This window comes from Strongylocentrotus purpuratus, unplaced genomic scaffold (genome assembly GCF_000002235.5).
Source record: "Strongylocentrotus purpuratus isolate Spur 01 unplaced genomic scaffold, Spur_5.0 spur5_scaffold_3, whole genome shotgun sequence".
Taxonomy (NCBI): Eukaryota; Metazoa; Echinodermata; class Echinoidea; order Camarodonta; family Strongylocentrotidae; genus Strongylocentrotus; species Strongylocentrotus purpuratus.
The window spans coordinates 23053268-23279341 of NW_022145609.1; the positions used below are offsets into that span (position 1 = coordinate 23053268).

The window sequence follows — 226074 nt, forward strand, 5'->3', positions numbered from 1 at the left end:
ATTCCTTTTCTCTCTCTCTCTCCCTGCCTCACTATCTTTCAATCCTCCTCTCTCTCTTATTTGCTATGTTTGTTTGTTTGATTTATTCACCATGTAAAATTACTGTTTACAGATAATAAAATACAGTGGGTTACATTGAGATATGTAGTAGGAACAATGCGTAAACAAAAATGTTTGAAGCGCAACGTCCTTAAGATAAAATAGTTGATACTTATTAGGTAAAGATAGAACATGGCTTAAATTAAAACATTCTGTCGTTACAAAATAAAACAAAATACAAAAATCATGCCCCTTAACCCTTACTGTACTGGGGGGGGGGGCCTGGGAGGCCCCCCCCCTCGACATTTTCGAAGATTGCGCCGCAACCGCTTGAAATTTTGAATTGTCGTTTCATGACTTTTTTCCCTCAAGTCTTACGCACCTTTTGATACCATTTTCGTCGCAATCGGATATACCTGTGAGGTGTTACATAACAATTAGTATGCGCATGTCATCAAAAATATGCTATAATTGCATATATTCATGTACAAGCAGAAATGTGAATACAGGTTTAGATGTATTCCTTCCTAAGTGGGTGACATGAATTGATATCGAATTGCTTTTATATGTTTCTTAAAGTAACTTGATGTATTCCAGAACAAAAGAATACATAAGAAATAAAAACAATAGATATAATAAGAAATTAAAAAACAATAAAATACATAAGAAAATAAATATTTGAAAATCGCATCAAATTTGCATAAATTATCATTATTAATTACATCAAAATAAATATTTTGTGTTGGAGAAGAAGTTTCATATGAATAATGAGTTTCAACATTCAAAAAGTGGAGTTTGACACGTTTTCTGTAAAATGCATTATTAGCATTTTGCATAATTAATTAGGCTATAACGACAAAAATTTGCATATTCGCAAAAAACTAATTACACCATCTTGTTCGTTACGTAAATATCTACAAACATGCAAATTTTCGTGTTCATCGGACATCCGGCGGCCGAGATCATAGGAGGTCAGGAGGTGCTCAAAATAGCCCAGTACAGTAAGGGTTAACGTATTTGAATAACAAGCAAAAACAAGGAAATGTATGTAATACTATCACATGTAATTCCTCCTTCCATGAGATACGCAGTAATCTTGAGCATCTACACTCGCAGTTACGTGATAAAAGTTATATACACTGTATTTAGTAACTGCATGTAGTTCATGGAAGAATGAAAAGAATTTACACGTCTATTTATATTAATACTGACCATTATAGAAACTACAGAGTCCTTTAATTAAAGATTTTTTAATGGTCCCTAAGCTTGTGTTTGGAAGGTACAATACTTGATCGAGCCCCCTGAATGGCAATTGGCAAATATTAACACTTTCATTAATAAAACTAATTATACATTTTGCAATAGTATACAAGAATTGAATTGGATTGAATTTTATTTATTTATTCACCACCATTGGAACCATTGAAATAAAAGTTATATAAATGTACAATGACAATGTCAATATAACATAAATATAAACATGACATGAATTAAAATACATGTTCAACAGCGACATACATGTACATTATAACAATTTTTTTAAAATAGTTATAAGTAAATTTAGTGTCAAGAGTAAAACAATAAATAACTTTTTACAATGAGTTTATGATCGACGGTAAAATAGAATTTAAAATAGCACATGTGTTATTCGAGCCTGACTCTCGGTATCTAAAGCCTAAAATAAAGTTAAAGAAAAATACACGATGGGTTTCCAAATCGTATGATGAGTTTGATGTTTTGAAACCATGTGTGTGCTACAGGGGAAATTCGTTATCGTATACTGTATGCAGACTAATTGATAATGGGGGCCTTGGAACACTAAAAAACAAATGTATGAAAGTCTAAAGACAAGGATGGCAAGAATAACATTTCGTTATTTTTCGTTCTTGCTTGGGTTATTTTATCATCATTTCGTGTACTAGTGTTTGGTGACGAGAATGACAGGTTAACAACCCTTTCTGCCGTTTAAATGATATTGAATCTGACAAGTTGCCCAGCTTAGAGTCAGAAATAGCCAGGTGTGAGAAGAATTTGAGGAGAAATCATAACGCAACGAGAAATACACATGCGAAAAAAGAACCTCCTATTTAATGGAGTACCCAAGTTTACGGCTCATGAGGATGTCTTTGAAACTACGATAGCTACAATTGCGAAGATACTGGGAATCACCACCGACGACACAAAATAAATTCAGCTTATTAATGCCCATAGACTACCTAGGAATACCACAGCAGCCCCACGCCCGGCTACGAACAACGCACCGGAAGCCATAATCATACGTTTCTGGAGGATGTCGAATCCTGACAACGTCTTACGTGCCTTTGAACAACCAAGACCCAGCCGACAGTCCAGCTGTGTTCAGCTGGAGGGAGTGCGGATTACCATTCGCACGGATCTACCACCAAAAATGAAAAGTGAAAGAGGACAGCTTCCTCCATCGCATTTCTCATCTGCAAAAACGACGGCCGCAAAACTAAAATAACTAGATGGAATTTTGACTGCGCGCAGTCGAAAATGATGCCTCCGCCATAGAGCAATTTAAACAAGTTTGGAGTTTAAATCTCCAGTGGTTCTTGAGATATCATGATAACAATCTCAATGTATGGAATTTCATAAGTTGACCTCTGTGACCCTTGACCTTTGACCTACGTGCTCCAAAATCTAATCAGATTGTCTTCCTATGGTGATACACACTATCATTAAGTTTGAAGTTTAAATCTCCAGTGGTTCTTGAGATATTATGATATGGTGATACATACTATCATTAAGTTTGAAGTGAAAATTCTCCAGTGGTTCTTGAGATATCGCGGTAACGATCTCAATGTATGGAATTTCATAAGTTGACCTCTGTGACCCTTGACCTTTGACCTACGTGCTCCAAAATCTAATCAGATTGTCTTCCTATGGTGATACACACTATCATTAAGTTTGAAGTTTAAATCTCCAGTGGTTCTTGAGATATTATAACAATCTCAATGTATGGAATTTCATAAGTTGACCTCTGTGACCCTTGACCTTTGACCTACGTGCTCCAAAATCTAATCAGATCGTCTTCCTATGGTGATACATACTATCCTTAAGTTTGAAGTTTTTACATCTCCAGTGGTTCTTGAGATATCATGATAACAATCTCAATGTATGGAATTTCATAAGTTGACCTCTATGACCCTTGACCTTTGACCTACGTGCTCCAAAATGTAATCAGATTGTTTTCCTATAGTGATACACACTATCACTAAGTTTGAAGTTTAAATCTCCAGTGGTTCTTGAGATATCATGATAACAATCTCAATGTATGGAATTTCATAAGTTGACCTCTGTGACCCTTGACCTTTGACATACGTGCTCCAAAATCTAATCAGATCGTCTTCCTATGGTGATACAAACTATCCTTAAGTTTGAAGTTTAAATCTCAAATGGTTCTTGAGATATCGCGCTAACAAACTCAATACAAGGAATTTCATAAGTTGACCTCTGTGACCTGTGACCTTTGACCTACGTACTCCAAAATCTAATCAGATCGTCTTCCTATGGTGATAAATACTATTCCCGAGTCTTAAGTTTAAATCTTAAATGGTTCTTGAGATATTGTGATAACGGTCAAACGGGACGGACGTACGGACAACCCGAAAACATGATGCCTCCGGCACCACCTTCGGTGGCGGAGGCATAAATATTCAAGGGACAAGGTTGTCCTCACTAAACCCACAGATAACCCTCAAGCGAACTGGTCAATCATTTCGTTTAATCATTATGTGGCCCAATTAGCGTTTGGTCCAATAATCACTATAAAGTCTAACTATCATTTGGTCTAATACCCAATTGAGCCGACAGTACGCACGAGGCAGGAATGGGGGTATGGGCAAACACCGCTTCTGCATTCATCCTATCCACCATGTCCATGAAGAAATGTTGGGACGCAAGAGCACACTGCTCCTGTTTTTGTTTAATGTACTAGCCTAGTATTTAAGAGCAAGTAGACCAGCTAGAGCAAGTAGACCAGATGGAGCTAGAATTTGCTCATTACCAGGTAGATCACCTTGAAGGTGTGTCTCTCTTGACCAAAGAGCTGATGAGTGGTGGGTGGCCATTTCACAGATAAAGGACAAGTCTACCAGCCTAGTATGGAAGAGCAAGTAGACCAGCTGGAGCTAGAATTTGCTCACTACGAGGTAGATCAGCTTGAAGGGGTGTCTCTAGACCAAAGAGCTCACGAGTTGTGGATGGCCATTTCACAAATAAAGGACAAGTCTACCAGCCTAGTATGGAAGAGCAAGTGGACCAGCTGGAGCTACAATTTGCTCACTACCAGCTAGATCAGCTTGAAGGAATTTCACTTGACCAAAAAGCTCAAGAGTTGTGGGTGGCCATTTCACAAATAAAGGACAAGTCTACCGACAAGAAGAAGTATGTACACCTTCCGAGAGTCATGTCTGCTATCGATCCTGTCAGTTGCTCACAGCAATGCAGAAGATGAAAGAATCTTTAGTCTTGTACGCAAGAACTCCACAGAGTTTTTAAGGGGAAAATTGATATATAACTGTATTGGTTTTGTTGTGGATTTGGAAATAGTTTTCGAAAACTATGAAGCATGATGTTAAATGAATATAAAGAAAGTTATGTAAATGAGGTAGAATATTGATCTTGAGTTAATAGTTGGTGTTAGCATATGTTTAAAATTTTAGTTGTTAAATATGTTCGTGTATGGTTGAGTAAAGTGCATGTACATGTAGGAGGTGATTATTTGTAAGAAAGGGTAAAGAAAGATGTACGATAATAATTGTTGGTTGGATTATATTCACTAATGTTAGTGTTAAATATGTACTTTAATTGAGCATTGTTATTTTTTATGTACTACATGTATAACCAATAGTTGTTTTACTGTCTTGCCAAAGTTTTCAATTGCAGCGGTTGACTATATTCAGGGTACTCGTCTATCTTTTCATAAGATTAAAGATTTTTGGAAAGAAATATATGACAAAATTAAATTTAAAAAAAAAACTCCACAGAGTTTCGCCTAAGTCTTAGCACACATACTTTGTCAGATTTCCTCACACAGAAAAGTATAAAGCTGTGCTAAGAAAACAAGTTGTCACCAAGTTTGGTTCCATGAAAAACTCCTTGAGTTGCTCACGTGGAAACGGAGAGTCAAGTTTTTTCACGGCCACGGCGGCCATCTTGATGAACGAAATGAGGAGTTGGGCCCTTGCTTCGATTACGATGATATGCATTCAGATTACATAATAATAATAATAGCCTAATAGTCCACTCCAAATTTTATTAAACTGAAACGGAAATTCTTTTTGCCCAATTGATCGTGAGCCCGGCAGCCACTGAGCAGCGCCAGATCGACGTTGCTCTAACCCTTATTGTTGAACGCCAAACAAGGTAGCAACAACTCCCATCTTTTAACGTCTTTTGGTATGACGCGGCCGGGGTTCGAACCCACGACCTCCCGGTTTTGAGGCGGACGCTCTACTGACTGAGCCAACACTCCGGTGGGTCAACAAGCAAATACTACTAGCTCAGCCTCAGATACTTTACCAGCTATTGCAGCTCAGTTTGCCTTGCCTACTGGTATTGGAGAACCAGTAGAAGAAAATTATGCAATAAGAGTTTTAGGGCAGCAGAAAATTACAAGGAACTGATCAATGCAAGAGTTCCTTTAAAGGACAATTCTGCCAGAGAGACTAATGTTAAAAGTCACTTTTACTCTACCAGAGTAAAATATGCAAAGGAGATGTCATCTCTAATCAGAACGTACACGTATACAGTGCTGACAACAAAAACAAACTGAAAGTCGGTGACAAGACACCAGCTGTGGATCGAAGAGTTAGAATTAACAGGTCTTGGGGTTAGTGAACTTCTATCGTCGATTCATACCTGGCTTCCGCATATGGAGCTAGAGAAAAAGGGGGAATGACACAAAGAGAATTCAACACTTAGATAACCTTATCCTCTCCAAAGGAGATTAAGGGATTGGTGACTCAATATTGCGAGGATTGAAAGAGCATTTATATTTTCAGAGTAGACCTATTTCGTGCAGCGTTTTTTGTTTACCTGGAGCCAGAATTAAGTCACTTTGGGAATTCACCATTAAATGTTTACCTACCTTTTCATTGCTATTATGACACAGACATTGTATTTCTTTATATTGGAACGAACAATCTCAACGGTAATTCTTGGAACATTGATTTCAAATCATTTATTGATTTGTATGCTTCTGTGCAGGAATGTTTCTGTTGTGCTTGAATAGTGTTCAATGCTATTCTTACTCATTGGGACGACAAAGTTCTTTATACTAAATCTTTGTATTGCAATCATAAATTGGCTCAGCTTTGTTCCTAACTTCACAACTGTTTTCTTTTGGATTGTTCTCTACCATGTTCATTGGACCTTCGCGGTTTTTCATTAGATGGACTTCATTTGAATTTCATTGAAAAGCAAGAACTTGGAATTCTCATCACATCCTTTGTTAAAAATAAATTCTTACTGGTAACAACCTCCACAATCATACAATCCTTCAAACTATAATCACCTCCAAAGAAACAAAGCAAGGAATGGCTAGAGACTGATCTAGATGAATATATTTATAAGAGGAAACTAAGAGCTGCTCGTCAAAAATCATCTAGACCTCCACCCCAAAAAAAGAAGTCGTCATGTTTGATGCTTTACCAGCACAGCTGGAAATAATAGCAGGAATTCCGATGACCTATCAGGAGAGCAGGTTACAGAGTACCTTAGGGGAAGTCTGATGGAAGAATGGCTAGTGAACAGAGACTGGGATGCTTATCTAGCAGAGATGAGCAGAGACAAGATATGAGGTGATGAAATAGTTCCGAGTGCCCCAGCCAACAAAGAGGAAATCAGAAATACTTAAACAAGGCAACATCGAGACGTACTACGGCAAAGAACAAATCTGATGTAGCATCCTCCAAAATGGTTCAAAGAATTGTTCGAAGAAATCCTCCTTCTACAGTTATAGAAAAGGTTTTCCTTTGTGTCAAAGAAAAAGGGGGAGTGACACGCAGACTCTTCAAGGCTGTCTTGCTGTCCCAATTTTGCTTGGAGAAAGCGAAGAGGGAGTGGTAAGCCATGAAGTTGTTTGTATCTCAGCATCAGCATCTCAAAGATCTCAGCTACAATCACTTCTGGAAGCAAATGCTTACCAAGAAGCAGCTGCAGACGAGATATGCCAACATCCTACATGTAGTGGCCATTGTCCTCGTCTATCCCATCTCTAATGCGGACTTAGAAATCCATGAGGCGACAGATGGACAACATCATTGGAGAAAATCTGGTTGGAAAATGGCTGCCTTTCCAGTTTCATAACAATGAACTCCACTGCACCGAGTTTCTGCGAGCCCCATTGGTCATCGTCTCCAGCCTTCAGCGTAAATTGCGGAATTATCTTGTGCATGTGAAGATGGATGAAACCAGTTTTAATCAAGAGCATACGCCATTGAGGGTGTTGAGTGTCAGAAAGAGGTCACCTTCTATCGTTTCTTGTCGCTCAGCCACAACCACCCTCCTGGGCAGTGGATCTGCTCAAGGCACCTCCTTACCACCCTACCTTATCTTCAAGGGGAAGAACTTCTCAACATAGCTATCGGAAGGATGTCTACCAGGAAGCCGCTTCAAAATGACAGACAGCTGATGGCGTAACATTGCAGTGTTCGGGGATTTCCTCAGCAAACACTTTATTCCATCCCTGCCAGATCGAAGCCCAGAGTGGAGAGTACTACTCCTCTATGATGGCCATAAGAGCCATATCACCGTCCCCCTCATAGAGAAACCTTTTCCTTCTGCCACCCCATACAAATCACATACTCCAGCCTCTGGATGTCAGTGCTTTGGCCCAAAAAAGGCTCAATTCAACCCACAGTGCACAGACTTTCTAGCTGATCATCCAGGACAATCAGTAACGAGATATGATCTGTGCGGGCTCATTAGCTTCACACCTCTAATCAATGAGAAGGGGTAGTCTGGAGGCAGCTTTTAGAGATTTGGCCTTCACGCAGCTAATTACAAAAACGTATCAACTTTATACAAATTTGGTTGTGTGCACCTCTTCCAGCAATCCAGATGGAAGAAGAGAGTTCTGCGGAAACTGTAATCCCTGAGACACCCCCGACAGCTGCTCATTTCAACCGACAATGCACAGACTTTCTAGCTGATCATCCAGGATGGTCAATTATAAGATATGACCTGTGCAGGCTCATAAGCCATTCATACTTCCAATCAATGAGAAGGGGTAATCTGGAGGGAACCTTCAGAAAGTCGGGAGTATGCCCCTTCAATCCAGAGGCTATAGATGTCGTAAGAATGACAAGACCTAGTACGGTGACAAACTGTGAAGGTCACCAAGCACCTCGACCATCTAGCCGCAATGTGGAAGCTCTCTTAGCCAGCAAAGAACCATCCCCTCCGACAACAAAAAAAACCAGAGGAAGCGATGTGCTGCACCCGAATATGAAGCTGGCGGAGTTGCCCTAACAGAGAATGGAATTTTTTTGACAATTTTCCGTTCAGCATCCGCACAAACATCCGTTGAAAGACCTACACGCGATCACACCAATGCCCAGGATACTGGGAATGACGAGAAATGTTGTCAGGGCAACCTCGACGATCCTCCTACAGACTCAGAGAATGATAATATTAACACTAACATCATGTGGGCAGAGTGTGAAACCTGCCAGCACTGGGTCCACCTTGGACGCTGTGCAGGAAAGGAGGAAGTGAGTGACAATGTCTTCTTCCTTTGCCCATGCTGTTTAACTAAACCGTAAGCAATCAATTTTCCTAAGTTTCTCTTTTGATTATTATTCCACTATAAGCTGGTGTGCCATTTCACAATGTTAGTCCTTAACATGCACAATCATTCAGAAAGAAATGTAAATATTTAAAAAAAAATTGAATATATACTATGGTGATAATTTGATATGTAAATATCTTGATCAATGACATAACATCTTTGACAAGGGCCGAAGAGCGAGACCGTCAGACAACAGCAAAAGAACAGTATAAACGAAAATTATCTTGTGCATATGGAGAGCGACACTGTACAAGTAAACCAGCCTGTAGTTGCTTGTATAACATGAACCTGACCTACTGCCAAATGCAGGGGAAGGCAGGGGTAGCGTTGCAATTTCCATAGTACTACAGAAAAGACCCAGCCCATAAAGAATTCAACACCTTTTTCAAAAGAAGATTAAGAGAATGCGCTCTGACTTTGCGAAAGAATTGCGTTCATTTACATGATAACATTCGAAATACCGTCCTCCATTTTCAAGAACCACGAACAAGGGGATGAGAATGGTGCACTTCCTCCAAATGATTACATACCACAGACCAGAGCCAGTTAGCAGTGTAAGTATACAGCTACATATTGTTAGACTTTTGAGAGAGAAGGGAGATGGCCAAACGGGTGGCAAAGCGAATGGAGGAAGAGAAAAGGGAAAGGGAAGGAGCGGAGATCAGTATCCTGACTAGCGAGTAGGAAGAGGAGGAAATGGACAGCACTAGTTAAAAGTCAAAGTTGAAGAACGAGTCAGAGATTGAAAATAGCAGTAGCGAGGAGGAACGAGAGGTGCCTCCTTTGAGAATGCATTGAAGTCGGGGAAAAAATGATGAATTTAGTGTTACATGTAGTGTGAAATGCCCCCAGCTGGGAGTTACTCAGCTCAAAGAAGATTAAGAGAATGTGTTCAGACTTTGCGAAAGACGCAAGTATAGCACTCAAACTGTCACGAGTAGACAGTGAACAACATTTACATTGAACCACTGAAGCCACATATTACCAGACAAGTCCCGTGTACCCACTTTGATGTTGCTCAACTCTGTAACTTATGTGAACTTGCGCTATTAAGGCTTTGAAACGGTCCATTAACTTCAAATAACTTTGGGCCCTTAATTGGTCTTTTCGCCATTGTGGTCTGTTCTTGCCATCCCATTTACAGATTTCTTAAAAGTATTTATCTGAGATTTAATCCCTTATAGGGTTGAAGCTTGATAACGTTCTTCTTCATGAAGATTACATACTGCAGACCAAAGCCAGTTAGCAGTTAGCAGCTACATATTGTTAGACTTTTTGTACTTTTTAGTAATTTTTTATATAAATATGTGTCATTATTATCAGATGGTTCAATGTACTGTATCTACAGTGTAAATGTGTCTGGGTCCAATGTATCTGAACATAAATTTGTATTAATTTTTGCATTAGCATTTCTGCATTCATGATCTGTATTATTTGTACTTGCAGGTGAAGGATACAATACATGCACACAGTGGCAATCTCTCAGCTGCTGAGGCTGAGTGCGCCATGATCGGCACAGAGGCGGAAGGAGAGGAGGTCCTCAAAATGCTCAGCAAGTCGGCAGAAAAAGAAAGGGTGCGAAATCGGAGGACGCACTCATGGCCACATTGCAGAAGCGGCTGCAGGAGTCTGGCCAGCAGATGATCCAGTTACAGCAGGCAATGCGACCACAGACACCAGCAGAGGTCTTTGGGACTTACGTCAAGAGGATACTTGTCAACTTGTCCAGACGGAAATTCAAAAAGGCGCGCAAAGCCATCAGCCGAATACTGGAAGTTTCCATGCAGGATAACGACGTGGAAGAGCCTCCATAAGTCATGCCGCCATCTTTCTCGCAAGCAGGATCCTTCCAACCCAGCTCTGCACCCACCTTCTCGTCCTCTTCCAAGTCTGTCGTGCGGTGGCAGTCGGCCCCCGAACTGTGGAAGAGCACCAGGCCACCACCTGCGTCGTCATGACAGTCACAGGATTGCGGGTACATGGATAGATACCAAGCCAGCATGACCAATCAGATGCCATCTCCTCCTACGGGTCCATCGCAGTTCTCTCAGCAATTGCATTTACCCCAACTGCAGGAACAGAAGTACCCTCTGCAGCGACATCAGTACCCGTACTACCAGCAGCAACAGCACCACCACCCCAGGCAGCAGCAGAGCATGTTCACAGCCATCAGCGGTTCTCACCAAGTGCTCTCCACAAGCTGTGAGCGTGACCTCGCAGATATTTCACACATCTCCGGCTTATCTGCGCTGTTGGAGACATCTCCGACCTCAGGCCAGGTGACCCCCATGGATTTGGATACTCCCACTCTATCGGGTGCTGGTGAGAACCAGTAGTGAGATAGGGACTCGTGAGTAGCTCAAATGCTACAGATCGAAGGATACACAAGGATAGTGTTGGTTATTGAATGTAATGAAGTATTTTGTTTTAACTATTTGTTTTGTATCTGCCCATTTTACATGTCTTTTGACTGTTTAGTTGTTATAAACACTCCAAGTTGAAAAAAAGGTTGGTTATTGAATCTGTTTAGCTTTAAGACAACGTGTTTGTTATTGTGAGATGGTGATTTGCTGAACACCCCACTTGCCAGCATTTTAATCATTTTGTTGAGTTGTAATTATGTATTGTATGTATGTTTGGTGACATATATGTTGGATGCCGTTATATAGTTATGTGATGTTAGTGGAGATTTGATGTACTGAACTGATGGTGGTAAAGTTGACTGTTATTGGGATGAATCACTTTGAAGTATAGTTATATAGGTTTATGTCATTAGGTTATATATCATGAGGCTGAGGCTATATTGATAAAGGTTGGGCGTCTCTCATGAATATGTATTGTAGAGTCATTTGAGTTTATTGATATATCTTGTGTATTTTTGTTTTGTATTCTTGTATGATTTGTCAATCCATCCGAATCATTATGATGGTACATGCTCTTGTTTGGGTTATGTTCATAGGTGATGAATCTACTGGTTTCACGCCTACTCTGTAAGCTTCAAAAACAGGACCCTGACTGTTGCAGTTCCATATTCAAGGTGATTAGTCATTTTTCTTTGGTTGTATGTAGAATTTGGTTACATATCACACATTTTTGTTTGACTCTCGCCATAAGATATTTGTTATATATTATGTTGGCGGTAGCGGTGGTATCTTAAATGTAAGAAATGTATCGTACAGGTCACATTTATTCTCATATCAAGATGACCAGTAATAGTATACATTTGTATTCTTATCCAGTTTGTTGTTTGTGTAAATGAATAGGCATGCATTGCAGGTACTTTGACTTGTATAAAACCCCCTCATAGTTTGATTGCGAATACAGATAGCATGATAGTCGATACCTGTAGGATATACTGTATGTTAACGATTGCTAGAGTCTGCTTCGTTTACGACTGTTGTTTCTTTTATGCTCATGACTTTGTTTTATTTTTGTTTAGGACCATACAGATGCAGAGTAGTCTACCTCAATGCTGTGTTGGTTTTCTTTGATCGTACTGTATTTATCATTGTTTTGTACTCATATACTTTTGAGTCTTGTGCTAGCTTTGGAATAGTTAATAAAAGAACTTTTTGTTCAGTTGAAAGGTAAAAGCAAAAGATTCCAGACTCTCCCTTTATTACCGCCTTCTCGTAGAACCTTGTAATCAATTAGTTAATTTCAGTTGTTATAATTATATTTCAAACACGTCCTGTACACAAATAGGAGGTCACATAATTTTGGTGCCGAAACCCGGGAAGGCTTAAGTACAAGGAGAACTTGGATCCTAGCTTACCTTAACATATTAAGCGAAAATAGTAAAAAAAAAAAAAAACAATAGCAACTAATACTGACATTAGTCTTTCAACAAATCAAAGAAAACCAACACGGCATCATCGAGGTGTGCAGCGCGAGATGGAGACCCCTGTACCCGGTGACGTCAAGACTCCGGTCAGCGGGCAACATCGCCCTGCTGGAGCAGATGGAGCGACCCCCCTTGAAACGCCCCCACCATGGAGCCTCGGTAGGCCTATGGCGACACCCCTTCAAATCGCTGGTATGGACCCGATGCCTGAACATACCCAGCAACCCTGAAACTATACTCTGAGATGCGTAACATCGCATCAAATAAAGACTGTTGGGACCTTTTTCAGGTAGAGGGGGTGTAAAGGTGGAGGATTGGGTACGGGATATGAGATATGTGATAGATTCTAAGGGATCAATGCCACTTCGTGCTGAGTTTAACGAAATTGTTAGGCACACTGGGGGCAGGGCACGAGATCTGTTATTAAATCTAGAGTTGGGAGAACCATCCAGCTGCACCCCAGAGGCCGCGTTCGGCGAGCTACTCGAAGAGTATGGGGAGAGAGAGTGGACAGCATCTCCAATGGCGGCATTCTACGCTAGGATGCAACATCCCAACGAGTCACCATCGGATTATGCCATCGCCCTGGAGGCCAAACTTAGAGTGGCCAAGGAGAAGGGTGCTGGTTCAGCAATAGCGGAGGCTAAAGCTAGAGATGAAATGCTGACTATCCAATTTATGTATGGGCTCCGCGACCAAGACGTGAAAAGTCCTTTGGCCCCGATGAGGCCCAGGGATATGTCTTTTCGAGAGCTCAGGCGGGAACTGAAGGTTACAGATGAGGAACAGAAGCAGCGGAAAGGGGCCAACTCCTACAGAATGGACGTGAGGCCTACTCCTGTCACTCATAATAATCAGTTGGACGAAATAACCAAAACTCTGAAGGAAATGCATGCATTTCAAGAACAAACATCTAGTCTTCTACACCAAGTCCTCGATGATCAACAACGATCAAGAGCAAGATTAGACAGACTTGAGAGCCTAGTCATGGGGCCACCTCCTCCAATAGGTAATGATGTCTGCTACACATGCCACCAACCAGGACATTTTTCCCGTTCGTGTCCACAACGTCAACCAAGAAGGCGCCAACAGGGCCCCCAGCCAGGCCTCCAGCAGGACCCAACACCTCAGCGACCCACACCACAACAACAAGGATCGCAAGAGTCATCAACCCGTCCTTTAAACGCCTAAAGCCTACAGACAGTGGGCAGTCTGTGGGTATGGCAAACATTCAATGCCCAGAGAGCCATATCAACTACCCAAAGAGACATGAGACAGTAAAGCGACCAACATATGGTGAGCTTATTGGACCAGTGACAAGCACAACTGTAGTGGTAAGCGAACAGCCCTGTATCGCCATCTTAGATACAGGTTCACAGGTTACTACCATCAGTTCTGACTATGTTAAGCAACACCCAACACTTCGTTATCAGGAGTTGCTACCGTGTGATGTCAGAATTGAAGGTCACATTATGTTTTCCCATTTTTAATGTATATGGATTGTGTAATTGAAAGAAAAAAGTTTTAAAAAGTTCAGGAAAAAGGGAAGATTGGTTATCCCATGTTTTCATTTTAAAACAATGTGTATTGTTTTTCACCCATTTTACATGTATATGAACTGTGTAGTTGTGAAAACAAGTTGTAAACAAATTGTTTAAAAAAAATAAAGTGTAGGTTATTGATTGTCATTAAGGTGTCATTTTAACTTTCAAAACATTTATTTGTATTTGTATTAGCCCATTTTACATGACTGTATAGTTATAAAGAAAATTGTAAATAAGTTGTTAAAAAAAAGATAGTGTTGGTTATTGAATGTACATGTAATAAAAAACTTTTTAAAACTTTAAGAACAATGTGTTTTGTGTTTGCTCATTTCACATGTTATGGATTATGTAGTATTTATATGCACATAAGGAACATTGAGAAGGTCGAGGAGTACTTGAGAGGTCTACCTGACATGCCATATTCTGTACAGAAGGAGTTTGTAATTCATGTTTAGGTTGATGAGAAATTGAGTAAGGAATCCCAGGGTAAGGTCAGGAAATTGTTGTGTGAATATCAAGATGTTTTAACGGATGTTCCTAAGAAAACTTCAGTGGCTGAATGCAAGATTCATTTGACTAGTGACAAACTTGTTTGTTCTCCTCCGTATAGGATACCTCAAGCTGTAGAGAGTGAGATTGGGAAAGAGGTTGAGTCGATGTTGAAGTTAGGGGAGCAGTCAGACTCTCCCTATGCGCATCTGATTGTGATGGTGAGAAAGCCGGATTGTTCAAATCAGTTTTGTATCGATTTTCGTCGCCTGAACAAGATAACTGTATTCGATCCCGAACTAATGCCTAACCAGCAAGATCTATTTGCCTCTCTTGCAAACAATGAATACTTCGGTAAAATTGATCTTACCCCCTACCAGTACTTGAAAACATACTACCGGCGTTGCCGAAAGCAAGTCTTTTCTCAGTCTGCAACCGGAAAGATGGTCATCTCCATCGTGTCTTGGATGAAGACTCTAGTCTACTAATGACGTTCGCTACGCCTTGGGGGAGACAAAGATGGAAGCGGTTACCATTTGTACTAAAGGTGAGCAGCAAGACATTCCAGAAGAGACTGTTTCAGACACTTGAGGGACTCAATGGAGTACGCTGAGTTGCTGATGATATTATTGTCCGGGATGGTGAAAAAGCAGAATGCAATACTCGTCTACGCAAGCTGTTGCAGAGATGTAATGTTGTTGGGCATCAAGCTCAACAGGGAGAAGTGTCAGTATGGGGTAAAAAAAGATGGGCACATTTTTCCAAGTGTTGGACTGGAGCAAAAATTTTGGCCCAGGATATGACCATTTGAGAGGTCATTATTTATGACTTCCTCACCTTGTATAGAACCAAAATGACTCTTTCAAGCTTAAAACAGGTGAACAAAACAAAACAATATAATCTTCAAATAATATAGGCATTAGGTTAGTAGGTGCCCTCAATTTGGTGTACATGTCTCTAAAGATGGCACTGTCAAGGAAAATGTGAACATTTTAAAATGGAGATAGTCAAGGAGCTGGTCTTCATTTGAGCTGGAGAAGGCCCAGAAGAGTGTCTATATTTGAAATGTTGATAGTCCAAAAGATGGTCTGCATTTGAGGAGTGGATAGTCCTGACTATGGTCTACAAGTCACCTTAAGACATTTAAGCTGTGTAGGAAGTCCATATTTAAGTTGTAGGTCATCCCATCTTTGAGCTGTAGAAGCTAGGTCCACACAATAAACTAAAGATAGTCCTGAAGTCTACATCTGAGCTGAAAGATGGTCCAGATTTCAGCTAAAGATGGTATTGAAGATGGTCTAGGTTTGAGCTGCAAATAGTTCACACTTCAACTTCAGATGGTCCTGAAGATGGTCCACAATTCAGCTAAAGATGGCCCTAAACACAGTCTTCACTGGAGCTGTAGGTATTCCATATTCAAAATGTAGATGATCCATCTTTCAGTTCCTGTTGGTTCAAATTTTAGCTGAACCAGGTCGGAACTTTGTTCATTTCAGCAGTAGATGGTCCACAACTGAACCATGGAAAACCTACCTTAGAGCCACAGTTGGTCCTGAAGTTGGTCCACGTGTTCGCTGTCGATGGTTTACGTGTATAAAGCTGCAGGCTGTCTCACCTTGCTTGGCAGAGATTGGCGAAAGCCAGAGGTAATTCTAGACCCACCACAGGCCCAACGGAACTCAGCCACGTCATCACATAGTTCCTGAAGTAACAAATAAGTTTAAGAATAACCTCTATTTTTTAAATGAAATTCTTCAGTTATTTTGTAACACAAAGTAAGACCTTTTCTTCTAATTGTATCATACTATAAATTACCAAAAGCTGTGAATACTGTAAAGAACACAAACCTTTTGAGCTTTTCTGTCAAGGCATTTCATATTGTTAAATCTTGTTCATTTCCTGAGTATTACTAGCACACTTGTAAGGTTTCTTCACAGCTAACATGAATTTTTATATTTCATTTAATATCTTTTTCTTGAAATGTAAATGGTTAATAGGGGTTGCTTATTTAACTGGTTATAGTTTAAAGAAGAAAAGTCGCCGCCCATGTCTCGCTTTTTGCTATGCAGGCAACACAAAAGCCTATAATCTCATGTGTATTAACTTGCTGACCTTTGACCCACTCAACCCAAAATCTACTCAGTTTGTCTCACTATAATAAGCATACTAATACTAACTTTGCAGTTCAAGTTTTAAATCGTTCTTGAGACGTTGCGAAGAAAAGTGACATCTATGACCTTTGACTTACTAACTCCAAGATCTAATCGGTGTGTCTTCCTATACATACTATTAGTTCTTGAGATATCACAATAATGAGAAAGCAGGATGGACAGACAGAAAACCCCAAAACATAATGCCTCTGACATCACCTTCAGTGGGCAGAGGCATAAAAATCCCTTTAAAAAGAGGACGCAATTACTCATCCCATTAAAATATCTATAGTTTTAGGTCAATAAATTATAACAATTCCTATAGTTCTTGGACAATGAGTTTTACCCTCATAAAGTGTTGATAATTTTACATGAATTTCTTACTGATTTTGTTTTTGTGGTTCCAATTCCACCGAGACGATGATTGTTTCTATGCTGAAATGTCAAACGGAGCCTTCCAGGGACCCGTTTCACAAAGCTTTTTTTCATTGACAAATGACAAATATCAGTGACAAATCTGCTGATAACCAATCAGAAGTAAAGATTTTGGTAGCTTATTACAACAACTGTCATTTGTCACTGACGACAAGTTTTGTGAAACACCCCCAGTACATTACACTCACCCTTTACTGATTGGTGCAACAGACTTCATCAGATCTGCTGTTCGGCATGGGTGGAGCTGAAAGAAGGGCCTCCCGAGTAGAGGATGCTCCTGTTGAAAGAAAACAAATGCTATTGTATAACTGTTTATTTGACTTGAGATGCTAGGAGTGTCTATGGATACCCACAGATCTAACCACCCCCCCCCCCCCTCCCCTTGTACGAAATCCGGTAACTTTGTCTCAGATTCTACACAAAATCTGCTGCAATTATAATTATAAGCCTTTAGGTCAGTCAGGAATCCCATATGACTTGTACAAGCCGATCGTCTGTCTGATTATTAAGATATTTATGATTGGAAATTGAAATGTCAAACACCATTTTCCTCAACGTTTTTTATTATTGTTACTTGTTACTTGTTACTTGTAGAGATAATCCCGATGGCAGCTATCATACAGCTAAACTGGGATGTCCGTGCAACGTGCTGGCATAGTGACAGTGCATGAAGTAATTCAAAACAGTGAATGATGTCTATTATTTACAATAAAACGGTGGACGTGCAAGTAAAAACCAAGACAGGAGGAGGCAACGCTCTGATGATGGGTAGAGCAGCCTCCTGGAAGATGGTCACTGTTGGAGATATTACCGCAGCAGCTGATAGGTGGTTCCACGTCCAGATGGTGCGAGGATAGAAGGAGTACTTGAAGCTATCAATGGAAGCTGGGGGTACTGCATACTTCAGAGGGTGATCATTTCTGCCCAGATATGTAGCTGGGATAATGTGAGTGGGAAGAGGCATGTTGAGTTGATGATGGTGCATCTTGTAAAACAAAGTGGACTGTGCAAGAAGCCTGCGATTGTGAAGGGTATCCCATCCCAGTTTGTTGACAAGTGCTGTGACTGATGTTACTCTCCGGTAGTCTTGGTATACAAAACGGGCGGCAGCTCGCTGTACTTTCTCAAGACTTTGTATTGATGTCAGAATCCGAGGGTTCCAAGCTTCACTGCCATACTCAAGTTGGGGACGAACAAGCATTGTGTAGGCTTTGGATTTGATGTTCTTGGTGCACGGTGATAGAGTTCTGCGTAGGAGGCCAAGGGTTCTATTGGCTTTCTGGGTGGTGAGTTTACATTGGGTGTTCCATTTAAGGTCATGGGTAATCGTGACACCAAGATACTTGTATTGTTTTACTCGAGGAATTGACTCATTTAGTAGGGTGTAGTCCACTGTGATGGGGTGCTTCTTGTTTGTGATTGACAATGAAGCACACTTCTTGATGTTGAATCCCATCAGCCATTTAGTAGACCAGTCTGCAAGAACATGGAGATCTTCTTGCAGTATATGAGTGTCTGAGGGAGAGTCGATACGCCGGTAGATGACACTGTCATCTGCAAATAGACGCATTGTGGACTTGATGTTGAGTTTGATGTCATTGATGTACAGCAGGAAAAGTACGGGGCCGATGACAGAACCCTGCGGTACTCCTGAAGTAACAGGCATCCATGCTGAGCGAGCACCATTGACGACGACAGCTTGATGTCTATTCGCTAGGAGTGACATAGTCCAGCGGAGAGAGTCTCCCCTGATTCCGTAGTAATGTAGTTTGGATCTAAGGTGTGGATGTGGTACGCGATCAAACGCTTTTTGGAAGTCGAGAAAGACGATATCAGTTTGGCCTCTAGATTGAAGAGAGGATGACCAATCATCGGTAGCTGTGACAAGTTGTGTTGTTGTCGAAAGATTCTGTCTGAAACCATGCTGTTCATCAATGAGTATGTTGTTAGCTGCAAGATGTTTAGAAATGTGGCTAAGCATAATATGTTCCATCACCTTACTGCAGATACACGTCAGCGATATAGGTCTGTAGTTACCTGGGCAACATTTATCTCCTGCCTTATGAATAGGGGCTACAAGTGCACGTTTCCAGTCCAAAGGCACTTCTCCGGTATTGTAACTCTGTTGAAACAGAAATGACAATGCAGGGGCTATCTCGTGTGCTAGCATCTTCAGAAGTCTTGGATGTATCTCATCTGGTCCACTGGCTTTGGATGGATTCAGTTGATGCAGTTGCTTAACTACACCAGACCGGTGGATGTGGAGATGCCCTATGTCATTGTATAGGGAGGGCCGGTTTATGCAAACTTGATCCACGTTGCTCTTGGTGAAGGTAGAATGAAAGTAATTATTCAAACATTCAGCCTTGTCCTTGTTTGTGATATGGAGCTTGTTATCATTTCTCAAGGGTGGTATACCAAAGTTTTCAGATCGACGCTGTTTTACATATGACCAGAAAGCCTTGGGGTTCGCATATAGGCTCTCACCTATTATGTTGCAGACGTAATTGTGATGAGCTTGGCGGACACGTTTGGTCAGTTCGTTTCGAAGCTGCCTGTAGGCCTTCCAATTGGATGCACTAGGCTGACTTCGTGCCCTCTTGAACAAACGATCCCGCTTCCTCATTTGCCTTTTGAGGGAAATGGTGATCCAAGGCAAGTTGCGTCTGGCTCTTGACATCTTGGATGGGATGAATTCATCCTTGCACTTGTTGATGAGTGATGTGATACAGGTCCAGTTTTCATCAACTGACTTCAGCTCTGGTGAAGATGATAGAAAATCCATTGAGAATTTCGTAACAGCCTTGCGGAGTTTCTGAAGATCAGCTTTGGAGGACCACTTGTAACATTAACCTCGCTTGCATCGTCATGGAGAGCTGAGTAGCGGTTAGGACTAGTGAAGTCAGCATCCAGAAGGGAAGATGATAATTCTGCATTGATGCTGTTACACTTACAGCATATCCACGAAAAACTGCTAAGACGGGTGAGAACACTGTACGAAGAAGCCGAGATGCCTACACATGAGATGTGACACCAGGCATCACAATTGTCACACAATATTGCTTTGTCATTGACAGAGACATCCGACTTGCAGATAGCGCATGTAGGAGGAGTGTCCGGACCTGGGTTGGGCTCAACTTGCCCACTGAGAAGTAGTAAGATGGCCAGGTGGCTGGTGGAACGAATGTTGAGGACACATGAAGAGTTACTGCGCTTCTGCTGGAATCTGAGAAAAAGGCAGAGGCTGCGTACACCTGCACGACTAAAATCACGAGAGCTGAAGTTAGGCAATATCAAAAGATGTTCCTGCTGATCTGGAAATCGTGTAGCACTTTCTTCAATGACGTATGTCTTCACAAGCACGTGCATAGAAGACATAAGGACAAGTAAGCTGATGAAGAGGTGATGTTCCTGCATGATGTTGTAGGAAGCTAGGTTTCAGAGACAAACAGCTCGATTTTGATGGACTATGGATTGGTGCAAATTTCGATAAAATGCTAGAGACTATAAAACAGGATAACAATTCACTTGAATTGAATTGAATTTGTGAGTGTAGCTTTTACAAAGACAAAGACAAAGTCCAGCAAAAATAATAACTGGAAAATAACTGGAAATAAAATAACTGGATTGGTCTTACTTTATCTTGGATGGTTAAGAAATCTAGATGCTTGTAATAAAATATCCATAGATCATGATGAGTGATAAGGAAAAGTTGACTAGAAGACTGGGTTGATGCGTGTGTAGTTGTTCCTAAGTCCAGCAAGAATCTCAATGCATGGGACCACACTGTAGTTGTTCCTAAGTCCAGCAAGAATCTCAATGCATGGGACCACACTGTAGAACTTGTGCTGGGCCCCCTAGACCAAGCTTTCTACAGTCTATTGGGGAAAATGAGTATGGTAGAACCGGTCACTCAAATATTTTTACTTTCTTGAGGCACTTCATGATTATTTTGAAGCATCACTTTTTCAGGGCTTCAATATTTCACCATATCACAGACACTGATAACATGTTAAGCCATGCATCTCAGATTTGTAAAACTGGAAACATTGTTAATCAATACCTTTAAGTTTAATATCAGGGTGACCTTCCCCTTTAACTGAACAACATGTACAAGTTACCTGCTGTGTGATGAATGTCCATCTCTGATGCCTCAACCTCTCCTGATAAGACCCTGGTACCTGGCTCCACACCTCCTCCAAGGTAAGCAGCTTTCCATCTGCACAAAGAGGTGCGTTAAATTAAAATTTAGTAATCATTAAAGTTCATAATAATAATAATGTAAGACTCACACAAGGCAAAACTAGTCTGACATGATTGTCGACTTGAGCTGCACTGCTATATTTTTCTACATCTTTCAAATGGCTGACATGGAGTCTACAATAACAACCAATCAAAATATTGTACATGAAGTAAGTAACCAATAGAAAGCCTAAGGAAAGATAGAGTGGCATCTGTTGACTGGGTTGGGTTGAATAAACAAGAGATAGAAAGAGTGCGTGTGTGTGGTACAATGGCAGGTAATGCTGAATGAGGATAACTGAACAGGGACAGAACAATAGAAGCCAAGAGATGAATGTAGGTCAGGAGTGTCCGAAGCATAACAGAGTGGAAAGCTAAATGTAAAATAAACTACTAGTAACCATTTGGATCAGTAAAATTAATACAGGAAATAATAATAAGTAATGATAATAATAATTATGATAATAAAAGTAATAATAATAGTAATAATGATAATAATAAAATGTCCTTGTTTAACCATTCTGGGGAATGAAAAAGTTTTTCACTACCCTGAATCTGAAGACAAACATTTGCCCTATTGATGGAAAGCATTGTGAGGATAAATTCTCACAACTATTGCTCTAGGGATTTGTGAATGTGATGAAGGAACAAATAACAAAATACAAACCTGATTTGCATGCTGTAAAGTAGAGAACAGGAACATTGTAGCTTGCACTGTGAATGATGTGATACTCAAATTGGCAACTCTCAATGCGGTGCCCTTCAACTGATGGTGCTCCTGTCTGCAATTTTTAAAAAATTAATGACATAACATACATAATTGTGCACTGAGAAGGGAATCCTCCATCTTCTTCAAAACATTTATTCTCCATCTTATAAGGACATTGTACCAATCATCATGAAAAAAACAAAATCATCCCCCAAAAGTAGTTTGAATGGGTAAAGGTATACTGTATAACCAAACATTTTCACGAGCATGAAACCTTTCCCTTATCAAGTGAGAAGATAGGAGAAAAACAGGAATTAATTATATTTTTGTACACAACAAGTCAAATGGGAGAGTTGTCCATGAAAGCACCATAATCCACCGACTAAATTGCAAATATGAGATTTGCATAGATTAAAAGACATTAGATTTTAAATATTCATAATTCTTATTATTGTTTGGACTCTTCCATACTTTCGCCATTCTGTTTCTCTTAGTTTTCTGCTTTCATACAAATGAACTTATTACAAAGGTTGAATTCACCATTTTGCTTACCGATCCTTAATAAATTACATGCTTTCTTAGCTTTCTCAAAAGTAAAATAAAACTATAAAATTCAAACGAATCAAAACCCACCATAGGAACTTCGAGTTCCTCCAGCTGGTACGCACCATGTCTTGAATCTCTGACATTGCACAATATGGATCCATCTGATCCACTTCCATGAGAATCTCCATCCGCAGCTTCAAGTGATATCGGCAGGTGGCGCATGACGTTCCTTTTTATCAGATAAGGGACAGCATCTGTGCCAACCTACATGAAAATGAAATGCATTGTACAGTCATTGAGTTTGTCTTTCGAGTCCACCAGATAAAACAAATAGAGTCTTAGAGAGAGACTAGCAGTGTAGTGTAGCACAGTGCTACACGTTATTGTTAAACATTCATTTTTTTTTCCATTTTTATATTATAACAAAAGATACAGGGCTAGAGTCTAGACTAGAGTATAGAGGTCTAGATCTAGAGATCGTAGCACATTTCTGAAACATAGGTCTACTTCAAAAAGTTTATTAGCATAATTATCAAACATTTTCACCATCATCAGGATCATTAAAGTTTAATCAAAACCCAATCATAAATCATCAATTCATCATCATCACTCATCGACATTAGTCATTAGCATAAACATCATCATCATCGTCTTCGTCATCATCATCTAGATAGAGATGCCAGAAGGGCTAGACTCTCTACTCCCTCTAGGCTTTGTCTTTACCAAGTATAGAATTACGTCTATGGTACGTAGATCTATTCTAGTCTACAAACCGTGTGTGATCTGACTTCCCATCCTTCTTTCAATCGCTTAGATAGACGCTCTATTTCCGTTATATCTGTCAGGAATGTCACCCTCTCCACTTCTCCTGCTCCTTCCATAATATAGTGCTATAGTATAGGCCTACTAGGGATAGCGTTGAATTTATTACTAGTGGAGTTGTACCCGTTCTGCGCGATGCAGCAGTGGCGAGCTTCAGCCTACAACCTAACTCCAGGGAGCTCCGACGCCGATGCCGAAGGCGCGGCGTAAGCTTACCGCACCTGTGGATCGTATCGGTGCGGCGTGGCCGTGGTGGAGCAGCCGGTTAGTAGTATGATGTAGAGCTGGAGCTAGCTAACTTCAGCTCACAACACAAGCAAACGTTGTTGTTGTTGATTGTATTTTCGGCATTCACTCATTAATCAGTCATTTTGACTCGGTCTAGTTTTTTAATTGTTAAATAATCAGTCGAGATGGTCGAGGTGGTTCCGCAAGCAGAAGCAGACAACCGAAGAAAAAAATGAACAGGATCTATGGTATCTTTAGGAAGAAAAATAAATCAGGAAAATAATTATGCGTACATACATTGATGTATCGCAACACATTGGCTATATTGTAGTGTGTGTCAACCAAAACTTTGGTATATCCCAGATAAAGGTTATTATAACCCTTGTGAACTTGAATGATATTTCACTTTAAAGAGTATTCGATATTGTGTCTAATGATATCTTTTTCATGTCTTAGTCATCCACGGATGAGTGAGCAGGAGCCTTTTAAAAAGTATTGTCAAAATCCTTTTATACCAAGCAAAAAAGTATTGTCAAAATCCTTTTATACCAAGCAAAAAAGTATTGTCAAAATCCTTTTGTACCAAGCAATGAATGTGGCCGGGTCAAAAGCTCTTATTAACCGCGTTGTTCGAAAAAGATTGATGATTTATTCGCATTGATTGTTTGCAGGGGCGTAAATCCCGGGGGGGGGGGATGGGGGGCTGCATCCCCCCCCCTGGCTTGAAGTAGGGGGGATGGCCTGTACAAACAAAAAAAGTGTCCTCTTACCCCCCCCCCCCCCCCCCCCCCCCCCCGCTTATTCAGCGGTCGTCTGAGTCGTTGCGAAATTTTCGGCCCGATTTATAAATGTTAAAATCCTGCGTACGCGCCTGGCGTGTAGTATGTGCATGATGGCTATCGCCGATCATCCCCCCACTCCTCGGTACGGATTTACGCCCCTGATTGTTTGCATTTGAAAAGGAAAGGCTATAATATCAATTGAGCCTCAAGAGAAGACTTATTTACTAATAAAAATTATGGTATATTCTCTTTGTTAAGATATGACACGATCTTGGCTTTTCTCGCATTCCATGTTTAAGTCTTGATCTTAATACAAACATGCTTGATATTCAACTAAGATCTCGCTTTATCCACTTTTCAGAGACACTAACTCTATTGACATTTGTTTTTCAATTTGCATACATCAAACTAAAGATTTTCTTTAATATACTAACTCTAAATTTCGAAAATAACATACACTGCACTTCAAGAAGGATACTGCAAGGAACTAATTAAAATGAACCTACATTTATATATTTGTAATCTCATTTATTACTCATATCATTCTTTATTTTTCATGAGTGTTGGCAACATAAAATGATGGGCCCTGACGACCTTTTGGAAATCCTAATGGCTTTACTTTGTCATGCAAAGGTGAAAATAAGGAAAAAACAAATTTGTCAAGAGATTGCCAGTATCAGATTGCCGATCATTTTCCTTCTCTCTTTCTATATTCTTATTGACTCTAACTTATTAAGAAGTAAGTTAGAGTGGAGAGGGATTCTAGGTTTGTAGGCCAGTGCCCCCCCCCCCCCGGCCCGCCCACGTAAAAAATTGTTTGAAGATCCAGGGGACTCAAATGATATCTACCAAAGTCCCGTGATTTTCCTATACAGGGCTGCATGTCAACACACACGCACACATACTGACTGGGTTACGAGATTTATGACATCACCATCACGTGCAAAAATGAAACCCTTCACAAAAATATTGACTTGATCCCGTTTGGTTGTACTTCCTGAAGCCGCATGTTATTTCTTTCCTGTGGACTGCTATAAACTGATCTGTTTGAAACTAATTGGTACCGAATTTCGAGAACTTTTCGAGTTTATTCTTATATCAAGCAGGCTAATTGAGCACATTAGATGATTCAAATGCAAGCGAATCTGGACAGTAAAGAGGTGGCTTAAATAGTGTCAAAAGACTGGATTTCTTGCAGGAGACTCATGTTTAAATAAATAGTCTCATCATTCTCCCAGTTGACATCAACTTGAGCCGCAAGCAACGTCATGCGTCATGCTAGGCAGGGATTCTTCTACACGAACCGCCATTACGGACTTTATCGTTAGAATTGTTAACTAGTAGGCCTAGTTTATAGTTCATAATTTCTCAATCATTTATTTATTGCATCGAAACAACTCGTCGTTCGTTCAAACTAAAGGCAGAGATTGTCGTCATCCTGTAAAGGCATCCTAATTTAAACAGAACGTGAGTAGTTTATTTACTGTTTCATATTTCAGAAAAATAATTATTTGTATTAAAGAGTCAAAGAAAGAGACTGTTACATTAAAGAATTGAGCTGTAGTAGCTGAAAGTAATAATAGTAATGATGATGATATTTTTTGTTGTTGATTTATTCATTAATTTATTTGTATATCGGCTGAAAGGGTAGGTTTACAACTAGAATTATTCGACATATACAAATTGATTATAACAATAGTATTAGAATGTACATAAGAAATTTTAAAAATAGTATAAAAAAGACATAGCATCAGTAAACATATGCACGTGATATCAAAGAAATATTGAATGAGAGATAAAGGTACAGAGGGAGAGAGAAGGAGAGAAAGAGAGATAGGAGAGAGAGAGAGAGAGAGAGAGAGAGAGAGAGGGGGAGGGTAGAGTAGAGGATAAACCGAAACAGTCAATGCAATGTTAAAGGTAAAGACCAGTTATGGTCAAGCGATTGCATTGTTAAAAGGAACGTTGTGGAATCGATCAGAAAAGGTTGATCATCAGTATCTAGCATCTGCAAGGTTCTGGAATCATCTAAATGATAAGAAATTTGGCCCATTCTTCGTAAAGTTACAAGCACTATACACAGAAAGATGTATATGGGACTACCCTATATCTCTCACAGACCATGAGAGAAACAAATTTACCAAATATATGAATTAGTAGGCGGTTTCCCGGCAAATTTTGTATCATCATGTATTAGTCAAAACATATTCTTTCACATAATTGGTAATGAGAGCTTCCATTTCATTTTTGGAAATTGGGGCGTTTCCAATACTGGTCTTTACCTTTAAAAATAAAAAAATTCTGTTTGAGTATATATATATATAAGGGAAAGGAAAGAAGGTGATAGAATGATGTCAATATAATACGAGGTGGACAAATGGTGAAGAGAAAGAGAGCCGTAAGTCAGGCGCATATAGCCAGATGGGCGGTGGAGGCGGTGGGGGCGATCGCCCCCCCCCCCACCCAAAAAAAGAGAGAAAGAAGAAAGGAAGAGGACGTAGGAAGGAAATGGATTAAGAGTCGAGAACGGTACAACGAATCGTCTTCTTTCTCTAATATTTAATGAAACGTCAAAGCTTCCGCGCTTCGCGCAATAGGGGGGGGGGGGAACTGAATTCAGACAAGGATTAAGAGTCGAGAATGGTACAACGAATCGTCTTCTTTCTTTAATAATCTAATAAAACGTCAGATCTTCCAAGAACTTGATTCAAACAAGGATTAAGAGTCGAGGACGGTACAACGAATCGTCTTCTTTCTCTAATAATTTAATGAAACGTCAAAAGAAAATGAATTTAGACGAGGATTAAGAGTCGAGAACGGTCCAACGAATCGTCTTCTTTCTCTAATAATTTAGTGAAACGTCAAAGCTTCAGATATGAATAAGAGGATTATTGTCCCCAACTTCGTTTAAACTGTGCACAGAGTTGATATTTCAGGGAAATTACAGATATGAAGAGAGTCTGACAGTGTGCAGAATAAGAAGAACATATATGCAACAGTTTCTGGATACTGTCAAAAGTGAAAAATTTGGCCTGTATATGAATTTTAAGAACGTCACGTCTACGATTTTGAGTAAGGCAGAGGAACAGTCCATACTCTGTTTGCAATTAAATGGCGGTTTAATCGAGGGGGTCAATAATTGCAACTACCAAGCATAAAATATACTGTCAGGTGCATAAACATTAACATTATAAGACAATATTGTCTCTTGAAATATTTGTTGGAAGATACTACACCGTAAAGGAGAAAGACATAATAACTAGATTGAAATTATAATATGAGAGTGTATTAGAATGGTAGTAAAAGATACTACACCGTAAATACCTAGATTGAAATTATATTATGAGAGTGTATTGGAATGGCAGATAACAAATACATATGGAAGATGTTTTGGCCAACGTCTGAGCTCGGGAAAAATACCATGATAGATTTTAGAAAGGAAAGAAAGGGAAGGGGCCCTGATTAAAAAAAACCGGGCTAGCATATCATAATTGAAAGTTGGCACTTATCACATTGAATAGGATTCACTTATCACATTTTAACAAGGACACATTATCTTTGAAAAAGGTCATCTATCGGAAGAGAAAAGGTCTCTTACGAAAAAATAAAGGGGCACTTGTCAAAGTAAAAGTGGGCAATTATCAAATTCGAATCGGTACAACCTTTAGAGGTAAAAGGGGGGTATTTACAAGTACGGAAAGGGATACTTATTATAAACGAAAAGTGGCACTTGACATACAAAATGGTGCAAACATCTGAGGTTGAAATAGTCATATGGCTCCGTTTAGTCTCATTTCACGACGCTCCCTATCGTCAGAGCATGGTCAGCGTCAGCAGCCTAACATGTTAGCCTATGGACGCTTTTTTTAAAAATCGTTAAAAATTCATTTTTTGTTTAAACGAAAAGCGCATCCACCCCGACGTACGTTATCACTAGCTCTTTCATTTGAGCCCTCATGTCTCATTGACTTTTGAAAGTTCACCCACCGTAATTTTTCAAAATAGGTTGCAAGCTCGTCATTGCCTATAATACACATGTGAAACAAGTCTAACTTTGGACTCAGTTTACCAAGCGATTTGAAGATTATAGGTCGAGCACACGAAACATAAAACGCATGAATTATCATACATCACTTCTGCCTATTTCATTATGTCCATTTCATCCAACCCCCCACCGTAATTTTTCCATTTAGTAAAAGCAAACATAGTAGTGAGCACATTTTTTTTTTTTTTTATCCTTAAAAAAAAAATTCAATTTGCACCCCCCCCCCCTTGAGCGCCAGGGGGGGGGGGGGCCCAACCCCCCAAAAAGGTAAAAATCACGTGATTTTACATGATTTTTTTCTCAAGGGGGGGGGCCGGGCCCCCCGGGCCCCCCCCCCCCCTGGATCCGCCACTGTATATGATTACTAACCAAAAAACAATATACATATTAAGTGTATATATTTGTACGAGCCAATGTCACTGTAAATGAAACTCTTGATTCACTTCAAATGATCTTTGTGATGAAGTTAATGCAAATGAGATTGGAATATTCCTAATTGGTGGACAGTTGCCAATATCGATTATGAAGTATCAATAATTTATCACTGGTTCTTCTAACTGGATCGATTTACCAATTGAATCCCCATTGAATGCCCCCATTGGAACCAATTGGCAATTGGTCCCCAATTTGGAGTAAATGGAAAGTGAAACAATGGGTACCCATTGAAACCAATTGGCAATTGGTCCCCATTGGAACCACTTGGCAATAATTGGTCCCCATTGGTTTCAATGGGTACCCATTGTTTCACTTTCCATTTACTCCAAATTGGATTCAATGGGGACATTCAATGGGGATTCAATTGGATTTTCGTCTTGGGCTACCCCCTATCCCTATCTCCTTGTTCAATTAAGTAATACAGTAAGGCGTTAAAAACAAAATGTTGTATTGCCCTTAAGACCGACCCCAAAATCTTAAAATCTACGGTCGGCCGGCTTTTTAATTTAAAGATATTTATTTATATATTTTTTAGAAAAAAATGTTAAATGAATTTTTTTTTTAAATTGTATTTCGTTTGTTGGAATGGTATATAAATGCATAAAATCATCAAATTATTCCTAAAATCTCACTCGTCTTTTGCCCTAGTTTCAAAATCCTGCTAGCAGACCCCGGCCTCGTGTACGTGTATATACCATGCACTGCACCTGCTAGAAACCAGCGGATTTGAGCGACGTTCCCGGTTTTGAGTTTTTTGTGCGAAGGTTGTTGTTTTGAGGGGGATAAAAGTTTTAAAAGAAATAGAAATCCGACCGACCGAGCCAGGTTCTGGCACTTGACGGGCAATACAACATAGTGTATAATCAATCATATTGAGCAAATATCATTATGTGACATCTTTCTGTTATTTTGTGAGTCTAGGCACCATTTTATTTGCGTTTGTTTGGCTTCACATGCTTTATGTCTACTTCGGTGTTGAACAATATTAACAATTCACATAGTAGGGATATTTACACTTACTGTACAAAACCGCGTTTTTTGTTAATCGAGAACTTACGATGGGATTAATGGCTATGCGACGCCCCCCAAACTCACATGAAAACTCCCTGGAAAAACCCTGCTCAGGAGTGTGATTTTTCAAGACCGCACGAAACTCGGAGGGTTATTTCCCATGTAAACTCATGAGAAATCAGGGGACTTGGGGACAAAAACTCTATACTCTATAGGGAATTTTCATGATATTAATCGAATGTAACGGTATCAGTAGTAGGCCTATTTGTATGTAACATAATGTCATGCATGTTTATCCACGATTGTATAATACACAACATTACTGGTTTAAAAAAATTACACTTTCGAGTCACATAATGACTGTTTGTTTATGTACATAGTTTTAAAACAAGTTTTGATTTTAAGAATTTGCTTGACCTCGTTTTAAAAGTCCCGAGCCCTTGATTTGTTTTCAATTGCATTTGTATGTATAGGGAACTCTTTCAAAAGTAAGAAGAACAAATATTTAAGATTGGAAACCAGCTTTAGGACCCTTTGGGACCAACAGTCACGAGAAAAGGTCATAAAATATTAACGGATAGCTTGGTAAATAGTTATGCTATTGACTCATAAATGTATCATGCCATGCAGGGTTGGAGAACGTAACTAATCATACGCAAACTACAAAGATGACTCAGAAATGCCGTGTATTTTCACGAAATTATATTTAGATTCATTTTCATATTGTTATCTATATATAATGTTAACGGAATCTATATATTCTGTTACTCATTATTTACTGTCTTCCTTTGAGCGTAAATTTATTATTTAAGTCAGGAATAATATGTCTGCGGTTCAGGCTAGATGAAACTATAAAAAAAAAAGTCGGCAAGCGAGTAGAATGATCATTTATTTATTGATGAAACAAATTACTTGTTGTGGCGTTGTTAGTTCCAAAACTGCTTTTCGCAAGGCCCCTGCCCAACATCAACTACATATCCAGTATGTTTTAAGATCAAAATTACAGATAAAAGTAAATTAATCATGATGTTAAGACAAAAAAAAAACCTCTCCTAACTATTCCTTTTAAATCTTTATACGCTCTAAAAACTCCGGATTTGGTCATCTTTCTGTAGGCCTACTCAATAGACCCTTGCTTACATTAAAGATAAAGACCAGTTATGGTCATGCGATTGCATTGTGAAAGAAACGTTGTGAAATCGATCAGAAAAGGTGGATCATCTAGCCGCACTGCAAGGTTCTGGAATCATCAAAATGATAAGAAATTTGTCCCAGTCTTCATAACGTTACAAGCACCGTACACAAAAAGATGTATATGGGACTACGCACATGCTTGACACGAGCGTTTTTATCTCTCACACACTAATAGATAAACTAATTTACCAAATATATCAATTAGTAAGCGGTTTCCCGGCAAAAATGTTATCATCATGTATTATTCAAAACATGTTCTTTCACATGATTGGTAATAAGAGCTTCCATTTCATTTTTTGAAATTGGGGCGTTTCCAATACTGGTCTTTACCTTTAAATACAAATTGGCAACTCTACTACCCAACATGTGAGCATCTTTTAAGATTTGAACAGCGTATAAGTAAATAATTATTTATCTTACGCAAACTACAAAGTTCACTCAGAAACGACGCTGGATTGCACGAAATGATAATTACATTTTGTTTAATATTCTTTATCATGCATAACTCAAATAGAATCTGCATATATTGTTGATAACCCTGTTATTCATCAACTACTATCACCTAATGGACAAAGACTTGTCAGTTGTGGCGGGAAGGAATTATGGACCTTGTAAAAACCCTGCTGATGAGGAGTTATAGGATTGTGAATTCCGCGCGAAAATCTGCATTATTTTTGTTTGTTTCGTTCTTCTACGAAGTAAAAGTTCGCTTGCAGACCACAGAGACAACGGATTTGTTCTTCCGCGCGCTACGAGGGACCAGCATTTTGGGCGGCAAAAAGACATGATCATACGCACAACTTGCTAAAGACCGCGGACTTTTTTTTGCAGCAAAAATCCGGGAGTTCTTTGAGGTCCCAGTTTAAAGGATTGGGAAAAATTATCGCGGCTTTGTAAGTGTAACAGGGCCTAGTCGGAATGAATTTCGGGCACATGATATAGTATACTTTACTGACACATACTGGGGTTAAAAAAAATGAAAGCAACAGTTAAATTGCTTCAAGGGAAATGGGTCGACATTTATTTAGGTACACAAACGCGACACGCAAGAGAATTTTGATATCATCGAATTTTTAACGTTATCTGTAGTATTTCCCTGTCACATGTGATATGCATAATTACCTAAGATTGTATGATACATATACAATAATTATTGAGATTGAGAAAATAATTTCAAGCCACAGTATGACTATTTATTAATGTACATATTTCAAAGCAAGATTAGTTTTAAGTATATGCTTGACCTCGTTCTAAAAGGCCTGTATTTCTTTTAAGTTTGGGAATTCCTTCAAAATTAAGAAGAGATTGTCAATGATAGGACACCAGCTTTAGGACCCTCTTGTACCAACTGTCATGAGAGAGGGTCGTGAATTATTTAGGTGATAGCTAGGTAAATAGTAATGCTATTGACTCATAAATTTATCATGCTAGGCAGGGATGCAGAACTTGACTAATCATACGCAAACTATAAAGATGACTCCGAAATGACGCGCATTTGGACGAAATGATATGTAGCATCATTTTATTATTATTATTATTATTATAAATATTATTATCATTATTATTACTATTATTATTATTATTATTTTCATATTAAAAAATAAATGTAATGCAAACAGAATCTTAATACTCTGTTACTCATTAATTACTGTCATCTTTTGAGCTTAAATTTATTATTTAAAGCAGGGATGGAATGTTTGTGATTCAGGCTAGTTGAAACTATGAAAAAAAAAACTGGAAGCGAGTAGAAAGATCAATAATTATTCATTGATGTAAAATATTACTTGTTATTTTAAGTCATGGTGGCATTGTCAGTTCCAAAATTGCTTTTCGAAAGGCCCCTGGCAAAGGCGCCGGAAGTGGGGGGGGGGGGCAAAACGCTTATTTACCCCCTCCCCCCCCCCCCTTAACAAAAAGCTGAAAAGGAGTAAATATGGTTTGTATTTTTCAACCAAAAAGAACATAAGAACATAATGTGTGACTTACCAATGTCACAAATGCGATATAAAAATATGCTCATCTGACCGTAATTAAATACCTTTAAAAAACCTGAGCTTCCGGGGGCTCTGCCCCCTGGACCCCACCAAGTCCCCTAATGCGGACCCCTGGATGCTCATCTGACCGTAATAAAATACCCAAAACCCCTGAGCTTCCGGGTTCCCTGGCCCCTGGGCCCCCCTACAATTAGTGCCCTGCCAGTGACACAAATAAGGTATCTAAATACGCTTTTCTGACCGTTATATAATGCCAAAAAACATGAGCTTCCGGGGGCTAAGCCCCTGTACCCCCGCCGGTACAAAGCTCCTGGGCCCCACGCAAATTTACGCTCCACTCGCTTCGCTTGCTACACTTTAACCTGATTGTACTCCACTTTGAAAAATGTTCCTGGGGTCTGTTTGTAACATATAAGAGTGGTGGTGATGCAAATTTTTCTTCTGGCCCTCAAATCGTTTTTGCTTATTACGGAACTGCCCCTGGAAGGTGAGCCCCCTGGAATGTTTGCCCCCCTCCCCCAATCCCAAACTGCTTCCGGCGCACCTGGCCCATGGCCTACATCAACTACATAATTATCCAGTATGTTTTAAGATCGAAATTACAGATAAAATGGATTACTTAAGATTAGAATTAATCATGATTTTAAGACCAACAAGTATGAATCATTATCTTTTCCGTCTACAGCTTTTCACTCTCAAGACTCAGTTAAGACCAACAACAACAAAAAAACCTAACCCTAACTATTCCGTTCAGATCTTAACGCTCTCAAAACGCCGGATTTCTCCATCTTTCTAAGCTTTATATTACAGATCCTAGCTCACACTAAATAAACATTGGCAACTCTACTACCCAACATTTGAGCATTTTTTATCAATATTTGTACAGCATATTAACGATTTGTTTTGGTTGCAATTAGTGTATTACAGTAAGTAATCTTGCCTCTATTAGGGCTTGATAATGGTTTCAATAGAACTCCCTTCGTGAATTTCGAAAGAAGATTCAGAACATTTCGCATGATTTCTTTTGCCTCCCCAAACCCTCAACCTCTAATAAGCAAAACAAAGATTTGGGTGGCTTGCAGAACACCACATTTACGTATTCCAGTATGGATCTAATTTTATTTTCTCTCTCTCATGTGTTTGATACATGTATTAAGAGAGGTCACTTCTATAGAAAAATAAATTATGGTAATAACGCTTTCAACTCGCGATTTTAACATGATACCAAGGGATGTACTGAATTTCCTTACTTATCTTACGCAAACTACAAAGTTCACTCAGACCCGACTCAGACCCGACGCGGGATGGCACGAAATGATCTTTACATTTGTTAATATTCTTTATCATGCATAACTCAAATAGAATCTGCATATATTGTTAATAATCCTGTTATTCATCAACTACTATCACCCAATAGACAAAGACTTGTCAGTTGTGGCGGGAAGGAATTATGGAATTATGGACCTTGAACAAACCCTGCTGATGAGGAGTTATAGGAATGTGAATTCCGCGCGAAAATCTTCGTTTTGTTTGTTTCGTTCTTCTACGAGGTAAAAGTTTGCTTGCAGACCACAGAGACAACGGATTTGTTCTTCCGCGCGCTACGAGGGACCAGCATTTTGGGCGGCAAAAAGACATGATCATACGCACAACTTGCTAAAGACCGCGGACTTTTTTTTGCAGCAAAAATCCGAGAGTTCTTTGAGGTCCCAGTTTAAAGGATTGGGAAAAATTATCGCGGCTTTGTTAGTGTAACAGGGCCTAGTCGGAATGAATTTCTGGCACATGATATAGTATACTTTACTGACACATAATCGGGTTAAAAAAATGAAAGCAACAGTTAAATTGCTTCAAGGCAAATGGGTCGACATTTATTTAGGTACACAAACGCGACACGCAAGAGAATTTTGATATTATCGAATTTTTAACGTTATCTGTAGTATTTCCCTGTCACATGTGATATGCATAATTACCTAAGATTGTATGATACATATACAATAATTATTGAGATTGAGATAATAATTTCAAGCCACAGTATGACTATTTATTAATGTACATATTTCAAAGCAAGATTAATTTTAAGAATATGCTTGACCTCTTTCTAAAAGGCCTGTATTTCTTTTAAGTTTGGGAATTCCTTCAAAATTGTGAAGAGATTGTCAATGATAGGACACCAGCTTTAGAACCCTCTGGTACAAACTGTCATAAGAGAGGGTCGTGAATTATTAAGGTGACAGCTAGGTAAATAGTAATGCTATTTACTCATAAATTTATCTTGCTAGGCAGGGATGCAGAACTTGACTAATCATAGGCAAACTATAAAGATGACTCCGAAATGACGCGCATATGGACGAAATGATATGTAGCATCATTTTATTATTATTATTATTTTCATATTAAAAAATAAATGTAATGCAAACAGAATCTTAATACTCTGTTACTCATTAATTACTGTCATCCTTTGAGCTTAAATTTATTATTTGAGGCAGGGATGGAATGTTTGTGATTCAGGCTAGTTGAAACTATGAAAAAAAATCTGGAAGCGAGTAGAAAGATCATTTCTTCATTGATGTAAATTATTACTTGTTATTTTAAGTCATGGTGGCATTGTCAGTTCCAAAATTGCTTTTCGAAAGGCCCCTGGCATAGGCGCCGGAAGTGGGGGGGGGGGGGGGGGCAGGGGGGCACTCGCAAAAAAGTGTGGGGGGCCAAAACGCCTATTTCCCCCCCCCCCCACAAAAAAAAATTAATAAATAAATGAAACGCCCCCCCCCCTTAACAAAAAGCAGAAAAGGAGTAAATATGGTTTTTATTGTTTAACCAAAAAGAACATAAGAACATAATGTGTGACCTACCAATGTCACAAATGCGATATAAAAATATGCTCATCTGACCGTAATTAAATACCTTAAAAAAACCTGAGCTTCCGGGGGCTCTGCCCCCTGGACCCCACCAAGTCCCCTAAGGCGGACCCCTGGATGCTCATCTGACCGTTATAAAATACCCAAAACCCCTGAGCTTCCGGGTTCTCTGGCCCCTGGACCCCCCTACAATTAGTGCCCTGCCAGTGTCACAAATAAGGTATGTAAATATGCTTATCTGACCGTTATATAATGCCAAAAAAACATGAGCTTCCGGGGGCTAAGCCCTTGTACCCCCGCCGGTACAAAGCTCCTGGGCCCAACGCCAATTTACGCTCCACTCGCTTCGCTTGCTACACTTTAACCTGATCGTACTCCACTTTGAAAAATGTTCCGTGGGGCCTGCATGTAACATGTAAGAGTGGTGGTGATGCAAATTTTTCTTCTGGCCCCTCAAATCGGTTTTGCTTATTACGCCACTGTCCCTGGAAGGTGAGCCCCCTGGAATGTTTGCCCCCCTCCCCCAATCCCAAACTGCTTCCGGCGCACCTGGCCCATGGCCTACATCAACTACATAATTATCCAGTATGTTTTAAGATCAAAATTACAGATAAAATGGATTACTTAAGATTAGAATTAATCATGATTTTAAGACCAACAGTTATGAATTAATTATTTATTCCGTCTACAGCTTTTTGCTCTCAAGACTCAGTTAAGACCAACAACAAAAAAGAACCCTAACCCTAATTATTCCGTTTAGATCTTAACGCTCTCAAAACGCCGGATTTCTCCATCTTTCTAAACTTTATATCACAGATCCTAGCTCACACTAAATATACATTGGCAACTCTACTACCCAACATGTGAGCATTTTTATTAAGATTTGTACAGCATTATTAACATTTTTTTGGTTGCAATAAGTGTATTACAGTAAATAATCTTGCCTCTATTAAGGCATGATAATGGTTTCAATAGAACTACCTTCGTGAATTTCGAAAGAAGATTCAGAACATTTCGCATGATTTAATTTGCCTCCCCAAACCCTCAACCTCTTATGACCAAAACAAAGATTTGGGTGGCTTGCAGAACACCACATTTACGTATTCCAGTATGGATCTAATTTTATTTTCTCTCTCTCATGTGTTTGATACATGTATAAAGAGAGGTAACTTCTACAGAAAAATAAATTATGGTCATAACGCTTTCAACTCGCGATTTTAACATGATACCAAGGGATGTACTGAATTTCCTTACTTATCTTACGCAAACTACAAAGTTCACTCAGACCCGACTCAGACCCGACGCGGGATTGCACGAAATGATATTTACATTTGTTAATATTCTTTATCATGCATAACTCAAATAGAATCTGCATATTATTGTTGATAATCCTGTTATTCATCAACTACAATCACCCAATGGACAAAGACTTGTCAGTTGTGACGGGGAGGAATTATGGAATTATGGACCTTGAACAAACCATGCTGATGAGGAGTTATAGGAGTGTGAATTATGCGCGAAAATCTTCGTTTTGTTTGTTTCGTTCTTCTACGAGGTAAAAGTTCGCTTGCAGACCACAGAGACAACAGATTTGTTCTTTCGCGCGCTACGAGGGACCAGCATTTTGGGCGGCAAAAAGGCATGATCATACGCACAACTTGCTAAAGACCACGGACTTTTTTTTGCAGCAAAAATCCGAGAGTTCTTTGAGGTCCCAGTTTAAAGGATTGGGAAAAATTATCGCGGCTTTGTTAGTGTAACAGGGCCTAGTCGGAATGAATTTCTGGCACATGATATAGTATACTTTACTGACACATAATCGGGTTAAAAAAATGAAAGCAACAGTTAAATTGCTTCAAGGCAAATGGGTCGACATTTATTTAGGTACACAAACGCGACACGCAAGAGAATTTTGATATTATCGAATTTTTAACGTTATCTGTAGTATTTCCCTGTCACATGTGATATGCATAATTACCTAAGATTGTATGATACATATACAATAATTATTGAGATTGAGATAATAATTTCAAGCCACAGTATGACTATTTATTAATGTACATATTTCAAAGCAAGATTAATTTTAAGAATAATTATGCTTGACCTCGTTCTAAAAGGCCTGTATTTCTTTTAAGTTTGGGAATTCCTTCAAAATTGTGAAGAGATTGTCAATGATAGGACACCAGCTTTAGGACCCTCTGGTACAAACTGTCATAAGAGAGGGTCGTGAATTATTAAGGTGACAGCTAGGTAAATAGTAATGCTATTTACTCATAAATTTATCTTGCTAGGCAGGGATGCAGAACTTGACTAATCATTGGCAAACTATAAAGATGACTCCGAAATGACGCGCATATGGACGAAATGATATGTAGCATCATTTTATTATTATTATTATTTTCATATTAAAAAATAAATGTAATGCAAACAGAATCTTAATACTCTGTTACTCATTAATTACTGTCATCCTTTGAGCTTAAATTTATTATTTGAGGCAGGGACGGAATGTTTGTGATTCAGGCTAGTTGAAACTTTGAAAAAAAATCTGGAAGCGAGTAGAAAGATCATTTCTTCATTGATGTAAAATATTACTTGTTATTTTAAGTCATGGTGGCATTGTCAGTTCCAAAATTGCTTTTCGAAAGGCCCCTGGCATAGGCGCCGGAAGTGGGGGGGGGGGGGGGGGGGGGGGGGGGGCAGGGGGGCACTCGCAAAAAAGTGTGGGGGGGGGGCCAAAACGCCTATTCCCCCCCCCACAAAACAAAAAAAATAAATAAATAAATGAAACGCCCCCCCCTTAACAAAAAGCAGAAAAGGAGTAAATATGGTTTTTATTGTTTAACCAAAAAGAACATAAGAACATAATGTGTGACCTACCAATGTCACAAATGCGATATAAAAATATGCTCATCTGACCGTAATTAAATACCTTAAAAAAACCTGAGCTTCCGGGGGCTCTGCCCCCTGGACCCCACCAAGTCCCCTAAGGCGGACCCCTGGATGCTCATCTGACCGTTATAAAATACCCAAAACCCCTGAGCTTCCGGGTTCTCTGGCCCCTGGATCCCCCTACAATTAGTGCCCTGCCAGTGACACAAATAAGGTATGTAAATATGCTTATCTGACCGTTATATAATGCCAAAAAAAATGAGCTTCCGGGGGCTAAGCCCCTGTACCCCCGCCGGTACAAAGCTCCTGGGCCCAACGCCAATTTACGCTCCACTCGCTTCGCTTGCTACACTTTAACCTGATCGTACTCCACTTTGAAAAATGTTCCGTGGGGCCTGCATGTAACATGTAAGAGTGGTGGTGATGCAAATTTTTCTTCTGGCCCCTCAAATCGTTTTTGCTTATTACGCCACTGTCCCTGGAAGGTGAGCCCCCTGGAATGTTTGCCCCCTTCCCCCAATCCCAAACTGCTTCCGGCGCACCTGGCCCATGGCCTACATCAACTACATAATTATCCAGTATGTTTTAAGATCAAAATTACAGATAAAATGGATTACTTAAGATTAGAATTAATCATGATTTTAAGACCAACAATTATGAATTAATTATCTATTCCGTCTACAGCTTTTCGCTCTCAAGACTCAGTTAAGACCAACAACAAAAAAGAACCCTAACCCTAACTATTCCGTTTAGATCTTAACGCTCTCAAAATCCGGATTTCTCCATCTTTCTAAGCTTTATATTACAGATCCTAGCTCACACTAAATAAACATTGGCAACTCTACTACCCAACATGTGAGCATTTTTATCAAGATTTGTACAGCATATTAAATTTTGTTTTGGTTGTAATTAGTGTATTACAGTAAGTAATCTTGCCTCTATTAGGGCATGATAATAGTTTCAATAGAATTAGCTTCGTGAATTTCGAAAGAAGATTCAGAACATTTCGAATGATTTCTTTTGCCCTCCAAACCCTCAACCTGTAATAAGCAAAACAAAGATTTGGGTGGCTTGCAGAACACCACATTTACGTATTCCAGTGTGGATCTAATTTTTTTTTATCTCTCTCTCATGTGTTTGCTACATGTATAAAGAGAGGTAACTTCTACAGAAAAATAAATTATGGTAATAACGCTTTCAACTCGCGATTTTAACATGATACCAAGGGATGTACTGAATTTCCTTACTTATCTTACGCAAACTACAAAGTTCACTCAGACCCGACGCGGGATGGCACAAAATGATCTTTACATTTGTTAATATTCTTTATCATGCATAACTCAAATAGAATCTGCATATATTGTTGATAATCCTGTTATTCATCAACTACTATCACCCAATGGACAAAGACTTGTCAGTTGTGGCGGGAAGGAATTATGGAATTATGGACCTTGAACAAACCCTGCTGATGAGGAGTTATAGGAGTGTGAATTCCGCGCGAAAATCTTCGTTTTGTTCGTTTCGTTCTTCTACGAGGTAAAAGTTCGCTTGCAGACCACAGAGACAACGGATTTGTTCTTCCGCGCGCTACGAGGGACCAGCATTTTGGGCGGCAAAAAGGCATGATCATACGCACAACTTGCTAAAGACCGCGGACTTTATTTTGCAGCAAAAATCCGAGAGTTCTTTGAGGTCCCAGTTTAAAGGATTGGGAAAAATTATCGCGGCTTTGTAAGTGTAACAGGGCCTAGTCGGAATGAATTTCGGGCACAAGATATAGTATACTTTACTGACACATACTGGGGTTAAAAAAATGAAAGCAACAGTTAAATTGCTTCAAGGCAAATGGGTCGACATTTATTTAGGTACACAAACGCGACACGCAAGAGAATTTTGATATCATCGAATTTTTAACGTTATCTGTAGTATTTCCCTGTCACATGTGATATGCATAATTACCTAAGATTGTATGATACATATACAATAATTATTGAGATTGAGATAATAATTTCAAGCCACAGTATGACTATTTATTAATGTACATATTTCAAAGCAAGATTAATTTTAAGAATATGCTTGACCTCGTTCTAAAAGGCCTGTATTTCTTTTAAGTTTGGGAATTCCTTCAAAATTAAGAAGAGATAGTCAATGATAGGACGCCAGCTTTAGGACCCTCTGGTACAAACTGTCATAAGAGAGGGTCGTGAATTATTAAGGTGACAGCTAGGTAAATAGTAATGCTATTTACTCATAAATTTATCTTGCTAGGCAGGGATGCAGAACTTGACTAATCATAGGCAAACTATAAAGATGACTCCGAAATGACGCGCATATGGACGAAATGATATGTAGCATCATTTTATTATTATTATTATTTTCATATTAAAAAATAAATGTAATGCAAACAGAATCTTAATACTCTGTTACTCATTAATTACTGTCATCCTTTGAGCTTAAATTTATTATTTGAGGCAGGGACGGAATGTTTGTGATTCAGGCTAGTTGAAACTTTGAAAAAAAATCTGGAAGCGAGTAGAAAGATCATTTCTTCATTGATGTAAAATATTACTTGTTATTTTAAGTCATGGTGGCATTGTCAGTTCCAAAATTGCTTTTCGAAAGGCCCCTGGCATAGGCGCCGGAAGTGGGGGGGGGGGGGGGGGGCAGGGGGGCACTCGCAAAAAAGTGTGGGGGGGGCCAAAACGCCTATTCCCCCCCCACAAAACAAAAAAAATAGATAAATAAATGAAACGCCCCCCCCCTTAACAAAAAGCAGAAAAGGAGTAAATATGGTTTTTATTGTTTAACCAAAAAGAACATAAGAACATAATGTGTGACCTACCAATGTCACAAATGCGATATAAAAATATGCTCATCTGACCGTAATTAAATACCTTAAAAAAACCTGAGCTTCCGGGGGCTCTGCCCCCTGGACCCCACCAAGTCCCCTAAGGCGGACCCCTGGATGCTCATCTGACCGTTATAAAATACCCAAAACCCCTGAGCTTCCGGGTTCTCTGGCCCCTGGATCCCCCTACAATTAGTGCCCTGCCAGTGACACAAATAAGGTATGTAAATATGCTTATCTGACCGCTATATAATGCCAAAAAAAATGAGCTTCCGGGGGCTAAGCCCCTGTACCCCCGCCGGTACAAAGCTCCTGGGCCCAACGCCAATTTACGCTCCACTCGCTTCGCTTGCTACACTTTAACCTGATCGTACTCCACTTTGAAAAATGTTCCGTGGGGCCTGCATGTAACATGTAAGAGTGGTGGTGATGCAAATTTTTCTTCTGGCCCCTCAAATCGTTTTTGCTTATTACGCCACTGTCCCTGGAAGGTGAGCCCCCTGGAATGTTTGCCCCCTTCCCCCAATCCCAAACTGCTTCCGGCGCACCTGTCCCATGGCCTACATCAACTACATAATTATCCAGTATGTTTTAAGATCAAAATTACAGATAAAATGGATTACTTAAGATTAGAATTAATCATGATTTTAAGACCAACAATTATGAATTAATTATCTATTCCGTCTACAGCTTTTCGCTCTCAAGACTCAGTTAAGACCAACAACAAAAAAGAACCCTAACCCTAACTATTCCGTTTAGATCTTAACGCTCTCAAAATCCGGATTTCTCCATCTTTCTAAGCTTTATATTACAGATCCTAGCTCACACTAAATAAACATTGGCAACTCTACTACCCAACATGTGAGCATTTTTATCAAGATTTGTACAGCATATTAAATTTTGTTTTGGTTGCAATTAGTGTATTACAGTAAGTAATCTTGCCTCTATTAGGGCATGATAATAGTTTCAATAGAATTAGCTTCGTGAATTTCGAAAGAAGATTCAGAACATTTCGAATGATTTCTTTTGCCCTCCAAACCCTCAACCTGTAATAAGCAAAACAAAGATTTGGGTGGCTTGCAGAACACCACATTTACGTATTCCAGTGTGGATCTAATTTTTTTTTCTCTCTCTCTCATGTGTTTGATACATGTATAAAGAGAGGTAACTTCTACAGAAAAATAAATTATGGTCATAACGCTTTCAACTCGCGATTTTAACATGATACCAAGGGATGTACTGAATTTCCTTACTTATCTTACGCAAACTACAAAGTTCACTCAGACCCGACGCGGGATGGCACAAAATGATCTTTACATTTGTTAATATTCTTTATCATGCATAACTCAAATAGAATCTGCATATATTGTTGATAATCCTGTTATTCATCAACTACTATCACCCAATGGACAAAGACTTGTCAGTTGTGGCGGGAAGGAATTATGGAATTATGGACCTTGAACAAACCCTGCTGATGAGGAGTTATAGGAGTGTGAATTCCGCGCGAAAATCTTCGTTTTGTTCGTTTCGTTCTTCTACGAGGTAAAAGTTCGCTTGCAGACCACAGAGACAACGGATTTGTTCTTCCGCGCGCTACGAGGGACCAGCATTTTGGGCGGCAAAAAGGCATGATCATACGCACAACTTGCTAAAGACCGCGGACTTTATTTTGCAGCAAAAATCCGAGAGTTCTTTGAGGTCCCAGTTTAAAGGATTGGGAAAAATTATCGCGGCTTTGTAAGTGTAACAGGGCCTAGTCGGAATGAATTTCGGGCACAAGATATAGTATACTTTACTGACACATACTGGGGTTAAAAAAATGAAAGCAACAGTTAAATTGCTTCAAGGCAAATGGGTCGACATTTATTCAGGTACACAAACGCGACACGCAAGAGAATTTTGATATCATCGAATTTTTAACGTTATCTGTAGTATTTCCCTGTCACATGTGATATGCATAATTACCTAAGATTGTATGATACATATACAATAATTATTGAGATTGAGATAATAATTTCAAGCCACAGTATGACTATTTATTAATGTACATATTTCAAAGCAAGATTAATTTTAAGAATATGCTTGACCTCGTTCTAAAAGGCCTGTATTTCTTTTAAGTTTGGGAATTCCTTCAAAATTAAGAAGAGATAGTCAATGATAGGACGCCAGCTTTAGGACCCTCTGGTACAAACTGTCATAAGAGAGGGTCGTGAATTATTAAGGTGACAGCTAGGTAAATAGTAATGCTATTTACTCATAAATTTATCTTGCTAGGCAGGGATGCAGAACTTGACTAATCATAGGCAAACTATATAAAGATGACTCCGAAATGACGCGCATATGGACGAAATGATATGTAGCATCATTTTATTATTATTATTATTTTCATATTAAAAAATAAATGTAATGCAAACAGAATCTTAATACTCTGTTACTCATTAATTACTGTCATCCTTTGAGCTTAAATTTATTATTTGAGGCAGGGACGGAATGTTTGTGATTCAGGCTAGTTGAAACTTTGAAAAAAAATCTGGAAGCGAGTAGAAAGATCATTTCTTCATTGATGTAAAATATTACTTGTTATTTTAAGTCATGGTGGCATTGTCAGTTCCAAAATTGCTTTTCGAAAGGCCCCTGGCATAGGCGCCGGAAGTGGGGGGGGGGGGGGGGGGGGGGGGGGCAGGGGGGCACTCGCAAAAAAGTGTGGGGGGGGGGCCAAAACGCCTATTCCCCCCCCCCACAAAACAAAAAAAAATAGATAAATAAATGAAACGCCCCCCCCCTTAACAAAAAGCAGAAAAGGAGTAAATATGGTTTTTATTGTTTAACCAAAAAGAACATAAGAACATAATGTGTGACCTACCAATGTCACAAATGCGATATAAAAATATGCTCATCTGACCGTAATTAAATACCTTAAAAAAACCTGAGCTTCCGGGGGCTCTGCCCCCTGGACCCCACCAAGTCCCCTAAGGCGGACCCCTGGATGCTCATCTGACCGTTATAAAATACCCAAAACCCCTGAGCTTCCGGGTTCTCTGGCCCCTGGATCCCCCTACAATTAGTGCCCTGCCAGTGACACAAATAAGGTATGTAAATATGCTTATCTGACCGTTATATAATGCCAAAAAAATGAGCTTCCGGGGGCTAAGCCCCTGTACCCCCGCCGGTACAAAGCTCCTGGGCCCAACGCCAATTTACGCTCCACTCGCTTCGCTTGCTACACTTTAACCTGATCGTACTCCACTTTGAAAAATGTTCCGTGGGGCCTGCATGTAACATGTAAGAGTGGTGGTGATGCAAATTTTTCTTCTGGCCCCTCAAATCGTTTTTGCTTATTACGCCACTGTCCCTGGAAGGTGAGCCCCCTGGAATGTTTGCCCCCTTCCCCCAATCCCAAACTGCTTCCGGCGCACCTGGCCCATGGCCTACATCAACTACATAATTATCCAGTATGTTTTAAGATCAAAATTACAGATAAAATGGATTACTTAAGATTAGAATTAATCATGATTTTAAGACCAACAATTATGAATTAATTATCTATTCCGTCTACAGCTTTTCGCTCTCAAGACTCAGTTAAGACCAACAACAAAAAAGAACCCTAACCCTAACTATTCCGTTTAGATCTTAACGCTCTCAAAATCCGGATTTCTCCATCTTTCTAAGCTTTATATTACAGATCCTAGCTCACACTAAATAAACATTGGCAACTCTACTACCCAACATGTGAGCATTTTTATCAAGATTTGTACAGCATATTAAATTTTGTTTTGGTTGCAATTAGTGTATTACAGTAAGTAATCTTGCCTCTATTAGGGCATGATAATAGTTTCAATAGAATTAGCTTCGTGAATTTCGAAAGAAGATTCAGAACATTTCGAATGATTTCTTTTGCCCTCCAAACCCTCAACCTGTAATAAGCAAAACAAAGATTTGGGTGGCTTGCAGAACACCACATTTACGTATTCCAGTGTGGATCTAATTTTTTTTTCTCTCTCTCTCATGTGTTTGATACATGTATAAAGAGAGGTAACTTCTACAGAAAAATAAATTATGGTAATAACGCTTTCAACTCGCGATTTTAACATGATACCAAGGGATGTACTGAATTTCCTTACTTATCTTACGCAAACTACAAAGTTCACTCAGACCCGACGCGGGATGGCACAAAATGATCTTTACATTTGTTAATATTCTTTATCATGCATAACTCAAATAGAATCTGCATATATTGTTGATAATCCTGTTATTCATCAACTACTATCACCCAATGGACAAAGACTTGTCAGTTGTGGCGGGAAGGAATTATGGAATTATGGACCTTGAACAAACCCTGCTGATGAGGAGTTATAGGAGTGTGAATTCCGCGCGAAAATCTTCGTTTTGTTCGTTTCGTTCTTCTACGAGGTAAAAGTTCGCTTGCAGACCACAGAGACAACGGATTTGTTCTTCCGCGCGCTACGAGGGACCAGCATTTTGGGCGGCAAAAAGGCATGATCATACGCACAACTTGCTAAAGACCGCGGACTTTATTTTGCAGCAAAAATCCGAGAGTTCTTTGAGGTCCCAGTTTAAAGGATTGGGAAAAATTATCGCGGCTTTGTAAGTGTAACAGGGCCTAGTCGGAATGAATTTCGGGCACAAGATATAGTATACTTTACTGACACATACTGGGGTTAAAAAAATGAAAGCAACAGTTAAATTGCTTCAAGGCAAATGGGTCGACATTTATTCAGGTACACAAACGCGACACGCAAGAGAATTTTGATATCATCGAATTTTTAACGTTATCTGTAGTATTTCCCTGTCACATGTGATATGCATAATTACCTAAGATTGTATGATACATATACAATAATTATTGAGATTGAGATAATAATTTCAAGCCACAGTATGACTATTTATTAATGTACATATTTCAAAGCAAGATTAATTTTAAGAATATGCTTGACCTCGTTCTAAAAGGCCTGTATTTCTTTTAAGTTTGGGAATTCCTTCAAAATTAAGAAGAGATAGTCAATGATAGGACGCCAGCTTTAGGACCCTCTGGTACAAACTGTCATGAGAGAGGGTCGTGAATTATTCAGGTGATAGCTAGGTAAATAGTAATGCTATTGACTCATAAATTTATCATGCTAGGCAGGGATGCAGAACTTGACTAATCATACGCAAACTATAAAGATGACTCCGAAATGACGCGCATTTGGACGAAATGATATGTAGCACCATTTTATTATTATAACTATTATTATCATTATTATTATTATTATTATTATTATTATTATTATTATTATTATTATTATTATTATTATTATCATTATTTTCATGTTAAAAAATAAATTTAATGCAAACAGAATCTTAATACTCTGTTACTCATTTATTACTGTCATCCTTTGGGCGTAAATTTATTAGTTGAGGCAGGGATGGAATGTTTGTGATTCAGGCTAGTTGAAACTTTGAAAACAAATCTGGAAGCGAGTAGAAAGATCATTTATTCATTGATGTAAAATGTTACTTGTTATTTGAAGCCATGGTGGCATTGTCAGTTCCAAAATTGCTTTTTGCAAGGCCCCTGGCCTACACTAACTACATATCCATTATGTTTTAAGATGGAAATTACAGATAAAATTGATGACTTAAGATTATAATTAATCATGATTTTAAGACCAACACCTATGCCGTCTATAGCTGTTCGCTCTCAAGACTCAGTTAAAACGAACAACAAAAAGTACCCTTACCCTAACTATTCCGTTCAGATCTTAACGCTCTCAAAACGCCGGATTTCGCAATCCTTTTAAGCTTTATATTACAGATCCTAGCTCACACTAAATAAACATTGGCAACTCTACTACCCAACATGTGAGCATTTTTGTTAAGATTTGTACAGCATATTAACAATTTGTTTTGGTTGCAATTAGTGTATTATACAGTGAGTAATCTTGCCTCTATTAAGGCTTGATAATGGTTTCAATAGAACTACCTTCATGAATTTCGAAAGAAGATTCAGAACATTTCGCATGATTTCTTTTGCCTCCCCAAATCCTCAAGCTCTAATAAGCAAAACAAAGATTTGGGTGACTTGCTGAACATCACCTTTACGTATTCCAGTATGGATCTCATTTTATTTGTGTTTGATACATGTATAAAGAGAGGTAACTTCTTCTACAGAAAAATAAGTTATGGTCATAACGCTTTCAACTCACGATTTTAACATGCTACCAAGGGATGTACTGCATTTCCTCATTTATCTTACGCAAACTACAAAGGTCACTCAGAAACGACGCGGGATTGCACGACATGATATTTACATTTATTTTGATATTCTTTATCAGGCATAACGCAAATATAATCTCTATATATTTTTGATAGTTATGTTTTTCATCAACTACTAGCAGCCAATGAACCACAGACTTGTTGTCAGTTGAGGCGGGATGGAAATATGGAAATAAGGCGGCAATCAAGAGAAGCCTTTCTCTCTCTCTCTCTCTCTCTCTCTCTCTCTCGAGGGGTTGAAAGAATGAGGGGGCTCAAACACCCTTACACACACACTTTGCTTGCAATCAACTAGAATGACTATAAATCACAAAGTACGTCTTCAAGATGAATTTGAGTAGTGGTCATGTAATTCCATTCCACTGCGCATCGAAAGTAATATATGGGACTACTTACACAAGCATGACAAGTTTGGTGAAAACTTTCAGCTTTTATTTTTGTTATACCGTGATTTAACATGATATGGAGGGATATATATCTTACGCAAACTTCACCCATCAATCAGAAACGACGCGCGATTGCTCGAAATGAATTTAACATTTATTTTCATATTCTTTATCAGGCATAAACAAAACATATGGCTCCGTTTAGTCTCATTTCACAACGCCCCCTATCGTCAGAGCATGGTCAGATTCAGCAGCCTAACATGTTAGCCTATGGCCTTTTTTTTTTTTAAATCGTTAAAAATTCATTTTTTGTTTAAACGAAAAGCACATCCACCCCGACGTACGTTATCACTAGCTCTTTCATTGGAGCCCTCATGTCTCATTGACTTTTGAAAGTTCACCCACCGTAATTTTTCAAAATAGGTTGCAAGCTCGTCATTGCCTATAATACACATGTGAAACAAGTCTAACTTTGGACTCAGTTTACCAAGCGATTTGAAGATTATAGGTCGAGCACACGAAACATAAAAAGCGTGAATTATCATAGATCACTTCTGCCTATTTCGTTTTGTCCATTTCATCCAACCCCCCACCGTAATTTTTCCATTTAGTAAAAGCAAACATTTTGCCGAGTTTAGCAAAAACATGAATATTCATGAAGGGTCAGACAATACAGCCTTTTAGTTCGTAACGTATAGTGAATGGGAATGTGCGATGATCCGTGTAGGAGGTAGAGGTCAGTGGTTTGTGCTGGCAATGTTCACGCGAGCGAAAATGAGACAATCGGAGCAATATGATAGAATTGTCTTTTTACCCTACCCATTCCCCTCCCATCTTAACCACCAACACAAAAAACACCTAGACTTTGATGGCTCGTAGAACATTAAATTTACATATGAGATTACTTCTTCTTCAGGATAATTAGTTATTCTTATAATTATTTTACCTCATGATTTTAACATGATACCAAGGGACTAATAGAACTTGACTTATAACTATAACATCACTCAGAAACGATGTGGGATTACACGAAATGATATTTAGCCTTCATTTATTTGATGTTCTTTATCAGCCATAACGAAAAATGAAATCTACATATATTGTTGATAATTCCGTTATTTATCAACTATTATATACTGGGGGGGGGGGGGGGGGGGGGGGGGGGGGGGGGGTAAGCGGACACTTTTTTTTGGTCTCAAAATTTCAAAATCTGACATTTTTTTACGTATAGGGGGGGGGGTAAGGTCACCTTATTTAGGTTAGCCGTGGGTATAAATTAAAAAAGCCAAAGGGGGGGGGGGGGGTTTTAGGTTTTTTTAGGGGGTTTACATACATTAAAATACCAAAGGGGGGGTTTGAACCCCAAAACACCCCCCCCCCCCTGCGTACGCCCCTGATATGTATATACAATTTCATAACTGGAAGCTGAATTATATGTGCATATATAATTTTAATTGCAATTTCATCTTATTCAAGATCTAGTAGCGCTATCATCTTGATACATTCATCAGATATACTAAACTGATACGGTTGGTAATGTACGGGAGAAAAGGACATGCACTGTTCATTCGTTCATTAAAAACAATTTGATAAGTTCAACTCGTATTTTATATCTCTTTTATTGTCTTTAGGTGACAAAATACCACTTCAGCAGAAGCTTGAATTCCAGACGAATCCATCATGCCCGTTTCACTTAGTGAATGGCGAGTGAGGATAGGAAGATTCGTACATTCGGTCAGGGAGTACGTCATAAGAGAGCGAAAATTAAAGTTATTGAAGGAGAGAATCCGGCGACTCAAGTTATTGCAAAAGAGGCTCCTTGAAAAGAAGGAAAAATCAGAAGATGAATGCGAGTCCAGGCCGAACGACTTGAGTGTGAAAGTGGACGATGCCCTAAATGAATCTAATAGCATTTATAACGAAACCAAAAATGATACTCACAAAGAGGAGAGCAGTAGAAGTGAATCTACAATTGGAGATGAATATACATTCCCTTTCTTCTTCACCCTGTTGCTGTCGTTGTTCTCTTTGTTGTTATCATTGGTCTTCTTTTTCGTGTTTGATTTTTCAAATTTGCTAGCGAGTTACAATTCCTTTCTAAAGTGGAGTTACCGTATTGAATCTTCCTGGAGGAGTATATTTCTCATAATAATAATCGTGTGCAGCAGTTTGGCCTACTTTGTTTTGTCATACGTAATCAAAAACAATGCGAACTTGCAAGATAATCTGGTGCTAATTAGGGATGAGAAAGGAAAAGCTGAATCTAACACTAAAGTGAAAAACACTTCAACTGAATCTACCATCAAAGAAAACAACACTTTCACTGAATCTACCATCAAAGAGAACAACACTCCAACTGAATCTGCCCAAGAATGCAACAACATTCCAACGAATGTTACCATCAAAGAGATCAACACTCCCTCCATTACCAGAGATGGACCATTAGAAATTAAACAATCAAAGACAAATAAATCAAAGAGAAGAACCATCAAAGAAAAAAATACTACAACTGAATTTAACATTAAAGAGATCAGCACTCTACCTGAATCTTCAGTCAAAGACAACATCGCTCCCAAAGAATGTCATATCGACACTTCCTCTACCATGACAGACAAACCGTCAAAGAGAATAACATTAAAGAGAAAAACAACCAAAGAGAAAAAGACTGCAACTGAATCTACCCACAAATCGAACAGCAATATAACTGAAACTACCATCAAAGCGAACAACTCTCCAACTGAATCGAACATTAATAAAGATAACAACGCCCAAACTAGATCCACCATCAAAGAAAAAAACTCTCCAAATGGATCTGCCATCAAAGAAAGCAGCATTCCCTCTACAATGAAAGACAAATCATCAAAGAGAAAGATGTCAAGGATTAAAACCGTCAAAGAAAAAATTATTGCAACCGAATCTCACATCAAAGAGCACAACTCTACAATGGGATCTACCATCAACAACAAAAGCGTTTCAACTGAATCTGCGATCGAATACAACATCACATCAACTGAATCTACCATCCAAAACATGAACACTACAACTAAAGCTTCCATCAAGTACAAGAACTCTGTAACTGAATCAACTATAAAAGAGAGCAGCACCTTCTCTACCATCAAAGATGAATTATCAAAGAGAAAAATATCAAAGAGAAAGATCACTAAACGCAAAAGCACTGCAACTAAATCTAAAACCAAAGGGAACACCACTACAACTGAGTCTACCATACAAGAATACAACTCTTCAACTGAATCTACCATCAAAGGCAGCAACACCCCAGTCAAATCTGCTATCAAAGACAACAACTCTCCAACTGAATCTACCATCAAAAAGAACAACTATACAGCTAAATCTGTCAATAAAGGCAGCAACTCTACAACTGAATGTACCATAAAAAACAGCAACACTCCAACTCAATCTACCATTGAGGGAAACAACACTTCATCTGAATCTACCAACAAAGAACCCAACACTCCAACTGAATCTCCAATCAGAGGCAACAACTCAACAAATGAATCTACTATCATAGACAGCAACACTACAACTATATCTGCTATTAAAGAGGGTTACACTCCATCTAGAACTCCTGAAGAGAACAACAATCAAACCATGAAAGTGAACACTGCGCAGGCAGAATATATCATACGATCCGGAACCCAAAAGGTACGTATCTATTTTCACGCGGTAATATTTTTCAACTCGGATTTCATTCAACAGTCTTGAGATATAGGTGGGTGTACAAATAATTGTTTTTAAATAACAAAAACATATGTATCCCTTTAGGCCGAACCATATACATGTACATGTATGTAGGCAAATAAATAATATGTAGAAACGCATGTATACAATTCTCAACCTCTACACTTTATATTCTAGTACTGAGAAATTGTATCAGATCAAACAAACTGTCGTTTTCTACTTCAAAATATCTATGATATTTCGTTGTCTTTATCATATTTAGTTCCTTTAGTTATGATTGAGGTAATTATGTGCACACATTCGTTGTAGATTCATTCAGCCTTTCCACGAATTTGTATAGGTATTATCAGAGGGAAAACTCAGTGTTTCGAGTCAGATTCCAATCAGCCTGACAGGAACCACTGATGATCCTGTCGTGCAAGAGAGCACCTGCCTCCCTGAGATGATCCTGGTAAAGGCTGGAGATGTAGAGCAAAATCCAGGTCCATTCGATGGGTAAACATCTTGCTCCTATATATATATATATATTTTTTTTTTTTTTTTTTTTTTTATTATTATTATTTATTTATTTTGGGGGGGTTGGGGGGGGGGGTTGGGGTGGGGGGAAGCGCAGTACTTCAGTCGTCATACGATTTCTTATGTTTCCTTTTCTCTGGTGCGTATCAGGACAATTACCCCCTGGACAAGGACAATCACCCCTAGAAAATTACTCCTCCCGAAAAAATACCCCTCACGAACAATAACCCCCACCCGAAAAAATTACCCCCAAGGACAACCACTCCCGAGGACAAAAACTCCCGGAAAATAAAATTAACCCCTAGGACATTACCCCCCATGGACAATTACCCCCCCCCCCCCATGGACAATTACCCCCCCCCCCCCACCCTCCCGAAAATTACCCCCCCCCCCTCCCCCTGTTCATTAAAGTTGAATTCTACCCTGATAATAAGTTGGTTTTAATCAAAGTATTTTTTTTTCGGGGGGAATTGTCTTCGGGGTGGGGGTGGAATTGTCTTGGGGGGGGGGGGGTTGTCCAAGGGGGTAATTTTCCGGTGGGTAATTGTTCTCGGGGGTGGTTGTCATCGGAGGGGGGTCATTTTCGGGGGGTAATTGTCCCTCTGGCAATTGGCCGGGGGGATGATTGTCCAAGGGTTAATTGTCCTAGAATCCTCTTGGTAATTTACCACAAAACAAACGTCCATCCACTACGGAATCTCATTTTTTTTAAATCTCATCGAATGAAAATGTATTCTTTATATTCTACTAGATCCAATCAAAACATAACGTCAAACATATGATCATCGATGAAAAAGGAAAGGGAAAAGAGGTATCTTTCAATGCCTTCAGAAAATGTGTTAAAGCTCATCTCTTCTGTTAATAACATAATTGTAACCGCAAATAAACATGTACACTGTAAAAAAGAATTTGTTCATTCGTAATTTTTACGTATTTTTTCCATGTAGAATTTACTTGAAAACATTAGTTTTGCCACTTACGCACTAAATTTAAGTCTTGCTAACTCAAACTTTCAATTTAGTAGAACATACGTGGAATATTTAAGTAAAATCAAATACATAAGAACTTTAAAGGTAAAGACCAGTTATGGTCATGCGATTGCATTGTGAAAGAAACGTTGTGGAATCGATCAGAAAAAGGTTGATCATCTAGCATCTAGCATCTGCAAGGTTCTGAAATCATCAAAATGATAAGAAATTTGGCCCATTCTTCGTAAAGTTACAAGCACTATACACAGAAAGATGTATATGGGACTACCCTATATCTCTCACAGACCATGAGAGAAACAAATTTACCAAATATATGAATTAGTAGGCGGTTTCCCGGCAAATTTTTGTATCATCATGTATTAGTCAAAACATATTCTTTCACATGATTGGTAATGAGAGCTTCCATTTCATTTTTTGAAATTGGGGCGTTTCCAATACTGGTCTTTACCTTTAAGTAATTTCAGCTTGTATTAATTTAGTAATTTTAACTCAAAATCAGAAATTATACGTATTACTCAAACAATTTATGTTGATTATTCTTATCTTTTTAAAGTAAGGACCGATGCAGTGCGTAATAGAAATATTTACATAATTTATGAATATCCATTAAGACCAAATTAAACTCTTTTTTAAATAAAACAATTCTTTTTTGTGGTTGAATAAAAATTCAAGGACTTTAAAACATTTACTAATTCATTTAACATGGTTAAGCAAAGACAAGACAATTTTTAATTGTTACCCAGTTAAAAAAAAATCAAAACTTGATATTTCAGGAAATTGTCAACCAATTTTCCTTTTAAGATGCTAAGATCAAGTATATATAAAATTTGGAGCCTTTCAATCTGTGTCGAATTGAAGCGTATGTAATAGTTTGTTATGCAACAAGGGACTATTCATCCTACTTTCTCTGAATTTCACCCGATATCCGAGGATGATGTTCTCAATGTTATCAAGGAAAGCCCATCTAAATCATGTCGACTAGATCCTGCCCCCACCTGGCTCATCAAGAAATGTATTGATGTTCTTATCCCTTTCTTCACTAAACTTGTGAACCTTTCACTTTCTTCTGGGATTGTTCCTTCCTCATTCAAGACTTCACATGTCATCCCAATCTTGAAAAAACCTAAGTTAGATGTAGAAAACATGGCAAACTATCGGCCAATTGCCAACCTGATGTTCCTTTCAAAAGTCTTAGAACGGATTGTTGCCAATCAACTAAGGGCTTACCTTCAGGAGTTTCAGCTCTTTCCTCCTATGCAGTCGGCATATCGCGAGGGTCATTCCACAGAAACTGCTCTCCTTAGGGTTTACAATGACATCTTGCTAGCGTTAGATAAAGGACAGGAGGCCATTCTGGTGCTGCTTGATTATTCAGCAGCCTTTGATACCATCAACCATGACACGCTGATTCAACGCTTCAGTCACACATACGGCATAGAAGGTTCTGCTCTAAAGTGGCTCAAGTCATACCTCGAGAACCGGAAGCAACTTGTAATCGTAAACGGAGCCAAATCAGATGAATTCCCTCTAACTTGGGGGGTACCGCAGGGCTCAGTAATGGGACCTTTGGAATTTGTTCTATATACTGGTCCTGTGAGTGACGTCATCGCAGCCCACAAAGGTATAAGCCACATGTTGTATGCTGATGACACCCAGTTGTACATCGTTATGCAACGCAATGACCTGACTGATGGCATCTCGTCTTTGGAAGACTGCGTGACAGATGTGAAGTCTTGGGCTAGTAACAATAACATGATGCTCAATGCAAACAAGACTGAGCTCATCCACATTACATCACAATTTAGGAAACGGAACGAGTCTGTCAGCCTTCAGATAGACGGAGCTGTTATCACTGCGACCAATTCTGCAAGAGATCTGGGTGTTATCGTTGATAACTCGTTAGACCTAAGAGAGCACATCCGAAAGGTGTGTCGGGCAGCTAGCTTCGGTGTTTATAGGATTGGGAAAATCCGGAAATACCTTGATCGCAGCTCTACTGAACGACTAGTTAATGCATTGGTTACTTCCCATTTAGACTATTGTAATTCATTATTAATCAACTTACCTGCTTCTCATCTGGCCCCACTTCAACACATACAAAACACCGCTGCACGTCTCATCACTCGCACTAGAAAGCACGACCACATCACTCCAGTCATCCGCACCCTACATTGGCTCTTAATTCCCCAACGTATCCAATTCAAGATCCTTCTCCTCACGTTCAACATCATCCATCATCGTGCACCGTCATACCTGATTGAACTGATCTCACCCAAACAGACTACCGGCATGAACCTTCGATCATCATCCAGACCCCAGCTCGCACTTGGTCCTCGCACCCACAACCGCTATGGTGACAGGGTCTTCTCAGTTTGTGCCCCCACTCTTTGGAACACTCTCCCCGCCCATATCCAGGACTCACCCACCATTGACATTTTCAAAAAGAATCTAAAAACTCATCTTTTCCAAAAGCAACCCAAATAACTCTAAAATAAGTTCGAATAAATATTACCATGCCTTTATTATGTCTTTTTAAATTATCGCTATTACTGATAAAATGTTAATTTCCAAGGAATTTACATGTTTTGTTAATTTCTTTAGTAATGTTAATAATGGTTAATCTTCTTGGTAATTTAAGTAATGTTAAGTTGTTAAGTTATGTTAGAAATATTTGATATTCTTGTTAATTTAAGTAATGATAATTTGTTAAGTTATGTTAGTAATATTTTGTTTTCTTGGTAATTTGAGTAATGTTAATTCCATTAGTAATATTGATTTTTTTTTAAGTAATTTTGATTTGTGTACATGTACAGCGCTTTGAAACTTTTGTCACAAGCGCTATATAAATTTGTCATATTATTATTATTATTATTATTATGGTGGTAGATATATATATACGGTTAAATCTTAAATAAAAGTAGTGAATGATTAGTGTATGTTACTTGTTAGATTAGATGGGTACCAAATCGTGCAATAGGTAATCCTATCATAGCTTTTTTTTTAATTATCTAAAATGATTACAATACTTAAATTATTTACGTTAATGTAACTCGATTTAACTGAGTAAAAATTTATTCAGCAAAATAAGTAAATTCTACTTAAGATGCCGTAGGTAATATTTACTTAATAAAAATAAAGCAATTCTTTTCCTCAATTTTATTGAGTTATTTCGACTATTATTTTTTTACAGTGTAGATTGAAACTGCTCTATATAAATACATCCATATTATTATCACTATTGTCCTTAGAATACAGCCGGCAGACAATTATTTTGTCTTTCGACCATATGCCAAGTTGTCGTATAAATTCGAAAATTCGTTTAGAATGGAACACTGAAAGGTAGAAAATATCGGCAATAAAAGACCCAAATGGATCCTACTTGGACTGGTGGAAAAGATCATTCTAGGTTCCAGAATCTTTCCCACTTCTATATCAAAGTAACTATTGATAGCAGAGTGAAACCATTCGCTAACACTAGTTAGGCCTCTTAATACTCGAAGGTGAATATAACGCTTAGATATACTGCTTCATAATTATGTTCATTCTTCCATGCATGTATGTTTATTTTTCAAGAGTACTTAACGTTTCCGGGTTCTTGTTCAAACAGATCAGTAGTCACACAAGAACAAATTTAGGTTATCTTCCCAATTTTTTTTTATTTACACAGAGCAGCGAATATTCAAGAACAAGAACTAGTAAACCTGGCGTACGATGTACCTTCATCAAAATACACAGATTTGTGCATTGCACTTGGTGTACCATACAATCAGAGCCAAACCATTCTTGACAGACATCTCTTAGATTTCACAAGATCACTGAATGCGGTATTCTTTAAGTGGAAGGACAGACAGAGGGATGGCACAGATTGTCGTCAAGGTATAGCTACGGCGCTCCGTGGTGTTAACCTGGATGCATTCGGTGACAAAATGTCCAAAGGTAAACGTATTGTTGATTTGAAATGCACCTTAGAGACCTTTTCTTGGCATTTAATATTATTCTATGTCATAACATTATTTTGTGTTCATTATTCATGCATTACTGTCATTTCCTTGGGGGCTGGCCGACTATATTAACTGACAATTTTTTGAAAATAACTGTTATAAGACAAAAGGCAAAAATTAAACACAGCACGTGTCTTCTTCCACCAATCCTAAAGAAAAGTAAAAAATTCAAAAACATAATGAAGGCACAACTACCTATGAATTTCACTTCATTCTTTAAATTCCTATTTATCGTAATATATCGCATTTAACCGTGAATCATACGATTGACCAATTGGTGCTTTATAGAAAGGTCAAGGAAAAGTTGTTTTCACTATGTTGTTCGAAACTTGATATAGATTATGTGGCTTCATAATCGAGCTGTTGGTATGTAGGCCGAAACAAAATGATATATGATTAATGTTCATTGAATCTATGTTAACAAATTCTAAATAATTTCCCAGAAACAACAAGATTTAATATCTTACTTTTTATGCATTCCTAAAATTGCAAACTTCTTTTACTGATTTGGAACATAAAGAACATTTTAATCTTGGTAAAAAAAGAAAGAACTAAGATCATGTTTAAGGTAAAAAGGAAAGTGGGATAACATTATTTATATAACGGTAATACTTACGCTCGAAAATACCCAAAGTGTATGGCTTCCTGTTAATAGTGGTATATAGAAGCATTGCTGTATGTATTATGTTTACGGAACAATTCTGTATACCACTAGCCAAAATGATTTAGCATAAAATTTTGTTCCCATTACATATATTTTCCTAAAATATATGGGGGAAAAAGTATTCACTGAATTATTATGAAGATTGTTCATGGACGACATATAACAAATAGTTCATTTGAGAAGAAGAAAAAAAATCACACGACTGTACTAATTTTTCCAACAGGTGGCTATCTCCCGCAAAAAGCAGCTCCAACTGGTAAGCAAGTATTACTTTGTTAAGGTATTAAACATGTCAGTTTCAATATCTAACAACTCAAACGTGTTGGGTTACATTAATTTCATATGTTGACAGTGTCTTGGTAATTATAGTTTGCTCCACTATAATTCGTCTCAGATCGGATATAATTAAATTCATGGTGAAACTTTTTCGGTTTCTCAGAAAAAGACAGAGAACTCAACTGGTGTTTCATTTGTATTTAATAGCTGAATATACAGGTGTCTATTTATGTAATTGGGTATCACGTGAAATAGCGAAAAGGAGAGTTCACTCAGAAAATTGGCATTTCGAATTTTCCTTTTTTGTCCTACCACTAGAACACTAGATACTAAAACCATCATAAAATAGGATAAGTTTGCTAGAAATTTTTCAATAACATTTTGTTTTTATCTGTGTAAATTATCTACTCAGAATCAACAGTAGAAGACGAAACACAACCACTTACAAAAGAACAGGTAGATCAATGTGCTCAGGATTTCAAAACTTTCTACCGAACACGGTTATGCAAGATCAAGACGGATCCACTTGACTTCAAATCTATTTTAGAGTTCGAAAGGATTTACACGAATTTAGTTCTGCTAAAAAACGAAATGGGAACCACTACTGGGAAGACGCCCTTAGACTACGCCGAACTACTTACAACAAAAGTCAATGGAGTATTTCCAAAACGTCTCATGGTGGAAGGCGACGGAGGAGCAGGTAAAACAACATTCTGTTCCAAGATGGCATGGGACTGGGCGGAAAGAACTAAGGAGTTTGAAGAGTTCGACTGGGTTTTGGTTATTCCTTTTCGAAACACCAAGGAAGGTCAGACTGTAGGAGAAATAGCAAAGACATATCTGTCAGATAGCAACACGGTTCAACCGCGCCAGATCGATAAATACATACTGTCTGCCCCTACAAAAGTGTTTATCATATTTGACGGACTAGACGAGTATGAAGGGGATATCCTTAAAGAGAGTTCAGATATCGCCAAGATTCTTCGGTCAGAGAAGTTTGTGGAATGTAGAGTCATGGTGACAACACGCCCGTGGAGAGCATTTCCATTCAAATCCCATGAAATTATGATGCAAACATTTGCATTTCTAGCCATAGCTGGGTTTGATAAAGAAAACATTTCGATTTATATCACTAAATATTTTCAGGATGACCCGGCAGGATATGAATTGATAAAGTATATAGAAAGCAATGACCAGATTCAAGAAAATATGGCTCCATTCCCACTTTACATAGCGATGCTTTGTATCTTATGGCGGACTTCTGATGCCGACAAACGAAATATAATTCGGAAACTTAAAACGTTCTCCCAGCTGTTCACTGCGATAATAATTTCCCTCACAGACCACTACTTGACAAAACAGCACCAGAACCCTAACGATAAAATCCTTACAAAAAAGGAGATGAAAAATTACCTATCACAAATTGGAAAAATTTCTTACTCTGGAGTTTTAGAAAAAAGGCTGATGTATACCGAAAATGATTTCAGCGGATATAATGAAGCAATGGAGGCATGTTGTAGGATAGGAGTACTGAGTCGAGACATTCTTATAGTGCCAAGACAGGAAAGGCGTCTGAGTGAGACAAATCCTGTGACCTCGAGCGTATTCTTCCCTCATAAGTTGTTCCAGGAATACCTAGCCGGTATGTATCTTGCCTCTCTTTTTGAGTCTGATCATGAGCAGTATGAAAAGGCGATAAATGTGGTGATTCAGAGAGCAGAAGAGTTTCGTTACCTTCTATACTTTACTGTATCTCAAACGAAGAACGTCGCTACTGATGTCACTAGCAGGCTAATTAGAATTGGACATTATAGACGTATTCTAGTAGATGTCACCTTTGAAGCGTATGATGAAGACACAACAAAAGTGGTTGGACAGCACCTCTTTGCAGAACAAAAGTCACTAAAAATCGATGACATGATGTCAGCGCACACTGTGTCAGGATACCTTTTCATCATGGAAAAGTTAACAATGGTGAGATTTGAATAGTTGCGGCAAAAATGCCACCAGGCTGAAAGAGTAATGTAAAGTGTGGTCTTCCGCTCAATCGAGTCGGAATTTCGCCCATTCCCAGTTTTAAAACCTCCAGATTGCCATGAACAGGTTTATTTTAAAATATTTTGTCTATTTGAGGGTTCTAAATTTGAAATACGTAAGTTTCTATTCGATGATCCAACAGGGAATAGGAATGCTTTGTACGCACATTGTGCAATGAGGATCAGCGCACACGCGGGGATTCGATCTTTGCATGATATGACTGTAATGCATGCAGCTACGTGCTCCACAAACAGTCACTACGGGTCGTCACGTGAGCGGGCAGCGTCTTATTTTTTCCGTTGGGTAGCCTTTTGACAAGACCTCGTGACTCTGGCTATTTTCCACCCCAATCAGCGGCTGAGATGAATCTAGAGACCGTGGTGAACGCGCGATCGAATGGCGGTAGCCATGAGGCCTTTTGCAATCTATGTTTTACTGCTCTGCATGAATTATTCATTACTTTGGATTTATTGACCAATCAGAACGGCCATCTCCCAGTTGGCTTTGTTGTGATTCGTTCATTATCAAAACATGTAAGAAAATGTAAAAGACATAAATAAGTTTTGCTTATGAGATGAACATATTAATGATAGATACAATACATCACATTCAAATCTATTTTACATGCAGAATTACAATAAAATAGTAAGCAGTTGATGACTTATGCTAACAAACATAAGTGAGATAATTGGACTTTCCATGTACATAAAATGAACCAGTCCAACTCGTTTTCGTTCCATGTAGGTCTTAGCCCGTACGTTATTCTTAGTTCATAGTAGGTCCATGTTCGTACTACGTAGGGTTTACTGTGTGTGTGTGTGTGTATGTGTGATATGCTGACGTCGTGCAAGGATACGTTCGCTGATTGGACGCTACCATTTCGGTAGAGAATTCCAGTCGGAAACAAAGGTTAACATAAGAAATCCAACCTGGTTTACTAAAGGCTACTTGGATGCGCTACTCGCTCTGTCGTTCACTCGGGTTTTCGCGATTAGTCTCTTTTTAGTCGCTCGGCGTTTATCAGACATGTGGCCTTGTTTAAAGGCTACGGCAAGCCCAGATTGAGCTCTTAGCTCTTACCGAATCTCTGCATGGAGATTAGGCTTAATTTATAGTCCTTTGGAAAGTTGCTTCGGAATCACACGAGTGTAAATGCCTACATGCAATACTTGTCCGGGCTCTAATATCTGAGAGGAATTAAATTACATGATTATATTTTGACATGTTTGGCAAACGAACCAACCAGTTCAGAGATTTTGCAATGTATTTTGCGTTACTAATTATTTTTGATTTTGTGTATAAAATGTGTGTCATGACTTTGTTTGAGGGTCGTAGGCAAATTAACCGACACGGTTCAAATTGGTTTTAAAATCTCACTCAATCGAAAAGGATGTATTTGCCAGGTTGTGTATCTGGACACTTGATTTTAATTACCTAAGTAATACTCTGATTTTCAGACCCTTTTACCTAATGGTCGTACGTTTTGTGCTGCACAATGATTCAATCAATTTAATTTGTTGTATGTAATTACCAAAGAAAAAAGATGTCGGTCAGCCACTCAATAGTGTCTGATGACAGTGAAGTCTACAAGTACTGGATGCCAATTGTGTCGCTAATTAAGGTACACATTTGTTTTGTTTTGTGGATACCCCCCCCCCCTCCCCTGATAATAGGTACCCTTTTGATACCCCTTTGATAAAAAGCTTAATTTCAATTGCCCATTCATACCTTTGATCATTCCCGGATCATTTCTTTGATGAAAGGTCAATTTGTTACGGGTAAAATCTGCTAGTATAAATAATTCATGTATATATCATACAAAAACTATGAACAACAAATAATATAATAACTACTTAAAAAGAAAAGGCGAAAGTGGTCGGACAATACATATTTGCAAAACAAAAGTCACTACAAATCAACGACAATATGTCAGCGCACAGTGAGTTCGGATATTTCTTCATCGTGGATAAGATAAGAATGGTGAGATTTGAACAATTATTTCTCAAAAATGCCACATCTTTTACAAAAAGACATATTGTAACAAAATACAATAAAATATCATATTTTATTACATGTATCAATTATCCTTTTTCCGGGATTTATTTCCTTTGAAAGTCATTTTGCCATAAACATATTATTTTGGTTATATAAAGTGCGTCACAGAAAAAAACGAAACCGAGAATTATCGATGTTTTATCATAACTCAATCGCAATTATAATTAATAAATGACACATATTTGTAAACCTTAGATCCTCTTTCATTTGATGCAACTCATATAATGCATATTTCACGCATGAGTGATTAAAAACAATTTGAAGAGAGGAAAACCAAAAAGTGATTTTTGGGGCGGTATCTTAAATTTAAAGAAAAAAATACATTTCTAGAAAGTTCAATTTCTGCCCTTTCATATGATACCTCAATCAGCAAAAATGAGCTAGGAATAACATAGTTCTGTTTGTTTAAAGTAATGCTTGTTTTTCCATAATTTGATTAAACGAGTTCATTTTCACTGGCTGTCTGCCATAGCAACAAACAGAGTCGACAAAAGACTTAACTTCATTTCGTTGACGATGAGCCATGCACAAAGAAGACGAAAGACTTGATGCCTGGCTAATCGTCAACGAAAGTCTGAAATTGTATACGGCATTTTTATGGAAGAAATTAATGTATGAGGAAATCAATGGATATAATTCCTTCAGTCTTTACTTTAAAGACACTCAAATAAAATGATGATATTTTTTTTCTTTCGCAAATACAATTAGACATACAAAAGTTGTTTGACACATTTTATTTTATTCATAGGAAACTCTAATAGTAAGTGGAAGATCATGTGGTCCGACAGTTTCCCGTGACCTAGCAGATGTCATCTGCTCATCTACAGCATTAACAGCATTGGAACTCAGTGGCACAGCGCTCCATGACGACTGCTATGGCACCCTGGAGAGTAAAGTCAAAACGTCAAAGGTATGGAGAATCATCACAGAGAGTATGAATGAGGCGGACTGAGGATTATCTGAATGGGGGGGGGGGGGGGGGGGAGTTGTAGGACATCATTTCCCCCTTAAAAATATATACCAACGGCCCTCTCCAGACATTCTTACCATGTCTTAGTTGGTCATGCTTTACAACAACTATTATTGTCCGCATTTTGACAAATAAGGTGACTATAAAATAGTGCAGTAACTTTAGTTATTGATGTTGGACTCGCTCTGAAGCTTTCCGGGAAAATTCATTTTTGTTATACACAAAACGAAAAGTAAGAATAATGTGTTAATTCTCTAGTTATGGTGATATCCATTTAAAAGATTATCGTTTATTAGGTGGTCTGTCGATGACAGATCACCTATTGATTTCGTTAGAATTTTCTTTCATTTCTTTCTTTATTTCTTTATTCTTTATTTTTATTTCTTCCGTACACTTTTTTGTGTACACGTTTACTCGAAATCGAGACGGTCAATTTCCTTTGTATTTCTGTCAGTCATCAAGCCCTATGATTTTAAGTCAAATCAACTTTTTCAAGGTCACTAGGTCATTGTGACGTCATCCAGGCGCCATTTTGTAAAAATCAGGTCATTATCGTATCTCAATAATGAGTCATAAAAAATGAACCATATTTGGTATACATCAACTTCAGGTCAAAGGTCAACTAAAAATGTTAACGAATTTTGCGAGCGCACCTCGACGCGCACGTACGCGCGCATCAAAATTTTATAATGCTCCGATTCGTTTAAAATTAATTTTGCATACGTTTCAGGCCATTTTAAGCATTTTTAAAATTTGCGCGCGCGTAATTATGCGCGCGCGTTTCCGCGCGTATCCGCGCGTCCTGGCATTTTGCAACATAGAATCGCCAAATTTTTTCTGTTATCATATTTATTACATTTTTCCAAGCATTTTGATACCTTGTTTACCCTTTTCCGACCAGTAATAACGCAATTAGCGGCTGTCAAAGTTGAACGCACGCGCCGACCTGCGCTATCTGTATCCACCATACATAGGCAAAAACATGCCTATACAAAATTCATTTTAACTCTTCAGAATGGATAGATACCCCCCAATTTCTTTCATATTTAAATAGATTATGAGTTGGAGATATGATTTCATGTCTCATTTGACCCTCAATTAACTCATGACGTCATCATAATGGCCTCCGAACTCTAAATTTCAATTTGCATATTATGACGTCAGCAGATTTTTAGATAATTGATTGTATCTCTGTAAATATTGATTAATTTTCTTTCAAATTTTGATATGTTCTACCTGAGAATATTCTCTACAAATCCAGTCACCACGATATTTCATTTTGACAATGGTATCATGGCGTATTTTTGCGATTAAAGGAGGCATGTCAATTTTTCACATTTTGCGTGTATTCTCTATAGGACATGACTTTTTCTCAAAACTGGATTCTACATTCTCGTCTTTTGCGAGCAATATCTCCGTCTTTTTATCTTTGTTTACAATGAGCTTTGAGTATGTTGTAGCTGAGACAATAAGCTATCACAAGTTTGCCCTTTATTTTTCGATCAGATGCCGGGATCATGCTCATATTTCACTTACAAAGTGGGATTTGAGAATTCGATTTTCCGTTTACGTGTAATCTCTATGGGAAATGTTTTGGTATATCGATAACGCACTTGACTTCCGACCTCGAGGTCCCTGGTTCGAGTCCGGGCGTCTCCAACAATTTGTTCTCTTCACTTTATTTTCTTTTTGACCTTTCACTGTACCATCTCCTTTGAATATTAAAACACGTACAATCGCAAAAAATGTAATAAACAACCATATTTACTTTATTATTACCCTATTATCACTTGATCCATTACTTTTTGCGTGCAATCCTTATGGGAGATGACTTTTTCTCAAATCTGGATTCTACATTCTTGTCTTTTGCGAGCAATATCGCCGTTATTTCGGTTTGATATTTGTTGATTTTTGAGTATGTTGTAGCTGTGACTATATACTATCTAAATGTTCTCTCATTTTTGTCAGTCTGATGTCATCATGGTCTGTTGATGATAATCATCAACATCATCATGATCATCATCATCATCATCATCGTCATCACCATTACTATCAAGATCATCATCATCAAGATCATCATCATCATGATCATCATCATGATCATCATTGTTTACATGTCTATATAACTTCTCCCTTTCTCAATATAGTAAATATTATAATCTATCATAAGACTTGAAGACAGACCACCTTAATCGTCCTCGTGACGATTTAAATTCTAGTTGTAATACTAATTGGTTTTGCATTTCAATTGGAATTCCTACACAGACTTCTATTCGGTATGTGTGTGTAATTATGAGAATTATTAAAGAAAAAAAATTGTTTAACATATGTTTCTCACCATAATAGGTTGAACGACTATCACTTAAATCCATGGCAATAGCCAATGAACAGGCATCGCGTAATCTGGCTAGATTCGTTAATAACCTCCCTAGACTGATGGATTTGACGCTACAAGACAATCGCTTTGACGAACGGTTTTACACCGAGCTAGCCTCTGCAGCACGCTCAGTGGAGGTAAGCAATTTTATTTAAAAGAGAACTCGCATAATTCGGTCGATATTATCTATAGAAAGAATACCAAATGTCACAAATGAAAAGATTCACTAGTTCTTTGTGGCCACTGGCGTACTGATTGGGCGGGGGGGGGGGGGGGGGGTAAGTTTTCTAAGTAAAAACTCCAATGATACAGACACCATGTACAAGATTTCCTATCAAGACGATGTGAACTCTTTTCATTCCCCTTCCAGGCCCTTTCTACAGTGCGTCCCCAAAAACACTATACACTTTTGAATTGGCTGCCGAATAAACAAAATATATGATTCTGGGGGAACAGTTTTATATGACTGGAAGCTCATACACCCAACTTTCATATGACACCCAAAAGTCTGAAAACAATTCATGCTTAGGTGGGCACTGCTCACTTTTGTAAAGGGTATGAAAATTAGGTTGCGCGGGAATTAGCCTTCCAATTTGTGAGAGTTAAATCCTTTGGAGCTTACACAATTGTGGGTGATATGATACATTCATGATTTGCTGAGTGAATTTCATGGTTTATTAAACCAAACTTTTATTTTTTATTGTAGCATTGTAACTTTCCCTGGTAGACTCAGTGGCGTGTTCATGGGAGTCAGGATGGGGTGATGGTACATGTTGTAATTTCCATGTTACAAACTGTTATTTTTTACATCTGTGACTTTGAATAAAAACCTTCACCCCACATATCAGTTACCATTTACCTGAAGAATAAGTAGCCGACATCTTGGACATTCCTTTTTTCAACAAATTGTATTTGAATATTCAATTTACATAATCCCTACCTGCAGGCGCGTACGCAGAGGGGGGTGGGGGTTGGGGTTGAACCCTCCCCCCTTCATTTTGTTTAATGTGTGTGTTTTGGAGGAACCCCCCCCCCTGTTTCTTTTCTTTTTTTAAGAAAAAAGAAAAAAGATAACAAAATTATGCTAATAGGTGACCTAAAAAGGTGACCTAAAAAGGTGACCTTACCCCCTGCAGATCTCATTTTGGGAGGAAATAGGGGACATACACTGTCGCTCATATAGTTGGAATATTTTTGTTTTACCCCAATTTATGGAATTATTTTTAAAATAATTTATTCCTAATAGATCTAGATAATAGTATACATTCTCAGATTTTATTGAATAATAATTTGCCAATGTGTGTTTTGCGTGACTGCTAAAGCATGTGTATGCTACTATGCTTTTCAACTAGGGGACCTACGCCCTTAAGTCATAAATGACAGTAAGGAGTATTAATGCCTCACAAAAGGGCACTAATATAGCACATCGACACGGTTTTGATCCTGGGGGCTCACAGTAACGAGGTCATTGCTTTGTCACTGAACCATGACTTTACGCAGCGGGGGCTAGGGTAGGGGGCAGTTTCCATTAATAAAAAAAAATGCAATAAATTTTCAATAATTTATTGCATTTTACCCCGGTCCCCAACATAACAAAATCCTCTGTACGGCCATGCATTATGGTTCAAGGCATGGGCACACAGAGAATTGTCTTTAAAATGACGTTGGAATTTAACCCTTTCATTTGTTTGGCCCGCAAATGGGACATAGTACCTTTAAAGGCGAGAAAGACAAAAATTGTTTTGTTAATGTTCCGTACTACATGTATGGATCGCCCAATATCATATATCATTTTAGATCTTTTGTTTAATGTCATATCATATCATATCATAATATATTATATTATATTATACTACATTACAGTGCATTTAATTATTATTTTATTCATTTATTTATAAATTTATTTACAGTGCTATTATAAGCAGGGTTGCCTCCTTAGTTCACAAACTGCTATCCGTGAGGATCTTACATAATAACAAAAAAACAATGCATATATAATATTTAAACACATTATATAAATAACACAATAAACACAAATTAAGAGTACAAAGATAAAATAACATAAGAAACGAGTATTATGAACCTTGAGTTATATTACATATAATCACACTTAATCCATTCAAATTTAGGAAAATGCTCACAAAACTGGAGAAAAAAAAAGGCAAATAAGGAAAGGATCATATTAAGTAGCGATACATTGTATTAATTAAAAATATCATCGTCCATCTAATAGCACATCTAGGAAATTGAAGAGACTGATGATGATTCTCATACCTTTATGAATTGTGTGAAATTTTCTTTGATTCTGTTTGGATCTTTGTAATTCCAATGCTTATTTTTCTTAATCTTAAAGATTATCTTATAATATTTTATGCTTGTTTTATCCTATTTTCACATTTATATATATAGGTTAGAGCGTCAGGGCATTCGGTACGTAGACTTCATCTAGATCATCTGTGCCACAACGACATACTGCAGCATGGCTTTACTGTGGAAATGTTATTTCCGAACTTGGAGCACCTGTATTTCACTTCTTCCCAAACAGTGACCCCTGACATCGTAGGATCCTTTGGTCATTGTGGGCTTAAAGAGTTGTCATTCGCCACAGAAAACAGACAGGGCAACACTAAAGAGGATGAAGAATGTCACGTTCCTCTGGTCGGAGATCCCTCTTCTCTGGAACAAGTTTTCTTGAACTTATTTCCACTACTTACCAATCTCGCATTCAACAACCTAGTGATTGGAAACAATCGTTGTGAAATAATACTGAGCTCTCTCAAACAACATCAACACTTGAAAAACTTAAGGTAAGACATTACGTAAATTTCCAAAGTAAATATAACATTTTGTAGATGGATGTTGTAAATTAGAAGAGTGTCGTGCCTGAATATGAAAAACAAAAATGTCGCTTCGGTCACGTGCTTCATTGTGTGCAATGCAGCTTCAACAAGTGCCTCATCGAGGGTCGGTGATTCAAAGAGAATGAGGGATGCCTCTGCCTGGAAAATCTGTAAAGTGTTCGTCTCGACCCTCCCCTCCAAAATTTAGAAATCGCCATGAAGTATCTAAATTGACAATTTACACCTGCCTAACCCCATCGAGGGAATTACTTACCAGTGTGGTCAAAAGTACAGAATGCACACTTTCTTGCTCGGTCAATGCACTCCATCGCAAAAGATAAATGTAATTTGTCAAAGAGCGTCAATAGAATGCAAAGTCCGATCTTGGCCACTTAGACCCTATATAATTTATGTTCCCATAAATGTTGCGTTTCCAGGGTCTTTCTTTCATAACCATGCCTGTTTAGCCCCCCCCCCCCCCCCCGCACTTTCATAACTGCTCTAAAATCCCTGATTAAACCCGAGAACGTTCACAGTGTTATTATTAGCGAAGGCTGGGGGAATACCCCCATCTCGAGTATGGAGGTTTTCGAAACTTGCATGTTTAAAACTTAATTCTTTACTAATTTTGAACTTAAATAGGTGACTCTCGGCCCGGTGAGCTTACATTATTTTGTAAAAATAAGATACACTATTTGCAAAAGTTTGATTACTGTATAGCAAGACTATGTTAAAAACAAAGGTGCGATTTCACATGAGACACTTACCCTTTACCTTTTGATAATAGTAAAAATCTATTTTGTTTATTTTCATACGGCCAAATGTCAGCCTGTGATATGATCAAACATTTAGGATGACAATATATTAATGATGTGTTTCTTAACCCCGAAAACGTCTAAATATATTTATTTACGCGATTAACTGAGGACACTTTTCAGGATTGTTTTCCCTTTCAGAAAACAACATATTCACTTTATTTTATTTGATGTTTTCTCACTCTATATTGTTGTTTCAACTTTTTTTCTAAATTGCCAAGTGATGAGGGCGTCGGCCCGCGAATCCCCGTCTCGGATCACAGCCCCTGATTTGCTTTAATTTCGAGTACCAACAAGTTGTAAAAGTCAAAAGTATCAGCTTTACTTATTGCCATTTTTAACCTCTCTGAATAATATGAATGTAGCTCGTATTTACATGTTAAGGGAGACGAGTGGACAACATCGGTAAATATGTCAACAAATGGAGCGTGAGCAAACTGGTCATTTTTGCCAATAGAATATTAATTTTCCAACCAAATCTAAGGTCACCGTATTAGGCATTATTTGTTATATAGAGGGTGCAAGTAGCTACAAGTAGTGCAGTGGGCCTTTCATAGTATATCATTATTTTGACAATGACTTTTTGATCTTATCTGTGCAGCATCATTCACTGCTACACTGATGATGAGCTCGACTCCATTGTGTCAGCTATCAACGTGGGAAACAGGATGAAGGTTAACATTCAACACGACCAGGTAATTTAGTTGTTGATGCATCGACAGTCGATACAATATCAATACACTTAGAATCACAGACCTGATGCAGCTGTAATAAAAGCCAATTTACATGGGTAAGCAGAGTAATTCCATCCTGGGGTTTATACTGTTTCAAAGTTAAACATCATCATCATAATAATAATAATAATAATAACAATAATAATACTCAGTTTTTAAATAGCACAAATTACAATTAAGTCTCTAAGCGCTGAGCAATGACAGAAACTGTCCCAGTGAAACAAAATATTGATTGGGAAAAAAAAACACGCACAGATAAGAAGAGCTAGATATTATTGACATTAACTGCAAAGAGAATTAATTTCATTTCTTTATGATAATAATCAGTAATCGCTCTATAATATACAGTTCCGATATGATGGGTGGAGGTTACCTCCCGGTTACTTCCTATGAATCCTAATGCAGCATGATTGCATTTGATTAAAATTTACGAGAAATTGAGTCTCTGCTTCATATTTTCTTACCTATTTCTACAACCAAATATTTTTAAAACTCTGTCATGTAGCACCAATTTTGTTTGTCATGTAACAGCAACTTATCACTACGGGTCCTGCAATCATAATTTCACAAATACTACCATACCTCTTGAATTTTAATCTGAAGTCATTTATACCTCATTGACACCGCAAAAATGACTATTCACAGACTTCAAACTAACTGACTTTTCGCCATTCTGGATCTTGTTCTGGATAGATACTCCGACGAATCGGGTAATGAAATTGTTTGAGCGGTCTATTGTTGACTTGTGTCGGTCTCGGTGTGACTGGGGTAATAACTTTAATTAATTAATTCTATTATTTGTATTGAACAGGCCCAGAAGCATCTCAAATGTATGAAAATGTCATCAAGCTTAGCGGATGCTCTGTGCCATCGGACATCCATCCAGGAGTTGATTCTGACATATGCAACCATCTTCTCCAAGGATTGGTTTTCAGACGAAAGCCAAAGCACAGTAGACTCAAAGGTAGTTATAAGTGTGTCAATGTATTGGCTGCCAATTCTTCTAATTGAGTTATTAAATGTTCCTCAGTATGTCGCAAATGCGAATGAGAAGTAATATGAGTTGAACATGATTAAAGTGTTTCGTGTTTTCAGATTTGATCGTAAGTATTTCAATTAGATCGTTTAAGTATTTCAGTTTAATAACATTGATTCGTTTGAAATTTGTGAACCTATGATAACACAATGCTGCCATGGCAAAGAACCCGAGTACTACAATATATACCAAAGGAACCCATAAACAAAACCGTATCCGGGATATAGATAATGGAAGTAATGTATACGATTTTCCTACGTGTGAAATTATTTTCAATGAGATAAATATGTTTGGAAATAAAAACATTTATCATAATCCTATAAAATTATCCCATTCTTGCTTAAATACTATTTACTGCCCTCAGACAAATTACAAATTGTTGATTTGTCTAGAGCATTCGACTACGAGCTCATTTAAAGCCCGTCTGCACTAATTTGGCACGGAGGGATTAGACCTCCCTGCCAGGTCACTGACAGGTGGTTATCTCATCAAATCAGCTCTCAATTAACAGAAGAAAAAGGGGATCATGGGGGACCAACGGGCACCGCTTAGGCATTGTTTGCTTTATAGAGGGCGCAAGTAGCTATAAGAAGTACAGTGGGGCTTTAACCCTTACTGAACTGGGCTATTTTGAGCACCCTCAGATCATAGGGGGGGGGGGCCTGGGAGGCCCCCCCCCCCTATGATCTCGGCCGTTGAATGTCCGATGAACACGAAAATTTGCATATTTGTAGATATTTACGTAAGGAACAAGATGGTATAATTAGTTTTTTCCTAATATGCAAATTTTTGTCGTTACAGCCTAATTATGCAAAATGCTAATTTTATGCATTTTACAGAAAACTCTACATATTTGTCTGTAGACTTGTGAAGAATCTTGAAAATGTATTGAATAAATGTTTTCTTCATCTCAAATTCATGAGGTTTCATTATTTTTGTGATATTTGAAAATGAATAAGTTCATTGGATAAATTATGAATATGCAAATTACGCATGCATGAATATCAAATCTGGAACTATATTTAGGGAACTAGAATCATTACAAAAATTGTCAGACTCCACTTTTTGAATGTTGAAACTCATTATTCTTATGAAACTTCTTTTCTAACACAAAATAGTTATTTGATGTAATTAATAATGATAATTTATGCAAATTTGATGCGATTTTCAACTATTTATTTTCTTATGTATTTTATTGTTTTTTATTTCTTATTATATCTATTGTTTAATTTCTAATGTATTCTTTTGTTCTGGAATACATCAAGTTACTCTGAGAAACATATAAAAGCAATTTGATATCAATTCATATCTTCACATTTCTGCTTACATGAATATATGCAATTATAGCACTTTTTTGATGACATGCGCATACTAATTGTTATGTAACACCTTACATGTATATCCGATTTTGACGAAAATGGTATCAAAATGTGCGCAAGACTTGAGGAAAAAAAGTCGTGAAACGACAATTCAAAATTCCATGCGGTTGCGGCGCGATCTTCGAAAATGTCGAGGGGGGCCTCCCAGGCCCCCCCCCCCAGTAATTGCGCCTCTTATCAATAATAATTTTTATTGTAATTCGATTTTAAGACATTCATCAATCACCTCCTGAGCATGTTTATAAGTGGTACTTTTTGAGGGAAAAAAGAAAGAAAATTTGCTTCATTTCGAAAAGCCAAACGCCTGTACATTGGTAATGTAGAATGACAACAGACATGTAGATAAACCGTTGATGAATGGGCTACCCTGGTGAAATGTAATTTAATATTAATGAATAGATAACAAAATAATAGGCAGTTAGTTGAATTGCATTTTTGATGATGTTATTGGTGTGTTTATTTTGATCAGTACATTCGTCATCATTTTGATTTACTTTTAATACTATTTTCATTATCTTTATTATTATTGATATCATATAAGATTATCATCATCATTACTATCGTCATCTTTCACTTTCAACAGATTCAAAAGTTGTTCCTAGCAGATCGCGATCTCGAGAATAATTATCCAACAGCATCACGTGACCTAGCCAAGTTTCTCTGTCTTCAGCCTTGTCTCACCGACTTGACTATAACGAACGATAATGGAATTATACGCCTACATGATGATTTCTACCTTGAAATTGCTCGACTAGCTTCTTCCTCAAAGGTGATTTTTAACATGTCTGTTAATTTTCTATGAAGATTCGTCTTTGCATTAATACTTGATTAATGTAATTGCGCTATACTTCATAGTACGTGAAAAACTGTATAATAAAATTAATGTGTGTTTACTGGTAAGGCTATATCTCATGGACATTTGGTATAATTATTTCGCACTCTTCGTTTAACTCATTGGAAATTTCGGTGAAAGTTTAGATTATAATATAGTATTAATGACTGCTTTGAGAGAAATAGTTGTTTTTATACGCTCAAGGGAAGGTTAGAATTGTGCTATTCCCCGAGGCGTGCCGAGGGGAATAGCCGCTGCTCCATTAAACAGGCCCTTCTTTTACTTTTGCAATGCATATTGGCACGAACTTAGATCAAGATCTATCGGCAGATGTTGTTTTTTTTTTTTTTGAAGTTTATTTTCGTCTTCATGTCAACAATGCAAGATAAAATTGTCGGTAAGATCGATCGAGATTCAATTGTATTGAAATTACCGACCAATTCTTCGCACACGTACGGTATCCTCGATCGCTCATACCATTTTTTAACATGTAAACCTATGGGGTAACCATGGAGACTGACCTATTTTCCTAATAACCATGGTTATTGTGATTTTGAACTGTTTTTTAACCATGGTTACCGAGAATTTTCGGGAACAGTTAAAGTTTATGAATGCAATTTCGACCAATCAGATTGCTGGATTACTTAAGTGAGGTATATAATTATAATTATTATTACTATTTTGCTCCGTATTTTACATCCAAAGGTTTCACCAGTCTCTTCAATATTACGCCTCGATGTATTTGCTTTTAGTAATGAAAAAAAAAAACACTTATTCAATCTCGGATTGTATGGTTAAAAATAAAAAATATATCAATGATGAAAATAACAAACAGTGCTCGGCCCCCCCCCCCTCTTCTTTGCTTGAACATGTGCGTAGATAAGTTTATCCTGGTTTGGCGCAATATCAGTGTATGACCTAGGGGTGGTTCATAAAGCTGTTCGTAAAGTTACGCATGACTTTACGAACGACTTGTATGTAAAGTGCCAGAAAGGATGCCCAAAGTTTTTCCCGATGTTTTAACAAAGTGTGACTATATTTCCAATAACCTCAATTAAATTATGGCAAAAAAATATACTTTGCATTAAAAATGTTTGTTATAATAAGAATGTTAATCTACATCCGCACAGTTCAACTTTAGTTGATGCAGTTAATAATGACTGAGCATCAGATTCGGCTTTTCATATTTAAGTCATCCTTAAAGTCATGCGTAACTTTACAAACAGCTTTATGAAAACACCCCCGGATGCTGTAAACGTTACATACGCCACTGGGCTGGGGTATTCCTAGGAGATGCACATTTGAATTTATGTTAATTTAGCATAATAGAGGAAATCGTAGAAAATACAGCTTATTCATTGTTTTCTTTCATGCGACACCATAAACATGCTCAATGCAACATGCATGATCAATAACATACCCTTGAATGGTGAACACTCCTATTTTAGATATTCAGGGAACCTCCCCTGTAGAAACCTAATACAAAACAAGTATAATCAATATCCCCATAGCAAAAGTATGACTGGCTGCCTTCTTCTTCAGTATGTGTCGACAGATTTGCTAGTCCATGTAGAAACACAAATAAGGGTTACTATATCATAGAGTCTGACGAGTAGGATTTTTGTTGACATATTTTGGGTTTGGGTCTTAAAAAATGGCAAGGGATTCCATCTTGACGGTGCTGTCGGGCAGTCTATTCCAGTCTTTACATTAACACGGGACAGAGGAGAACTTGCAGGCATCTGTCTGCTCCAAATGTTTTGATCGACTAGATCAAGGATGCATAACTTTATTCAAATAAAAGTGATAGGTGTCGGGGGTTGAGATCAGACTTTCAATTGCCTGTGTGATCAGAGAGTGCACAGTTTGAATTTATAAATGCGCGATATAAGGGCGAACTATTATTATTATTATTATCGAAAATTTGTGTAAAGTTTTCTTAGATTCTGTTTTGATCTACAAAATTGTATTTCCTTTACTAATTTTCTTAACCTTAAATTGAAGGTTATCTCAATAATCTGCGTTAACTTTATTCTGTTTTCACGTAGGTTGGAGCATCGGGTCATTCGGTATGTAAACTTAATATAAATCATCGGTTCCTCAACGACATACTGGAGCATGGCTTTACTGTGGAAACGCTTTTTCCAAACTTGGAACACCTGCGTTTCACTACTCTCCAAACAGTGTCCCCTAACATCGTAGGATCATTAGCCCATTCTGGACTTAAAGAGCTGTCATTTGAAACAGAAGAATTAGATGACTATGATTCCTTTCAAGGAGATTCTCTTGAAGATGAGGAATATCATGTCCCTCTGGTCGGAGATCCCTCCTCTCTGGAACAAGTTTTCTTGAAGTCATTTCCACTACTTACCAATCTCTCATTCAAGGAGCTTGTGATTGGAAACAATCGTTGTAAAATAATACTGAGCTCTCTCAAACAGCATCATCACTTGAAAAACTTATGGTAAGACATTTCGTAAAATTCCAAAGTCAATATAACATTTTGAAGATGGATGTTGTAAAATAGAAAAGTGTAGTGACCGAATATGTAAAAAAAAAAAAAAGTGTCGCTTCGGGCACATGCTTGATTGTGTGAAATGCAAACTTTCCACTAGTCTAGTTCCCCACCGAGGGTCGGTATTTCAAAGAAATTGACGGATGCCTCTGCCTTGTAAATCTGTAAAGTTGTTGTCTCGACCCTCCCCTCTAAAATTTAGAAAAACCCATGAAGTATCTAAATTAACGATTCACACTTGCACAACCCCACTGAGAGAACGGAGAAATGTGGTCAAAAGTGTTCAAACTACAGAATGCATATTTTCTTGCATGGTCAATGCGCTCCCTCGCAAAACAAAATGTAATTTGGCAAAGTGCGTGGAGAATGTAAAATCCGATCTTCCCAATGTATTCGCTTTGTGTTCACATGAATGTTCCGTTTCCCCCTTTCCTTTTTGCACCATCCCCTACCACCACAATTTTTGTTCCAGGCACAAGCCTCAGAGTCGAGCCTGTTCAGCCCCCCCCCCCCCCCGCACTTTTAACAACACTCCGATCCCTGATTATATCTAAGACCTTTCGCAGTGTTATTACATAGTATTATGTAGCGAGGGAGGGGGATACCCAAATCTAGATTATGGAGGTTTTCGCAAATTGCATGTCTGAAACTTGATTCTGGAGGTAATGTGTACAAACGTAAGAGACTCTAGGTGACTCTAGGCTCGGCAAGCTTATATTCGTAAAAGACGCGAATTGCAATAGATTGATGATGACAGTAGCCAGACTTGTTTTAATACAAACGCGCAATGGAGCGTAGCCACCAAGCAAGGTAATTAATTTGGAATTCTGAACCTGTGCCTTTACCTGTACAATGCGTGTACTTTGTGGCATTATGCTAGGTTTTCTTTGACACTATTTGTATTTCCTATCTGGAGTGACGGTCCAGCCGAGGATTTCGCACGGGACACTTATCCTTTACTATTTGCTTATAGTGAAACCTATTAAGCTCATTTTGTTCACTTCCTTATAACCAAATGTCTGCCAGTGATATAATCTTAACATTCGGGATCAAAATACCGTATAGTAAGTAATGCGTTCCATTACCCCGTTAACGTCAAAAAAGATTTAGTTTACACGATGCACTAAGGACTTATTTTCAGGAATGTTTTCCCTTTTGGAAACTGTGGTACTCAATTTATATTTTGGTTGCAACTTTTTCTAAATTGCCAAGGGATGGAGACATGTGCCCACATCTGCCCCACTCACCGCTTCAGGATCACAACCCCTTATTTGCTTCAGTTTCAAGTACAAACAAGTTGTACATGTCAAACTTATCAGCGTTCCTTAGTGACACTTTTTACCTGTCTGAACATAATGAATGTAACTAGTATTTACATGTTAAGGGAGAGGGGTAGATAACGTATATGTTGACAAATCGAGCATGAGCAAAATAGTCATATTTGCCAATCAAATATTAATGTTCCAACTAAATTTTTGAACATCCCTTTAGGATTGCATTCCATTAGTTTATGTCACTTTATTTTCGCATAATTATTTTTTTAATCCTCGCCACAGCATATAATTAGCTATTGTAAGGCCACATTAACGAATGACGCCAGGACGCTGTAAACGTTTTTCTTTTTCTTTCGAGGAGGAATAAGTTGCTCGATTCTTTCGTACTTCATGCGAAACTGGATGAAAGACTTTAAAAGTATATAACTCTATTCAATGACGTGTCTTTACAGCGTCATTCACTGTTACACTGATGAGGATCTCGACCCCATTGTGTCGGCTATCAACATGGAAAACAGGATGAAGGTTAATATTCAACATGACCAGGTAAATATATATATTTTTTGAGGCATCGATACAATATGAACACACTTTTAATCACAGACCTGATGTAGATGTAATAAGCAAAATTACATATGTTAACCCAGTAATTTCACCTTCGGGCTTATGCCGTTTCGAAGTTAAACATCATGAGCAATAACCGAAACTCTCGTCCAGTGGAACAAAATATTGATTGGAAAAAATACGCACAGATCTGAAGAACTAGATATTATTGACATTAACCACAAATATAATTTATTGCATTTCTTTATGATAATAATCAGTAATCGCTCGATAATATACAAATCCGATATGATGGGTGGAGGTTACCTCCTATGAATCACAATGCAGCACGATTGCATTTGATTAAAATTTACGAGAATGAGTCTCTGCTCCAGACTTTTTTTACCTATTTCTACAACCAAATATTTTCAAAATGTTGTCATGTAGCAGCAATTTAACAAGACCTATTTTCACTACGGTCCTGCGATCAAAATTTCACAAATGCGACCATACCTCTTGAATTTTAATCTGGACTCATTTATACCTCATTGACACTTCGGAAATGACTATAAACCGATTTCAAACCGACTTACTTTTCGTCATTCTGGATCTGGTTCTGGATAGATACTCCGACGAATCGGGTAATGAAATTGTTTGAGCGGTCTATTTTTGACTTGTGTCGGTCTCGGTGTGACATGAATATCAACTTTATAATTAACTAATCATATTTATTTGTAACAGGCCCAGAAGCAACTCAAATGTATAAGAATGTCATCAAGCTTAGCGGATGCTCTGTGCAATCGGACATCCATACAGGAGTTGAGTCTGATGGAGAAAACCATCTTCTCCAATGCTTGGTGTTTAGAGGAAAACGAAAGAAAAATAGACTCGAAGGTAATTATAAGTGTGTCAGTGTATTGGCAGCCAGTTCTTCTCATTGATTATGTTCCTCGATATGTCGCAAATGTTAATGAGAAGTTACCCATATGACCTAACATTGCATTGTTGTTGAACATGGCAAAATCTTAGCAAATCGGGAAAATATTTATGAACGTCGCCGCCTCCCTTCAAGCCGACGAAAAAGGAACCCCCCCCCCCCCCGAAAAAAAGAGAGAGGAGAGAGAAGAGGAAAAGTAAGAGGACGTAGGAACAAAAAGGAGCAAAGAAACATTTTTGAAAATTGAGACAAGGATTAAGAGTCAAGAATGGAACAACGAATCGCCTTCTTTCTCTAATAATTTAATGAAACGTCAAAGCTTCCACGCTTCGCGCGAGAGGGGGGGGAAACTGAATTCAGACTAGGATTAAGAGTCGGAACGGTACAACGCATCGTCTTCTTTCTGTAAGAAATCAATGAAATGTCAAAGCTTCGCGCGTGGGCGGGGGGGGGGGGCTAAATTCAGACGAGGATTAAGAGTCGAGAACGGTACAACGAATCGTCTTCTTTCTCTGTAATTTAATGAAACGTCAAAGCTTCCGCGCCTTGCCCGTAGGGGGAAAAACTAAATTCAGACAAGAGTTAAGACTCGACGATGGTAAAAACGAATCGTTTTTTGTTGTGGTATAACAAAAATAGAACCCAATTTGAATGCGTGTTTTAAGTCATTGCACGAAAATAAACTTGATCTCTCATTTCGCACGTTTTGTCGAAATGAACTCTTTTCCGTGTAATCACATCAACATGATGTCAACATTGAGCATGTTAAGACACAATTTTAGTGTGTTCAGAAGAGCGCTTTGCCATGAACATGGTCAATCAGGGGCGTAAATCCGTACCGAGGAGTGGGGGGATGATCGGCGATAGCCATCACATACTAGCACGAGCACACGCTCACACTAATTTACGCAAGCGCGTGCGATCGCGCACGCACAAACACACAACACACACACCACACACACACACACACAAACGCGCACACACACGCACATACACAAACGAACAAACAACAAACAATATTAGAGAAAGAAGACGATTCGTTGTACCGTTCTCGAAAATAATCCTCGTCTGAATTCAGTTCCCCTCCCCCTTCCCTCCCGCGCGAAGCGCGGAAGCTTTAACGTTTGATTAAATCATTAGGGAAAGAAGACGATTAGTTGTACCATTCTCGACTTTTAATCCTCATCTGAATTCAGTTTTTCCCTTCCCCCCCCCCTTCTGCGCGAAGCGCGGAAGCTTTTACGTTTCATAAAATCATTGGAGAAAAAACGATTCGTTGTACCGTTCTCGACTTTTAATCTTCATCTGAATTCAGTTTTTCCCCCTCCCCCCCCCCCCTTCCCTCCCGCGCGAAGCGCGGAAGCTTTTACGTTTCATTAAATCATTAGAGAAAGAAGACGATTCGTTGTACCGTTCTCGACTCTTAATCCTCGTCTGATTTCAGTTCCCCCTTCCCTCCCGCGCGAAGCGCGGAAGCTTTTACGTTTGATTAAATCATTAGGGAAAGAAGACGATTAGTTGTACCATTCTCGACTTTTAATCCTCATCTGAATTCAGTTTTTCCCTTCCCCCCTTCTGCGCGAAGCGCGGAAGCTTTTACGTTTCATAAAATCATTGGAGAAAAAAGACGATTCGTTGTACCGTTCTCGACTTTTAATCTTCATCTGAATTCAGTTTTTCCCTCCTCCCCCCCCCCCCCCCTTCCCTCCCGCGCGAAGCGCGGAAGCTTTTACGTTTCATTAAATCATTAGAGAAAGAAGACGATTCGTTGTACCGTTCTCGACTTTTAATCCTCATTTGAATTCAGTTTTTTTTCTCCCCCCCCCCTCCCTCCCGCGCGAAGCGCGGAAGCTATCACGTTTCATTAAATCATTAGAGAAAGAAGACGATAAGTTGTACCATTCTCGACTCTTAATTTCTTTAAAAAGGGGATGTTTTTTTTTTCTCTCTTTCTTTGGACTCCTGAGAAATGTAAAAAGGAGGTTATAAAATATCTTGAATATCAAATCCCGGGATCAAATTCCTGAAATTCCTGCTAGCTTTGAAAGCTCATTCAGGATTATTTCATTTTGAAAAGTAAAAGCATTGGCTCCAGTCCCCCTCGATCGACTAGAGCTCACTTGAAATGGGGGGGGGGGGGGGGGGGGGTTGTACATTAAGTAGTGTTCGGATTTTTTGGGGGGAGAGGGGTTGTACATTAGTAGTGTTCCAGATTTTGGGGGGGGGGAGGGTCAGAATGGAACAACGAATCGCCTTCTTTCTCTAATAATTTAATGAAACGTCAAAGCTTCCACGCTTCGCGCGAGAGGGGGGGGAAACTGAATTCAGACTAGGATTAAGAGTCGAACGGTACAACGCATCGTCTTCTTCTGTAAGAAATCAATGAAATGTCAAAGCTTCGCGCGTGGGCGGGGGGGGGGGGGGCTAAATTCAGACGAGGATTAAGAGTCGAGAACGGTACAACGAATCGTCTTCTTTCTCTAATTTAATGAAACGTCAAAGCTTCCGCGCCTTGCCCGGAGGGGGGAAAAACTAAATTCAGACAAGAGTTAAGACTCGACGATGGTAAAAACGAATAGTTTTTTGTTGTGGTATAACAAAAATAGAACCCATTTGAATGCGTCTTTTAAGTCATTGCACGAAAATAAACTTGATCTCTCATTTCGCACGTTTTGTCGAAATGAACTCTTTCCGTGTAATCACATCAACATGATGTCAACATTGAGCATGTTAAGACACAATTTTAGTATGTTCAGAAGAGCGCTTTGCCATGAACATGGTCAATCAGGGGCGTAAATCCGTACCGAGGAGTGGGGGGATGATCGGCGATAGCCATCACATACTAGCACGAGCACACGCTCACACTAATTACGCAAGCGCGTGCGATCGCGCACGCACAAACACACACACACACACACACACACACACACAAACGCGCACACACACGCACATACACAAACGAACAAACAACAAACAATATTAGAGAAAGAAGACGATTCGTTGTACCGTTCTCGAAAATAATCCTCGTCTGAATTCAGTTCCCCTCCCCCTTCCCTCCCGCGCGAAGCGCGGAAGCTTTAACGTTTGATTAAATCATTAGGGAAAGAAGACGATTAGTTGTACCATTCTCGACTTTTAATCCTCATCTGAATTCAGTTTTTCCCTTCCCCCCCTTCTGCGCGAAGCGCGGAAGCTTTTACGTTTCATAAAATCATTGGAGAAAAAAGACGATTCGTTGTACCGTTCTCGACTTTTAATCTTCATCTGAATTCAGTTTTCCCTCCTCCCCCCCCCCCCCTTCCCTCCCGCGCGAAGCGCGGAAGCTTTTACGTTTCATTAAATCATTAGAGAAAGAAGACGATTCGTTGTACCGTTCTCGACTCTTAATCCTCGTCTGATTTCAGTTCCCCCTTCCCTCCCGCGCGAAGCGCGGAAGCTTTTACGTTTGATTAAATCATTAGGGAAAGAAGACGATTAGTTGTACCATTCTCGACTTTTAATCCTCATCTGAATTCAGTTTTTCCCTTCCCCCCCTTCTGCGCGAAGCGCGGAAGCTTTTACGTTTCATAAAATCATTGGAGAAAAAAGACGATTCGTTGTACCGTTCTCGACTTTTAATCTTCATCTGAATTCAGTTTTTCCCTCCTCCCCCCCCCCCCCCCCCCCCCCCTCCCGCGCGAAGCGCGGAAGCTTTTACGTTTCATTAAATCATTAGAGAAAGAAGACGATTCGTTGTACCGTTCTCGACTTTTAATCCTCATTTGAATTCAGTTTTTTTTCTCCCCCCCCCCCCCCCCCTCCCTCCCGCGCGAAGCGCGGAAGCTATCACGTTTCATTAAATCATTAGAGAAAGAAGACGATAAGTTGTACCATTCTCGACTCTTAATTTCTTTAAAAAGGGGATGTTTTTTTTTCTCTCTCTTTCTTTGGACTCCTGAGAAATGTAAAAAGGAGGTTATAAAATATCTTGAATATCAAATCCCGGGATCAAATTCCTGAAATTCCTGCTAGCTTTGAAAGCTCATTCAGGATTATTTCATTTTGAAAAGTAAAAGCATTGGCTCCAGTCCCCCTCGATCGACTAGAGCTCACTTGAAATGGGGGGGGGGGGGGTTGTACATTAAGTAGTGTTCCGGATTTTGGGGGGGGAGAGGGGTTGTACATTTAGTAGTGTTCCAGATTTTTTTTGGGGGGGAGGGGTCTCCAAGGTAGGAAAAGCCAGCGAAAAGCCGGCGAAAGGGGGATTCAGAAATGTTGGCAGTCCTGAGATAGGGTGGGGGGGGGGTGCTTTCAAAGGGCGGGAACGAGCGTACGCGTACCCTAAATAATACTAAGTGGGGGGAGCCGGGCATCTACTGTACATTATTGCACTTTTTAAGCGCTCGCGCGCTAGCGCACTTTACGTCTGGGCTATAATAATACCTTGCAAAATAACGAAAAATTATTCTAAAGTTTATGAAGTGCTTGTTCGCGGACGTCGCGCAACTACTCTTAATGATCGTGACATGCTATATCCGTGTAGGCTATACAGTTATACTTACATTAAAAAAATAACTCATTTCTCATGTATTATGCTTAAATTGAAACAATCACATTTTTTTTTCTTCTTCTTCTTCTTCTTCTTCTTCTTCTTCTTCCTTTTTTTCTCTTTTTTTTTTGTAATATCAGGGGGGATGATTGTACAGGCCATCCCCCCCCCCCCTACTTCAAGCCAGGGGGGATGCAGCCCCCCATCCCCCCGGGATTTACGCCCCTGTGGTCAATCACTGTTTATTTTCATTTTACACAGATATCTTAATCGCGTAGTAGGAGGGAAGCGAAATAAGTCACTGTTCACTATAATTGCGCCTCTTATCAGTACTATTTTTCCTTCAAAATTAATCTCATATAAGCATTCATCAATCAACCCCTGAGCATGTTTATAAGTGGTGCTTTTTGAGAGGAAAAGAAAGAAAATTTGCTTCATTTCGAAAAGCCTAACGCCCATGCATTGGTAATGTAGAATGACAACAGAGATGTAGATAAACCGTTGATGAATGGGCTTCCTTGATGAAATGTAATTTGATATTAATGAATAGTAAAAATAATAGGCGGTTAGTTGAATTACATGTATTGATGATTTTATTGGTGTTATTATTTTTATCAGTACATTCGTCATCATTTTCATTACTTTTAATATTATTTTCATCATCTTTAATAATCATTGATATTATATAAGATTATCATCATCATTTCTATCGTCATCTTTCACTTTCAACAGATTCAAAAGTTGTACTTAGAATATTGCAATCTGAAGAATAATGATTCAACAGCATCACGTGACCTAGCCAGATTTCTCTGTCTTCAGCCTTGTCTCACCGACTTGATGGTAAATGGGTATTGTGGATATCTACATGATGATTTCTACCAGGAACTTTCTCGTCTTGCTTCTTCCTCAAAGGTGATTTCTAACGTTTGTTACTTTTCATCGAATTAAATCTTGCCATTGACATTTCCTAGTACCCGAGGAAGGAAAGATCAGAAGTTTAACACAGGAAATAAAAATCTCAATTGATTCATGCAAGTTTGCTCTATATCCCTAGGGTATATGTATAAATTATGATAAACATATTTTAAATTATGCATTACTTCTTTCTAACTCGCCTAAAAGAATTGAAAAGTTTTTGTACTTTCCGACAGAAAGATTAACAAAACTTGTTTTAGAAAGTGGGAATTTATTTCCGTGCCTTGTTATGTAACATTTAAAAAATTGAAGAAACACCGTGCCATTGTTATTTTTGTGTTAGTAGCTAGTAGTAATAGCGGTATTAGTAGTAATAGTAGTAGAAGTAGTAGTATCAATAGTAGAAATCAGGGCCCGCAGAACGGCGGGGCTCGGGGCCCGAGACCCCGAGCTCCCCCCCCCCGCCCTTCTACTTGTTTGTAATACTTAAAATGTTTTTTTTTTTTTTTTTTTTAAAGAGAGAGAGAGAGAGAAGACAACGAGAGGGAGGAAAAAAGACATTTTATCTTTAATGGTCAAATTGTTAATACTCATGGAAACGGAAAACTTGTGTTGGAACGAATATCAAAGGAATGGTAGGTACAGGCCGTTTGCATAGTAAATCATAGACATAGTAAATGCCCATAGAAGTGGTCTGAGAGGAGGCCGATTTGATGTACCGTAAAGAATATAACATAATTTAAGCTTAGGCGGACAGGGATTAACTGCAAGGACGAAATGTGAAAAATTCAAACACAATTGGCAATAAATTACATGGGTTTGTTTTACAATAAGAGAGTGTTTGTGATACGTATATTAATTAATTATATCTTTCGACAATGTTTCATCATGCAAACTGGTCTTTAAATTATTTTATACCTATTTATCTCTTCATGTTACATATGATCGTGATGATATTTGCCTCTGAGTTTTACTATGGAATTTCAGAATTATAATGTTTTTCCTATGACTGCCTTTTATACGTCTTCTGTGGTTTCATGCAGGACAGCTGGAAGCTATACTTTCATTTGTCTTAATGTACAATGTTGGTCATAAAGGTGAAATAATTGGTTTTTAATCCAATTTATGGAATGATTTTGACAATGATTTATTCCTAATAGATCTAATATTAGTATACATTCTCAGATGTTATTGAATAATAGTTTGCGAGTGTTTGATTTGCGTGACTGCTAAAGCATGTGTGTGATACTATGCTATTCAACTAAGGGACCTAATTCCTTAAGTCATAACTGACAGTAACGAGGATTAATGCATGCCTCACAAAAGGGCACTAACATAGCTGGTCGACACTGTTTTAATCATGGGGCCTAACAGTAACGAGGCCATTGCTAAGCCATTGAATCATGACTGTGTGCAGCGGTGGCTAGGTACGGGGCCGCCCCCACAAATACAAAAAAACAGGAAAAAACCTCTGTAGGGCCATGCACTATGAATCAAGGTATGGCCACACAGAATATTTTTTCTGTTGGGGATCGGGGCAAAATGCAATGAATTATTGATAATCTATTGCATTTTCTTTGTTTGTTTTCGTTTGTTTCAGTGGCTAATCAATGGCCTCGTTACTTCGAGGCCCCAGGATGAAAACCGTGTCGATCAGCTATATTAGTGCCCTTTTGTGAGGTATTAATCCTCATTACTGTCAGTTATGACTTAAGGACGTAGGTTCCCTAGTTGATTAGCACACACATGCTTTTGCAGTCACGCAAAACAAACACTCACAAATTATTATTCAATAAAATTTGAGAATGTATACGATTATCTAGATCTGTTAGGAAAAAAATCATTGTCAAAATAATTCCATAAATTGTGGAAAAAAATAATTATTCCACCATTATGACCAACAGTGTATCATTAATCATTATCATGTATAAAGTTCTTATATATCGGCTTCGAAACTTTCATTGTATCATTAATTTTTTTTCTTCAATTTTCGGAAGCTAAGTTGTTACTATGTCTTCCCCTACAGTATGTAACTTTTTTGAAATACAGGGCATATATATATATATATAGGCCTACAAAACAAATCTGCCACAAATTGTTAATACCAACATGTGAGAGAAAGAGTTGATAGGGTACTCGCTTGATTACAAACAGATAATTTGTATTCAACTATAAAATGTACTAAAGGAGGCGCAATGGCTCAGTGATAGAGCAGTGGTCTCGTATAACCAGGAGGTCCCGGGTTTGAAACGAAGTCGATGCGCATGTGCCCTTTGGGAAGGCATTAATCCTCATGGTTTATAGCCCTTTGGTATACAACCAGACTGTCTACTACCGAATTGGTCTATTCGAAAATGGTCTACACCCAGTCAGCCTTCTATCCACATGGTCTACTTATCATTTAGTCTAATGATCATTTAGGCCAAAAGTCATTTGGTTTAATTTGGTCGCATCTCCAATATGTCTATAGCTGGTCTATCACTCATTTGGCCTAATTGAGAGTCGGTCTAATTACCAGTTTGTCTGATACCAATTTCGTCTATAATCCATTTGGTCTTATAATCATTTAATCATAATATAGTAATAATGACTGCTTTGAGAGCGTATAAAAACAACTATGTCTCAAATATTAAAGTAGTCATTATTACTTTTATATACCAAAAAAGAAGAGTCAACTTATGACTCCACCTTGGCTTTTTTTTTAGTTTATCTGCACATGTATCAACACAAAATTATGGCATCTGCCATAGACTTTTGTCTCAGAAAGTGAATGCGTAACAACATTCAAGAACAAAAGGCAGCTGGGTTACAAGTTCCCCAGAAAATAGCAGATATTCTGTGCTTTCAAATGCGTTTCGCCCCAATTTATAACGTTTATGGTAACTTAAGATATGGTCGAATTGATGCAACAATGTCATAATTCGTAGTAGTAGTTTACGTGTTGTAGCTGTAGCGACGTACACGTATGCGCACACAATTTCCAAGAACAAATGTCCAACAGTTTCCATCATGAATTTCACGTACCCTTTTGCCGTTCTTGCTGTCAGCAGAATTAATCAAGTCTTGCAATTGATCATCATCGAGAAGTTGAAATCTAGGAAGAGTTTCTTCAGCCATTTTTGCCTTGTTTGGAAACTATAAGTAGAATCTGGGCCGGATTTAGTAGTACGATCGACATTTAAAAAAAAATAAGCTAGCGACCAATTCGCCCACACACAATGTATGGTATCCGCGCTCGGATTTTAACACGTGAAGCAATGGGTATTTCAGCAAGATTGAACTATTTTGCCGGGATTTTACTGATTTACTCTAGACCTATTACATAGGTTTGGCATTTTTGTTTATTTACGGGAATGGCTAAACCCACGACTGCAACTTCGACCAATCAGATGGCTGGATTTCTTAAGTAAGGTATATAAATAATAATAATCATCATCAAACGATTGTTAGACCTTATGAATAGTAGACGAAATGGGCACTAGACAAACTGGGAATGAGATTAATTGTTTATTAAACTTAATAAAGCACATGCCTTGATATGTTTCTTGCTTTTTTAACTTAAAACTTTAAGTTAAAAGCTTAATCACATTCAAATAAATTCAAAATGTAATTATTTATTTTTTTGATACACAACACTTTTTTAAAATCATCACTTTGATAATAAACATATTTCGATGGACATGTATTACTTATATAGCATCTAAAGCTACACAGTAATTAATACACTTACTTTTGTTTTGTTTTGTAATATTCTTTATTATATTCACTCAATAAATAATATTAATTCATACAAATTGTAATATATAACATATTGAAACCAATTACAGAGTACAAAATACAGTAATCTCAATTATATTGAATGAATTAATATTGTTATAACCCCCCCCCCCTCTATATTTTGTTCTGTAGTACTAGTATCCCTATTACATATTATAATTTATAACATATTGGAACAAAGTACAGACTACAATCACGTACAGACTACAATCAAGTACAGACTACGATCATGAAAATAATAAAAGTATATCATGTATTCTCTATCGTTTAAAATTGATAGTTCTCAAATGTTGTGTGTTCTTTTTTTGTTGTCCCTATATGAATGTCATCTCAACAGATAGAGAAGGTGTGTATTCAGGGTTGTAATCTACGTGGGAATGACCCCACATCATCACGTGACCTAGCAAGGATTCTATGTCTCCTGCCTTGTCTTACCGACCTGACGATAAATGACTATGACGATCAATACGAAGATCTTTTCCTTCGTGATGATTTCTACCACGAACTTGCTCGTCAGGCCTCATCCTTAAAGGTGATTTGCAAGGTGTTATAACGTTTAACTGAATTACGGGACATTGACCATATGGATAACTAGAGTGATAAATAATGAAACTGTAAACTACTTTGTACCACAATTTACTAACAAATAACATGAATTAAACCGTATCTAGTGAAGAAAAGTCCGTTGATGTTTTATTAGATAAATAAATAGATATATAATTTTATTGGTCCATATTCAAAACATAGAAAATTGGCCTCCACTGCCAGCACATAAACAAAATACAGAGTAGTTACAAAATAATTGATAAACACTTCGGTACATAATGTGAATGATTGTTTCGTTTCATTAATCGACCTTAACGATCGTGATGTTCAGTCATTACAGTTCCTATCACATCCCTTGATATGTGTTTTGCTTTAGGACTTCAAGCTAAAAGCTTAATTACAGTCAAATAAATTCAAACAATTAAATTTATGTTTATCGGTATATAACACATAAGAAAGAGTACCTTGATGATAGGCGCAATTCGATGGACATGCAATACTTACTTCATCATTATTATTTTCTAATTCTATAGCGTCTTAACCTACAATGTAATTAATACACTTACGATCATGAAAATGATAAACGTATATCTTGTATTATCTATCGTTCAAAATTGATAGTTCTCATTTTTTTTTTTTTTTTTGTCATGAATGGCATCTCAACAGATAGAGAAGGTGTGCATTCACGGTTGTAATCTAAACGAGAATGACCCCACAGCATCACGTGACCTAGCAAGGGTTCTGTGTCTCCTGCCTTGTCTTACCGACCTGACGCTAAAGGACTCAGACGATCAATTTCTTTTCCTTCATGATGATTTCTACCACGAACTCGCTCGCCAGGCCTCATCCTCCAAGGTGATTTGCAAAGTGTATAACGTTTAACTGAAACACGGGACATTGGCCATATGGATAACCAGAATGATAAATAATGAAACTGTCTACTTTGTACCACAATTTACTAACAAACAACATGAATTAAACCGTATCTAGTAAAGAAAAGTCCGTTGATGTTTTATTATCCCCTCGCCGACGAAGTCGGAGGGGATATAGAAACGCCGCCGTCCGTCCTTCTGTCCGTGCGTCCGTCAGTGGGTGCGTCCGTCAGTCCGTACAAATTTGGTTTCCGATCGATAACTTTAGTAATGTTTGACGGATTTTAATGAAGTTTAATATGAAGGTACATGATATCAAGATACAGGCTGAGTTCGATATCGGAGTTTGTAGGTCAAAGGTCAAAGGTCATAGCTCATTAAATATGCGAATCTGGTTTCCATTCGATAACTTGAGTAATGTTTGACAAATTTTAATGAAATTTAATGTGAAGGTACATGGTATAAAAATACATGTACAGCCTAAGTTCGATTTCTGAGTTTGTATGTCAAAGGTGAAAGGTCATAGCTCATTAAATATGCAAAAACACCTAATTATATATGTGAAACTTCCTTGCCTAGTTATATATTAGTATAGTCCAATGTTTTGATGTATATAGGCAATTTGCACCCTGCGAGGGGATGCTACGCTTTGCGTTGACTTGTTACATAATGTGAATGATTGTTTCGTTTCATTAATCGACCCGTAATGATCGTGATGTTCAGTCATTACAGTTCCTATCACATCCCTTGATATGTGTTTTGCTTTAGGACTTCAAGCTAAAAGCTTAATTACAGTCAAATAAATTCAAACAATTAAATTTATGTTTATCGGTATATAACACATAAGAAAGAGTACCTTGATAATAGGCGCAATTCGATGGACATGCAGTACTAAGTACATCATTATTATTTTCTAATTCTATAGCGTCTTAATCTATTTGTAATTAATACACTTACGATCATGAAAATGATAAAAGTATGTCATGTATTCTCTATCGTTTAAAATTGAAAGTTCTCTTTTTTTTTGTCATGAATGGCATCTCAACAGATAGAGAAGGTGTGTATTCAGGGTTGTAATCTAGACGAGAATGACCCAACAGCATCACGTGACCTAGCCAGGTTTCTGTGTCTCCTGCCTTGTCTTACCGACCTGACGATAAAGGACTCAGGCGATCAATACGATCATCTTTTCCTTCGTGATGATTTCTTCCACGAACTTGCTCGTCATGCCTCAACCTCAAAGGTGATTTGCAAGGTGTATAACGTTTACCTGGAATACGGGACATTGGCCATATGTTTACCTAGAATGATAAATAATGAAACTGTAAACTACTTTGTACCACAATTTACGAGTAACCGAAATGAGTTAAACCGTAACTAGTAAAGAAAAGTCATTTCATGTTTTATTACCATAATGTGAATGATTGTTTCATTTATAAAATGATTACATGGATCCTAATCAATTGATTGGTTAAAAGCGTACACGTGACCATACATTTATTTTGCCTAACGCGAAATTTGGATAACTACCGGTCATTATCCTATGGTAATGACCGGTCGTTGGCGATCATGTTTTGCGATCGTAACCATTGAGATTTCATCGTTTTACTTTTACTTGCGAAAATGGCTGCCGCGGAATTTAAAACGCCTACGTTTGAAATGCTTACGACTGAAGAAATGAGGGTGAATGATGAGGGTGATTTATAAAAAAAAAAAAGGATCTGTGTTATAATTTTATAAAACAATAATACACAGCATTTTGTTCGGGCATTAGTAAAATTATGCACACTCGGTACCTTTTGTGGGTACCTTGTGTGGGTAATTCTTACTAATGCCCTCACTGCAGTGCATTATTTGTTTATTATTAATCGCCCCTTAACCCTGATAAGACCGGGGGCCATTATGTCTCCCCTCCCCCCCCCCCCCCCCCCCCCCCCCCCCCCCCCCCCCCCCCTCCGCGATTTTTCAGATTGTTCGGGAACGCATACGGATGGCGCCCCGCCGCTCACTGACTTTTTTCTTTCGAGTCTTGCTCATTTTTTAAAACAATTTTTTTGAAAATCGGACGTATAGTTACAAAGTCACGTGACCTTTTGTCTTTGCATGTCCGAGTCAGCCCGAAAATCGCGCATTTTCGTGATTTGTGTACAAAACATATGGGATGTCATTTTTCCTAAAAGGAGATAAAACATTCGTTATTGGGTCTTGTTTAAAGTTTAGGGGTTTGTTTTTGGAATTAAAATAGTTGACTTGTAGTTAAAAATGAAATAAAACAAAAAAAAACAATAAAATACATTATGTTAAAAAAATGAAATACATAAGAAATTATCAAAACAAAATATAACATAAGAAATAACCTAGCTCTTCCAAATTTTGTTGTCGTATTATTGTTTCCAATGGTTTAACGAATACATGTAGTGAAAATAGAACTCTTAGATATAAAGAATATATGATTGATGGGTAAAAGGGTGAATTTTATGACCTTATTTGCATACATTACCACAAATATGCAAATGAGTAAATTTTTCAAAAAATTAAATTTACCATAGTATTTTATAAACTTCACTTGACATGCGCGCAAATTTTCGCGGCGATCGGCCGTTTCACGGTCGAGATCTTAGAGGGCCATAATGGCCCACCGGCCGTTTCAAGACCTCACTAATAGCCCGGCCTTTTTAGGGTTAATGACAGTGATGTTCAGTAATTACAGCTCCTGCCACATCCCTTGATATTTTTGGGGGGTTTAGTACTTCAAGCTAAAAGCTTAATTACATTCAAATTAATTCAAAATGTGAAATTTATGTATATCGGTACATAACACATTTAGAAAGAGTACCTTGATAATAGGCGCAATTCCATAAACATGCAGTACTAAGTACATCATTATTATGTTCTAATTCTATAGCGTGTTAACCTACAATGTAATAAATACACTGAAAGTCATGCAAATAATAAAAGCATAATGTAGGGTAGGTGCAGGGAATTGGAGACTATTAAGCACATTTACATAAACATGAAAGATGTTACACATACAGAAAGTTTGGTATTCTTTTCAGTAACTTCTTCTCTTTATTTGGTAACAAAATTGTGGTCATGATGTAACTGATTAATAAGATAACAATGATTAATTACGTCAGCACCAAAGGTCTCTCATTACCTATACGTGCAGGTAATAAGGGACAGTTACAAATCAAGACATTTTAAATACAATTTGGATGAAAATGGGATTGTTATGGTTAGTTCAAACACTTTTTGAAACAGATATATGCAGCCAATGAACTAACTGTAATTTTGAAATGATTTTAAAACAATGTGGCCCAAAATATTTCTTTACATGGACAATTAACCAACCAGCATCGCGTCATTGACTGTCCTCGGCATACTCGACATTCACAACAAACGACCCCCATCTCTCTCTCTCTCTCTCTCCCTCTTTCTCTCTCTTCAAACTTCTCTCCTTCTTTTTTCTTTTAACCTTCCATTTTCTCTCTTCTAGCATGTTCTTGTATGCTGATTATTGTTGTCTCGCCGAAATCTGACTCTCTTAATTTTCATTAATGTATTACATGTAATTAGGAATAATATGTTTATCTTATATTAGGATCAATCCATTCCCAGCTCTCTCTCTCTCTCTCTCTATCTATCTCTCTTCCATTCTCTCTTTGTACCTCCCCTTTTCTCCCATCCTCTCTCTCTCTCTCTCTCTACTCCATTCGCTTTATCACTCTCACTTTCATGAGCCATATGAATAATATGACTTTTCCAAGAATTCTGCCACAAGCTTGAGCAACGTCGGGCTTGTACTAATGGTTCTAGCTTTGGTAAACATAGACAGATCATAGTTCGCACTGTTATATTCAACATCCCTGGCCTACGTACGTACCTGTCTCACCACATATTCAATTCCATCACTATCATCTGCTTTAACCATCTTCAGTGTGTTTCCGACAGTCTCTCTATTAATGGAATGACTGAAGCCCAACCTTCAATGTGTATGATGACCCCGTCATTTCCTAGACATTTCATGAGGTTCGACAACATTGCCTTGCAACCAAGATAACCACCACATTGGACATACAATTTGTGAAGCTAAATAGAGTCCCAAATAATTGATATTCTACATATATGCTAATTAGGTTTATTAGTACAAAATTACATATTAAGCCAATTGCATTACTTAAAAATAAAAACTGGTATCACAACTGAATCCCTCGTAATGGAAAACCCTTGAAAAGTCATATTATCCATCATGTTTTCAATCTTTTTGGATTAAGATTAGCAAAATCATTAAATATTGCACATACAGTGTATATGCTGATTAGGCTAATTATACGACATCTACATGGAATATCTTCTAATGAATTAATTTGTAGTCTTTCAAAAGGTCATTGACAATGTTGCATTGCACTATTTTTAGGTTTTATAGATAAACAATGACAATAAAGTCCATATATTGTACGCATGCTTATTAGCTCATCATGCTTTTTATTAAAGACAATTGCATTACTCAAAAATAAATACTGGTGTCATAAATGAATTACTCGTCATGGAGAATCCTTGAAAAGTCACATTATCCATGTTTCCAGCCTTCCTGGATTAAGATTAGCAACACTAGTACATACTACACATATATGCTAATTAGATGATTATGCTAATTAGGCTAATTATACTACATATACATGGAATATCTTCTCATGAATTAATGATTAATCTTTCAAAAGTGATTTACAATGTTGCATTGCACCATTTTTAGGCTTTATAGATAAACAATGACAATGAAGTCCATATATTGTACATTTAATGCTAATTATGCTATTTAAGACAATTGTATTACTTTAAAATAAAAATTGGTGTCATTAATGAATTCCTTGTCATAGAAAACCCTTGAAAAATCGTCTTATCCATGGTTTCAGGCTTCCTGGATTGAGATTAGCAACATTATTACATATTGCACATATGCGAATTAGATGATTATGCTAATATGGCTATTAAAAAAGTTGCTCAAGGTTGCCAAGCTGGCAACCAAGCTGAATTTACTTTAATACCCATCTAGAACACAAATCAACAAAAAAACCTTGTACTTATCAACTTTTCCAGGTCATGTACATGGTATATGGTACCGTCTACTGGACTGTCACAACATTCAGTGAAAATTGTGTTTTATATCAGAGCAAAATTTTACGATCAAAATTGGTTACCTTGGTCAATTTTGCCAATTTTCTAGAAGAAAGAGCACATTGTAGTCTTCGAAATTAATTGGATATATGCACAAGTGGCGCTAAAGCAATATTGGAGCCAACACGGACATACAGTGAGGGGTTCAAGCTTGGTGGTCTCTGCGGTCTCCAATTCCCTGCACCTACCCTATTCCCTATTGCTTAAAATGTATAGTTCTCAAATTGTGTGTGTGTGTGTGTGTTTTTTGTCGCCATGAATGGCATCTCAACAGATAGAGAATGTGTGTATTCAGGGTTGTAATCTAGACAAGAATGACCAAACAGCATCACGTGACCTAGCCAGGTTTCTATGTCTCCTGCCTTGTCTTACCGACCTGACGATAAAGGACTCTGACGATCAATACAGTCATCTTTTCCTTCATGATGATTTCTACCACGAACTCGCTCGTCAGGCCTCATCCTCAAAGGTGATTTGCAAGGTGTTTTAACGTTTACCTGGAATACGGGACATTGGCCATATGGTTACCTAGAATGATAAATTATGAAACTGTAATCTACTCTGTACCACAATTTACGAGCAAACAAAATGAGAAAAACCGTATCTAGTAAAGAAAAGTCATTTGATGTTTTATTATACAACATAATGTGAATGATTGTTTCGTTTAAATAATCGACCCTTAAAGACCGTGATGTTAAGTCATTACAGCTCCTACCACATCCCTTGATCTGTTTTTCGGTTTAGTACTTCAAGCTAAAAGCTTGCTTACAGTCAAATAGATTCAAATTGTGAAATTTATGTATATCGGTACATAACACATTTAGAAAAGGTACCTTGATAGTAGGTGCAATTCAATGGACATGCAATACTAAGTACATCATTATTATGTTTTCATTCTAGAGCGTCTTAACCTACAATGTAATTAATACACTTACGATCATGAAAATGAAAAAAAGTATATCATGTATTCTCTATCGTTTCAAATTGATAGTTTTCATTTTTTTTTATCATGAATGGCATCTCAACAGATAGTGAAGGTGTGTATTCAGGGTTGTAATCTACGTGGGAATGACCCCACAGCATCACGTGACCTAGCCAGGTTTCTATGTCTCCTGCCTTGTCTTACCGACCTGACGATAAAGGACTCTGACGATCAATACAGTCATCTTTTCCTTCGTGATGATTTCTACCACGAACTTGCTCGTCAGGCCTCATCCTCAAAGGTGATTTGCAAGGTGTTATAACGTTTAACTGAATTACGGGACATTGACCATATGGATAACTAGAGTGATAAATAATGAAACTGTAAACTACTTTGTACCACAATTTACGAGCAAACAAAATGAGTTAAACCGTATCTAGTAAAGAAAATTCATTTGATGTTTTATTGAATAATGTGAATGATTGTTTCTTTTCATTAATCGACCCTTAATGACCGTGATGTTCAGTAATTACAGCTCCTACCACATCCCTTGATATTTTTTGTCTCGGTTTAGTACTTCAAGCTAAAGGGTTCAGTCAAATAAATTCAAAATGTAAAATTTATGTTTATCGGTAAATAGCACATTTAAAAAAATTACCTTGATAACAGGGGCAATTTGATGGACATGCAATACTTTAATAGTACATCAGTATTATGTACTAATTCTATAGCATGTTAACTTACAATGTAATTAATACACTGACGGTCATGAAAAGAATAAAAGTATATTATGTATTCCCTGTCGCTTAAAATTGATAGTTCTCAAATGTTGTGTGTTCTTTTTGTTTTTTGTCGCCATAAATGTCATCTCAACAGATAGTGAAGGTGTGTATTCAGGGTTGTAATCTACACGAGAATGACCAAACAGCATCACGTGACCTAGCCAGGTTTCTATGTCTCCTGCCTTGTCTTACCGACCTGACGATAAAGGACTCTGACGATCAATACAGTCATCTTTTCCTTCATGATGATTTCTACCACGAACTCGCTCGTCAGGCCTCATCCTCAAAGGTGATTTGCAGGGTGTTTTAACGTTTACCTGGAATACGGGACATTGGCCATTATGGTTAACTAGAATGATAAATAATGAAACGGTAAACTACTTTGTACCACAATTTACGAACAAACAAAATGAGTTAAACCGTATCTAGTAAAGAAAAATTTGAAATTTGAAGTTTTATTACCATAATGTGAATGATTGTTTCGTTTTATTAATGGACCCTTAATGACCGTGATGTTCAGTAATTACAGCTCCTACCACATCCCTTGATCTGTTTTCGGTTTAGAATTTCGAACTAAAAGCTTAATTACAGTAAAATAAATTCAAAATGTCAAATTTATGTTTATCGGTACCCCGGTACATAGCACATATTAAGAAAGTACCTTGATAATAGGCGCAATTAGATGGAAATGCAATACTTAGTACATCATTATTATGTTCTAATTCTATAGCGTCTTAACCTACATGTACAATGTAGTTAATACACTTACGATCGTGAAAATAACAAAAGTATATTATGTATTCCCATGGAGTTACTAAAGCTTAAGTAACTCCATGCAGGGACGTGATAGAGAAGTACTGCAATCAAGCCGCTTTCCTTTCACCCCATGCTCCAAGCCGCCGAAAAGTTATGCGCCAATCTGCAACTGTTGACCAAGTGGTGAGATAAGAGAGCGCATGAAATTTCAGGATTTAGAATTCCTACATCAGACAACGGAATCACAGCTACTGTTCGCTGTCCCTTTCAATGATTTCTCATTAATTGTTGAATGTGTAAATATTAGATCAAGCGAAGATAAACTTGTGTCATTTCATCTTTTTTTTCAACTGAAAAAAATCAAAAAGCACGCGAAAACACGAATTAGCAAATTTAAAGTTTTTGAAGACTGTAAATCATGGATTACATAACGGGACGTTACAACTTGCACAAATTAGCGCATCATCCTAAATATTGAGTCTTTGTCAGGATCTAATTTTTCTTTTACCAACTCTGGGACACAAATTAAAGGAAGGGCAGAGTCCTAAATTTGAAAAATTGTTTGATGCACTATTCTCGATATAATCCCACTATAAAGTTTATAATTTACACTGAAATTTTGCCGGTAATTTAATATTTTGTAATAAATGTGAAACAAAGCCAAACATCCCATTGTTACGCTTTTGAACTCATGAATGCGTTTGAATAAATTACAAGAGTTTCGACTCCTTTCTTTCACCTCCCTGCTCCATGGTATTCCCTATCGTTTAAAATTGATAGTTCTCAAATTTTGTGTCTTCTTTTTTGTTGTCGCCATAAATGGCATCTCAACAGATAGAGAAGGTGTGTAGGAGTGTCGTAGTCGAGTGGTTTAGGCACTTGACTTGAAATGCAAAGGTCGTAGTTAGATCCCCGACATGACATTAATGTCCTTTGGCAATGCATTAATCTTTATTTGCCACACTCGATTCAGGTGAGGTAAATGCATGGGTACCAGGCAATAATTAATTCCTTGAAATGCTAATGGCAGCAAGGCTAAAGCCGGGGTGCTAATTAATGAGCCTCGGAATAGAATTTTTAGATAGACGGCGCTATAGAAATTCCTATTATTAGTAGTATTAAGGGTTGTAATCTAATCGAGAATATCACAACAGCATCTCATGATGATTTCCATTAATCCCTTTTGCAGCTAGCTCGGCTCGGTGTAAAAATGTCAGAGGTAAAAATGACAGAGGTAAAATTGTCAAAGGTAAAAATGTCAGAGGTAAAAATGTCAGAGGTAAAAATGCCAGATGTAAATATGTCAGTGGTAAAAATGTCAGAGGTAAAAATATCAAAACAAAAGCATGTTACATGTTGGATATTGGTAATGGTTGTATATTGGGCTTATCCAAAAAATAATAACGAAGGATTCTCTGCAGTCATTATGTCAGCGCTGCTTTATTTTCTTCTTTCTTTAACTTTTATTTACCTTTCGACCCAAAATTGTGAATTTTTGCCCGGTTATTGCCGAGGGGAGGTGGGGAAAGAGGGGAAGGGACTACTCCCTCCCCTGGCTTGTACGCCAAGGCCATGAATCACACAGTACGTCTTTCAAGCCTCAACAAACAAATCAAATCTTCACTTCTGTTGCTCCTTCTTGCCTTATTTTTGACCCAAATACTACCATAATTATGAATTTTTTTAGCTCAAGTTGAGCTATTGCCACCGTTCCCGTCCGTCGTCCGGAAACCTTTTACACGTTCATCTTCTTCCTAAAAACGCATGGTCAGATTTTAATTAAACTTGACAGAAATCATTCTTAGGGATAGGGGATCCAAAGTTGTAGATTTCAAACATCTTCTCCAGATTTAGCAGTACAACTGTCAAGGTATGTAGATACCTTCTTAGGTGAAGAATAAAAGGTGTTCATGACAGTTCCCAGTGGTCCCATTTGGGTTCCTGAGGGGGGTGGGGGGTAACCGGTTGGGGACGGGGGCTCAATGTTAAAAGTAACTGTGTCATCTGCTTCTAAATGCAGTTTCTAGCAAGAACATTTTCGTACAAGTCTACACATTAAACAAAATGCAGAAGAAAAACACGGTTGAATTTGAGGGTCTTAAAATACTATGTCCCTTTTGAAGCCAACACCAAATTCAATAGAACTTTGCAGGAATTATGAATAGGTCATGTATGTCCTATCTGTGAAATTTAAACGTTGGCAGTCTCCTTATATTTAAATTATGCAAGGAAACTTGTTTACTTGCTAGACTCCACTGTCATACACTATTGAGTGACTGACTGGCTTTTTTCTTCTTTGGTAATAACATACATAAACTGAGCTGTAAAGGGTACATGAGCATTTGTTTACATCAATAACCCACTTCTTGTAATGGCCAAAATTAATTTGAATGAATCTTTGCGCAGCATAAAACATATACGACCACTCGGTACAATGGTCTGAAAATCAGACCACTACTTACTGGTTCTATAGCTCTTAAGTCGATTTGACAACTTATAGCCGTATTTTCCCACTTAAACACATTTTTAAGCCCCCCTTTTTTAGGGAACTTCTAAATTAGTATTATCTTTCAAATGCCGTTGGAGTTTTACCTTTTTATTTTTGGGCCTGCAAATTGGACAGTAGTACCTTTAAACTGTATTTCTCACTTTTCTTAATCACAAAAACGATGTTATTATATAAAGTTACATGGCTTATGCCGAAAGGGTGGGTAGCGTCGCGTTGATTTGAAAGCGACCATCCGTCCAAAGCCCCCTCCCCCCCCCCCCTCCGAATTTGCCGAAAGGGTGCGTTGGGAGTGTCGCGTCGCGTCGCGTTGACTGGAACGCGACCTTTTGTCAAAGCCCCCACCCCCCCCTTTTTGCCGAAAGGGTGTGTTAAAAAAAGGGATGGAAAAGCAAAACTATCCGTTTTTCGTACTTTTAGGTTTCTTGAACTATTTTTTTTTATTGAAACTGTTTCACACGAAATAACTATGTAAAGTCAAATGCAGATGGTTGTGTGAGGCCGAGTACGTTCCAGACCTCAGCACAGTATTCCATCTGTCGCACAATTAGGGCTCTGTAGGCTCTGTTCTTTATTTCTTTGGAGCAGGGTGATAAAGTCTTAAGAAATCTCAGTGTGCGATTGCATGGCTTTGTGGTGGATTTGCTGGCAGTGGAGGTTCCAACGTAAATCATGTGCTATTGTTACACCAATATTTTTGTATTGGTAGTTTTAAGAGTTGACCTCCCTTTAGAAATCTAGCAATCTGATTGGTCGAAATTGCAGTCGTGGTTTTAACCATTCTCCCGTAAAGAGACGACCAATGCCAGTATTGGTCAATGATTCATGAGTGATATTCCCGCAAGATTCCGGGTACCACGAAAATAGTAAAAACTTGCTGCGAGCCCCATTCATGAGTAATATTCCCGCAAGATTCCGGGTACCAGGAAAATAGTTGCGAACCCCATTGGTTTACGTGTTAAAACTTAGTTTGTGCGCAGCGCGGCTACCATACAGTTTTTGTGCGATTAATTTGGTCGCTATATTTTATCTCGATTGTAGGCCTACATGTAATCTCCGATTATTTTAGTTTCTAAACTATATTTTATGTCCAAAGAAGGTTTAAAAAAAAGTGCTGAAGAGACTCTTCCTAGATTTGAACTTCTGGATGCTGATCAATTACAAGACTTGATTGATTTTACAGACAGCAAGAACACACTGGCCCGAATTCACAACGGAGGTTTGTCGACAAACCTCCTTTTGTTCTTTACAAACCAGGTATGTAAAAAACGCGTCATATGATGTACGAAAACCAAGGTTTGTCGACAAACCTCTTTTGTGAATTCGGGCCCAAAAGTTCCGTGAAATTCTCTGTAAAAATATTTGAAGACTAGGTCTACCTGCAAGTTATCAACACAGACCTCGATAGCGTAAACAAACTTGATTACCATAATTGGTAAGTCGCACATGTATTCTATGACCTTTTTTACGGTATATAAAAGATATAATGACTGCTTTAATATTCGAGGAATAGTTATTTTATGGGCTCTCGGGGATGTTGCATCTTGCTATCTTGTTATCTTGATATCAGGATGCAAAATCCCCGTGAGCCGATAAACAACTATATTCCTCTCATAGCAGTCATTATATCTATATTTTACTATCTCTAATTTCTAAACAGATTGAAAAGCTCTACATAGACTGCTACCTGAAGAAAAATGATCGAATGGTATCGTGTGACCTAGCCAATTTTCTTTGTTTTCTGCCTTGTCTCACTAACCTGACGGTGGAGGACGATAGTAAACTACTGCTACATGATGATTTCTACCTTGAGCTTGCCCTTCTTGCTTCTTCCTCAAAGGTAAGGTAACATATGATAAACAAATGTTATTTATTTCGCCCATGTTCCGCCAACAACAACAAGCGTTGTCGGCGATCCAATGAAGGGGATGTGGGTGGAGGAACGCCTTTCACAGCTCAAGTAGGGTATCCATACCTTGATCTCTAGAAAAATCCTTCAAATAAAACTTGAAGACTCTGAAATATGACCGTCGCTCTTTCGATCAAGTTGCCTTTAAAAAAAATGTTTTATTGATTATCTGTATTATTTAAAAGGATTGACAGCCGAACAGAATGATGGAAAGTTGTGAATAAAAGTTACTATCTAAATAAGAATATCACAACAGCATGTCATCATGATTTTTATTATGATATTGCTCGTCTAGCTTATACTTCAGTATGTGAAAGCATACCTCTTACAATGTCAATGAAAAGTTTCTCATCTTTTTGAATGACGGATTCCAGACATATTTGGTGAAGGGTTGTAAGCTCACAAACCTCCCACTCCCCCCCCCACCTCCGCTCCGTCATGAAAACATCCCACTATCAATATATTTAGCGGTACTAAATACAATATCTGACAAGGGATTATTTCAGAAATCAAACAAATACAAAAAGTAAAGGTTCTTTGCATAATTCGCAGGTATCCCATTTTCGTTTGAGTTTTTGTCTTATATTTTGCTACCTTAAATTCCAGAATCCTTTCTTCTCAAACCTCATGACAAGGACAACTTGGTACAATGAACATAGATCACGATCGGTCCTCCAGGACCCTCTTGCACCATTGCAGATGACGAATCTCCAAGGAAGACTACCATCTCAATTTGAACAGCCACATCAGCAATATTATACACATTCTCGGACAGATGTCTATCAATATCTGTTGCGGCCACAGGCACTGCATAGCGCAGGGCAATATAGATTGTCAAATCCTGGTGATTTGTTACCAACAGGACCGCAAGACTATCCACCACTATGGCAATCTTCACACCATCCACAGCAATATCAGTCATTTGGAGATGTTCCGACAGCACGTTCATCACAAATGATCAACCCACATCAAGGAATGACACCAACCACCTGGTATCACCGCCAATCAGCCACGTCAGGAACATCCCTGCCACCAGCCATCACCTACCATCACAACCAGCAACCTGAAACACACGTTCCGCATCACCTGCCATTTTCACAGACACCTGTCTCACAGACACCTGTCTCACAGGAAGCATGGCAGCATCCAGACCATAACAGAGTGGGCGAACCATTTCTGCCATTTCAACAATCGCGTCAGCAGCATCAACCCATCATGTCACAGAGCCAAGAGCTCATAGAAAATTCGCATCAACAACTGTATTTTACTTCCAAACAGCACAGCAGCGCCTACCACAGCCTCTCTTAATGACAGAGCAGCCTCGGTACTTTTCGACAACACATTCATCATATTATGATGATCAACCGCATACCATCAATCCTCAACGACCAATGATACATATGATCCAACAACCCACATTGCTGTCAGAAACGTCGACAGTAGCGTCTTTACCACCAGCCTCCCAGTCATCGTTTCATGGAACAGACGCTCTGCATCGTCCAAGGCAACCGCACTTTTCAGAGTTCATACCTTCCTACAGATTGCCCCAAGCATCACGTGATCCATTACATCCAAACACTCACCATAATACAGTATATACGCCCCGTAGTCCTCCACCACGACACCAGCAAAGTCCCTGAACTCATACACAACTTCATCAGGAGGTGAATCCAAGATCCAAGATGGAGGGAATTGTCTAATCCGCACATATCTCAAGGGGCCTGATTTGTAAAGATTTTATTGTAAACGTCCCGCACACAAACGACCGCTTAACACTTTCTTAGGGGTAGATAGGCCTCCTAGAAGCTTGCATTAGACCTTCATGATGAAAAATATATAGGTAATTAACATAATTATTTTAATAATTTCATTCTACTTTGTAGCGTATGCGATATCAAATTACCAGATACCTTTGAGAGGCATATGCAAAGCGTAGGAGTAATCAGGAATCGAAAGATCTCTATTGTGGTTTTAGGAGGGATTGATGTATTACATATCCGCTCCATCATGTTTCTGGGTATAAACGGAACCAGATAGACATATTGATGCTTTATATGTGCAATAAGCCAGTCTTTCATATGTAATATGTTTACAAGTACATTTTCAACAGGTACAGGTTACTGAAGAAAAAAAAACATGTGCAATTTAGGTTTCAATGTTCAACAGGGTCAGTTTTATGTAAATATTCTACGAGTTAAATGTCTTTGAAGTACGATTCTAATGTTATATCATTGATAGATACTTCAAGTTGGAATTTATCTCCAAATCACTAATATGTACATTCATTTTAGTCAGTACAATGTAAATACATATTATTTTGGTAAATGGAGCTAACAAATAGCAACATGGTAATCGAGGTTACCCCCGAGTAAATCCTCGATTTATACTTCCTTGGCGAACATTTTATTTTCGATCTATTAATCAATAATTGATGCATTGACTGCACCCGAAATTGAATGTTGTTAAGCTCGTATGATGAAACAAATTACCTGTTACAACTTTGATTGGCTGAGCAAAGTTATGTAGGCCTACATTTCATTCATTATGTAATACATGTATATGTAGTGTATTACTATCAGGTCTCTACATGTATGTTCGTTGTAAATCTCATTCAAATATCAGATTATCTGTTATTTGCTATAGAAGACCTGTTAACTGATTCCATGCAACTTTTAGAAATAAAAGTTCTTATAGTGACAACTTAAAAACTTGTCAGAGGCTTGTCCGACTTTGCAACAGGAAATGTATGTGAAGTGGATTCCAGCCCTATAGATGCCATTTTTTCATAAAATGACTGGCAACAGGCCTGGTTAGGAAGAGACGTCCGTTAATTTAATTGAAATACATTAATAAACAACTTTATTTCTAAGATACATTGATCTGTTACAATTTCACGACCACTATGGTTAAGCATTCGTCTAACCGGTACATTAATTCAAAGATAATATTTCAAACCATGCATCTAATAAGGGCGTCAATGTTCATGTGCTCTAGTAGTTTATCCTTTTAAACAAAGACACACTTATTTTCAACAACGACGCCGAAAGAGTGACCGGTAACTATGGAAATGAATAACCTAAGGAAAATAGTTCAACATTCATTAATTGCATTAAGTTCAGCATGGTATAACAATAATAAGGTTTTAAACCTCATTGTATATAGTTCTTGAATGTTTGGATACAGGGTAAAATATTTATATTCTTATGATATCTGAAAATCTTGCTCATCTTTGCTCATATCTTGTTGATATGATAAAAAGTAAGTACTTACTAGTTACTGTACTTCTGAGAATGTTATTGTGATGTCACAACAAGATGATTAGAAGATCCTTTCCCCGAAATTATGACCATCTCGACACTTTTCTTTTGATTTATCTTTTTTTGTTCTGTTTTTGTTTGTTATTTTTTATCTGTTGCTGTTGTTGTTGTTTAATTATTTAATTTTTGGGAGGGGCCCTATGAATAGAAATAGACCTATAATAGAATTAAAATATCAGAGAAACAGAATGGTAAAAGTTTAAAATATATCGGATCAAGAATAAATGTTTTTAATGATTGAAATATAAGAACACAGCTATGCGAATCTCACATTGGCAAGTTTTGCAGTGGATTGTGAAGTAGTGACGGATAACTGTCCTGTTTGTTGTGTACAAAAATATTAAAAGTGTTTTTATATATCATTATAGGTCCTTTAAAAAAAGACCATATTGAAGGGGGAAATGTAATTTTTGGTGTTGATACTACATCATGTACATATAGTGATTGCAACTTTTAAATAATAAATTCTTGTTACATTTTTTGTCAGATTTCGTCCAAACCTTCACAAGTCTGCTTCTGCTTCCTATAATAATAATAATAATAATAATATAATATAATAATAATAGCCTAATAGTCCACTCCAAAATTTATTAAACCGAAACGGAAATTCTTTTTGCCCAATTGATCGTGATTTTAGAGTTGTCTTTAAGAATACAGAATGATGAAACTGGTCATGTACATGTCAAATGCATGTGTCTTTTTTATATAAGAAAGTGGCATTTTGTGCAGTTTTTGTTAATAAAATTACAGATAACAATTATAAGGTGGTATGTTTCATTGAGTTTTCAATTAATGATTAAAGAAAGGGAAGACAATAATAAGTGAAATAAAACAGTTTACAGATGGAAGAGATTCTTTGCACACAGCTGATAGACGAAGAAGATAGCGAGATAGAAAAGAAGATAAAGAGAATATGAGGGAGGAGAAAAAGAGAGAGAGTGAACAAGATCGAACAGAGGGGAGGGGAAATAGAAATAGAAAGAGAGAGATATATATAATATATACAAAGAGAAAATGGGGAGGAGGACAATGGAAAATAGAACTGGAACTTGGCAAAAACTGCTGAAGGGCAAGAGAAATTGGCAGAAAAAATTAAACTGAAAACACATTTGATTAGATTTGATTTGATTCATTTTCCACTCAAATATCCACAAATTAAAATGACATATCTAAACCATACAGTATTACAATATATAATAGAACAAATAAATTATACAAGTAACGAAATACTGCTAAGTATGTACGTAATAAAATAAGTTTACATAGTACATTTAAGTTTGAGAATAAGTAAGATCAGCTCTGTTCTTTAAAAACCATGCTTATAATTACTGGACATGTATGGCTTTTAAAATGTCCCACTGTTGAACTTTGATATGGATGATCTCTCTGTGCTCTGCTATGTATATCACGTGATAGATAGGCCTAACAAATGCTCCAATATTGTTTAACTGTTTCCAAGGCAACATTAATCTATAACGGTTTTAAAGGGGTTGTCATGGAGCTAATCAAGACCGGAAATATGTTGCTTTCGGTTGCTTTCTTCATCTCTCTGCACGGTAGCTCGTTTGCAACACTGGATTGAAGAGAGAGGGAAGGGGATAGAAGAGAGAGGGGAGAGGGAAGGGAGTTACAGAGGGAGAGAGAATGAAGAGAGAGGGGTAGGGAGAGAGAGGGGGAGAGAGGAAAGGGGTTAGAAGAGAGAGAGAGAGGGAGGAAGATAGAAAGAGAGAGGGGAGAGAGAGAGAGAGGAGAGATATTTAAAATGGGAATAAGAAACAAGGCAGAAAAACGTAGCATTAAAACATTTGTTATACATATCTACACAGGAGCATGCACACCGGAGCGTTCAGAAAAGACTGCAATGGATTGTCAGAGATGGAGAGAAGGGGAGAGAGAAGTAGGTTTAGACTACACATCCAGTAGAAAGGGAACATGTTTTGATCAATGTTTTTTTTCTCTCATAGTTATGGCTTTCTATCTGTTTTCTATAAACATGTATATCTCTCTCTCTCTCTTCCATATTCAGGCTCTCTTTCCCTTCATGTGGAACTTGACATATATCAATTACACTTGTTCAGTGTATTCTCTCTCTCTCCCAGCAAATATTACACATGTATTCCGTACTACAAGCTCAGTAAAAATATAACTTCTCACAAAAAATTTGGTCATCAAAAAGCAAACCGAATACACAGTAAACTCAAAAATTGTTCAAAAGAAAGAAAACTTTATTTTTTTAATACAAACAAGTTGTTGCTGTACAAATTTTTACAGATTTCTAATTTTTCACATTTTAAAATTGCAATTCCTACACTTTGTACAGATATGCCTTTAATACAGATATTGGTCAACTTACTGTCGAGTGGAAGACCCTTGCAAATGATCTACCAAAGTCCCGTGATTTTCCTATGTAGGGCTGCATGTCAACACACACGCACACATACTGTCTGGGTTACGAGATTTATGACATCACCATCACGTGCAAAATTGAAACCCTTCACAAATATTGACTTGATCCCGTTTGGTTGTACTTCCTGAAGCCGCATGTTATTTCTTTCTCGTGGACTGCTATAAACTGATCTGTTTGAAACTGGGTATCGAATTTCGAGAACTTTTCGAGTTTACTCTTATATCAAGCAGGCTAATTGAGCACATTAGATGATTCAAAGGCAAGCGAATCCGGACAGTCAAAAAGTGGCTTGAATAGTGACAAAAGACTGAAATTCTTGAAGGAGACTCATGTTTAAATAATTAGTCTCATCATTCTCCCAGTTGACATCAACTTGAGCCGCAAGCACCGCCGTGGTAAGCAGGGATTCTTCTACACGAACTGCCATTACGGACTTTATCGTTAGACTTGTTAACTAGTAGTTCAAAGTTCTAATTTCTCAATCATTATTACGTCGAAACAACTCGTCGTTCCTCCAAACTAAAGGCAGTGATTGCCGTCATCATGTAAAGGCAGCCTAATTTAAACAGAACGTGAGTAGTTTATTTACTGTTTCATATTTCAGAAAAATAATTATTTGTCTTAAATTGATTTTAACAATAGTATTAGAATGTACATACGAAATTTAAAAAATAGTATAAAAAAGACGAACATAGCATCAGTAGACATATGCACGTGATATCAAAAAAATATTGAATGAGATATAAAGGTACAGATGGAGAGGGAAAGAGAGAAAGAGAGATAGGGAGAGAGAGAGGAGGGGGAGGGTAGAGTAGAGGATAAACCGAAACAGTCAATGCAATGTTAAAAATAAAAATTGTCTGTGTGAGTATATATATATATATATATATATATATAAATATATATAAGGGAAAGGAAAGAAGGTGAAAGAATGATGTCAATACAATACGAGGTGGACAAATGGTGAAGAGAAAGAGAGTCGAAAGTCAGAAAGAGAGAGAGAGACAGAGAGTGAAAGAGGGAAATGTTGTATCTGTCACTTATTTCCATGAGTATTTGCAATTAAGTATTTACACGATTTGAGACATTATATATTTCTTTTCTTTTTTTGGCATATAATACGACAAAACTGGCACAGTATGATGGGGGCGATGGCGCACCTTTTCAAAGGGGGGGGGGGAGCTGCCACCAACAAGAAGGGCACTTTTTTATAGGTAACTTTTGGATAAGAACATGCAAATCATCTCCAAACTGCACTAGGAGCAAACAGCTCCAACCAAAATCAAAAATGAAATTACAAGCATTACAGATATAAAAAGAGGATTATTGTCCCCAACTTTGTTTAAACTGTGCACAGAGTTGATATTTCAGGGAAATTGCAAATATGAAGAGTGTCAGTGTTGGAGGTGTGAACATCAGTGATTTTCGCTGTGGTGATGGCACTGGCAGTGTGCAGAATAGAAAGAAGATATGCAACAGTTTCTGGATACTGTCAAAAGTGAACAATTTGGCAACAAGATATCCTTGTAGGACTAGTTAAAGAAAGAAAGAAGAATTTGGGTAACATTATAAGACAACATTGTCTCTTAAAATATTTGTTGGAAGATACTACACCGTAAAGGAGAAAGACATAATACCTATTGAAATTATAATATGAGAGTGTATTGGAATGGTAGTAAAAGATACTACACCGTAAAGGAAGCCGAGAACAACTTGGAGAAAGACATAATACCTAGATTGAAATTATAATATGAGAGTGTATTAAAATGGCAGATGACAGATATATATGGAAAATGTTTTAGTCAATGTCTGAGCTCGGGAAAAATACCATGATAGATTTTAGAAAGGAAAGAAAGGGAAGGGGCCCTGATTTAAAAAAAAACAGGCTAGCATATCATAATTGAAAGTTGGCACTTATCACATTGAATAAGGTTCACTCATCACATTTGAACAAGTACACATTATCTTTGAAAAAGGTCATTTATCGGAAGAGAAAAGGTTCCATAAGAAAAAATAAAAGGGGCACTTCTCAGAGTAAAAATGGGCAATTATCAAATTCGAATTGGTACAACTTTTAGAGGTAAAAGGGGGCATTTACAAGTAGGGAAAGGGATACTTATTATAAACGAAAAGTGGCACTTGACATACAAACTGGTGCAAACATCCGATTGTAATAGCGGCACTTATTTTAGGTAAACGGGGGCAAGTATAAGAATATGAAATTAATTATCAGAAAGGAAATTGGGCACTTTTCCAAAATATAAAGGGGCATGTTTGGGGTACTTGAAAAGTGGGGGAGGTACTGTGCCCCTACCCCCTGCTTGTCAATGTGTGGTTTTAGGTTTCTAAGATATCTCCTTGTTCAATTAAGTAATACTGTAAGGCGTTAAAAACAAAATGTTGTATTGTCCTTGCGACCGACCCCTAAATCTTAAAATCAACGGTCGGCTTTTTAATTTTTTAAAAATTATATCGTTTTTAATGAACAAAAAAATATGTATTTTGTTTGTTTAGATGGTATATAAATGCATAAAATCATCAAATTAATCCATAAAATCTCACTCGTCTTTTGCCCTAGTTTCGAAATCCTGCTAGCGTTAATAAGTATAGACCCCGGCCTCGTGTACGTGTATATACCATGCACTGCACCTGCTTGAAACCAGCGGATTTGAGCGACGTTCCCGGTTTTGAGTTTTTTGGGGCGAAGGTTGTTGTTTTGAGGGGGGAAAAGTTTTTAAAAGAAATAGAAATCCGAACAACAAACCCAGGTTCCGGCACTTGAAGGGCAATACAACATAATGTATAATCAATCATATTGAGCAAATATCATATTTGACATCTTTCTGTTATCATGTGAGTCTAGGCACCATTTTATTTGCGTTTGTTTGGCTTCACATGCTTTCTGTCTACTTTGGTGTTGAACAATAGACCGCACGAAAATCAGAGGGTTATTTCCTATGTAAACTTATGAGAAACTCAGGGGACTTGGGGACAAAAACTCTATACGCAAGGGAATTGTCATGATATTAATCGAATGTAACGGTATCAGTAGTGTTTGCCTGTAACATAATGTCATGCATGTTTATCCACGATTGTATAATACACAACATTATTAAAAGAAATTACACTTTCGAGTCACATAATGACTGTTTGTTTATGTACATAGTTTTAAATCAAGATTTGATTTTAAGAATTTGCTTGACCTCGTTCTAATAGTCCCGCGCGAGCCCTTTAATTTTGTTCAATTGCATTTTTATTTCTAGGGAACTCTTTCAAAAGTAAGAATAAAAATGATTTTAGGATTGGTAACCAGCTTTAGGACCCTTTGGGACCAACAGTCACGAGAAAAGGTCGTAAAGTATAAACGGATTGCTTGGTAAATAGTTATGCTATTGACCCATACTTTTATCATGACATCATTTATTTATTGATGAAACAAATTACTTGTTATCTTAATTCATGGTGGTGTTGTTAGTTCCAAAACTGCTTTTCGCAAGGCCCCTGCCCTACATCAACTACATACCCAGTATGTTTTAAGATCAAAGTTACAGATAAAAATGATCGCTTAATTTTTAATTAATCATGATTTTAGGACCAAAAAAAAAAGCCCTTCCCCTTACTAGTTCCTTTTTTGTTCGGATTTGTTCATCTTTCTGTGCTCAATACTATACAGACCCTTGTTTACATTAAATACAAATTGGCAACCTACTATCCAACATGTAAGCATCTTTTACTAAGATTTGAAAAGCGTATTAACAAATAATTATTTATATCTTACGCAAACTACAAAGTTCACTCAGACCCGACGCGGGATTGCACGAAATGATATTTACATTTGTTAATAATCTTTATCATGCATAACTCAAATAGAATCTGCATATATTGTTGATAATCCTGTTATTCATCAACTTCTATCACCCAAAGGACAAAGACTTGTCAGTTGAGGCGGGAAGGATTATGGAATTATGGACCTTGAAAAAACCCTGCTGATGAGGAGTTATAGGAGTGTGAATTCCGCGCGAAAATCTGCCTTTTGTTTGTTTCGTTCTTCTACGAAGTAAAAGTTCGCTTACAGACCACAAAGACACCGGTATTTGTTCTTCCGCGCGCTACGAGGGACGAGCATTTTTATTTTTTGCGGGGGGGGGGGACAGACATGATTATACGCACTATAGGCCTAACGACAAAAATGTGCATATTAGGCAAAAACTAATTATACCATCTTGTTCCTTACGTAAATATCTACAAACATGCAAATGTTCGTGTTCAATCATACACACAACTTGCTAAAGACCGCGGACTTTATTTTGCAGCAAAACTCCGAGGCCCGAATTCACAAAGGAGGTTTGTCGACAAACCTTGGTTTTCGTGCGTCATAATGACGCGTTTCGACGCGTTTGTTTACAAACCAGGTTTGTAAAAAACACGTAAAAACGCGTCATAGGACGTACGAAAACCAAGGTTTTTCGACAAACCTCCTTCGTGAATTCGGGCCCGAGAGTTCTTTGAGGTCCCAGTTTAAAGGATTGGGTAAAATTATCGCGGCTTTGTAAGCGTAAAAGGGCCTAGTCGGAATGAATTTCTGGCACAGGATATAGTATACTTTACTGACACATACTGGGGTAAAAAGAAAAATGAAAGCAACAGTTAAATTGCTTCAAGGCAAATGGGTTGACATTTATTTAGGTACACAAACGCGACACGCAAGAGAATGTTGATATCATCGAATTGTTAACGTTATCAGTAGTATTTTCCTGTCACATGTGATATGCATAATTACCTAAGATTATATGATAAACATATTGCTCCGATTGTCTAATTTTCGCTCGCGTGAACATTGCCAGCACAAACCACTGACCTCTGCCTCCTGAACGGATCATCGCCCATTCCATTCACTATACGTTACGTACTATAAAGGCTGTATTGTCTGACCGTTCATGAATATTCATGTTTTTGCTAAACTCGGCAAAATGTTTGCTTTTACTAAATGGAAAAATTACGGTGGGGGGTTGGATGAAATGGACATAATGAAATAGGCAGAAGTGATCTATGATAATTCATGCTTCTTATGTTTCGTGTGCTCGACCTATAATCTTCAAATCGCTTGGTAAACTGAGTCCAAAGTTAGACTTGTTTCACATGTGTATTATAGGCAATGACGAGCTTGCAACCTATTTTGAAAAATTACGGTGGGTGAACTTTCAAAAGTCAATGAGACATGAGGGCTCCAATGAAAGAGCTAGTGATAATTACGTACGTCGGGGTGGATGTGCTTTTCGTTTAAACACAAAATGAATTTTTAACGATTTTTTTTAAAAAAACGTCCATAGGCTAACATGTTAGGCTGCCGACTCAGATCATGCTCTGACGATAGGGGGCGTTGTGAAATGAGACTAACCGGAGCCATATGTATAACATTATTGAGATTGAGATAACAATTTCAAGCCACTGTATGACTATTTATTAATGTACATATTTCAAAGCAAGATTAATTTAAAGAAAATGCTTGACCTCGTTCTAAAAGGCCTGAGCATGTAATTTTTGTCGACTGCATTTCCTTTAAGTTTGGGAATTCCTTCAAAATTAAGAAGAGATTGTCAATGATAGAACACCAGCTTTAGGACCCTCTGGTACAAACTGTCATGAGAGAGGGTCGTGAAATATTCAGGTGATAGCTAGATAAATAGTAATGCTATTGACTCATAAATTTATCATGCTAGGCAGGGATGCAGAACTTGACTAATCATACGCAAACTAAAAAGATGACTCCGAAATGACGCGCATTTGGACGAAATGATATGTACATTTATTAGAGACTTCGGTGGAAAGCGCTTTATAAGCACCGTTTTATTATTATTATTATTATTAGGTGATACGTACGTAGACGTATCACCTTTTGATTTCGTCAAGATTTTTATTATTTATTTATTTATTTATTAGGTGATACGTACGTAGACGTATCACCTTTTGATTTCGTCAAGATTTTTATTATTATTTATTTATTTATTTATTTATTATTATTCTTCCTCGAATTTGTTCGCAGGATATCTCAAGACTGAATAAAGCCATTATCATGAAACTTGCCATGATGATAGATCTTAGTCTAACTTAGAACTGCGTGACTTTTTAGAGAGTCAAATTGATCGTGACGTCATCCATGCGCCATTTTGTGAAAATCAACTTATGATCATATCTTCATAACGGAAAAGTATTTCTCATTCATAATTATCACGATTAAGATCAATATCCGTCCGGTCAAGTTGAGGTCAATAAAAGTGCGCAAATGCGCGCGTGCGCGTTCGTCCGCGCGTTTACGCGCGCGCAAAAATTTAAAATGCTCTAAATCATCCCAAATTTTTTTTGCATACGTTTCAGGCCATATGGAGCATTTGATAAAAAATTTACGCACACGCGCATGCGCGTGCGTTTTCGCGCGTAATGGCATTTTGCAACATAGAATCGCCGATTTTTTTCTGTCATCATATTCGGTACATTTTTCCAAGCATTTTGATAATTTGTTCACCTTTTATTAACGCAATGAGCGTCCGTCAAAGTTGACAGCACGCGCGGATTCGCGTTATCTTTATCCACAATAGATGGGCAAAAACATGCCTATATAAAATTCATTGTAACTCTTTAAAATAGATAGAAACTCCTAATATTTTTTCATATTTAGATAGATTATGAGTCGGAGATATGATTTCATGTCTCATTTTATCCTCAATTAACTCATGACGTCATCATAATGGCCTCCAAACTCAAAATTTTAATTTGCATATTATGACGTCAGCATATTTTTGGAAAATTGATTGTATCTCTGTAAATATGGATCAATTTTCTTTTTAATTTTGATATGTTCTAGCTGAGACAATTTTCTACAAATGTAGTATTCACAATTTTTATTTTTGATAAGAGTATCATGGTGTATTTTTGCGATTAAAGGAGGCATGTCAATTTTTCGCATTTTGCGTGTATTCTCTAAGGGACATGACTTTTTCTCAAAACTGGATTCTACACTCCTGTCTTTCGCGAGCAAATTCTCCGTTGTTTAAGCTTCGTTTTCGCTGAGCTTCGGATATGTTGTAGCTGAGACAATGAGCTATCAAATTAAGCCTTTTATTTTTCGATTAGATGCCGGGATCATGCTCATATTTTACTTGCAAAGTAGGATTTCTGAATTCCATTTCCCGTTTACGTGTAATCGCTATGGGAGATGTTTTGGTATATCGGTAACGCACTTGACTTCCAACCTCGAGATCCCTGGTTCGAGTCCGGGTGTCTCCAACACTTATTTTTTTCACTTTTTTTCATTTTGACCTTCACTGTACCATCTCCTTTGATTATTTAAACACGTAGATTCGCAAATAATGTCATAAATAACCCTTTTTACTTTATTATTACCCTATTTTCACTTAATCCATTACTTTTTGCGTGTAATCCCTATGGGAGATGACTTTTTCTAAAATCTGGAGTCTACATTCCTGTCTTTTGCGAGCAATATCGCCGTTATTTCGGCTTGGATTTTGTTGATTTTTGGGTATGTTGTAGCTGAGACTATATGCTATCTAAATCAACCCTCATTTTTTCAATAAGATGTCATGATCGCGCTCATGATCATGATCATGATCATCATGATCATCATTATCATAATGATGATAATCATTTATCAATTACATTTTCATTTCTTTGAATAAGATAAAAATCGTCATGATGTAAATTAGAGTCAAATGTGTAACTGGTTACTGCACAGGGTCAAAGGTCATGTATTGTTTCAATCTATCTTCCCTAGATCCATGATGATCAAGGAGACACAATTTAATCTTGACATATGAATAGATCATAATGGGAGAAGCATATGAATGGGAGAAGCATTTTACAAAATAATATATCGTGTAATGCATTATTCGTTATGTAGACCATTATCATACGTATCACCTAATTCGTCTAAGTGACGAATTAAAGTCTAGTTTATTTATTATTATTCTTCCTCGAATTTGTTCGCAGGATATCTCAAGACTGAATAAAGCCATTATCATGAAACTTGCCATGATGATAGATCTTAGTCTAACTTAGAACTGCGTGACTTTTCAAAGACTCAAAATTATCGTGACGTCATCCAGGCGCCATTTTGTGAAAATAAACTTATGATCATATCTTCATAACGGAAAGGAATTTTTCATTCATATTTATCAGGAAGAAGATCAATATCCATCCGGTCAATTTCAGATCAATAAACGTGCGCAAATGCGCGCGTGCGCGTTCGTACGCGCGTTTACGCGCGCGAAAAAAATTAAAATGCTCCAAATCATCCCAAATTTTTTTTGCATACGTTTCAGGCCATATGGAGCATTTGACAAAAAATCACGCAAACGCGCATGCGCGCGCGTTTTTTGCGCGTACTAGCATTTTGCAACATAGAATCGCCGAATGTTCTCTATCATCATATTTGGTACATCTTTCCAAGCATTTTGATAACTTGTTCACCTTTTAATAACGCAATGAGCGTCCGTCAAAGTTGACAGCGCGCGCGGACCTGCGTTATCTTTATCCACAATACATGAGCAAAAACATGTCTATACAAAATTCTTTGTAACTCTTCAGAATAGATAGAAACTCCCAATATTTTTTCATATTTAGATTATATATATTATTTAGGTTATAAGTTGGAGATATGATTTCATGTCTCATTTGACCCTCAATTAACTCATAACGTCATCATAATGGCCTCCAAACTCAAAATTTCAATTTGCATATTATGACGTCAGCATAATTTTGGAAAATTGATTGTATCTCTGTAAATATTGATTGATTTTCTTTTAAATTTTGATATGTTCTACCTGAAACAATTTTCTACAAATAAATAATCCACAATTTTCCATTTTGACAAAGGCATCATGGCGTATTTTTGCAATTAAAGAAGGCATGTCAATTTTTCACATTTTACGTGTATTCTCTACGGGACATGACTTTTTCTCAAAACTGGATTCTACACTCCTGTCTTTCGCGAGCAAAATCTCTGTTGTTTTAGCTTCGTTTTCGCTGAACTTCGGATATGTTGTAGCTGAGACAATGAGCTATCACAAGTGCGCCCTTTATTTTTCGATTAGATGCCGGGATCATGCTCATATTTCACTTGCAAAGTAGGATTTCAGAATTCCATTTCCCGTTTACGTGTAATCGCTATGGGAAATGTTTTGGTATATCGGTAACGCACTTGACTTCCAATCTCGAGATCCCTGGTTCGAGTCCGGGTGTCTCCAACAATTTTTTTCTTCACTTTTTTTTCCTTTTGACCTTCACTGTACCATCTCCTTTGATTATTAAAACACGTAGAATCGCAAATAATGTCACAAACAACCCTTTTTACTTTATTATTACCCTATTTTCACTTAATCCATTACTTTTTGCGTGTAATCTCTATGGGAGATGACTTTTTCTCAAATCTGGAGTCTACATTCCTGTCTTTTGCGAGCAATATCGCCGTTATTTCTGCTTGGATTTTGTTGACTTTTGAGTAAGTTGTAGCTGAGACTATATGCTATCTAAATCAACCCTCATTTTTTCAATAAGATGTCATGATCGCGCTCATGATCATGATCATTATCATCATGATCATCATTATCATAATGATGATAATCATTTATCAATTACATTTTCATTTCTTTGAATAAGATAAAATCGTCAAAAGGTGTTCTTCATGATGTAAATTAGAGTCAAATGTGTAACTGGTTACTGCACAGGGTCAAAGGTCATATATTGTTTCAATCTATCTTCCCTAGATCCATGATGATCAAGGAGACACAATTTAATCTTGACATATGAATAGATCATAATGGGAGAAGCATATAAATGGGAGAAGCATTTTACAAAATAATATATCGTGTAATGCATTATTCGTTATGTAAACCATTATCATACGTATCACCTAATTCGTCTAAGTGACGAATTAAAGTCTAGTTAATATTATTATTATTGTTACTATTATTATCATTATTATCATTATTATTATAATTATTTTTATGATTTATTATTATTATTATTTACATATTTAAAGGCGCTTTATTAGCACCGTTTTATTATTATTATTATTATTAATATTATTATTATTGTTATTATTATTATCATTATTATCATTATTATTATTATTATTTGTATTATTTATTATTATTATTATTTACATATTTAAAGGCGCTTTATTAGCACTATTTTATTATAATTATTATTGTTATTATTATTATCATTATTATTATCATTATTATTATTATTATTTACATATTTAAAGGGGCTTTATAAGCACCGTTTTATTTTATTTTAATTTTTTTTAATTTTTATTATATCATTATTATTATTATTATTATTATTATTATTATTTACAAAGGCCTAGGCCTATTTAAAAAATATAAATAATGCAAACAGAATCTTGATACTCTGTTTCTCATTATTTACTGTCATCCTTTGAGCGAAATTTATAATTTGAGGCAGGGATGGAATGTTTGTGATTCAGGTTAGTTGAAACTATGAAAACATGGTGGCGTTGTCAGTTCCAAAATTGCTTTTCGCAAGGCCCCTGGCCTACATCAACTACATATCCATTCTGTTTTAAGATCGAAATTACAGATAAAATTGATTACTCAAAGATTATAATTAATCATGATTTTAAGACCAACAATTATGAATCATTCATTATCTTTTCCGTCTACAGCTTTTCACTCTCAAGACTCAGTTAAGACCAAAAACAAACAAAAAACCTAACCCTAACTATTCCGTTCAGATCTTAACGCTCTCAAAACGCCGGATTTCTCCATTTTTCTAAGCTTTATATTACAGATCCTAGCTTACACCAAATAAACATTAGCAACTGTACTACCCAACATGTGAGCATTTTTATTAAGATTTGTACAGCATATTAACTTTTTGGTTGCAATTAGTGTATTACAGTAAGTAATCTTGCCTCTATTTATAGGGCATGATAATGGTTTCAATATAGCTAGCTTCGTGAATTTTGAAAGAAGATTCAGAACATTTCGAATGATTTATTTTGCCTCCCCAAACCCTCAACCACTAATAAGCAAAACAAAGATTTGGGTGGCTTGCTGAACATCACATTTACGTATTCCAGTATGGATCTCATTTTATTTTCTCTCTCTCATGTGTTTGATACATGTATAAAGAGAGGTAACTTCTTCTACAGAAAAATAAATTATGGTCATAACGCTTTCAACTCGCGATGTACTGAATTTCCTTACTTATCTTACGCAAACTACAAAGGTCACTCAGAAACGACGCGGGATTGCACGACATAATATTTACATTTATTTTGATATTCTTTATCAGGCATAACGCAAATATAATCTCTATATATTGTTGATAATTATGTTTTTCATCAACTACTAGCAGCCAATGAACCACAGACCTCTCAGTTGAGGCGGGATGGAAATATGGAAATAAGGCGGCAATCAAGAGAAGCCTTATGAGGGGCTAATGAGGAGCAAATAGACTCTTGATGTTGGATTTTATTCAGCACTGTTAAAGCTAGACCTACAGCTATACCTATTCATGAATCAATGAAAAGGATGAGGTATATAAAACAATATGGACTGCTCTGTAATCGGATGGTGTGGAAATTATCACTCCCTCGGTGGTTTTCATACCGACCCTTCTATCATCATCCTCATGAGCAGTCAATATTTGTATACTATCAATCTTTGAACAAACGTTTGGCAGCAAAGGTGGAACTGTGTAAATGAGGCCGCATGCAAGTCGATCGACTTCGAATCCCAATATACTACCGTCAAGATGAATTTGAGTTCTGGTTTTGCATTTAAATTGTCATGATATATTCGTAGTATTATTGTGACATGCAAAAATCAAATGATAAGAAATCTCTAGCTTTTTCAGAACAATCTAATACAAATTATTGTTTATCTTTATGAGAATCATGCGAACCCTTTTTTAAATGATCGGGAATCCTATCTCACTTATGGTTATAGTAACACATATTCAACACGAAATAGCAAATAATTGACTGTGGCTTGGAAGATTGAATCGTTATAACGTGTTTGATTTCCCCCTCATCAAAACATGTTTTATACGATTATTTGAAGACTATAAGTTACGTTTTAAGGAGATTGTGAGGTGTCAGGTGTCAGGGGAGGGGTGGGGGGCTGCCGCTCCAGTAACCAACTCAATTTAATTAAAGAATATGAAGGGTTGTACACTATTATAAACATTTCTTTTTTTTAATTGGTTGAATTCGTCCTTGTTTTCACGAAGTGACGGTAGTGAGGAAAATCGTAACGCAAAGTGAATGCAATTTTTTTTCACTACCGTCACTTCGTGAAAACAGCGACGAATTGTCCCACCTCCATTCCAACACGCACATCATGATCAACTGTGAACCTTTTTTTTACGCCAACCCCAATTAACCGCCCTTTCCCCCTGGTCTATTCACAGCAGATTTATGCAATAATTGCATACTAAATCTCAATCCCTACTTCATATCCTGGTGCCGTCACTGAACATAGATAAATCAGGAATTGGAAGATCTAAATCATTTAATGTAAATATGCTTTTACTGAACTTTGAATTGATCGGCTACGTCAAGCTTTGAACTACCAAATTATGATAAAATTAGATAACCCCATATAAAATTCAAACATGACCCTTGTACATAGCTCGTGCCTGCTTTTCAGGTCGATACATGTAAATCATTAACTTAACATAAATAAAAGGAAATGGTTCGCATTATACACACTATATACGCAAACAAAATGTCAGTTTACATATACATGTATAAATGCTAGGATATATAGCCTAAACAACAGCTTTGGCAACTCTCGTGGAAATAAATTCAATGCAACATGAGAAGAGGTCTGGGTTAATAGTTACGTAGCTAAATTCAAAGTTTCAAATTACAGTTTTCCCTTTTGAAAATTTGTGTAAATGTAAAATCAAATGTCTCCAAAAAAATGTTTTAGGAAATGTCTACGCAGCCATTATTCTCAAATTCCCTTTCGCATTATGTATATTGAATAAGGCAGACTAATGGAACATGGTTCCAACTCCGAGTTTCACGCCTTGCAAACGATCATCTGCCTTTAAGTTATTCAATATATATTTTGCTCTGCCTATAGGCATTGAGGACTATACGGAGGAATAGACCAAATCTAAGTATATATATATGTATATATTACCTGAAGAAATAAAACCGAAACCCTTCATAAAGAAGAAGAGAACTCCCTCAAGGATTTTTATTTCAATTGTTTTAATTATTATTTATGTATATATCTATATAGTATATACAATATCATAACTGGAAGCTGAATTATATGTGCATATATAATTTTAATTGCAATTTCATCTTATTCAAGATCTAGTAGGGCTATCATCTTGATACATTCATCAGATATACTCAACTGATATGGTTGGTAATGTACGGGAGAAAAGGGACATGCACTGTTCTTTCGTTCATTAAAAACAATTTGATAAGTTCAACTCGTATTTTATATCTCTGTTATTGTCTTTAGGTGACGAAATACCACTTCAGCAGAAGCTTGAAATCCAGACGAATCCATCATGCCCGTTTCACTTGGTGAATGGCGAGTGAGGATAGGAAGATTCGTACATTCGGTCAGGGAGTATGTCATAAGAGAGCGAAAAGTAAAGTTATTGACAGAGAGAATACGGCGACTCAAGTTATTGCAAAAGAGGCTCCTTGAAAAGAAGGAAAAATCAGAAGATGAATGCGAGTCCAAGCCGAACGACTTGAGTGTGAAAGTGGACGATGCCCTAAATGAATCTAATAGCATTAATAGCGACACCACACATGATACTCACAAAGAGGAGAGAAGTAGAAGTGAATTTACAATTGGAGATGAATATACATTCCCTTTCTTCTTCACCCTGTTGCTGTCGTTGTTCTCTTTGTTGTTATCATTGATCTTCTTTTTCTTGTTTGATTTTTCAAATTTGCTAACGAGTTACAAGTCCTTTCTGAAGTGGAGTTACTGTAGTGAATCTTCCTGGAGGAGTATATGTCTCATACTAATAGTCGTGTCCAGCAGTTTGGCCTACTTTGTTTTGTCATACGTAATAAAGACCAATGCGAACTTGCAAGATAATCTGGTGCTAATTAGGGATGAGAACGCAAAAGCTGAATCTACCACTAAATTGAACAACACTCCAACTGAATCTACCATCAAAGAGAACAACACTCAAACTGAATCTGCCATTGAAAAGAACTACAGTCTAACTGATTCCAGAATCAAAGAGAAGAACGCTACTGAATCTGCCAAAGAATGCAACAACATTCCATCGAATGCTACCATCAAAGAGATCAACACTCCCTCCATTACCAGAGATGGACCTAAAGAAATTAAACAATCAAAGACAAAAATATCAAAGAGAAAAACCATCAAAGAAAAAAATACTGCAACTGAATTTAACATAAGAGAGATCAGCACTCTACCTGAATCTACAATCAAAGAAAACATCGCTCCCAAAGAATGTCATATCGACACTTCCTCTACCATGACAGACAAACCGTCAAAGAGAAAAACATTAAAGAGAAAAACCACCAAAGAAAAAAAGACTGCAACTGAATCTACCCACAAATCGAACAACATCATAACTGAAACTACCATCATAGCGAACAACTCTCCAACTGAATCGAACATCAATAAAGATAACAACGCCCAGACTAGATCTACCATCAAAGAAAACAACTCTCCAAATGGATCTGCCATCAAAGACAACAACGCTAAAACTGAATCTACCATCAAAGAAAGCAGCACTCCCTCTACAATAAAAGACAAATCATCAAAGAGAAAGATGTCAAGGATAAAAACCGTCAAAGAAAAAATTATCGCAACCGAATCTCACATCAAAGAGGACAACACACCAATTGGATCTACCATCAACAACAAAAGCGCTTCAACTGAGTCTGCGATCGAATACAGCATCACATCAATTGAATCTACCATCAAAAACATGAACACTACAACTAAATCTACCATCAAGTACAACAACTCTGTAACTGAATCAACCAAAACAGAGAGCAGCACCTACTCTACCATCAAAGATAAATTACCAAAGAGAAAAATATCAAAGAGAAAGATCACTAAATACAAAAACACTGCAACTAAATCTAAAATCAAAGGGAACGCCACTACAACTGAGTCTACCATAAAAGAATACAACTCTTCAACTGAATCTACCATCAAAGGCAGCAACATCCCAGTCAAATCTGCTATCAAAGACAACAACTGTCCAACTGAATCTACCATCAAAAAGAACAACTCTACAGCTAAATCTGTCAATAAAGGCAGCAACTCTACAACTGAATGTACCATAAAAAACAGCAACACTCCAACTAAATCTACCATTAAAGGAAACAACACTCCAACTAAATCTACCATCAAAGAAACCAACACTCCAACTGAATCTCCAATCAGAGGCAACAACTCAACAAGTGAATCTACTACCATAGACAGCAACACTACAACTATATCTGCTATTAAAGAGGATAACACTCCATCTAGAACCCCTACTGAAGAGAAAAACAATCAAACCATGAAAGTGAACATTGCGAAGGCAGAATATAGCATACGATCCGGAACCCAAAAGGTACGTATCTATTTTCACGCGGTAATATTTTTCAACTCGGATTTCATTCAACAGTCTTGAGATAGGTGTACAAATAATTTTTAAATAACAAAAGCACATGTATCACTCAAAGCCGCACCATATACATGTACATGTATGCAGGCAAATAAATGATATGTAGAAACGCATGTATACAATTCTCAACCTATACACCTTATATTCTAGTACTGAGAAATGGTATCAGATCAGACAAAATGTCGTTTTCTACTTCAAAATATCAATGATATTTCGTTGTCTTTATCATATTAAGTTCCTTTAGTTATGATTGAAGTATGCAGGCGCGGATCCAGGGGGGGGGGTCCGAGCGGGCCTTGGCCCCCCCCCCGCAAAAAAAAAAAAAAAAAAAAAAAAAGAGAGAGAAGAAAGGAAAAGAAGGGAAAGGGAAAGAGGAGAGAAAGGGAAAGAAAAAAGAGGAAGAAAAAAGAAAAGGGGAAAGAAGGAGATCGGGGGGTGGGCCGAAAGAGCCTTGCCTCCCAGGCTGTTGACCCCCCCCCCCCCCCTAATCAAAAAAATAAGAGAGAAGGAAGGAAAGAATAGGGGGGAGCTTGGGGGAAATCAAATTCAAACGTGGTTAATTTCTAATTCCACAACGGTGGATTACAAATAATTATGAAATTACTTAATTTCCGAGACTTTTCCACTTTTTAGTAAATTATACGTTTGTATGTGTTTGTTGGAAAATGACAAATTCCTAAATTTACAGCCAGGCAAGAAATATGATTCTTGAGATTCCTACATGTCAGGGCCCGAGGTACGGCAGGGATCGGGAGCCTCGAGCTCCCTCCCCCCCCCCTACACTTTTTTTGAAAAAGTACATTAAAGAGAAATAAAATAGAATGAGAGCAAGAAAGAGAGAATAGTTAACTGCCCGTGTTAAAAAAAAATGAGGCATCAAAATATGCTCATCTGAACTGGATTAAATGCCTAAAACCCCTAAGCTTCCGGGGGCTCTGCCCCCATGGACTCCACCTATAGGGCCCTACGGGAGCCCATAGATGCTTATCTGAAGGTAATTTAATGCCTAAAACCCCTGATTTTGGGGGGCTCTGCCCCCTGTACCCCACGCCAATAGTGTCCTGCCAGTGTCACAAAATAATAAGGTATACAAAAAAAAATGCTCATCGGACCTTAGTTAAACGCCTAAAACCCCTGAGCTTCCGGAGCCGGCTCCGCCGTCTCGACCCCACCAGGGGCCCTAAGGCGGGCCCCTGAATGCTTATCTGACCGTAAGTTATTGCCTTAAACCCCTGAGCTTGCGGGGTCGGACAAGGTATCAAAATGTGTTTATCGGACCGCAGGCACGTAGCCAGGGGGGGGGGGGGGCGTAGGAAGAAAAAGGAGCAGACAAAGGATATCTTTGAAATTCAGAATCAAGAACGGTACAGCAAATCGTCTTCTTTCTCTCTTAATCTTATGAAACGTCAAAGCTTCCGCGCTTTACGCGCGGGAGGGGGGGGGAACCTGAATTCAAACGAAGATTCAGAGGCGAGAACTATAATACGAATCTTTAATGATTTAATGAAACATAAAAGCTTCCGCGCTTCGCGCGGGATAGAGGGGGAACTAAATTCCGACGTGGATTATTTTCGAGAACGGTACAACGAATCGTCTTCTTTCTCTAATGATTTAATGAAAATTAAAAGCTTCCGCGGGAGGGGGACCTGAATTCAGACAAGGATTAAGAGTCGAGAACGGTACAACGAATCGTCTTCTTTCTTTAATATTTTGATGAAACGTCAAAGCTTCCGCGCTTCGCGGAGGAGGGAGGGGGAAACTCGACCCTCCCTGCCCCGACCCCCCCCCGCATTACGTCACTGTTGGTCACCATTACGTACCAATATTTGGCTCGCAAAATTTCAAATTTGGCCCCCCCCCCCCTAAGAAATCCTGGATCTGCGCCTGGAAGTATGTGCACATATTCATTGTAGATTCATTCAGCCTTTCCACGAATTTGTATAGGTATTATCAGAGGGAAAACACAGTGTTTCGAGTCAGATTCCAAGCAGCCTGAAAGGAACCACTGACGATCCTGTCGTGCAAGAGAGCACCTGCCTCCCTGAGATGATCCTGGTAAAGGCTGGAGATGTAGAGAAAAATCCAGGTCCATTCGATAGGTAGACATCTATATATATATTTGTTGTTTTTTTTTTGGAGGGGGGGGGGTTGGGGTGGGGGGAAGCGCAGTACTTCAGTCGTCATATGATTTTGTATGTTGCCTTTTCTCTGGTGCGTATCAGGACAATTACCCCCTGGACAAGGGCAATCCCCCCTAGAAAATTACACCGCCTGAAAAAATACCCCTCACGGACAATAACCCCCCCCCCCCGAAAAAATTACCCCCGAGGACAAATACCCCCGGAAAATTTTCCCCTCGGACATTTACTCCCCATGGACGATTTCCCCCATTGACAATTACCCCACACCCGAAAATTACCCCCCCCCCCTGTTCATTAAAGTGGAAGTCTACCCTGATAATAAGTTGGTTTTAATCAAAGTATAATTGTCTTCGGGGTGGGGGTGGAATTGTCTTGGGGGGGGGATTGTCCAAGGGGGTAATTTTCCCGTGGGTAATTGTCCTCGGGGGTGGTTTTCATCGGAGGGGGGTCATTTTTCGGGGGGGGGGGGTAATTGTCCCTCTGGCAATTGGCCGGGGGGGGGGGTGATTGTCCAAGGGGTAATTGTCCTAGAATCCTCTTGGTAATTTACCACAATCCAAAGAAGGTTTATGTTAACAACAAACGTCCATCCACTACGGAATATCATATTTTTTTTTTAATCTCATCGAATGAAAATGTATTCTTTATATTCTACTAGATCCAATCAAAACATAACGTCAAACATATGACCATCGATGAAAAAGGAAAGGGAAAAGAGGTATCTTTCAATGCCTTCAGAAAATGTGTCAAAGCTCATCTCTTCTGTTAATAACATAATTGTAAGCGCAAATAAACATGTAGATGGAAACTGCTCTATATAACTACATCATTATCATTATTATTATTGTCCTTAGAATACAACCGACAGAACCTTTATTTTGTCTTTCAACCATGCCAAGTTGTCGTATAAATTCGAAAATACGTTAAGAATGGAATACTCAAAGGTAGACAATATCGGCACTAAAAGACCCAAATGGATCCTATCTGGACTGGTGGAAAAGATCGTTCTAGGTTCCAGAAATCTTTCCCACTTCTATATCAAAGTAACTGATTGATATCAGAGTGAAACCATTCGCTAACACTAGTTAGGCCTCTTACTACTCGAAGGTGAATTTAACGCTTAGATATACTGCTTCATACTTATGTTCATTCTTCCATACATGTATGTTTATTTTTCAAGAGTACTTAACGTTTCCAGGTTCTTGTTTAAACAGATCAGTAGACACACAAGAACAAATGTAGGTTATCTTCCCAATTTCTTATTTACACAGAGCAGCGAATATTCAAGAACAAGAACTGATAGACCTGGCGTACGATGTACCTTCATCAAAATACACAAATTTGTGCAATACACTTGGTGTATCGTACAATCGGAGCCAAACCATTCTTGACAGACATCTCTTAGATTTCACAAGATCACTGAATGCGGTATTCTTTGAGTGGAAGGACAGACAGAGGGATGGCACAGATTGTCGTCAAGTTATAGCTACGGCGCTACGTAGTGTTAACCTGGACGCACTCGGTGACAAAATGTCCAAAGGTACACCAATTTATTTTGAAATGCACTTTAAAGACCTTTTCTTGGCATTTAATATTATTCTATGTCATAACATTATTTTGTGTTCATTATTCATGCATTATTGTCATTTCCTTGGGGGCTGGCCGCCTATAGTAACTGACAATTTTGAAAATAACTGTTATAAGACAAAATGCAAGAATTAGACACAGCACGTGTCTTCTTCCACCAATCCTAAAGAAAAGTGAAAAATTCAAAAACCTAATAAAGGCACAACTACCCATCATGATGAATTTCACTTCATTCTTTAAATTCCTATTAATCGTAATTTATCGCATTTAACCGTGAATCATACGATTAACCAATTGGTGCTTTATAGAAAGGTCAAGGAAAAGTTTTTTCACTATGTTGTTCGAAACTTGGTATAGATTATGTGGCTTCATAATCGAGCTTTTGGTATGTAGGCCGAAACAAAATGATATATGATTAATGTTCATTGAATCTATGTTAACAAATTCTAAATAATTTCCCAGAAACAACAAGATTTAATATCTTACTTTGTATGCATTCTTAAAATTCCAAAAATCTTTTTAATACTGATTCGAAAAATAAAGAATATTTAAAATCTTGGTAAAAAAAGAAAGAACCAATATCATGTTTAAGGTAAAAAGGAAAGTGGGATAACATTATATATAACAGTAATATTTACGCTCGAAAATACCCAAAGTGTATGGCTTCCTGTTAATAGTGGTATATAGAAGCATTGCTGTATGTATTATGTTTACGGAACAATTCTGTATACCATTAGCCAAAATGATTTAGAATGAAATGTTGTTCCCATTAAATATATTTTCCTAAAATATATGGGGAGAAAAGTATTCACTAAATTATTATGAAGATTGTTCATGGACGTCATATAACAAATAGTTCATTTGAGAAGAAAAAAAATCACACGACTGTACTAATTTTTCCAACAGGTGGCTATCTCCCGCAAGAAGCAGCTCCAACTGGTAAGCAAGCATTGTTTTGTTAAGGTAGTGAACATGTCAGTTTCAATATCTAATAACTCAAACGTGTTGGGTAACATTAATTTAATATGTTGACAGTGTCTTGGTAATTATAGTTTTCTCCACTATAATTCGTCTCAGATCGGTGATAATTAAATTCATGGTGAAACTATTTCGGTTTGTCAAAAAAGACAGAGAACTCGACCGGTGTTTCATTTGTATTTAATAGCTGAATATACAGGTGTCTATTTATGTAATTGGGTATCACGTGAAATAGCGAAAATGAGAGTTCACTCAGAAAGTTGGCATTTCGAATTTTCCTTTTTTGTCCTACCACTAGAACACTAGATACTAAAACCATCATAAAATAGGATAAGTTTGCTAGAAATTTTTCAATAAAATTTTGTTTTTATCTGTGTAAATTATTTACTCAGAATCAACAGTAGAAGACGAAACACAACCACTTACAAAAGAACAGGTAGATCAATGTGCTCAGGATTTCAAAACTTTCTACCGAACACGGTTATGCAAGATCAGGACGGATCCACTTGACTTCAATTCCATTTTAGAGTTCGAAAGGATTTACACGAATTTAGTTCTGCTAAGAAACGAAATGGGAACCACTAGGCAGATGCCCTTAGACTACGCCGAACTACTTACAACAAAAGTCAATGGAGTATTTCCAAAACGTCTCATGGTGGAAGGCGAAGGAGGAGCAGGTAAAACAACATTCTGTTCCAAGATGGCATGGGACTGGGCGGAAAGAACTAAGGAGTTTGAAGAGTTCGACTGGGTTTTGGTTATTCCTTTTCGAAACACCAAGGAAGGTCAGACTGTAGGAGATATAGCAAAAACATATCTGCCAGATAGCAACACGGTTCAACCGCGCCAAATCGATAAATACATATTGTCTGCCCCTACAAAAGTGTTTATCATATTTGACGGACTAGACGAGTATGAAGGGGATATCCTCAAAGAGAGTTCAGATATCGCTAAGATTCTTCGGTCAGAGAAGTTTGTGGAATGTAGAGTTGTGGTGACAACACGCCCGTGGAGAGCAGTTCCATTCAAATCGCATGAAATCATGATGCAAACATTTGCTTTTCTGGCCATAACTGGGTTTGATAAAGAAAACATTTCGATTTATATCACTAAATATTTTCAGGATGACCCGGCAGGATATGAATTGATAAAGTATATAGAAAGCAATGACCAGATTCAAGAAAATATGGCTCCATTCCCACTTTACATAGCGATGCTTTGTATCTTGTGGCGGACTTCTGATGCCGACAAACGAATTATAATTCGGAAACTTAAAACGTTCTCCCAGCTGTTTACTGCGATAATAATTTCCCTCACAGACCACTGCTTGACAAAACAGCACCAGAACCCTGATGTTAAAATCCTTACAAACAAGGAGATGAAAAATTACCTATCACAAATTGGAAAAATTTCTTACTCTGGAGTTTTAGAAAAAAGGTTGATGTATACCGAAAATGATTTCAGCGGATATAATGAAGCAATGGAGGCATGTTGTAGGATAGGAGTACTGAGTCGAGAAATTCTTATAGTGCCAAGACAGGAAAGGCGTCTGAGTGAGACAAATCCTGTGACCTCAAGCGTATTCTTCCCTCACAAGTTGTTCCAGGAATACCTAGCCGGTATGTATCTTGCCTCTCTTTTTGAGTCTGATCATGAGCAGTATAAAATGGCGATGAATGGTGTAATTCAGAGAGCAGAAGAGTTTCGCTACCTTTTATACTTTACTGCATCTCAAACGAAGAACGTCGCTACTGATGTCACTAGCAGGCTATTTAAAATTGGACATGATAGACGTATTCTAGTAGATGTCACATTTGAAGCGTATGATGAAGACACAGCAAAAGTGGTTGGACAGCACCTCTTTGCAGAACAAAAGTCACTAAAAATCGATGACATGATGTCAGCGCATACTGTGTCAGGATACCTTTTCATCATGGAAAAGTTAACAATGGTGAGATATGAATAGTTGCTCAAAAATGCCACAACTGAAAGAGTAGTGTAAAGTGGAAAAATAAAACATCACATTTTATTATATAAATAATTCATGTATATATCATACAAAAACTATGAACAACAAAAAATAAAATAACTACTTAAAAAGAAAAAGGCGATAGTGGTCGGACAATACATATTTGCAAAACAAAAGTCACTACAAATCAACGACAACATGTCAGCGCACAGTGTGTCCGGATATTTCTTCATCATGGATAAGATAAGAATGGTAAGATTGAACAATAATTATTGCTTAAAAATGCCACATCTTTAAAAAAAGACAATATTGTAACAAAATATAATAAAACATCATATTTTATTACATGTATAAATGATTCTTTTTCCGGGATTTATTTCCGTTGAAAGCCATTTTGCCCTAAACATATTATTTTGGTTATATAAAGTGCGTCCCAGAAAAAACGAAACCGAGAATTATCGATGTTTTATCATAACTTAATCACAATTATAATTAATAAATGACACATATTTGTAAAGCTTAGATCCTCCTCTTTCACGCATGAGTGATTAAAAACAATTTGAAGAGGGGAAACCAAAAAGTCATTTTTAGGGCAGTATCTGAATTTCAAGGAAAAAAATACATTTCTAGAAAGTTCAATTTCTGCCCTTTCATATGACACCTCAATCAGGAAAAATGAGCCAGGAATAACATAGTTCTGTTTGCCTAAAGTAATGCTCGCATTTCCATAATTTGATTAAACGAGTTCGTTTTCACTGGATGCCTGCCGTAGCAACAAACAGAGTCGACAAAAGACTAAACTCCGTTTCGTTGACGATCAGCCATGCACAAAGAAGACGAAAGACTTGATGCCTGGATGATCGTCAACGAAAGTCTGAAATTGTATACGGCTTTTTTATGGAAGAAATGAATGTATGAGAAAAAAAATGGATATGATTCTTTCGCAAATACAATTAGACATACAAAAGTTCTTTAGCACATTTTATTTTATTCATAGGAAACTCTAATAGTGAGTAGAAGATCATGTGGTCCGACAGTTTCCCGTGACCTAGCAGACGTCATCTGCTCATCTACAGCATTTACAGCATTGGAAGTCTATGGCACGGCGCTCCATGACGACTTCTATGGCACCCTGGAGAGTAAAGTCAAAACGTCAAAGGTATGGAGAATCATCACAGAGAGTATGAATGAGGCGGACTGAGGATTATCTGAATGGGGTGGGGGGAGTTGTAAGACATAAATTTTTTTCCCAGAAAAATATATTATACCATCGGCCCTCTCCAGTCATTCTTACCATGTCTTTGTTGGTCATGCTTTACAATATCTATTATTGTCCGCATTTGACAAATAAGGTGACTATGAAATAGTGCAGTAACTTTAGTTATTGATGTTGGTCTCACTCTGAAGCTTTCCGGAACAATTATAAAAAAATTATACACGAAACGAATAGTAAGAATAATGCATTAATTCTCTAGTTATGGTAATATCCATTTAAAAGATTATCGTTTATTGTTGATGCTAATTAGTTTTGCATTTCAATTGGAATTCTTACACAGACTTTTATTTGTAATTATGAGAGTTATTAAAGAAAAAATATGGTTTGACATGTGTTTCTCACCATAATAGGTTGAACGACTATCACTTAAATACATGGCAATATCCAATGAGCAGGCATCACGTTCTCTGGCTAGATTCTTGAATAACCTCCCTAGACTGAAAGATTTGACGCTACAATACAATCGCTTTGACGGACGGTTTTACACCGAGCTAGCCTCTGGAGCACGCTCAGTGGAGGTAAGCAATTTTATTTAAATGAGAACTCACATTATTCGGTCGATATTATCTATAGAAAGAATGCCAAATGTCACAAATGAAAAGATTCGCTATTTCTTTGTGGCCACTGGCGTACTGATTGGGCGGGGGTAAGTTTTCTAAGTAAAAACTCCAATGATACAGACACCATGTACAAGATTTCCTATCAAGAGGATGGGAACTCTTTTCATACCCCTACCAGGCCCTTTCTATAAGCTCGTACAATGATATTTTTTCAAAACTGAGAGAAGTACTGTTATGTGAATTAATGCAAGCAGGGAAGACCCTTTGGGCACTGGAATGTAAAAGGGTAAAAGCGCATCCTATGTACAATGAAACGGAATAAATTTAATCATTATATTTGTGAGGAAAAAGAAAACAAAAAATAGAAAGAACAAGCATGTTAAATTCAATGAACGAAGTATGATTGTTGAAATTAAAATTCGCTTTTAGTTTGCAACCATTGTAAAAAGATATAATGCAAATACCTAAACCAACTCAATTAAGTGAGTATTCGTACTATGTTGACTTCAGATACTCATTTCTGGGAGGACATAGGGGACATACACTGTCGCTCATATACACTGTTGGTCATAATGGTGGAATAATTATTTTTTACCCCAGTTTAGGGAAGGATTTAAAAAAATGAATTATTTCTAATAGATCTAGATAATGGCATACATTCTCAGATTTTATTGAATATTAATTTGCGAGTGTTTGTTTTGCGTGACTGCTAAATCATATGTGTGCTACTACGCTAATCAGCTAAGAGACCTACGTCCTTAAGTCATAATTGACAGTAATGAGGATTAATGCCTCACAAAAGGGCACTAATATATAGCTGATCGACACGATTTTTATCTTGGGGCCTCACAGTAGCGAGGCCATTGCTTAGCCCCTGAATCATGACTGTACGCAGTGGTTGCTAGGGTACGCGGCCGCCCCCACATATCCCCCAAAACGAAGAAAATGCAATAAATTGTCAAAAATTCACTGCATTTTCCCCCGGCCCCCAACAGGAAAAATTCCTCTGTGTGGCCATGCCATGAACCATAATGCATGGATATGTGGGGGCGGCCGCGTACCCTAGCAACCACTGCGTCCAGTCATGATTCAGGGGCTAAGCAATTGCCTCGTTACTGTGAGGCCCCAGGATAAAAATCGTGTCGATCAGCTATATTAGTGCCCTTTTGTGAGGCATTAATCCTAATTACTGTCAATTATGACTTAAGGACGTAGGTTCCCTAGCTGATTAGCATAGTAGCACACATATGATTTAGCAGTCAAGCAAAACAAACACTCGCAAATTAATATTCAATACAATCTGAAAATGTATGCCATTATCTAGATCTATTAGAAATAAATCATTTTTTAAAATCCTTCCCTAAACTGGGGTAAAAATAATTATTCCACCATTATGACCAACAGTGTAGTTGAGATATTTTTGTTTTATCCCAATTTATGGAATTATTTTTAAAATAATTTATTCCTAATGGATCTTGATAATAGTATACATTCTCAGATTTTATTGAATAATAATTTGCCAATGTGTTTTTTGCGTGACTACTATAGCATGTGTATGCTAGTATGCTTATCAACTAGGGGACCTAAGCCCTTAAGTCATAAATGACAGTAATGAGGATTAATGCCCCACAAAAGGGAGCACATCGACACGGTTTTGATCCAGGGGCCTCGCAGATACGAGGCCATTGCTTTGTCACTGAACCATGACTGTACGCAGCGGGGGCTAGGATAGGGGTCAGTTTCCATAAATAAAAATAAAAAAGAAAATGCAATACATTTTCAATAATTTATTGCATTTTACCCCGGTCCCCAACATTAAAAAAAATCCTCTGTACGGCCATGCATTATGGCTCAAAGCGTGAGATCTATGACAAATGGATGGTTAGTTCCACAAAGAAAATGCAATAAATTATCAATAATTCATTGAATTTCCCCCTGGTCCCCAACCGAAAAATAAACTTCTGTGTGCCCATGCCTTGAGCCATAATGCATGGCCGTACAGAAAATTTTTTTTTATGTTGGGGACCGGGGCAAAGCAATGGCCTCGTAACTGTGAGGCCCCAGGATCAAAACCGTGTCGATGTTCCATATTAGTGCCCTTTTGTGGGGCATTAATCCTCATTACTGTCATTTATTACTTAACTCATAGCCTGCCATGAGGCTGCGTGCACGCTATTGTTACGCTGCTTCTTGCATGCTAGCAAACATTCGTAATAGCAGTTATTGTTCATGCCCATTGGACTGTGCCTAGTGTTTTGCACGCGCTATTGTTAGTACCATCGCCTTAATCCAATTACCTCGTTATAAATCTGGCACTGGAGGGATTAGCCCTGTGGCAGGATAAGAGTTAAGGGCGTAGGTCCCCTAGTTGATAAGCATAGTAGCATACACATGCTTTAGAAGTCACGCAAAACAAACACTGGCAAATTATTATTCAATACAATCTGAGAATGTATGTAATTATCTAGATCTATTAGGAATAAATCATTGTCAAAATAATTCCATAAATTGGGGTAAAACAGAAATATTCTAACTATATGAGCGACAGTGTACATTTTCAGTGATATTTACCAATGCAACTCACAGAGATTGGAGCGTCAATTTGGATTTCAAGAAAATTACATTTTTTATATGATATACAACATATGTCATAATTATTTGCCTGTCATATCTTCATTGGGGGCCCTTTTTATAACTGAACTGTTACCTTAAAACGTGATTGCAATCACTTAAGTCGATTCGACAACTAATAGTCGTTATTTTCCCACTAAAAGCCATTTTCAAGCCCTTTCGTTTTGAGGGAAGGTCTGAATTAGTATTTTCTTTCAAATGCCGTTGGAATTTAACCTTTTCATTTGTTTGGCCTGCAAATGGGACATAGTACCTTTAAAGGCGAGAAACTGTTTTTTGTTTGTTAATGTTCTGTACTACATGTATGGATCACCCAATATCATATATCATTTTAGATCTTTTTTTTAATGTTATATCATATCATAATATCTTATATTTTATTATACCACATTACAGTGCATTTAATTATATTATGTTATTCATTTATTTATCAATTTATGTACAGTGCTATTATAAGCAGGGTTGCCTCCTCAGTTCATAAACTGCTATCCGTGAGGACCTTACATAATTAAAAAAAAACAATGCATATATAATATTTAAACACATAAATAACACAATAAACAAACATTAAGAGTACAAAGATAAAATAACATAAGAAACGAGTATTATGAACCTTGAGTTATATTACATATAATCATACTTAATCCATTCAAATTTAGGAAAATGCTCACAAAACTGAAGGAAAAAAACATAGGGCAAATAAGGAAAGTATCATATTAAGTAGCGATACATTGTATCAATTAAACAAATCATAGTCCATCTAATATCACATCATTCTAGGAAATTGAAGAGACTGATAATGATTCTCATACCTTTATGAATTGTGTAAAATTGTCTTTGATCCTGTTTGGATCAAACAAGATCGTAATTCCAATGCTTATTTCCTTAATTTTAAAGATTATCTTATAATTTGTTATGTTTGTTTTATCCTATTTTCACATATATATATATAGGTTAGAGCGTCAGGTCATTCTGTACGTAAACTTCACCTAGATCATCGGTGCCACAACGACATACTGCAGCATGGCTTTACTGTGGAAATGTTATTTCCAAACTTGGAGCGCCTGATTTTCACTTCTTCCCAAACAGTGTCCCCTGACATCGTAGGATCCTTTGGTCATTGTGGGCTTAAAGAGTTGTCATTCGCCACAGAAAACAGACAGGGCAACACTAAAGAGGATGAAGAATATCATGTCCCTCTGGTCGGAGATCCCTCCTCTCTGGAACATGTTTTCTTGAAGTCGTTTCCACTACTTACCAATCTCTCATTCAAAGAGCTTGTGATTGGAAACAATCGTTGTAAAATAATACTGAGCTCTCTCAAACAGCATCAGCACTTGAAAAACTTATGGTAAGACATTACGTAAAATTCCAAAGTCAATATAACATTTTGAAGATGGATGTTGTAAAATAGAATAGTGTAGTGACCAAATATGTTTTTGTTTTAAATTGTCGCTTCGAGCACATGCTTGTGAAATGCAAACTTCCACAAGTCTAGTTCCCCGCCGAGGGTCGGTATTTCAACGAAAATGAGGGGTCCCTCTGCCTTGTAAATCTGTAAAGTGGTTGTCTAGACCCTCCCCTCCAAAATTTAGAAAAAGCCATGAAGTATCTAAATTAACGATTCACATTTGCTCGACCCCACTGAGAGAACTGAGAAATGGACCTACACTTATATGTGCGGTCAAAAGTGTTCAAACTACAGAATGCAAATTTTCTTGCTTGGTCAATGCGCTCCCTCGCAAAACAAAAATGTAATTTGGCAAAGTGCGTGGATAGAATGTGAAATCGATCTTCCCAATTAAATCGCTATGTGTTCACATGAATTTTCCGTTTCTCTCTTTCCTTTTTGCACCATCCCCTACCACCACAATTTTTGTTCCAGGTCCAAGCCTCCGGGTCGAGCCTGTTCAGCCTCCCCCCTCCCCCGCACTTTCAACAACACTCCGATCCCTGATTATATCTGAGACTTTTCGCAGTGTTATTACATAGTATTATGTAGCGAGGGAGGGGGATACCCCCCATCTAGATTATGGAGGTTTTCGCAAATTGAATGTCTGAAACTTGATTCTGGAGGTAATGTGTACAAACATAAAAGACTCTGGGTGACTCTAGGCTTGGCGAGCTTATATTCGTAAAATACACGAATTGCAATAGATTGATGATGACAGTAGCCAGACTGTTTTAAATACAAACGCGCAATGGAGCGTAGCCACCATCAAGCAAGGTAATTTTTTGGAATTCTGAACCTTTGCCTTTACCTGTACAATGCGTGTATTTTGTGGCATTATGCTAGGTTTACTTTGACACTATTTATATTTCCTATCTGGAGTGACGGTCCAGTTGAGGATTTCATATGGGAAACTTATCCTTAACTATTTGCTTATAGTGAAACCTATTAATCTAATTGTATTCACCTCCTTATAACCAAATGTCTGCCTGTGATATAATTTAACATTTGGGATCAAAATACCGTATAGTAATGCGTTCCATTACCCCGTTAACGTCAAAATAGATTTATTTTACGCGATGCACTAAGGACTCATTTTCAGGAATGTTTTCCTTTTTGGAAACTGTGGTACTCACCCTATATTTTTGTTGCAACTTTTTATAAATTGCCAAGGGATAAAGACATGTGCCCACATCTGCCCCACTCACCGATTCAGGATCACATCCCCTGATTTGGCTCAGTTTCAAGTACAAACAAGTTGTACAATGTCAAATATATCAGAGTTCCTTAGTAACACTTTTTACCTGTCTGAACAAAATGAATGTAATTAGTATTTACATGTTAAGGGACAGGGGTAGATAATGTATATGTTGACAAATTGAGCATGAGCGAAATGGTCATATTTGCCAATCAACTAAAGTTTTGAACATCCCTTTAGGATTGCATTCCCATTAGTTTATTTCACTTTATTTTGCATAATTATTTTTGTTAAATCCTCGCCACAGCATATAATTATTTATTGTAAGGCCACATTAACGAATGACGCCAGGACGCTGTAAACATTTTTCTTTTTCTTTCGAGAAGGAATAAGTTGCTCGATTCTTTCGTACTTCATGCAAAACTGGATGAAAGACGCACTTTTACATGCTTCATCTTTAGGTTTTACCAAGAATTATAGTTTGAAGCTAATGACAAGCTTTAAAAGTATATACCTTTATTCAATGACTTTTTGATCGTGTCTTTACAGCGTCATTCACTGTTACACTGATGATGATCTCGACCCCATTGTGTCAGCTATCAACATGGAAAACAGGATGAAGGTTAATGTTCAACATGACCAGGTAAATACATATTTTTTTGGAGGCATCGATACAATATCAACACACTTTTAATCACAGACCTGATGTAGATGTAATAAAAGCTAATTTACATATGTTAACCCAGTAATTTAATTCACATCATAAAATTCACATCCTACAAGAAGAGAAGTGAATTCATCAGAGCACGACGCAAACTTAAAGGTACGAAAACAACAATCCAGGAGGACTTAACTACAAAAAACCAAGAACTCTACACAAAAACATTCAAGTGCAAGGATGTTCTGGCTTCTTGGACTAGTGATGGGCGAATCTTTGCCCTCGTCAAGGCCACCAATGGCAAGGAGGTACGAAAACTTATCACTTGTACCCATGATCTCGACATCCTGTCCAAAGCGAACTGAAAGCATAGTGATTCAAATAGAGTTAATTGCATCCTCAATACACGTCCCTGATCATGTCTTTTTATAGCCTAAGTTTTACTATTGTATTTTTTAAATTTATTCTTTCTTTATCAAACAGTTTTAGCTAAATTAATTAATTATTTAGTTATCTTTTTATTACCCAACATTTTGTACTCATTATTGTTACATATGTGTGTTTTTGTAATGTCAGTTGTAAATGTTTATTTTATATGTAACAGGCAAATAATTACCAAAAGTATCAAACTTATACATATGTGCCAAAATATCTGTATCCTTATATCGTTAACTGAATAATACAAGGGATAATACTTCTCTGGGATATTTACAGTTTGAATCTAAATATTTGTTACCTAATGAATTTGATGATTATGTTAGTTCTTGTGACGGAAATGGTATGTTTTCTATCGCACATTTTAATTGTAGAAGTTTGAAGAGAAATTTCGAAAATATGAGTAATTTTTTGAAATGTTTTACACATACATTTTCACTCATTGGATTAACAGAAACATGGTTAACCAATACAGATACACCCCTTTTAGAATTGCCAAATTATATTTTTATTACAAACAACCGTCAAAACAAGTGTGGTGGAGGAGTAGGTATTTATCTTAACAATTGTTTAACATTTAAAAGACGAGAAGACTTAGAGATATTGAATGACTGTGTAGAAACGATTTGTGCTGAAATTTATTGTCATAATAACAATGTTGTTATTATTGTAGTATATAGACCTCCAAGTAAACCATTATCAACATTTTTGGAAGGTGTTGAACTAATAATGCATAAAATATTGAATGAGAAGAAAGAATGTTACTTTCTTGGTGATTTTAATGTTGACCTACTTTCTCCAAGTCCATCTGTCAGTACTTTTGTTGATTTATTTACGTCATACTCTTTTTTACCTGTGACATCAAAACCAACCAGAATTACACCTCACTCTGCAACCCTCCTCGACAATATATTTACAAACGAATCTGATAATGTTATTAAGTCAGGTATACTTGTTTCTGATGTCAGCGATCACTTACCAATTTTTTTAATCATTGATTGCGATTTTGTGAATGAAATAATAAGTTATGTAACATTTAAACGTAATATTGACGATGATTCCATTGTAAGATTTTTTATACTTTTACGTAATCAAAATTGGGAAGAAGTTTATAAATCAAATGATGTTGATCAAAAATTTTGTACATTTCTTGATCGATATATTTTACTTTATAATGCATGTTTTCCCTTGAAAAAAACTGTGCAAAAAAGAAAAAAAAGTGATAAACCATGGTTTAATGCATCTTTGAAGAAAAAATGCAAAAAAATATATAAATTGTATCATAGGTTTATAACTAATCCTACTCCTCATAGGGAAGCTAAATTTAAATGTTATAGAAATGTTGTAAACGATGAAATACGAAAATGTAAACGTGATTATTATAATAATAAATTTAATAGTTGTAGAGGAAATATCCATAAGACCTGGAAAGCTATAAATGATGTTTTGAAGAAATCTAATGGCAAGAAACAATGTCAAACTATATTGTATAATGGTGAATTAACTGATGATAAAAATGTAATTGTTAATGGTTTCAATGAATATTTTGGTGATAACTTGCCGAATTTGAATGTAGATTTTAACAGTTTTTTTAATAATGTAAATGACTCTCAATCAATGTTCTGTGAATCCATAACATTTGCAGAAATGTTAGATATTGTAAAAAAAATTAAGGATAATGCAAGTCCAGGTGACGACGACATTAATACAAAAGTTTTTAAAAAATCTATCTGTTTTGTTTTTAAACCATTGTGCAATATTTTTAATCTCTCTCTGGATCAAGGAGTGTTTCCTCATAGACTTAAGATTGCTAAAGTTATCCCAGTTTTTAAAAAGGGGGATCGAGCCCAATTATCTAATTATAGACCAATTTCGCTTTTATCAATTTTTTCCAAGACTTTCGAAAAACTTGTTTATAAGAGACTTATTTCATTTATTGATCAAAATCAGATTTTATACAAAAGACAGTTTGGATTCAGAAAAGGTTATTCGACATATATGGCTCTTGTAGAATTAACTAACAAAATATCTCTAGTATTCGAGGAAAAAGAAATTTCTTATTGGTATATTTTTAGATTTATCGAAAGCATTCGACAGCATTAATCACGAAATACTTTTAAACAAAATGGAACGCTATGGTATAAGAGGTACACCCCTAAAATGGTTTCGGAGTTATGTCAGTGATCGTAAACAATATACATTTATAGACAACCACAAATCTGATTTATGTAATATATCTGTTGGTGTGCCCCAGGGATCCGTTTTGGGGCCCCTATTATTTCTATTGTTCATAAATGATCTTCAATTTATTAGTGATGTATTATAATCAATTATCTTTGCCGATGACACAATTCTCTTTATTTCAGGTAATGATGTAGCAGAAGTTAATAATGTATTGAACGTAGAAATGAAAAATGTTACTAAGTGGTTCTCTGCTAATCGATTGGCTGTAAATATTGATAAAACTTGTTACATGATATTCAAACCTAAGAATAAGTTCATTAATGAAGACTTAATACAAATATTTATTGGAGATTGCTTAATACAACAAGTTAAACAAACACAATTTTTAGGAGTTACAATTGATGATAAAATAACATGGAAATTACATATTGATGACATTTGTTCAAAAAATTTCTCAAGCCGTAGGGGTAATGAATAGATTAAGAACTGTTGTTCCAATGAGGATTCTTTTAACCCTGTATTACACAATGATTTTACCTTATTTATCATATTGCAATATTGTATGGGGTAACAGTGCACTGTATCTTAGAAATAGAATTGGAGTACTCCAGAAGCGTGCAATACGAGTTATTTGCAATTCACAACCTCTTGCCCACACAACCCCTTTATTTCAGCAGTTGAGTATTTTAAAAGTGGATCAAATGTGTAGTTTGCAAATTGCAATTTTTATGTACTCCTATTTTAAGAACATTTTACCAGATAGTTTTAATAATTATTTCACTTCAAATTGTACAATTCATAGCCATAGTACCAGAAATTCAAATCACTTAAGATTACCGTTATAGTTTCTCTCAAACAACAATTTCTTACACTGGTGTAAAATCCTGGAATTCAGTACCAGTAGAGATTAAGAACAGTCCGACACTTTCTAATTTTAAACGTAAATTTAAACTGTATATTTTACATAAAAACAATTCACAAACTTATAGTGGTACAATATAATTTTTTTGTTTGCCTGTTTAATTTGCCAACTTAATTTTGTTTTTATCATGTACTGTACGTCGCTATTGTTTGTGGTTTTTTGGTTTGTTTTTGTTTTTTGTTTGTTTATATATATAAAATATCCAAAATATCTAATATTGTTCTGGGGATTAGCCTCGACAGGCCCCTGGCTTTTGTTTGTCCCCCCACATTTTTTTTATATCTACATGTATTTAGTTGTTCTTTGTTTACGGACTTTAGATTTTGTTTGCTATTTGTTTCTCTTAATATTATTGTTTGTTAATTGTGTATTTTTTATATGTCTGAACATGTATGTATACTTTTTGTTTTTTTATGAACCACATGTGGAAATAAAACTTGAACTTGAAACTTGAACTTGAATTTCAACTTCGGGCTTATGCCGTTTCGAAGTGAAACATCATGAGCAAAAACCGAAATTCTCTCCCAGTGAAACAAAATATTGATTAAAAAAATATGCACAGATCTGAAGAGCTAGATATCATTGACACTAACCACAAATAGAATTTATTTCATTTCTTTATGGTAATAATCAGTAATCGCTCAATAATATACAGTTCCGATAATTATGATGGGTGAAGGTTACCTCCTATGAATCCCAATGCAGCACGATTGACTTTGATTAAAATTTACGAGAATTGAGTCTCTGCTCCAGACTTTCTTACCTATTTCTACAACCAAATATTTTCAAAATGTTGTCATGTAGCAGCAATTTAACAAGACCTATTTTCACTACTGGTCCTGCAATCAAAATTTCACAAATACGACCATACCTCTTGAATTTTATTCTGGACTCATTTACATCTCATTTACACCTCATTGAAACTGTGGAAATGACTATAAACCGATTTCAAACCGACTTACTTTTCGTCATTGGGGTAATGAAATTGTTTGAATATTCTGTTGTCAACTTGTGTCGGTCTCAGTGTCACTGGAATATCAATTTTATAATTAATTAATTATATTATTTGTAACAGGCCCAGAAACATATCAAATGTGTAAAAATGTCATCAAGCTTAGCGGATGCTCTGTGCAATCGGACATCCATACAGGAGTTGAGTCTGATGGAGAAAACCATCTTCTCCAATGCTTGGTTTTCAGAGGAAAACGAAAGAAAAATAGACTCGAAGGTAATTATAAGTGTGTCAGTGTATTGGCAGCCAATTCTTCTCATTGAGTTATGTTCCTCGATATGTCGCAAATGTTAATGAGAAGTTACCCATATGAGCTAACATGTACGTTGTTGTTGAACATGGCAAAATCTTAGCAAATCGGGAAATAAAAATGAATGTCGCCGCTTCCCTTCAAGCCGACGAAAAAGGAACCCCAAAGAGGTAGCTTACTGACTAAATTACATTGATGGTCGTCAGTGCGGATGTCCAGACGCGTAGCCAGGGGGGCAGTGGGGGCGGTTGCCCCCCCCCCCCCCCGAAAACAGACGTAGGAACAAAAAGGAGCAGATAAAGAAACATTTTTGAAAATTCAGAAAAGGATTAAGAGTCGACAATGGTACAACGAATCGTCTTCTTTCTCTAATAATTTAATGAAACGTCAAAGCTTCCGCGCCTCGCCCGGGAGGGGGGGGGAAACTGAATTCAGACAAGAATTAAGAGTCGAGCACGGCACAACGAATCGTCTTCTTTCTCTAATAATTTAATTAAAAACGTCAAAGCTTCCGCGCTCCGCGTGAGAGGAGGAAACTGAATTCATAGAAAGATTAAGAGTCGAGAACAGTTCAACGAATCGTCTTCTTTCTCTAATAATTTAATGAAACGTCAAAGCTTCCGCGTGAGAGGAGGAAACTGAATTCAGAGAAGTATTAAGAGTCGAGAACAGTACAACGAATTGTCTTCTTTCTCTAATAAATTAATGAAATGTCGAAGCTTTCACGTTTTGCGCGAGAGGAGGGGGAAAACTGAATTCAGACAAGGATTAAGAGTCGAGAACGGTACAACGAATCGTCTTCATTCTCTATAATTGAATGAAACGTCAAAGCTTCCGGGCCTCCCCCGGGAGGGGGGAACTAAATTCAGACAAGAATTAAGACTCGAGAACGATAAAACGAATCGTGTTTTTTGTAATATAACAAAAATTGAACGCAATTTGAATGCGTGTTTTAAGTCATTGCACGAAAATAAACTTGATCTCTCATTCCGCATGTTTTGTCGAAATTAATTCTTTTCCCATGGAATCACATCGACATGATGACAACATTAAGCATGTTAAGACACAATTTTAGTGTGTTCAGAAGAGCGCTTTGCCATGAACATGGTCAAATACTGTTTCATTTCATTTTACACAGATGTCTTAATCGCGTAGTAGGTGGGGAGCGAATGAAGTCACTGATCACTTATTGCGCCTCTTATCAGTAATGTTTTTCCTTTAAAATCAATCTCATATAAGCATTCATCAATCAACTCCTGAGCATGTTTATAAGTGGTCCTTTCTAAAGAAAAAAAAGAAGATTTACTTCATTTCGAAAGGCCTAATGCCGATGCATTGGTAATGTAGAATGAAAACAGACATGTAGATAAACCGTTGGTGAATGGGCTTCCTTGGTGAAATGTAATTTAATATTAATGAATAGATAAAATAGGCAGTTAGTTGAATTACATTTATTGTTGATTTTATTTTCACCCTTTGTTCACCTACGCACAGTGATGTCAGCAATCCCTTTCATTATATGAAGTTAAATGAGTATAATTTTGTCCCTTGGGGGTGGAAATTCCTACTCATTACGAGCAAACAAAATGAGTTAAACCGTATCTAGTAAAGAAAAATCATTTGATGTTTTATTATCATAATGTGAATTATCGTTTCGTTTTATTATTCGACCCTTAATGACTGTGATGTTTAGTAATTACAGCTCCTATACCACATCCCTTGATTTTTTTTTCGGTTTAGAACTTTTCTTTTTTCTTTTCTTTTTTTATCGTTACATAGCACATTTTAAAAAATTACCTTGATAACAGGGGCAATTCGATGGACATGCAATACTTTAATAGTACATCATTATTATGATTAATTCTATAGCGTGTTAACCTACAATGAAATCGATACACTGACGGTCATGAACATTATAAAAGTATATTATGTATTCCCTATCGTTTAAAATTGATAGTTTTCAAATTTTGTGTGTTCTTTTTTTTTTGTCGCCATAAATGGCATCTCAACAGATAGAGAAGGTGTGCATTCACGGTTTTCATCTAAACGAGAATGACCCAACAGCATCACGTGACCTAGTCAGGTTTCTGTGTCTCCTGCCATGTCTTACCGACCTGATGATAAAGGGCTCTAGATCTGACAGTCATTACAATCGTCTTTTCCTTCTTGATGATTTCTACCACGAACTTGCTCGTCAGGCCTCATCCTCAAAGGTGATTTGCAAGGTGTATAACGTTAACCAGGAATTCGAGACATTGGCCATATTATGGTTAACTAGAATAATGAATAATGAAACTGTAATCTACTTTGTACCACAATTTACGAGCAAACAAAATGAGTTAAACCTTATCTAGTAAAGAAATATCATTTGATGTTTTATTACCATAATGTGAATGATCGTTTCGTTTTATTAATCAACCCTTAATGACTGTGATGTTCAGTAATTACAGCTCCTACCACATCCCTTGATATTTTTTTTTCGGATTAGAACTTCAAGCTAAAAGCTTAATTACAGTCAAATAAATTTGAAAATGTAAAAGTTATGTTTATCGGTACATAGCACATTTAAAAAAATTACCTTGATAACAGGGGCAATTCGATGGACATGCAATACTTAGTACATCATTATTTTGTTCTAATTCTATAGCGTGTTAACCTACAATGTAATCAATACACTGACGGTCGTGAAAATGATAAAAGTATATTATGTATTCCCTATATTTTAAAATGGATAGTTGTCAATTTTTTTGTGGTCTTTTTTTTGTCGCCATAAATGGCATCTCAACAGATAGAGAAGGTGTGCATTCACGGTTGTCATCTAAACAAGAATGTCCCAACAGCATCACGTGACCTAGCCAGGTTTCTGTGTCTCTTGCCTTGTCTTACCGAACTGATGATAAAGGGCTCTGACGATCAATATATTAATCTTCTATTCCTTCGTGATGATTTCTACCACGAACTTGCTCGTCAGGCCCCATCTTCAAAGGTGATTTGCAAGGTGTATAACGTTAACCAGGAATTCGGGACATTGGCCATAGTATGGTTAACTAGAATAATGAATAATGAAACTGTAAACTACTTTGTACCACAATTTACGAGCAAACAAAATGAGTTAAACCATATAGTAAAGAAAAGGCCTTTGATGTTTTATTACCATAATATGAATGATTGTTTCGTTTTATTAATCGACCCTTAATGACTGTGATGTTTAGTTATTACAGCTCCTACCACATCCCTTGATATTTTTTTTTCGGTTTAGAACTTCAAGCTAGCTTAATTACAGTCAAATAAATTCAAAATGTAAAAGTTATGTTTATCGGTACATAGCACATTTTAAAAAATTACCTTGATAACAGGGGCAATTCGATGGACATGCAATACTTTAATAGTACATCATTATTATGTTCTAATTCTATAGCGTGTTAACCTACAATGAAATCGATACACTGACGGTCATGAAAATTATAAAAGTATATTATGTATTCCCTATCGTTTAAAATTGATAGTTCTCAAATTTTGTGTGTTCTTCTTTTTTTTTGTCGCCATAAATGGCATCTCAACAGATAGAGAAGGTGTGCATTCACGATTGTGATCTAAACAAGAATGACCCAACAGCATCACGTGACCTAGCCAGGTTTCTTTTTTTCCTGCCTTGTCTCACCGACCTGACGATAAAGGGCTCTGACGATCAATTTAATCATATTTTCCTTCATGATGATTTCTACCACGAACTTGCTCGTCAGGCCTCATCCTCAAAGGTGATTTGCAAGGTGTATAACGTGTACCTGGAATACGGGACATTGGCCATATGGTTACCTAGAATGATGAATAATGAAACTGTAATCTACTTTGTACCACAATTTACGAGCAAACAAAATGAGTTAAACCGTATCTAGTAAAGAAAAGTCATTGATGTTTTATTACCATAATTTGAATGATTGTTTCTTTTCATTAATCGACCCTTAATGACCGTGATGTTCAGTAATTACAGCTTCTACCACATCCCTCGATATTTTGTTTTCGGTTTAGGACTTCAAGCTAAAAGCTTAATTACATTCAAATTTATGTTTATCGGTACATAATACATTTAGAAAAAGTACCTTGATAATAGGCGCAATTCGATGGACAGCAGTACTTAGTACATCATTATTATGTTTTAATTCTATAGCGTGTTAACCTACAATGTAATCGATACACTGACGGTCATGAAAATGATAAAAGTATATAATGTATTCCCTATCGTTTAAAATTGATAGTTCTCAAATTGTGTGTGTGTGTTGTTGTTTTTTGTCGCCATAAATGGCATCTCAACAGATAGAGAAGGTGTGCATTCACGGTTTTCATCTAAACAACAATGACCCAACAGCATCACGTGACCTAGCCAGGTTTCTGTGTCTCCTGCCTTGTCTCACCGACCTGACGATAAAGCACTATGCCGATAAACTTTTCCATCGTGATGATTTCTACCTCGAACTTGCTCGTCAGGCCTCATCCTCAAAGGTGATTGGCAAGGTGTTTTAACGTTAACCAGGAATACGGGACATTGGCCATAGTATGGTTAACTAGAATGATGAATAATGAAACTGTAAACTACTTTGTACCACAATTTACGAGCAAACAAAATGAGTTAAACCATATAGTAAAGAAAAGTCCTTTGATGTTTTATTACCATAATATGAATGATTGTTTCGTTTTATTAATCGACCCTTAATGACTGTGATGTTTAGTAATTACAGCTCCTACCACATTCCTAGATTTTGTTTCGGTTTAGAACTTCAAGTTAAAAGCTTAATTACAGTCAAATAAATTCAAAATGTAAAAGTTATGATTATCGGTACATAGCACATTTTAAAAAATTACCTTGATAACAGGGGCAATTCGATGGACATGCAATACTTTAATAGTACATCATTTTTATGTTCTAATTCTAAAGGGTGTTAACGTACAATGTAATCAATACACTGACGGTCATGAAAATGATAAAAGTATATTATGTATTCCCCGCTATCGTCTAAAATTGATAGTTCTCAAATTGTGTGAGTTCTTTTTTTTTTGTCGCCATATTATTACCATAATGTGAATGATTATTAATCGACCCTTTATGACCGTGATTTTCAGTAATAACAGCTCCTACCACATCCCCTGATATTTTTGTTTCGGTTTAGAACTTCAAGCTAAAAGCTTAATAACAGTCAAATAAATTCAAAATGTAAAATTTATGTTTATCGCTACATCACACATATTAAAAAATTACATTGATAATACTTAATAGGCGCAATTTGATGGACATGCAGTATTTAGTACATCATCATTATTTTCTAATTCTATAGCGTCTTAACCTACAATGTAGTTAATACACTTACGATCATGAAAATGATAAAAGTATATTATCTATTCCCTATCGTTTGAAATTGATAGTTCACAAATTGTGTGTGTTCTTTTTTTCCTGTCGCCATGAATGGCATCTCAACAGATAGAGAAGGTGTGCATTTATGGTTGTAATCTAAACAAGAATGACCCAACAGCATCACGTGACCTAGCCAGGTTTCTGTGTCTCCTGCCTTGTCTTACCGACCTGACGATAAAAAACTCAGACGATCAATACGCATATCTTTTTCTTAGCGATGATTTCTACCTCGAACTTGCTCGTCAGGCCTCATCCTCAAAGGTGATTTGCAAGGTGTTTAACGTTTACCTGGAATACGGGACATTGGCCACATAGGCGCCGGAAGTGGGGGGGGCAAAACGCATTTTTGCCCCCCAAAAACGCCCCCCCCCCCCTCCAAAAAAAAAAAAAAAGCAGTAAAGGAGTTAAGATAGTTTGTATTTTTAACCCAAAAGAACATAACAATAATAAAAACCTGACTTAAATGACGTATAAAATTCCATTCAAAGAAAAGGAAAGTTGACAGGAATTAAATTTTCTAAACATTGCGAATGCTACCTATATTTATCAATGGAGGTTTTTATAATAGCGATACGCGCATATCGTGGTCATATCGTGAGAGAATGGGAAAGCGTGTCTGTTTTTTGTTATAGCGGTGAGAAGCTCATGATACCCTGAACGCTGGCGTACTGATGCGGGGAGGGGGGGGGGGTAATTTTTATTCGATACCAGTGATTTACAAATGTTGATTGAAATGACATGATTTTCCGGTATTTTTTCTCAATTTTTTTGTAAGTCATACCTTTTTATGCGTTTCTTGGAAAATTTGAAATTCCCAAATTTACAGTCGGGCGAAAAATATACTTATTTAGAAGCCTTTATGTCAGGGTCTGCAGAACGGCCGGGCTCGGGGGCTCGAGACCCCCTCACTTTTTGAAAAAGTTTGTTACAGAGAAAAAGAAAGAAAGAGAGAGAGAAAAAAAAAGGTGACCTGCCAAAGTCACAAATGAGGTATCAAAATATGCTCATCTGACCGTAATTAAATACCGAAAACCCCAGAGCTTACGGGGGCTCCGCCCCCGCACCCCACCAAGGGCCCTAAGGCGGTCCCCTGTATGCTCATCTGACCGTTATTAAATACCTAAAACCCCGGAGCTTACGGGGGCTCTGCCTCCGGAGCCCACCAAGGGCCCTTAGTCGGTCCCCTGTGCTCATCTGACTGTTATTAAATACCTAAAACCCCAGAGCTTACGGGGGCTCCACCCCCGGACCCCACCAAGGGCCCTAAGGCGGTCCCCTGTATGCTCATCTGACCGTTATTAAATAACTAAAACCCCTGAGCTTCCGGGGGCTCTGCCCCCTGGACCCTTCCAAATAAGGGCCCTAAGGCGGGGCCCTGGATGCTCATCTGACCGTAATCAAATGCCTAAAACCCCAGAGCTTACGGGGGCTCCGACCCCGGACCCCATCAAGTGCCCTAAGGCAGTCCCCTGTATGCTCATCTGACCGTTATTAAATAACTAAAACCCACGAGCTTTCGGGGGCTCTGCTCCCTGGCCTCTCCGCCAATTAGTGTCCTGCCAGTGTCACAAATAATGTATCTAAATATGCTTATCTGACCATAATTGTAATGCCTAAAACCTCTGAGCTTCTGGGGGCTCAGGCCCTGGACCCTACGGCAATTTACGCTCTACCTGATCGTTAATAATCCACTTTGAAAAACGTTCCGCGGGGACTGCATGTAAAGTGTAAGAGTGGTGGTGATGCAGATTTTTCTTCTGACCCCCCCCCCCTCCAAACATTTTTGCTCGTTACGTCACTGCCACTGGAAGGTGAGCCCCCTGGAATGTTTGCCCCCCCCCCCAATCCCTAACTGCTTCCGGCGCGTCTGATTGGCCATAGGTTAACTAGAATGGTGAATAATGAGAAACTGTAAACTACTTTGTACCACAATTTACGAGCAAACAAAATGATTTAAACCGTAACTAGTCAAGAAAAATCATTTGATGCTTTATTACCATAATGTGAATGATTATTTCGTTTTATTAATCGACCCTTAACCCTAATAAGGCCTGGGGCCATTAATCCCCCCCCCCCCCCAGGCGCGGATCAAGGGTTTCTTAGGGGAGGGGGCCCAACTTTGTTTTACTTTTTTGCTTCCGAAAATTTGAATCGCGCCGGCCGAAAAGTCGCTCAGTGGGGGGGGGGGGGGGGGTAGTTAGCACATTTTTTTTTAAATTTGCACCCCCCCCCCCCCTTGAGCACCAGGGGGGGGGGGGGGCCCAACCCCCCAAAAAGGTAAAAATCACGTGATTTTACATGATTTGTTTCTCAAGGGGGGCCCGGGCCCCCCCCCCCCCCCCCCTTCGCGATTTTTTTTGCTTGTTCGGGAACGCATACGGATGGCGCTCCGCCGTTCGCTGACTTTTGTTTTCGAGTCTTCCGCATCTTTTTAAACATTTCTTTTTGAAAATCAGACGTACAGTTACAAAGTCAAGTTACCTTTTGTCTTTGCATGTCAGCCCGAAAATCGCTCATCGGTTTTCGTGATTTGTGTAAAAAAAACATATGGGATGTCATTTTTCCTAAAAGGAGATAAAACATTAGTTAATGGGTCTTGTTTAAAGGTTTGGTGTTTGTTTAGGGAGTCAAAACAGTTGAATTGTAGTTAGAAATGAAATAAAACAACAAAACAATAAAATACATCAGTTAAAAAACAATAAAATACATAAGAAATTATCAATACAAAATATAGAATAAGGAAAAACCTAGCTCTTTCATTTTTTTTTGTCGTATTATTGATTCAAATGGTCTAAGGAATACATGTAGTGAAAAAGAATGCTTAAATAAAAGAATATATGAATTATGGGTTAAAAAGGTGAATTTTATTACCTTATTTACATAAATTACCATAAATATGCAAATGAGTGAATTTTTCAAGAAATGAAATTTACCATAGTATTCTATACACTTCACTTGACATGCGTGCAAATTTTCGCGGTGAGCGGCCGAGATGTTAGGGGGGCCATAATGCCCCCCCCCCCCCCGGCCGTATTAAGACCTCAAATAGCCCGGCCTTTTTAGCGTTAATGACCGTTATGTTCAGTAAGTACAGCTCCTACCACATCCCTTGATATGTGTTTTGCTTTAGAACTTCAAGCTCAAAGCTTAATTACAGTCAATTTAAATTCAAAATGTTAAATTTAGGCCAAAAGTCATTACAATCATGAAAATGATAAAAGTATATCATGTTTTCCCTATCGCTTAAAATTTATAGTTCTGAAATTGTGTGTGTTCTTTTTTTGTTGTCGCCATGAATGGCATTTCAACAGATACAGAAAGTGTGCATTCAGGGTTGTAATCTAAACGAGAATGACCCAACAGCATCACGTGACCTAGCCATGTTTCTGTGTCTCCTGCCATGTCTTACCGAACTGATGATAAAGGGCTCTGACAATCATTACAATCGTCTTTTCCTTCGTGATGATTTCTACCATGAACTTGCTCGTCATGCCTCATCCTCAAAGGTGATTTGCAAGGTGTATAACGTTTACCTGGAATACGGGACATTGGCCATATGGTTACCTAGAATGATGAATAATGAAGCAGTAAACTACTTTGTACATGTACCACAAATTACGAGCAAACAAAATGAGTTAAACCGCATCTAGTAAAGAAAAGTCTTTTGATGTTTTATTACCATAATGTGAACGGTTGTTTCTTTTTAATACTCGACCCTTAATGACCGTGATGTTCAGTAATTTAAAAATTCCTACCACATTCCTTGATGATTTTTTGTTTTCGGTTTATTACTTCAAGCTTAAAGCTTAATTACAGTCAAATAAATTAAATATGTAAAAATTTATATTCATCGGTACATAGCACATGTAGAAAAATTACCTTGATAACAGACGCAATTCGATGGACATGCAATACTTAGTACATCATTATTATGTTTCAGTTCTATAGCGTGTTAACCTACAATGTAACTAATGCACTGACGGTCATGAAAATGATAAAAGTATATCATGTATTTCTTATCGCTTAAAATTGATAGTTCTGAAATTGTGTGTGTTCTTTTTTTGTTGTCGCCATGAATGGCATCTCAACAGATACAGAAAGTGTGCATTCAGGGTTGTAATCTAAACGAGAGTGACCCAACAGCATCACGTGACCTAGCCAGGTTTCTGTGTCTCCTGCCTTGTCTTACCGACCTGATGATAAATGACTATCACGATCCATACAATCATCATTTCCTTCATGACGATTTCTACCACGAACTTGCTCGTCAGGCCTCATTCTCAAAGGTGATTTGCAAGGTGTATAACGTTTATCTGGAATACGGGACATTGGCCATATGGTTACCTAGAATGATGAATAATGAAACAGCTAGTAAACTACTTTGTACCACAATTTACGAGCAAACAACATGAGTTAAACCGTATCTAGTAAAGGAAAGTCATTTGATGTATTATTACCATAATGTGAATAATTTTTTCTTGTTATTAATTGACCCTTAATGACCGTGATGTTCACAATTTGCAGCTCCTATCACATCCCTTGATATGTGTTTTGCTTTAGAACTTCAAGCTAAAAGCTTGATTACCGTCAAATAAATTCAAAATGTAAAATTTATGTTTATAGGTACATAACACATTTAGTAAAAGTACCTTGATAATAGGCACAATTCGATGGACATACTTAGTACATCATTATTATTTTCTAATTCTATAGCGTGTTAACCTGCAATGTAATTAATACACTTACGATCATGAAAATGATAAAAGTATATTATCTTGTTTTCGCGATCGTTTAAAGTTAATAGTTCTCATTTTGTTTTTTGTTGTTTTTTTTATTTGGGGGGGGGGGTTTCTTTGTTCATATTCATATTCATATTTATTTCATTTTCAACAGAAAGGTAAACAAAGACATTACATTTTTTTCATACACAATTAATGTTGTTGTCATGAATGGTATCTCAACAGATAGGGAAGGTGTGCATTCAGGGCTGTAATCTAAAGAAGAATGACCCCACAGCATCACGTGACCTAGCCAGGTTTCTGTGTCTCCTGCCTTGTCTCACCGACGTGACGATAAAGGACACTACTCTACAGTCAATACGAAGATCCTTTCCTTCGTGATGATTTCTACCACGAACTTGCTCGTCAGGCCTCATCCTCAAAGGTGATTTGCAAGGTGTATAACATTTACCTGGAATACGGGACATTGGTCATTATGGTTAACTAGAATGATGAATAATGAGAAACTGTAAACTACTTTGTACCACAATTTACATATTGCTCCAATTGTCTCATTTTCGCTCACTGGAACATTGCCAGCACAAACCACTGACCTCTACCTCCTGGACGGATCATCGCTCATTCCCATTCACTTTACGTTACGTACTAAAAGGCTGTATTGTCTGACCTTTTATGAATATTCATGTTTTTGCTTACCTCGGCAAAATGTTTGCTTTAACTAAATGGAAAAATTACGGTGGGGGGTTGGATGAAATGGACATAATGAACCAAGCAGAAGTGGTCTATGATAATTCATGCTTCTTATCCTCCACGTGCTTGACCTAAAATCTTAAAATCGCTTGGCAAACTGAGTCCAAAGTTCGACTTGTTTCACATGTGTATTATAGGCAATGATGAGCTTGCAACCTATTTTGATCAAATTACGGTGGGTGAACTTTCAAAAATCAATGGGACATCAGGGTTCCAATGAAAGAGCTAGTGATAATGTAAGTCGGGGTGGATGTGCTTTTCTTTTAAACAAAAAATGAATTTTTAACGATTTTTTGGGTACAATTCCATAGGCTAACATGTATGGCTCAGTGCTGACTCTGACGATAGGGGTCGTTGTGAAATGAGACTAAACGGAGCTATATGCGAGCAAACAAGATGAGTTTAACCGTATCTAGTCGAGGGAAACCATTTGATGCTTTATTACCATAATGTTAATGATTGTTTCGTTTTATTAATCGACCCTTAACCCTAATAAGGCCAGGGGGCCATTGTGCTCCCTCCCCCCCCCCCTCCTCTCCGGATTGTATCTGCTTGTTCGGGAACGCATAAGGATGGCGCTCCGCCGCCCGCTGACTTTTTTCTTTTGAGTCTTGCGCATCTTTTTTAACATTTTTTTTTAGAAAATCAGACGTACAGTTACAAAGTCACGTGACCTTTTGTCTTTGCATGCAGCCCGAAAATCGCTCATCAGTTTTCGTGATTTGTGTAAAAAACATATGGGGTGTCATTTTTCCTAAAAGGAGATAAAACATTAGTTATTAGGTCTTGTTTAAAGGTTAGGTGTTTGTTTTGGGAGTCAAAACAGTTGAATTGTAGTTAGAAATGAAATAAAACAACAAAACAATAAAATACACGAGTTAAAAAACAATAAAATACATAAGAAATTATCAAAACAAAATATAACATAAGGAATAACCTAGGTCTTCCATTGTCTTTTGTCGTATTAGTGTTTCAAATGGTCTAACGAATACATGTAGTGAAAAAGAATGCTTAAATAAAAGAATATTATGATAAATGGGTAAAAGGGTGACTGTTATGACCTTATTTGCATAAATTACCATAAATATGCAAATGAGTGAATTTAAAAAAAATGAAATTTACCATAGTGTTCTATACACTTCACTTGACATGCGTGCAAATTTTCGGGGCGATCGGCTGTTTCACGGCCGAGATCTAAGGGGAGCCATGATGCCCCCCCCCCCCCCGTATTAAGACCTCAAATAGCCCGGCCTTTTTAGGGTTAATGACCGTGATGTTCAGTAATTACAGCTCCTACCACATCCCTTGATATGTGTTTTGTTTAGAACTTCAAGCTAAAAGCTTAATTAGAGTCAAATTAAATTCAAAATGTAAAATTTATGTATATCGGTACATAGCACATTAAAAAATTACCTTGATAATAAGCGCATTTCCAAGGACAAGCAGTACTTAGTACATCATCATTATTTTCTAATTCTATAGCGTCTTAACCTACAATGTAATCGATACACTGAAGGTCATGCAAATATTAAAAGTATATCATATATTCCGTATCGCTTAAAATTGATAATTCTCCAATTTTGTGTGTTCTTTTTTTTGTCGCCATGAATGGCATCTCAACAGATGGAGAAGGTGTGCATTGAGGGTTGTAATCTAAACGAGAATGACCCCACAGCATCACGTGACCTAGCCAGGTTTCTGTGTCTCCTGCCTTGTCTCACCGACCTGATGATAAAGGACTCAGACGATCAATACAAAGATCTTTTCCTTCGTGATGATTTCTACCACGAACTTGCTCGTCAGGCCTCATCCTCAAAGGTGATTTGCAAGGTGTTTTAACGTTAACATGGAATAAGGGACATTGGTCATTATGGTTAACTAGAATGATGAATAATGAAACTGTAAACTACTTCGTACCACAATTTACGAACAAACAAAATGAGTTAATCCGTATCTAGTAAAGAAAGTCATTTGATGTTTTATTATCATAATTTGAATGATTGTTTCGTTTTATTAATCGACCCTCAATGACCGTGATGTTCAGTAATTCCAGCTCCTACCACACCCCTTGATTTTTTGTTCCGGTTTAGAACTTTAAGCTAAAAGCTTAATTACAGTCAAATAAATTAAAAATGTATTTATATTTATCGGTACATAGCACATTTGAAAAAAATTACCTTGATAACAGGCGCGATTCGATAGACATGCAAAACTTAGTACATGTTCCTATTCTATACTATAGCGTGTTAACCTACAATGTAACTTATACACTGACGGTCATGAAAATGATAAACGTATATTATGTTTTCCCTATATTTTAAAATGGATAGTTCTCAAATTTGTTGTGGTCTTTTTTTTTGTCGCCATAAATGGCACCTCAACAGATAGAGAAGGTGTGCATTCAGGGTTGTAATCTACGTGAGAATGACCCAACAGCATCACGTGACCTAGCCAGGTTTCTGTGTCTCTTGCCTTGTCTTACCGAACTGACGATAAATGTGATAGTTCTCAAATGTTGTGTGTTCTTCTTTTTTGTCGCTGTCACGTGCGATACAATTCGGCATTGAGAAGAGGGAAGAACAGTCTCAGCATGCACTGGGTTGCATGGCACCACACCACGCCGGTTCCTTTCCTTGGAAATACCCCCCCAAAACTGTAACACAGACCTCTCTCTTCAAGATCAATTATCCAAGTGAGCAGTCTGCATGTGCATTTTTACTAGCACACACAAATGAAAATGTGTCATACAAAGAGTCTGCAATTCTATACACCTGACAGAACCTAGATATTTACCACAATAAATCAATGTATCTACCTATTATTTGCTAGTTTATCCAAACTACGCCATCTTCGAGAACACTCTAAAAAGTCACAATCGCGCATGCGCCCACCTCCATACATCGCCTTCACGTGCGCATCGCACGCCCGCCATTCATCCTCTTTCTATTCTCGCCCACCGAGATAGACATCGTATACAGCTGAGTCACATTAAAATCAAGGATTTTGTCCTTTTTTCGTTGGGCTTGGCTCTTTTACGTATTGAATTCCGTTCTCATAATAAATGCTGTTAATATTATGGGGCGGGTTCCCTAGTCACATTTTTATTTTTGCGGAAATTTGAGTTTCATTTCTGCACCGCATATTTTCTTTTTCGCGATCGTAAATTAAGACTTCGTTACGCCGCTGGTTAAGGCGTTGGGTCTTGGCGTTATACGGCCGTTGGTTGGGTTGGCGAGTAATTTATTCATCGCCCTTTGTTCCAACTTGGTTCGTTTCGCTTCGTGGTTCACTGCTTCAGTGGTGCGGCCTTTTGTTGTGTTCGTGATTGTTGGATTTATTTTTCGTGCATGCGTTGGGTTTAGTTTGATATAAAAACATTTTATTTGAAACTGTTGGCTTGATAATTTGGTGAGCGGGGAGTTGTTAAGCTCGCTCACTCCTTTTGTCTGGCGTTTCTCTTTGTTTACTTGCATTTTATTTGAAACTGTTGGCTGGATAGTTTGGTGAGCGCGGAGTTGGTTATTCTCGCTCGCTCCTTTTGTCTGGCGTTTCTCTTTGTTACTTGCATTTTATTTGAAACTGTTGGCTGGATAATTTGGTGAGCGGGGAGTTTGTTAATCTCGCTCGCTCCTTTTGTCTGGTGTTTCTCTTTGGTTTACTTTTTGTGTATTCAGGTTCGTGATGGATGCGTCGGAGCCTGGTACTCTTGTTTCTCCTCCAGCTGGTGCAGCTACGGGAGGGGTGTTTGTCAAGCCGACCACTCGTTTATTCAGTGTGGCGGCAGGTAAGTTAGGGAGCGCTACTAGCGTCTCTCGGACAGGCTCGTTTATAATTACCGGCTCGACTCTGTCGGGCTCGGTAAGACAGCCATTGTTGGGACCTGGGGTCCCAGCAAGGGGGCGATCGGTTTACCGATCGTTAGCCCCCAACGCACGATAGAGAAGGGCGTCATTGGTCTGCCGGCCTCTGACGTTCATGCTCTGGGGATGAGTGTCGCCATTGCGGCCACTGACACTCGGACCCGGGGGAAGAGTGTCGCCATTGCGGCCACTGACACTCGGAACCCGGTCACTGGCTTTGCTCCCGCTAGTGACACGTGCAACAACTTGAGCGATTCCGCAGTCCTCGAGACCAGCTTGAATCCTCAGGGGCCGGCTTCCTCCCGTCGGGTGGAAGTCGTAAGAGACTTTCCGACCTGCCCGCTAGGGTACTGTCCGTCAGTCTCGAGTGTTTACCCGAGTGAATCCGTAGCACCCCGTGCCGCTTTGATCACTCAATAGTAGTACACTCTTGCTTGCTCTCACGCTCCCGTCACAGTCGGGTGCTTTTGAGACAAGCAAAATATATCCGACCGCCTGGTCGGCAGTGTCGGATCCGATTTAAGCCCTGAATGTCTCAGTTTGCCTTTTGTGCAGCTGCAGTCACTCAGAGTGTCGTTGTTTATGCGACCTCTGACACTTGGGCCTCGGTCACTGTCTAGACAGTGACATGGGCTTTTTGAGAGATTCGGCAGCACTCTGTGCAGCCTTGGATCCTCAGGAGTGGGTTCCCTCCCGTCAGTCGGGTTGGGAGTCGTAAGAGACTGTCTGACCCTCCCGTCCAGGGTACTGTCTGTCAGTCTCGAGTGTCTACTCGAGTGAGTCCGCCGCACCCCGTGCCGCCATGATAACTCGGGAGTACACGTGCAACAACGATTCCGCGTCCTCGGGACTAGCTTGAATCCTCAGGGGCCGGCTTCCTCCCATAGGGTGGAAGTAGTAAGAGACTTTCCGACCGGCCCACTAGGGTACTGTCCGTCAGTCTCGAGTGTTTACTTGAATGATTCCGCAGCACCCCGTGCCGCCGCGATCACTCAATAGTAGTACACTCTTGCTAGCTCTCTCGCTCCCGTCACAGTCGGGTGCTTATGAGACGAGCTAAATATATTTATATCCGTCGCCTGTTCAGCAGTGCCGCCCGATATATCTGTATCAGTTTACCGGTTCGGTAAATTACGCAAATATACGCTCTTGCTATCTTTTTTGCTCCAGTCTTTAGGCATGGTGTATAGCCATGTCTCGGTCATGTCTCTTTTGAGTCGATGTCTGCCTTGGGCACAAGTTAGGCTACGGCTAGGAGGAGGGGTTCGGCCTCGTTTAGACGCCTACCCTTCTCCGTTGCCATCGATCAGGCTGAGCCTCTCGATTATGTGGAGCTCTTTGCTGAGAGAAGTTGGCGGGGTAGTAACCCAGCCCTCTCGGCCGACCTCTGGTGGTACAGGCCTTCCTTTTTCGTGGTCGGCTCTGTCATGTCTTTGGACACGGGCGCCCAGGGCCTAGGTCCGGTTTTACCTCGGTGGCTTGATCTGATACCAGTTGCCTGGATAGTGTCCGATATTTTGGATAGCTCCTTCTGGTGCCCAGACTTGTTTACATGTTCTTGATTCTCAGGATCCTGTTCTCGTACAGGTTTGGTTCCCGGAGTTGCCTCTCCTATCTCAGTCGCCGCCCGGCGAGGATATTAATGTTTGTGGTTGCGCCCGCCTCCTCGGGGCCAGGTTCTCGACGTCGTTGAGTTTGAAGGTCAGATGGGTGACTCTCAGTTACTAATCAGCGCGGCTCCCAAGCTCTCGTGGTTTGGCAGCCGACGTACAGACTCTCTTTGAGTCGTCATTACCGGAGGCCTTCACTCTGGCTGTGCCAGGTGCGGCCAAGGCTTCCCATCTCCTTCCGCGGGAATACCGCTCATGGTGGTTTGCCAGTCCGGTGACGGGTATCTTGTGTGTAAGGAGGGTTCCCTTCTCCGGTGATCTCCTCCCGTTCTAGTTTTAACAGGGCGCGGCCCTAGGGTGGGTCAGTTATGTAGAAGTAATCGCACTTAGCTCCTCCTTTGGGACAAGCTTTGTGTCTTGAGGCTTTGTTGCGATGCAACGACTCGCCAATGTTTTGTTGATGTGGCCCCGGAGTCAACCACGTCGTGGTTTCACCCAGTCGTGAAACGCAAAGATCCCGGTCTCACGGAGGCTCTCGGGTCTTGATTGATGAGCCTATGGCGCAGTGGAGCGGGTTGGTCCCGGTCACACTGAGTTTATTTCGGGGTTTACGAAGTCTAATATGGCCGCTATACTCGCTTCTTCTCCCGTACCTCCGGGTAAGAAGCGCAAGCGTTCTAACGTCCAGCTGCCGTCTGTGTCAAGGTAGAGAAGGCTGAGTTAAGTGTTACGTCAGTCGGTGTGTTCTCTAGCCGCTCAGGCTGGGCTTCGTGGCTTCTTGGTGATTTTGGTGTCTGGGGATACCAGCCACCAAAAGACCCGAAAAGCATTTTGGGTTTGGCGGAGGCTCAGCTTCTGCCCCTTCCTGTGCCGGGCTGGTAATGAGCCGGCCCTGGTCACACCTGGCTTTGGGTTCGTTCAGATTTCGCGGGTGTTGATACTCCGGCATCCGAGACACTTTTAGGTCCGGGTTGCCTGGTGCTGTTGGCCTTCCACCATGGGCCGTCGGCCGGTTGGTGGGAGTTGTGCCTGTAGTTCCTGCCCTCGCGGTTGTCTTCGGCATCTGCAGCGGGGTTTCAGTTGAGTTCGCCACTCGACAGAAGGTTGTCGGCCACACGACAGGAGGTTGTCGACCAAACGTAAGCCTTTCGCACCATGCTCTTGCGGCCTCTGATGCCGTGAGGCGTGGTGGCCATGCTGGGCCTATTTCGCTGACCCTTCCAGTTTAGCAAGGCCCTAGAACAAGCTTCGTCACTCGACGCTTTGGCAAGGGGCACGAAGTTGTGGTTGGATTGTTATATTTATTGTGGCCTTCTAATGTCAAGTCTCCGACTGTGACTTAGGCGGAGAGAGCTGTGGTAATATTTAGACCTCAGCTTGCCTCTTCTCCAACCGTTCAGACTGGGCTTTGCGCAGTGTCTAAGTAGCTTGGTGGGCGACAGGGTTTACCCTGGTCTCATCCGGCTGGTCTGGTGTAAGCCGGTACCCGTTTTGGTTTGGGGATCGTCTTACCGAGTTCGGCCTCGAGGAGGCTCAGTTCGGTGGTTGGCATTTCTCCTCGGGCTTTTTGCCCGTTGGTGATGGTTAAGCTCTCTTCTCCAGCTTCTTTTGCTACACCTCCAAGAGAGGAGTGGGTAGCTGGGTCGGGACTCGCCCTTCCCCTCTGGGGTTTGGGGTTTTTCCTAAATGACGGCCATGTCTGTGACTCTTCTCGCAGATGAAGCCTAGTCATGCGGCTGACCAGCCCTTAGGGCTGTGGTGTCGCCTTTTTCGGGGGATTTATCTCTTACAACTAGCCGAAATAGCTCAGTTGGGAGAGCGTTAGACTTAAGATCTAAGGTCCCTGGTTCGAAACCACCCGGAGAACTCGCATGAGTTCTGAACTGTCCCGGGTTTCGGCATGTTCCTTTCTGTTTTAAGGACACAGTTCCCTAGCTCATTTGTAGGGTAATCAGTGTCCGTCGTTGATGTTTGTGGCAACGGGCTTCCCGGCGAGTTTCCGTTTCTGGTGGTTTTTGTCCCTTTTGCTGTGGACATCTGTCCCCTCTCCCGCTGAGACCGGGCCTGTTCCAGTCTCTATCGGGGATTTTCTGTCATCGCAATGCGGTGCATACTCATTGAAGCCTAGTCATGCGACTGACTGGCTGGCTTCAGTTCAGTGTTTCTGGTTTCTGTCCCCTCTCCTGCTGAGACTGGACCTGTTGTCCCAGTCTCGTTCGGGAATTTTCCGTCATCGCCCCGCGTTGCATACTCTCTCTGGCCGCTGGGCCGGTGTCGGGGAGTACGCTAGGACTTCTGGGCTCTCTGGGAGAGCCTCGCGGTTTATAGTTGTAGGGATTCCACGAGAACCCTTTACAACTCTCGTTTGGAGCCCTGCTCCATTTGGTGTGAAGACCTCGGGGTCTCACCCGTAGACTTTGATAGGTGTCATAGCTGGATTTTGGTTAATTTGTTTGGTGAGGCAAAGTGGTCTCGTGGAACAGCGGCCACCTAGTATTTGGAAGGTATCGGTTCAATACCCTAGCTAGTGCTTTTAGAGGGTAAAGTCCTTCCGCTTTTTGTGGTTACCGTTCGGCCCTCGTCCCCTCTCATGTGTGGTTTCCGGACGGCTCGGGGGTTATCTCCTGTTGAAGTTACTGCATTGTTTTTTTTCTGCAGTAGCTGGTTATCCCGAAGGTTTTGGCACAGCCTCTTTTGAGCCTTTGTCTAAGGCCTCACTTGACGCTGAAAACTTTTTTCCTTATGGCAATAGTTTCTGGACAGCGGAGGGGTACGTTCCATGCGCTGTCTGCCTCCCCCGGCCATATCAGGTGGGGAGTTCGGTTGGTCCCACGACCTTCCTCCGGACCGATTGATGTTTTTCCTCAGTCCTCTTTCGGACTTCTCAGTCGCTGAGGACAAGGTCTGGTGCCCCATTAGGGCACTCGTGTGGTTTTATATAGGACTAAGGTTCATCGAAAGGATGTCCAGTTGTTCCTCATTTCGCAGGAGCTCCTTTCTTCTGCGTCTCGTGAATCCATCTCCAGATGGATAGTGGACACTATTCAGGCCGCGGGTCCTGAAGCCCTGTTCGCAGAGGGCAGGGCCAGTGCCCATAATTCCAGATGTAGTGGTACTTCCTGGGCATTGTTTTGACCTTTTTGAAGGCCGCGTTTTGGCGGTCTCCCAATTCCCGTACATCTTTTTATCTTCGGGGACGTCACCTCTGGGGAGCGCTGTCGTGGTGTTGTTTGCAACTGCGTCCCTGCGGGCGGTTTTGGCTGCCTTTGTTCCCTTTGTTCCCCAGTAATCTCCTTCTTGTTCGGGACATGCCTCCCGGTCCATTTGTGTGCTGGTCTAGCAAATAATAGGTAGATACATTGATTTATTGTGGTAAATCAGAAAAATCAGAACTGATTTTAATATTTACTATATAAATCTATGTATCTACCTATGTCCCTCCCTCCGTCCCCTCTCCTTGCGGGCAACATGTCCGAATCTATGTCTTTGGAGGCTCGTGAAAGAGGATGAATGGCGGGCGTGCGATGCGCACGTGAAGGCGATGTATGGAGGTGGGCGCATGCGCGATTGTGACTTTTTAGAGTGTTCTCGAAGGTGGCGTAGTTTGGATAAACTAGCAAATAATAGGTAGATACATAGATTTATATAGTAAATATTAAAATCAGTTCTGATTTTTCTGATTGTGTACACATGAATACACTTAACTATTCATCTAGTGAAGTGGAAATCTACATTAAGCACCTGTTCATAACTGGGCTCACAAAAGAACATCTAATTTGCATACGATCCTCGCATAACTTACATGGGCTCACAAAAGAACATCTAATTTGCATATGATCCTCGTATAACTTACATGGGCTCACAAAGAACTATCTAATTTGAATAAGATCCTCACAGTCGCCATAAATGGCATCTCAACAGATAGAGAAGGTGTGTTTTCAGGGTTGTAATCTACGTGAAAATGACCCCACAGCATCACGTGACCTAGCCAGGTTTATGTGTCTCTTGCCTTGTCTTACCGACCTGACGATAAAGGACTCAGTGTACGATCCATTCAATCATATTTTCCTTCTTGATGATTTCTACCACGAACTTGCTCGTCAGGCCTCATCCTTAAAGGTGATTTGCAAGGTGTATGACGTTTACCTGGAATACGAGATTTGGCCATATGGTTAACTAGAATGATGAATAATGAAACTGTAATCTACTTCGTACCACAATTTACGAGCAAACCAAATGAGTTCAACCGTATCTAGTAAAGAAAAGTCATTTGATGTTTTATTACTATAAAGTGAATGATTGTTTCTATTTATTAATCGACCCTTTATGACCGTGATGTTCAGTAATTACAGCTCCTACCACATCCCTTGATATTTTTCTTCTTCGGTTTAGTACTCTAAGCTGAAAGCTTAATTACAGTCAAATAAATTTAAAATGTATTTATATTTATCGGTACATAGCACATTTGAAAAAAATTACCTTGATAACAGGCGCAATTCGCTGGACATGCAATACTTAGTACATCATTATTATGTTTTATAAAATGGCTCTAGTATTTTAAGCATCGTGATTGGTCAATACGCGTCACATGACATTGAAAAAAATTTGATGCAAGCACGATATACTAATTCTATCATGTTAACCTACAATGTAACTAATGCACTGACGGTCATGAAAATGTTGGAAGTATATCATGTATTCTCTATTGTTTGAAATTGATAGTCTGTTCCCCCTTTTTTTTTTTTTTTTTTTTTTTGTCGCCATGAATGGCATCTCAACCATAGGCGCCGGAAGTGGGGGGGCAGGGGGGGCAGTTGCCCCCCCAGTCAAAAAAGTGGGGGGGCAAAACGCATTTTTGCCCCCCAAAAACGCCCCCCCCCCTCCAAAAAAAAAAAAAAAAGCAGTAAAGGAATAAACATGGTTTGTATTTTTAACCCAAAAGAACATAACAATAATAAAAACCTGAATTAAAGCACATATACCATTCCATTCAAAGAAAAGGAAAGTTCACAGGAATTAAATTTTTATAAACATTGCGCATGCTACCTATACGGTTTATAATAGCGATACGCGCATATCGTGGACATATTGTGCGAGAATGGGAAAACGTGTCTGTTTTTTTGGTTTTGTTATAGGGGTGAGAAGACATGAGCCCCTGAACGCTGGCGTACTGATGGGGGGGGGGGGGGTATATCTATACGATACCAGTGATTTACACATGTTGCTGTTATGACATGATTTTCCGGTATTTTTTCTCCATTTTTTTTTAAGTCATACCTTTTTATGCGTTTGTTGGAAAATAAGAAATTCCCAAATTACAGTCGGGCGAAAAATACGCTTATTTAGAAGCCTTTATGACATGGTCTGCAAAGTGGCTGGGCTCGAGCCCCTCCCCCCTCACTTTTTGAAAAAGTATGTTAAAGAGAAAAAGAAAGAAAGACGGAGAGAAAAAATAAGTGACCTGTCAATGTCACAAATAAGGCATAAAAAATGCTCATCTGACCGTAATTAAATGCCTAAAACCCCAGAGCTTACGGGTGCTCCGCCCCCGGACCCCACCAAGGGCCCTAAGGCGGGCCCCTGGATGCTCATCTGACCGTAATTAAATACCTAAAACCCCTGAGCTTCCGGGGGCTCTGCCCCCTGGACCCCACCAAGGGCTCTAAGGCGGGCCCCTGGATGCTCATCTGACCGTAATTAAATACCTAAAACCCCTGAGATTCCGGGGGCTCTGCCCCCTGGACCCCACCAAGGGCCCTATAAGGCGGGCCCCTGGATGCTCATCTGACCATTATTAAATACCTAAAACCCCTGAGCTTCCGGGGGCTCTGCCCCCTGGACCCCACCAAGGGCCCTATAAGGCGGGCCCCTGGATGCTCATCTGACCATTATTCAATACCTAAAACCCCTGAGCTTCCGGGGGCCCTGCCCCCTGGACCCCACCAAGTGCCCTAGGGCGGCCCCTGGTTGCTCATCTGACCGTAGTTAAATACCTAAAACCCCTGAGCTTCCGGGGGCTCTGCCCCCTGGACCCCACCAAGGGCCCTATAAGGCGGGCCCTATAAGGCGGGCCCCTGGATGCTCATCTGACCATTATTAAATACCTAAAACCCCTGAGCTTCCGGGGGCTCTGCCCCCTGGACCCCACCAAGGGCCCTATAAGGCGGGCCCCTGGATGCTCATCTGACCATTATTCAATACCTAAAACCCCTGAGCTTCCGGGGGCCCTGCCCCCTGGACCCCACCAAGTGCCCTAGGGCGGCCCCTGGTTGCTCATCTGACCGTAGTTAAATATTAAAACCTCTGAGCTTCTGGGGGCTCCCCCCCCCCCCTCTGGAACACGTCAATGGCCTTAAAGAGGCCCCTGGATGCTCATCTAACCGTAATTAAATACCTAAAACCCCTGAGCTTCCGGGGGCTCAGCCCCTTGACACCCTGCCGAGGCTGGACCCCACGCCAATTTACGCTCTACCTGATCGTTAATACTTCACTTTGAAAAACGTTCCGCGGGACCTGCATGTAACGTGTAAGACTGGTGGTGATGCAGATTTTTCGTCTGCCCCCCCCCTTCCGAACGTTTTTTCTCATTACGTCACTGCCCTCGGAAGGTGAGCCCCCTGGAATGTTTGCCCCCCCAATCCCAAACTGCTTCCGGCGCGCCTGATCTCAACAGATAGAGAAGGTGTGCATTCAGGGTTGTAATCTACGTGGGAATGACCCCCAGCATCACGTGACCTATTACGTCTATGGTTTACCGACCTGATGATAAATGACTATCACGATCCATACAATCATCATTTCCTTCGTGATGATTTCTACCACGAACTTGCTCGTCAGGCCCCATCCTCAAAGGTGTATTGCAAGGTGCACATATATCGTTTACCTGGAATACGGGACATTGACCATAATGGTTAACTAGAATGATGAATAATGAAATTGTAAACTATACTTCGTACCACAATTTACGAGCAAACAAAATGAGTTAAACCGTATCTAGTAAAGAAAATTCTTTTGATGTTTTATTACCATACTGTGAATGATTGTTTCTTTTTATTAATAGAACCTTTATGACCGTGATGTTCAGTAATTACAGCTCCTACCACATCCCTTGATGATATTTTTTTCCGGTTTACATAGCACATTAAAAAAAATTACCTTGATAACAGGCGTAATTCGATGGACAATTAGTACATCATTATTATGTTCTAGTTCTATAACTTCTTAACCTACAATGTAATTAATATACTTACGGTCATGAAAATGATAAAAGTATATTATATATTCCCTATCGTTTAAAATTGATAGTTCTCAAATTGGTTGCGTTCTTCTTTGTTTACGCCATGAATCGCATTTCTACAGGTATGTAGGAGTGTCGTAGTCGAGTTATTTAAAGGGATAGTTGAGTTCTGTTTTCAGACCGCAAATTCCTTCAAAGTGCATGGTTATTGCTCTTATTCTTATCTATGACATTTATAGTGCCCTCTTAGAACCTAAAATTGCTATGAAGGTAATTTTAGACCCCAAAATGTGTGAAATTTAGCCAATACGATCATACCAATTCAGCTCCACTTAAAAAAAAACACGGTGACCGTTAATTAATTATTTAATTAAAAATAGCAATACATGAGCCGGCTTATTGTGAATAATATAAGCAACACGAAAATGCCAACAAAAAAGCCAACATCGGCATTGGCTGAAAAACGACGTAAAAGGCGTTATTTCGTTTTTTTCAACGGTTTTCAACGGTTTTTTCAAATTTTTCAAAATATCTAATATTTGTGGTGGTACACAAGTATTAGAAATCGTTATATTTCAGCCGTCTCTGAACCGATTTTGATCAAACAAAGATGATTTTGTCATTTAAATATTATGTTCTTTCAAATTTGACACTCAGATTTTCATTATCTCACAAAAAAATATTTTGTGTAGCGCCCTCTGCAACAGAACTCAACTATCCCTTTAAGCACTTGACTTGAAATTCAAAGGACGTGGTTCGATCACCGACATGGCACTAATGTCATCTGGCAAGGCACTAATCTTGATTTGCCACACTCGACCCAGGTGAGGTAAATGGGTACCTGGCAGGCTGGCTAGAAATGCCTATTATTAGTAGTATTAAGGGTTGTTATCTAAACGAGTAGCATCTGGTATGTGAGTTTGAGGGGCTGGTCAATAATAGTCTGCCGATGTAAGAGGCTGGAGTAAAGGTATGTGGGAGTGGAATATTGTGATAGACTTTGAAAGTCATGGTTGCTCGCAGGCGCGTACGCAGGATTTTTTCGAAGGAGGGTGTTTAAAATTTAGGGGGGTTCCTCCAACCCCTGCGTACTTGCCTGGTTGCTCGTGTAAACAGGCAACGAGAGTGCTGTGCATGCAAGGCTTCAAGTTTAGATTTGAGACAATTAAGCTGCAATGAAGACGTGATCTTCCGGTAGTCTCGATGGGTGAAACGAGCGGTGGCTTTCTCATCTGTACCCTCTCAAGATCTCAAATTCAGATGGATGTGTGCTGGCTGGGTTCCAGACCTCAGCACCATATTCCATCTGTGGTCGCACAAGGGCTCTGTAGGCTCTGTTCTTTATTTCTTTGGAGCAGGGTGATAAAGTCCTAAGAAATACCAATGTGCGATTGCATGGCTTTGTGACGGATTTGCTGGCAGTGGAGGTTCCAACGTAAATCATGTGCTATTGTTACACCCATATTTTTGAATTGGTAGTTTTAAGAGTTGTTATATACCTCTCTTTATAAATCTAGCCATCTGATTGGTCGAAATTGCAGTCGTGATTTTAGCCATTCTCCCGTAAAGAGACGAACAATGTCAGTAATGGTCAATAGTTCATTCCCGCAAGATTCCGGGTACCACGAAAATAGTTAAAATTTTGCTGCGACCCCCATTCATGAGTGATATCAGGATATCAGGAAAATGGTTGCGATCCCCATTGGTTTACGTGTTAAAACTTAGTTTGTGCGCAGCGCGGCTACCATACAGTTTTTGTGCGATTAGTTTGGTTGCTACATTTTATCTCGATTGTAGGCCTACATGAAATCTCCGATTTTTTCGTTTCTGCTATATGATGATTTCTACCTTGAGCTTGCTCTTCTTGCTTCTTCCTCAAAGGTAAGGTAACATATGATAACCAAATATTGTTTATTTCTCCCATGTTCCGCCAACAACAACAACAAGCGTTGTCGGCGATCCAGTGAAGGGGATGTGGGTGGAAGAACGCCTTTCACAGCTCAAGTAAGGGTCTCCCACACCTTGATCTTTAGAAAACTCTTTCAAATAAAACTTGAAGACTCTGAAATGTTACATTTCTTGTGAAATATGACCCGCGTCGCTCTTTTGATCAAGTTGCCTTTAAAAAAAAATGTTTCATTGATTATCTGTATTATTTGAAAGGATTGACAGCCAAACAGAATGATGGAAAGTTTTAAATAAAAGTTATCTAACTAAGAACATCACAACAGCATCTCGTATTGATTTTTATTATGATATTGCTCGTCTAGCTTCTACTTCAGTATGTGAAAGCATACATTTTACAATGTAGTTCTCATCTATTTGAATGACAGATTCCAGACATATTTGGTGAAGGGTTGTAAGCTCACAGACCTCCCATCCCCCTCCCCCACCTCCACTCCGTCATGAAAGCACTATCGATATATTTAGCGGTACAATATACAATATCTGACAAGGGATTATTTCAGAAATCAAGCCAATAAAACAAAAAGTAAAGGTTCTTTGCATAATTAGCAGGGTATCCCATTTTCGTTTGAGTTTTTGTCTTATAATTTTGCTCCCTTAAATTCCAGAATCCTGTCTTCTCAAACCTCATGACAAGGACAACTTGGTACAATGAACATAGATCACGATCGGTCCTCCAGCAATATCGGTCACTTGGAGATGTTCCGACAGCACGTTCATCACAAATGATCAACCCACATCAAGGAATGACACCAACCACCCGGTATCACCGCCAATCAGCCACGTCAGGAACATCCCTGCCACCAGCCATCACCTACCATCACAACCAGCAACATCAAACACACGTTTCGCATCACCTGCCATTTTCACAGACACCTGTCTCACAGACACCTGTCTCACAGGAAGCATGGCAGCATCCAGACCAAAACAGAGTGGGCGAACCATTTCTGCCATTTCAACAATCGCGTCAGCAGCATCAACCCATCATGTCACAGAGCCAAGAGCTCATAGAAAATTCGCATCAACAATTGTATTTTGCTCGGGCTCCACCACAGAGAGAAACACAAAATCAACTCACCCACCTGTCCGGCTCACAACAAAGTGAACAGCCAAATCAGCTTGCACGACGTTTGGGTGAACCACAAGTCCATCCATGCTCCCAAACAGCACAGCACCGCCTACCACAGCCTCTCTTAATGACAGAGCAGCCTTGGTACTTTTCGACAACACATTCATCATATTATGATGACCAACGGCATATCATCAATCCTCAACAACCAATGATACATATGATCCAACAACCCACATTGCTGTCAGAAACGTCGACAGTAGCGTCTTTACCACCAGCCTCCCAGCCATCGTTTCATCGAACACACGTTCTGCATCATCCAAGGCAACCGCATTTTTCAGAGTTCATACTTCCCTACAGATTACCCCGAGCATCACGTGATCCACAACATCCAAACACTCACCATAATACAGTATATACGTCCCGTAGTCCTCAACCACGACATCAGCAAAGTCCCTAAACACATACACAACTTCATCCGGAGGTGGATCCAAGATCCAAGATGGAGGGAATTGTCTAATCCGCACATATCTCAAGGGGCTGTAGCAAGGTCACCTTTTGCCTGATTTGTAAAGATTTTATTGTAAACGTCCCACACACAAACGACCACTTACCACTTTCTTAGGGGTAGATAGGCCTCCTAGAAGCTTGCATTGGACCTTCATGATGAAAAATATATAGGAAATTAACATAATTATGTTCATAATTTCATTCTACTTTGTAGCGTATGCGATATCAAATTGCCAGATACCTTTGAGAGGCCTATGCAAAGCGTAGGAGTAATCAGGAATGAAAAGATCTCTATATATTGTGATTTTAGGAAGGATTGATGTATTACATGTTTCTGATCCACCATGTTTCTGAGTATAAACGGAACCAGATAGACATATTGATGCTTTATATGTGCAATAAGCTAGTCTTTCATATGTAATATTTTTACAAGTGCATTTCCAACAGGTACAAGTTAATGAAGAAATATAACATGTGCAATTTAGGTTTCAATGTGCAATAGGGTCAGTTTTATGTATATATATTCTACGAGTGAAATGTCTTTGAAGTATTATCCTAACGTTATATCACGAATATGTTAGCACATGAATAGATACTTCAAGTTTGAATTTATCTCCAAATCACTTATATGTACATTCATTTTAGTCGGTACAATGTAAATACGTATTATTTTGGTAAATGGAGCTAACAAATAGCAACATGGTAATCGAGGTTACCCCCCGAGTAAATCCTCGATTTCTACTTCTTTGGCGGACATTTCATTTTCGATCTATTTATCAATATGTTGGTGATGCATTGACTGCACCCGAAATTAAATATTGTTTAGCTTGTATGATAAAATAAATTACTTGTTACAATTTTGATTGGCGGAGCAAAGTTATGTAGGCCTCCATTTCATTCATTATATAATACATGTATATGTAGTGTATTAGGTCTCTACATGACTTGTATGTTCGTTGTAAATCTCATTCAAATATCAGATTATCTGTTATTTGCTATAGAAGACCTGTTAACTGATTCCATGCAACTTTTAGAAATAAAAGTTCTTATAGTGACAACTTAAAAACTTGTCAGAGGCTTGTCCAACTTTGCAACAACCAATGTATGTGAAGTGGATTCCAGCCCTATAAATGCCATTTTTCATAACATGACTGGCAACAGGCCTGGTTAGGGAGAGACGTCCATAAATTGAAATACATTAATAAACAGCTTTATTTATAAGATACATTGATATGTTACAATTTCACGACCACTATTGATCTGTTACAATTTCACGACCCCTATGGTTAAGCATTCGTCTACCTGGTACATTAATTCAAAGATAATATGTCAAACCATGCATCTAATAAGGGCGTCAATGGTCATGTGCTCTAGTAGTTTATCCTTTTAAACCAAGACACGCTTATTTTCAACAACGACACCGAAAAAATGACTTGTAACTATGGGAATGAATAACCTAAGGAAAATAGTTCAACATTCATTAATTGCATTAAGTTCAGCATGGTATAACAATAATAAGGTTTTAAAACTCATTGTATATAGTTCTTGAATGTTTGGATACAGGGTAAAATATTTATATTCTTATGATATCTGAAAATCTTGCTCATCTTTGCTCATATCTTGTTGATATGATAAAAAGTATGTACTTACTAATTACTGTACTTCTGAGAATTGTATTGTGATGCCACAACGACATGATTAAAAGATCCTTTCCCCAAAATTATGACCATGTCAACACTTTTCTTTTGATTTATCTTGTTCTTGTTCTGTTTTCTTTTGTTATTTTTGATTTGTTAATTTTGTTTTGTTGCTGCTGTTGTTGTTGTTTAATTATTTCATTTTTCGGAGGGGCACTATGAATAGAAATAGACCTATAATAGAATTTAAAAATTTGAGAAACAGAAGGGTAAACGTTTGAAATATATCGGATCAAGAATAAATATGTTTTTAATGATTGAAATATAAGAACACAGCTATGCGAATCTCACATTGGCAAGTAGTGACGGATAACTATCCTGTTTGTTGTGTACAAAAATATTAAAAGTGTTTTTATATATCATTATAGGTCCTTTAAAAAAAGACCATATTGAATGGGGGAAATGTAATTTTTGGTGTTGGTACTACATTATGTACGTATAGTGATTGCAACTTTTAAAGAATTAATTCTTGTTACATTTTTTGTCAGATTTCGTCCAAACCTTCACAAGTCTGCTTCTGCTTCCTTTTAGAGTTGTCTTTAAGAATGCAGAATGATGAAAATGGTCATGTACATGTCAAATGCACGTGAATTTTTTATATAAGAAGTGGCATTTTGTGCAGTTTGTGTTAATAAAATTACGGATAACAATTATAAGGTGGTATGTTCCATTGAGTTTTCAATTAGTAATTAAAGAAAGGGAAGAAAATACAATAATAAGTAAAATAAAACAGTTTACAGATAGAAGAAATTCTTTGCACACAGCTGATAGACGAGGAAGATAGCGAGATAGAAAAGAAGATAAAGAGAATATGAGGGAGGAGAAATAGAGAGAGTGAACAAGATCGAACAGAGGGGAGGGGAAATAGAAATAGAAAGAGAGAGATATATATAATATATAAAAAGAGAAAATGGGGAGGAGGACAATGGAAGATAGAACTGGAACTTGGCAAAAACTGCTGAAGGGCAAGAGAAATTGGCAGAAAAAATTAAACTGAAAACACATTTGATTAGATTTGATTTGATTCATTTTCCACTCAAATATCCACAAATTAAAATAACATATCTAAACCATACAGTATTACAATATATAATAGAACAAATAAATTTTACAACTAACGAAATACTGATAAGTATGTACGTAATAAAATAAGTTTACATAGTACATTTAAGTTTGAGAATAAGTAAGATCAGCTCTGTTCATTAAAAACCATGCTTATAATTACTGGACATGTATTGCTTTTAAAATGCCCCACTGTTAAACTTGACATGGATGATCTCTCTGTGCTCTGCTATGTATACCACGTGATCGATAGGCCTAACAAATGCTCCAATATTTTTAACTGTTTCCAAGGCAACATTCATCTATAACGGTTTTAAAGGGGTTGTCATGGAGCTAATAAAGACCGGAAATGTGTTGCTTTCGGTTGCTTTCTTCATCTCTCTGCACGGTAGCTCGTTTGCACCACGTGTAATTTTTCACAAAACAATAAGCACCAACTGCTGGAAGGATTGCTTTGTGCAACACAATGACTGTGCACAAAATAGATACCCATTTCCGGTCTTCATTAGCTCCATGAAAACCCTCTTAACAACGGTGTACAATGTTGCACTTGAAACAATTAAATAAGTGTTTGGTATATCTATCACATAGGAAAATTATTTGTGTCGTATATAAAGGGTTAACAACAACAACAAAAATGGGAAAAAAAACATCTTCTTGCCTTTTGAATTTTCATCTATAATACATGTACCACGTAAATTATTGATGGCGTTTTTTAAAAGAATTAACAAACACAAGGAGCACGACGGATCTCACTCTTGGACTATTAACCGGTATTGGCATTTTCGTGTCTTTACGGGAATGGCTAAAATCATGACTCCAATTTCGACCAATCAGATGGCTGGATTTCTTTAGTGAGGTATATAAATATTGTTATCATTATTATCATTATTACAATCTTACCTATCCACCCTTCCCGCTCCATATACCCAAATCTTCCCAAGCTCCACAGTTCCCTCTCACTTCCCGAACACATGCAGCCACATCTACACAGTCGTTTGAAATCCAGTCTCTTCCATGTCCCACTGTATTGTATTCGAATAGATAATTGAACATCTTTCAATTTAAGACCTCCCTTATCGTAATCTAAAACCTTAGTACTCTGTTTGATTGTATCTTTTCCATTCCATAACAAAATCTAATGTTAACATTTCAGCTTCACGGAATGCCCAAGGCGGTACTGGTGTGAATGAGGATACATAAACTAATTTTGATAGAACAAAAGTCTTAATTAGTTGAATTTTCCCCATCAAAGTCAAATCTTTTTGTTTCCACCACATAAGTAACTTATTATTTTTATTTAAGATTTCTTTGCAATTAATTATTTCCTAGCTTTCCACGTCTAACGTGTATACCTAATATATTTACAATGTTAACTATCCTACCAAATGGAACTGTTGCATTTTTATCCGCGATTGGACCTAACAATAATACAAAAGTTTTGTCTCTATTCATCTTCAATCTAGACACATCAGCAAAACTAGTCAATAATGTTTTTAGTCTATTAAAAGATTAAATATCTTGAATAGACAGCGACATTTCATCTGATTAAAGAATTTATTAACGTAAATATCATCAAAGGGAACCCCATGAATAACCGAATCGCTGCGAATTGCGCGAGCAAGAATGTAAATGCAGAGTAAAAATAGAGAGGGAGACAAAGGGTCACCTTGTCTCACACCTTTCTCAATACGAAAATATCCAGTTAATACGTCTCCATTGAAAACACAACTCTGAACATCGGATCAAATAGTTCCTATTTTCTGAAAGGAAATTTCTGTCTTCTAACAATACTACCACACTTTTTTTGTCGAGGCCCCCAAAGCACTTAAAACATATACCTTGCAGAACAAATATATTGATAGCATTCACGTGTAAGATACATTCCTTTCAGCTTTAACTCAATGTATTTTCAGGGATCTATTCTTTACTAGTTACTTTTTCGGATATAATTTTACGAATCAAGCCTACTTATATAAAATAAAATGTTATTCTAAGAAGTTTAAAAGGAATACCACACTTTTTTCCGAGGCCCCAAAGGCACTAAAATATCCCTTGAAGAATAAAAGTGTTGATAAAATTCACTCGTAAAATGCAAATTAGCTAGACCTTTGTTTATTTCTCTTAAATATGAAGAAAAAAAATCTTATTCTGATATGATATGAATAGTCTTCTCACATGTTCAAAATTCCAAACATTTCCAAAGTTCTGAACTCTGGTTTGTTTGTTCTTGCTCATTGCTACTCACTTTCCAGAAAGAATTCAATAGAAGCCTAATTTCTATAAGTATTGCCACATCCTTCGGTTAATGAACACTACGGGCCTGCCCAGCTTTGGCCCCATCATTACATTTCTCTACTTTAACCAAAATACCATTATTTGCTGCTTTGTGGAGTATCATTAATTTATACTGATGACTCCGAGTTCGAACAGCATTACGAGAGCGACGACGGCTACCATCGAGGCAAATACAAACAGTGTAGCTAACGCCACCAAACAACGATACCACGGAGTTCGACGGGTTCCTTCATCGTAATCGTTCATGTCCGACGTCGTCTGAGTAGATTGCGAATTCGACCTGTCATCGTGTTCGTGGTCAGCTGTTTCGCTTTTGGATCTGCAGGACGAGCACAGGACATTCCCGCCAAATATTTTAAGGAAGCCGAGAAGGAGGATTATTATCTCTCCGATAGACATGAAGGATAGTCCGAGGTACAGACCGAGTAGACCTCCCACGCTCCCAAGAAGACTCTCCACCTGTATTGCAAGCAAAATATATAAGAAAGTCAACGGGTGTTCCAGAAAATGTAGGCGTGAAGAAAATGGTCCAGGAACGTGAGACGTAGCTGTACTTTACAATTTTATTCTGTATGTGTTTGCACTTCAAAACCTGAAGAAGGCCTCACAAGCCGAAAGCGATCGTAATAAAATTGTAAAGTACAGCTACGTCTCACGTTCCTAGACCATTTTCTTCACGCCTATATATATATATATAAATATATAAAGCAAAGGTATATAATGTCAAAATCATATTTATCGGCGGAAATAAATCAGATATATGCGGGCAAGTATTGAATCCAATGACCAGGGTAATATTAAATCTGTAAAGCGATTAGAGAAACCGTTGATGTATTAATTGCTATTTAAAAGTGGAAGATTATTATTATTATTAGTTTCAAATAGTCTTTCTCCATTCTGAATACAATACAAATTTCCGAAGCTTCAAAGGACAGAAAACAGATATCTTTTTGTTAATGACGTGTCCCCAGTATTTTTTTATAGCACTCTATGATTGCACGTTCATATATGATCAATATTAATTAATCAACCAATGGCAACTTTGTCGGTGAAGATACCATTTTTTTTTTTTGAAGATTTAAGATTATTTCCTCACTCTCGATACACTCATCAATAAATTATTTCTGATTTTCGTTAAAGATGAATTAAATTACAAAATTGGTTATTTACGAATGTCAGTTCTTACGGTGTAAACGGCCAACTGTTGATTTAGCTCATAGTTAAGCTGCTCGAAAAAGACCACCAGATTTACGACATTTTGCCTGAAATGGAAACAGGAAAAATGTAAGATCAGTCATGCTTTTTCATTAAAAAACGTTTAGATGCGTTAATTTACTTAATTTTTTTATTCAGGCACAGTTAATTCTCGCTACCCCAAATAGCGATTCTGCCGAGATCCGGGGAAAATCCTGAAAACGCGCATTGCATTATGGGATAGCTTTTCGACATTACAGCTTCCTGTGCAGGCGCTATATTACTAGGCGCGATAGCGCAAACGTAAAACGCCGTCGCCACACAACGTGTATGCACCGAATATGTCGTCTGCTCGGTCTTGTCTTTTTTTCGCAAATATTTCAACGTTTATTTGAACATTTCATTCGTTGTTTTTTGCGTCTTTTGACATCAGTGACGATGGTTTTCTTTTGTGAGGCTGCACAGTGCTGGGCTCATGATTCCAAGCGTAAGAACCCTGAAAAATGGGGGTGGATGAAGGCCGTGACTTGGGATGGGACTCTATACCGGAAGTTGTAGTGACGACCCGAGAGAGTGAAAATTACCTCGTCTCGCGAATTTCGAGATTTTCGTACCTATTTAGGGTAGCGAGAATTGTCTACTGAATCGGACATCTGCTCCGCTTTTGTTTCCTCCAAGATATTGGGATAGGTTTAGTAAAGATGCGATTTGTTTTTGTAAGAGGGTTCTTGATGGTTAGAGTTAGTGATGACTAAAAATATGGGTTCATGTTAGAGTTTTGACTAGTGTAACAGTTTAAACAATAAACATCGGATGTAATAATAATAATAATAATAATCGGGAGCGCCAGGAGGGTCAAATCTGACTGACATGAGCGCTATACAAGAACCCACTATTATTATTATTATTTATTATTTATGTGGGGTACACACCGTTTTGTATTAAGTACGCTTATCAGCATCAATATAATTATTGTAATAACATTCAACAAATCCAAAGGCAATCTAAATATTTTGTATTACTATCATTTTTAATATCACAAATATCATTATTATCATCATGATTAGCATCATCATCATCATCACTATCATTATTATTATTTTGCATTTTCTGTACATCAGTATTTTGTGTAGGTTCGAGGGACCTTGCGTTATTCTCAGTCAGTATACACACACACAAACACACACACAATCGTACACACGCATCTTAACAAAAACGCATCCACACCCACCCACCCACACACTCATAAACACACACGCACACACACACATTAACGCACACGCATCCTAACCGTGAAGACGCACGTACCACCCAACCAAACACGCACCCTACACACACACACACAGACACACACCCTCCCAGGCTCCCACACTCCCAACAAACACACACAAGCATGCATCATGCAAGACACACTCATCCCACGCCCACACACACTGAGTAATCGTGTATATTAGCCTACCTGGTTTTCTCCACATCTGCAATGATCCTTTCTATCTTGCTGTTGATGCTCACTAGCTGCTTGGCAAGGTGTACCTAATGGCCGAACAGATGACAGAAAGGAAATACCTATCTTATGTCATCATTCAAAGATAAAAGGATCTGGGGGTGTTTCACAAAGATCATAAGTTGAACTTATCTCTAAGTTGGACTTAACAATTATGGAAAGCCGTTAGCATCTTTGAAAATATTTTGTAAAAGTTATTGTAAAAGGCATAAAATGTTGATTCAAATCACTAATGCTTTCTATTATCAAAGATATTTCATGTTCTTGATGTGGAATTTATGAAAAGTCCAAAATACTTGAATTTTTGCTTTTGAAGATATTTTATTTTAAGGCTACAAATGGCTCTCCATAATGTTTAAGTCCAACTTAATTCAAGTTCGACTTAGGATCTTTGTAAAACACCCCCAGGACAGCTGCCTCCGGAAAACTTCCCCAGGACAATGTCAAAAAGGATATATACATTCCAGGACAATTATTTCGACAAAATTACCTCCCTAGATCCAGTTGATGTGGGGTATCAGTGGACAAATCTATGATGTGCTATCCTGGTCGGCAAAAGTCTCAAAAATTGACGACCTGCATTGTTTTAATTGTTTCTCATGTTTCGAACTTTTTTTTCTTCCAAGTTGGGAATAAGAAATGTTGGTGATTTATGAAAAACTGTTTTGTTTGTTTTTGTTTTTTGTTTTTGTTTTTTTTGTTTTTGTTTTTGTTTTTTTTTTTTGGGGGGGGGGGTTGTGTGTGTTAATAATTATTTTAACCCTATTTAGCCCGGGCTATTTTGAAACTGCATAGCCCGGGGGGGGGGGGGCTTCTAAGGCCCCCCTATGATCGCATACATGTCAAGTGAAGTGTATAGAATACTATGGTAATTTCATTTTTTTGAACAATTCACTCATTTGCATATTTATGGTAATTTATGCAAATAAGGTCATCAAATTCACATTTTTGCCCATAAATCAGACATAATTCATATTTAAGCATTCTTTTTCACTACATGTATTCGTTAGACCATTTGAAACACTAATACGACAAAAGACAATGGAAGACCTAGGTTATTCCTTATGTTATATTTTGTTTTGATAATTTCTTATGTATTTCTTTGTTTTTTAAACTTATGTATTTCATTGTTTTTGTTGTTTTATTTCATTTCCAACTATAATTCAACTATTTTGACCCCAAAATAAACACCTAAACTATAAACAAGACCAAATAACCAATGTTTTATCTCTTTATTTGAAAAATGAGATTTCCATATGTTTTATACACAAATCACAAAACTGAGCGATTTTCGGGCTGACATGCAAAGACAGAAGGACACGTGACTTTGTAATGGTAGGTCCGATTTTCGAAAAATTTCTTTCAAAAGATGCGCAAGACTCGAAAGAAAAAGTCACAAAATTTCAGTGCAAGATTTTCTTGCGTTAAAAAATTATCGCCCCCCCCCCCGGGCTAAATAGGGTTAAACCCCATCATCTTATTTGAAAATCTGAAGAAAAAACTGCGGGAAATGTGGTCTCACACTACCTCCTCTATTAAAAAAAGTCCAGCGACCCTCCTCCCCCCCCCCCTCCCCAATGATGCCCCTTGCAATAAAGTTTGTATTCAAGACTGTACCATGCAATATTTTAAATGATGAGAAAATGAGTAATAATACCTCATATCTTGTCGATGGCCATAGCGATGCTGACACGGTTCGTCTGAATGACTCCTCACTAAGCGATTTATAAATAAGAAATATTAAAACCTCTGAATGACTTCTCACTAAAGCGATTAAAAAAGGGGTAGTTTTCCCCCCTCTTCTTCCGTTCCTTTCATCATCCCCCTTTATTAATTATTCGCTATCGGGGTTGCGGTCGTTTGGCCCCCTTGATCCATATGATATTGTCGATTGTCGATATCCATTGGTAAGAATTATTGATTAATTATCTGTTAACATTACCGCAGACCAATAATCTGAACATTTAAAATAAAAATATATTTGTTTACCAAGGGAAATTTCATCAGCATCACTGCTGTTCTTCCCGAGGGCCCTGCATTTATAATAACCCCAGCAATTTCCAGGTACTTCGATGAAGAGTAAATATAGATTAATGTCTAAGGACGTTAGTGCCGGGCTAGGATTCGAACCCTTGACCCTTGGAATGAGAGTCAAGTGAACCACTATACCACGATATCTCATTTGATTTTCAATGTGCTAACCTGCATGATATTGGACAAGTACACTCCAAGGTACTAGAGTGGTAAAGATATTCCACAAGCTGACGACACCTTTCTGTTGTGTAGGGAAAAAAGGACAAAGATATTGCGAGTTGAATGACGGATTTTGTTCTGTTGGTGGGTGGTGTTGTTGTTGATGTTGTTTTTGCAAGTCGTTTAAGAAAAATGGATACAACTAAATGTATATACCTTTCAAGTACAAGTCCGCTCCAAAAATAACTTACTTTCAATAGAAGCTTTTTTCTTCACACCAGCATCCAAGTTAGATTGATAGTAATGTGTTTTTGTGTGGATGCGCTAATATAGAGTAATCTTTTTAAGTTAAATCATGAAAAATGTGAATTTTGATAAACTATTTATGTAAAAATCAATAATTATAAATATACAATATTGAGAAAATAGTATCAATTCTTCAAAGTTTATAAAAGATTTTGTAAAATGCCATGCACGCAATAGAATACAAATTATATAACCTGGACAAAGGCATGTGGAAATCAAGTTTTCGGGGATAAAAAAGGGAAATTAAACTATATAAAGCAATTGATATATAGTGAGGACATGACGTCACATACTAATAACCCTATTGGCAATTTGTGTAGTGATTTTACTTGTTCTATAGTTTTACATACTTCGAAAATTCATAACTTTCTTATTAGTAATCCGATTTTGCTCAAACTTCTTTTGATTGGTTTGTGTGACGTTTCTGCTTCTATTGAAAGTAAGTTATTTTTGGAGTGGACTTGTACTTTAAACACTATTATGGTGACCAACTATGACATGTATCCCAATATGTGGCATATCCGACATAGGTTGACACCCAGATTTAAACAGAAATATATTTAAAAAATCATTGTGTTTTTAGCTTACCTGTCTGTCAATTTCTTGATACACCACTGGTATAGCCAAACAGAGAGAGGTATAGTTTTTCTAGCGAAGACATGGTTCGATAAATAACTACGTAAAAAAGAATTATCCTTCCTAAAGTCAAAGTTCCCTCCCCCTCCTCTCCCTGTCCTTTCCAAAATTCGTAATTGAATAAGTGATATTAGGCATATATATCCTACGGACTCTAAAATTATTTTTCAATCTATTTCTTGTGTTTCAATCCTATAACCAGTCCTGAGTTTTTTGGTTTTAATGACTAATTTACAGCTTAGAAATACGGAACGTATAGACCCTATGTTCCATATTCCACTAGATTAAACCTGACTATAAAGAAGAAGAAAGAAAAAATTGTCCCAGCAGTAGATTAAAACTTTTAGTATAATTCGGTATAATTTCTGATATAAAATTCCCGCAGATGTACCTTGTGTTGGATTAAGAGAGCTGCACTGCGTGTAGTTGCCAAACCTGATGTCTGTAATGCAACCACATGATTTGCGTAGAGTATCCTGCAGACATTGCTTCAGGCAGGCGTTGACCGTGTAGGAGGACGTCTCCGAGGTGAAGTTGGTGCCTTCTCCTGCTTTTGTGCATTCTTCGCCATAAGAACCGCCGAGCCGCGTGATGTTGAGCTGCAAACGAAACAAAAAATATTATGGGTGAATCAAATTGGTCATCAAAGATGCATTTCTTTTAGGATAAAAAGAAACCGTGGGTTTAGATGACAGAGAAGATGGTGATAAACAATAGACAACAGAATAAGAAATTAGATCTATTTCATATCTAAACTCGTTAAATAATTATTTTGGTTGAGAGAAGAGTTATTATGCATGGCAGTAAAGCAAGGCATCTACGGGACGCAAAACCGAAGACCACGTACCATCCCCCCTCCCACCTGATCTTCAAATGGGATGTGACCCCAAAAGTGATGCGGATCCTACAGTCATCATCATCATCATCAATCATAAGCACAGGACAGTTTAGAATATTATGAGATATCGTTACAACACTATGTCAAAAGTTACGCTCTAAAACTACAAGCATTTTCATCGCAACAAATTAGAAATTAAATATGATCATAATATTGCAGCAAACCAAATGATAACGCAGCGTCTTTTATTAGGCAACTCGGTATTGACGCTCTACGAATTCCCATATTGGATTGGGCTCTAGAACACCTACCCCCTGGACATCCATCCCCGGATAACCACCCCTAGTCAACTACCCCTAGGGCAACCACCCTCTAGGACGACTACCCCCGGGACAACTACCCCTGGACAACTACCCCCGGACAACTACCCCTAGGACAACTACCCCCCCCCCAAGACAACTACCCCCTACGACAACCATCCTCTAGGACAACTACCTCCCGGACAACTATCCTAGGGGTAGTTGTCTGGGGTAGTTGTCCGGGGGATAGTTGTCCTAGGTTTTTTTTAAATAAATGATTGACTTGGAACACATTTCTATTGTTGAAAATAAGAAGACATTAGGTTGTCACTATTTGAACACTTTATTCAAACTGTGGTACACTACGCTCTCTTTTTCGACAAGGGTGCAGTAAGATAAAACCATCCACCTTAATTTGGGAATGCCCTGTTACGAATCAATTCATTCAAGACACTCTATTCGAAACAATGAACTGCTTTTGAATAAAAATTGCTTTTTGTTTGGTTTCCCAGATGGTACGCAATCTACCCTTAATTTTGTCATATGCAAAACACTATATATTCTCTGCGAAATACAACAGGGAACGTCTATCTTTCAATTCTTTTAAGAAGATGCTTAAACGTTGGTATGAAGCTGAGCGGGTTCTTTCTATCAAACGCAATAAATTCGTTGTATTACTTGATATTGGATTCATGTGCAACTGATGTAACAATATTTGTGTTACCGATATGTCACAACATGTACTTTGTTCAAATATATTGTTTTGTTCTTGCTCAAGAATGATTGAATACAATTTTTCTTTGGAAAAAAAATCCATCCACCTTCCTAACACCGATGGCTGTCTTCTGACCGGTGGAGGCGGTAAGCCCATCATCTTCTGGGAAGGGTTGTTCAGTCTGGCTGTGGATGGATACCTTTACACCTGACTCTGCTGTCAGAAGTCCTACATGCTCAGGCTGTTCCACGAAGAGCGTTAGCTGCAAACCTGAAAGAATGTCATCATACACCCTGAATTAACAAGCTAAGAACTTCATTATCATCATCACCCTCATCATCATGTTAATAACAATATTATTAATAATAATTATGATAATAATAATGATAGTAATAATCGCAAAAGAAAATAATAATAACAGTAACAGTGATATAGATAGCTCAATAAATAAAAAGCTAAATCAATAAATCAATCAATCTTATAATGATGAGAATGATAATAGTAATAATAATAATAATAATAACAATAATAATAATAATAATAATAATAATAATAATAATAATAATAATAATAATAATAATACTACAACTAATAATAATAATAATAAAAATGAATATCAAAAATGATAATACGATGTATAATTGATTCCTGTAAAACTTACCTTGTTGCATTTTACTTTGTATACATGTTGTTGTTGTTTTTTTTATCTATGACATATCTACTGTATATCCTACTTGAATTTGTCTCTTTTGTATATAAGTCTTTTTATCTATCCATACCATATAAGTACATGTATCACCAATCTCCATCGCTAAAAGCATGGGCAATAAAGATGAACCGTCTTATGAACCTTATGGACCAAGGGGGGGGGGAGGGGGTTACAAAGACTAAGACCGACTTTAAGTTGGACTTAACTATGGCAGGCCATTCATGCCACTATTTGCTCTCATCATTATGATATTTATTAATATTTCTTCCTTCAATCCCCTATCTAAAAATGTAAATTCTGTAGATTTGTGACCATGATTTGTACATCCCTTGAGAGACCAATGCTAGTAAATGGTGAGAGAAAACAGTGGCATGAACAGCTTGCCATATTTAAGTCCAACTGAAAGTCAATCTTAGTCTTTGTGAAACCCTCCCTGATGTACATACCATAGTTTGCCCCAGTCCTGCCTGTTCTCCTTGTCTTGTTGAAAGGTTCCTCTAATGTCCTTCCATTAAAAGTAAAACAATTCCCGTACTCGCTGTGCTGAAACATCGTGAAATTTCTGTTGAAAATAAACATAAATCATAACAATTGATCACATATTTCACTCTGCATCTCTAATATCAGATGTATTGGAATATCCATTATATAAATCATGGATGTCTCTGCCCCGAATTTTTGGGCCATGATGATCATGATCATTGTTTAGCCATTGTATATGATATGTTTCATCCTTTGTATATTATTTGTGGATATATATGATCGAATATGTCGAATTTGTTTGGTAAATACATACACCTGCGGAAGGGGAAAAATATATAAGTCGGGTTTTCTTTCTTTACCCAAATTAGCATTTTGCTGGTATCAGGTCGTTTCTAGAGAACCATCTATTATTGATTTTAACTGCCTTAATCAAGTACAAATACTGATCATTTATTTTCTTCCCTCAGAAATGTATGTATGTATCGTTATGAAGACCTCGTCACAGGCCTCATGCTCCTCAGGAAATATCGACACCTCTATGTTATTTAAATGTTAACATTGATTTAATATTCTATATACCATTATGAGGATGCAAATCATGTTTCAAATCTGAATCTGAACTGACTTGGCATTTAAAGTGATTCGGTAACATTGTTGAAGGAGGATGAAAAATTTGTATGAAATGTTACTTATCATATTCATTCAACTGTACTAAACCCTCTAGCATGCAAAAAATCCTGAACAAATTCCCAAACCACAAAGATATCTATGGTTTTGTTTGAAGGCGTCACGGGTCAACACTCTCTGACAATAAAAATTCTCCCAACTATTTTTGAATTTTCCTAACCGTTTTCCATGAAAATAAGACACAAGACAGGCTTTTTTTTAATGTGTCACCACTTAAATGTCTGGAATGGTATACAGAGTCAATTCAAAGCTTTGTGACGATCTACATTCACTTAAAATGTCATTAAAGTGTAATAATATAGTAAGGAGAATTAAGGAATCAGATCAGTTTTTATCAATTATTGTTATCATTACTAATGGTCTGTTTTCACTCAAACTTACCTGTAACTGCAGGCGCGTTGGTCAAAGCTACACTGAAGGATGAAATCTTCAGCTTGGTGTCCGTATTCCTGGAGTTCGGCCTGAGTCGGGTTGAGGAGAGCCCTGAGGTCCGAGAAATCGGGCGACTGAGATTGATTATAGATGGCTTGCCAATCATTGTCATCTGTAAATGAAAATAAAAATCAATGGACTGTATGTGGTAAGTGAATGAGTATAGTGGAATGCGTATGGCCTTGAACACAACTATGCTGTTGTAAGATGCGACTTGACATTATTTGAAGTTCAAAGTACACAGTATGAATGGTCCAACAAGTTCAGACTATTGTATACATCACAAAATGCTTTTGAATATTAAATTTCAACATTGAACTTTAAACGGTGAAGACTGAACATCATTCATGTTTCTATAACCATGGTATTCGATAACACGCCTATAATAATAGATGGAGTCATTTCCACATGTACTTCGGACTTACCTACTTATTTCCCAAAATTTGAACTTCGTTTAATCCGAGGACTAATCGGAAGTACGATTCTTACCTCCGCTGGGTTTTATTCGCGATAGGCTTCAAGCGTTTTGGATTATATTTGGGATAATGCAATAAGCTGAACTTAAATCCCTATTCCTCACCTCGCGATACATTTCTCGAACCAAAATGGCGGAAATTCTCCGTGACATCGCCCAGTGGAGCGGATCAGTCTACCATTGCTTTCCTTTCCCCAGTGACTTTGTACACCGGACACTCTCCACTGTTGGAATTTTGCTATTAGGGACTTTTAGATTCTGACGAGAACGTGAACTGCCTTTTTAAGGCAACGTGACGTCCTTTTAAGGCACTGGCAGTGACGTCACATTGCCTTAAAGGGCAGTCCGTGTTCTCGTCGTGCAGAATCTAAAAGTCCCTATTATCTACCATTCTTCCACCTACCTACCTGTTATTCCTTCCCATGTGTCGTAGAAGCTGAAGTCAAAAGAACTATCGTCCCAGGAGCTCTCAAAGAAGTCGAATTCTCCGTTCAGATTTTGTGGTCCAGATGCTTGTGAATCGTCCGGTGAAGATGAAGTCTCTGGAGAGTTACTGGATGTCCCATCTGATTCACCTTAATGAAATAGGAGTTGATGGCGCAAATTATGCTTATACATATACTCAGACTTTACTTACACTAATACTTATTCTTTTATATACTAGTCATATACATACTCACATACCTATACTTGTACTTATATTGTCTTGTACTTACAGTACTTAAACTGAACTTATACTCACCATACTTATAACTAAATTCTGTCTTGTACTCATATCTATTTACTTTTACTTTTAATAACAATACTTAAACTTATGAATATACTTATACGTGTACTTATACATTTCGTTCTACTTATACTTAAACTTATACTCAAACTCATACTTGTACCCATATATTTCCTTATAATCATACTTAAACTAATACTCATACTACATACATATACTCATACTTGTATAATTATATTAGTACTTGTACTTACAATACTTAGACTAATGAAAATACTTTTACTTAAACCTAAAAATGATATATACTTAAAATAATGAAAAATAATCTGTGAATTTTCTTACTGTTTGTTTATAATCGTGGAAGGGTATCATAGCATAGACGGACTAAGACTGATATTCGTATAGGGAACTTTGATGCGGCTGGCACACTCAATAAATGAAAATATGGATAACTATTTTTTCCATAGTTTTCGCATAATTTTCGTAAATCTATGGATCGCGATAATTGGACGCAATTTTGCTCGGGGTGACTTCTCTTTGCTTGAGAATCAACTTTCTATTTTACTTCTCGATTTTGCGAGCAGGCTAATCAAAGGAGCTGGCTAGTATCAACCCTTTTAATATGGCAATGTTTAATTCTCCACCAAAGTATGTTACATGTTGATGACTGTTACATAATTATTTAACATTTCCCAGTTGTCTCCAGACAGCAACTTTTACAACGTTATCACATGACTAGTTATCAATTTAGATTTTATTCATATATTTCATTTATATTACTCTTTTTGTTTTTACATGAGCTGATGAACAGATCTATACCTGAAGTTCCGGACGAATTCGAATTCCCGTTTTCGGAGCCCAAACGTTCGTAGAAGGATTGGTCGAACCAAAATGAGTAGTCATCGGTGTCCCCTGTGTGTTCAGGACAAAATAAAATGGAAAACAATCATCATTGAAAACCAATGTTTTCTACAAGGTCATATTTGTTACCATAAACAGAGAGAAGAGTAAATGGTAATCGGATTATTTTTAATGATACATCAAACTTTAACAATTATTCGAATGTTGAATTAAAATGGAAAATCAAGTATTTCCAACATGACATAGCACATAGACCTTCATAAAAGAATATTAATTTATAAATCTCATATTTCTTCTAGAATATCGTTTCTATGACCGTACTGCTAAGCAATTCATTGTCGCCGTGGTAATGTCGGATTACCAGGGCATGGCAAGTACAAGTTCACCGACATAATACATGTGTTTCAATGGGATGTCCGTGAATTTATACCGATGACGGTTTTGTGAAACGATGCCCAGAACATCTCCAGTCTGACAAACCTGTTGCATCACCATCTAGTTCAATCAGGTCTTCGAACCTGGTATCGACGAGCTTCGACCGCCTCATCATGTTCACATTGCAGATGGTGACGGCGGGGAAGTCGAGCGAAGACTCGGTGATGATGTCGGTCCGAGTCGAGTAGGGGTAGGAGATGTAGTCTTTGACGATCTTGGTACCTATTATGATAACGCAGATGATGATGGGGATGATGATGATGGTAGCAATAGTTGTGATATAATATTACCACAAGGAATTGTTGTGCGAAATCTTGATGGACCGAAAAGGTTGTATAACGATACATTCAAGCCCCTCCACCAGAGAAACAAATTTTAAAAATAAATGAATTTTTTAAAAAATCAAGGCACGTGTAGGAAATGAATGCAAGAACCCGAATCACACCTAAAATGAAATTAAAATTCTGCTAGAACCTCCCCTACTACTACTACTACTACTACTACTACTATATACTACTACTATACTGCTGCTGCTGCTACAACTGCTACTGTTGCTACTACTTCTACTACTGCTACTACAACTAAGAGTATCCGTGTTTTGCATAAGCCTATACTGCTATATCTAGCATATTTCGCCATATCTATATAAGGTCTTAAAGCCATTTTAACCAAATCATTACATCCCACCCCCTCAACAAGTTGGTTGTTGTTGTGTTTACTATTTCATACAAGTCAGGTGTACAATATAGTTTGAAAACTTTGAATATTTGATAGTTCACAAATCATTATCAAATCCATGCTCCTGATGTGTTCAAACTCCCAGAGTATTCTTTAACGCTTATCTAGGGAGCCGGTAGATGGTACGATGGGGTGTAACCCTGCACACCACCCATTCGAAAGTTTTTCCTGTTGCAGACCCTTGTCGGCAACGCATCAACACGAGAATGCCCCCCCCCCTTTCCCCCCCCCCTTCTATTTCTTCCCTCTTTTGCTTGAGGGGTGTTTTGTGAATTTAAAGTCAGGCATGTACCCTTTAACTCTGTGATAAATTCAGAAACTAGGATAAGTTTTCTGTTCCTATTCGCTTAAAACCCCTGCGCTCATCCCTATATAACCCTGTAATAAGTCTTCTACTCTCCATCAACTACGAAGCAGCTGTCGGTATGCATATTATTCTTTCAATATCTTATCTTATTCACCTTGATTAGAAATTCTTAATAGCTAAAGCCTCGTTCGCATTTCACGCGGTAACCGCTTCAAAAGATTGCCGCAGAGACTCAACAATCACCTTTCAAGGCGATGTCAATATCTCTGTCCATCAGCTAGTGAAATTCGCAAACATTTAAAAGACGTTTCTCGTAAACCGAATATGATCTCTTATCTATATGAGAAATGGATTCAGATGGGTCATAAAATTGCCCTAGAATTGATTTGTCGAATGTAGTTGTAATAGTGTTCTCAGGAAATCAATTTGAAATTAGCATATTGCGCTTCATACTCCAGGATTAATTAATTAAACATATTAGTTAATCTTGAAAGCCTTTGTTGGGCGCAGCTACCTTTCTCTCCCAAATGAAGTAGTAGTTTTAAAGGGGACAAGACGGGCAAAAGCCGCCCAACGAGACATTAATTACAATTGATTGCAAGAAACATTACCCCCCCCCCCCCCTCCTGAAAATATATATATAATATCATGGGCGTAAATCCTTACGTAATACCTATTGTTCAGGGGGATGATCTATTCGTTCATCCCCCTGAACAATAGGTATTACGTAAGGATTTACGCCCATGTATAATATACATCTCTAAATATCGAACATTCATTCTTGACTTACGAAAACACCCCTCCCCCCCCCCCCCCCCCCCAAAAAAAAAAAAAAAAAAAAAAATCAAATTTACAACTTTTTTATCCGTATAATATTCTATTATAGCTGCTTCTGCCCCATTTGCCACACATTTACACGTATTTTGTGTTCTTTGTCGTTGATGTTTATACGCGTTAGTTTAACGTGTCATGTCTAAACGGGGGCCTTACCTTGATACGTGAAGACACCGAGGCATGTGAGGAACGCCAGCACCCAAAATAACTTCTCCAGAAAGAAAGGGGCGCCAAAGATTCGGGGCAGGCCGTGGAAGGTGGTGTTTTCCAAGAAGTACGAGAAGAGAGAGGTGACAGATCTAAAGGGGGCATGGGGTTGACGATCGCGCCCCTCCTCCGATTGAACCTCACGGCTAGACGGGAACGAACATGAAAATAAACAAATATCTGTTTCAAGGTGTTATGTTCCTACATGCCAGCGTCATCCTTATCACGACTAGACGGGAATAACCATGAAAATAAACAAAGATGTGTTAAAATGTGATGTGCCCCTCATGTCAGCGCAATGGGATAGCGTGGGCTCAGTCGTGGGGGGGGGGGCACTCATATACTAAGTAAATTTGTGAGAAGCAAGAGCTAAGTATTGATCAAACCATTATGTATCGGTGGTGGTAAATCCTGATTAACTTGTAGTGAGTGTATAATATTCTTCCATGTTCTTGTTCTACTATTCTATGTAGCTGTTGCGCTCTTTCCTAATCTTTGTCCTTCCAACCATAAAAAATATTAACGACAATATCTTCAATTTGTAAGAAGTGTATTGAATTAAATGAAAGTTTGACAAAATCAAGTGATGATCCGAAAATTATAATTGACGGTCGGCAATATAAGTTCCCTTGTGGAAACTGTGATAAGCCAGTCAAATGTAATCAACACGGCCTTCTGTGTTCTAATTGTAAAAAATGGTTTCACACTAATTGTCAAGCTATCAGTTTTTCAGAGTACCGCAGGTTATATTATGAATGCCCTGATGAGAAGTGGAATTGTTTAACATGTTGTCTGCCATCTTTTTGTGACTCGTTATTTACTGACGATTGTCTAGAGAAAAAAAGCCAAAGTGAGGATAGACTAAAAGAAAACTATTTTAAGGTAACGCGCGTTACACCTGAAAAGCAAGCGATAGCAAGAATAATTCAGCCAAACCTCAGAGATGAAAACACTTCTCTTTATCAAAAGTTTGAAGAAAAGTTTAAAGTTAAAGGTCTTCATTTGTTACACCTTAATGTGAGGTCTATCCTAAACAAGATATCGGAACTTAGAATTATTTTTAAAAGAAAAAGGCTGTCTATTATTGCTTTCTCTGAAAGATGGTTAAACAATTCCATAAATGATGAAGAAATTGAAATAGACGGATATAAAATCATACGCCATGATCGATCCTCTGGCTCTGGAGGTGGTGTATGTTTCTATATCAGAAATGATATTGCATTTGAAATTATGGATGCTATAAGTACTGGAGATACGGAATCCCTGTGGATAAATTTGCTAATACCAAGATCAAAACCAATTGTTGTTGGCGTTCTGTATCGACCTCTGAAAGACAATTTGTTTATCGAGAAATTGTCCAATATTCTTGATACATTAAAGAAGGATGACGAAATAATTCTTTTAGGAGACATGTATTTGTCTTCTTCACAAATCGCCACTGGCTAAAATATATAGTGACTTGTTGAGTCTTCACGGGTTTAGTCAACTCATTCAAGAGGCAGCACACGTTACACCTACATGTTCTTCTCTAGGTCATGTTGGTTGTACCAAAGAAAACAAAATAAGTCAAAGTGGTGTCATTGATCTAGGTATTAGCGACCATTCTTTTACTTTCTGTACACGGAAAAATATTAGACTAGCTATAGGTCATCACAGGACTAATGATATCAGATCCATGAAAAGATATACAGAAGAGTCTTTCAATCTTCAACTATCTGTTGTTGATTGGTCAGGAATAACTGACTGTACAGATATAAATAAGGCATTGTCAGTATTTTAACATGTTTTTATCTCAAATTTGAATATGATAGCGCCACTGAAACGGATTAGAATAAAACAAAGATCAGAAACTTGGGTGACTAAGGATATTCTTTCCCTAATTCAAGAGAGAAATATAGTATACAAAAAATTGAGGAAAAGAGCAAAAGATGAGACGCTTTATAAAAGATACAGAGTATTAAGAAATATGGTCCAAAGAGAGGTGAAAAAGGCTAAACTCGATTAATTACAAAACAAGATAGAAGAAAATAAACGAGATTCGAAAAGGCTTTGGCAGAATCTAAAAAGCTTAGGATTAAAAAATAAGAAGCGAAAAGAACAAGAATCTGTCATTAAAATTGATGGGGAATTATGTCATGATAAAATGGCCATGGCCGATGAATTCAATTCTCATTTCACAAATGTGGCTGCCAAATTAGTAGACAAACTCCCCCTTCCAAAGACTTTATTTTTAACGTTTTATTACAATGCCATAAAACATTTAATTCCCTTCCCAATGGTGTAAAGGAAATAGAAAACTATGCTCATTTTAAGAGGAAATTAAAGGAATACCTAATACTTGACAATCAGATAAGAGAAGTAAATGACATTTTATATGATTGAAATTTGTATTTTTCTGCCGGTTCATACTTTTTCATTTTGTATATACTTATGTTTTCGTACGTTATAGAAATTCTACAAATTAATCATTATTTTCCTCTTCTTCCTCCGCCTCTTTTTCTTCTTCTCCTTCTTCCTTTTCTTCTTGTACTTATTATCATTTCTATCATCAGTTTAATGTTGTTATTATTAGTATCTTTAATAAGTAATTCTTTTATTTTTCTTATCTGTCTGTAAATAATTATTACTATTTTAAGTTATTAATTTTATACATGTCTGTAAGGGACCCCACTGGAAATAAGCTCTCGAGCTTTCGTGAGTTATCCTGTTCAAGCTGACTTATTTCTGATCGGTTATTATTCTATATTGTTGTATGTTGGAAGCTTGTCGAATAAAAATAAATCAATCAATCAATCGACGGATCGATGCCAGAATAGTATGCTTACTTATGTTATTAATCATGACCCTAGATCTGACGTCACATTTACACGTATCACCAAGAATGTGAATGTTATCAAGTCCATGGCCTCTTTCTAGTTATTTTAAAGACAATAAACAACATTTTGACTTTGTTTACAATCAAATTTGACCCATAGTCTGGTGAGATACAATGTTTTGATAATTATCTATATTTGTCTTGAGTTTACGTTTTGACGTGAAGTATACGATTACTTACATGGGGATCAACAACAAAATCTTAAAAGCGTTGGAATGAAAGTATATTTTATTCTATTCATCACCTTTGTAACTGATATTTTTATGATGAAAAGCGACATTTGAATAGCCTTCAATTACAGCAGGGAGGTGAAAGGAGTGGAATAATGCCGCTTTCCTTTGACCCCATGCTCCAAGCCGCAGAAGTTATGCGCTAATCTGCAACAGTGACCAGGTGGTGAGATAAAAGAGCGCATGAAATTTCAGGATTTAGAATTCCTACATCAGAAAATGGTATCCCAGCAACTTTTCGCTGTCCCTTTAAGTGATTTCTCATCAATTGTTGAATGTGTAATGAGTATAACATGCGAACACAAAATTGTGTAGTTTCATCCTGTTTTCCAACTGCAAAAATACAAAAAGCACGTGAAAACACACACTAGCAAACTTAAAATTGTCGAAGATTGTAAAACATGGATTAAACAACGGGACATTAAAACATGCACAAAAATTAGCGCATTATCCTAAAATATTGAGTTTTTGTCAGGATCTGATTTTTCTTTTACCAATTCTGGCACACAGATTATAGGAAAGGCGAAATTCTAAATTTAAAAAATTGTTTGATGCACTATTCCCAGTATAATCCCCATATAAAGTTTATAATTTACACTGAAATTTTGCTGGTAATTTAATATTTTGTAATAAATGTGAAACTGGTGCCTGGTCTCCGAAATTCCCCGCAGTAGAAGCGCGGCTCGGAGCATGGAACTCCAAAGCCTATAGTGAAATGTTACACATCCCATTGTTACGCTTTAGTAATCACGAAGGCGTTTAAATAAATTACAAGAGTTTCCACTCCTTTCTTTCCCCTCCCTGATTATAGGCTCCCATGAGGTGATTATTGTATAGTTATCTAAGGTTAGTCACATGCTAAGTATAATAATATGCATGATATACCGAGTATACCTTTAAAATGAGTAATAATCTGTTGAGTCTTTTCTTATTTCCATAGTCACATTTGATACTTGGCCTTTTTATTGCACAACGTGTAAAAGAGGAAAAAAGTCAGTAAATTCTGTGACAAGCCAAAAAGAAAAAAAAGGGTCGGGGAGCATGTGCCCCTTACCCCCACCCGGATGTGCCACTCTTGCAGTATGTTTACATTCGTAGTAGGATGTGAGTGAAACCGTGAGGTTTACTGAAATACAATAGAAAACTTCTTATAGTTTGAATAGTTATATGACAAATCATGGAATAGTGAATGTATCGATCTTTTGTGAAAATGATTAGTTAATAAAGGAACCCTGTGCGGGAAGGGGTAATTAGAAAGGGAACAAACAATATATTATATGTTTAATCAAGAAAATTTGTTTCAATGGACAGCTTTATGAGTTATAGAAACTGTGAAATATGATTAGTTTTAATGATCCATGTTCTGAGTAAGTCACACTTTTATATCTCATTTAGCCGTAATAATGTGTGTCATATTCAACTTTCAAATGTAAAGTAAACAGTTATCATATCAATTGAAAGGCCTTTATCAGATAATATATATTCGTTTTAAAAAAATTCTTTCAAATTTTGAGCAAAAAAAAGGAGACATTTTTTTGTATTAAAATAAATTGGCGGGGCATCCAGCCCGATGTAGTATTTTTACAAGAGTTTTAGCAAAGATGTCCTGCATCACCCCGAAATGCCGTCAAAAGTAAAAATAGAAATCACATCTTGGCTGGTCTACTAACTGTACATATAATTTGAAAAATATTAAACATTTTTTATTTTATATCAACCAATCTACACTGCTGGTTGGCTCCATGTATAGTTTGCAAGATTATGCGCAGCAGCATATTATGAACTTGAAAACAGAGGCATGTACTCAGAGTACATGAGGTCGATCTTGCTTTTTATCATCATCCACTCATGACAATCTCACGTCTAACAATCCACAAAACTGCATTGAACTTGCTAAATAGACAGACTGACCTCGTGACCTCGTGATATCTAGAGGTTCATCGCGAGCAAGCCGCAGGTATAATCTTACCTCTTTTTGTTCCGAGACTCCAGTCCCTCCATTTGGAATAAATTTTCTTTGCTTTTAGATCCCATGATCTCACCTTACGACCGGGTTTGGAGAGATACAATCGAGGTACTGGCTACTGCGTGTTTTAATCAACTTTTGATCTGCCAAGTGCAGCTATATTATAGGCCTCTACCATCAGCTTCGGTCTACATTCCACACTGGACCAAACATCTACCGGCCAAGTTTACCAAGATTTTCGTCCGACAATTATGATTGAAAAAATGATAGGCGATCCGTCTATCTATAAAGAGACATTGTGGAAAATTATTAGTTCGCTAAATGTGGACTACAATCATCCCGTGTTTCTCAGTATTCTTCTGCGCATGTGACGAACATGATATGGCGCTAGATGTTTTCCGAAGTGTTACGAGCAACTGCCCGGAAGGGAAAGTGATCGAAGAGGATTATAATACTTTATAGTTCCAGTCTACAATGAGCTTTTCTGGGTGTTATATCCTAAAGATAAACATTAGCATTGTGGAGCCTGCATAACTTATATATTGACATGGCTGTTTGAATGTTACGTAACGTAAGACGAAAACAAGACAAGGGATAGACCAGGGCATGTGAGTTAAAGTCTCACCTCCCTGGATAGACCGAGTGTTGCAGAATCAAAATATTTTAATCCTAATTATACATCCACCAATAGGCCATTTTCGTAATGTAACCAAATTTAATACATAGGTCTTTGTGAAATGCCTCAATACAAATTATTTCATTCACCTGATAAGCATATAATATTATTCAATCGACAGAATCCGAACTGCATACATTAATTTTTGCCAAGTAAGACAAACATTATGGCTTGACCTACCTAGCAACACTTAAAGATTTTTTTTTGAGAGAGGGGGCGTTTCCAAAACTGGTATTTACTCTTAATATATGCAGTTTGCATTCTAACTATCGACATACTATTATTATTATCAACTGAATGAAATAATTTGTATTACTTATTTTACAGACTTATGCATTAAATTTGGTTACATTACGAAAATGGCCTATTACTTAATGATTATCTGCCCCACCCTATAGAATTCTCTTTCAGAATCTCTTTCCAAGTCTCTTTCTCCAACAGCCCCCCCCCGGCCGCCCCCCCCCCCCCCCTCTCTCTCTCTCTCTCTCTCTGTTTTTCTTTCTCTTTCTCTCTCTCTCTCTCTCTCTCTCTCTCTCTCTTTCCTTCCTTCTCCCGGCCCTTTTTATTTTTTATTTTTAATCTCTGTCCCTCTCTTAATGCAATGCATTTTTTTTTAAACGACAAATTCCAGTAATTCACGCGATTTTGTATTGAAAGTAATAGACAAGTTCGGATGTAACACAAACATGGAAATGGTGGCTGAATAGTTCCATTTACTAACTTTTAAACATGGAGAGAGGTAAGAGATATACCAATAATCCAGTAGGCGGTACCATATACCATGTACATGACCTAAAAAAAGTTGATAAGTACACCTTCTTCTTTTTTGGATTTGTGTTATAGATATACATGGAATATCTTCTCCGATGAATTAATGATTAGTCTTTCACCATCTTTAGGCTTTATAGATAAACAATGACAATGAAGTCCATATAGTGTACACAGTCATGCTTATTAGCTCATTATGCTTATTATGCTATTTAAGACAATTGCATGACTTAGAACCAAAAACTGGTGTCATAAATGAATTCCTCGTCGTAGAAAACCCTTGAAAAGTCGTATTATCCATGTTTTCAGGCTTCCTGGATTGAGATTAGCAATATTATTACATACATGTGCTAATAAGATGATTATGCTAATATGGCTATTAAAAAGTTGCCCAAGGTTGCCAAGCTGGCAACCAAGCTGAATTTACTTTAATACCCATCTAGAACACAAATTTTAAAAAAAGCCTTGTACTTTATCAACTTTTCCAGGTCTAAAAAACTTATACCGGACTACAAGGGAAATCCGTATCAAGACAATTACCCCCTGAACAAGTCAACCCCCTGAAAGCTGCCCAAAGGACAAGCCCCCCCCCCCCGCCCCCACCCGGAAAATTAACCCCCGAGGACAATTACCCCCCCCCCCCCCCCAGATAATTAGCATTGTAGACCCTGCATGACGTACATGGTTGTTTAAACGTTACGCAAACAAGACAAGTGATTTTAGACACCACAAAGACTGAGTGGACACCAATACCGTGACCACTAAAGAGGCCTTCGTGCACCCCCACTTTTGTTTGGGATACCCCTGCTTTTGTTGAGACTCGGTAAACTTTAAAGGAAATACAAAGTTTTGGGAAATTTTGAAAATTGGGTGGATAGTGATTCTATACAATTTTGATATATTTGGAAGTCCCTGTGGATGTATTATAAGCACTAGAAAATTTATCCCCTAAACTACTTCTGCTTTCGAGAAAAATTGAATATAAAAATTAACCGGTGCTCCCGGTAAATTTTGATAAATTTCAAATAGCGCCTACTGCCGTACAATGGTAGCTGCGACCATGAAAATCTCAGAATTTGTAGTTGTGATATATAATTTCCGAACAGGAACAACTAATCGGTAGATTTTAGTCAAGAAACATTGTTTTATAGCTTAATTTATATCTTGACCTTGAGAGGGAGCTATACAACATAAAGAGTTTATTATTTACAATTTCATAACTTTAGACTCGATTTCAACCGCGAGAACGATCACTGAATATTGTGGGACCGCATGCGTCCAATATGTTCATTTGAACCAAATTAATGACCCCATACCAAAACTTTGTATTACCTTTAATCTCTGAAAACTGCAAAGGTTTCAGTGAATGGTGAGCCTTTATACAGGCGCGCCGGAAGCAGTTTGGGATGGGGGGGGGGGGGAAACCTTCCAGGGAGCTCACCTTCCAGGGGCAGCGGCGTAATGACGTTTGGAAGGGGGGGCAGAAGAAAAATCTGCATCACCACCACTCTTACACGGTACATGCAGGCCCCGCGGAACGTTTTTCAAAGTGGAGTATTAACGGTCAGGTAGACTGTAAATTGGTGTGGGGTCGAGCCCCCCGAGCCCCCCCCCCCCCCCCCCCCCCCCGAGCCCCCCGTTCTGCAGGCCCTGACATGAAGGCTTCTAAATAAGGCTTCTAAGTTTTTCGCTCGACTGTAAATTTGGGAATTTCTAATTTTCCAACAAACGCATAAAAAGGTATGACTAAAATGGAAACAAAATACCGGAAAATCATGTCATTTCAGCAACATTTGTAAATCACTGGTATCGAATAAGAAATACCCCCCCGCAAGCGTTCAGGGGTTCATATCTTCTCACCCCTACAACAAAAGACACACACGCTTTCTCATCCTCTCACAATATTTCCACGATATGCGCGTATCGCTATTATAAAAACTTCCATTGATAAATATAGGTGGCATGCGGAATGTTTAGAAAATGTAATTCCTGTTAACTTGCCTTTTCTTTGAATGTACTTTTTATATGTGATTTCATTCAGGTTTTTATTATTGTTATGTTCTTTTGCGTTAAAAATACAAACCAGTTTGGGGGAGCCAAAATGCCATTTGCCCCCCTGCCCCCCCCCCCCACCCACTTCCGGCGCCTATGCCTGTATTATATAGACCCTACTCATCATAGGGTGATCACACTGCCTGTGCAAACAGTCTGCCCCGCGAACACACACACACAACAGCAGTCAGTTGGTAGAAATAGCAATTTTTGTAAGTGTAGTTTAATTGTTATAGGCATGTGGGAAATATGTTAATTATTGAATTAAAATATTGTCTTTTCAGCCATGTGTGACATGGCCCGCTGATCGCCCATTGACTCGCGCTGCTATTCTGCGTGGTGAAAAAAATGCACCTCAATGTATAAAATTTCCCTACAAAAATGCTATATCCTCATGTGTTTCACTCATTGAATTAATTTGTTATTTACACTCAAGGTAGCCACAACTATACTGGGGTCACTAAAGTTTTTTCCACTCTGAAATTCAGTCCCTGTGGAATGTTATGGCCTGTTGAATGGTATCTCGGAAGATCGTCATAAATCCTTAAATCTGACATCTTTGAAAAAGGCAAATATACTGTGATGTAGCTGAAAGTCTATAAATTTGTATTATATGATCAGTTTTTCTGAATTATTTGTGACACACATGAGGAAATAGCTGTGACGGTGATCCAAGTAATTTCCATCGCCATATTGTATTGGCATTGCAAAAATATTAGGAATTTAAGGCAGGGGCGGATCCACGTAGCGATTATTCCGGCCCGCCCCCCCCCCTAGCCCCCCAAAACGATAAAAAAACCAGGATAATAGCGTAAAGTTAACCTTTATAAAACAAAAAACAAAAGCCCCCCCCCCCCCGCTTATTCGCCGGCCGGCTGAGTCGGCACTAAATTGGCTACCCCACCCCCCCCCCCCTTGACGCCGTCTGGATCCTCTGCAGGCTCGGATCCACGGGGGGGGGGGGGGGGCTGACGGGTCAACAACAAAAAAGAATTAAAAAAAAAATCTCACGAATTGGGTGAAAAAAACAAAAATAGTGGTCTCACCCCCCCCCCCCCCCCCCGCTTATTCACCGGCTGACTGAGTTGGCGCAAAATATTTCCTGAAAAATTGAACCAAAAAAGTGCCTCTTACCCCCCCCCCCCCCCCCCCGGTGGCTGAGTCGCAACTAATATTTTGTCACGGATTGGCCCCCCCCCCCCCCCCCCTCTTCCCGCCGGCTGGATCCGCCACTGATTTAAGGTAAATATTTGGTGTAAATATGATCTATGAATATATGATTTAAAAAATGCCCCCAAAATGAACAGTTTGACTTTCCTAATTTGAATAATGAGTGCGCGAATATATAATTAGCTGAAATGACCTAATTTGCATATTTGATGAATAGTCATGATTTTATTTTATTACAAATGAAATATATTTCCATACCTGTCTGATATACATAGGTTTCACTGATGTATCATGTTCGGTTTTGATTCGATTACATATGCGCATATTAATTTGGCGGACTTAGTTATTTTCACAACTTTTTTATATCTGCAGATTCGCAAAAATGGCAAAAATGACTTGTTTTGTTGGCTTCTATTTTGAAAACGGTAATAGATATATGAATTTTCTTTTTTGTATTTTTTACCACAAAGATGATATTTTAGTGTCTGATAATTTAATTTATTATTTGTGTTCAAGAAAGTGATGAATTAAGTTGTCAACTTTGTCGAATTATGCCATTTTTGACAATTTGACCATTTCTGGCAGGTTTTTCGGTAATTTTGCGATATCAAAAAAATGGTATAAAATCACAACGCATTGACCGATTTCAATTCTGTTTTTTGTTTTTTGAAGCTTTCATAAAGCTCGATCATTTGCAACCATCAAATAACATATGTGTTTGTTGTAATTATTTTGGTGTGCTATAGCTCTTTAATATATGTGCAGAATACTGTGCATAATGTTGTGCTCAGCAACTTCCGAACTTCCCTACATTCAATTTTAAACCATATGGTTGTTGGTGCCCTTGCTTATGATGCTTTAATTTAATTAATTTCATATATATTCGTGTATTTATTTAGATTTTTAGGTATGGTAAGCGAAAGAAGAAAAAGGAATCTTCTGGCTTACCATACTTCTCCCATTGCTACGTACATAGCGAGTTTACGTACGTACGTAGGACGGAAACCTAGAAAGTGGACCTTTTTTTCTAACCTGTGGCTGTGAAAAAGCTGAAAATTTGCAAAAATGGTAAGTGAATGCCAGCGTTTTGTAGATATCCAACATTTAATGGAGTTATAGAGTGGTGGAAGCATTCAGGCACAACCTTTTAACTGATCTAGTCGTAATATTAAAACTGAACGACGGGGCCGGGGAATCGCCGGGGAATCGTTGATGTAGACTATTGTGCCTGTGGATCCCAGCAGCAGCACCGCCTGTTATCACCCGTGCTTTCCCCGTTACTGAAGGTTGTGCTGGTGATGGGTTACGAGTGATAAATCCGTGGGAAGACGGACAAACCATAAGAGTAGACAGTGAACTGGGGTTATTTTATCACACATAGGGCCTAATCAATTTTTGCATTGCCAGCGCGCGGATCAGGAACCCAAAACCCGCAGAGCGCCCCCCCCCCCCCCCCCCCTCCGGCCCCCCAAAATAAATTGACGCTTGTTCAGAAACCTATCCAAAATTTGACCCGTAACTCCGGCGTGGAGATACCCTACTAAAACATACCCAAAATGAAGTAAATATTCATTTATGTCCTAATAAAGATCATGAGTTAAAAGTTGTTATGGTTACCGGTATTACCTGTTTTGTGTCAATTTTCTTGTTATTTTTGGAGTATTTTTCTGATAAACGTTGATATTAGTAATTTAGTATACACTTTTTCACAGGTTTCACGGCAAACTGCTGCACAATACAAGTACATACCGATAGTAGGTTGCGGGCGGGCGCGCTCCTGTGTGAAGTTATCTACCGTAATGTCTCAGATGCTCATTACGGTAGAAAAAAAACACAGACTGGAATACCTTACCTTTACTACCTTAAATCATACACCATATATCAAAAATAAATTTAAAATAGCAGTCCACAACCACCTCACTGAGCAAAATAACATTTATCCAATCCTCTCTTTCTCTGTGCAATTACCAACATCGCACCCTACCCTGTCCGTTAACCCCTTTGGGGGGGGGGGGGGGTGTTGGACAGTAATCTGAAGTAAAGGAGAAGAAGAAGAAAATACTAGATCATAAATGATCACACACGTGTGATTTACTTTTATAGCATTATTTCATATATAGATATATCATTGTTAAATGATCACACATGCGTGATATACTTTGATGGCATTATTTCATATAAAGATATATCATTGTTATACCAAGGAAAATCGTTAGAAGAAAATGAATCCCCCCTCTACCCCCAATTTCAAAAGAACTAGATGAGAAACAAGGAATCATATTTACTTTGGGTAGTCCCTGATCTGCCATCTTATTAGAATAAATTTGCAATATGTCCTTTTTTTTCCCATATGATCTTTTGTCCTCATTATCATTAATTTCTTGTCCCCACCTTTTCCTAGGCGGAGAGGAAGCAAGTGAACCGGTACTATCCGCCGGACTTCGATCCGGCCAAGCACAAGAGCATCAACAAGTACCGCAACTCTCACCCGCTGAGAGAGAGGGCCAAGAAACTGAGCCAGGGCATCTTGGTGATCCGCTTTGAGATGCCCTACAACATCTGGTGTGGGGGATGCGGAAATCATGTCGGCATGGGTAAGTTAAAGTTTCTGAGTTAGGAATGCCTAGCTGAATTCCATTTTTTTTTTCATATACAGTTAACAACTGATTTATTCATAGTCCTTGTAATTTGTTTGTTGTTGTTTTTTGAGTGATGTGCTTTTTGTAACTCACAAAAGAAAGGAGGACTGGTTGAATTAGGGCCTTTGTTGAATACTCCAAAATGTAAGCTTTAAAAGATTTTTAAAAGAGCCAAAATCTGTTATTCTTTAGTGAAATTAATAGACCTCTTACAATTTTGCAAGTTCAGACTTTCAATGAATTTTCATTCTCTTGTTAACTTCTGCTTTAATATCCAGGTGTGAGATACAACGCAGAGAAGAAGAAGGTGGGAAAGTATTACACCACTCCCATCTTCGAGTTCAAGATGAAGTGTCACCTTTGTGATAACTACATCGTCATGGAAACCGACCCCAAGAACTTTGACTACACCATCACTAGCGGGGCTCAGCGCAAGAACCAGAAATGGGACATGGCTGAGAATGAACAGGTCCTGACCGAGGGTAGGTCAATGACCGATTAAGACTTTCATTTAAAAAGGAGTAAATCCACTTATGGCGTTTTCGAGTAAATCAAGGATTTTTGATTTACCGCTTACCCTTGTAACTTCTTTGCCTTGAATACATCATTTTGTGAGTTAAATTCATTTTAAAAAATGTGTATGATTTTAATTTCTGTGGATTTAGTCCCTTTTGAATGAAAATGCAGTTAACCATCTCCCCCCCCCCCTTTATTAGCATATCCCCCTTGATAGATAGAAACATGTCTCACTTGCCCCTCTATCCTATCTCTGCATAGACTGGTATCTCTTTCATACCCCTGTCACTTCCTTTTCTCTTCTCTTTTTCTGTTGCTTTAACTCCCTTTTTTAGGGGAGGGGGGGCATTGTAAAGTTTAAAGTAAAACGTGTATGTTGTGACCCTGTATTACCAAATGAGTTTCACAGTATCACTTTTTATTTAATGTCTTTAATATACACAGACAGGGAAGCTGTGAAGAAGTTATCTCGAGATGCTATGTATAAGTTAGAGCATGGCGTCGATGATACAAAGAAGCTAAAGAAGGCCGCTCCATCTCTCGGGAAGATTGCCGAGATCCAGTCAGCCAAGAAAGACGACTACGCCCAGAGCCAGGCTCTCAGGAAGAAATTTAGGGTAAACATAAACATTTCTTGGAAGGAAGGCGAAGTTCAAATCACTCCTTATTTATTTTATTTTTTTCCACTAAAGTCCTTTAAAGCAAAAGGCACTAATAAAGTTGAGAGTTTTCCCCAAAGCATATCATGATTCTTTACTTAAATCCCATCTGTACTAGTTTGGTTAGGGGGATTAGACCTCGCTGCATGGTCCCTGATAGGTGGTTATCTCATCAACTCAGCTCTCAATTAACACAAGAAAAGGGGGATCATGGGGGACCAATGGTCACTGATTAGGCATTGTTTGCTATATAGAGGGCGCAAATAGCTATAAGTAGTGCAGTGGGGCTTTAAAGCAAAGTGCACTATTAAGGTACACAGTTTACCCAAAGCACATCATGATTCTTTACAAATTTGCTTTTAAAGCATTTGTAGCAAAATGACTCTTTCTAGAAATGAAAGTAGTTTATTATTATTTTATAGATGCTTGCCAAAGGGGTATAGAGATACATCATGAATATCTGCAAATTCCATTTTGCAAGAAAATAATGCAATCCAGGATTTTCGCTTTGTTTTCCTAATACTTAGCACCGAATTGTTTTGATTAGTGTTCATTAGTATGTGTCCTTGTGCTTTAAATTGCTTTAAAGGGAATGCAGCATTTATGTTTTAATCCAATTTTCTTTACGTTGTCATGACTAGGTGGAGAAGAAAGAGCTCTTGGCTGTGGCGGCCAGTGACAATGCTCTCCTGTCAAAGTCATCGTTGGAGATTGATCTTGTACCAGAGTCTGAGGAGGACAAGAAATTAGCTTCTCTTCTCAAATTCTCAGTTCCAGGATGTAAGTTTACCCCAATAGACCGGTTTACTAACATATTTAAATTGTATGCATACTTTATAAACAAAGGGTGATCTTGATGACCCAAAAGCTTGTCCAAGGCTTGCCCGACATAGGAACAAGTAATATATGCAGACTGGATTACTGGTATTGTAGTTCATTCATTAATTCAGTCGAACCTGCCTTAGTGACCACCTGTCTGCAAAGACCATATTTTTTGTTTTCTTTGAAAATGGTTTCTCAATGTACTAAATGTGTTTCCCTTGGGCGGTTGCTATAGACAAGACTAGACTGTAACAGGTTAATGGAATAACTTGTCACTAGATCCCCAGGAAAGAAACATCCATCAATTTAAATATGTCAGTAAACTGGTATATTGTTGACTCACAGTAGTTGCTCTGAAAGGAACTACCAGTGCCACTTGGGAGATGCATGTTGTGTACTTCACATATTCTTTTTTTTTTCCCTGGATAATGTACTGGTAGCCCGGCCCGGCCCCCCCCCCCCACTCCAGAAACGGAGGGACCGCATGCATGTTCCCAAAATCTCTGGCACGTTACAAAGTAAAAGATCTGCCCGTATTGACTTTACACACCGGACTTATGCTAAAAAAGGGGGGGGGGTGCTGGGAACACGCATATGAGTACCCTAAATAACACTGAGTGGGAGGGCGGGACTGGAGGGTTAAATTTATATTTTTTTATTTTGATAGTCATTAAAATATATGATTTGCATCACAGCAGTCTCTTCTTCGACCACAGATTTATTGCAGTTTAGGAAACCAGAAGTTTTGACACTGTATTCCAGAATGTTGATTCAAGTTTTTCATGGTCATTTTCTCACTTCTTTACTATTTTGATAGTTTATGATTGTCTAGGAACGACTTCAAAGGCCTTGATTATACTGGTTTATGACATGGCATTCTTATCTTTGAACCTTCATTTCAGCTTACGAGGAAAAGAGGGAACAAAAGCGTGAGTCGATCCAGAACAGAAACATATTTGCCCCATCCACTGTGAGCTCCCCCAACAGCATTGAAATTTCTCCTCGTTCTTCCTCGTCCCATTCATCACCATCCTCCTCCTCCTCGAGCAAGAAATCTTCTGGAGCACAGCAAACACTTATCAACAAGGTCATTAAGATGGCATCGGTCTTTGGGTCGTCAGGGTCCAAGAGAAACAGCAGCAGGAGCAGCAGTGGCCTGAAGGCTTCAGCCAAGGAGTGGTTTGGGAGAACAACAAAATCCTTGATATGTGGGACTACAGGAAGCATTGTGAAAAGAAAACGTAAACGCAGCGAGGATGACACCTCTGCTGTTAGTCATGAATTACACAAGAGGTCCAAGTTGTCTGGTAATAGGTCCGGGAATGCAGACGGTGGATGTGGTCCGTCGGCTTCAGAAGGGAGCGTCGCAAGAGAGGAATCTGTCTTTCGCGGCAAGGAGAGCAGAGATGCAAAGTTTGATGAATTAGAAGTAGATGATACTGAAGGTATACAAAGGGTGCGGGATGAAACGGTAGAAGAGACGAAAGCAGAATATGAATCACCAGAGGGAACGTCTTCCACACCGTCAACACAGCAGAGCCTGGAAGATGGAAGTATGGAGGCACTCCAGTATCCATCAAGTAGCACCTCAAGCTCACCATCATGCTGTGTTCAAACCTCAGAAAGAACTACAGAGAAACTGAACGTTTGTACCAGAAAATTCTCAACATCAAACATGAACGCATCCTCACCGAGCCACACGCAAAGTACACATAGCATCAGAGAGAACCCTCGCTGCACTGCAAATGTACAGAGTAATTCTAATGGAACTGACAATCTTGGGCCTTGTTCACACAACCAGATAAGAACCTCTGAACCGATAGAGACGAGCGCAGTACCGAAGATTTCTACATGTGAACGCGGGTCACCCAGTTTGAATGTTGTATTAAGCGAGGGAGAAGTTTCAAGAACGGATAGTCTCTATCAAAGCTCACTCTCGTTGGTTTCATGCTATTCGTCTAGTAGTGGTAGTGAGGATGAGCAATAATGCTTTTGATACATGTACATGTATGTACTAAAGGTGAATTGCCATTTGGTCTACAACCATTTCGTCTACTACCCAATTAGTCTATTCCCTACTTATGACATAAGTCTGCTGTCCACAATGTCTAATAATCATTTTGTCTACTTTTTATTTGGTCTAATGACCATTTAGGTTAATAGCCATTTGGTCTAATTTCCATGGTGGCTATTCTCTGGTAAGTCTACTACCCATTTGGTCCATTATTCATTTAGTTTGATAAGCAGTTTGGCTAGTGCCCATTTCGTCTACTATCAGTAAAGTCTAATAATCATTAGATGATTAGTATTATTTATGATTAAATGATCTTTAGACCATATTAATAGTAGATGAAATGGGCATCATTAGACTAATTGGGAATTAGACCTACTGGAAATTAGACTTAATGAGCAATAGACAAAATGGGTAGTAGACTTAATTGGAGATTAGACGAAATGTCTATTAGCCTAAATGGTCATTAGACCAAATGATAAATAGAGGAAAGAATTATTAGACCAGGTGGATAATACACAGGATGGGTGTAGACCACATGGGAATAGGCCAGTTGAAAAGTAGACAGACTGGTTATCAACCAAACGACAATAAACCTGTACTAAAATGGAGATAACGTGTGTGTTTTCTTTTATATTTGTATAGAGATATATTTTTGAATAAAGTAGATGATTGCAGTCTGCAGACATAGACACTATAGAGATACCCAGAATTGTCATTTATAAAGCCTCGTTGAGAACAGTATTAAAGATACGGTAGAACAGTAATAACACTTATGAGGCTACCCTGGGTAAACAAGACATGTATATCATTATTAATATTATTACCTAAAAATCATAATACAAAACACAAACAAAGTAAAATGAAGTTCTGCTACAGCTAGGAGATACAATTTAGTAATGTGATTTCAGAACGTCGTCATAGCACGTACTGATTTTCTAGCTTGAAATTTACTACAGTAGATGTGTCTGTCCACAATGTGACTTTCTTGGTCTGGAGATAGACTCACAAAATTCCTGCCCTTTGATGTACAATATTCCTTACAAAAATGAAAAAGATATATATATAAATGAAGCAATTCTTGGCAATATGTCATGTCTTTTAGCATGGCATAAATCTCACTCGGTGTTGCCAATTTAGAGACTTCAATTATTATTTACGATTAGATTTCTCTTATTCATGCCCTTTGATGTACAATATTCCTTACAAAAATGAAAAAGATATATATAAATGAAGAAATTCTTGGCAATATGTCATGTCTTTTAGCATGGCATAAATCTCACTCGGTGTTGCCAATTTAGAGACTTCAATTATTATTTATGATTAGATTTCTCTTATTCATGAATGGCTCAATGTACTGCAACAGTAGTGAACTCAAATTTTTCACTTATTTTCACACTTTCTGCGCATGTATATTATTACCGGTATGTAATTCAGAGCATTCTATATCAAAAGATAAAATAAAATGCGTACTACAGTGAACATAAACTGCTATGGGTTGATCTTATTAAATTCATTGGCTCTGTCTCAAACTTTGGCTGTTATTATAAAGTGCATGGGACTCTGTTTTGATGGCTTGACACCAATATTGAAAAAGAGGTCAAATGCAGGGATTGAGGGAGGGAGTGAGAGTGAGAGAGAGAGAGAGAGAGAGATAGAGAGAGAGAGAGAGAGAGAGAGGGGGTTGGGGGGGGGGGGACTACACATTCAAAAGAACAGGAACATGTGTTGATCAATTTTTGGTGTGAGAGATCGGATGAATCTTGTCAATTTTCTCTCATAATTCTGGCTTTCTGTTTTCTGTTTTCTATCTCTCTCTTCCATTTTTCTGGCTCTCTTTCCCTTCATGTGGAACTCTACATATATTTCAAGTTCAAGTTCAAGTTCAAGTTCACTTTATTCAATACTTTCATTAAAAATATACAAGGAAAGCAAACATATAAAAGTTAGAATAAAATACATGTATCAATATATAACATGAGGATAACACAAGTGGAGAAGACATGATGGACAAGGGAAAAAACATTTTTAAACATGTACATTAATGAAAGTATTTGGAGACTAGACAGGAAGGCCGGGCCTTATGTAAAAGTCTGTCTCCAGTAATTGTATAAAAAACTAAGTACATTATTTAAATTTTGTATTTGTTATAAAAAGGAAGGAAAAAAAGGGGGGGGGGGAAATTGCATTCACACATACACTCTCTCCCATACACACCAACACACACTTTTCTGTCTGATGAACATTAAGAATATAGGTTATTGCACTATTGAGTATTGTCTTAACAGGTACAGTTTAAATTTTCTTTTAAAACTATTTAGTGATGGACTCAGTCGAATATCTATGGGTATGTCATTCCAAATTTTTGGACCCCTGAAAAAAATTGTATTTTGGGAAACTAGTGTCCTAGTGATATTGATTTCACTTCTTTAGTGTACTCTCTCTCTCTCTCTCTCCTAGCAAATATTCACATGTATTTCATACGTCAAGCTCAGTAAAAAAATAACTTCTCACAAAAATTTTGTTCATCAAAAAGCAAACCAAATATACAGCAAACTCAAAAATTGTTCAAAAGAAAGAAAACTTTATTTTTTAATACAAACAAGTTGCTGTACAAATTTTACAGATTTCCAATTTTCACATTTTAAAATTGCAATTCCTACACTTTGTACAGATATGCCTTTAATACAGATATTGGTCAACTTACTGTCGAGTGGAAGACCCTTGCCTATGGGCCAGAAAATATACAAGGTTTGAAAATAAATTTACCACACCATAATACTGGTATGGAAGTTTATACAAGCATTGCATCAGCAGGGGTGTCTGCATTCTCTCGAGCTGAAAAACTACCCTGCAATTTTTTGGGGGGTTTTGAAACTGGCTAGAGCTTAATATCTCTAGCAATTTGGTAGATAAAGAAGCAATAAGCTTGATATCTAGCTGAAACTAATTGCAGGACCGCCAGGGAGAACAGTATTAATACTTATGAGGCTACCCTGGGTAAACAATACATATAATATTTTCAGTAATGTTATTACTACCTAAAAATCATAATGCCCAACTCGAACAAAGGAAATTAAGTTTGGAACTGTTACAGCTGAGAGATACGATTTAGTACTGAGATTCCAGAACCTCATCATAGCGCGTACTGAATTGCTTGCTTGAAATTTACAACAGAAGATGTGTCTGTCCACAATGTCTCGGTCACAAAACAAAAATGGAAAACCAGGACATTAATGCAAAGGAAAATAAAGGCTCGTTCAGAATTGGTGCGTTAAAACCACTGCAAGGAAGGCCCCGACTTTTTAACATTTAAGTGAGCGGCAACCACGCAACCAAGGACTTGCGCATGTTCACCAAGCTCTATGTTATAAGATATAAACAGAAATGTGAAGGGTATTACACTTTACGTATTTAAAAAAACAGTGGTTTTGCCAACGTCACATCTAAACAAGCCCTCTTTTTTCTTAAAGGAATATTTCTTTTTACTTGACCACCTACCGGTACTGTTTTACTTACAGGTCAATGCACCTTTTTTTCTCTATTTTTTTTTTTTTGGGGGGGTGGGGGGCTATGGTGACAAAGATCCATTTAAGGTGCTTAGGACACAAGCACTGAAAGCATTAACTGCATAAAATATTTCTTTAAATAAATAGATTTGTAGGTCATGGTTGTAATTTCCTGAAGTGCATGTAAACGAAGTAGTTACAAAAGATGAAAATCTTTCTTCAAACAGTCCAAATAGTCTTCTTGCCTAAAGTTACAAGTTCAACAAATTGGCCCGAATTCACAAAGGAGGTTTGTCGACAAACCTCCTTTGGTTTATGTACGTCATGACGCCTTTTACACGTTTTTTACAAACCTGGTTTGTAAAAACGCCTCAAATGATGCACGAAAACCACCTTTGTGAATTCGGGCCATTGTGTTTAGAAGAGCTTATTATATTCAGTTAAAAACTTTCATTTTGTTTTGAAAAATGTAATACCATTGCCTTATTTTTTATAATTGAAATATATACACAAGGCAAGAAACGGTGCAATAATATCGTTACATCCAATACAGCATATTAGTCATCAAAGAGGGTGATTAAGATCGAGATCCTTGCTTTAATACTCTTTATCAACATGGTGGACACCACATTTCTCATCAGATCCTCCACAAAACTTTTCAGAAGATTTTGTTAAAAAAGGAAAAGATTTGTACATAACCATATTACTATAAGCATCCTTTTCAAGTTTTCTCACTTCTTATTTTTTTTTATTTTTTTTATTTTTTTTTTTTGGGGGGGGGGGGCAATCTAAGTGACATTGTGAAAATATTGAACAGGAATAATTTTTACATATTAATTGATTTGGTTTGTTTTTACCAGATTGCTAAGACAGCATGTGCATGCTTGTTATGTTGGTTTTAATGTTTCAAGTTCATCTTTACATTTGGTTAAAAAAGACAAAGCAATACAATCAACATGTGTACATACATATAACAAGGATACAAAAGAAACTTGTACTACTCATAAATTGGTGGGAATAACAACGCCAAGGCTTTTTAAGGTAATTCTCAGATTAAATAAAAGTACCCCAAAAATATTGATCCTGCTTATTATAAGGGTAAAAATAGAATAAAATTACAAAATATTACAAAATTATTAATGAGTATTAATCAAAATTATTAATGAGTATTAATGCCTTTAGCACACCGACTTGGTTTCAAACTCGGGACCTCCAGGTTACAAGACCATTGCACCTCCATCACATTCAAAAAGCTGACAGAATGCGAAATTAGCAAATAAACCTAACTTTCCCCTTCCACACCTTTCGCTAAGCCAATGCACCATAGACCAGAGCTGCCAACCTTTGCTGTTTTTTCCATATATCGGTAGGACCTTTAGTTTATTTACAAGTATGTTTTTGGTTGTTATTCTACTATTATTGGCGTTTCATTCTTTTTGAGAATATTTTTCTCTTCAAGTATGTTTTCAACTTAGTTTTCTATTGAATTTGTGATCAAATCAACATTTTAGGTCAGTAGTTTGAAGTGCGGTATGTTTAAAAAAAATATATATATATATATATATTAAAAAAAAGTATTTTATGAAGAAAAAACATACTACCTTAATTTGGAGGAAAAAACGGAATAACTCCGGGAAAAACGTATTGGTTGGCAGCTCTGATAGACAATGAACATCTGTTATCGTGAAACATTCAAAATGGTGTGACTTCTTCAAACTCCTTGAATGACACCCAACATATATTGACAAACAAATATACGCCATTATATACCTGTGTTTCAAATTGCACTTTTATCTTCATTTACATACATATATCTACAAACATATGCAGTGTACGTGGTGTACCCATTTCAGTAATATTTGGTAAAATCAACTGCTTGTTCTTAGAGATAAATTTGTTCCTGATTTTTTTTTGGAGGGGGGTGTCAACCTTCTTGTCTATTGTTACAATCATTCTTGGGAAATACGGATGAAAGGAACAAAAAAAGATTTCTCTATGGAGCTACATGTATATGAAGAATAACCAAACATTGACAAAATAGAGGTTAAAAGGAGAAAAATAGACTGAAGATTATTACTATGAGTCCAGTAAAGTCCAATAAAAGTCTTTGTTTTTTAATATTTTTTAGTTATTACATTTTTTTCTTCTCTTTCTTCTATTCATATTTCTTTGTTGCTCTTCTTTTCTCATTCTCTGTACATTGTAAAAAAACAGATTTAATGTCAATCATGATATGTATTATGAAGGAATTGGACCACCCTACAAAGTATTCTTCATCTTCATGTGTCCCTGCTTTGAAGTTTGTATCTTCTTTTAGTTTGTACTGTCCAGAACTCTTACGTAATGTTATAGAAATCTAACCTTATCAAGAATTAATAATGATACTGAATAAATCTGGATTTATATGGCACTCAAAAACAGAATATCTTCTTTTTTATGCTTTATAGATATCATTATAACCCAGATTGATTCACGCACACAGTGTGCACAATTATATATATATATATATATATTTTGTCTGTTCTGAGCCAAAATTGCGCTAACTCAGACACAATCAATTGATTGATTCTCAAAAAAATTACATAGGTGCAAGTGCACATTTATGTACTGGGATTTAAATATATATATACTTTTGTAAGTAGATTTGTTCATTTGTTTCTTTCGAAGAGGTATTAAGTGAACACAGAAGCACCTGTAGACACGTTGGAACACATCAAAGCACAGAATACTGACGACGAGTGTAGAAAGTGCAGTCACATTGTTTGTACTCTTTAACCGTACTGTTTAAGGTTGTTGCTGATTCCAAAGACATCCCTGAAGATCGGCAGCATGTGCGCATGGATTATAGTCCCTTCCGACTCCCTTCCGAGACAACAGGTGGGTGTTTCACAAAGCCCTTTTTCAATGACAAATGACAAATATTAGTGACAAATCTGCTGATAACCAATCAGAAGCAAGGATTTCAGTAGCTTATAACAAAAACTGTCATATGTCACTGATGAAAAGTTTTGTGAAATGGGGCCCAGGTGGGAAGTCGCTATCCTCAAGCAAGCAGTTCTCAATTGAACCGACACCCTGTCCTAGAGAGTCACATGATCATGAGGACACAAACAGTCACATGACCTCATTCATAAGCCCACGTCTGTCCCGATTGGTCCTCCTGGCCCGTCTCCCTCAGGAAGGACTCGTAAGCATCGGCCATGTCTTGCGTTACTCCGGACTCCGAACCCGACCTGCATGAGGGGAAGCAAAAAAAACAAGGAAACTTTTTTAAGATATAGACCGGTAGTGGTAAAATTGCGGTTCAGGGTTTTTGGTGCAAAATATCCATTTAATATTGTTTAAATATTGCCTCCAGAGGTTTAGATGACAATACAACCTAAATTCACAAAAAAGCAGAAATTTATGCCCAAATGTTCAATGTTGAAGTGCATTCGCGATATATATCCAGGCCGGATCGATATGATAATTTACCAAATATATCAAGCAGTGGGCGGTTTCCTGGCAAAATTTGTATCATCACGTATTAGTCAAAACATATTCTTTCACATGATTGGTAATAAGAGCTTCCATCTCATTTTTTTGAGAGGGGGGCATTTTCAAAACTAGTCTATACCTTTAAAGAGAAAAAGTGGAGATTTCTTCAAAAGATTGGAACTAAATGTCATGTATGGAAATGAATATGGGAGCACAAATCATGAGACCCTAATGCAATAGTGTCAAAAGAAGAAAGGAGAGAGAGTGACAGACAAACAGATGGACAGACGGACAGACGAACAGAAAGAGAGGCAGAAAGGGGGAGACAGAAAGAAAGAGAGATAAATTACAAACTAAACACAGGGGTGAGGTCAATAATGAGACACAGGGGGATAGTGAATGAAAGAGAGGAAGACACTGAGGGGAAATAAAGTGAGGAATAGACTAAAACTAGGAGAGAATGGGATTAAAAAATGGTAAGAAAGATGGAGAAATAGATGGAGGAATACAATGTGAAGAGAGAGAGAGAGAGAGAGAGAGAGAGAGAAAGAGAGAGAGAAAAGAAAGAGAAAAAAGGGAGGGGAAAGGTGAGATAGAGGTAAAAGGAGACAAAAGCCCTACCTATACTACAATCAAATTGTGAACGGGTGTGAACATTAAGCCACTCACAAGGCTTAACCGATCACATAACACATCATTTTCATTCAAACAATTCTAATACAGACATTCTCGAAACTACAACAAAATATCTGTAAAGAACCACTCGACTCACCCTAATTCGGGCTGCCAGCCATAATGATCAAGGGCAGGGTCAAAGTTCAGATTGTTGGGGTCGGTTTCATCTTCGTAGGAATAGTCCTCAGGATTAAACAGCTCTGCGTTGAAACCTGCACAATAACAAATCGAAAGTCATTTTTCTACACAAACAGCAAGAACTACTAAATAACATATCAAGTCATATCAACATCATCATAGGACAATCAACACTATTGTATATATTTTGTGATGTGACATTGCAACCAAACAACCAAATTTGACTGATTTTCTACTCATCACAATATAGGATTAAAACTACAGTAAAAGTTTACACATTTGCCCACCCACCTTCTTTCTATCTCTATCTCTCTCTCTCTCTCTCTCTCTCTCTCTCTCTCTCTCTCATTTTCTCTAAAATACTATCTCACACAAAGTAACTGCTGTCTAAATCCAAGTGATTATTTATTTTATTTTCATTATCAACTTACCTGCTTCTTCTGCAGATATAACCGTTCCCTGTGCACTGTAAAATGTAGGAATATTCTAAATGGAGGGGAAACATAAAAAACAAGAAAACTATGAAAGATTCATAAAAATTCAAAATTATCACCTTGGAAGAGAGATAGAGGTAGAGGGATTGAAAGACAGACCGACAGACAGAGAAGGGACGGCAGAGGAGCAAGGGAGATAGGAGAAATAATAAGATGGAGAACATATATGTATCTCAACATGATTGTAGGACATGTATATATAGACAGATAGAGAGGGTGGGAGGAGGGGGAGGGGGAGCAAGGTATGATTGTAATCATTGTAACGTGATTGTAAGATGACGATTACTTGGCAGAGACAATATCTCATACAGATGTAATTTGGAGCCAATGCTATACGTTACCATAAAACCTACGCCTCACCCTGACCTGAAACACAATAGCAACACCAAGGCCTGAATCTTTGATAAAATAAAGCTCTGAACAATTATCTCCAGAGCAATGTTGCCATAACATACAATAAATTTCTAACTTTAACAATGACGCTAACATTATAACTGATACCTTTGCCCATAAAACCTACTATAGCCCTTAACATGACCTAAAACATGATTGCAAACCAAAACTGTCTCTGATGGAGTAAAGTTCTAAACAAATAATTAATTTCTAACTTTAACAATGTAGCCAACACTATATAAGTGATACTTTTGCCCATAAAAGCTACCATACCCCTTCACACAACATAAAACAAGATTGCAAACCAAAACCTCTGTCTCTGACGGAGTAAAGCTCTGAAAAAACGTCACCAGGAGGGTGTTTCACAAAGACTAAGATCGACTTTAAATTGGACTTAACTATAGCAGGTCGTTCCTGCCACTGTTTTCTCTCACCATTTACTGGCATTGGTCTCTCAAGGGATGTACAAATCATGGTCACAAATCTGCAGAATTTACATTTTTTGATAGTTCATTATTGAAGGAAAACTATTATCTGAAGATCATAATTGAGAGACCAATGGTGAGAGCAACCAGTGGCATGAATGGCCTGCCATAGTTAAGTCTAGCTTAAAGTCGATCTAAGTCTTTGTGAAACACCCCCCTCGGAGCAAATGTTGGGTCACTCACCGTAAATACATCTCCTCCAGCAGCACCGTTCATTGCAGCTGCCCCCGCTGCCCCTGCTGGACCAGGCTCTTCGTACTTTGGCCTATGACCTTTGACTTGCCTCCTGCCCCAGTCTGAAGCTCGGAATTCAATCAGCTGCAGCCATTGATCTCTAACAGATCTGTGCAAGAAAGGACAACCGTTGGATCTTTTGTAATTTTGCTGAGGATTTTCAATGAATTTTGCCCCAAAACTGTAATGTTCTGAATGGGGATTACAGCTTCTCTTTTCTTCATTTCAACTGTTGCTAATATTTCCATAGAAAATCACAACGTCTTCAAAGAAAGGAGTTACAGAATAGACAAAGTTTGTTTTGCGGACAACATCAAACCTTGGCAATGTTAATGTTTAAAGATTAAAAAAAAATTAAAAATATTAAATTTATAAATTTTACCGTAAGCTTGATATTTCAATCTTTTACTAAATTCTTTAAACTTATATCGTAAAAGGCATTTTATATTTATATTTGAAATGTAACAGCATGCCAGAAGCATTTTTTCTCTTTTTACATTGTTACGGTAATGTTTTCAATACAGGGAAAAATAAAAAGTGAGAGAACTCAAATTACTATATTGGGGGGACTGACCCAAAATCTTAAAATCTATGGTCGACTTTTTATAAATTTTTTTAAACCGTTTTTTCAGAAGAAAAAAAAGTTAAATGAATAAAAACAAAAATCAGTTTTAAGCATTCAGAGAAAATAAGGGGGAAAAAAAGGGTGCTTGCACCTATTTTTTTTTTTAATACCACATCTTTTTTTCTAGGCCTCATTCCCACCCCACGAAAACATTGCATGATTTGTAAAACAAGAACAGGAGTATTTTTTAGCTACTTTGTAATGAAAAACAGCAAGGATGAGGATTTGGAATGGAGGCCTTACCTGTCAACTTTGCCATTGACAATGTAATTTCTTCCATCGTTGAAGATCTTGTTGATGAGCTCAGAGGACGCACTGTTGCTCATTTCTCGATCGTAATCCTCTATTGTCTTCCCAGCCAACTGCAATGTCAAAATGTAACATATCTTGCAGTTTTATTACATTATCAACATCAGGAAGTGTAGTGCAGTGTTGTGTATTGTAGTGTGATTTCACTGATATGTCAGTATGTACATGTAAAACACTTAACTTTTTAAATGAATATAATAAATGTATTAAGGTGAATTAGAAGCTATAGTGGTGTCAGTGACCACCTAAAATACACTGTATACAACAACAACCAGACATAAAAAGAGAAGAAAAAGAGAGGAGTAGGAGAGAATAACATAATCTGAGAAGAAAAATGGGGGAAAAGAGTAGAGTAGAGAAGAGAAGAAATAGAAGAAGAGTAGAGCAGAGAAGAGTAAAGTGAAAAGAGAAGAAAATGAAAAGAAAAAGTATAGAACAGTAGAAAGACAGAGAAAGAGAAGAGAGACAATTCAAGGAAAGAGAAGAGAAGCAAAGAATAAAAAGAAAAGAAAGAAAGGGTAGAAGAGAAGAAAAAGGGAGAACAGAAGCAAGAAAATAAGAAGGGAAGAATGAGAGAGAAGACAAGCAAAGAAATAAGAAGAGAAGAAAGAGAAAACAAATGACAAGAAAAGACAAGAGAAGAAAAATGTAAGTCAAGAAAAGAAAATGAAGAAAAGCGAAGAGCGGTCATGACAAGAAAGGAAAAATCCAGAAGAGCGTTGCAAGCAAAGCATTGTCAAGACTTGTAAGACCATCGTACCTTGAATATGTTACCCAGACATTTGAGGTTGGCTTCTGAGGGGTAGTCTGTGAGTGACTCGAAAAGCTCTTGAAGTGCTGCTCGGTAAACCTTGATCTTTTGAACAGTGCCATCTCCTCCTACAATCTGGAAGAAGAAGAAAAAATATTGACAATCTAGCAATTGCAAGCAAATTTTACATCAATTAATTGTATTAATCCTTATGTGTGCCACAAAGCTTTTGAAGATGGTCAAATATGTTCTCTACCAGTAGTGATTTGTTTTATTGCTCAGTTGGATATGAAATACAGTGAACCTGTATATAAAGACCACCCAAGGGAGTAAAGAAAAGTGTTCTTTATGGGGCAGGTGGTCCTTATATACAGGTTCCTTGAATACATGTTGCAATGTAAATTACTGACTAAAAGAAGACAACAAATGTAGTCTTTATAGACGGGTGGTAGGGATAGGCCTTGATAAAATACTTCTCATGTAATTCTTTGTGTGATGTCTAATTTTATATTGATAAATATGTTTGTAATCATACAGACAAGGGGGGAAAAAATTAAATGAGCTGAGATGCAATAAAAAAGAAGAAATCAGAAAAGGTTGATCATCTAGCATATAAGTATTGGTGTGTACTGCAAGGTTCTGGAATCATCAAAATGATAAGAAATTTGGCCCAGTCTTGGTAAAGTAACAAGCACTGTACACAGAAAGATGTATATGGGACTATGCTATATCTATCCAGTCCGGAGAGATATAATAATTTACCGAATATATCAATTAGTATGCGGTTTCCCGGCAAAATTTATATCATCACGTATCAGTCAAAACATATTCTTTCACATGATTGGTAATAGGAGCTTCCATTTCATTTTTTGAGAGGGGTGCGTTTCCAAAACTGGTCTATAAAAAATTAAGGTATGCTTGAAGAAATTCACCCATGAATGGTTTATGTTTGCAGCAAGATGTTGTTGTTTTTTTGCATCCTGAGGATCCAATGCCAAACCAATCTTACCTCCATATTCATGAAGAGTTCAGCCATGAACATAGTAACTCCATGTAGCCTCTTCTGCTGTGCAGGATCTAACGCCATCTCTTTCCTCCTGACAACAACATTCTTAGCTCTAATCAAATCAGAACAAATAAACAAAATAAAAAAAATTCAAACATCATATAAAAAGGACATGCAGCGATTGGAGGCGGTCGAAATGTGGTGCTGGCGCAAATTACTAGGTGTGTCGTGGAGGGACAGAGTTTCGCATGAAGAGGTGTTGCATCGAGCTCAAGAAAAGCGGGTGCTGATTCAAACGATCAGAGAGAGACAGAAGAAATGGCTTGGACACATAGTGCGACATGATGAGGGCTTGATGCTCAGGGTCATAGAAGGTCGTATTCATGGAAAGAAGAAGAGGGGAAGACCTCGTAAAGGCTTTCTAGACGATGTAATTACAGAATGTGGAGCAACAGGGTATGAAATGCTGAAATGGATGGCTCAAGACCGAGGAACTTGGAGAGACACTTGATTAAAAATTTTGATTGGGTCACTGAACCTGTCATAAACTGACAGATCACTATTGATGATGATATAAATTTTGTTCTACATCTAAACTTTTTACCTCTAAATCATTTTCTACTTCTCATTTGTTAAAATATTGCATTCAAGTATGAACAAAATTCACAGCAGCTGTAGTATTGCTAGTATCTTCCTCCCGATCATCTACAATCTAAGAAATTCAATGGAAAGTTTCTGATGTGATTTGTAGTGTAATATTAATAATAAATCTATGTCTTGTTTACCCAGGGTAGCCTCATCGGTATTAGTACTTTTATCCCTGTGGACCCTGCAATCGTAATTATTACACTGGCTTTAGCAAAAAGCTACCTTAAGGTGCTCAAGCTTCAAGGAATATCTTCCTACCGGTTACCCATTTACTACACCTGGGTGGAGAGTGGCAAAGAAAGATTAACATCTTGTTAGAGGACGTCAGTGCAGCAGCGGGACTTGACCCGCAGACCATGTGATTTACAGTCCAGTGACGTATCCAATAGACCACCACGCCACCTCTACAAACTACAAAACAATAGTGTCACGTCTGGACTAGGCACAAATAATAATAATAATAATAATATTTTGTTTTTTATATAGCGCTCAATACATCAATCCAACGATGTGCGTAAGCACTTTACAAATATATTATTACCCCGGTCATCGGATTCAGGCTTACCCACACACACAAGGTGTGCACATTTTCCACTCCCTGGGGAGCATTCCAGCCAGTCGCCATTTTTCAAGCGCACAACTTGCTCGACCAACCACATGGACTTTCGCATCCTACCGGGTACCCATTTTACACCTGGGTGGAGAGTAGCAAGTGCAGGTTAATATCTTGCCAAAGGAAATTAGTGCCTTGTCGGGATTCGAACCCTCGACCTTCGCATCTCCAGTCAAGCGCCTTAAACCACTCGACCACGACACTCCCACAACAGGAAGTGAACGAGTACTGACCTTTGATTAATGAGGGTTCGCATGTGTCTTCTGCCTGGTGGATTGGGTAAGTTTCTATAGAGATGATCGACCATCCGGGCTCCCGTGTATGTGAAGTTTGGCTCCATGGTCGACTAAATTCAAAGGAGACAAGAAATTCATGTAAATAATATGTGAAAAGAGAAGAGAAGAAGAGTGAAGAAGAGAAAGAAGAAAACAGAGAAGAAAAAAAAAAGAGACAGAAAACAGAAGAGAAATTATACAGAGATAATCAGGGCTTCTGTGTACGTAAAGTTTTGGTACCATGACTGACTAAAACCAAAGGAGACAAGAAATTCATGTACACAAAAAAATGTGGTCTTTACAGAGTACAGACAGGTGGTTTTTCTACACAGGTGGTCACTTATGTCATGTGTCTTGGTGGTGGAAATAAATAATTTGAAAATGTTCAATTATTTATGGAAAATAAATAAATTTGACTTTGATTTTCTCTGCCAATGCAATGAAAGTCAATGAATTTATATACATCATGATTTAAATCATTTAAAAAACACAGGTTTTGTACATACAGCACATACATGAACATTGAGTAAAGCAGGATGTAAACGGGAGGTCGGTCCTTGGTTCAAAACAAATTCTATGCGCTAGTGCCCTTTGGTAAGGCATTTATCCACATTACCAAGTGCCTTGGAGAGGACTTAAAGCTGTATGTCCCCTGGTTGCCTACTTACAAGCAAACACATGATTTCTTTAAATAGCAGTCAGGTAAAACAAACAAACAGTTCAGTTCAGTTCAGTTTATTGAATTCCATCTTTAAAAACATTTTTACAAATTTAAAACATACAATTTCATGTACAATATAATACATAAATTGGGATAGTATATACATGTGAAATGAATTAATACAAAACAGAATAAGGCACAGCTGTAAAAAAACCAAGAAAAGGTTTTGTCTGGACAGCTTCCTATCAAATTAGATATAATAAATATAGTAAGAAAACAAGTAGCAAGTAAAGTTTCGGATAATATCATTCAGAAATTGCATAACAACCGGCACAAACCCAGTACATGATATACAACATGGTAGGATGAAAAAGTGAGAAGATAGCAAAGGGGAAGAAAGAAAGAGAGAGAGAGTGAAAGAGAGAGGGGTAACAAGCTAGATAAATACATTCAATGAGAGTCATGCGCAATCAAGAAACTTTTGAGATTACGTTTAAAACTGTTGTAAAATGAGATTGAAGTTATATTAGTTGGAAGCAAGTTCCAAATTTCAGGTGCATGATGTCTGCAAGAATATGATGCAAAATTTGTATTAACACACCATCGGTGATATTTCTTCTTATTTCTAGTATTATGGTTATGTATTGTACTGTTTGTTATAAACATATCGGATAACTTTTCAGGAAGCAGACTTTTTTCCTTCTTAAATATAAGTATAGCACACATATATTCATTTAACTGGTATACATTCAGTATATTAAGTTGTTTAAAAAGGGGTCTTGAATGAGATTGATAATGAGATAGCGTTATATTTCTTACAACCCTCTTTTGTAGAATATATAAACGATGCAGTTTGGTTGGGTATGTGTTTGCCCAAACAATGTTGCAATAACTAAGAAACGGTAATATAAGTGTATTGTATAACATAAGAAGAACAGATTGAGGCAAAGTATGGCGGAGTTTGCTGATGACACCAGTATTCCTGGACATTATCTTATTAATATGGGATATATGTGTTTTCCAGGATAAGCTTTCGTCAATAAAAATACCCAAGAACTTGGTATTAGCAACACGATTAAGAAAATTATCATCCATTTTTATTTGATATGAACTGAGGAGCTCTGTAGAAACCGGTTTATATTTGGAATGAAAATATATAAAATTTGACTTTCCAGCATTCAAGATTAATTTATTGCATTTAAACCAATTCGATACTTTCCGCAATTCAATATTTAACGTGCTATATAAAGATCCAATGACAAACCAACCAACTAACCAAGCATCATGATGGACAGAATGCTGCCCAGGGAGTGGAGAATGTGCATACATTGTGTGCGGTTATGCCTGAATCCAATGACTGGGTTAATAATATATACTGCGCCTAGAAACAAAGTATAGGCGCATTATAATTGTGATCTATTATTAATATTATTGTTTATTTTGTGGAAAAGAAATTAATTTGCCTATGGCTGGAAAATACCTGCTCAAAGATGACATCTGCCACTTCATCCAGCTGCCAATCTTCTCTGATGGCCACGGAAAGGATGTCCGTCAGGGAGTTCATGCATTCTTGAAATAAGCCAGGGTTGATACTCAGCTGATAAAGAATGTCTTTCAATTCAAACATGTAGTCAGACTCCTGAAGATTGACAATAATAATGATAGAGAATGATAATAATTAAACACTTTTTCTATATCGCATTCTAACACATACATGTAGGCATAAGGCCTGAAATAAAAACTTGTTGCATTGCCCTTTGGGTGCCAAAACATGGGTCGGTCGGTCGGAAAAGTTTTTTTTTTAAAGTTTGTTTTTTTGTCGCCCTCTTTGGGCCGATATTTTTCAGATTTGATTTTTGTTTCTTTTTCCCCAGCCTCTTTTGGCTGATATTTCTCAGTTTTTAATGCTTTGATACATGTGTTTCAGTGTCATCATTCCATTCATATCTTTTTCACCTCATTATTATCCATGGTTTTGCACGAGTGAGAATTTGGGAATAATTTGATTTTATGCACTTGTATCCCATTTAAACAAACAAAATACATATTTTTGTATTCATTAATTTACAAAAAAACGGTTGAAAAAAAAAAACTTTTTTAAAATGCCGACCATAGATTAATTTTCAGATTTTTGGGTCGGTTGCAAAGGGCAATACAACAAGTTTTTATTTTAGGCCTAATTGCATGTCTCTATGTGTTTTACAGAACAGAATACAGAAGGAGAGGAAATGGTGCACTGGGTTCATAATTGTGAGATTTTACAAAGTGCTAAAAAAATATCTTTTCATATTATTTCTGACCTTTTTTGTATGTGTGATGATTGATGATACAAGTACAATCATATAATAATCATCATTATTCTATCATTAAAGGGATCCGGTAACTTTGTCTCAGATTCTGAAACAAAATCCTGGATTTAGCTCATGCTGCAATGATAATTATAAACCTTTAGGTCAGTTAGAAAGCCCATGACTTTTACAAGCCGATCGTCTGTCTGATTATCAAAATATTTATGATTGAAATCAAAATTTAAAAAAAAAAAATGTTTTTCATAACACTACAGTCTATTGGGGAAAACGAGTATGTTAAAATCGGTCACTCAAAGATTTTTACTTTTATGAGGCACTTCTTGAACATTTTGAAAAGCAATTTATTTTAGGGCTTCAATATTACACCATCACAGACACTGATTAGACGTATGACCGTGCATGTCAGATTTAACATTGTTAAACGATGCCTTTAAAGAGTATCAATAAAATGAAAAACTATATCATTTGTGTACAGCTATCATGTATAAATCAACCTCAAAAACTGTTACCTGGCATTCTACAGGCTAATGTTTAAGAAGTCTGAGGAAGGGGGGAAAAGAGGATAACCTTGAACCCTGCATGTGAAATTTAAGTTAGAGTTGGGTTCTGAGAGCAAATATTGGTACGTTGACTCATCTACACATCACAATCTTCCTTAACATGTATGTCCATTGAGCATGTAATATCTATGTATAGCAGTAATATTTGGAGCTGTAAGTTCAAATGGAGTAAAGTGACATTAAACCACTAAAATACAGAGCAAGATTGTTTAATTTTGGCAATAAGTACCTTTCATTTGATATAAAATTAATGGTTGCCAGGTGCGTTGGCAACCTTAAACCTGTGACCTCAATGTGACCCCATTTTCAGAATTAATACAGATGTAAGAATATCAAATTTGAAGGAAAACATGCTTTTAAATGCAGGGATGCACACACATAAAACAGTATAAAATAAAAGAATAAATATACTTTCTTTGGGGAATGTAGAATGAAAGAAGATTTCAGTGACTAGAGAAGCCAAGAAGGTAATGTCTGATAAAATAATGATAATAATAATAATAATAATTACAATAACATTTGATAATAATAATAATGATTTTTTTTTCTTTCTTTAATATAATAATAATAATGATGATACAAATAAAAGTTATAATAATAATAACAATAATAATAGTCTGGTCTGTTGTCCTTTGCACATGGAAACTGACAACCATCTCCATCTGCAACTTATTTGAAAGATTGTATTGCTGCCATTAAAAAAATAGAAATACTCACCTTTTCTTCTTGTACTGGTAATCCACTCCAGTATTTCCCTGGGGTAAACTCCACAGCTGTGGCTGACAAGGTCATCATGCTGTACACTACTGGACTTCAAACCCAAGAATGATAAATTTAGACCCCACTGCTGAGTATAGGTACAAATCTGTTTTGAAAAGAAGTAACAGATTTAGAATTCTTTCAATTCTTTCTTGAATAAGACATGAATATACATTTGTTTTCTTCAACAGCTAATTGATAAAATGAATAAGTTACTATTTCAACATTTCATAAGCTAAGCTAAGCTAAGTCATAACCTAAGCCTTCTTCTTCTTCTCTGCCTCCTTTACTCCTGAAGATTCTTGCAGATGGATGTTGGGTGTCACAAAAGACATGAAGTGAAGGGTGTCCTCTTTACATAGTTAAGGTGCAAGTAAAAAGGAAAGTCTTATTAACATTTAACCCTCAAGCCGCATAAACCCTGTAAACTCGCACTGGTAAAAGCTGTGGATTGACCGATTGTTGTTTGCTTGTTTTATTGTGCATAGTGTGTCACACACACACATGGGTGATTCTACGGTTTTACAGCCCATTCATCAATCTTTTGTTTTGGCACTTTGTTACACGAGAAACATTGGCAGCTTGGGAGAGATTACGCAAAATAAAGAGTTTAAAACCATGCCGCCATGCTCTGGCCGCATGGTAAATCATTCTCGACTGCTTGCACTTAAATGTGTGAGTAGTAATGGTGGGAACATTCCAATTAGTTTGGGCAAGTACAGAATTCAAAAGACTTAGGACATCAGCGATCCCTGGTCAGTCTGAATTCATGTAGGATTCAGAATCGCATGAGTGTATTTAAAAGATTCAAAATGATGCAAAAGTTTAACTGATAATTCCCATGATCAAAATAATCCCAAAAAAAATAGTCTACTGAGTAGACTACTGGGAAACTGGAACTAGTAGACTATGTGATGATGCTTTGTAAGTATGTGTGTATGGGGTGTGTGTGCATCTCCATGGTCATGTTTTTTAATTATTTTTTGTTAAGTTTATGTTTTTGTGTTATGTTTATGTTTTTGTTTTTGTTTTGCTCGTGTAAATTGTCATGTCTCATGAGGATTCCTGTTTATTTTATCAATATTTTTCATTTCTTTTTATCACCTAAAATATTAATAGTTCAAAATAAAACAGGAAGAGACAACACTCATTCAAAAATAATTGAAACCAACACCTCAAAATATCAAGGAAACATCAAAAAGAACAAAGTCAATGAACAACACGAGTAAACAGCAAAGTCTCAAGACTGCACACAACCATACACACAAGACAATAAGTGGGACAAGGTTGTCAGTGTTTGTGAACAGCTTGCAAATAAATATTCATATAATCGAAAGACAAAAGGACACAGATTACGTCTACATTTATACAAAAGTGATATTTAGTACTTTGCCTAGTATTTAATACAACCTCTACTTATCATTATAATATCTTAACATAAATCATTGTGAAATTCTCAATCTCACCTTGTTGTGGCTTGTTGTTCGCTAGTTTTTCAAGTAGTCATGCAAAACGACTGATCGCGAAGTCTATTTTCCGCGAGGATTGTTCTTGCAGTGCAGATCCAAACATACAAATTGGGAGGGGTGGGGGGGGGGGGGGGGGGGGGTCGGTAGCAGAAACCCCTTCTCCGTTGCTTTTCAGCAGGATTTCGGTAGTGAACCCAGGGGCGGATCTAGCTTTTTGCAAAGGGGGGGGGGGGGGTTGACCCAGTGGCGGATCCAGGATTTGCCAAGAGGGCAAGAGGGGGAGGGGGGCCCCGAAATTTGAAAAAAGTGCCGACCAATATTTTGAGGTGGGGGGGGGGGGGGGGGTAGAAAGCACTACAAAAAAAATATATATTTTGCCCCTGTCATTTTTCTTTTGGCCAGCCCAGGGTGGGGGGGGGGGGGGGGTAAATTATCTAGATCCGCCCCTGAAACCGTTTACATGTACTTTTTAAAAAAAAAGTATCTTAGGTGTTCTTATTTTTTTAAGTGCACTTTCTGGCCTTACGACCCCCGCCCTTTGAAAAATTTGTCCCCACCCCAAATCGCCGCTTCCGCGATGGGCAATTAAGTGCATGAGTTGCTTCTCAAATATATTTTCTCATGCCCAAAGTAGGCCTACCCCTTTTCATTTGTGATAATTGCCTCTTTTCATTCATTTTCGATAACACTAAATGCACCTTTGACTTCTGACAAAATACAAGTTACTCGATCATTCCCCCCCCCCCCCCCCCCTCTTTTTTGGCCGCCGCTTCCTTTTGTTTACTATTTACTATTCAGAAAAAAGGGAAAAAGAAAAGGGGAAAAAAAGGCTGTGGTGTACGTTTTGTATAAACAGCTTCTGTAGCTAATTCAAGCTGAACACATGAACATTTTCACTGTTTCTGAATTTTGAAACTTGAAACTTGCTTTGATAGCAATGGACTAAAATGATACAAATCATTTGGTTTGTCATACATTGCATCAGTATACTCAAAAACTATTTATAGCACGATATCTGTGAATAAATATACCTTACATTCGCCATCTTGAAAAAGATAAATAGAATAATGCCCTGCCTCCTCCCTCCGTTTTTAATAAAGTC

General features: G+C 37.8%; 7 protein-coding genes and 2 long non-coding RNA genes across 9 annotated transcripts; 6 read left to right on the forward strand and 3 right to left on the reverse strand.

The window, feature by feature from the left end:
• Positions 1-11753: 11753 nt before the first annotated feature.
• On the reverse strand, positions 11754-22346 carry LOC115928526 (ubiquitin-like-conjugating enzyme ATG10; the record flags this gene model as incomplete). Its single annotated transcript, XM_030995815.1, has 4 exons — positions 11754-16433; positions 17505-17593; positions 21438-21535; positions 22226-22346. Coding segments are annotated over 4 exons (399 nt in total), but the record flags the coding sequence as incomplete, so codon positions are not given.
• Positions 22347-52668: 30322 nt separating this feature from the next.
• Positions 52669-63773, forward strand: LOC115928527 (NACHT, LRR and PYD domains-containing protein 3-like). The gene is made up of 5 exons (XM_030995816.1): positions 52669-52778; positions 57456-57724; positions 58677-58709; positions 59142-60305; positions 63583-63773. The coding sequence occupies exons 1-5, from the start codon at positions 52726-52728 to the stop codon at positions 63771-63773; spliced, it is 1710 nt and encodes a 569-aa protein (XP_030851676.1). The 5' UTR covers positions 52669-52725.
• Positions 63774-107756: 43983 nt separating this feature from the next.
• On the forward strand, positions 107757-137976 carry LOC105446752. The gene is made up of 11 exons (XM_030995818.1): positions 107757-108057; positions 121012-123109; positions 125108-125262; positions 126576-126844; positions 127798-127830; positions 128262-129820; positions 130836-130997; positions 131465-131632; positions 135259-135656; positions 137503-137596; positions 137740-137976. The coding sequence occupies exons 2-11, from the start codon at positions 121061-121063 to the stop codon at positions 137974-137976; spliced, it is 5124 nt and encodes a 1707-aa protein (XP_030851678.1). The 5' UTR covers positions 107757-108057; positions 121012-121060.
• Positions 137977-142234: 4258 nt separating this feature from the next.
• LOC105442590 lies at positions 142235-147113 on the forward strand. The gene is made up of 5 exons (XM_030996700.1): positions 142235-142380; positions 144427-144627; positions 145203-145400; positions 145978-146172; positions 146729-147113. The coding sequence occupies exons 1-5, from the start codon at positions 142255-142257 to the stop codon at positions 146933-146935; spliced, it is 927 nt and encodes a 308-aa protein (XP_030852560.1). The 5' UTR covers positions 142235-142254; the 3' UTR covers positions 146936-147113.
• A 5680-nt stretch (positions 147114-152793) lies between these two features.
• On the forward strand, positions 152794-155802 carry LOC105442585. The gene is made up of 3 exons (XR_004066230.1): positions 152794-152984; positions 154934-155128; positions 155695-155802. It is a non-coding gene; the product is annotated as an uncharacterized LOC105442585 (long non-coding RNA).
• An 11346-nt stretch (positions 155803-167148) lies between these two features.
• LOC115919010 (RFX-like DNA-binding protein RFX2) lies at positions 167149-171894 on the forward strand. The gene is made up of 2 exons (XM_030996872.1): positions 167149-167898; positions 168591-171894. Exons 1-2 carry the CDS (start codon positions 167821-167823, stop codon positions 169509-169511), a joined length of 999 nt encoding a protein of 332 aa, XP_030852732.1. The 5' UTR covers positions 167149-167820; the 3' UTR covers positions 169512-171894.
• A 789-nt stretch (positions 171895-172683) lies between these two features.
• On the reverse strand, positions 172684-194304 carry LOC105436726. Its single transcript, XR_004066079.1, has 14 exons — positions 194273-194304; positions 189148-189344; positions 187158-187334; positions 186636-186728; positions 185497-185664; positions 184564-184726; positions 183459-183574; positions 182410-182573; positions 180843-181050; positions 179519-179591; positions 178974-179031; positions 177272-177345; positions 175805-175880; positions 172684-175077 (listed from the first exon to the last, which is right to left on the reverse strand). It is a non-coding gene; the product is annotated as a degenerin mec-10 (long non-coding RNA).
• A 5669-nt stretch (positions 194305-199973) lies between these two features.
• Positions 199974-205695, forward strand: LOC115928855 (coiled-coil domain-containing protein 130-like). The gene is made up of 6 exons (XM_030996853.1): positions 199974-200003; positions 201337-201529; positions 201853-202056; positions 202535-202707; positions 203391-203529; positions 204474-205695. Exons 1-6 carry the CDS (start codon positions 200001-200003, stop codon positions 205556-205558), a joined length of 1797 nt encoding a protein of 598 aa, XP_030852713.1. The 5' UTR covers positions 199974-200000; the 3' UTR covers positions 205559-205695.
• A 5310-nt stretch (positions 205696-211005) lies between these two features.
• Positions 211006-225042, reverse strand: LOC576713 (polyadenylate-binding protein-interacting protein 1). The gene is made up of 11 exons (XM_776990.5): positions 224970-225042; positions 223462-223609; positions 221356-221514; positions 219173-219285; positions 217682-217790; positions 216682-216807; positions 215856-215974; positions 214937-215096; positions 213813-213867; positions 213341-213455; positions 211006-212324 (listed from the first exon to the last, which is right to left on the reverse strand). Exons 2-11 carry the CDS (start codon positions 223537-223539, stop codon positions 212216-212218), a joined length of 1143 nt encoding a protein of 380 aa, XP_782083.4. The 5' UTR covers positions 223540-223609; positions 224970-225042; the 3' UTR covers positions 211006-212215.
• Between the last annotated feature and the right edge of the window lie 1032 nt (positions 225043-226074).

Bases quoted from the DNA above. Each gene is read 5' to 3' on its own strand.
- LOC115928527 (XM_030995816.1), top strand. From the start codon at position 52,726: ATGATCCTGGTAAAGGCTGGAGATGTAGAGCAAAATCCAGGTCCATTC. The intron at 57,725-58,676 runs GTAAACGTATTG...TTTTTCCAACAG, and splicing joins CGGTGACAAAATGTCCAAAG to GTGGCTATCTCCCGCAAAAA. The intron at 60,306-63,582 runs GTGAGACAAATC...AAACTCTAATAG, and splicing joins AAGACAGGAAAGGCGTCTGA to TAAGTGGAAGATCATGTGGT.
- LOC105442590 (XM_030996700.1), top strand. From the start codon at position 142,255: ATGTCATCAAGCTTAGCGGATGCTCTGTGCAATCGGACATCCATACAG. The intron at 144,628-145,202 runs GTGATTTGCAAG...GCATCTCAACAG, and splicing joins GTCAGGCCTCATCCTCAAAG to ATAGAGAAGGTGTGCATTCA. The intron at 146,173-146,728 runs GTGATTTGCAAG...GCATCTCAACAG, and splicing joins GTCAGGCCTCATCCTCAAAG to ATAGAGAAGGTGTGCATTCA.
- LOC115928855 (XM_030996853.1), top strand. The intron at 201,530-201,852 runs GTAAGTTAAAGT...TTTAATATCCAG, and splicing joins CGGAAATCATGTCGGCATGG to GTGTGAGATACAACGCAGAG. The intron at 203,530-204,473 runs GTAAGTTTACCC...CCTTCATTTCAG, and splicing joins CAAATTCTCAGTTCCAGGAT to CTTACGAGGAAAAGAGGGAA.
- LOC576713 (XM_776990.5), bottom strand. From the start codon at position 223,539: ATGATGACCTTGTCAGCCACAGCTGTGGAGTTTACCCCAGGGAAATAC. The intron at 221,515-223,461 runs GTGAGTATTTCT...GTCAATCTTCAG, and splicing joins TACCAGTACAAGAAGAAAAG to GAGTCTGACTACATGTTTGA. The intron at 213,868-214,936 runs GTGAGTGACCCA...CCCTCCATTTAG, and splicing joins CTGGAGGAGATGTATTTACG to AATATTCCTACATTTTACAG.
- LOC105446752 (XM_030995818.1), top strand. From the start codon at position 121,061: ATGCCCGTTTCACTTGGTGAATGGCGAGTGAGGATAGGAAGATTCGTA. The intron at 131,633-135,258 runs GTAAGCAATTTT...ATATATATATAG, and splicing joins CTGGAGCACGCTCAGTGGAG to GTTAGAGCGTCAGGTCATTC. The intron at 137,597-137,739 runs GTAAATACATAT...TCCTACAAGAAG, and splicing joins TTAATGTTCAACATGACCAG to AGAAGTGAATTCATCAGAGC.
- LOC115919010 (XM_030996872.1), top strand. From the start codon at position 167,821: ATGAAATCTCCGATTTTTTCGTTTCTGCTATATGATGATTTCTACCTT. The intron at 167,899-168,590 runs GTAAGGTAACAT...CTTAAATTCCAG, and splicing joins TTCTTGCTTCTTCCTCAAAG to AATCCTGTCTTCTCAAACCT.